The sequence below is a fragment of the Catharus ustulatus genome, chromosome 2 (assembly GCF_009819885.2).
Source record: "Catharus ustulatus isolate bCatUst1 chromosome 2, bCatUst1.pri.v2, whole genome shotgun sequence".
In the NCBI taxonomy this organism is placed as follows: Eukaryota; Metazoa; Chordata; class Aves; order Passeriformes; family Turdidae; genus Catharus; species Catharus ustulatus.
Window position 1 is genome coordinate 32,746,952 of NC_046222.1, and position 229,449 is coordinate 32,976,400.

Consider the following 229,449-nt stretch of genomic DNA (forward strand, 5'->3'; position numbering starts at 1 on the left):
TCCAAAACAGGGAGCTGCAGTGTGCAAAGAAATTGATTTCTTTTTTTAAAGGTAAACTGCTAAGTTTCACCATCACCAGTACAAAATTTTGGTGTCAACAAGGAGATAATCTGCTGCAAGTCTTTTCCATCCATGTCTTCTTTTGCTGCTCTCATCACAGCTTCCTGAGTCAGCACTGTCAGTTCCCACAACAGCATCTGTTCCACTTGGGCTGCTCCAGTCACTGAAAACCTGATTTCCTTCTTGGTGCCTGAAATTGCTTTGCTAGATGGTGGAAGCAGCTGGGATTGATTCATCAAAAAATTCCAGCAGAGCTCAAACTGGTATCTTTGTTAAATTGCTGCTTTCAGCTAGAGCCATAAATAATTTGTTAAAATTACGGGCTCATAGCCCAAATCATGGGAATGCACTTTTATAAGGCAGGGTTTCTCACATACACCACTGCTCTGCCTCCCACCAGGAAAACGATCTCCCAGTAGGCAGTGAACTCCCACCCTGACGCTGAAATTAAAGCCGAGCTGCGGCTGGGCTGGGAGCCAGGAAGATTCCACCCCAGCTGCTCTGCCGCCGAGTGGGTCAGTCCCCAGCCTTTATCTTTGTGAAGCAGCATGTGTGAGCTGGCAGCCGGGAGAAACAGGCCATAAAAGGCTCACAGACACCAAATGCAACATGACCAGCATTTTTAAGGGACATTGGGCAGCATTTGTGCAAAGCCTGGCATCCATAAACCTTAAAACTTCATATTTTGAAGTATCACTGATACCGCATTAGCAAACTGTAAATTAAAAAGACAGCCTTTTCTGCATTCCCAGTGCCTGTTACTAAGAATAAAATGGAAGATGCCAGTAAAATAAGATGAAAAAAAAAATTATTTTAACTTAGCCAAGCAAGATAGGATTCCAAAGGAAAATCCATCTCTGTGAGCTTGAACCCAAGATGATGACCGGTACAGAATGGTGGCGAGTGCAAGTCTGATGAGGAGCAGCCCGAGGGAGCTGGGGTTGTTTTGCCTGAAGAAAAAGAGGTTCATGAGGGACCTTATCGCTCTCTACAACTGCTGGAGAGTGTAGCCAGTGAGGTGTCAGTAACAAGTGACAGGACAAGAGGAAACAGCCTCCAGTTGCACTAGAGGAGGTTTAGATTGGCTATTAGGAAAAAATCTCTTTCTCAAAAGTGTTGCCAGGCTTTGGAACAGGCTACCCAGGGAAGTGGTGGAGTCATCATCCCTGGCAGTGTTCAAAAGACGTGTGGATGTGGCACCTGGGGCCATGGCTTAGTGTGGGTGTGGTAGTGCTGGGTTTGTGGTTGGACTCCATGGTCTTAGAAGTCTTTTCCAGTGATGTCATGCAGTCCTGATTTAAATGCATGTCCTGTTTTTTTATCTTCCCAAGGACTTGCTTTGTACATTTCAAAGTGAGTGTCCCTGCCCCTTTGCACTTTTTTTGTCCTTTTTTAAAATAAGGTGAAAGCCACACCAGGTCTGAGTTAATGTCTCATAAGCTTCAACTTTGTTTCCAATATACTTACGCATTGTTTTATAAGCTCTTGACTCAGTAATTGAATTATTTACTTCCAAATTTGCCTAATGAATTTCACTGGACTTCAGCAATATGGATATGAATTTCCCACTAAAAGCATTCAAAGCTGGGTTTCCCACATACACGGATGCCTTATGTAAATTAAATCCAGGAAGTTAATGGTAAATAGGACAGCACATTTTCAAATCACTGAGCTACCCCTCTTTCACATGAGGTCAGCATTCTCCTTGCTCGGCCAGATTCTTTTCCCTATTGTTTCCATCCAACTAGGAGGTAGGATGCAGAGGTGAGAGGTGTTTGAACATCGTTGGTTCTTAGCAAATTAGTTGCTCAATCTCCCTGTGGCTGCAGCTGTATTGGCACATTATTCCTACACTTGGAACCATCTGAGAGAACAGAAATTCCCCATACTTGGGTGACTGTCATCTGAAGTCCTCTGTTCCTCCTTCAACAGAGATGAAAGAGGCAAATTATCTTTGTACATGACTAGAGCCCTTTGTTTTTCTTTTCATTCTGAGATCAATCATCTTATAGGCTATTGCAGTGCAGAAGCCCAACAATTATCCAGAATTAAAGCACAGCAGGTGAATGGCATGAATGCCTCTGAGACAACACAGAGCACGAACTCTGGTATTTTTGAGAGCATAAAAACCTTCGTGTCTCAGACACGGGGATGGGAACAAAAAGTCAACACCTGGTTTTCAACAACTACAATAACCCTTGCTTTTTATGCAAATTTCTTTTCCAATTCCCCTTATGTTGGAACATGATGTGAAATGGGCAGTCCCATACACATCTACAGGCTGGGTTGAGAATGGATTGAGAGCAGCCCAGAGGGCAACACCTTGGGGGTGCCGGTGGGTGAGCAGCTCAACGTGACTCAGTGTGCCCTGGCAGCCCAAAGGACTCAGCTGCCTTTCTGGACTGCACCTGGGCAGCAGGCCAAGGGAGGGGATTCTGCTCTGGTGAGACCCCACCTGTAGTGTTCCATCCAGCTCTGGAGCCCCCAACACAAGAATGTCTACATGTGGAATAAGTCCAGAGGAGACCATGAAAATGCCAAAAGGGCTGGAGCATCTCTGCTGTGGAAAGAGGCTGAGTTGGGGTTGCTCAGCCTGGAGAAGAGATGGCTGTGGGGAAACCTCAGAGCTCCTTCCAGTACCTGAAGGGGCTACAGGAGAGCTGGAAAAGGACTTGTGACACGGGCATAAAGTGTTAGGACAAGTGGGGGCTTTAGCCTGAAAGAAGGAAGGTTTAGATTAGATGATGAATTAGTCATCTGCTTGCACAGGTGAAACTGAAGGAAGAAAGGAGAAACTGTGATTTCTTCGATGATCCAAACCAGGAATCAGAGAAAAATCTACAGAAGAGAAGCCAACTACAGAATGCTCTCATTAGCAGATTGGAAATGTTCACAGCAGCCCTATATTTTCAGCTTGTTTTAGGCATCTTGAAATTACAGATGGAAGAACTTTTCCACAGCCCTGCAGTATTTAATTCTTGGTGGCAATACAGAAGGAACTCATTCTTTGCCTGGTACGTTATAGGGAAGGGGGTTAAGGACAGCATGAGGGGAATCAAAATAGTAGAAATTTGATCTGGTACATAGCAAAAAACAGAAAGATGCCAAAATTTTGATACTGAAAGTATCTGCTGTGCCTACCACATTGTGGTTTGAAGCCTATGGACACCATCTAAATTAGAAACACTACTGAGATGACTAACTATGCCAAATACTGGTGAAGTGAAAAAAATGAGAGGAAGAAAAAGGAAAAAGTCTGTAATGAGCTCACTCAAGTTCTCAAATATCTGCCCAGACACAGCTTCCTAATGAGAGATACATCAACCCTGTCTGCTGGGAACTGAACTGAGGATGCCAAAGACAAGTCGGACGATAACTCAGCTCTCAGATGGGCAGGAGGTTCTCAAGCAGTGCCCTAATGGTAAAACACCAAAAAAGAGTTTGTAAGAGCAGAAGCACTAATAAAGTAAATTTAATTCAAGAATACCTAAAACAACAGCAAAATTTTATGATTATGAGCCTCTGGGCTACAACTTACCAGTGCTAAAAAATGGAAATCACAAAAAACATGCAGTGATCTTATTAGCCAAGGACTGTGCAGGTATCCATGTTCGCTCATAATAAAAAAGAAATAGAATAGCATGGGTTTTCCAATTTTATTGTAGGAAAGCATGTAAGGGGTTATTTACACTAAATACAACTGGAAAGTATTTCTTCACTGTTTTGTTTACTTGCTAAAAATATACCTCTTTTTAAAAAGAAAAAAAAACCCCAATTGATTCATGAACACAAGATTTGGCTGCTGCACTAGAATGTTTCACACATTAGGTCCTCCTAAAAAATCCTACCAAAGGATTGCTACAAATCATAGGAGGTTGCTCAGTCCGCTAAGCCTGACACACAGACAATGCAGACACACTTCCCAACAGGAATGATCATGTTTTAACTAAATTCTTGTCCCTCTGTACTCCCAGCTCACCTCCAGAGTGGAACACTGACAAGCTGCCCTGCTGCTGAACAGTGTGTTCTGCTACTTTGACTGACAAGAAAAACTCTGAGTGCCAAAGCGCTGCTGAACTGGAAATCATAGATTTTTACCCACTAACACTGGTTCAGGCCACGATCATCACACAGAAACTGGTCCTGTGAAACTTAGTGGTTAGGAATTTTTCAACTGATACCTAATCACATTGCTCCTCAAGCAGTATAAAGGTGCAACAGGAGACAAACTGCTTTGTTGCTGTAGCTCAGTTAAAACGCCATGTCCTGAAGTTCTGCTACCTGCACAAACAGGTTCCTCCTGCCCTGCACCATGAACAACCTGTGCCCTCCCCAGAGCTGGACCAGCTTCAGTACAGCTGTACAGGGTGTAGAACACTAATTGGCAATTTCCTTCCCAGGTGCTGTTCCCACACAAGAACAATAGTACTTTTTAGAATATTATTTTTTCTGTTAAGAAATTAGGTACCAGTGCACAAGTGCAAGTTTTAGACATTAAAAGAAACCCACCAAAACCAAAACAACCAAATCCAAAAAAAACCTCAGAAACAAACCAACAACCTCCCACAAAATGCTGAACTCCTCAGCTTCACTGCAGACTATTGTAAAAATAACATTGATTTATGTGCCCAAGCATTTACATAGTAAATACATAGCAGAAAATCTAGAGGCCACAGAGAAAGACTTTTGAAAGGTAAAAACTGAAGGTACAGTCCAGTGAAATTACTACTGGAATCTGATGGAGAACTGTCCTGTTTCTGCTGAGTCAATATAGAAAAACTTGCATTTTTCTCTCCTCGCTGAGTAACTCCTGTATTTGCCTGCTGCTTTAAGAGACCAACTGTTCTTCAGCAGCTTTATTTTGACATCTGACTCCCTTTATGCATGTAAAGGCTGTTTTGGCTTTGTTTCCTATCTTGGACACAGCATCTTGTTTTCATGTAACCCAACAACCCCATAAATTGGTTTTTCAGTGCCAGCCTTCACCGCCTGGCAGGTTTGGGCATTATATACACCTTGACAGGTTTGCTGAAGGGGATGGTCCCCTCTATGCCATTTTCAGAGGGTGGGAGAGCCTCCAAGCTCTCACTCCAGGTAGATTTAGGAATTCTGGTAGATGCTTTGCTCCTGTTGGAATTGTAAGCCAGCAGCAATCGCACTTCAATCTGACATGGCTCTGTGGAGAAAAAATAAAACAATCGAAATGTGATTGTCATTGCACAATCAATGAAAAGTGAACAATCAACATCAAAGGCATTTTAATTTCATGTATGCTGGGTATGTACAGAGCTGTTCTGGAGTGACCAGAATCCAGTCTAATGTCTGAAAACAAGCCTTTGGCATTACATTCAGCACAGTAGAACTAAAGATTGTTCTAGGTTTATCCCCCTCTCTATCACTTAAAAAATGTTACCACTAACTTGCAACTTTCAAAAGTAACCACTGGAAAGTAACTCCATGAAATAATAACAATCACTAAAACCCCCACAGAACTAGCAGGCCCTGCTCACTGTACTTATGTCAGGATCAATCCAGATGACATCCAGTCAGACTTGTGGCACAGGAGATTCTTGAAGAATCTCTTGTGGCACTTGAAGATTCTCTTTTGTTGGAAGTTTCTGCATGCCAGACAGCTTCTTCCTCTCTTTCACCAACTATGCAGCTGGGCAGAGCAAGGTTCCTAATACAGTCCATAGGATGATTTCAACTTACTCTTGAAATAATAGAACTGGGGTTTCAGTACACATAGTATTACCCTGGTCTTACTGCTGGACTTACATACCCAACAAAATTCTCCTTTCTAGACTGAAAAGCAGATTTGTTATGTTTTCTTTATGCAGACTGTATTGGTTTGGGCTGGGGTAAAGTTAATTTTCTTTCATAGAAGCTCACATGATGCCTTGTTTTGGATTTGTGACCAAAATAGTGTAGATAACACAGGGATGTTGTAGCTATTGCTGCACACTGTAATACCCAAGAGTTTTCTCACATTGCCCTTCTGATCCTCTACCTGTCCCACTAGGGAGTGAGCACCAGGTGGTGTGCGGGACTTAACTGTATACCAGGGATAACCCATAACAGGACCACATTAATGAAACCTAAATGAAACCTGCTGAAACCCACAGGATTTTAAGATGCCATGCCCAGAACTGCAGGGGATCTCCAGCTATGACAATATCAGCACCAAACAATAGAGGAAACAACCCTTTCACACAGTTACTCCACCTTCTGCCAACATCCCCTCGAGCTCACCTTTTCATCACTCCACCAACCCTTATTTGCAGCCTGCAGTCACCTCTTCCACTTCTGGCACTTAATCAGTGCTTTGCACTTGGGCATTCTCCTTCCCAAGCACACTCTTTCTACTGGCCTTTAATTCCTTGTCTTGAATTAAGGCAATTTCTCCACTTTGAATTCTGACTCTGTTTCCTGAGCCCCTCCCAGCTCAGTGTCTTCCCCGTTTTATACGCCCAAGTGCTAATGTCAAAGTTAACAATTCAAATAATGCCTAGAAGAGACACCAGAACAGAAGCCCTCATGGCCATGCTTGAAATGCCCTTCCAGTGAACACTGCAAAAAGTAGAAATAAGGACTTCAGCTCCCTCTGGTGAAGTAATAGGATCAACTCTTAAATCCAGATACTTCCAGTCTTAGAAACAGTGCCATGTTTTCTTCTCAAAAACAAAAAAAGGCAGCAGGATGAGTGAGTACACCATGGAAATACTACACAAAAAAAGGGTACATGAAAGAACACAGTAATAAACAAAATTTTGTTGGTTAAAAAATAATAAAAATTAACAAATCCAATGAAAAATTGCTCAGAAAACAAACCTCTGAGGCAAACTCTACATTTGAATAAAGGTGAAGGGATTAAGAGAAAACAGGACAAAGGGAACTATGAATTAAATTTACTCTGCTTTTGTTTGAAAGAACAGCAGCTGAGACTGAAGGCAAATGTTGGAGTCATATCATCAGAGCTAAAGGGGGAGGTTTTAAGACGTTAAAAGAGCGAAAGGTGAATCAGCAATGAAATTGTATTGCTGTACTGTTCTTTGCCATTCTCAGATACCTGTGAGACCCAAAACAATGACTTACAAGAAGTCAGTTTACTGTGATCCCTTGCCTTTACCTGAGGATGCAGACCTGGCTCCGAGAGCTAACTTTGCTCTGCACACGAGTGGGTGACCTCATGTCAAACAAAGCTTTCCTGTGAAGGCTCCCAGGGCTCTCCCAAGACAGCAACCCCTCCATTTCCCTATAGAGTAGCAGTGCCTGATAAACAGGGAGCTGCAACTGCCCAAAAGCCTGACCAACACCAAGGGCAGCACCAACCACAGCTTCAGACACCAGGATCCTCAGAGCCCCCCACACTGTGGGTATGTAACTTGTGTCTAATGAAAGTGCAGCCATGGTAACTTATATCATTAACGTTACCTGTCCAGGCTGTGTGCGAGAGGTAGACCTGAGTTATCAGCCTGTGCCTCCCAGGGCCAGGATTTCGGAAGTCAGCTGGTTTAGGATGGATTAGCTGTGCTTGTCCATCTGGATACAACACCTGGAGGGGAACAAATAAAAAGAAAAAAGAAAGAAAACAATAAAGGAATGATAACTGCACTGGGGATTGCACAGTAGAAGAGTGCATTACTTGGCTGTTTTCCGTTTGACTTAGGAAGGCAAGACAAGCAAGCTTTTAGCTTGGAGCCAGGAGTACAGCTGCCCTGGATATAACAGCCACATGCTGCCATTCAAATCCACAGCATAGGTGGAAAAAAGGCCACACAGACATCAGTTTCTTCCTCTGCATTGTAACTGAGGTTTTTGTTTCCTTGTTAAGCAGTGATGCTGCACATTTTACTTGGATCATACCACTCCTACCTTCTCAGCTACATCTTAAACTATAGAGATTTCAGTAGCAAAAGAAAACCTGGAAATACAGAAAGCCAAGAACTTGTGTATTTTTGTGCTACTTGGAATAACTTCTGTTGTTCCTCCTCCTCCCACTTGACCAGCTGGAAGCTCACAAGCATTTATTGGTGTTCATGTCCATAATGTGCACAGGGCACGTGGAAGCACAGAGTGACATCCAAGTGCTCAAAGCAAACTCTCAGAACTGCACCCAAGTCAACTCTCAGTGCACCACAGACAAACCAGGTTCTGAATGAACCAGGTTCAAAACACAGAAATCCAGCATTGTTAATAATAAAGCATAATCTAAAAGTATTGACATTGTTAAAGAAACTCCCCCCATTTATGTCAAATGGTTTCTTACCTGAACTTTAACAGTTCCTTGGGGATCCTGCACATGTTCCAGAGTTGCATCAACATCCAGTGCCACAACCAATCCTGATGTAAACCTCAGGGGATTATCAGATTCACCAGTAGGCTCAATGATATTTGCAGTGGCTCTATGGAGCTGTTACGACAAAATGATGGGCAAAATAAGGAGGCGGGGAAAAGAAGAAAGCAAAAAACAAAATGTAATTACTACTGCTCCTAACACAGACATGCATAAACTTTGGATTTTTTTTTTCATATTGTCAGGAATTACTAAGTTTTCCATGTTTCTAGCAATATTCCAGAGGATACTAGATAAGAAGACAAGTAAGAAATAAATAACACTTGTGTCTGACCAAGACTCTGAATTCTAAAAGCTTCATGGTATACTAGAAAGTAGTCAGATGCTGAGACAGTCCACAAGGATATTACATTTTAATTTTCTGTTAAACCAACCTGCTCTGGAAGAGGAAGGTGAAGGAAGGTACTTTGCCGCAGTGTTGTCTGAAGAATCTTGACCACTTCTGAAGGCTTGGACGTCACAAGTCTGGGCATCAAGTCCAGCAATTTATCTACAAAACTGCCTTGCATATGTGGGAGCTCAGAGATGAAACATCTGTGTCAAGAACAGATTAACAACCAAATATATTTTTCAACTTTTTCCACAGTATGATTATTTTCAGTCAAGCTACTTGATCCTTATACTTAGTTGTAATGACAGAATGAGATGCCTACATTCCTCTTCTGATGTGTTTCATATGTAAGAGATGACTTTGGCTACTTCTGTTGGGACCATGTCTTGTGCTCAAACTGACACCATCAGGGGCTATGTGGTGTGGGCAGCAGGTCAAAGGAGGGAATTCTCCCCCTCTTCTTTGCCCTCATGAGATCCCACCCAGAGTACTGTGCCCAGTTCTGGAATTCTAAGTATAAGATGGACAAAGGAGGCCGTGAAGATGCTCAGAGGGCTGGAGCACTTCTGTGATAGAAACAGGCTGAAAGAGTTGGGAGTGTTCAGCCTGGAAGAGAGACGGCTCCAGGGAGAGCTTATTGCAAACTTTCAGTAGTCAGAGTGGGCTTACAAAGAAGACTTTACACAGGCAGATCATGATAGGACAAAAGTGAGTGGTTTTAAACTACAAGAGGGAAGATTTAAATTGGATGTTAGGAGGAGATTCTTCACTGTGAGGGTGGTAAGGCACTGGCACAGGTTGCCCAGAGAAGCTGTGGATGTCCCATCCCTGGAAATCTTCAAGATCAGGCTGGATGGAGTTCTGGTCTAGTGGAAGGTGTCCCTGCCCATAGCAGGGCAGCTGGAACAAGATGGTATTTAAGGTCCCATCCAACCTAAATCATTCTATGATTCTATGATTTTATGACTCAGCAGGGAATTGGAGAGCTAGTCCAGAGATACAGATATCCTTAGCTGGCTGAGCAGAAGTCCAGTTCTAGTTCTGACTAAATGCACATTTGTTATAAGCTTGGCAGTTGTGGCTAGTTAACTGATAAGAAAATGGGACCAAATCTGCCCTACCCTAATGCCCAGCTGGAGAATAGAACTGTTCATTTCCTGTGTATCTTTTCCTTGCACTGAGTCTCAGGATCAGCAGAACTCATCATTATTTCACAGAATCAGAAATGTAGAATGGCTTGGGCTGGAAGGGATCTTAGAGATCACCTACGGGCAGGGACATAGAATCAATCTGATCATGCAAATTGACACTAAGTATATCTATTCTCCTTGGAAGTAAAGGTGACTACTAAGAGGTGGCAAAAGCAGGAGACAGGGCCAGGAAACATACTGCAGAATTCTTGTCTGACTTACTGCTACATGTTGATTACATCAAGGGTAATCTGCTTTTTATTAATCTTTGAAAGGTCAAAATGCTTTCAGGACTCCAGGAGACAGAATAAAAAAAAAAGTTAAGTATTTATCAAAACAGCATCCACTCAAAATAGATAAGCCCATATAAATAAAAAAAAATCAGCTATTCTATAAAAAAAATTAATTCAGAGCACATGTTTCTGAAGTACCAGCATAATATCCCAGTGTTAAGGACTTGAACTACAAAGGTTCTTCTTGCTTTATTATTATCCCATGACAGTTCCCAATGTAGGACAGCAGGGAAGGGAGATGTGAAGAGATGAAAAACAAAGTGAATATCCCCTGATGACAATAGTGGTGGGACTTTCTAACATAAAGAGAAGAAGCAATGGAGTTTGTCACCTCTGAAAGGAATCCACTTCTTGGAGGAATTTTTCACACATCCCAAAAAGAGGTTCCACTCTGCAATGAAAATAATATTCATTGGTTTACTTTTAAAGAAAGAAAAATGTCTCTATGTCTATACACATTAGGTAGTTTAGAATCCCATTAAACCTCCTAAAAACCAGGATGATCTTACAGTTTTTGAAATAACAAGTGTTCCTCACTTATCTATATCCCCCTCTCACAAAAAAAAACAACCATTTGCATAAGGCACTAATTAAGTTCTCAAAGCCACTGTTAGAAAATACTCATTTTCCACCTGTAAAACAAGAGGTTAAATGGCAAATATAATACGGACCTCCATGGTAACACAGTAAATTGATGGCAACAAACCCGAAACAGAAATAAACTAGGACAGTAACTAATTTGCTCTAATTCCACCAGCTGGAGAGTTCTCATTCTATAACCATGTCACTTCTTTAACTTCAGCCATCAAAACAAACCACTCAGAGCCTCTCGTGTACAGAAGCAGTTTCTGTCTGAGTCACACACAGCAGTTGCAGATCAGTCAGGAGGGCAATACTTTCCCGATGCTAAAAATTCAGCAACGAATACTTAATGAAGCAAACATGTTTGGTGCATTCTTTCTCATTTAAAGAAATCCCAAATATCAACTCTACAATGTTTTTAACCTATTTATATGTTCATAAATGAGAGAACTCAACACCCAAAACTCATCTTCCCAATAGTTTTGTAATTTAATTCAGGACTGTGTTCCTATACAGATGTATCAAAGGCAAAAGAAGGTTCTTTGTTCTGAATTACTCTAGCAAATGGTTATTGGCATGCTGCCCTGTTATGTGTCTCATTTATCCTTTCTGGTTTTTTTCAACAAAGCTTAAGGACAGTAATCATAGAGGTAACCCTAAGAAGGTCCTTAACCAAGTCATCCTTACCCTCTGGTGGTGCGGGCAGTCACTATCAGCTGCAAGGCCTTTGCTTGCAGTCGCATGTGGTGAATAATGACCACCTGTCTGCTTTCCACTCCACTGTACATGAACTCCATTTTGTAAGTTTCTTCCAGGATCTGCCAGACAGACACCACAGGGATAAAAAAACCATCAGACTGTTAAGCACTGGTACAACCATGATCACCAGATTCTGGTATTTTTATCTCATACTGAGGAACAAATAAAGCAAGAGGAAGTGCTAAAATTAATGCAGTTGAGTTCAGTATGACTGTGCAAATGCCAAGAACTTTCAAGTTATTCAACAGGGAATAGTCCCTCACTCTGCATTGATAGCAAGTGACCTACATTCACCATCACAACAGGAAACACCTTCCAGGGGGGTTCACACGCTACTCAAGAGGGCACTCAAGACAAACATTTCAATCAGAGAAGATTTCAAAAGCTGAATGGCTTTTGTTTCTACTGATAACAGCAGATAAGGCTTTGATCCACAGCAGTACCTATCTATTCTGTCTTAATTACCTGAAGACTCAAAATATCAGCAGAGTTTCCCAACAGATGCATGAACCTGTTTTTACCCTAGATTTGTTACCAGACTATTGAATAGCTTGCTTCTTTACCATTTCTTAGGACTTAGCTTCAGTTTTTCCAGGATCTGATCATTTATACATCACAGAATCAGAGTAACTCAGATTGGATGGGACCTCCAAAAGCAGGTCTCACTAGATCCAGTAACTCAGGGCCACAGCAAATTGCAAACACTTCCAATGACAGAGATTCCTCTCACCTCTCTGGGCAACAGTATTTAACCATCCTTACAGGAAATTTTCCCTTTATAGATGATGAAAATTTCTCATCATTTGCCAATTGTCCAGAGTAGCCTGTCCCGATCTCATTTATATCCTGTAATGATGCAATGCTAGACAGAAGTAAATCTATCCTGAAGCCTGCTCTTCTCCAAGTTGGACAAGTCCAGCTCTCTCAGCCTTTCCTTGCAGGTAATGTGCTCCAGCCCCTGACCACATCAGTAGCCCTCTGCTGAATTTGCCCCAGTTTGTCAGCATCTTCCTTCTACTGGGAAGGCAACACACAACATAGTCCTCCAGATGGCACCTCTCTAGAGCTGGATCATTTATTTCCCAAACCAAGTTATCCCAGCTGCAGTTGGCCTCCTGCAATGCCTCATATTCTAAGTACTGAACATGACGAGGTTCCCATCATCCCAGCTCCCCAGTCTGTCCAGACCAGCAGCCATGCCCTCCGGCATATCAACTGGTTCCTCAATTTGCAGGACCCTTACCTATTTATTCAGCCATAATCCTGCAAGTCTGGTGAGAAAGAAAAGTTGGGAGACTGGACCCAAGCTTTGCAACTTCCACTGCCCCCCACCTTGTTCACAGCACCAGACCCCTCACCTCAGAGAGCAGTGATGGTGGTCAGCTATAATTTGCTCTTGAGAAATGCATTTTGGCTGTTCCAAGTAGCTTTTTAAATCTTGTTTAGGAATAGCTTTTCAAAGTATTTGGTGTATCATCTTCCCCAGGAAAGAGGCAAGGACAAGCAGCCCACAGTTTTCTGAATCTTCTTTCTTACTCTTCTGGAAGATGAGTGTGAAATTTGCCTTTTTACAGTGGTCATGAACTTCCCTCCCTCACCACTCATCTTTTGCAGAGAAGAGAAATTACCCCAATTTGGGGGACTAAGATTCACTTGGACAGACTACGGCAGTGGAAGATCAGGGAGTATTATTGTTCCATGGCCAATGAAAGATTCCTACCCAAGGACTGGGCTCTGTGCAGGCTCAGCTGCTTCCACCCTCACCTGTTTTGCTGCAGTAGATGCCAATGCATTCTGTTTCAGGTACAGGGGAGCTGCCACATTCCACAACTTCTCCTGCAACGCCTACAAGAAAAAAAACCACAAAATTATGAGAAATATCCAATTCGGTCTAAACAGGAGGTTGAAAAAGCATGCCAAAGCTTTCTTTTGTGCTTTTAAATACAACACAGAGAACCAAGACTTCCAAAATACACACTGTTCTATAAAGAAACAGAGATAACCAGAAAATATAAAAGAAGTTGAGAATGATATTAACAAAGCTATTAGTGAGAGAGGCCAAACTCCTTGTACTTCATAAAGACAGTCAATAGCCCACTTGTTATCAATCCCCTGAGACCAAGATCAGTCAATCTCAGAGACCAGGCAAAAAGTGGAAACAACAACTGTCCGTAGAAACACACTTACTTCCACAGCCACATTCTGAACGTTCCTCTGCTCCAAAGATCCTGGAGTTACTATGAATATTGTATTTAATTCAGCCACTGATATTGGTATTAAAAAAAACCCCAAAAACCCACCCCCCGCAAAAAACCCAAACAATCAAAAACCCAAACAAAAACAGAAAACCCCCCAAAACAAACAAAAAAATCCCCAAAACAAACAAAAAACCCCACCCAACTGCCTACCGTACCCTATTTTAAACATAAAGCAAAAAGCAAATAATGTAGAAAGCTTGACTGAATGATTTATATCACTGCCTCCTTTTTGAAACTGCCTGTCCTTAGACAAAGCTATGCATAAGGCTGTAGCCAAAACTCAAGAACATACAGATTGTATCCTTCACCCAGGCTGGCCCAAGAATCCCAGTTAACTAACCCTAAAAATCACAGGGTAGAGCCTTTAAAGCTATGGAACCCTTTGAGCCTTGAGAGGCTGGGAAACAGAGTTACTTTTTCTCCCAGCAGCTTTTTTTTCTGTTGGGAAAAGAAGCAACTGGAAAGAAAGCAACTGAAAAGAAGCAACTGGAAAGAAAGCCCTTTCATTAAAAGGGCTACTTTCAGATTTGCTGCAGTATCGAAATTTCTAATTGTATTGTACAGGTGGAGAGTGTCCCTGCCTGTAAGAAAGGGTCTAGAATTAGATAATTCTCAAAATCCCTTCCAACCCAAGATATTCTGTGATTCCTGATATTATCAGTTACTTTTCATTCCATGCACATTAGTGACGCCTCTGCATCACTGATCTATTGATTGTTCCACAGCTCAAGTCAAGAATGGCTGATGCAGCTTTTACCTTTCTTCCAAACAGAGCATATCTCTGCCAGATGCAAAAAACATCAGGTCCATTCCAGTCAAATCCCAGAGAAGGGCAACAAAGCTGTCTCCAAATGCTAGTTCTCTGCCTGCACAGCCCATTTTACTTTGGATTTAGCTGGATTGTACTGAACTGTACCACTGCTGATCTGAAATACCTTTGGGTGATAAATATATTCTGAGGATTTGAGGCCTGCCATGAGATATGCCAACTGGCAACTATGCATTAGCAAAGCAACTGAAATCCCTCCTTCGTTTTACATAAGAAAGCTTTCATTGAGTCCCTTCTGGAAACCTGTTTGCTGCTTGCTTTAGCTCTTGCTTTATTGTGTCTAAGTTACACTCAAACACCAAAGCATGCCAAGAGACTAATTTAAATACTACTGCCAGCTTGCAGCCCTGAGCAATCTGATCCAGTGGAATCCCTGACCATAGCAGAGGTGTTGGAACTAGAGGGTCCCTTCCAGCTCAAGATTTTCTATGAAGTAAAAATTAGGTCTTGTTTACAGCAAAAATCTGACTTTGAAAAGGGGCTTTTGCAAAGGGCTGCTGCAATGGTGGCTAAGTAGCCCCTTAACCTACTAGCACTAAATAGATCATTTCAGCACTATAAAAGAAAGCATGACTGATATTTAGCTCAATCAAGTTTTAAGAACTCATTTGCACTGGTGCCAATAAAACTATCTGCAAATCACCATCTATAAAAATGACACTCATGACAGCAGTCTAACAAAACCATTCCAGTATCCACCAGCAGGGAAAAGTTACTCTCCTAAAACGATTGCCCTCAGTATGACTTCTGTCAGATAATAAACTCTGCACTGACAAAATGCTTGTCAACCAACATAAGCCCTAGGTACAGCAGCACAGATCTTTGCATTGGCAAAGTTACTGCATAAATTATTTGCCGCAGGAGGGAAGCAGGATTATCAGAAATCCACAGAACCTGCTCTTTCATCACACATCACTTTTCAGCATGAACATCAAAACATGAAAGCATGCCACTGCGATGGACTGGGGGCATTTTTGAAGAACAGCTCAAAAAAACTCAGATGAAGTCAAACCTTGATGAGGAGTAGCTGACACTGAAGGTAAGTTGCAGTGAAATCTGCCATCCCTGCCAGTTCTGACTGCAGCTCTCCAAGCCTCTGAAGATCACTGAAGCATGTGGGGGGAAAAAAAAAAAGAAGAGAAAACGTTGAGACAGAACAGTTTAATCCAAACACACTCAGAAGGCAGTGACAATAAAGCCAGCTATTCCTGCTGCCTGCTTTTATTAGAGCAAGCACCAGAAACAGTAGCAAAACACACACTACAAACCAGTTTGCACCTCGGGACTCAGCATGTCCCTTCCTCTGGGAAGCTGACACCAGCACAGCAGTGGAAGCAGTAAGTCTGTCAACCCACATTACTCTGCAGCCCTGTGGGAACCACACAGAGTGTCAGCTCCAGATTTAGCTTAAAACACTCCAGCCTTCTACAGCAGCTAACGACCCATCTGTGTTACACTGCTGGGAAATCAAACTATTCATGCTGGCTAGCAAAGGTTGTTTGGAACGTGTCAGGCTCATGCAACCAAGTGTATCTGAAATAGAGCTGCCCTTTTAAGCCAAGCTAGAATCTGACACACTGATATTTGTCCAACTAGATGGTGTGTGTTGTCTGGTATTTCTTGTAAACCATACAGCAATATAAGCAGCTTTTAATATTACAGAAAAAAAACTGTCAGTCAATGGAACCCAAAAGGCTTTAGTTCTCTACTGCTAGCCATGTCTTCTTAAAGTGTGCATTAAAAAAACAAAAATTTTTCTTACAGAACTGAGAATAGGTTGAATGATGTAGTTTCAACATGTCTTTTTTTCCTCTAAACTTTGCTTTGATCCAAAGTCTATTAAAATTGTCACTTTACTTCCACATTTCCTACTGCATTCCGTTTTTTTTTCAGATGATCATTTTCTTCTGTTTATTTTAGATTTCTATTTGCATTTAGGATGTAATTCTGAAGCTTTAGTTCTGCCAAACCAGAGAAGTGCTGAGCCCTGAGACATAAAAATCTATGAGATTATCTGTATAATATGCAGCCAAAGAAAATCTTTCCTAAGCAGAGAATCATAGAATCCTTTATATTGGAAAAGATCTCTAAGATCATCCAGTCCCACCATTAAGCCAGCACTGCCAAGCCCATCACAAGCAACATATGTCTTTCAAATCCCTCCTGGAATGGTGAATACTTCACATCCTTGGGCAGCCCTTTCCAGTGCTTGACAACCCTTTCCATGAAGGCATTTTCCTACTATACAATCCAAACCTCTCTGGCACAACTTGAGGCTGCTTCCTCTTGTCCTCTTCCTTCTCACTCAGGAGAAGAAACCAGTCCCCACCTGGCTACAGCCTCCTTTCAGGCAGATGTAGAGAGGTTAAGTTCCCCCTGAGGTTCCTTTTCTCCAGAATAAACACCCTCAGCTCCCTCTCCTGGCTCTGCTGCCCTTCCCTGGACACAGTACAGCACCTCAATGCCTCTCATAGTGATGGGTTGTGCTTTCCTTCAACAACAATGCACCAACAGCCAAGCCAGCCTCAACCTTACAGAGATTCCATTTAATCATTTTCTAGACAGCAGAGTGAAGAGAAGGTTCCTGAGTGCTTAATTCCTATGTCACAACCCATCGCAACACATTAATGGGGAACAGGATGCCATCTCTCAGCTAACAACTAAGCAGATATTCCATTTCCCAGTCTGATACAGATCCCAATTCCACCAATTCTATTTCCTTAAATCTTAAGCAGATTTCAACATCCCTGTAAGAAAAAAAAAAATTCTTGTGTAGATGGAGGAACTAAGCCACAGACAGATTTGCTAAACAGCCTGTCTTAAATTTCTAACCACAGTGCAGACTGATGCTCCCCCACCACCAGGCTCTGCAGCCAAAACTCTTGAGTCCCAAGTAGACACAAACTCCACAAAGTCTGCTTTTTCTGTGGATGACAATGATAAAGGAGGAGGGAGTTATGCTCCATGACAAAATCCACTGCTGTGAGCTGCTTCTATCTCTCTGCTCTCAGCAGCCAAATTGCTGGTGCAGGGATATCTTGCCCTCTGCAAAATAACCTTTAACACTTTTTTTGGCTTTGTCCAAATCCTCCCTTTGTCTTAAGTATGGAAAAAAGCAACTGGTTTCATATTATTTCCTGGGGGGCAATCCCATCAGAAAAAAAGCCAAGCCAATAATTTCCACCAACTCAAAAACGGAAAATAGTTATGGCCTGAGAGGTTCCCAGACCCTCATGCCTGAAAGGTTCTGGATGCTTGGCCTAGAAATTACCTGTTTCAAGGGCTTAGTGCATAAATTGCTTTGAGACTGTATTTTAGGCTGGCACACAGCAGCTGCAAAACAGCTGAGGAAAAACCTCACATTTTCCACAGCTGGGTTTTCAGTGAGGAGCACACTGTTTACTCTCTGCTGCAGATGGGTGTGACAGTGATTCACAGCAACATACACACAACAGAAGGCAGCTATTTTGAAGGAATAAAAATAATTAAGCTTTTTTTAAAAATTCTGCAGTCCAAACAAAGCATTTTGGATTGTTTTTCTAAGTCTTAAAATAAGGCTCTTTTGCTCTTTCCAAGAGGAATCACACTGAAATGATCCTTTTCAAGTGTTTTGCTTGTGTAAATCAGTCCAGAGATAAAATGGAAGAGACAGCATAAAACCCACACCGAGAAGCAACACCACACAACATTATCTATACTGCAGCAGACAGCAGCATGCAAGACTGTTTTCTACTCCTGGAAGAGCTCTCTGATTTGAAAACTGATGAGGAATGCCCAAGTCCTTTGTAAGTGGGACTAGCAATGAGAATCCAAAGCACCAGAAACAGGTCCTTTCCTGCTGAATGAAAGGCCACAGGATCCAGAAAATACAAGAGCAAAGGGGACAAGATCCTTCCCCCCCAGAAAAGCAAACCAAGAAAATCTTGTGCATGTCCATTACAAATAATATGATCAAAATTACAATGACACAAAACTGAGAATCGGACACAAGGCTGTCACCCATAAACCATAAAAACAGTATATTTTAGCATAAGTGAACAGTCCAAAAAGAACATCCTTACCTAACTCTTACCATGCTCTGAAAAGATGTCCCCAGCCCAGAATGCACACTGGTTATTCTGGGGGGTTGTGCCAGACCTGAGACCATCAATTTGATTTTAAAAGGTCATGAACACTCTTTGGTCACAACAGTCTCTAAAGGAAGGCTCAATTTAAGCGTTGGAAATTAAATTACAACACATAAATGTTCATTCATATTCAGAAGCAAAGCACCTGCATCAGAGTAATTGAGCATCCTAACACAGCCTTCCATAAACAGGGCAGCTTGAGGCCTTACCGAATGGTGAATTCCAGCAGCTCCTGTATGCCCCGTGGGTCGAGGTGCTGAAAGTTGTAAACCCTCTCCAGGCTCTGATGCAGGAACTGCTGGGAAGGATCTTCAATTGGGGTAATACTGGGAGAAACAGCAGAGGACACCAGCTTTCTACCTGGCAACTAAGCGAGAAGGAACACAGACAAACAAACAAAAACAAATAAGAGAAAATTCTAACACTACAAAATGCTGACATCTATTTAACAAGAAACTGAGAGTTCCAATTAATTTCTCAAATACAAAATTTATACCAAGGCTTTCAAATCTGCATCTCTGTCAGTTAATCCTACCCACTTTACAATCCATTTGCTCTCGAGATCCTCAGGTTAAACTTCAACATCCCTTTGAGGGAAACATCTTCCTTATCTATTAACTTTGACACTGTGAAGTCAAGGATAGCTCAAGACTACACAAACCATCACTCATTTTATGAGTTGTGATAAGACTCACAGCCAACTTCAATCCCACCCAACTTCGATGCAGGAAAAACATGTTGCAAAGCAGAATGGAACCCATTTCACACATGAATAAACTGTTCAGGTAGGACACAAGTGAAATGTTGGAATATCTACAAAGGCCTTTCCCACACACAGAGTCAGAGTTACAGAAAACTATCAGGAATACTGCCCTCCCAGCATTCTTACCTAACCAGCAAACCATGCACTATTCTCACTAGAGAACAATATTCTTACTATTCTCTCCAAAATATAACTAATTCCATATTTTAACAATTAAACATTTGTCTCTCCTGCCTATTAATTCCCATGGTGCAGAGGAGAACAACCTTTAAGAATTTAAGTGTTACACACACTCAGACATGGAAGAGACTGGCAATATTTCTAACAGGTGTCAAAGTCCAAACCAAAGTAGCTCAACTTACTCTTAATGGAGGGACCAGGTGAGAGAGACTGTCCCGAAGATAGGCGTAATGTCTGAATGTATGGTCAGAGAACAGGGCAGGCATTGTTGGGCAACTTTTAGCAGCATTAAAAATCAGAACCAGAACAGCAATGTCTATTACAAATGGATTGTTAAAGAAAAATAAACAACAGCAAGAAGAGCCAACAACCTTTTCTTTGGTCAGGATTTGTCTAGGAAGATCTTTATAGCTGGAAAACACTGAGCAAAACCCAAAGAAACAGCTGTCTGAGCAGATGAAAACCAAGCACAAAGTGCAAACATTACAGGGTGAGCCATACTGGAGAAAGGATACTACTGCCAACATGGGATGGCTCAGAGGCAACACAAAGGAAAGGAGCCAGGGATCCCAAACACAGAGCATGCGCATTAGGTGGAGTTTCACTCTTCCTCACAGCTTACACTGCACTCACCAGTTTGCACCACAGAATCACAGAGTGGTTTGGCGGAAGGGACCTCAAAGACCACTAGTTCCAACCCCACCCTGCCATGGGCAGGGACACCTCCCACTAGACCAAGTTGCTCAAGCTTTTGGTGCCCTAACAGCATTCAAAATTATACATTTACTGCCAAGTCTTTGAAAATTGCTGCATTACCTAAGATGTCCTGAAAAACATCACTCTACAGACTTTAAGCAACCCAAAGAATCGAACATGGAAAGATAATTCTGAAATAGAAAACACATTTTCACAGTCTGAGACTTGCAGAAATAGAGAGCAGCCAAAGGCTTTTGAAGTTAGCCCAAAGGCTGACACCTGCAACAGACAAGGCTGATCCCAAGCATAAGCTCTGATTCAAATTTCCTAAGTACGTACTTTGAAGCAAACAAAACCATGTTTCTAAATATCAGTTTACATGGAAACATACTAATCAGGTTTATCTCAGCTTCTGGCTCACAGGCCTGTCTTTACATAATATGCCTCTGTAAAACCTGGTGGCAAGTTACCTCCAAAACATTCTCTAATGTATTATTCTCTGGTTCCTGGCAGGAAGGTGCACAGAGTTAAACAGCATTCTTCCCCCAGCAATGTTGCTTTAATTCTCAACTCACAGATAACTTTACTCAAATTATCACTAAACCATGTAATTACAGATTCATTTCTCTCCCCCTGATTCTAAGCAGTTTCCATTCTCACAAGGCATTCATTTAATCTGTATAGAATTTCTGGTCGATGGCCCGAGACTGGTGAGAAAAACAAGGAGCAGTTTCTAGAGGAAGGTTCCAGTCCAATGTATCTCAGCACGTATCAGAAATAATATTATGTTCTGCCACCACACAGAAGGGAAACAAGGGGAATGACAATGGAAAAAGGCATTTCCAAGGCATCTCCTGTTTGAGGAGAACGGTGTATCAATAATGGTTTGTATTCTAAAGCACTGGAAGAGTTAATATAAGGATTTCTGATATTGAATTGTTTCCAAAAGATGAAAAATTCAAAGCATTATGGGGATTCAAGCACTGCTGTACTTAGAGAGAGTGCTGTTTTATAAACTGCATAGCAGTGAGCAGAGCAAAAGTTTTACCTAAAAAGAAAAGACATTGAAAAAGTCTTACTTAAAAGCTAATGCATCTTCAAAATTAATGTAAACTAGACAAATGTTTTGACATCAAAGGGCTCATCTGCAAAGCTTAAACCTTGACAAATTGCTTGATTATTCACCACAGCATAAGAAGAAAAGTATTATAGTCCACTGATACATATGAAGACGGTTCCAGCTAACAGTTTTTTCATCTTGCCAAGTAACAAAGTGCAAAGGGATTCAGAAATAGGCACAGGATTGTTTGCTACAGTGAGAAATGGCTGAAGAAATGTGAGAGTCACAAAATCATTAATAAAATCTACTACAGTCAAAATGATCAACTGGCTTTATGAATAAAGATACAGGCTGGGTCATCCATGTCTGGTTCTGGAGTGTCGAAGAATGGATGTGTGCTCAGCAGCTCTGGGACTAATGGAAGCACCAAAGTGGGATGCCTGCTTCCCAGGAACTTCAAGCATCTAAAAATATGTAGATTTAAATATATGTTAGTAAACAGGCACACTTCAAAATACAGCATTCTAAAGTATTACTACTTTATGCTGCAGCAACACTTCCAGACAGTCAGCAAGAAAATCCTGCTGTGCAAGCTCACTGTTTCTTCACAACTGACCATTTGCATTAATATTTTATAGGATCCAAGAAAACTCAAAGGACAAGCTGTAATAATTTTTTAAAGATTTAAACTGTCCACAAAACAGTTAACACTTGGAGTCATACAACCCAGGAAGCTTTTATACTAAAGCCTGATGGGATGAGTGCCTTTTTTTTTGTTCAGAAATAAGGAAGATAGGAGGTAAAACCCCAAAACTCTCAAACTCCAAAAACAATGTAAAAGTACACTGGAAGTCAAAGAGGGCTAACATTAAGTGTTTCCAGTAATATCTAAGCATTCCATCTCAAACCATGTGTGTGGAGCACCAATTCCTTTATTGCTTCCATTAAACAACCAAAAAATCTGACACAAAAGTTCCTTCTTTTTACTTAGGCAAAACAATTCCTTTGACAGCACAATGGCCAATCCATGACATGACAATCCAGACATGGCCAATCCACTTATCACATCTGATACAGTCAACTGCTGGTAAATATTACTATTGAACACAATGTCAAGTGAGCAAAAACAATTGCATAGAAGAGATGAGGTTTTAAACTGAAAACTGAATCTGTCTTTTCTGTGAATGCATTGAGTGCCTGGAATAGGGGGACATTTCCAGGAGTGGTCATCAGCTCTGGATTCCCAGTGCAAGTATTGATAAGCAAGAACAACACAGTGTTTCCACACCAGTCATGAATAAGTATATATTTACACAGTAACAGGACTGTACACCTGCAATACCTGTTACCTCCTTAGCAAGCTCAGTATTTCCTAGCACTTCACTTACTGAAAAGAGGAAAGTAAACAGACACACAAGGACAGTAAGCACACTCACTTCCATATGGATTCTCTGTCTGTGGGATACTTGGTCAGGTTTTTCAGCAGCTCCACCAGTGCAAGATGGATGCCTTCTTTAGTTGAAACATTGGTGCAACACAACAGTTCATGAAGTGCTTCCCGAATGTCCCTTGAAGAATCCTAAAATAAAAACCCAACCCAGACAGCACTGAGTGCTTAGAGAAACAAGCCTGCATACACATTACTTTAAAGGTGGCAGCCTCTATTCCTTGGCTGATTCAATAAAAGAATGAACAGCAATTCCTGTTTCTAGTTACCAGAGCAAAGCTGAAGTGACAGGCCAGGCAAGTGCTGCAGCAGGGACTCCTGGTTTCATCCCCTTATGTGTTTCCTTTACTGGAATGAATGGGAACTAGTGACCTGCTCAAGCAGAGCAAAAATCACTACTTGGTTCGAGTGATGGTGTATCTTTGCAGTAACAGAAAAGGAAGGTGTTGGGCAACTCAGTGAAACAGTCACCAAAGATTGTTTCAGCATTTTCACAGCAGCCTTCTACAATTTTCAACACAGGAAGTTCAATTCCACAGGCTTTCAGCCCAGTCACCAGCACCTCCAGAGGGTCTGAGTAAGCACTGAGGACATGTCAATGGACAGACAGACTCGAATATTCAGCTGAATTAATTACATTCCTTCTGCCATAAAACCACCTTGACACTCCATATCCATGTATCACCACATTCCTTGCTATCAGCACCTGCCTAGTGCTGCTGGACACATCGTGAAAATTTGGTAGGATACTTTTGATAGGATTCAGTGGTGGATTTTACCTTTTCTAAATTATAATTTGCTAAGTATCAACAGCTCATTCATCATGGTCTTACACAAAAGAAGAAAGATCAAACCTCTTGTAAAGGCCCTTAAATGACAGCCAACACAATCAAATGATCAAAGGGGTTTTGTTGGTCAAAGACTATGACCACAAGAAGAAAAACTCTAAGGACCTGAATAACCACAGACACAAAATACCCCAGACCACTAATAACACCCATCAGAAATGTGGTACACAGACAAACAAGGCAGAAGACCATGAAGGGACAGAGATAAGCACAACTCAACAGAAACTGAGATCAAGGACAACAGGGAAAGCAAATTCCAAAGTCTGATCAGAAAAGTAAAGAGTACCTGGTACAATAATTCCGATAAAGTGAAAGCAGTGGGGTGAAAACAGAAGTTACCCTCAACATCCCACTCTTCCGTATTTACACTGCTGGAACCAATTCAGGCACCAAAGTTAATGGTATTTTTCCACATCCTTTTTTTTTTGTACTGGAAGATGGATTTTACAGAAAAGTACTTTTAGAATCAGATAAATCCATTAAAATGTTAATAATTTTACACTTAAGCATCCCAATGTCTGTAATAATTATGGTAATATAAACCACAATACACATAGGGTTTATCACAGATGGTAAGCCAGCAGAGAAGAGCCCAGCCTAACCAGGACATTTTCATACCTCAGTGCACAGGTTCCCAGCTTAAACAAATGTAAATAATGACAAAAATGTGAGGCACCTAAAGCTCATTGCTGCATTTGTAAAGCCAAATCATATTCCACAGCATTTGTTACAGCTGATAAAATAGGTTTAATTAGTTTGCTACTTCCTGAGGCACAATTGAGAGCAGTAATTACTGCCTTGGGTCAAGGAAATAAAAGGTGAAGACACTGAAACAGTGGATTTGCAGCATCTCCTAAAAGAAGCAGGAACTTGCCTACCACAAGCAGCAGATTTTAAAAAATGCCTCAGGGGCTATAGCTCAACAAATAAATCAGGTCTAAGAGGAAGTAGTTTAATACAGCACCATCCCTACAGACAAAATCTCTTCCTGGATCAACCTCATCAACCAGGAAGAGCAGCTGACGTGTCCTATTCCCTGAATCCTGTCTGAACACCGACTTGGAGGATGCTGGTTGGCAAAGCACACTGACAAACACTCTAAACAGAAAAAAGATCTCAGGCCCATGGCCAGCTCTGCTCGGTGAGCAAAGGCGTACCCAAAGCAGTTGAGTCAAGGAAGAAAAAAATGAAGCTGCACGTAACGTGACGTGCATAGAGTGCTGGACCACAACACAAGACAGAAGGAAACACATGGAGGCAACAGAAGAGTGATCAAAGGAAGAGGTTTTTTAATTTGTTTGTTTCAGAAGTATTGTACTGTCCTGGTGCTTACAAGCTACCAGATTTTAGGAACCTTTGGCAGCGTATAGTCGAAAAACCCACAAAAAGGGTGAGTTTACCCTCAGAGGAAGGGAGTGATTAGCAGTGCATAATTAGCAGCACCCCAAAGCAAGCAGGAGAGCAATTCTTGCCCTCTTCAAGAATTTCCTACCTCCAAGACAGCCAACACAGTATCCAGCTGGTCTTCCCTCAGAGTGATGTTGTTGGAAATTTTTCTCATTGTGTGTATTGACTGCAATCTGACCTCTTCAATTTCATCATTAAACATGTCAACCAAAAAATCCAAGCATTTCTCCGCAAAAGAAGGTGAGGACTGAGCCAACATACACAGGGCTTCAACCGCAGCGATTCGAACCTCTGTTAAAAGAGGAGCAGGAAATTAACTGTAAATTAATTAAAACTGTCTGGTTTAAAAGGACATTCATCCCACAGGGAGGTCTTGTACTATTCAAGGGCTGGGCTAAGGACAGGAGATGCTAGGGAAATGCTGAGGGCAACAGTCTAAGCAGGGACCCACTGGGGACCTTTTCACACACAGATCTTCAAATCAAGTCTCACATTTGAATAGCCACTGCTGCTGCCACAAGCATCTGCAAAAGAGACCTGCAGGTAAAAAACAGGTCTCCAACCCATCAAGAAATACTGCATATTTCATAGTGTTTTGCAACCATAGCATTAACACTGGTATCTTAAGCAAACCAATTTAGTTAATTAAACTGTGGTTGTTTTATTCTTCTTGAGAATTTAATTGCTTGGAGCTCTCACTGCATTTTAAACTTGCTACGTAACACTTTATGAATTGCTGAAAGGCCCTAGAGAATCAACGTTTTGGCAGTTAACAGAATGAAAGTCTTCTGCTTTCTGACTTCAGATTCCTCAAAACAAAGGAAAAAGGTGCCACCTAAATATTAAAATTATTTGAAGTAAAAAAAAAAAAAAAACAAAAAAAACCCAAAAACTTGAAAACTTCCAAATATCCTGAGTATACTTTTGCTGTAAAACATTGCAGGAATTTGAAGAATATCCAAATATAACAATGTTAGGCTGATATGAGATTCTCTTCCCTATCATCATCCTCATTAGCTTCCCTACCACTTACGTGCTAGCATCATAAAAATGGGAATTAATCTGATGTCTTGCAAACATTGTTGCTTTAAATATACTTCTAGCTTTCATTCAAATTAGCTCATCTTGAAAACATTCACTTGAACTTCTGTGGAGCTTTCAGGCCTATTCTTAAAGAAGATATCCGACTCCTGAGGATTCTGATCAAGTACAAAATGCACAGACAGCAAGACCCCTGCTTGCTCAGTAATGAAGCTTTTGTCACAGTTCTGAGTCTCCATGGTCATTAAGACCTAGGTATTACGAGAAGAGAAACATTTCACCAATACTGCTCTCATAAGCTGACACACTAATTCTGATTTAAGTTACAACATGGAATTCAAGACATGAAGCAGCATTACCAGTCAGGGAGGGCTCAGCAGTATTTAAAAATGCTGCAGTGGAGAGACAGATCTGTGTGTATTTCACATTTGTTCATTTTATCCACAACATTCATTTTATTCCTCAACAGCATCATACTGACACAAGACCTGTGGCACAAGAAGCTGGAGAACATGCTTCATCGAGACAAGGGTCTGAACCAATGAAACATTTATTATTGTTAGTCAGGAAAAAAATGGTGCACTTTCAAGCCTCAGGAAAATTCAGCTACTGGTAAAATGTGCATTTATTTGCAGGACTCATGGAACAATAAACCCACTTTTATAACACAATCTACAACAATATTTTTTTTACAGAGGTTTTGTGCATTTTAACTTAATCTCATCCTTCCAGTAATGTTAAAAGCAAATTCAAAAGTAACATTCAGAGTTTGGAATTTTCATGGTTTATGCAAATACGAGCCTCATGCTGTACCAGGGGAGGTTTACGTGGGATACTAGGGAAAACATTTGGGTTGTCAATCACTGGAACAGACTACACAGGGAAGTGGTGGAATCACCATCCTTGGAAGCGTTCAGAAATCATCTGCATGTGGCACTTAGGGACATGGTTTAGTAGTGGACTTGGAAGTGTTAGGTTAACATTTGGACTCGATGGTCTTAGAGGTATCTTCCAACCTAAATGACTCCGGGCATTTCCTTCCTCTTGACAAAACACCAATTTCGAATAGCAGCAACTAACTCCACCAATTTATGGCCACATGCAACTGTTAAATTTAAGTCAACAACAACAAAAAATAATCCCAGTGGGTTTCTGCAGACCAGAAGCAAACCACTTACAGCCATATATGTTACTAAAACTTTACCATTTGCAGGAAGCTATTTGCTTTTGGCTACTCAACTGAATATTTCTAACCAAAATTCTGTGCAACACTACAGTGCCTTTGAAACAACTGCCATATCAGAGATCACAATGATGATTATCAGCCAACACACATGTCCCCCCTTTAGCTGTACCATGGTCAGTTAATACTCACCATACATCTCATCTTCCAGGCCATGAACAAAAGCCCCACAAGCTCCTGATTCAATCAAGTTCACAGCACCAGTATCAATTTCCTCTTTGGGAGCATCATCTCCCCACTTTCTGCCACTTGAAAACTCCCCAGAGCTGTAGAGCTCTTTGGCGCGTTCATGTGCAGTGCGCTTCCTCTGCCCAAACAAACATTTCAGTTACAACCATGTAAACTTCAAAAGATGATTGAACAAAATATTAAACTGGATCTGCAAATAGATGTATAGCTGGAGGCTTAGACATTGACAGACATGCAAGTGCTAAGAAAAGCAAACAGTACCTACTCTTCTATGTCTATTTCTAACTGCCTGTAACTCTTCATAGTTTTAATGTAGGGAAAGAATAATAATGAATACATTTTAATTAACATATTCTTAGATGTCCCTTTTAAAAACAGTCAAACTGGGTCAGAACAAAGGCCCATCTAGTTAAGAAGCCAATAAGTAATCTGCAAAGATGCTACCACTTTAGAGTTTAACTTGTTAAACTGCAATTAAATACCTTAATACTATCAATACTATCCAGAGTTCAGCAATGTGTGAAACAGGATATTCATTCCACGTGCTTGCTGGTCTGCCTCCTTTCCCTGTGCGCTCTAAATAAAGCTGTGCAGCAGTTTCTTTAACAACCTTTACCAAGTAGCACACAAAAACCAGCAGCTCTTCACCATTCTTTTACAGATAGAAAAAAATTAACATAACCTTAAGCATGCTGCTTAAGGAAGGAATGTTACTGAAAAATATTGTTCTGAGGGCTGAGTAGCCTTTAGCTACTCATGTCCCTTGAAATGTTGATCATCTCTTGTAGGATGTTTCCAAGAGATTGCTCCCAGAACTAGGATGCATTCTTTCCATACATAATAAGCAAAGCTTTTAGCCAAAAAACTATCAGAGCACTACAAATGTTTACCTCTCAGTTGTTGCAAAACCTGAATTGCCTAGAGCTGTTTTTTACATGCTTGGGTAATGAAATCTAAAACCAGCAATTGCTTCATTGACTTCAGTCCATGAAAACCTGTCATCATCAATTAACTCTCAGCAACCCTCAGATAAGGACAAGGTGAACAAGCACACTCAATATTAACATACCTCTTGTGTGATTTTATTACCTACACACAGGAAAACAAACCCAAACATTTTACATACCCTCAGATCTGACATGAGCTTCTTGTCAAGGGTCTGCTCCAAGAAATGGGAGCTAACTTGTTGCATAGAACCCTAAATAAAAAAAAAACATCAAAAGGAAGAAACAGGATTATTCTAAACTGCACCATAGAATAGCCTGACTTATCTCAACATGGCATCCAATCTTATCCCCTCATTCTAACAGCTTTATGCATGCCTGACATTATTGTACATCTGAGTCTAAAAAAGTGAACTTAAGAGTCAGGACATCTTATTCTCCCACTACGGTAAATACGGCTTTTCTCGAGTGCAGTTGGTTCACATGCCCTGTGGTAAAGAAGTAGGGGCAGGGAATTATGACAAGGATTTGTTTTTTTCTTTAATGCTCAACCATCTACTCTCAAGGAAAGAATCACTGCACAGCTGAGCTGAAAAACCGTTGGGTTTCCTCAACTTCCCTCATTTTCTTTCACCTCACAGAATTTTGGGAGAAATTTACCTATACGGTTTTCAACATCTTCCCGTTTTTTTTTTTTTTTTTCAAATATATATGAAAAGTCAAGTTACTTAAGATAAACTATTCTCTGCTAGAGAAGAAAAGAATGCAACTTACCAATAACTTTGCAGCTTGTACTCTTACAACCCAGGAACCATCACTAACCATATGGCAAATTTTTCCAAAAGCATCATCAACCAAGCGAATTTCTTCATTAGAAGAGGGAATTGGGACAATGCTGAGATAAAAAAATCAGTTTGTTGATTGTTTTCAATACTGTATGGCATCAATAAGAAACAAGTATGCTGAATTCCTATGAACATGCAACAAATACCAGGACCCAAAACTTCAGTGCATTCTCATCAGGCATCAGCCATTTGTACACATCAGCTTTCTAAGAGCTCCTCCTAAGACCTACTAGCACAAAACTCTCAGGATTAGGATGATTACCTGACCAGTACTTTGAGGACAGTGCATACAGGACATACCTTTCTGGGTAAAGTTGACTGAGGACCCAAATCAGTTGAACTGCAGCACTGCGCACTTGCTCGTAATCATCTGCCAACAGCTTGCAGGCCTGGAAGAACATTCATAATCCAATATACCTGAAACATCTCCACCTGAGCTAGCATTCACTTCCCACAATGTAATCAGCATCTTTACCACAGGACAATTAGGACTGATTAAAAATCAAGATGAATCCAGTCTTCCCTGCTACTCCCTAGTATTTCCAAGTTTGTTCAGGCAGACTAGATCTAATTCAAGTCAATTAGGCACGTTATAAACCAGAATTGCCTGTACTATGCAAGAAGGATGACATGTGAATCTGCAATAGAACTGATTTGACAGAGGCTGCAGATGCACAGCTTTACTGATGTAACAAATACAGGCTTCATGTGCACACTCCAATGAACAAGGGTTTAAGACTTCCAGACTATATCTGCCAGATGACAGGTATGACTTCATCATGCCTTGCCCTTCCCTTGATCACCTCCCCAACAAACAATATATAACAAAGCATATGATTTAGTGCATTCAAGCACAATGGATGCAAAATACCCTTTTATTTTCACTGTCAAATGACAACAAGGAATATCAGCAACCTAAGTGTAAAATACCCCTCCTCTGCTCAGTGCCCTCCTCACAAAACACACTGCCAAAGAATTCAAAAAGAAAGATATGCAAACAAGCACAAAACAAGTACAAAGTTTTACCTGACTATAAATAGCTTGCTGTAACTTTAATCCTCTTTCATGAAGCTGTAGCTACAGGGGGAAAAAAATATGCAAGAAAGTGTAAGTACAGGTTTAAGGGACACAGAATAAGTTCTCATCAGTGTTTTTCTGTTTGAGCTGCTTGCATTTCTTGACTGCTGCTTTAATTAAAAAATTGCATTATCTTGACCATAAGTATTTTAAATAATATTCTTGACTTCAGTATTAATTTTTTAGCTTCATAGTCATTCATACTATGGGAAAAACAATTTATAGAAATACACTGCCTGTTCATTCTCCCAACCTTCAAATAATGTTTTAGTGTTAGCCATATTCAACACAATTAAAAGAGATAATTAATTACTACCATTCCTGAAACAAGGATTCAAAAGTAGCACTGTCAACAAGTTTTCATACCATGTAAATCTTTCCATTACTGAACCACAGGGACAGCAAAGTGTCCTACATTGTTTCTTTTTAGAAGGATGAGTAAGTACAATGTCCAGGAGAGGGAGATTTCAGAGAGTCTCAAGTGCAATCTGATCTCCTCAAATGCATCTTCCTTCTTTCTTTGGAGTTTAATAGCATTAATTCAAAGATCCTTGTTGACCATCACATTAGATGTAACATTGTTATAAACTTTAAGGGTAATAGAGCAACTTCTACAGGCAACTCACATTAACCAGTATTTTGAAATGCTTGGTCTTTGCTTGCATTTCTGCAAAGCTAGAAGCTTCTGAAGGGTCCCCACACAAAAAAACCCAGTATATAGTATATACCATATCTCATGAACAGTTAGAGAATGCCAATGAACGTAACCATGAGGGAAAACATAAATATTTGCTTTAAAGCAAACAAAATTCTTTATGGACTTATCACATAGGTTTCCCATCATAAGCAGATACCTACTGCATTTTGCAGAACTAGTGGTTTATTGCAGTTCTGGTAACCAATACTAAATCAAGAAAAAAATTTGTCACTAAAAGAAGGAACATACACATACTCAAAAGAATGAACTACACATACTCAAAAGAATGAACAAGTTGAAAAGCTTTTTCAGCTATAGCTGAAACAGAAGTTAGGAATTGCTCAAATGCCCTTTGATATCTCATGTTACTCTAATATTTCAAGACCTAGCTTATTTTTTCAGGTAATTTTGATACACTAAAAAGGCTTTTACTAAGTTAATTAAAACAATCTCTAAACCAAATCTCTTTAGATTTGTTTGCAGCCCTCTCTCGGCTTCCTTATATAACCCCAAATAATTTCTTCCACAGTACCAGCTACACTTACCATGGCTTTTATAGCTGCAGTCCTAACTCGAGGGTCCTGATCATTAAAATGATCTCCTATTATCTTCTGGACATCTTTGGCCGCCTGGCTTTCAGCCTCTTTTGCAACACCTTTTTCCACTGGGCCAAGACAGCCAATTAGCTGAAGACATTTATTCCTTACACCGTGAGAAGAATCTGTCAGATGCTGCAAAACAAGAGACCAAGCAGATATAACTGGATTCTTATTGTTCCTTCAGCCCTTTGAAACATTGTGTTGTTTCCTGGCAGTTATTAATGTTAGCATTGTAACAGTTTGTTGAGAAAAATGAAAATAATTTAAATACTGACTACCTTTCCTTTTTTTCTTGTGGCAGTGACAGAAGTTCCCTGGCCCAGGGAGCCCTCCTTACCTTGCAGGCTACCTCCACCAGCCTCATCCTGACAGATGGATTCTCTGGGAGTTTTGTGCCAATCACTAACAGGGTGTCCATCAGCTGAGCAAGGACTTGGTGAGACTCTGCAGAACAGAAGAGTACAAAAGCTAAGCATACTTTGCTGAACTCTTACCAGCTACAGGATCACAGATTGATTCACATTGGAAGGCCATTCTGAAACCTTTTTTCAAGGCCTGAACTAGCTCAGCTCCCTCAGCTATACCGTGTACATCACATACTCCAGTCCTCTATAACCAGTGGTTCTGCTGAACTCAATCAACCTTATCAGCACTAATCTGACTCTGGGGAACCCAAAATGGGATAAGGTATCCCAGATGTGGCCTAACCAGTGCTGAGTAAAAGTGTAATACCCTCCCTTGACCTGCTGGCTACACTCCTGTAGATGCAGCTTGAGGAACTTGCCTCTAGCATGATATAAAAAAACTCTTCAAACACATTTCCATTTTAAGAAAACCCTCCCATAGAACAGAGAACTTCAGAAGCAACAGCTCTCAGATGGAGATGCAAAAGAAAATTTTACACTCCTTTAGAACTAAGACATAGAGCAGGCAGGTCAGAGAAACATTCTTCTCCTCAGAATGTGGCGTTATCTGTCATCATTCACAAAAACAGAAAATAAATACTCTAACCAGTAATTCCCAATCATACACCTGAGATGTAAGGCTTTGCCACTGTCCCAAATGCTTTGACAGCATGATTCCACCTTGATATCAAGCACCACAACAAAAGTGAGACTTACTCTCATTCTGAAGGGTGTTAATGGCATCATCCATAATGCAGTCTGGGGAAAATCCTGCAGTCTTTGACAACAACCCCAGCAAGGATGCAATCTTCAGTCTTACAGAGGCATCGTTCTCCTGGAAGGAAGTAACACCCAAAAAAATCCCCCAACACAGTGAGGTTAAAGAAAAAAAGAGAACAGCATATATTACTTACATACATCTAGTCATTTAAGGAACAGCAAATGCTGTCACAGGTGATAATTACATAAGTAAGCCTCATCAATTAATATTCCTTTAAAATTAATTTCAAAAATTTATGCATTTTTAAAGATTCATTTTGAGGCTTCTACAAGACTTCTGGTCACAACTGGATGGTCCTCTTTCATTGTATTGCCAAGGATATCCAATGCAGAGTAGAAAGGTAAAAAGTCATCTGGATGTCATGCCTGGATCTTACCCAAGCATTTGTGCAACACTGAACACAGAAGTGCAGAAATATTACAATAACAAATATCCCATCTTTCAACAAGAAATTTCCCAGTTACAACTGTTATATCTTTCAAGTGTTTAAGAGGGACTTCAGTGCCACACACAGCCTCCAAGTGACAAATGTGACACCCAAGGGAGTAGTCCCTTTCTCAATTGAACTGAGAAGCTTTTTTATTTTAGGGCTGAAGTTATGTGTTTGAACAATGGATACTGTCATCAGGACTGTATGGGACTGCCCTACCAAAATATATAGGGATGAGGAGCAGGAGGCTACAGGACCATCTTCAACAAAACAATGACACTACTAACAAATAAATTATCACATAACTTCTACTGCAGTTACAGATTTCAGGGTCAGGTTTCTGAATGATCAGGAAAGGTGCAAGTGTTACGGAGTACTAAGAAACAACTTCCTTTGAAAATTTTTTCTGTAAGTAAAATAATGTCAGTTATAGTAGTTTGGAAGCAGTATGTTTAAAAGCTGGATTCTGTAGCAGGCTGTGCTCTTGCCAGTGTGATCTTGTCTGCAGGTTCATGAGACTATCTTCTAATACAGGCTACAAAACAAACTTCAGGCACAAATAACCTATGTTATTTGACCAGGAACTCTGTATTTAATAGAATCAGAGCATCATTTATGTTGGGAAACACCTCTAAGAACATCAAGACAAACCCTTAATCCAGCATTAACAAGTCTACCACTAAACAATGTCCCCATCTACACATTTCTGAAATACCTTCAGGGATGGTGACTCAACCATTGCCCTGGACAGCCTGTTCCAGTGCTTGATAATCCTTTCTGTGTAGAAAATTTTCCAAATATCCCATCTAAACCTCCTTGGAGCAGCTTGAGGCCATCTCCTGATTCTACTGCTTGCTAATTGGAAAAGAGACCAATCCTTAACAGTTTTTTTCATAGATTTGACAATAGGAAGAAGCTATTTTCTGAGAGGGTGGTGAGGTACTGTCCCAGAGAATGTTGCCCAGGGAAGCTGCCTCATCCCTGGAAGTGTTCAAGGCCAGGCTGCATGGAACTTTGGGAAACCTGGTCTAGCAGATGTCCCAGCCCTAGCAGAGGGGTCAAAAGTGTGTCTTCCAACCCAAATCATTCCATGATTCTGGGATTTCAAAAGCATCAGTTTTTATCATACAGGCAATAGCTAAAAGTTTTCTCCACTGCTAGAGAAAATTAAGAACAAGGTAAGGACACATCAGTCAGGAAAGAGTTAGATAAAGCTGAAACAGCTCTGGACAGTTGGGCTCTCTAGAAAACTTGACATGTCTTTTGTCCCTTGCAAAATTAACTTCCACACAAGGGCATGTGCAGGGATAAAACCATCACACCCTTGTCACAGGCTCCTGAAGCCATCAGCACATGTGCCAAGTAACACACTGAGGAATCACCTGGGTCAAGGGCTGCAGCTGTTCGCTCTCAGCCCAGGTTGTTGCCAACTGAGTCAGCAACACAGGAGCGAGCCCCTATTCAACATCCCACACCAAGCAAACAGAAGCAGAAGGAGCGAGTATACTTGGCTCCCAGCTTCCCCACCTTGTAATAATGCTCCAGCAGGATCCTGACAACTCCTTCCACACTCTCCACTTCCACAGGCTTCCTGGCAAACTGGAGCAGGTACTGCAAGGCATCTGCAGGCGAGGTGGCTTTGCACAGGTCCACGTGCAGTGCTGCCGACTTGCTGGGCTTGGTCAGCCGCAGCTTCTTAGTGGACAGGTCCTCATGCTGCTGCTGTGGGCAGAGGGATACGGCTCAGAAACACAGCACAGCAAGCCCCACTCCTACCCAGACTGAACATGGGGAGGCCTAAGGAAGCTCCCATGTCCCACGGCAGTCACTAGCCTCTCCTTCATCTGTTTCAGGAAAAACACATCCTCAGACCACTGTGGCTGTTGCTGTTCTGCCCAGGTAGTCCTATCGCTGTGAAACACAGCCTCTCCCCACCCCAGACTGGGTCAAATCCTTCTGCTTCCAACACCAAACAACTAATCCAGGGCAAACACGACTTCTCCCACTCCCACCGGCCTGGAGCAGCCCAGAAATGCGCTGTAGTTCCTTCCTCAGACCCGGCTGGGAGATGCTGCGTCTTTCCCGCAGCAGTCATGGTCCTACTCAGGCCAAGGGATCGCCATAACGGGTCAGGTCGAAAGGAATCACAGTGAGTCATCTCGTCCAACCTCCCTCTCAGGCAAGGCCATCTCGGAGCACACTGCTCAGGAGTGCGTCCGGACGGTTCTTGAGTGAGTGAGGGAGACTCCACAACCTCTCTCCCTCCCCACCCTGAGGGGAACACCTTCCCTCAGACCTCTCTCCTCCGCTAGCTCCGATCTTCTTAAACTCGGGGCTGACCCGTCCCGCTCCTCCCCGACCCCTCAGGGGCCGCCCCAGCTCCGACTCCCGGCGGGCGGGCGGCGCTCCCAGGCTCTGCGCCGGGCTGGGCCGGCGGGTTTCCCCACAGCTCCGCCTCATCGCCGGCACCTCCCGCCGCACTGCAGCGGGAGCCGTCCATCCTGGCCCAGAAGGCACGCGTTACCTGGACCACCTTGGTGAACTCCTCATACACCCGCTTCTTCAGGTGCGCCGCCATGACGCCGCACCGCAACCCGGAAGAGGAGCCATAGAGCTGGGCAGGGAGGGGCCCGAGGCGCGGCCGCTCGTTCCGCCCGGAGGCCGCACTCGATGGTCCGGCGGCCTCCCGCTGCCATGGGGACGCGGGCCCAACACTGCGGGCAGGCCCGGCCCGCCCGGGGCGTCTGCTCTCGCTGTTTGCCCCCAAACCACACCTCCGCTTCAGGATTCGATTTCAAGGAGACTTTCCCACCTATTTCTAGTTTTTTAGCAAACAAAGAAATGGATGTTAATTGGTTCTAAATTATATAATTCTCTTCATTAATTCTTCTATTGGTTATTTATTTTTGCTTCTCATGTCAATCAGTCCTCATTTCTCAGTCTTTTTGTTATCTTTTTCCCGGGTAGGGAGTTTTGCCGCACATACTGAAGAGTCTTTCTTAAAAGTGTCTTGTTGCCTTCTGGTTTCTGCAAAATGCCCTTATAATCTATAAATTCTGCATTTTTTGTGTCCACTTTCAGAAATACATCTTTCTCCCTCTTACAGGTTTTGTTTGTCAAAGCATATCAGAGGTAGTTTAGCAAAACTTAGTTTCAGTGATTTTCCCAACCAAACTTTAACAATAACAGCTTGTGTAAAGAAGCTTATCTCCATGCTAGCTAAAAGTCACTGAAGACTAATACTGTGCTAATGAATAATATACTGCTTATGATTAACTAAAACAATTAAAAATAATTATAAAATTTATTTCCATCAGAATCGTAGAATCACTGAAGTCAGAAAAATTTTCTAAGATCATCAAGTTAAACCATGAACCCAGCACTGCCAAGCCCACCACTAAACTCTGTTTCCAAGTGCCACATCCACATGTTTTTTGAGCACTTTCAGGGATGTGACTTGACCAATTCTCTGTGCAGCCTGTTCCAATGTCTAACCACCCTTTCAGTGAATTAATTTTTCCTGATTATTTTCCTGGCACAACTTGAGGCCATTTCTTTTGTCCTGTCCCTCCTTTCAATCAGCTGAGAGCAATGAGGTCTCCCCGGAGCCTCCTTTTCTCCAGGCTGAACATCCCCAGCTCCCTCAGCCACTTCTCATCAGACTTGTGCTCCAGACCCTTCCTCAGCTCCACTGCCCTTCTCCAGGACACTCCAGCGCCTCAATGTCCTTCTTGGAGTACGAGCCCCAAAACTGAACACAGGATTCGAGTGTGTGCCAATTAAAGTTTCTCATGGCAGCAGTCCTATAGATGTAGGAGGCTGGTTGGTGTGAGGCTTTAACTATTCTATACTGAGATTGTTTTCTCCTAATATCTAATTTTCATCTCTTTTATTGCAACTTAAGCCAGTTTCCCCACTCTCAGAATGTACCAAGTGTAACAGATCTCTTTAAAGCAGCTTTTGTCTATTGGGAGGCCTCCTCTTCCAGGATGAGCACCACCAACCACTTGGTTATGATCAAAAGAGCCTATTTCCTCCATTCTTACCAAGGTTATGAACGTGAGAGATCTCAGAGTCCCTTTGTACCTTGCAGCAGAACTGCCCTGCACTGGTGTGACTCACGACTGTCACTGGGGGGAGGTCCACATTAAGATAAGCACATCTGAAACACAGCTTAATTAGGAGTGATTTAAATCTGTTACCCTAAAGAAAAAACATCAGGTCTTTAGCATTTGGGGATTTTGAGGGGAAAATGTCAGTAAGTGAAGCACTTCTGCATCATTCAAAAAGTTTTTAAAAGTTATTTATTTGAAATGCCAGGGATCATTCTACAATTCTATGGTTATTGTCCATGACTGGAAAAAATCCATCTTCTGAGAAGTAAAGAAAATATAATCTCTATCAAATCAGCCGTTGTGATTCTCAGAGCGGTTAAACCCAAGCCATCTCCAGTATAAAAATAAACTTTCAAATTCTAAGATTTTTAAAACACATTGAAAAATGCAACTTGTGTTCTATAAAAGAGGATTTGTAGACTGTTGCTTCAGTACCACTTCCTTCCCACCAAATCATGGCAGGTTTTCCCAATTCTTCCAGGAGCTTAAGTAGTTAGAAATAGCATCATCATAATAATGAGCATCATTGTGTGGTCTGAGAGAGGAGTGTGTGTCCATAGGTTATGAACTCCCCACATTAGTGATGGTTTTTTTGCCTTTTGTTGATCCTGGACTGTAGCTGAGGTTCTCTGTCTTTCCTTCAGAACAAATAATAAATAATGGTAATAAATACATTGAGAAGAGAGTAGGCTGTCTGTTGGAGGAATAAGAAGAGAGCATAGGACACTGAATCCTTCCTTTTAACCCAGATTCTAGTGTAGAAAGGAGGGAGAAGAATAGCTTTTGCCTTCCCATTAAGAAACCAAATTTAATTTGAGTATGTGTTAATGTCACTGTTTCAGTCAGGATTTGCACATAGGTGGCCTGTTCTCATTTGCACTGAGAGAGCAACTCTACATGCTCACAAGACATATTTGGGATTATTCATTTCCCTTAGGTTGAGTGAGGTTGGCTCAATTCACAGATTTATCTCTCTGAGCTGAATGAATAGTAAGCAGCACTGAAGAGTAAATTTCCTCCTTTTTCTGGAGCCTTTTAAATTCCCTAAAAAGTTATTCCCTAAAGCCCAAGTAAAGTGACTCTTAAGTGCTCTTTGATATGGCAAACAGCCAAAGGAGATCCTTTCATTGGCCTGTGCATTTCTTCCTGTCCCTCTGATAGCCTATAGTTTAGTCTCCACAGTCCAGGTTAATTTGTTCCAGTAATTGCTTTCTGATGTTCCCTATCCATGGTGGCACTTTGCTACCACCAGGTGAACAAGAACTTGTAGAAGAAGTCGTGTGATTTGAAGCGAAAACCTTTTTCAGCAACATGGGGCTGAAAGGATATTTTATACCCTTTGGCTTCAACATCCATCTGAATGCAGTCGAGCAGATCAGAAATACTTGGTACAGCCTTCCAGGGGCCAAACTTCACCACGGATTTTTTATCCATGTCCAAACTGTTCAAGGCATCCTGACACCTGGCTGCGTCCTCCTCAGTTCTGACCACGCATACGATGACGCTGGACTGTCGGGATGCAACCGCTTCCGCCCTCGCGACGCGGATCATCAGCTCGATGTTCTCACTGTAGTTGGGCACACGAGCCAGAAACTGTCTCCTTGCCACGAGCTCCCCAAAGATCTGTGGGGAGTCCTCAAGCTGCTTGATCAAAGGCTCTATGTCGTAGAACAACGCCTCCTTGTAGACATCCTGGATGCACTGGGTGGGCACTTGGTTACTGCGCAGGTACTCCAGAATGTATTTGAAGTAGGTGCCTGGCCTGTCGATGAAGAACCTCCCTTCAGAGTCAGTCCTGAGTTTGGGCTGGCCAGTGAACATCTCTGCCAGCTTAGAGCCAGGGTGTTTCTTCAAGGTGCTCAGCGTTGTTGTGTATATCTCCCCACCAACATTTAACTCCACAATTGGTGACAACTGCAAAAAAAAAAAAAAAGGTGACAAAAAGCCATGTGCATTATCAGTCAGAGATCATCAAAATGGAATTGTCAAGGAAAAGACAAGTGATTCTGGTTGGAGGATGGAGCTCCCATTTTGTGAGCATTAGATGGGAACCTCCACCTGATTGTACAAAAAGCAGATTTGAGATGCTTATACAGCTCTTGCAACCAGAGCAGCAGAGGGGCATTTCTAAATGGCTAAGTCCTCACCTCATCTCTGGGATGTAGGGAAGTGTCATTTTCCCAGTGGGAAAGAGGGAAGAGAAGTACCCTGCCCAGGGAAGCTGTGACTACAGGATCCAACACTCACAAGCATTGGGCCACCTACAGCAAGAGCAGTACATGAGCTCTTACCCACCCGATGTGCAGAGGGACAGAGATAGAGGCCAAAATCGTGCCACTTCATTTTTATTATCTAAACTGTTTTTTTCTCTTCAAAGTAGAAACTATAGCACTTTAAACTTTATAAATAGGTGGAATTGACTTCCACTCATCTGGGGGTTCAGTTACAAACACTGAAGTAAGACACAAAAATCCATCTGGTCAGAGGTGTGGGACGGAAGCTGTTTAGCAAAGCACCTAAAAATATATGATGGCTTTAGTTAGGAAATAAAGGAAGTATTTCATGCAACTGACATGGACTTAAGAGGGAAAAATATAAAGATTTTGGGTACGTTTGCATTTTTCTAACCCTCTGTATTAACAACATTATCTGAATTGGAGAAGGCCTAAATACCTGGAAAGCTGGATTTTTAAAATTAACTTTCCTGTATGTTCAGTTCTGAAACTGAACTTCAGTCCCTTTGTATTTGGTCATTTTATGTAGTACTCAGCAGATGAAAAGAAAAGGGAAGAAAGAAAGAAGACAGTTTTTTTCTGTCCTGCCAGTAATACTGTAATGCAAGTCACAAGCCAGGCCAGGGCCTCACCTGCCATTGGGAAGGCATGAGTCAATAAACAACCCTATTTTCCAGGAGCTCACCTGCACTTTCTTGGATCTGATCACGAATGGAGCTGCCTCAGTGCTTCTGGTCACATGCCTCAGGTGAAGTGTGTACTCAAGTGCTTAGCTGGATCACATGGCTACAGACCCATGAGATGACGTGAGCTGATCTCACAGCGCACACCAAGAGAAGGGGGGCTCTCATGCCCTTTCACCATCCTGTTCTTGTATCTACCTACGTGCTCTCTTGCTCACCTCATGCCAGCTCTGCTTCTCTTTCATCTTAGTGAGCTAGATTTAATGGCAGAGGATTTAACAAGCACAGAGCTGACAAAAGAATGGGACTAGGAACAGACAGCCTGGTGCAGGAGGGGAGACCTTCCCTTTAAACAGGAGCAAACTGTCAGACTTAGCAGAAATTTGCTCATACCCTAAGCAAGCCAGGAAAACAGAACAGAAGATTCCAGCCAAAGACCCTGTCGGAATATTGCTTTGCACTAGTGTGGGTGGTTTCATCTCAAGAGCAATCATTTACACTTGGGTCAAGAAGACAAGTACTGTTCCGTCTGAGACTATCTTGTGATTTCCACCCACTGAAAAACACAGCCCAAAGCTGTTTCTGTAGCCAAGTCTCTCCCTAAGAGATCTGCCATTAGTCCAAGAGCTACCAACAGCACTCCCCACCAGGGGTCATTTGACAGGAGATTCTCAGGCTTTTGAGCCTTTGCTCCTTTTTCAGAGGGCAGGTCAGATGTTTCATGCTGTTTGCCACTAATACAAATGGATAACATGTTATTCCTTAATACAGTAGCTCAGCTAAGTTCATGCTCTTGCATCCTGATAAATGGTTTTAGCCTGGCATCACAGTGGTTCCCAACATAGGAAGGCTGGGTTTTCTTAATACAGAGAGGTCTGGAGAAAAGATTGTTCTGCTTTAGCCAAGAAGACAAACTGGGTAGCAATAGACTGAGGACAGAGAAGAATAAAAAGAAATAATCTCATCACTGACTTCCGCTTATCTGAGACTGCCACTAATTTTCCTTATAGCTAGAAAAACTACTGCTCCCACCTGATGATCCTGCATGTCAACAACACAGGGCAACTTTGGCATCATTAGAGACTCATAAGACTTGTTGAAAACCCCCAAAACCTACAACAGGCTTTTATTTAGGGATATGACCAATTAAAGTTCATAATAGTTGAATTCCATTTCTTGCCAAAGAAGAACTGCTCTGGTTATTTGCTGTTGTCAGATCTTGCATGCCTGTGAGAGACCCGGCCCTCCAGAAACACAAGTGCAAATAGGCCAGTCAGACACAGCTTTTTAACTGGAATCTTCTTCTTAGGCATACATTTGGCAAGCCCTGGTGTCTTTCAGATTAGCATATGGGGGAAAAACCTCACTCAAATGGGTGCTTTGATCCCACATGAGGGAATTGTGCCCTTAAGGACATACCTTACTCACCATATGCAGGCTGCCGGTGACCTGCTTCCCAAGGGGCTTGTGCTCCGATGAAACACTCATCTTCCCCAGGAGCTGTTTGGGAAAAGCTGCTGCTCAGTGCTGGTGTCCTACCCCACGTGCAGGATGGCTCCCAGCTGTGCTCCAATCCTCCTTCACGTGTTCTTTCTTTGCCGGGTCAGCTTTCCCTCGCTCCCAGCCCTGCTGCTGCCACGGAGGCTCCAGTTTGTCCCAGGCAGAGACAAACCTGGATCTAGTGCCAGGTGTAGGAGAGGGGAGGGGACAGCCTGGAAGCGGAAGTATTTGCTCATTAGTTTTCTGGCGGCCAGCAAGGTGCAGGGTGGACTGGGGCTGGCTGCCAGCACACACCTCGTGCACTGCTCTCTGAGTGGTGACTAAGGGCTGGATAATCCCTTCCCAGGGAGGCCCAGTGCCCAGGGCACCTCCGATGGACCTGTGAGGTGTGCCTGTGTGTCCACCTCTGCCTTGACAACTGGTTGTATCAAAACCAGTAAATATTTTCACAGCTTTTTGGCCTCCATGCACTGGTGCTTTGAAGCACAGTTAATCCCAAACAATTTCATTGATCCCAATTGTCACTCACACTGATGACAGATCTACAGGGTGTCTACAACCTGTCTGAGGTGGTGGCATTTTCTTCCTCACCCATACAATCTCTGGACACTGAGGAGTTTGTGCAAGGTAAATAAAACCTCAATCTCTGCTTGAGCATGAACTCTTATTTTCGATTTGCCATAAATATTTGATTATTATCTTTGCATGACATTGTTTTCTGATATCCTGTGTCCACCAAATATAGAATGTGGACAATACCACAGGTTTAGTGGTTGTAAGACTATCACAAAATCAAAACACTCACAAGGATGCAGTGAAGGTGAGCTTGAAAGTAGTTAAAGGGGGACTTATAAAAAAAGGAGAGTGAATTTTTGCCTGAGCACATAGTGACAGGACCAGAGAGAACAGCTTGATAAAAGAGGAGAGATTTAGATAAGATATAAGGAAGAAATTCTTTATGGTGAGAGTGATGAGACAGAGGCACAGTTGAGAAAGCCGTGGATGCCCCATCCCTGGAAATGTTCAAGCCTGGTTGGATGGGGCTTTGAGCAACCTGTTCTAGTGCAAGGTATCTCTACTCATGGTGGAGTGAGGGTTGCAACTAGATAACCTTTGCAGTTCCTTCCTAATTCAAGCCATTCTGTGATTCTGTGATGATTTTCTGTCTATATTAATTTGTTAAATGCAGAGTATTACATCAGAGCTAGCCTAAATAACTTTTCCAGAGCCAGACCACAGCCTTGCAGGGTCTCCTTTATTTCATTCTAGGTGATTCTAAGTGCACTGCTGCTTTCAAATTCGTCTTCAGGCCACTCATCACTTCTGTGTCTTTGTTTCATTAAAGTGGCAAAATTGCCATGGGCATGATTGTCCAGAGATGTAACTTAATATTTGTAATGAGACACGATATCTTTTATTAGATCAGCTGATACAGATGGATAAAACTATCCATGTTTTAGGACACACAAGGCATTCCCATGTCTGTCAGATTCTGCTTCAGCTTGCTTGGGGGTTTTTTTTCCATTTTTTTTTTCATTTTCTGTTAGTCTAATAAAAGGTATTCCCTCTACCAATCTTGCCTCACTCTCTTTTGTTTCAAGCTGCTTCCCTGTACCAGCAGCCAAAGGAAAAATCACAGACAAATACAGCACTTCCTAAAAATCTTCCTGGGGAAGATATTAATGATGAAAATTGACAGCACGGTATATAAGGAAATAATTTGCACAAAATCCGCATTGTGCATATGGACACCAGCTTTGTTGCTTTTGTATACTCCAGGTATTTTGCTGGATCTGTATCCTCTCAGAGGACAGCATTCATCTGAGCAGGAGCTTGAGACATAGAGGGAAAAACAGAATTTAGACCGATTCACTTCCCTTGAAGCCTGTCCTCATGAAAGGCTCCATCAAAACAAGGCCCAGACTCTTTTGAATGTTTTGTGCATTTGGGTAGACTTGTCATTGAACCCATCTTACATTTGTTTTTGGTTCTCTGAAGCATCCTCAGGGATCCTCAGTGATAACCTCTGTATGAGTTATCTCTGCTGCTTTGAACAGAAATGCCTGAATTTTCCCTTTGCTAGACCAACAGAATTTGTAGTGCTGGATGCACCAGTGAGGTCTGCTTGGGACCCCAGGTTTTGTGACTTGTAATAAATTTTAAAAGATTAATGCTTACTGGACAACAGGGAGACCTGGAAGATCTGCATGTTCCAGACCTCTAAGTGCTGCAAATCCTATTCTTTGGGCTGGCTTATGTAGATGTTTCAGATAATATCCTGGATATAGCTGACAGAGTTCACATCCACCGTGTCTTCGATGCTGGAGGTGGTAACCTTTCCTTCTGCAGCTGTAGAACTGGAAGGATGGGTGGGCCGTCACCTCTCTGCTCACACAAGCTTTTCACTAGGGCAGGCTGAAGGGCAGTAGATGAGTTTACCTTGTTTATCTGAGAGAGTTCCCCAAATCAGAATCAAGGGTGGCTAGTGGCGTTTGAGGCCAAACCTTCAATGCCACAACATAAATCCTTACCACTTTAGCAAAAGGAATAGTTGCCAGCTCATGTCCACAGCTCTCTTCTACTGCTGCACCAACCATGGCTGGTCCTTCAGTGTGATGAACATACTGGTCTGGTTCCTCTGCCCACAGTTTTTATTGGTATAAAAGGGATATTTCCAAGCCTGTAAGCTCTTCTAGGCAGGGACCATGTTTAGCTGGTTTTTCATGGAAGAATTAGCCTGTGCCTGGACCTTGGATGAGCAATCACAATATGAATCATAAGAATAATTATATTAGTGCTTAGAAATTTGGGGTTACTAAGGAAGAATAACTGACCAGTGACTTTGTGAGAAATAAACACGTGTTTTTTTGAAAATTGTATAAATGTGTATATAACAGTTAGCTGGAACATTTCTGTGCTGATACGTATATTTACTCAGAGAGTGATGAGGCACTGGCAGAGGTTGCCCAGAAAAGTTAAGGTTGCCCCACCCCTGGAAGTGTTCAAGGTTAGGTAGGATGGGGCCCTGATGAAACTGATCCAGTAGGTGGCATCTCTGCCTGTGGGAGATCTTTAAAGTCCATTCCAGCCTAAATCACTCCATGGTTCTGTGACTGCGTATCAGTTTGAAAAATAGCACTATCCATAAAAGTATTTATAGAAGATTTATTTCCTTAATATATTGAAATGGCAGCCTCTGTTTAAGAGCAATTCAAGCACCACTCCTAAGTCAAACACCATGTACTGTGCAAACACTGTCAGCATTCCTAACTGGTGCCTTCCAGCCATTTATCAGCTCCACCCACCTTCTCAGGATGCATGGCTGAAGGCTTGCATCTGAGATCTGAGCTGCCACAGTACATTCCACTGCTAATCATCACGACACTTTTTCTCTTTTATTTTCTGTGCAACTAGAGTTTCACTAAAATAAAAGCAAGGCAGGAAGTTCCTACTCTTGTCTTCCTTTTACAGTGCTGTGGATCTTCAATTGCTGCCAAGCAATCAGGACCCCATTAAAGGGGTCAACATGAATACATGAGCAAGGCATGGAGGTGAATGGAGGAAACAGGGATACCATCTGCAGAACATCTGTTCTGCAGAACATCTGTTGAGATGGAGGCTTTTGGAGCTGAAGAGTCTCTGATTTCAGTCTGAAGGATGTTATTTCACTTTTGGTGATATGGCAGATTCAGAGAGCACCTGTAGCAACACGAACAGCACAACCAGAGCCTGCAGCACAGGGCATGGTGACAATCCTCCTCTTGCCACAGATGCTCAGAGATCTCCAGTTATATAATCAAAAGAGGGAAGCTGATGGAGAACCAGTGTTTGTCCAGCCAAAGGAGCACTATTTCAACAGCTGAGATTTTTTTAAGATGTCCTGAACAAGCAAGGGGACACCTCCCTCTAGTGCCCAGCTCAGCAGGACTTCCCAAGGATGGTGTGTCTGGGAGGGAATGAGTCACTTGGAGGTGGGATCCAACCTGTCCTGAAGGCTCCAACCTGCCTGTGAAGAGCTTGCACCTCCTGCCCATCCACCCAGTGAGGGCTTTGCCCCTGGTCTCCCCACAGCTCACAGGGATCAGATGTGAGCAAGGTCCTGCCTTCCTACCCCAGCTGAGCATCTCCACTTCCTCCTCTGTTCCCAGCTCTGGAGTGTGTCACGGCCAGGCAGGGAGGAGCAGAACTGCCTCCCCTGTTTTGCTGGGGCTTGTGAGAATTCCACCAGGTTGTTCACAGGAGAGGACATGATGCTGGGTATGAAGGGCTGGATGAACATAGGACGAGGGATGGGATGGGACGGGATTGGATGGGATGGGATGGGATGGGATGGGATGGGATGGGAGCGCTGAGAAGTTGGGAATCCAGGAGAGAAGGAAGGAAGAGAAGGAGAGCAGGCTGGGATCCAGCACCAAGCACAGAATGGTGGCAAGATTACACTGAGGTTTTGCAAGGTGGGAGAGACAGAGAGCTGGGGGAACATCCATCTCAAATCCCTGTCAAAGAAACCCAGCTCATCTGCCTGCACAAAGCCTGGCCTTGGTGGCCAAGGTCCTTCACCCTCATGTACTGGGGGACAGTAGTTCTACAGAAGTGACAGCTGGTAGGAAACACAGGACACATCTGCAGAAGGCTTTGCATTTCATTTACGTTACCACAGAGAACAGTTTGGAGGCACACACGGACAAAAGTATCGCTTCGAAGTTACAGACACCTTCTACAAAGCAACTACACAAACCACTCATTTCTGCCCCGCAGAAATCCCTCTAGGACAGGAGCGAAACGAAGCAGGAAGCTTGCCGGCAGGATCGGCCGCGGGATGAGTCGGATGGTACAAGCAGCACCCAGCAGGCAGACGGCCAAGCTCTGCGCTGCTCCTTGGTGGGACTTGGTGCCCAGAAGAAGTGCCACTGGACTCAGACAACAGACCCTGTGGGGATAGCACATGGTCAGGATGTCCTCATTCCTGTCTGGGTCTCTTCCTAAGCAAGGGTAGAGGCCTGTTAGTGCCCTCTGTTGTTGCTATCATTTTTCTACACTCTCCATTTCACTACAAGGACCTTGGCCACGAGCCCCCTCTCTGATGGATCATTGGGAATGTCTCCCCAAAGGGCCTCAGGCATGAAAGTCCCACCAGTGTGGAGAATGGGTTTGCTTTTTGGGCTAGGGGAAGAGTGAAATGTCTGAGCTTTTTGCAAGTGGTGTGTCAAAGTTCGTTATTGGGAAACCTGAAAGTGCCAAATTTCTCCCTAAAAATTACTGTTGCATTTTGTGTCAGACAAAAAAGATAAATACCTGGAGCACCAGTGTCTGGCAGCTCCTGGAGACCAATCATAGTATTTCAACCACCCATCCCTTTTGTCCCTGGGATCTTTTGTGTCTGGCCAGCAGCAGAAAGACATTGCCTATGCTGCAAACTGGGGAGTCTTGGGGACAGTTTTGGAGCTCAAAGAATTGCCTTTGTTCACAGACACTTGTTACACCAATGGCAATTGAGAAAAACAAATCCAGGAGGATGTTTCTGTGGAGCAATGAAGTGCAGACTCAGAACTCCTGGGATTTGGGGGTGTGATGCAAACGTTATAACAGCACACAGCTGATGGGGCATGAGGACAAAGTATGTTACTCCTGAGCCAGCTCTTCCTGGGCCCTGCGTGTCCCCAAGCTCTTACCTCACATATAGGAAGTGCAGGCTCAAGAACTGGACTGATCCTCACTAAGGTTGATCTCCTCCAGGATCTGGCTGTATCTCCGGGTCAGGGCTTTGGTGTTTTTGGTCAGGTCTGTCAGAACCTGCTGCAATCCATTGACATGATGGGAGAGGCGCTCTTCCAGGTTGCTGTCTGCACCCTCATCTAAGGCTGTGTCGGTGTCGGCACCGGTGGGGCTCTGGTCCCCGACAGAGGCCAGGCCTTTCTCCACCATGGGCTTGATGGCCTTGAGGAGCTGGTAGCGCTCGTACAGGTCCGTGCGGCTCTCCGCGGCCGGGGCTGCCCCCTCCTGCTGCGGGAAGACCCCTCGGAGCAGGCTGGGGAACATCACCTCCTGCTCCATCTTCTGGGTGGCTGAGAAGTACTGCTCCATGGCCCTTCTCCTACAGCTCTGGCAGTGCTGCTCTGGGATCTCCTGAGAGTGTCGCCTGCTCCCTGTCCCTGCTGGGGCTTTTTATGCAGTGCTGGGGCACGTCCCTCCTCTGCTGTCCCCCCCTGCTGTCCCCCGCTGCCAGCCCTGGTTGGGCTGGATGGCCTTGGGGTTGGGCTTGGCTGCAGCCCAGCTGGGGCTTGGCCATGCTGTGTCCCTGGCTCTGTGCAATCTCTTCTGAGCCTACCCGTGGCCTTCACCCGAGCTGGCCGGGGGTCCCGCTGCCTCCCGTGCTCTGAGTGTGGTGGTGAGGAGGTGCCCGGGGTCTCTCGGGCACTTTCCCATCCTGCCCTGTCACCACTGTCCTTAGCACTGCTGGAGGCCCAGGATGGTGAGTCCAGCCCCTTGCCCCAGGGCAGGCAGGTTGCAGGCAGCACCATGGGAAACCTGCCTTCATCTGGGCAGTTTTGAGGAGCACAGAAGAACAAGCGATGGGCTTACCCAGAGAGGGCAAATTTCCCATGTGCTCTGCCTCAAAACTCACCTTCTTCTCTGCTGATCTGGGGGTCTCACCCAGCCCAATGATGGCAACTGGCCTAGAAAGGAACCCTGCAAAATGAAGGTGGTAATGAACAGGTGATTCTTGTCTGAAGGCTGCTTGTCCCAAAATCCTTATTAAAGGTGCAATATGAGCAGCAGCAGGATTCAAAAGTGACTAGGGAGTTAGAAAAGGTATTTTAAAATTCAAATTTGCCAGCCTGAGGAGAAACATGAAAGTTCCAAGGCTGAAGCAGAGTCCTTGGAGGGGCAATGACAGGAGTCAGAGACTGTGGGACCCAGCCCAAAGCAGCCCTGCCAGTATTCCAGCCTCCACCCAGGCCTGGCTCAGCATCCTCCTGGTCAGGTGCTGTGAGCAGCCAGCAGCAATCTCCTGGGCTGACAGCACAGGTACAGAGGCAGAGTCAGTGCTCGAGAGGCTAGAAGGCACCTCTGGAGACAATCTGTTTCAACAACTGCTCAAGCAAGGTCAACAGTGGGACCATGGATATTGGATATCTCTGAGAACAGAGATTCCACCCCCTTTTCTGGGCAGCCTGTGACAGTGTTTGAATACCTGCAGTTTTAGGGAAAAATAAAAAAGTTTTCTCACGTTTAGATGGGATTTGTTTTGTGTTTCAGTTTGTGCCTGTCACTCTTTTCCTGTCCTGTCCTGTCTCTAAGCACCAGCTGGAAGATTTTGGAGTCACCTCTTGACCTCCATCCCATCTTTATGAAGACCGATCAGATCTTTCTCAGCCTTCTCTTTCCAAATCTGGACGCCACCAGCTCTCTCAGCCTTTCCTCATATGGAAGATACTCCTGATATCCTGCCACCTTTATGGCCCTTCACTGGACTCTCTCCAGTATGTCCATGTCTCTCTAGTACCAGAAAGAACAAAATTGGACACTCAGGGTGATGCCTCATCAGGGCTGAGCAGAAGAGAATCATACCCTCCCTCCACTGCCTTTGCCCTGAGCACACCTTGCTGGCTCACAGCCAAATTGCCTGAGCACAGAGCCAGACCAGGGGTGAGCAGGTGTGAATTGTGGGGTGCTTTCCCCCAGCATCTGACCAGGAAGGTGGTAGGCAGCAGCATGGGGTACAGATAAGGCCAGAGCACCCCAAAAATTGAAAGGCAGGGATATAGAGGCAGGGAACATGCCCTGTGGGAAAGGAGGGGAATTAGCAGCCCCCCATCTTTGGTGGTGGGGACATTGTGTGATTAGATGTCTGGGATTGCTTAGAGAAAGGAATTGGGGGGCTCTTACTCATTCAGTATTTTGGGTCAAAACTGAGCTTTACCACTTGTCTTCCTCACCCTGAGCCCTGTGCCAGGTCACTGCTCTCTGATGGATATGATGTCCCTAAAGAGATTTAAAAGCAGTGCTGCCGCTCTGATTTGCTTCACCAGTGTGTAAGGAGATCTTTCCCCGTGGTGGCTGGTAACAGTGTGGGTGCCCTGGGAGCCTGTCCAAGGCAGCACAGGGTCAGCACCCCCTGCCATGCTGCAGAAGCCTGATCTGTCCTGTCTGCCAACATCCCAGTGGGACCAGTGCAGAAACCTCTTATCAGCTGTGGCCAGCAGCAGGGCACTGTCAGGGCTTGACGCATCCCTGGGGCAGTGTGATGCAATGCCCTGCAATCGCAGCAGGCAGAAGGTTCCTGTGACACAGCGGGCCTGGAGCCAGCTGGAGGGACAGCGGCTCTCAGAGAGACGCCCACGGGTCCTGGGGGGATGCAAGAGGCCCACAGCACGTCACCAAGCCCTTCCAGCTGTCCCAGGTCACAGGCCTCTGGGCACATCCTGCGTCTCCCGTTGGTCATGTTCGGCAGCCGTGCTCAGTGCTTCACCCCGTGTCCTGCTGTGACACTTCCCTGGGGCACTGCGAGCCTCTGCAGCTGCTGAGTGCAGCCCAAGCCCAAAGCCATCGCTGCAGGTGACTGCAGGTGTCCCTCGCTGTCACACCAGTGGGGTTTGGCCCCAGCCAGCACCGAGGCCCAAGCAGCCACTCACTCTCTGCCCCACCAGCAGGATCAGAGAGAGAATCAAGGGCAAGAACAAGAAAACACGTGGGCTGAAATAAAACCAATTTAATAGGGAAAGCAAAAGCCATGCATGCAAACAGAGCAAAACAAGGAATTCATTCACCACTTCCCATGGGCAGGTGGGTGTTCAGCAATCCCCAGGACTGTAGGGATCCAGCACAGGTAATGCTGACCTGGGAAGACAAAGGCCATCACGCCAAAACTCTCCTACTCCTCCCTTGTTCCTCCCACTTTACATAGTGAGCATGATGTCATATGGTCTGGAATATCCCTTGGGTCAGTTGGGATCAACTATCCCACCAGTGACTCCTCCCAAGTTCCCATGCAGCCCAGTCCCCTCTCCAGCATGGCATTGCAGAAAGCAGCAGAGGCCTTGGCTCCCTGCAAGCCCTGCTCAGCAACATCCAAAACATCTGTGCATTATCAACATTAGGTTCAGCACAAATCCAACACACAACCCCAAACCAGCCCTGAAGAAGAAAACCATCGCTATCGCAGCCTAAACCAGCACAGCCAGCCCTGCTCTCCAGGGGACACAGGTCCCACCCTTGAGCAGCAGCCAGGGAAAACTCCAGAGGGACATTGCCCCCTCTGTGGTCCTCTCCTCACTGGGAACCAGTGTCCATCCATTCCTTACAGTCCATCACCTGGCTCTGCAGTCAGCACGGAGGGAGAGGAGCTCCAGAGTTCCACAATGCCCCAGCCAGAGGTGGCATTGCAATGGGGATGGACCAGGTCTCTCCCAGTATGCCCCTCATGTTCCGTTTCCTCTGGATAAGACAAGGCTGCAACATTGCCCGGGCTGAGGAGGGACACGGAGAGCAGATCAGCTCTGAAATCCTCACTCTGGGTGGAGGGAATTGTGTTTGCCCTCACTGGGGCAACTTGGTGATCAGCAGCTGCTTTCCGAGAAAAGCAGAATTTCTGGGTGTGGGTGCAACGAACTCCTTGGGTCTCTGTGGCCACAGGGCCAGTGTTTGGGCAAGCCTGCCCCACAACCTCCCATCCTCCTTGGGACCCCTCCCCAGGCCTTGGCTCAGAAGGGGGGAAATGTCACCACATGTTCCCAAATGACCCCATGTTGTCCCCAGTGCCTCCTGCTGACACATCTCCCATGACTCTGATTACCCCAAAACCCTCAGAGCTGTCCTTGTCCTCCCTTGAATCTGACCAGGAGCCTCTCACATGTGGGGCACCTCTGGGTCTGGCCTCAGCTGCTCACACAACCACAGCTGGCTGGAGACCCTTCCCTTGCAGCCCACGCTCAGGCAGGACAAGCCAAAGCCAGAGCACTCTCAGCAGCTGCGAGAAATGGCCTGATCTGGAGAGAGGAGATGGGAATCTCCAGGGTATCCCAAAGCTGGGATGCTTGGACATGGGGCTGGGGCCTTGAGGGAAGCTGCTACCTACAGGTGCTGAGTCCTGCAGCTATATTGCCCCTCACTGTTGCATGACTGGGCTGAATATTGGGCACATTCACTCTTTTTTGCACACCAAAATCAGGCATTAGCTTTTGTGGTGCAGCTGTCAACAAAAAGAAGGAACATTTCAGCCTGAGGTTGCTGACACAAAGGAACAGGTTGCTCAGTGAGTTTGCACAGGCCCTGTGGCTGGACACAGCTCTGAGCTCCCTGGCCCAACTGCAAGGTGGTCTCTGAAGATCCCTTCCAACCCAAACCATCCCAGACTTGGAGATTCTTTGTCCCTTTCCAATTTCCCAGCATTGCCCTGGAAAGTTCCCACCCCACTGAGGCAGTGTTCCCCTACCCTTCCCTGGGGCACTCTTTGAGTGGAAGCACCACACTGACAATGGCTTCACAGGGATTCTTTTATTAGCAGAAACAGGGGGAAATGCCCTTGGAGTCCAGGTACCAGCTGGAAAAGGGCTTGGCAGTCTCAAGGGACTGTTGGAGGTTGGGGCCACCTCACAACACTCCCAGCTTCGCACCACTCTTTGAAAATAAAGAGGAGGGCACGAGCCTGTGGCTCTTCCAGTGGAATTCCTGGCACAGCCAGATGCTTCTTCCTATGAGGATAAGGTGCCATCTGGTTCTCCAGTGGTCACAGCCATCTCTGGTGTCAGCGCCAGTGCCGGGCGATCACATCATCTGCCACAGAGTGGGGAACGCGCACGTGACGGGGAAGAGCCTGTGATGGTCAGCGACGGGGACGTCTTGTGCTTCCTGACACCAGCACCTGTCCTGCAACAGCAGCATTAACTCCAAGGATCATCCCAGGGGGACACACAGTCCATCAACCCTGAGTCCACAGACCCTGAGTCCCTGCAGCCTCTGCACAGAGCAGTGGGCTGGGTTCCCTCCTCCAGCACGGAGAGGGACATCCAGCCCCAGCTGAGGGGGCAGCCCCCATTCCCCCATTCCAAGGCCCTTCCCAATCCCAGCACTGTTGGGTATCTCTCCAGAGAGAACACCCATTGTCTTGCTGCCCCCGGACTCTGCATCCCCCCAGCTCTTACCTGGTGGCCAGGACAGGGTCACCAGCTGGGCTGGCCCTCGCTGAGGTTGATCTGCTCCAGGATCTGGCTGTACCTCCGGGTCAGGGCGTTGGTGTCCCTGGTCAGGTGGGTGAGGACCTGCTGCAGGCCAGTCAGGTGGTGGGACAGGCGCTCCTCGAGCTGGGCATCTCCGGCCTCGTTGCTGTCCGAGGACGCGTCCACGTCGGCGTCCGCACCGGTGGGGCTCTGGTCCCCGACAGAGGCCAGGCCTTTCTCCACCATGGGCTTGATGGCCTTGAGGAGCTGGTAGCGCTCGTACAGGTCCGTGCGGCTCTCCGCGGCCGGGGCTGCCCCCTCCTGCTGCGGGAAGACCCCTCGGAGCAGGCTGGGGAACATCACCTCCTGCTCCATCTTCTGGGTGGCTGAGAAGTACTGCTCCATGGCCCTTCTCCTACAGCTCTGGCAGTGCTGCTCTGGGATCTCCTGAGAGTGTCGCCTGCTCCCTGTCCCTGCTGGGGCTTTTTATGCAGTGCTGGGGCACGTCCCTCCTCTGCTGTCCCCCCCTGCTGTCCCCCGCTGCCAGCCCTGGTTGGGCTGGATGGCCTTGGGGTTGGGCTTGGCTGCAGCCCAGCTGGGGCTTGGCCATGCTGTGTCCCTGGCTCTGTGCAACCTTTCCTGGCCTTCGCCCGAGCTGGCTGGGGGTCCCACTGCATCCCCGTGCCAGGAACTATGGGAGGTGGGGAGTAGCAAGGAGGAGAGGTGCCCAGGGTATATCCAGTCGTGTCCCATATTATCTCAATCCCTTCAACATGTTCAGTACTGGAGGGCCCTCTGGGGATGGGTCCAGCTCCTGTCCCCCAGTTTGGGAAGTCTGCAGGGATTGGTCACCTCCCCTCGTTCTTGCTGCCATGCACTCAGGACGTGAACACTCCAGGGACATTGAGCAACCCCTTTAGCATACATATGGAAATTTCACTGGAAGTACAGTGGAACATGGGTGTCTGGGCACACAGGAGCCTGCTGGCAAAAACTGGGGTCCCTGGAAACATCCGTTTCCCCCAGCCTGCTCCTGAATTCAGCAGGGATGTGGACAGGGACAGGGACCTGACTCCATGATGTGTAACTCCTGTGGCAGCAGCAGCACAGAGCCATTGCTGGCCCAGGGGGATTGTGGACTAGGGTACCCTGTCCTTGTCCAAATTCTGGGAGAGCAAAAGCCACAGCCAGGGCATGAGCCAGCATTGCCTGTCCCTGCGTGTCCCTGTGGTGTGTGGCAATCGGGGAAATGGTTCTATTTGGAGAAAGGCTGTGGGGTACCTCGTTTCTTTTGCAACCCTTGGTGCTGGCAGCTCTCCCTCTGTCCCCATGTGTCCCAGACAGGTGCCCGCACTGCCATGCACCCTTTCCCCACCAGACATGTCCTCACCACTCCTCTTGTCCCCTTCCTTGTGTTCTGACATCTCTTGGTGTCCTGCCATGGGGCCCAATTCTGCACCAAGGTGTGTGGGTGCTGCTGGACCTGTGCAGGTGCCAGACAGAGGCTTGGCCACATCAGGGCACCTGGACCAGTGCAGAGCTTCCTGGAGGTGCAGGCACATCACAGGGCTCTGGGGACAGAGGGACACGGGATGCTCTGCCCTCCTGCTCCCCGCACCGCTTCCCAAGCTGCTCATGGTGAGTGTGGCAGCACTTTTGGGGTTGACAGGAGCTCAGAAGAATCCCACTGTTCTCCAGCTCCCCATCCTTGAGACGTAAATAATTGCCAAATCCCCTCTGTGCCTCTGGGCAACCCATTAGCCAAAAATGGGCCTCACATTCCCCACATTCTGCTGGGGAGAGCTGGGGAGCTGCCACTGCCAGCAGGGATGTCAGGAGCAGGAGGACAAGGACTGCTGCTGGAGCACAGCAGAGCCACCAAAGGGGTGCAGTACAGCTGGGTTTGGGCTGGGCTTACCTTGGGTGCCCAGGCCTGGTTTGGAGCCCCACGGAGGCTCCTCAGGACCATCAGGGCCCCCAGCAGCTGCCCTGAGATCCTCAAGTCTCTGCTGACACAGACCCCCAGATTTGGGCAACCTGTTGTCCCCTTGGGGAGCCCAGCCCCAGCCTCAGCCTCAGCTCAGAGTGCAGATCGTGCCACCACATGTGTCCCCAAGTGTCCCTGTGGAGGGTGGCACCATGCACTGCGTGTGGAGGTGGGGAAAGAAGGAAGAGGGGCACAGTCAGAGTGACAGCAGTCATCTTGCCAGGTCACCATGACATGCAATGACACCATAACACCCTGCTCTCCTGCAGCTGACTGAGCACCTGTGTGCCTATGGGAAGTGGGGAAAGAATCCCTTCTTTTGCTGTGCTTACTTGTGCAGCTTTTGCTTTTCTGATAAAACTGTCTTTATCTCTACCCATGAGTTTTCTTACTTTTCCTCTCCCAATCCTCTCCTCCATCCCATCTTGGGGGAGTGACAGAGGAGCAGAGAAGGGCTGAGTTGCCAGGGGGGTCACACCATGAAAACCACAGTGAAGTTCCAGCCCTGAGGCAGATGTGTTCCCACTTATCTTGCAGTGTTTGGCAATTGGAGCAATTGATTCTATTTTGGGAAAGGATGTGGGGTCCTTCATCTCTTTTGCAACCCTCAGTGCTGGCAGCACTCCTGCTGTCTCCTCATAGGCCAGCCAGTTGCCCATTCTGGCACCTTCCCTCTCGCCCTCAGACCTGAACCACTGCTCCTCTTCTCCATTTTTCTGGGTGCTTCTCTTCTCCCTCTCTGAAGCTCCACTTCTCCCTTTCTGATGCTCCTGCCATCCCTGGGGGATCCTGCAGTGGGGCCCAGTGCTTCTCTGAGGTGTGCACAGACTGGCAGCCCCACGCTCAAAGGATTTTTGGGCCACAATGGAGATGCAGGGGCACCATAGTGTCCCCCCAGCATGGCCTCGGCATGGGACACATGTGCCCCGGGGCTGCAGCTTCAACTGGTGATGTCATGGTGTGACCCCCCACTATGGAAACTCATCCCTGGCATATCTTCCTCTCTTATCCCTCTGTGGCACCAGGGCAATGGAGGGGGACACCATGCACTGCGTGTGGAGGTGGGGAAAGGAGGAAGAGGGGCACAGTCAGAGTGATAGCAGTCATCTTGCCAGGTCACCATGACATGCAATGACACCATAACACCCTGCTCTCCTGCAGCTGACTGAGCACCTGTGTGCCTATGGGAAGTGGGGAAAGAATCCCTTCTTTTGCTGTGCTTACTTGTGCAGCTTTTGCTTTTCCGATTAAACCGTCTTTATCTCTACCCATGAGTTTTCTCACTTTTCCTCTCCCAGTCCTCTCCTCCATCCCATCTCGGGGGAGTGACAGAGGAGCAGAGAAGGGCGGAGTTGCCAGGGCAGATCATACCATGACATCCACAGTGAAGTTCCAGCCCTGGGGCAGATGTGTCCCACCCTGAGGCCATCCTGGAAGGACACTGTGATGTCTCTGAACCTTTAGGAGACTTCACGGTGGCCCAAAAATCCTTAGAGCATGGGGCTGTCAGTGTGTGCAAACCTCAGTACAGCACTGAGCCCCTCTGCAGGATCCCCCCGGGTTGCCAGGAGCACCCAGAAAAATGGAGAAGAGGAGCAGTGGGTTCAGGTCTGAGGGCAAGAGGGAAGGTGCCAGAATGGGCACCTGGCTGGGCTATGAGGGGACAGCGGGAGAGCTGCCAGCACTGAGGGTTGCAAAAGGGAGGAAGGACCCCACGGCCTTTCCCAAAATAGAACCATTTCCTCCAATTGCCAAACACTGCAAGATAAGTGGGGACAGGAGTTCTGGCCATTGACCAGCCATGGCCTCTGCTCCAGGATGGGGGCAGTGGGGGAGATGCAGTGGGATGCCCAGGCCATGTCAGGCGAAGGCCACAGGGGGTCTGTGCCAGGAGACAGGGGTGGCAATGAGCAGGGGTGCCCAGGTTCTCTCCTATCATTTCCTATACTATATCAACCCTCCAACATTTTCAGTTTTGGGGTCCTCTGGGAGTGGGTCTACCTCAGGCTGCAGGCAGTGGTGCTGCTGGGGACTGTCAGCTCCCCCCCTCGTTGCTGCCACTCGCTCAGGATGTGCACACTCCAGGGACGTGGAGCAGCCTCTGTCCATGACTGCCAGCCTGAACACGGCAGCAGACGGGTGTGGAACAACTCACTGGGGGTGTTGTGCTGCGTGGAGTCCCACATGGTTCAGGAGGACATACGACAGGGACAGGGATGGGACCAAATGCCACAAAGGGAACTGCATCCATAGGATGGATCTGTCATCGCCCACAGTGGAGCACAGAGCAGTGCCACTGCATCCCCCCCATCACCCCCGTCCTGGAGCAGAGGCCATGGCTGGTCAATGGCCAGAACTCCTGTCCCCACTTATCTTGCAGTGTTTGGCAATTGGAGGGATTGGTTCTATTTTGGGAAAGGCCGTGGGGTCCTTTCTCCCTTTTGCAACCCTCAGTGCTGGCAGCTCACCCGCTGTCCCCTCATAGCCCAGCCAGGTGCCCATTCTGGCACCTTCCCTCTCGCCCTCAGAACTGAACTCGCTGCTAATCTTCTCCCTTTTTCTGGGTGCTTCTCTTTTCCATTTTTCTGGGTGTTCCTTTTCTCCATTTTTCTGGGTGCTTCTCTTCTCCCTCTCTGATGCTCCTGCCATCCCTGGGGGATCCTGCAGTGGGGCCCAGTGCTTCTCTGAGGTGTGCACAGACTGGCAGCCCCACGCTCAAAGGATTTTTGGGCCACAATGGAGATGCAGGGGCATCATAGTGTCCCCCCAGGATGGCCTTGGCATGGGACACATGTGCCCCGGGGCTGCAGCTTCAACTGGTGATGTCATGATGTGACCCTCCCCATGGAAACTCATCCCTGGCACATCCTCCTCTCTTATCCCTCTGTGGCACCAGGGCAATGGAGGGGGACACCATGCACTGCGTGTGGAGGTGGGGAAAGAAGGAAGAGGGGCACAGTCAGAGTGACAGCAGTCATCTTGCCAGGTCACCATGACATGCAATGACACCATAACACCCTGCTCTCCTGCAGCTGACTGAGCACCTGTGTGCCTATGGGAAGTGGGGAAAGAATCCCTTCTTTTGCTGTGCGTACTTGTGCAGCTTTTGCTTTTCTGATAAAACTGTCTTTATCTCTATCCATGAGTTTTCTTACTTTTCCTCTCCCAATTCTCTCCTCCATCCCATCTTGGGGGAGTGACAGAGGAGCAGAGTAGGGTTGAGTTTCCTGGAGGATCACACCATGACATCCACAGTGAAGTTCCAGCCCTGAGACAGATGTGTCCCACCCCGATGCCATCCTTGACGAATACTATGATGTCTCTGAACCTTTAGGAGACTTCACGGTGGCCCAAAAATCCTTAGAGCATCGGGCTGTCAGAGTGTGCAAACCTCAGTGCATCACTGGGTCCTACTGCAGGATGTCAGGAGCACCCACAAAGGGAGAGGAGGAGCACTCAGAAAAAGGGAGAAGAGGAGCAGTGGGTTCATACTGGGGAGGATGAAACAGGAAAGCCTTATAAATATGCTTTCCTGGCAAAAGATTTTGAGAATATGGAAACTATAAGTGAGATTGAGATGAAAGCCATCTTTGAGATCCGAAACCTTAGTTACTAAATAACTAGAAAACAATAGTATGACCAGCTGAAAGTAATCCCCTCTTCATTGAACAATTCCCTCTGCTTGCAGACAGGTCCAAGGGACAGAGAAGACCCTACTACCTTGGCAGAAGAGGTCCAAAGGGTAGTTTTTGGGGTTTAAAGTGTAACACAGTATGGTAATGTAATGATTCTTATAGGGTGTATGTAAATGCTGTAGGATTTGTATCTGTTCTTAGATTGGTGAGGCAAAATTAGAATGTTCAATACAGAAGATTTATTGTATTGTAATAGGAACCTTTCTCTCTGAGCTTTTTCTCTTACCAACACCTTACCTCTTTCTCTTACCCCATGTTCTATTACCCCTGCTCTCTTACTGCCCTGCTCCGAGCTGCAGCTGGCAGCTCAAAGCAGAGCCCTTTCAGACATGCCTTTTGTAATAAACCACAAGTTGCAAGACCTGGCTTTAGAGACACCTCCATCTGTCCCGACGGTCCTGCCCACCTATGCTCCTACAGGTCAGTTCTGAGGGCGAGAGGGAAGGTGCCAGAATGGGCACCTGGCTGGGCTATGAGGGGACAGCGGGTGAGCTGCCAGCACTGAGGGTTGCAAAAGGGAGAAAGGACCCCACGGCCTTTCCCAAAATAGAACCAATCCCTCCAATTGCCAAACACTGCAAGATAGGTGGGGACAGGAGTTCTGGCCATTGACCAGCCATGGCCTCTGCTCCAGGACGGGGGTGATGGGGGGGATGCAGTGGCACCGCTCTGTGCTCCACTGTGGGCGATGACAGATCCATCCTATGGATGCAGTTCCCTTTGTGGCATTTGGTCCCATCCCTGTCCCTGTCGTATGTCCTCCTGAACCATGTGGGACTCCACGCAGCACAACACCCCCAGTGAGTTGTTCCACACCCGTCTGCTGCCGTGTTCAGGCTGGCAGTCATGGACAGAGGCTGCTCCACGTCCCTGGAGTGTGCACATCCTGAGTGAGTGGCAGCAACGAGGGGGGGAGCTGACAGTCCCCAGCAGCACCACTGCCTGCAGCCTGAGGTAGACCCACTCCCAGAGGACCCCAAAACTGAAAATGTTGGAGGGTTGATATAGTATAGGAAATGATAGGAGAGAACCTGGGCACCCCTGCTCATTGCCACCCCTGTCTCCTGGCACAGACCCCCTGTGGCCTTCGCCTGACATGGCCTGGGCATCCCACTGCATCTCCCCCACTGCCCCCATCCTGGAGCAGAGGCCATGGCTGGTCAATGGCCAGAACTCCTGTCCCCACTTATCTTGCAGTGTTTGGCAATTGGAGGAAATGGTTCTATTTTGGGAAAGGCCGTGGGGTCCTTCCTCCCTTTTGCAACCCTCAGTGCTGGCAGCTCTCCCGCTGTCCCCTCATAGCCCAGCCAGGTGCCCATTCTGGCACCTTCCCTCTTGCCCTCAGACCTGAACCCACTGCTCCTCTTCTCCCTTTTTCTGGGTGCTTCTCTTCTCCCTTTTTCTGGGTGCTCCTGGCAACCCGGGGGGATCCTGCAGAGGGGCTCAGTGCTGTACTGAGGTTTGCACACACTGACAGCCCCATGCTCTAAGGATTTTTGGGCCACCGTGAAGTCTCCTAAAGGTTCAGAGACATCACAGTGTCCTTCCAGGATGGCCTCAGGGTGGGACACATCTGCCCCAGGGCTGGAACTTCACTGTGGATGTCATGGTATGATCTGCCCTGGCAACTCCGCCCTTCTCTGCTCCTCTGTCACTCCCCCGAGATGGGATGGAGGAGAGGACTGGGAGAGGAAAAGTGAGAAAACTCATGGGTAGAGATAAAGACGGTTTAATCGGAAAAGCAAAAGCTACACAAGTAAGCACAGCAAAAGAAGGGATTCTTTCCCCACTTCCCATAGGCACACAGGTGCTCAGTCAGCTGCAGGAGAGCAGGGTGTTATGGTGTCATTGCATGTCATGGTGACCTGGCAAGATGACTGCTATCACTCTGACTGTGCCCCTCTTCCTCCTTTCCCCACCTCCACACGCAGTGCATGGTGTCCCCCTCCATTGCCCTGGTGCCACAGAGGGATAAGAGAGGAAGATATGCCAGGGATGAGTTTCCATAGTGGGGGGTCACACCATGACATCACCAGTTGAAGCTGCAGCCCCGGGGCACATGTGTCCCATGCCGAGGCCATGCTGGGGGGACACTATGATGCCCCTGCATCTCCATTGTGGCCCAAAAATCCTTTGAGCATGGGGCTGCCAGTCTGTGCACACCTCAGAGAAGCACTGGGCCCCACTGCAGGATCCCCCAGGGATGGCAGGAGCATCAGAAAGGGAGAAGTGGAGCTTCAGAGAGGGAGAAGAGAAGCACCCAGAAAAATGGAGAAGAGGAGCAGTGGTTCAGGTCTGAGGGCGAGAGGGAAGGTGCCAGAATGGGCAACTGGCTGGCCTATGAGGAGACAGCAGGAGTGCTGCCAGCACTGAGGGTTGCAAAAGAGATGAAGGACCCCACATCCTTTCCCAAAATAGAATCAATTGCTCCAATTGCCAAACACTGCAAGATAAGTGGGAACACATCTGCCTCAGGGCTGGAACTTCACTGTGGTTTTCATGGTGTGACCCCCCTGGCAACTCAGCCCTTCTCTGCTCCTCTGTCACTCCCCCAAGATGGGATGGAGGAGAGGATTGGGAGAGGAAAAGTAAGAAAACTCATGGGTAGAGATAAAGACAGTTTTATCAGAAAAGCAAAAGCTGCACAAGTAAGCACAGCAAAAGAAGGGATTCTTTCCCCACTTCCCATAGGCACACAGGTGCTCAGTCAGCTGCAGGAGAGCAGGGTGTTATGGTGTCATTGCATGTCATGGTGACCTGGCAAGATGACTGCTGTCACTCTGACTGTGCCCCTCTTCCTTCTTTCCCCACCTCCACACGCAGTGCATGGTGCCACCCTCCACAGGGACACTTGGGGACACATGTGGTGGCACGATCTGCACTCTGAGCTGAGGCTGAGGCTGGGGCTGGGCTCCCCAAGGGGACAACAGGTCAGGGCTAAGCTTGCCCAAATCTGGGGGTCTGTGTCAGCAGAGACTTGAGGATCTCAGGGCAGCTGCTGGGGGCCCTGATGGTCCTGAGGAGCCTCCGTGGGGCTCCAAACCAGGCCTGGGCACCCAAGGTAAGCCCAGCCCAAACCCAGCTGTACTGCACCCCTTTGGTGGCTCTGCTGTGCTCCAGCAGCAGTCCTTGTCCTCCTGCTCCTGACATCCCTGCTGGCAGTGGCAGCTCCCCAGCTCTCCCCAGCAGAATGTGGGGAATGTGAGGCCCATTTTTGGCTAATGGGTTGCCCAGAGGCACAGAGGGGATTTGGCAATTATTTACGTCTCAAGGATGGGGAGCTGGAGAACAGTGGGATTCTTCTGAGCTCCTGTCAACCCCAAAAGTGCTGCCACACTCACCATGAGCAGCTTGGGAAGCGGTGCGGGGAGCAGGAGGGCAGAGCATCCCGTGTCCCTCTGTCCCCAGAGCCCTGTGATGTGCCTGCACCTCCAGGAAGCTCTGCACTGGTCCAGGTGCCCTGATGTGGCCAAGCCTCTGTCTGGCACCTGCACAGGTCCAGCAGCACCCACACACCTTGGTGCAGAATTGGGCCCCATGGCAGGACACCAAGAGATGTCAGAACACAAGGAAGGGGACAAGAGGAGTGGTGAGGACATGTCTGGTGGGGAAAGGGTGCATGGCAGTGCGGGCACCTGTCTGGGACACATGGGGACAGAGGGAGAGCTGCCAGCACCAAGGGTTGCAAAAGAAACGAGGTACCCCACAGCCTTTCTCCAAATAGAACCATTTCCCCCGATTGCCACACACCACAGGGACACGCAGGGACAGGCAATGCTGGCTCATGCCCTGGCTGTGGCTTTTGCTCTCCCAGAATTTGGACAAGGACAGGGTACCCTAGTCCACAATCCCCCTGGGCCAGCAATGGCTCTGTGCTGCTGCTGCCACAGGAGTTACACATCATGGAGTCAGGTCCCTGTCCCTGTCCACATCCCTGCTGAATTCAGGAGCAGGCTGGGGGAAACGGATGTTTCCAGGGACCCCAGTTTTTGCCAGCAGGCTCCTGTGTGCCCAGACACCCATGTTCCACTGTACTTCCAGTGAAATTTCCATATGTATGCTAAAGGGGTTGCTCAATGTCCCTGGAGTGTTCACGTCCTGAGTGCATGGCAGCAAGAACGAGGGGAGGTGACCAATCCCTGCAGACTTCCCAAACTGGGGGACAGGAGCTGGACCCATCCCCAGAGGGCCCTCCAGTACTGAACATGTTGAAGGGATTGAGATAATATGGGACACGACTGGATATACCCTGGGCACCTCTCCTCCTTGCTACTCCCCACCTCCCATAGTTCCTGGCACGGGGATGCAGTGGGACCCCCAGCCAGCTCGGGCGAAGGCCAGGAAAGGTTGCACAGAGCCAGGGACACAGCATGGCCAAGCCCCAGCTGGGCTGCAGCCAAGCCCAACCCCAAGGCCATCCAGCCCAACCAGGGCTGGCAGCGGGGGACAGCAGGGGGGGACAGCAGAGGAGGGACGTGCCCCAGCACTGCATAAAAAGCCCCAGCAGGGACAGGGAGCAGGCGACACTCTCAGGAGATCCCAGAGCAGCACTGCCAGAGCTGTAGGAGAAGGGCCATGGAGCAGTACTTCTCAGCCACCCAGAAGATGGAGCAGGAGGTGATGTTCCCCAGCCTGCTCCGAGGGGTCTTCCCGCAGCAGGAGGGGGCAGCCCCGGCCGCGGAGAGCCGCACGGACCTGTACGAGCGCTACCAGCTCCTCAAGGCCATCAAGCCCATGGTGGAGAAAGGCCTGGCCTCTGTCGGGGACCAGAGCCCCACCGGTGCGGACGCCGACGTGGACGCGTCCTCGGACAGCAACGAGGCCGGAGATGCCCAGCTCGAGGAGCGCCTGTCCCACCACCTGACTGGCCTGCAGCAGGTCCTCACCCACCTGACCAGGGACACCAACGCCCTGACCCGGAGGTACAGCCAGATCCTGGAGCAGATCAACCTCAGCGAGGGCCAGCCCAGCTGGTGACCCTGTCCTGGCCACCAGGTAAGAGCTGGGGGGATGCAGAGTCCGGGGGCAGCAAGACAATGGGTGTTCTCTCTGGAGAGATACCCAACAGTGCTGGGATTGGGAAGGGCCTTGGAATGGGGGAATGGGGGCTGCCCCCTCAGCTGGGGCTGGATGTCCCTCTCCGTGCTGGAGGAGGGAACCCAGCCCACTGCTCTGTGCAGAGGCTGCAGGGACTCAGGGTCTGTGGACTCAGGGTTGATGGACTGTGTGTCCCCCTGGGATGATCCTTGGAGTTAATGCTGCTGTTGCAGGACAGGTGCTGGTGTCAGGAAGCACAAGACGTCCCCGTCGCTGACCATCACAGGCTCTTCCCCGTCACGTGCGCGTTCCCCACTCTGTGGCAGATGATGTGATCGCCCGGCACTGGCGCTGACACCAGAGATGGCTGTGACCACTGGAGAACCAGATGGCACCTTATCCTCATAGGAAGAAGCATCTGGCTGTGCCAGGAATTCCACTGGAAGAGCCACAGGCTCGTGCCCTCCTCTTTATTTTCAAAGAGTGGTGCGAAGCTGGGAGTGTTGTGAGGTGGCCCCAACCTCCAACAGTCCCTTGAGACTGCCAAGCCCTTTTCCAGCTGGTACCTGGACTCCAAGGGCATTTCCCCCTGTTTCTGCTAATAAAAGAATCCCTGTGAAGCCATTGTCAGTGTGGTGCTTCCACTCAAAGAGTGCCCCAGGGAAGGGTAGGGGAACACTGCCTCAGTGGGGTGGGAACTTTCCAGGGCAATGCTGGGAAATTGGAAAGGGACAAAGAATCTCCAAGTCTGGGATGGTTTGGGTTGGAAGGGATCTTCAGAGACCACCTTGCAGTTGGGCCAGGGAGCTCAGAGCTGTGTCCAGCCACAGGGCCTGTGCAAACTCACTGAGCAACCTGTTCCTTTGTGTCAGCAACCTCAGGCTGAAATGTTCCTTCTTTTTGTTGACAGCTGCACCACAAAAGCTAATGCCTGATTTTGGTGTGCAAAAAAGAGTGAATGTGCCCAATATTCAGCCCAGTCATGCAACAGTGAGGGGCAATATAGCTGCAGGACTCAGCACCTGTAGGTAGCAGCTTCCCTCAAGGCCCCAGCCCCATGTCCAAGCATCCCAGCTTTGGGATACCCTGGAGATTCCCATCTCCTCTCTCCAGATCAGGCCATTTCTCGCAGCTGCTGAGAGTGCTCTGGCTTTGGCTTGTCCTGCCTGAGCGTGGGCTGCAAGGGAAGGGTCTCCAGCCAGCTGTGGTTGTGTGAGCAGCTGAGGCCAGACCCAGAGGTGCCCCACATGTGAGAGGCTCCTGGTCAGATTCAAGGGAGGACAAGGACAGCTCTGAGGGTTTTGGGGTAATCAGAGTCATGGGAGATGTGTCAGCAGGAGGCACTGGGGACAACATGGGGTCATTTGGGAACATGTGGTGACATTTCCCCCCTTCTGAGCCAAGGCCTGGGGAGGGGTCCCAAGGAGGATGGGAGGTTGTGGGGCAGGCTTGCCCAAACACTGGCCCTGTGGCCACAGAGACCCAAGGAGTTCGTTGCACCCACACCCAGAAATTCTGCTTTTCTCGGAAAGCAGCTGCTGATCACCAAGTTGCCCCAGTGAGGGCAAACACAATTCCCTCCACCCAGAGTGAGGATTTCAGAGCTGATCTGCTCTCCGTGTCCCTCCTCAGCCCGGGCAATGTTGCAGCCTTGTCTTATCCAGAGGAAACGGAACATGAGGGGCATACTGGGAGAGACCTGGTCCATCCCCATTGCAATGCCACCTCTGGCTGGGGCATTGTGGAACTCTGGAGCTCCTCTCCCTCCGTGCTGACTGCAGAGCCAGGTGATGGACTGTAAGGAATGGATGGACACTGGTTCCCAGTGAGGAGAGGACCACAGAGGGGGCAATGTCCCTCTGGAGTTTTCCCTGGCTGCTGCTCAAGGGTGGGACCTGTGTCCCCTGGAGAGCAGGGCTGGCTGTGCTGGTTTAGGCTGCGATAGCGATGGTTTTCTTCTTCAGGGCTGGTTTGGGGTTGTGTGTTGGATTTGTGCTGAACCTAATGTTGATAATGCACAGATGTTTTGGATGTTGCTGAGCAGGGCTTGCAGGGAGCCAAGGCCTCTGCTGCTTTCTGCAATGCCATGCTGGAGAGGGGACTGGGCTGCATGGGAACTTGGGAGGAGTCACTGGTGGGATAGTTGATCCCAACTGACCCAAGGGATATTCCAGACCATATGACATCATGCTCACTATGTAAAGTGGGAGGAACAAGGGAGGAGTAGGAGAGTTTTGGCGTGATGGCCTTTGTCTTCCCAGGTCAGCATTACCTGTGCTGGATCCCTACAGTCCTGGGGATTGCTGAACACCCACCTGCCCATGGGAAGTGGTGAATGAATTCCTTGTTTTGCTCTGTTTGCATGCATGGCTTTTGCTTTCCCTATTAAATTGGTTTTATTTCAGCCCACGTGTTTTCTTGTTCTTGCCCTTGATTCTCTCTCTGATCCTGCTGGTGGGGCAGAGAGTGAGTGGCTGCTTGGGCCTCGGTGCTGGCTGGGGCCAAACCCCACTGGTGTGACAGCGAGGGACACCTGCAGTCACCTGCAGCGATGGCTTTGGGCTTGGGCTGCACTCAGCAGCTGCAGAGGCTCGCAGTGCCCCAGGGAAGTGTCACAGCAGGACACGGGGTGAAGCACTGAGCACGGCTGCCGAACATGACCAACGGGAGACGCAGGATGTGCCCAGAGGCCTGTGACCTGGGACAGCTGGAAGGGCTTGGTGACGTGCTGTGGGCCTCTTGCATCCCCCCAGGACCCGTGGGCGTCTCTCTGAGAGCCGCTGTCCCTCCAGCTGGCTCCAGGCCCGCTGTGTCACAGGAACCTTCTGCCTGCTGCGATTGCAGGGCATTGCATCACACTGCCCCAGGGATGCGTCAAGCCCTGACAGTGCCCTGCTGCTGGCCACAGCTGATAAGAGGTTTCTGCACTGGTCCCACTGGGATGTTGGCAGACAGGACAGATCAGGCTTCTGCAGCATGGCAGGGGGTGCTGACCCTGTGCTGCCTTGGACAGGCTCCCAGGGCACCCACACTGTTACCAGCCACCACGGGGAAAGATCTCCTTACACACTGGTGAAGCAAATCAGAGCGGCAGCACTGCTTTTAAATCTCTTTAGGGACATCATATCCATCAGAGAGCAGTGACCTGGCACAGGGCTCAGGGTGAGGAAGACAAGTGGTAAAGCTCAGTTTTGACCCAAAATACTGAATGAGTAAGAGCCCCCCAATTCCTTTCTCTAAGCAATCCCAGACATCTAATCACACAATGTCCCCACCACCAAAGATGGGGGGCTGCTAATTCCCCTCCTTTCCCACAGGGCATGTTCCCTGCCTCTATATCCCTGCCTTTCAATTTTTGGGGTGCTCTGGCCTTATCTGTACCCCATGCTGCTGCCTACCACCTTCCTGGTCAGATGCTGGGGGAAAGCACCCCACAATTCACACCTGCTCACCCCTGGTCTGGCTCTGTGCTCAGGCAATTTGGCTGTGAGCCAGCAAGGTGTGCTCAGGGCAAAGGCAGTGGAGGGAGGGTATGATTCTCTTCTGCTCAGCCCTGATGAGGCATCACCCTGAGTGTCCAATTTTGTTCTTTCTGGTACTAGAGAGACATGGACATACTGGAGGGAGTCCAGTGAAGGGCCATAAAGGTGGCAGGATATCAGGAGTATCTTCCATATGAGGAAAGGCTGAGAGAGCTGGTGGCGTCCAGATTTGGAAAGAGAAGGCTGAGAAAGATCTGATCGGTCTTCATAAAGATGGGATGGAGGTCAAGAGGTGACTCCAAAATCTTCCAGCTGGTGCTTAGAGACAGGACAGGACAGGAAAAGAGTGACAGGCACAAACTGAAACACAAAACAAATCCCATCTAAACGTGAGAAAACTTTTTTATTTTTCCCTAAAACTGCAGGTATTCAAACACTGTCACAGGCTGCCCAGAAAAGGGGGTGGAATCTCTGTTCTCAGAGATATCCAATATCCATGGTCCCACTGTTGACCTTGCTTGAGCAGTTGTTGAAACAGATTGTCTCCAGAGGTGCCTTCTAGCCTCTCGAGCACTGACTCTGCCTCTGTACCTGTGCTGTCAGCCCAGGAGATTGCTGCTGGCTGCTCACAGCACCTGACCAGGAGGATGCTGAGCCAGGCCTGGGTGGAGGCTGGAATACTGGCAGGGCTGCTTTGGGCTGGGTCCCACAGTCTCTGACTCCTGTCATTGCCCCTCCAAGGACTCTGCTTCAGCCTTGGAACTTTCATGTTTCTCCTCAGGCTGGCAAATTTGAATTTTAAAATACCTTTTCTAACTCCCTAGTCACTTTTGAATCCTGCTGCTGCTCATATTGCACCTTTAATAAGGATTTTGGGACAAGCAGCCTTCAGACAAGAATCACCTGTTCATTACCACCTTCATTTTGCAGGGTTCCTTTCTAGGCCAGTTGCCATCATTGGGCTGGGTGAGACCCCCAGATCAGCAGAGAAGAAGGTGAGTTTTGAGGCAGAGCACATGGGAAATTTGCCCTCTCTGGGTAAGCCCATCGCTTGTTCTTCTGTGCTCCTCAAAACTGCCCAGATGAAGGCAGGTTTCCCATGGTGCTGCCTGCAACCTGCCTGCCCTGGGGCAAGGGGCTGGACTCACCATCCTGGGCCTCCAGCAGTGCTAAGGACAGTGGTGACAGGGCAGGATGGGAAAGTGCCCGAGAGACCCCGGGCACCTCCTCACCACCACACTCAGAGCACGGGAGGCAGCGGGACCCCCGGCCAGCTCGGGTGAAGGCCACGGGTAGGCTCAGAAGAGATTGCACAGAGCCAGGGACACAGCATGGCCAAGCCCCAGCTGGGCTGCAGCCAAGCCCAACCCCAAGGCCATCCAGCCCAACCAGGGCTGGCAGCGGGGGACAGCAGGGGGGGACAGCAGAGGAGGGACGTGCCCCAGCACTGCATAAAAAGCCCCAGCAGGGACAGGGAGCAGGCGACACTCTCAGGAGATCCCAGAGCAGCACTGCCAGAGCTGTAGGAGAAGGGCCATGGAGCAGTACTTCTCAGCCACCCAGAAGATGGAGCAGGAGGTGATGTTCCCCAGCCTGCTCCGAGGGGTCTTCCCGCAGCAGGAGGGGGCAGCCCCGGCCGCGGAGAGCCGCACGGACCTGTACGAGCGCTACCAGCTCCTCAAGGCCATCAAGCCCATGGTGGAGAAAGGCCTGGCCTCTGTCGGGGACCAGAGCCCCACCGGTGCGGACGCCGACGTGGACGCGTCCTCGGACAGCAACGAGGCCGGAGATGCCCAGCTCGAGGAGCGCCTGTCCCACCACCTGACTGGCCTGCAGCAGGTCCTCACCCACCTGACCAGGGACACCAACGCCCTGACCCGGAGGTACAGCCAGATCCTGGAGCAGATCAACCTCAGCGAGGGCCAGCCCAGCTGGTGACCCTGTCCTGGCCACCAGGTAAGAGCTGGGGGGATGCAGAGTCCGGGGGCAGCAAGACAATGGGTGTTCTCTCTGGAGAGATACCCAACAGTGCTGGGATTGGGAAGGGCCTTGGAATGGGGGAATGGGGGCTGCCCCCTCAGCTGGGGCTGGATGTCCCTCTCCGTGCTGGAGGAGGGAACCCAGCCCACTGCTCTGTGCAGAGGCTGCAGGGACTCAGGGTCTGTGGACTCAGGGTTGATGGACTGTGTGTCCCCCTGGGATGATCCTTGGAGTTAATGCTGCTGTTGCAGGACAGGTGCTGGTGTCAGGAAGCACAAGACGTCCCCGTCGCTGACCATCACAGGCTCTTCCCCGTCACGCGCGTTCCCCACTCTGTGGCAGATGATGTGATCGCCCGGCACTGGCGCTGACACCAGAGATGGCTGTGACCACTGGAGAACCAGATGGCACCTTATCCTCATAGGAAGAAGCATCTGGCTGTGCCAGGAATTCCACTGGAAGAGCCACAGGCTCGTGCCCTCCTCTTTATTTTCAAAGAGTGGTGCGAAGCTGGGAGTGTTGTGAGGTGGCCCCAACCTCCAACAGTCCCTTGAGACTGCCAAGCCCTTTTCCAGCTGGTACCTGGACTCCAAGGGCATTTCCCCCTGTTTCTGCTAATAAAAGAATCCCTGTGAAGCCATTGTCAGTGTGGTGCTTCCACTCAAAGAGTGCCCCAGGGAAGGGTAGGGGAACACTGCCTCAGTGGGGTGGGAACTTTCCAGGGCACTGCTGGGAAATTGGAAAGGGACAAAGAATCTCCAAGTCACGGGATGGTTTGGGTTGGAAGGGATCTTCAGAGACCACCTAGAGCAATGTCCCACTGTGCTGGGATATCTTGCAGTCGGCCAGGGAGCTCAGACCTGTGTCCACCCCCGTATGTGTGTTTGGATTCAGGAAACCATGTCCGAAAGCAGAAAGGCTGGGTCCCTGTTATCAGCAAAGGAAAAGTAACATAATTATAAAAAACATGAGAGATGGAATTAATTAGGGTAAGAATGTATTTTGTTTGCTGTTCAGATTGAATTTCACAGTGCGACTTTGGGTACAGCATCTGCAGGGGCTGGCCATGAACATGTTCAAGGGTCAGGAGAAATGCTACTGAGAAATAAAGAAGATTAACCTACAGAACTGCTCTCTGAGTTTTACACAACACATGTTGTGTTAACAACCTTCCACTCTTGCAATTAAAAGAGCTTAAAAAAAACATTAATCAAGGTTGTTATTCTATTACAAATATCAGTCATCCGCATACTGACAAACCATAAAGCAACAGAAGAACAAATAATTAAACACTAACTATTTAACTAAGCTTTTATTACATGAAAGTGAGTAAAGTTTCATCTTTTAAGCCATGGACGGTTCAAGAGTTGCAGCCACCTTGCTGAAGTTCTTAGGATGGCAGGAATTCATCCTGTGATGTGTGACCACTGGAGAAATTCTCAACGAATTGGGTGGAAATCCTCCAAGAGCTGCCCTATTCTTTTCTTTTCTGCAAGAGGTGGGAAAACTCAATCAGCATTTCAGATCAATTGAGAAGATGTTTCATTTTAAGTGTTTGATGTTAACAAAGCCACCAAAAATCTGATTTTTGTTACCCACAGCAAACCATTAGCTTGCCCTTGTAACTAAATGCAATTTTTTTTTCATTTCCATATGGTCTCCACAGATCTGTGTGGAAGAATCTTAGCAGTAACAGCTTTTTGTTTCTACATACTCCTTCCAGCATGGCATGATGCAGACCACAATCTAACAGCCAGAGTTACCTAAGTGTGTTGTATTAGAAAATGGACAATTTTCACCCAAATTTGCCATTGCATTGTTTGGCTCAGTGACTGCATTTAGTAAAAAAAAACCCTGTTCTTCACCACTGCTCTAAGCCAACACCACTTCAGGTTTCCTGTCATTCCTATTTATTCTTTTTTCACCTGTTCTGTTTGTTTTCTGAATATTTATCATGGGATTTCTGAATCTACATGCAGCAGGCATTTTACAGGAATAGACAGTACAACTGTGAATCTACAAGAATAAAACCTGCGATTTCTAATTTTCATTATTTCTTCCTCAGTGGTACAAGTTTGGTCTATCCTTATTTATTTTTTTTGGCTTTGCTACTTTTATACTAAAATGAGCCTTTAGGAGGAAAAGGTGGTCATCGATGCATCTCAATAGCTCAATAACAATATCTATTTTCACACCAGAAAATCCTTTAGACTTCTGCAAGTTAGATTGTGAAGGAGCAACATCTTTACACACAGGTCATGGCAGGCTGAGGTCTCTCTTACAATACCAGCTGAGTGTACCTGTTGCTGGGAAGTCTGCCGGGTGGTGCCTGATGTACTCAAAGAGCTCTCTGTCCACCTTGGCATGCACGTAGTCGGTGCGTTTCACAAGCTGGTAGCCAACAAAGCAGCCCACGGTAGCGAACAGGATCTGCCGGTGAACACCTGCAGCAGGAGGAGAGAGGAATTGTCCCCATCTCTCCCAGCTCCCCGGGGCCTCAGGCAGGGCCCCGCTTTCCCCAGGCCCCCAGACACTCCTCTCTCCCTGCTCCGCCCATACCAAGGTCCCTACAGCACCCACACCTCCCGCCGCCCCTGCCAGGCCCCCCTTTCCTCAGGGCTCCTTCCCGCCACCCACACCCCTCAGGAAGTCACCTTAGATCCTATCCACCTCCAAACCACATCCCTTTCCCAGCCCCTTCCAATTGCCTCCAATTCCCCCGTGCCAACAAATCCCTCCCTTCAGGGCTCCCACCCCTTGATTGCCATCCCCACAATCGCACAAAGAACGCCTTCCCTTCCAACAGCCGCCCCCAACTCAGGGCTCCCTCTCTTCCCCTCCCCGCTTCACTCACCCTGTGACCCCAAGCCCCACAGCTCCCTTCCCCAGGCCCACACATTCCCTCTATGTCCCCATTCCCTTCCCTCAGACCCTACGTCCCTCACGGACACGCCAAATCCCACATGCCCGCTCCTGCAGCCCCCAAACCCCCTCTAGCCCCCTACTCCTGCCTGTTTCCCCTTCCCTCCCCTTTATTTATCCTTTAGTGACCCCAAATCCCACACCCGCCCTTTCCCAGGCCCACATATTCCCTTTTATCACCCCAGCATCGGCTCTCGAGGCTTCCTCCCCATCTCCAGCCGCTAAAACTCTCAAGGTCACCCAAATCCGCCCGCCCGCCCCCATGTCCCCTCCAGCCCCTCATTCCTAGCTGTTTCCCCTCCCCACCTTCATTTATCCCTTAGTGACCCCAACCCCCGCTCAGCCCTTTCCCCTACTCCTCGCCTCAGCCCTCCCCTCGCACCCCGCTCCGTTCCCTCTCCCCTCAGGCTCCCCCCGTCCCCCCGCACCGGCTCGCAAGACGGGGCGCCGGTTAAAGGCGTTGTCCAGCAGCGCTGCCAGCCACCCCGCGAACCCGAGCCACACCGAGCCCCTGTTGAGGAGCGGCGGCGGCGGCAGCGACCGCGACTCGTCGGGCAGGAACGCCATGGCTGCCGTCCGCCGAAGGTGACCGGGGGAGCGGTGCGGCGGCTGCGCCTTCCCCCGCCGGCCCGCGCCCTGCTCCCGCGTTCCGCTGCCTTCCCCCTTGTGGCTCTTTTACCCAAAATCCCACCCCAAAATCCAACTCTCCACCCCACAAACCCACCCCTCGCCCCAAACTCCCAGGCTCAGCCGTCTTAGCCGAGGCAGGGGTTCCTGCAGCCCTAACCCCGCTGCAAGGCCAGCGAGGCCGGTCGGGAAGTAAATTAAAGGGTTAATTAAACACTAAAATCGAACCCAATTACTTTTCAGAGCTCAGATTAAAGACTGAGACCTGACCCATACTGTTAGTTTTTTCGTTTTTAATTAATACGCAATCACATTAAATCATTTGCCCCTTTAGCAGGATTGGCGGAAGACGGAACCTGCATTAACAAAACACATCACATGTTCTAAAGGCTTCTCAGCCTCTTTCCTAAAAATGTATTATGTAGCCCTTGTGCATGAGAGGAAAGCTGGTGTCTTTACAAACAATTTGATGGGTGAAGGCATGGGTGTTAACGTCTTTGAAATGGCTCTTCATGTCTCTGCTGACTTTGGGCAGTAGGTTTGTTGCAGAGCCCTGACACCCTGGCTCCTGAAACAGACAGGGAGGGGTCTGCACAGCCTAAACCTCTGAGCTTTGGGGCAGAACAGTAGGTTCAAGGGGGGAATATGTGGCAGGTGGTTCGGGATGGCTGTACCTTCCCAGTGCCTCAGCAATGGGGAAAGGACGAGGCAACACGAGGCCGGGACTTCGGGATCAAAGGAGGCTGCGCCCTCTGAAACCTCGAGACAGAAAATCCCATGTGCTCCAGGGGACTCTCTCCCTGTATTCAAATAAAGCTGAAGTGACACACTAATCTTAAAGAAATTAGGATTTTAGTTAAAAGTTAAAAGAAACCGGGCTTGAGATAGTTACCTGAAACTTAAATAATTGATTGCCTGTCAATTTATGTTTGCTTAGCTGTGCTTGCAATGGGAAAGGATGAAACTAGTAGTTAGGTCCAAAGAACACGAACAATTGCAACCAGAAACTCATTCTTTGCAAAACTGGAGTTTCCCCAAAAGCCATTTGTAGTGCCATTAATGAAAAAGGTCAGGGCGAGGAAGATTTGCCTTACTCCTTTTAAGACCCCTTCCCACAAAAACGACCGCAGACTTAATTCAAGAAGCCAACCACGCATGCTTAATAGCCATTCCAGCTAATTACCATGGGAAGCAGGGGATGGGAGGGGCTGGTATTATGAATATGTATTCATTTGAACCTTTTGTCAATAAATAGACTCTGTGACCACCTGTAATTTTGCAGTGCGGGGCTACCCCACACTGCTGCCCATCGCTGAATAAACATACCCTTTCTAACTTTAAATTGTTACAGAGTCTTTGTCCGTCACAATTGAGTATCAGTATTAGACCAATACTCATATTTTGGTAAATCAGAAGGACTCCTCTGTCTCCTTTTTAGACCTAAACCTCTAGCGTTTGTGGATTTTCCTGACATCCACACAGGCGGAGGTTGGGCAGTCGCTGCTCCGTAGTGGGAGATGCTTCAGTTAAACCTGGTATTGTACAATGGTGAGGCAGGACCACTTCCACCGTCATGCCCTGGGTTGGTTTGGGTTGGAAAGGACCTAAATGGTCATCTACTTTCAACACACTGCCACAGGCAGGGAGAACTTCCACAAGACTGGGTTGCTCTATCCACACCAGCTTTGAACAATTCCAGCCAGGGACGGCACACCCACAGCTTTGCTGCGGGGCCTCTTGGAGGATTTTCACGATGTGCAAAGGCACGCCTGGGGAAGAGCCAGGAGGAGTGGCTGTAGGGTTTTTTGTGTACTACCATTTCCCTACATAGGACAGCACAAGATCAACACAAGCATTGTGGATGTCTCACCCTGAGCAGAGCCTTTAAGGCTTGGGGCTGAGATACAAACACAGGTGCAAGAAGCATTGTGGCACCAGTGGAAGCCAGAGCAGCTAAAAACATGGCAAAGCCCCTGAGGGTGTTAAAAAAAGCAAAAACTGTGAGAAAGTAATGAAAACCAGAGTGAGAATGTCTCAAATATGAACTCATTGGCAGTGATAACTTCAAATGTACAAATATTTGGTTACAGAAACATCCACAGTGATTAAGCAAACTGTTGCCTTAACAAGAGCCACTCTATTTTAAACACCCCAAATATTCAAAGAACTCAAAAAGTGTAACTATCCCCTTGGCTATCCTTGATGAAGGGGTCCCATTCTTCAGCTAACATGGAAGAAAGTTCAAAAACTACTCTCATCCCCCTCTCCTCCCAGTTTTATGTCAGTACTAGAATCCAGACTCCAACCTCAAAGCAACATCTTCTAGGGATGGTTATGTAGGGTTTAAAAGACATAATTATTTACTGCAGAGATAACTGCTGTCCCGTTGGGGAACATGATTCCACAGAGGCAGAAAACAATCCACCTTTTCCTTAAATCATTACAGGAACTGTGGACACTTGGTCTTTTGTAAGAGTTGTAGAATTTTACATGAATTACAAATACAGCTACGCAGCCACATTATCTGATACATTTAGTAGTGTTTAAGTACTTCTTCATTTGAGTAGCATGACTCAATTTGTTCACTGGTCTACAAAAAAAAGCTACTAGAAGAATATTAAAACGTATTTGCAAAGTATCTCTGAGACAAGATCAACAGGACATGAACATATTAAAATCTGATATTTGTGTGTGCAAGAGTTTGACAAAGCACCTCAGGAGAAGTTTCCAGCTCTACACTACATCCTTAGATGTGTGGGTGTCCCACAAAAGCAGGGTTTAGACAGGAGTTGAAATAATGCAAGAAATGCTCAAACAATACCAAGTTTTTAATTTACAAATTCCATAGAACATTTAAAACGCTCTCCCCTACACAGCAGTCATCCCTCATAATTTGCCACAGCAACTTTTATTCAAATATGAACCATAATGGGAAAATCAGGCAGGTTTTCCCTCAAGACAGAAGTCTGGACCTTGTTAAGCTTCACAGTTTACGTGCAGCCCTCCCTGTCACTGTGACAGTGCTTCTGATCAGAGGTATCCTTGTTGGGCAGGAGTGGTACAGGAGTGTGGGAAGAAGAGCTCCCGCGTGGTGATGGCACATGTACACTGTGTCTCATGGATGGCCTTGTGACTGCATCAGGAATCCCCTCCAAAAGGGGTATCCTGGGACTGGTCCCAGCACTGTGGCTTTACTCAGCCTTTTGTCTGACAGAAGTTCTCTCAGTCAAGACAGAGACGTAGAGTTTCAGCCAAGCATATGTGATTCCCAGAGCACAGTACACAGAGGTCAGCAACAAGGGGACAAAAGGGAAGCGTTGTTTCCAGGGGGTCAGGGGAAATATGACTTCACAGAAGATTTCCAAGGGCACTAGTTGGATGAGGTAGATTGTTTCAAGCCAGTTAAGTAGAGGTTTCTCTCTCCTGTCAGAGAAATTAAAAAAGAGGCAGTGTTAAAATATATGTTAACTAAAAATAACTATTCTGTTTTTCAGCTATCCCAGTGCAAAGAGAATCTCCCATTAAATCACAATAATGGTTTAAATAACAAGTTAAAGAGTTTCAGTAGGAGAAAGCTACAGTGTGACAACCAAGAGTACAGCTCAATGCCCTTATCAAGTTCCAGGATGCCTTGGAAGCCTAAGGAGAAACCTCATCCATTGCTCTCTTCACTTAACTCTATTTCAGTGAACAACTGAACAGCCCTTCAAAGACTTGTTCCACCAAAAGTTATTCTACAACCAAAGACTGGAAATATCAGACTTTTTTAACCTCTTCCCCCAAGCTTTCTGTAGGATGGACTTTGTGAGCTGATCTCTCTTGCAAAGGACTGATGGCAGGAATTTCCTGCTGGTAGTTTAAAGGGAATTTCATGTTTTGGCAAGTTAAGAACAAGAAACTTGGAAAAGCTTCCTCTCTTAACAAAAACTAAGCTCCTATGGAGGTTTTTAGCTAGAGCTCTTGAGACAGAAGGACTGAATGCTTAAATAAAGAAAATCACCTACAAAAAGTAGGCTGAATACACGTTTACAGTACTTCATTACAAAACCTTCATTACAGCTTGGATTTGCCCTGAAAAGTCTGGGAAATAGGGAAGTGGGGACTGCAGGGGTTATAAGGATAAGCACTGTCTTTGGCCAAGTGGTAAGAGATCCACAGGCTGTGAAACTACATAGGATGACTCTGGCAATTCTATGGTCTGCCAACCAAGCACTTGCGGTTTTGTTGACAAATCACAGCTTGCAAATGAACATTATTTACAACCCGTCCCGTCCACATATTAAAATACTAACTACTACTGCAAAAATCCACAGTACAGTAAGATAAACAATCTACAGACAAATCACTGTAGTAAATCCTAGAATACCTAATTAAATCCTCAGAGGTTACAGCATCACAACTCCATGCTTTAACAGAGCATGAGGCAGATGGGGATCTAGAGCCTCCTGGGACTAACTGGGCAGCTGTCACAATAACCAGGACATGCTGCAATAATCCTAATTTAAGCACTGCCTCCTGAGAACAGAGGCAGCAGCATCTTTTGACTAGTAACACCTTAATTTGACTCTTCAGCATCAGTTTTCTGTGCTGTTTGCCCCTTATGACAATGGTTGCTCCCAACACCAGAAGAAATGTTGTTCTTTGAGATCAAATTTCTTTAATTACCTGAATAGAGATTTCAATGAAGAGAAGCTATAAACAGTAAACAGCAACATAAGCAGTATTTTAATTGGAAGTTCTGAAAAACAAAGAACATTATGTACTTTTAGAACTAATTATAAAAAGCTTTTGCCATATATATATATTGTAGTATCTTTAAATCTTACTAGTTACATTTGCTTTATCTGGCTTTATTTTCTCCAGACCTACATGTTTTACTGCTTAGGATACCTAAGAATAAGCATAAACAATTATTAAAGCAAATGCCAGGCATTTGCAATACACTTACTTCAATTATCTATAAACATATAGTTACTATTTGAAATAGCACTACCAAGTAAGATTTTCTTCAGAAAATCACAAACTGAGAAGTGACTAAACCAAAAATGACAACCAGATCAAGACTACTGAGCTCTATGTTGCAAACTAGATAAAAATGAACTAATAGAAGAACACTTTACCTGGTGGTGTGAACAACAATGGAAAAAGTGAGAAATGCCCTGTTGTTGCCAGAATCAAGTAGATGCCAGCATCCTTGGCTCTCTGAATAGACAATAAGCTAAAAACAGCAATTTGTTATGCTTTTGTCTTTTAGCAAAGAAACCTAATTTCAGCAGAAAACCATACAATTCACTGAATAACAAGTCAAACAGTTTCACAGTTAACTGTTAACACTGGACCTGTCTGGATGAACTGTCCTGCTTCCAAACCACGTGGCCTCAGAGATGATAACACACGAGAAAAATCAGCCAGGAAACCCTCCCTCAGAAAACCACACACTCACTGAACAAAACTACCAGCAAGGCCCAGCACAAAACAAGAGCTTAAACATCACAAAATCTTGGAGGAAGAAAAATACAGTTTGTAGCAATACTGGCCAGGCAGCTTATGAACTACAGGTTCACTTCTACCCTAGGCAGGCATGAAGCTCTTTTGGTAGAAGCTGTGTACTGCATTGTGCTTGACCAGAACAAAAGATCCCTTTCCTCAGCTGGTTCCTGAGCAATCTATCCAGCATTTTATAATATGAATCACAGCACTCATCAAGGTTTGAACTGTGCCCAAAATTAAGTCCACTATACTGTTACAGCTTAAGGCATTCTATACAAGAGTTCCTCTCCTGAAGTACACTGAAAACAAAGTGATTCCCTTTCAGAATTCCTCAACAAGTGGCTGCAGGTTCAGTTTGGCCAAATACTTTGTACAAAATTCACTTACCTTAAAGGCAGAATAGCAAGGAGTATTGCTTTCTCATGCACGTGCCAGCCAAACATGAAGGAGCTCAACGCACAAAGAACAAGGCACTGCAGAAAGCCTCTGGGCCCTTGAGGTTTAAACCAAAGACAGAAAACAGAGGGCTAGAAACAACAGGCAAAAACAGGACTTCAGTGAAAAGCTTGGTAATTTTGAAGACAAGCTATTGTCCAAAGAGATTTGTCAATGTTACTAAACACCACTGCACCCAGGTTGTGCCTGCGTGGTACAACATTATATAGCACTGGAAGAAATCAATCTATTTGCATGTATGAGTAGAGGCTGAAGGATTTCTGTTGAAATATCAGGAGGGAAAAGCAGACTGAAATACCACAGCCAACTCTCCACTATTTGTGTTGCATCCAAAAACTGTCTTCCAATCTAAGCCACTAAACTCATTTTATCAGTCACTACATATTAGTAACAACGTATTTGTTGCCCTAGAATTAAAATATATATATATGTAGTACATACTATAAATTAAAACCTACTAGGGACAAAACACATCAAATTTTAAAAAATATTAGTTTTCCTTACCAAAATAGCTATGAAAGTACAGATTAATGTTGCCAGTGGAGTCACTGAAGGGAGGACAGTGTGCTGAAACTCTTGAACCAGCCCTCCTGTCATGGAGGCTTTAGGGATTTTTGTACCATCAAGAAAATTGCACTTCAACCCTAAAAACAAAACATAAAAAAGCACAAACTGATAAATGTTAATAAAGAAAATGAAGTAGCTGAACTAAGTACATGGGCAAGATTTTTCTCTTTTTAAAGGATGACAGAAGAAAGTGATTTATCTCTGACCTACCGCTGGTAACTTATGCACCGGATTATGTGGAAAACCATACAATTTATGGCAATCTGAAAACATAATTTACTGCCTACATTTCAAATGGGGAAGACTAAAATCCAGAGAGCTCTATCTGCAAAAAAAACCAAAAAACAAAACAGCAGGACTGACATACTAACCAAGAATTGTCAGTGCTTTATCCATGGCATTATACAAAGCCCAGAAGTTGGGGGCCCAATAGGCATGACAGAGACCTCGCTTGAAAGGGAAGAGCCGTGAGATGACTTGAGGCAGCTGACCCTACAGAAAACAAGACCAAAGAAATGGCCTCTTTAGATGAGACGTGGTTTGTATTTTTATAACTAAATTTTCTAGCTGTTCAGGGGGATAACATGTGAAAAAGGGGTTATTACCAATACTAGGAAGGGTCCCAGTGAAAGAGCAGAAACAAGACAGACAATCAGTCCCAGGAGAGTTACATGAAGAAAGCTGAAACTTCTCCACTTCACGGATCCATCTAAAAGAAACAAACAGATTAAAGAAAAAGTTGCTGTGGGAAGTGGAAAGGGAGACAAAGCACTCCCCACTGACAAGGAATTGCTAGCACCTATCTAAAAGGGGCACACAGCCTTTTATGTCAATATATTCAGCTCCTGAATATAGCTGGCATTTCTTTTGCCCACATTGCAGCTCCTGCATTATACAAGCTTTCAGTATTTTCCAAATTTACATTCCCTGTTCGCATGAGGAGTATCAGGCATGTTTCAGTGCTAAAAAGTGGGGAGAAACACAAAGCAGGTCTTTGAAATAGCTTCTGATACTGTCTAATTGTTCCATATCCAGAATAATTCTTATGGCTTCCACGTGCCACCTGCAGTTTGTTCATTTGGTTTTTCTTAACGAAGAACTCTAAAAGGAACAGGAATTATACAAAACAAATATATTTCAAAGACTTCTCAGGATCCTACCAATTCTGCTCTCAAGCAGAACTTTTGTTTGACATACTGCCAATTTTGTTCCAACTGTACCTGCAGGTCTTGAGTGCTCCCCTAATTTCAGTGATTAACACAATTCCCCTCAAAAGCCAGTGAGGAAAACCCCATCTTACCTGCATTATTTGCAGTAAAGCAGTAGGATCGTAACAAATAAATGCCATATGCTGGGGCCACATAAATGTAGATGTGTTTGAAATGCAGAAGAACAGCAAAAAGAAGAGCACCCTCCAAATACCTTTTCTGAAAGAAAACAAAACAAAACCTAAACTCTTCTCTTGGTAGTCACTTTTAATGGTCCTCTGTTGTACACCTAAGGTGATGGGACATTTTTTTTATATATTAAAAAGAATATTTACTTCAAATTACAAATCCAGTAGTGTTATGCATCACAGATTAGGACAAGGAAACTATCCTGTCACACAATCACCTCTTCACAGCTTCAGAAGTATGTTTTCTAACGACTGGTGATTTGGAAGAAGATAAAATGCCAAGAAATGATGCCACATTGCTCAAGGGTAACAATGAATATAGCTTTCTTATGAGGAACTGCAGTGCTGCAGCATCAGCAAGCAATTATGATGAATTTCAAGCTTTTCTCTTCCCCAAAAACTCAATAAATAATTAGACATCCAGTTTCACACAGCTCAACATGAAGCCACTACCACTGCCCACACCATGAGTAGCCCTATGAAGTGAATTAATACAGCCAAAATATATACATGGCAACAAACAGACAAGAGTAACTTGGGTTTACCTGACAGAGCCGAGCAACAGAGAGAAGCATCAGCCCAAAGAGGAAGCCATTGTACTGGAAGTGAATATCTGAACTTGAGTCAAGGAATAAAGCAAGCTTTCTTTACTACTATGTTTTCTGAAGAAGACTCAAAGTTATTAGGAATTAATGAAAATTAAAATAGAATTTAAATCAAGAAAACAACCGTAAATTCTTACCACATAGACACAAGTAATTTTTAACCTTACCTGTAAGTACTGTTAGACTAATGTTGGCATATTACCTTGATGAAATGAAACACAACAATCTATGTAACACAAACCAAAAAAGGTTAAATCTCCACTTTAATTTGTAAGTTATTAGTTTCTGCCACACATTGCTTAATGGATGGTGACAGTAGCCATCATTTCTCTACCACCTGTAAGCAGGCAACATACACAAGAACTGTGACAGAGAAAATGAAGTCCTTCCTTTAAATGCACACTGTGCCAAGACTGATTTGCAGTAATTTCAATTTCCAGAGTTATTTTTATATAGGCTATGGACCTGTTGGAGGGCATTCAGAGAAAGCCATGAAGATGCTCAGAGGGCTGGAACACCTCTGCTATGGAGAGGGGCTGAGATAGGATTATTTCAGCCTGAAAAAGGGAAGATGCTGGGAAGAATCTGAAGCCCCTTTAGAAGGTGCTTTGAGAGCTGGACAGAGACCTTTGACAAGAGCACAGAGTGACAGGGCAAGGAGAATGGTTTAAAACTAAAAGAGGGGATGAGGGACTGACACAGGTTACCCAGAGAAGTTGTGGATGCCTTTATCCCTTGAAGTGTTCAAGGTCATGTAGACTGAAGCTCTGAGCAATCTGGTCTAATGGAAGGTGTCCCTGCCTAAGGCAGGGGGTTGGGACTAAGTGACCTTTAAGATTCCTTCTAATCCAAACCATTCGATGACTCTACGGTAACTTCTTTAGAAAGACTTTCTAATTCCCATATAATGTTAACCAACTGAATACAGTCTGAATCTTAAAGCACTCTGAGGATTTTCCTTGCCATGGGACAAACTTGGAACCACACCCAGAACACAGAGCCTCTGCAATACTCCTGTAGGCAGGCAGAGGAGGAACAAACAGCCACCAGGAACACGTAAATTGCTGCCAGACTGGTTGGTCCTCTTCCACTTCTGGCAAATCAGACCAAGAACTAAACTTCCATTTTGCCAAATAGTAATTCTAATGAAGACAAAATCATTTAACTAATCCCAGAGACAAACCCTGCAGTGTTACTAGCTATGACAGCAATAATACAGGATTGTGCCACACACTGTAACAGGCTGTTAAAAAAACCAAACAAACCACAAAGAAACCACAACGGTTTGAAAGGATACGATCCACAATTAACAACCCAAAATTCCACAAGAGCAGAACAGCAAGAATAAATGTTGGTTTTTCCAGGATATCCTTTGCAGCTCGTTTTCCATTTATACATCTGCAGCACCTAAACAAAAGCAAAAGAAAAGAAGCTTTAATTTAAACATACAAGCAAAAACATTGTTGGTTTTAAGAGTTAAGGACTGCACTTACTTTGAAATTAGCCATTTTACCAGGATGCAAGACAACAATAAAATTCTTGCTAAATTCATCAAAGGCAGACAGTATCATGAACATGAACAAAGTTTAGCAAAAAAAGGATTTTCAATTTCAATAGCTGTGGTGTGTTCGACATGCTAATGCTTACATTATGTAACAGCCTCAGGTTCAAGTCTCCCATTCAGTGTAAAGCTGTCATAGCCTGCTTGCCATCATAAGCAGTGTATTGCTACTTTTGGAGACACCATAGGGAGTTGTATTTAAAGTCCTCAGCTGGACATGAACCTCTCCCTGGCTACCACTATCCCCTGCCATATTATGAATCATTTTTGTTGGCTAAAAACAACTTACAGTAATTTCACGAATATAAGCCGCAGCAATTTGACAAAAATTTTGGTGGAAACCCGGAAGTGCGGTTAATAGTCGGGGGCGGCTAATCTGTGAATAATTTTCTGACATTTACAACCCCAGACGTGCCAGCCAGGGCGCCGAGCCAAGCACCTGCCAGTAAAAGCCGGCATTCCCTGATTGTTACACTGTTACTGTGTTGCCCTGGCTCCCTGCAGGCAGCACGGGGGGCAGGGAGAGAGGCGGGAGAGCTCTCTTCTTCCCTCCTCTGCCGCAGCCCAGGGGAGGCTGGGGGTGGGGGGGCGCGTCGCCATTGCTGCTGTCGGGGAGGGGGGGGGGGGGCGCGCCGCCATTGCTGCTGTTCGGGGGGGGGGGGGGGGGGCGCGCCGCCATTGCCGTGTCTCGGGGAGCCGACGGGAGCCCCGCGCCGCCATTGCCGCGGCTCGGGGAGCCGACGGGAGCCCCGCGCCGCCATTGCCGAGGCTCGGGGAGGAGGCGGGGTGCTTTGTCCGCACCCGCCACCGGCGCCACGGGTGCGGGAAAGCTCCGTCGCCGCCCGGCGCCGCTGCCGTAGGAGCGGGAGAAGCTCCGTCCCTGCCTGCCACCGCGGGGCAGCGCCGACCCGGGGTGACCGAGCCCAGTGGTAGCGGCGGGTGGCCCGGAGCCCAGTGGCAGCGGCGGCCGGCCCCGAGCGGCAGCCCCTAGCGGGCCGAGCCTGCACAGCCTTAGCTCAGCCAGTAAACCCCGCCCCCCCGCGGTTCTGTTACTAATTGCACGCGGGTCCTCGCTGCGAACGACAGAGCGGCTTATATTCGGGTGCGGCTTATTTATGGACAAAACCCGAAATATTTGCCAACACCCAGAGATGTGGCTTATACTCAGTGCGGCTTGTATTCGTGAATTTACTGTACTACTCAGTGTGAAGCAATATGGTTCATGTGACTTCTGACAGCCGTCTTAAACCACTTAAAAAAGTTACAGATGATCTGTTTTGAAATACTGTTAATGCAACCTCCCTGCCATGAGCAGAATACCTTCCATTAGACTGGGTTGCTCAAATCCCCATCCAACCTGGCCTTGAATTTTTCCAGGCAGAGAGCATATACCACTTCTTTTGACAAAATGACCCCGTGCAGACAACAGCCCTGAGCCTTCAGCCTCACATTCATACCTCTGTGAGTCAAAACGATAAAAGGAAAAGAAGTCACAATGCAAAGCTAGCCCATTTCAAATAAAGAAAGTAAAAAAAGGAGATTAGGCAGTGCTCCTTTCAGAGAGAGTATGAGAATTTGCTACCCAGGTTTTGAGCAGAAAGAATAAAATGATGGAAGACTCTTACAGCCAAATCATTAAGGTAAGCAATGTATTTCTCAGAATAATCCCCCCTACTCTTTAGGGATAAGGTAAATAATTCTTCACAAAGTCAGGCCACACTGAAAGCATCCAATTACATCAGACTTGGAATAATCAAAAAATAACAAAAACCACCGGAGCAATTTTGCATATTTGATGATATTGCTACTTTGTGACCAATTTCCTTTATGCTTCTACTTTAGAAGACCAGAGTTATAAGAAAAATAACAGGGAAAAACTGTTCTGAGCACACCAGTTGTCCTGCAACTCCTACAAAAAGAGTTCAGTGACAGAAGCAAACCCAAGTATAACACGTGAAACAGCAGCTGGTGTCTCACTGCCTGCAAATCCATCGCATGAGTGCAATTTTATCTGCAAGAAAAACACGTTATCTTGTGTTTATTCCAAGATTCTCCTCGAAGAGGTTCAAGCAACTCTGGTATTTCCCTTCATTTACAAGCTTATTTGTAAAAATAGTTATTTGTTGTGGCTACAGAACAAGTCCATATATGAAGGACTATTCACTGTCCCTAAAATTAGAACATTAAGACTTACTCATGAACTGCATATATGAAGAGGCTATCTGTAAGGATGACAGAAAGCCTTTGGAAGAAGACTGTTGCACGACTGGCGTAATTCAAGTTTTCAACAACCAACATCTGGGGGTCAAAGTACTTGGCAATGTGAGAAAGCGCATATTCGAACCAAGCAAAAAATGGTGGATAATCCAGGGTCCATTCTGAGGTTGCCTAAAGACAAAATAAGATTAAATAGTTTATAACAAACCATGCTGTTTGCAGTCCTTCAGGGACAGCTCACTGCAGCAAGCCAGTTGATGCATTTTCTCTCAGTAACCTCTATGTAACTCAAACCACTCCACGCTCAGTAGCCAGCTCTGTAGTGCTTTAAGCTGCTCTCGTGCAGTACTGGTAGAGATGCGACACCTCCTGAAAAGTACTTTGTGCACATAACCAGTATATAACCGGTTTTTGTCTATAAATCAATTTACAGTAATAGGGTCAATATTACAAAATCTCAGTGAAATAGCTTAGAGCCAAAATTTATCTACATTAGAGTGATCACCAACACAACCAGCCTTGCTCCAGCCTCAAATTACTTTCACTCATCAGTTAACAAGTCTTAACTCTCATACAACCATATCAAGAGTAAATGGCATTATGTGATCTCTTCCCATAAGGACAGTTGTTATGCCCTGACCAAGAATTAACTCCTTGACTGTGAAAATAGGAGAGGAGGAAGGATGAAATGGGCAGGTTTGGATGGGGTGTATTTTTCAGTAAGCATGTTCGTAAATGCTTAAACTGTAATGATGAAAGGCATCCTGTGTTCTGGCATAGGGTTAATGCTGGCATTATAAAAATTTGTTTGTAAAACAGTCCTTGGATCAGTCCTACAAAGTTCTGACCTGCACAAATCACTTACTTCTAGATGCTTATGTGGAGTACTAGACACTACAGTATCTATCCCTGCACTCCAGCAGATACCAGGAGACAGATTAAAACCCCATTAGATAGGCTGAGTCTATGAAAAACCTGAAGGTGATTTGCCTAGATAAAAATCAATGCAAGCTGCTAACACACCAGCAAAGGCTCAAAACTTTAATACAGTGATTGATTTTGTAATGGATAGATGTATATACCCCTTGGCGTGATTCACTCTCTATTCTGGTAATCACGCATCACCAGTGAGAAGAGCACACACACCAGCAATTTAAGGGTAGGATGCAACTTGCTCTTGTGCTACACAGCCCTCCCAACAGCATCCGTGCCTTCACTGCTTTTCCCATTTCACCTTCATAAGTTCTTGCAGGTTCTCCAACTAACTTTCATTTTTTAGCTAAATGCTACACAGAGCCAGCAAATTGTGACCAGCATCTTTTTGTCCCACTACACGACAAAAAGTCATCAACCATCTCTTCCAGCATTCACAATGTGCCCATAATTCACACACAGCTAAGAAACACCCCAAACATGTCCTTACCTCGTAGTACCACTGAGAAAGGGGCAAGCTGTGGGTGATGGCAAGCCAGTTCCTATGGACTTCGAAATCTGTGGAGTAACTACAGAAGGTGCATGTTAAGAGTCACATACATGCATGCACTTAAAGGGGAAAAATTTCAGAGCACATCACCACATGCATATAAAAAGGAAGCCTCTATTTATCAGCTCTAGGACACCACTGTGATCAAGTGACTGATGCTGCTGCTCAAGAACTCTGTGCCAAAGATGTGTCTTTGGCAGGGACACCTTCCACTAGACCAGGTTTCTCAAAGCTCCATGCAATCTGGCCTGGAACACTGCAGGGATGAGGTATGCACAGCTTCTCTGGGCAGCCTGTGCCAGTGTCTCACCAACCTCAGTAATGATTCTTCTCCTGACATCTGATCTAAATCTCCCATTTTATTTAATTCAGCACCATTCCTCCTTGTCCTGTGACTGATCAAAACGTCAATACAGGTGCTCATGGGCAAGAACTATTTATAGCTTGGCTTTTTCGGACAATTAATACGAAATTCCAAGCTCTAACTGAAGTTTAATAGCAATCTGTTGGGTTTTTTTTCCAGCATGAAATCTTAAAATTACACAGCATTACTGTTTCGGCACACTTAAAAGCCTTCCCGAACAACAGCCAGCCGGAAGGGGCCAGAAGAGCTTCCAGAGAGGAAAGCAGAGCTGTGCCACGCGGCGGAGGCAGCGCCGCCCGCTTCCCTCACGAACCCGGGAACCGCACGGACCTTCAGGGCCTCCTCCGGAGCGCGGCGCCACGCTGCCCGCGGCCGGCCGCCCTCAGGGGCTCGCGGCAGCCCTACGCCACCCGCCCCCGTCCCGCCCCGTCCCGTCCGGTCCCGTCCCCTGCACAGGGAAGCTCCTTACTAGGCGGGGATGAGGAGGCACTTGAGGAAGGACACGCCGAGCGCCAGCGCGCGGAACCAGCCGCGGCCGCCCGCCGCCATGGCGCGCGCCCCCTGCCCCGCGCCGGCCCCGCGCATGCGCCGCGCCCGCCGCGCCGGTTTGAAGCGCGCGCGCCCGCCCCGCCCGCGGTGTCGGGAGCGGGGGCTGCGCATGCGCGGGAAGCGCCGCGCTCCGTGAGGCGCTGGGATGGACACACGCTGGAAGAGGGGAAATGCGGGTTGGGTAACAGAATTCTCTGCTGTGAAGGTGGGGAGGCACTGGCACAGGGAAGAGTTAATGATTAGCCTGCACGAACACAGATGAAGAATCCAGTAAGAGAACACCTGAGAGCAAAAATCATTGGATGAAGAGGCGCGAGAAGAATGAGTGCATGGACTGAGGGTGTGAAACCTCAGGGACTTCTTTGTTGTGTCCCTCTGAGCAGATACCCAGCTTGAGCTGACCTGCTGCTATTACTATTTAGTACCAGGCTATTACTATTTAGTTTTAGCAATCCAGCCCGTGAGAGCGCTGCAGGGAAGCTCGGGTGAGCCCAAAGGAGGAGAAAGTCTGCCTGGGAATGATTCTGGGTGAGCCAGGAGTTGGTGGTGCCGTGAGACCACCCCCTGCCCCGGGCAGAACTTGCTTTAAAGTACACCAGCTTAGCTCTGCTCCGGGGAGCTGCCATCTCCCACCTGTTCTGCTGGCGTCCAAGGCAGCTTCCCCGTACAAAGTGCTCTTGCAGAGGAACAGGTCCACATCTTTTTATTACCTTTCTGCCAGCCTGGAGGGTGGATGCATGCAAGGCTGATGCCTCTTTTTAGCTTCCTTACAGCAAACCTTTATCTAAGAATACTTCCTTATAGAATAGTAGGAGCTGCATGTAATCATACAGTTAACATGTCCAATTTTTATTTTCCTGTACAGCAGCAACGTACTATGGTTTGCTCAAGCTCTGGAACTAGAGACGAATCTAGCAGCAGTAAAGCACCAGAGTTTAAGAAGTGTTCTCACTGGAAAAATGTTTATAAATGTTTGAAACATAAATGAGCTAATGCATTTTAAATGGTTTTGATTATTTACGAAGGCTTGTTCATCCAAGTTTTCTACAACTGCACTTATTCCTGGGGAGCTTGTTGCAATTCCCAGCCACTGAGAGGTCGAGATAAGCATTGTAAGGAGGCAATAGTTAGAGAAAGGGACAGCCACAGTGGCAGCGAGCATCACTCATGCTTTTTTCTCAAGAAATGTGTCAGGCACAGCACCTCCTGCTTCATTCACATTTTATTTGCTGCTTTCTAAAGTACATATTTGTAACAGTTCACAGAAAGAGTTGCAAGTAGAGGAATGCAATCTAATTTTTAAAATACCATAGCCCTACAGGCCCTCTGTGACGGTGGTAAGCAATAAAGACCATCTTCTCACACTTCAAACAGTATTGATTCAAAAGCATGGCTTTTGGTGAGCTGGGGTCCAAATTCTGATCAATGGGAAAATCCTGCAATTAGGAGTTAGAGCATGAAAATACTGAGGGGAATGCCAAGACAACGAGGAGAATAGAAATTATTAGATGTAGCCCTCCCCTATAGTGCTTTTTTTTTTCTGAATTGACAGGGAAAACTTTCCTTGTGTTATTCCCAAGTGAACCTGTGAGCTTGATCTAGATATTTATACACAATTGCACAGACTATCGGTGACTGCCTGTACTAATTCACCTATGAGACTGATACTGGGAGGGCCCCATATTAGCACTGCTTGTACCCTGCATGTTTGTGTCCATCAGCATGTGGATGCAGAATGGAAGATGTATGTTTCAAAATACACTGAAATTCTGAGCAGTGACACCAAGTTCTACAGGATGGGGTGAAAATAAAACTGCCCAGAGGAGTCTTCTTCATAACTTCTCCATTAATTTGTGAAGTATCAGAAGATCCTACACTAATTTTCCATAGTCTGTGGCTGAAGGCAGTATTTATCACTTCCACCAACCTTACTTACGGACTCCACCAGCCTTTCCACCTTGCTTTTTATTCCTGGGAGTGAATCTGATTGACTGCAGATATTTGCTGCCAGTGAACTCGAGCAGCAATTTATACTCAACAACCCAGTTATAAAGTTCTAAGTACAGCAGTGCAAATGTCTGGTGATTTGAGGCACATGCAAATTGAAGCAAAGCTTCCTGCTCCCAAGAAGCTACTAGCATAAGTCTTGGCATGACTCATATTTAAAATGCATAATAGGAGATTAAAACTGGAAAGGACCAGTGAATCATTCCAATCACAGACTCTTGTAGCAAAATCTTTGTCTCCATTGTTATCTTGCTGGGTTTTTTTCTTGAACACATCAAGATATTTTTATTCTCTCCCTTCTAAATCCTGGATTTCTTGTTAATGTGAATTCTTTCAGATCTAACTTTTTACAACTACTTCTTTTATTTCTTTACCACTGCCTGCAGAAATAAACACTCCTCCCATCAACTCCTCCCAGCCTTTAACAGCTGTATAAACCAAGTATCTCTTATTATTTACATACAGTTTTAGTCTCATTATTGTAACTGGGCATTGTTAGATACTTAAGACATATCAAGCCTAAAAACGTTTAAAGAAATCCACAAGTGATTCTTTCTGGAGTCTATTAAGATGTTTCATTATAGTCTTTTTGCTATAATACCACTGTGCTATGCACATGTCCAGATCTGAGAATGCCATTAGACTACAGCTAAAATCTTGTTTATCATCTGCCCTAACTCTTGTATTATTCTCCTCTAACACTACTGAACACTCTATTCAGCGGTCATTTACGGAAAAAAAAAAGGAGGGGGGGGCATTATAAAAAAAAATTGCAGGGCTTGGCCTCATTTTGTACACTAAGGTATTGAGGGAGACAGGCATATGACAGAATCAGGAGTTATGCACCAAGATGTAGAAGAAAACAGACACAAAACTTTAAGGGAAGAAAATGTCATTAGATCCTTTCCAGGAAAAAAAACTTTGTTCTGAAAGTGAATATTCCGCTCAGCAGTGAAATAATTTTTAGATATATAAATCTGCTAATAAATTCCGAGTGCTTTTCATGACTAGTGATGGGGTTGTGCTATACTTAGTATGGCTTTGTGCATCTTTGTTTCTCTGTAATTCAGGAAAACTCTTGAGAAGACTCATTATCAGTGCTGTTGACTGGTAAACAAAAGCAAGTTACACCTCCAGGGCTCAGAAAAAGTAGTTAAATAAAAAACAGCTATTCAGATAAGATGCAAACAAATACTCTGGAGAGAGAACGTTCCTATAAACAGTCATTATATCGTAACTCACAGACTGCAGAACTCGGGAGCAGCTATAAATTGAACTTAGTGTGGAGTTTGAAATAGCTGCCTTTGTAGAACATATGTTTGACTGCAATCACAAGTGATTCACTTACGCCCATTTCCAGTATAAATAGTGCCTCATACGTAAGGATGTTTATTGTGCTTAGCAAGTTTGAGGAAACTCAAGTTTTTCTGTTCCTCCCAAAGCGTGACTTCACTCATGTCTTTATACTGGTTGGAAATCTTGCATCTATCTATATATATAAAAGAGAGATATTTTGCACCTCACTGTCTATTAATAAATGACAGTATCTGGGGCCAGCTGTACCTTTTACTGACTTAGTTGCATAAGCACAAACCAGTGTGTATTCAATTTGTTCATCTTCTGCATAACAACTGATGGGTTAAAGCACTCCAGGTGACTCCTCTTACTTGTCTTTCACAGAAAAATGCAGTAATGATTCAACTCTCCCATGGAATATTTTATTTTGCTGAACCAGACTGGAGCAGTACTGATCCAGAGCTCTAAAGGGTATAGGTCAGACTTTCCCCCCACCACCCTTCCAAATGAGATCTAAGCCCACTGCTCTTACCTTTGGATAAACTCAAGCTGACAGAAAACAAATTCTTACTGGTATTATTTTAGTCATGACATACAAGAGCTCCGGTTACAGATCATTTAAAATCTACTCTCGAGGGTGTGGGTTAAAAAGAAATATTGTCAACAGTCCCCAAAATCTCTGTTATCATAAATTCAGCAACAGCATATCTGTTTCAAGTTACAGATTTGATGAAAGAGGGTTCATTTTACTGATCATAATCTTATTACCAGCACAGATCATCCCTTTGCCAACTGACTGGCAAACTCATGCTTTGTAATTCAGGACTGGGATGGGAAAAAAAAAAAAGAATTCTTCCTAATGCAACTAAATATAGAAGAACATGGTGACTCAAACTGGAATTTGGTCACAAAATCCTGTTTACAATCCTCAAAATACACAAAATGTGCCACGTTTAGTGGTTCTGAGGGCTTCAAGCCCAATCAGTGCTTTCTGACAACGTGGTCCCATGTATATCATGCTGGTTTAGCACCAAGTCAGACAAAGGGCAGTGGTTTGTAACAACTGCAGAATGTGCATTTTACCCACCAGCATGCTGATTTGTGTTGTTCATGCAGTCACAGTTTGGGACAGTAGAAATATATTGATCACACTGGTTTTTTACAAGAAAAAAAGCTTCTTTATGCTTGTTCACAGGTCAGCTTAATGTAACAACAGAGTAGTTACTTTGGGAAACAAGAACATGCACAGTACTGAGCTTTGCAGTCCTGTGCCAGAAACCTTTGGAAGCACTAAAACTAAATGCAAAACTTAGTTACTGCATTTTCCCTTCTATCTCATTAAAGATACCTGAATACGTTCCAGAGGGCCTCTCATGCACTCACAGCAATCTGGTTAGGGAAATACAGTTAAGATACTTTTAAACATAATTAGCTGAGAAAGAACCATCTTGAATGTGGCACAAATGATGTTTAGAGACAGCATGCAGCTAGTGAGTTATCATTACAGCACAGACCAGGTGTGCAGGGAAGAATTTGACCTCTGGTTTCCCACTGCCTTCCCTCTGGCAAGCAGACACTGAAGCCAAGCAAGCAGGTAAAATTCTTTTAGTGACCCTGACCATTTCACAAAGATATTAAACAAAAAAAGGCTCAATAAACCAGGATAGGAAAAATGACCCTCTGTTTTTGCAATGAAAAATATTAGGTGTAACTTGGTGAGAATGTTGTCTTTTCAAATGAAATTCATTCTACCTAGAAAGCATCCCATGCATTCCAGGCACTGCTGAAGGGACATATGCCCAAAAGAGGCTGAAATGTTAGAAGACATTTGGGGCGCTCTGCCCCAAAATCTGTCTTCACCTTAAAAAGTTCCAGCAGCATCCTCCAGACAAATATTAACATTGTTAGAGAAAGAAAACGACTAGTTGTCTCGGATGCCTTTGGAATGTAAAAGTTTAATCTTCTTAGTTTGTAATAGCGCCATTCTCTCTTCTATGGCTTCCTTGCCAGTCACATTATTCCAACACGGCTTCCCTGAAAGCAGAATAAAGCAGGGGCTTCCTCACAGGGTTTAGAAAAAAACCCAAGCCAGCTTCACAGGGTGACAGAAATCCTTTGTTGAACCCAAAGAGACGGGATCCCTCACTCATTTTCAACTTCCACCATCCTTTACAGCTGCATTGAGTGCAGGTGGGAAAGCTTCTTCTCTGCAGGTCCAAACAAGTTTCTTGAATGCTCTGCACAGGTCAGCAGGACATGGCAAATGTGCTCCCAGGGCTGTTTGCTGCACTGCAGCTCCATGGTATCTTTCACTGCATCCATTCTTCAGATACGTTCCAAACCATGGTTACGGAACCCTGTCATCCCCTGGCAATGCAGGTCAAGGATCACTCATTTTCCAACTGGAAAATGCAGAGAGGACAGAAGTTAAGTGATTTTCCCCAGAACTGTATGGCTGGTCAGAGGCAGAGACAGAGCCAGTCCATAATTCAGGTGCTAGACAATATTACTTCTGTCTGGAATATGGACATATTCTGAAAGGTCGTACTGGTAAGTACATTAAAGGAAAATCATCTCCTTGTTAGTGACTCTTAATACAGATAAGCATGATTCTGAATTAGGCTGTAAGTGTGTTTTAAAGGGAAACACTTAACCTGTGTTATCTCCATGCTAGCACCACAAACAGCCATTCCTACTTGTACCGAATTAGGCGAATAATCTTATTATTCATGAAATCTGAAGTATGTGGATGAGCAGAATCTATGCAGAAGCCATCACTCATGGCTATTTTCAGCACTTCTTCCACAAACACCTGGAAACTATTGATTTGCTTATTATCTGGCACCACCCAGAGTCTCTTCAAGTTCTGCCTGGTGTACTCCTCTTCGGGAAGGCCTTCCACACTCGCAACCCAATCTAAGGTCAAGTGGTTGGGGTCCTGCAGGTAACTGGATATTGAGGAAAGGTTTCCATTGAAACAGTAGTACAGTTTGGAACCAAGAAGCTTCAGGAACAGGCATGACGTGGAGAAGATATGAGCACTGAACACTTCCATGTTGGAGGAAGACAGGCTGTAAATCTGCGGTGCTTCTCGGACAGTGAAGTGAACAGTCTGGGTCTTCTGATCAAGGGTGATGTTGAGCATGGCATTTTTCTCTGCTTTAGAAAGCTCCACCTCCTTCTCCTGCAAGGCCTCAATCAGGGGCTGAATTTGATAAAAATCTACTTCCCGCCGCAGTAAGCCCATTTCCTGAAAATCTTCGGGGAGGTCCAAGTGAGAAGTTCGTAAAAAGTTCAGGATATAGCGGAAGATTTTGCCATCTCTGTCAATAAAGCAGTTGCCTTGGCTGTCCTTCTTGGTTGGGATCTTCCCACTAAACATGGCCCCCAGCATGGAGTCTGGAAAGCTAGTCAGAGTGGACAGAGAGGTGGTATACAGTTTTCCTCCAACATTGAGCGTGATAGGTTCTGACATGATGGAAAATCACGGTGCTGGGACTAATTCTAAAAAAAAAAATTAAAAAAAAAAATCCAACACCACACATTTAGTTGCATTAATCTTTTTGAAAGGTTAAACTAGAGAGATAAATAGTCCTAAATATATAAGGGGAGCCACATGTCAAGAATTCACCATAGAAATCAGAAGTGAGAAATTAATTTTTGAGGTTGTATCTTGAGAACAAGCATAAGGATGTTTTTTCTCCTAACAGATTTGAGCAGGACTTTGTTTAATTCAATTTAGTACCAGAAATCATGAGTCTTCCAAAACTTTACAATTATGCCAAAAGTGAATCTCTCCCACCAATACCTACAATAAGGGCTGACTTCAAAATAGTGTTCTGGGCTTGTATGATCTCATTTCCCTCACAAACAGAGAATTTAGGGGGGGCAAAGGAGGACAGTACAAGAACTGGACACAACCCAACATCTTCCATAGTGTTTGAAGATAAGATTAAAGTAACAAAGCAGTTCAGCAGAATCCCCTGACATAGGTCTGAGTGCAGTCAGCATAGCAGGAAGCCAGACAGCAGTTGCTGCCATAAGCACACGACAGTCTGTGGTTCCTTTCATTAAAAAAAACCAGCAAACTTTCTCCTTCCAATGTGCTTTACCCTAGAAAACATTTTCTAATTATTTGGGGCCATATGCCAGCTGACATAATTTCCATGCAGAGCCTCTGCCATCAGCTGACACGAACTAAGGATATGATTTTAAGGTGCAGTTAAGCCTTAGGATGGGGCATGCATGACTCCCTTTGCCCTCCCCCATACCATCCTCTTCCCTTATGCCACCTCTGGCACTCATCTGATCCCACAGTGAGCCAGTTTAGGGAGAAAACCCAACGTTTTCTATTCAGCACGTTTTGCTGTATGTTGGAACTGGACCAATGCCAGGTCTGGGGCAAGGGAAAAGAAAGGAGCTGTGCAGCTGTCTCCACTGCAGCTCAGCTCAGCTCAGCTCAGCTCAGCTCAGCTGTCTTGTGCAGGTGGGCTATCATTCTTGCTACCTGAAGACCTGCAGATCTGTTTTGCCTTGTTTGCTGAATCTAAATAAATCAATTGACAGTTCAGCAGGAAACCCACCAGTGTTTGCTTACAGAGGCAGGAGGTAGCTCTTGCTGTAATAACTACAGCCATTCAACAGAAAGCTGCCAAACAGCTCCCTTAAAATTGAACTTAAAGTGCAGGCATTCTCCTAACTAGTCATGTAAAAATCATAGACACTACCCACTATCATCAGCTCTGGAGTCACAGCAAAATGCAGATAAGGAGAAGGTCATCTTGTGCTGGAATATAAATTCTATTATGGCTACTAAAACCCAGATAATAATGCTAATGGCACTCTAAAACAAATACTCCTCTAGACAGCAGCACATTTTGCTAAGAAAAACTGGCCCAATGTAGGGCAGATAATTAACAGGTCAAAGGAGAGCCAGACTATAACTTGTTGTTTAAGACTAACATTTCACTTTCTTCTTTAGCCCTTGGCACACAGCCTGTATCTCACGGCACAACAATGGAAAGGTGAAGATCTCTAAATCTAGAGCGCTTTCCCTGTGTATCCCTTAGTCCCATGGCATCCAGCAAAACTGACAAACAAAGATGCATGTGTAGGCCAACACAACAACACGTGCATCTGTGGCCACAGACCATCCTTGTGACTAACCTCAATCAAAATATATACTCCAGAAAAAACTATCTGTTCCAGTGATAAACTCCCCTTGGCACTGCAGTCTCAGCATACTTCCCACTCTTGAAGACTTCAACCCAATTTAGAGTCAAGAGCAGTTTAAACCTGATCATGTGGGGGCTTCAACTGATCTAATTCTGTAGCACCAGTGACTGCCATGGATTTTTCCCCTAAGGGCTTGCAAAATCATCTGCAAAAGCACTGCTACAAGAACAATCAGGCATTCACAAAAGCAGCCTAAAATGGGTTTTACTTTTTTTTCACATTTCATCAAACAGAAGCTTCCCTATACCTCCCTACAAACAACGCAGCCTGTAGAAGCAGGATTAATAGTGATTCCAAAAGCCATGTTCACTGCTTCCCGTCTTTGCTGCCCTTCAAACTGCTGTAGACTAAACAACCTGTTCTTCCTTCACAGGTGAAGCTTTCAGATTTTTGAGCCCAAGCCTGCTTATCTACACCATGAGAGTTTTTTTCTCATGCTGTCTGCCAGCCTTAGCCAGACACAGAGGTCTCCCCTGATGTGTCTGTGACAAGGCTTCACTTGGCAGAGCTCATGGTCAAGAGTCACAACCCGAAGACTACCACGCAGCCCAAAGCCACAAATCTTCATTTCAAACTTGTCGTCCATCCTAGGTTTACTCTGATCCAGCACCTCACTGAATGAGAGGCAGATGCCGCCGTCCAACCTGAACAGATAACATTTAAATCTCCTGTAACTGTTTTCTTATCAGCAGTCCAAAAGGGAGCTGCCAGCAAAACATGGCAGTAACATGAGCTCCCTGAAGCTGAAGACCGTATCTGTGCTGTCAACAACAGCACGAGAAATCTAACCAAGCCTTAGCTCTGGAGCTGGAAGAGTAGCACAGAGATTGGCAGCCTCTCAGCATGTGGGCTCTGCTCCTCTCCCACCTCTGGGCACTGCTCAAACTTGTCCTGGACAGCCCATTCTGCTTATGGCTATTCTGCCATAATGCTGGATTTCGCTCTCCCGGCACACCAGCCTGCTCTGATTTTGAACCTGCCCATTACCCCTGCACAGGATTAAATTTTAAACATTTAATGATGCAAATATCTTGCCCATGGATAAAGCTGGTTTATATCCTTATAGCATGAAGATGAATCTGATAGTCTGGGAACCTCAGAAGACCCAAAAACATGAGCATAAATGAGTATAAGTGTCTACTGGATTTATCATCAACCTGGACTTCATGCATTGACCAACCAATATACTTGACAGTAGCTGGAGGAAGTCACTCTTTGCTGCTTTTTTCCCTAAAAACTTGTTTATGAAAAACTGTTTTTCATAAACCAGTAAAAATTGAAATGAAATGGGTTGTAAGTTTTCTCTCTTTAATCACTCAATCACCATTTACTAGCATGGTTTTTCAAGCCTGGGTGCTTTGCTAATGCCATATAAAGGTTGTCCAAGAATGCAGTGTGAAAATCACTTCTTCTTGGTGAGATTTCCACAAAGAGGAGGTACCAAGAGCATCTGATCTTGGACATGGGAGGCTACTGGTCTAGTGGAAGGTGTCCCTGCCCATGGGCCTGGGTTGGAACTAGATGATCTTTAAGGTCCCTTCCAACCCAAACCATTCTATGATTGTATGATTCTGTAACCTGCAGTCACCAAGAAGTACAAATTGGGTTACAGTTCTTGCAAGCAGAGAATTACAGTAAAGTCTTTTGTGTAGCTCCTCCCCAAGTAGCATTTAAAATTCACTCAAATTAGGTCTGCTGGAGATCTAATTTGACAGCTGAAGATGCAAATTTGGCTGAAGAACACAAGATTTATTTTGTGCTTCTAAGAGCAACCTGTATTTAAATATCTCTTTTAATGTCATGGAGGGGGGAAAGTCTACATTTGATTTGATCTTATCACAGGATGTAAATTGAGAGAAACCAGCAGTGCAGTGGTCAGCTTTAAGAAAAAGTCAAACTCGTGAACTGAAGCTGTTGTCCGAGCATCAGAGCCTTTCAACTGACCAGAGTTTGTAATTTTTAATCTGGGTTTTACTCCTAGGAGCATCCTTAACAGCTGCACAGAGAACATTTCTGTAATAACCCTCTACACCATGAGTTTAGTTCAGCAAATAACGCTCGGAGAATGATGGGGGTTGACACAGCAGGGAGGTATGCAAGTATGCAAAATTTTAAACATTTAACAAATTTTAATTTTTTTTAAAATCTAAGACATTTAACATAATTAATTTTAAACATTTAATTTAAACATTTTACATTTAACATTTTTAACATTTAACAAAAGCTAACTGTTTTCACTGGTCAATGCCTTCATGTACTTAGAACCATCACTATCATACCACTTTGTTTCATAATCATTTTGAATGTAAAACAGCTTTGTATAAGCTTATTTCCCCTCTTCTGTATTCATCACATTTAAGAGCACTTTAATTAGCTAATAAATAAAATTCAGTATGCATAATTTAACTGCGCGCCTGCTTCACCCAGCTTGGCAAAAAACCACAAGTGTACAATAATCATCAAAGCAAAAAAAAAAATCCATCAGCCATTATTTGCCATCGTAAGTAAAAATGTAGACAAATAGCACAAATATTACTATGTTTTTTACCACTGAAAAATGCATACAGCTGTAATCTATCCTTTTTAGCAAAAATAATGCAGTTTAATAGAAAGTCTAAAGTTATAGATATGTTCACATGGCTGCCAAAAGATGGCTATAGCTCTCTCTCTCTACACACACATATATATATAAAGACAATTTTAAATGGGATTATAATTGGGAAAAGAAACTGTCTTCCCCCACACATTTCACTTCAAAAATGTCAGAGAAGGAAAATGAATCAATCCTTCTGGATTTCAGAGGCAATGCCCAAGATGTGGATATCCAGCTGATCCTAGTATTATTCAGGGGATTTAATTAATGGGATTAATTAGACACAGAACAGCAAAGCAAGAGCAATCTGTAATTTGGTTGAAGAGGATCATGTTGAGTTGTAAGGTTTCTGAAGTCCATCCCACAGGCTGCTTAGGGCCTCTGAAGCCCTTACACATAGTGTTAAAAGCAGTAAAATTCTAGCATGCCCTGAAATATGGTTAACATATGCTGTTACAGAAATAGAGTTTTTGCTGCAAGATGTAGCATTACAAAGTCATTGTTTTTACAAAGTCATTGTTTTTAATGGTTTTAATTCCATGGAATCACACAATTATAGAATGGCTTGGGTTGGAAGGGACCCTAAAGATTATCTTGTTCCGCCCCATGGGCAGGAACACCTTTCACTAGATGAGGCTGCTCAAAGTCCTGTCCTTGAACACGTCCAGGGATGGGGCAGCCACAGATTCTCTGTGCTGTCTGTACGACTGCCTCCTGATCTTATGTCTAAAGTATTGCATGGCTGGTTAATTTTATCATGCAGCCTTCAACAGCTCACCTGTGAAGCATCCCTCCATAACCAAAACTTGGAAAATCTGTATTTAAGACAGTGAAATACATGCAGCTGCTGTAAGAAATAGCTGAGGACTAACGATGAACTGCAAAATATACACACAGGAAAAAGAAAAGAAAAATTTAAAAAAATAAGAAATTAATTATTTAGGCTGATGTAATGAATGATGCCTAAATGGCAACAGAATTAAAGCAAGCCAGGGACCATTTCTACTAAGCATCAGGAAGAGCAGCCAGACTAAAAACCTCTCTAGCTTTTTGAGTATTGCCCAAGAGAGCTGGTGAAAGCCACATCAAGTAGACCAATCTTACAAGAGACAGATCAGGTAGTGCTTTATAGGAAGTAATTCTGCCTTGGGAGGGGCAGGATTGATTTCAGCTCAAAAAGAAGTATGAAAAAAGAAATAGCTGGGCACCTGTATGGCTGCTGGAGACTTTAAATGGGATTCAGCAATAGATGGTTGTGCAGGATGGGGCTCCAGCCTGCTCCATTAGAGCATATTAACTGTGAGCACATAATCAGCCAAAGACGTTCCTTCCTGTGTGAAGCTCGTTCTGCTTTGGGTTTTGCCCCAGTCTCCCCACACCTGGCACGTATCACTTTGCTCCACTGTCTTACTGAAATACATGTTTTGGTTTGAGGTAAAAATTCCAGTTTTTACAAAACACTTGAACCCCGAGGAAACAAACAAACAAACAAACGAATGAACAAACAAACAAACAAACAAATCCTCATAAAGTTGAGAACTCCAGACCTAGACATAGCCAAGCCCATGGCACTTGCTGTAATTCTACCTGCAGAACAGTTCTGTGCCTTGTCCCTTCTCAAAGGGACAACCTCGTGGAGGAAATCCAAACCCTACAAGCTCACACCTTTCTGTGTTACCGGGGCAGCAAACAAGGCAGTTTGAAGCCTAGGAGTCACCTCATGAAACACAAGATAAAAATAATGATAATAAACTAACTAAAGGGGGAGAGCAGAAACAACAAAAAATAGTATTTAAGGGTTTAAAAAACCTCAACAAACCCCACCCCAACTGATCACTCTCTCAGCTTTCAGCAGACATTAGGCACTAATGAGAGATGAGTTTTAGGAAGAATTTTGGACAAAATCCTTTGCAAGGACAGACTTGTCCCTCCCTTCACATACTCCTGATGCACATTTACTTAGCTCATCCTTTACTACAGAAGGTTAAACATTCACAATATAGTCTCTGCACCCTACATGCTTATTTATGGCAGTCTTAGAGAGGAAATCCTATGTTTTCCCATCCTTGAAGAATGCACCCACCTGATTTTGGACACTTAATATGAACCCCTCCAACTGAGCAGCACGTAAGAGGCTTAAATTCAGCCGGTGAAGCAGAGCATGACGTGCCTGCCAGGAGCAATGGATCCCAAAATGAAGCGCCTGCGGGGAGGCACAGCAGCCCTTTGTTTCGGGAGTGCTGTAGTGCCTCTGGAAATTTCCAGCAGGCGTTTGGGGAAAGGCCGCTCACCCCGAGGCTGGCACTGGGGACGCGGCGACGAGCTCTGGCAGGGGACTCAAATTCCCAGCAGGCGTGAGGCAGGAAACGACAGGTCACCCTTCCTTTCTCTTCTTGAGACAGGCTTGCTATCGATCTGCCGGCGGCTGCAGTGCTGGAGACAGACACACGGACTATCCGCCTTCGGAGCGCAGCCGCCTGTCTGCCCGTTATTTATATTTAATTTATATTTAATTTTCTGACCCTGATTTGTTGTGCACAGAAACGCTGCTCTGGCAGTGAGCCGCGTGAGGGATGGCAAAGAACGAACGGGAGTTTCGTAAGAGCCCTGGTTGCTGTGGGCACGATGGGTGTGTGTTCATCCCTTCCCAAACCTGCACCTCCGTGCCCTTGAGCATCTCGTGCGCCGCTTGCTTAGGGGTGCAGCTGAATGCAGGAGGCTTCGCCTAGGCTCTCTGCAGGCGCTGAATTTACACATGAAGACAAGGGGTAGGGAGGCAGAGAAATAGGGCTGGTGCCCAGCTAGTAAAGCAAGGAGCTATATAAATCAAAGGTCAGGTTCCTCCCGAGAGGAGGAACAAAAGCAGCAGCGCACAGCAGGGAGCAGGAAAACGAAAAGAAGGCTAAGTGCTGCCGAAGGAGAAGGGCTGCCGACAAGATGGAGGGGGAGAGGGAGTGCAGAGCTGCAGGGATGCGGCTGCAGCCAGGTCTGGGGAATAAAGCCGAGGTGCTGCAGCGCCCAGCGCTCTCCTGGGGCGACCCTGCACACCCGCAGGCTCAGGGGGTGCTGGAGGCAGGGCAGATAGATGGTCGGGAGGGCACTGCCACCGCCTGCCGAGAGGAGCCTGTTGGGCTCTCCGGGCAGCGGCACTTTTCCTTCCAAGCGGATGGAACCCTTTGTACAGTGCAACATACCCATTTAATGCCAGTGCTGGCAGAAGTTTTCACTGGTTTTCAATGTCTCGTCCCAGCACCCATTTAAGTATCACTTGGCATACCTGGAGTATCTTCCAGATACTCTTTATTTTCTTCATGGACCACTTTATTTTGTCCCTGAACAACTTCACGGCACACGTGGTAGCCCACCACCTGCTCAGTGGACACACGGGCTGGTTCAATAATCCAGTTTCCACCTCATCTCTCACCGACACCACTGCTTCCAGAGCATCCCTGCAATTCGAGGGCGGCTAATTCCCAGTACGGATGCTGCCGCACCACAGCAAAACCCCCTCTCAAATCAGGTAGCGAGGTAGGCACAACCCAGAATCAGACCCTCTGGAGGGCATATATCACGCCCATCACCCGGCCGGACCCAGCTGGCTGCATGTCCTGGGTATGGGCATACAGGGCTTGGATTCGCTGTGAATACTTCAATTTCGGAGCTGTTTCATTGGAAGGGAACAGGGGAATGTGCAAAGTTTGCAAAACGGCGCTGAACCCCACCCCGTTACGGACAATCGTAGGTACGACTCCTCCCTATATAGCCAGGCACTCACACTACTGAATTAGCTTAAAATGCTAAAAAAAACCCCCTCCAGATTCCCCTTCAGGAGGGGCTCACCGTCCTTCCCGCATCCCACAGCGGACCAGCTGCGCGGCTCGCCGCTCCCCGCTTCTCCCCGTGCCTCAGTTTCTCCCTCCCCCGGGGAATTCCGCCGGGGTGCCCCGGCCCTTCCCCGGCCCCCAGCCCCGCCGGGGACCCACCTGCGCCCCCTCCAGCCGCCGAGCTCCGCCGCGGGCCGGGAGGCGGAGGGAGGCGGAGGAAGCGGGGGGCGCGGCGCTCCCGGCACGGCCCGGCTCGGCCCGGCCCGCTGGGAGATGTAGTTTTGCCGCCGCCCTCGGCCCTGCCCAGTGCTGCCCCGGGACTGCGGCTGCAGGCGGCCGCGCCGCATCCCGGCCCCGCCGGAGGTAACGCGGGGCGGGCGGAGGGAAAGGGCTGCAGGAGCGGGGCGGTCAGGGGTTGGGGTGATCGCAGAGGGAGGGGTCCAATGCTGGGGAAGTGGTGCAGTAGCGGAGCTCTGGGCTCGGGATGTAGGAGGGATGCTCAGGGAAAGGAATGCAGGAGCAGTAGTCGGGGAAGGAGGTGCGTGAGGGATGCAGGAGGGATGCTCAGGGTGAGGGATGCAGGAGGGATACTCCGGTGAGAGGTACGGGAGGTGTGCTTGGGGTGAGGGATTTAGACGGAATACTCGGGGTGGTGTGGGAGGGGTGCGCAGGGGAAGGGGTGCAGGAGGGGTCATCAGGGAAAGGGATGCTTGGGAGGTTGGGATGCTGGAGGGATGCTTGGAGTGAGGGATCCAGGTAGGCTGCTCAAGGGAAGTGGGGCAGGAGGGGTGCTGGTGGAAAGTGTTGCAGGAGGGATCCTGAAAGGCAAGAATGCTTGGCAGTCAGGATACAGAAGGTTTTTCAGGGGTCAAGATGCAGGAAGGAGCTGGAAGTAAGGGCTGCTTGAGGGTTAGGATAGAGTTGAAGTTCTCAGGAACTGGGATGCTCTGAGGGAGGGATACTCAGGATAAGGGTAGGGATGCTTGGGAGAGATACTCAGAGGGATGCTCTGGAGCTGGAATGTAGCAGAGGGCTTGGAGGGAGGTATGCAGGAGAGATGGTTGGAGTGAGAACTACTCAAGAGGCTGAAATGCAGGAAGGGTGCGCAAGAGAGGGATGCTTGTAGGGAGTGTTTGGGATAAAGGCCCAGGTTTTGGGATTCCCAGAGGGATGCTCTGTGGTCAGGATGCAGAAGGGAATGGTGGAGGAGGGTTGCTTTAGCATTTGGCTTTTTGGGAATCAGGCCATAGGTGAATGCTCGGAGGGAGAAATACAGAAGCAACACTGGAAAGTGGGGTTGTGTGCATTCCCCCAGTGCCTGCAGGGCTTTGCAAACTTGTTTATAAGGCAGCATCTTGTTATAACAAGTTGGCTAAGACAGATTCAGGTTTTCTCCAAGGAAGCTGGCCTGGGGAGGGACACACCTAGGGATGTTCCCATCCCATAGGGAGCCAAAGACTCTGAAAGTGAGGGTCAAATTCAGATTAGCCGAGATTTAATCCAATTTCAGATTAGATCTGCCCTGACTTGGACTTTGCAGGTGTTACTGAAGAATAAAAGCAGATGTTGGAATATTTGCACTACTATGAGGTTTTCACAGCACTTTGGGAATTCAACTATGCCCTGCTGCAGGGAAATTTCAACAGCATGCCCTTCTTACACTGAAAGGATGCAGATGAGCTTTTACCTGAGGAGGGGTCTCAAAGTGCTTTGGGCACCTTTGTGACGGGGTCCATAAAGTTTGTCATGTCTCACTTTGCATTCCTGCTTTCTGAATTGGCTGATACAAAGCCAAATATACTGGGGGCTGGAGGGAAACTGAGATCTCAAATGGGCATTATACCCCATTTTCCTTTCCTGAAGGCACCACCAAAAATTGGAGATCTGTCTCCAAACAGTGAATCTGTGTCTGATGAATCCCAGGCAGCGTTGGCAGTATCCGCCCTCAGTCTGGTATGCTTTGGTGAAGAGGACGTGGTTTTTTCTTGGGTTATATCCAGGGTTTTAATTTCTATACAGAGACAAAAGCAGACAGAAACCTGAAGAAAGAAGAGTGATTTAAATGCTATAAATACCTTCAGGAAAACAACCAGCTTTCCGGAGTAGATGTATTTACAGTCTCCAGGGGCAGTGATAAAAAGGACATTGGCCTGAAGGTCAGTGCATGATCTGGGCACTCCCAGTATAAAGCCTTATGGAAGTAGGGTGTCACAGCCCAGGCTGAGAGTTCTAGCTAAGCAGGAAAGCAGAAGTCTTTTGGAGAAAGGAAAGAAAGATACCTTCTACTGGAGGATGTGAGGAGGAAAACTGGGAAAAACCCATTGCAGGCAGGACAGAGCTTTTGGGCATCCAATGCCAAATAAATTCAGAGAAATCAAAAGCAGCTGGGGTGGGTTATTTTTATCTGGAGTTGGTGCTGGGCTCAGCCACAGAGCCAGTGGTTTGTCACTGCTGGTCTGGTGGTTAGAGCAAGCCTTGCCTCACGTGCCTTTTCTCCTGCAGGTTTTCAGGGGAGAGAGGAACTTAATTCCCTGTGTCTTGCTTTCTGTATCCATACCAGGATGGCTGATAATATCCTAGTGATGGTTTTGAGATGCTTTATTTGAAAAGGATACCAGTAGGTACTAGAGATGTGTGTATGTGGTTGTTGACTGAAGGGGAGGAATGAAGCTGGGAAAAGGAGTCTGGAGAATGCAAGGATGAAATGCTAGAGCCTTAGCTTTATTTGGTAGTGCACTGATTGCTTTGACATCCAACTAAAGCCTTTTTAAAAATTTAATGACTGAGTGCCTGACAGCAAAAAACAGAACAAGAGAAGAAACTCGGGGACCTGTGTACACCAAAGGGATCAAAGAAGAAACACTGAAGAAAGCAGAGTAGGGTGGGTAAGATAGATGGTTTGAGATAGGACAGCCTACCCAGCACTGTTGTCACTTGGCTGATACAATTCTGTGATGTGGTCAAACATATTTATGATGTTTTAGAGGAAAAAAGAACAATTAAATATGTAGTACTGCAGAAAAAAAGGAAAAGGGTCTGCAGTGGTCTGTGGATCTAAAGTATCAAGGCATTTTAAAGAAGGTAGGGACTACTATATGATAAATTTAGGCTGATTGCTAATAGATATCTTCTGGTTGGTTACTTTTTTGAGACCTTTAGAGTGTTGCCACAAGAGAGGAACTCATTGCTCCCAAGGTGGAGCTCCTGATGTACAGCAAAGCCATGCAAAATGCCGGCAGTCCAGTTGGGTGACAATGCCTTAAATAAACCTTCACTCTCTGGAGAGAACAGAAGGCTAACTGAGCTTTCTGGTGAGAACTGCAAGCTGCTGTCCTGCAGAGCATAGGGGCAGCCTCCTGCTCTGGATCGGCTGCTGCCTGTGGTGCAGGGCAATGTCCTGCTCCAAATCTGCTGCCTGTGGTGAAGGACAATCTCCAGCAGTGCTGAACTAAAGGGCAGTTCTGATTCTGAGGATAGAAAAGCATGAAGAGCCTTGTCAGCCAAAAGTAATTACCTCTAGTGAGTAGGAGACACACAACATGAGTGCAATCTGCCACTGGGAAAACAGTCTGGGACAGGAAGCAAGGCATATGTGATTGCCTTGAAAAGAGAAGGTGAATTTAGAGAGACAGATCATAATAATTTGCAAAAAATTCAGCCAGGCTTCTGTGTTGGCAATTTTTCCCTGTTATGACTGCAAATGGGTAGAGTCTCACTTCTCTTTCTAAAGGGCTATTTGGTGGGATTTTTCTGCAGTTATTAGCTCTGATTTTCTGCTTAGATCTCATAAAAGTTAACCTGGTGCTCTGCTCTACCACAGCACTTGATGAGGTTCAACTCACACAGCAGCTGAAAACAAAGTACAGTGGAACATTATCATTAAGTATTTGCAGATCTGGAGAAGTTTGGCTGCTGGCTCTGTCACCTATTCCACCTCCTCGAGCAAATACTTTGATCTAGATAGTTTTTAAGGTCCCTTCCAACCATTCTATGGTCTAGATGTGCCTCAGTTTTCATATTACTAAAACAACATGAGTATCTATTAGATGTGGTAATGATGTGCAGGCTGTGTTTTCCCCTTCTAGCTGGATGAACAGAGATGTAATTTGAAGCAAAAAAAAAAAAAAATCCTCTTTTCCTATGAATTCATTGGAAATTTGTTTGCTGCAAAAGAAAATAAAAGTCATTAGAACACAATCACTTTGATATTTCTAGAAAACAGACCTGAAGAGGTGACAAAAGGGATGGTCCTTGTAAGAAGTTGTGTACCTAGTCACGGCAAATTTGTAGAAATTTTAGAGAACAGAGTATATTTTTGTGCTCCAGCAAGGCACTATGTGAGCTCCCTTTTAAACTGCAGTAGCTCAGCATGCTGCAGGATTGAGCCCTAATTGTCTGGCTGCCTGGAGGATGCAGCAGGAATAGCAGTAATGTCTTGGCTGACATATAAGAAACCGTTTCGGCAGGAGTTAAGGACAATAAAAGGTGAGTCTCATTTCTGTACTTCCAGACCTCCAGGGAGTTCAGGGAAGTAGATATTTTTCTTCTTTGTAAGTCAGAAGCAAACCACTTTACATATCACTTTACGTTTGGATGATGGGAATTATTTTTTCCTTTTTTAGTGGCATTTATCAAAGTCCCTATGATTCTGTTTTAGGAAATGTGCTGAATTTATTACTAAGGTTCCCTAAAAGTAAGGTACATTTTGCATCTGTTTTCACAGCTCTGTTAAGACCTAGGGTGTGGGAACTAGTGCTACATTCTGCAAAAAGTACTAAGGAGACTTTACTGGAAATCTGCTGCTGGCAGGGATAAAGGAATGAATTGATTTAGAAGTAATTGGATAGATTTTAATTGAAATGAATCCTAATTAGAGAAAAAGAATAGGCAGAAGAGAACTAGAAGTACAACTCAAAACAGTACAGAGTATGAAGACTAGACCCAAGCAAAGCCAAAGGTGATTTTTCATCCCGAGGTTTGGTTTTGGGTTTTTTTTTTTTTTTTTTTTTTTTTTTTGCAGTTTGCTAGTTTGCTCAGTTTGGAGAGTGACACTAAGATGGAAAATGCTGCTCTTTGTTTAAATTCCTTTTCCCTCTCTGGTTTCTAGAGCATGCTTGGGTTCTGTCCTTGCAGGGACCCATCTTGTAGTCAGGAAGCATCTTTGATGTCAGTAGGGCTTTTGAGATGATGCCCTGCATTGTCCTTGTATCAAAGACAAATGTGTGGATTGCTAACTGAGTAGGAAGCAGGCTGGAACTACCTAGGACCTTTCCTTTTTAATATTTTTTTATGAATGATGTGGAGGAAGAGGAGATGAAACTAATTTTATCAAATTTGTGGATGAGGCCAGATTGAAGAATAGTCAATACGCTTGGGAACAGTGCTGCCATACAGGAGGGCTAGGACATGCTGTGGCTATATGAATCTCATGGAATTCAGCAAGGACAAATCCAAATTATCTTGGAATGGACACTTGGGATAGAGTTAAATGGGATGGACTAACCCCTTGAACTGTTGAAGGCTGACAACTGAGTGATTGGAGCTCCCCAGTGCCTACAAGGAGGTTACTCAGGAGATGAATCCAGGTTTTTTACAGGAGTACAAGGCAGGTGAATGAGAAAAAAAAAGATATAAATTGGAACAAGAGCTTCCAGATGCAAATAAAGAAAACCTTCCCACTATGAGCTAATTAGAACAGGAGCAGGTTGCCCAGGGTTGTCATATGATTTCCATCCTGGAATATTTTCTAGACCTTAATGGTTAAAGCCCCAAGAAGCTGGAGTTGATTTCAGCTGTGGGCATGGTTTGGACTAGAGACCTCCCAAGGTTCCTTTTCTCCTCATTCTGTGATTTTGCTTGTGTTGTTCCTGCCAGTCATTCACTGGGGTAGCAGAAATTTTGCCATTTCATGGGATTTTTTCTTTTTCCCTGCAAAGCTCATATTGTGTACTCTCTGTTTTATGTGAGCTACAAAACAGATGGGAACCTCAATGTGACTCTTCAGTTTAATAATTAACTCTTTGACCTTCTTCTTCATCCTGTGTGTTCTAGGAGCTCTGTTCTGTTCACAAGCAGGAATGAACCAATCCTCCCAGCTTTTCAGTGTGTTGTTAATGCTGGTGAGAAAGAAGTGCAGAAAGGTTGTTCTACTTCAGGAACACTCATTATAGAAGCCTGATTGTCTGAATATTTAGTTTCTTTATTTCAGTGTTAAACAGAGGAGACCCAGGGACCAGAACTCCAAGGCAGCATTCCGCTGCCTGACAATGAACTGTCCTTCCCTCTCCTGCAGTTCCCTGGGTTATTTATGACACATTTCCAATTTCTACAACAAATGAGACCATGATCTAACAGACAACAAATCACTTTACTCCTCTGCTGCAAATACTGATTCACTTTCCTGGGAGGTCTTGGGGGTGGGGGAAGTTAATATTAGATGCTTAAACAATTACTGCTCTGAAAGTGTCTGGAGCTGTGCTTGTCTTGAATTAGCCGTATTAATTCCTAGTCTTTGACATGAGAATGATCTTTTGGTGTAGAATGCTTTCTTCAGTGTAATTTTAAGACTATAATATTTATTACTGCATATTATAAACCCACTTAAATGTTGCTTTAATGTAGTTCTAAGATTGTAATATATGGCCTGACTAGCATTCTCCATCTTGGCCTTGTCTGGCCCACACCCAGGAAGCAGTTTGGTCTACCCTGATACATAGCTAAACCATGGGCTTGTTTGTCCCCTCTTGCTGGCACCGGGGGGGTTGGAGAGGTGCATGTGGGACTGTATTACCTAAAGCCCAGCCTTGTCCTGTAAAGCCCTTCATTGGTGAGGAAGCACCCTTCACCACAGAGTCACTTCAGGTGGTTCTCCCTGTGTGTCTTCAAGGTCCTAATGTCCATGTAAGTCATTATAATGTTTCCTGCTGAGAAAGATGGTCCTTTGGGACTTGTTTGCCTATTGGCTGTGGAAGGAGTTTGTTTCAGCCTTGTCCTCCTACGCAGTGTCAGACGTGAGCAGTTGTGCTCTGGGGCAGCAGCACTGACAAAGCCCAGCCTGTCCCTTTCTGTGATCAGCCTGGGGAAGAGCCAAGCCCTTTTCAGAGATGCAAGTTTATCTCAAAATCAGATGAAATTAGACTCTTTGCATTGAAAATTTGGGTGAAGTTTGGCGATGCTAAAGTAGCTAAAAGCTCAGTCGTAGTGGGGACAGTGGTGGGAAGTCATCACATCTGAGAGGCACAGCGAGAGCACCCAACAGCACGTACACCAGGGCACTGTGGTGATTTATGGGGTTAGGTCTAAAAGAACTGTAGCCATTGTTTGACCGTCCTGCCTGTGTGGTGTTTCCAAATCACTCTACCAGGCTCAGCATGGATTTCTCCAGGGAGGTAATAGTGAGACATAATCAATGAGCACTGTTTCCTCCTGGCCCCTTACCTATATGCCAGATGACCAGGGTGTCTGGGCTCAGGCTGGGAGCCTGCAGAGAGGAGGTGAAAGGGGTACCAGCCTGACTGCAGGTGTGTGCCAGTATGTGTCTGACCAAGGTGACCACTGAGCTACAGCAAGGACAAATGCTCCTGCTGATTTTGGACTGTCTGCAAGCCCCCTCTGTTCTGCAGGTTGACTTTTAGCCTTTGCTGACACTGTGATACTTTCTGTTTGAGGTGAAAAGACATTATCTGTGGGATTTTGTCTTCTCCTTTTATCTTTGCCTTGTTTGCCACTGGTTTAATGCAGGCTGGTCCCTCACGAGTCCTGCTTATATAGTCTATCCTGGGAAAACAGTGTGATGGAGAGCATTAGCTCTGCCATAGCCTGTTGCGGGGAAGGCAGCAGTAATGCTTGATGGGGAAAAATAAATCCAGCACATGACCAGAGGAATGTATGAGTCAGCAGGCAGGGACCAGAAAGGGCAAGGTGGTTCTTGGAGAGGCATTGCAATGTAGCCTGTGGTCATCGCTGGATTGGAGGGGCTATATATACATGTATGTATATTTATCAATAATGATTTTATTTTTTCATCCTGTGAGGTTGTGGGGAAGCAGTGATGGAAAGAAGTGATAATTGGTGAAGCAGGAAGGCTTCCCAGCCAAGCAGCTGAGTCAGAGCTTGATGTTTGTGTCTGGCATGGTTTTACTTCTCCACCCTCAAGCAATTGTCTCTATCAGGAGAAAAGATACTCTCTGGCTCAGATACAGGCTTACTCCAGGGATGGCATCTGCTGAGGTCCCTTCTGGATGTCATCTGTGAAAACCATACTTGGGGTACATGTCATCTGCATTTATGTTCTTTGTAACCCTGTCCACTTGAAAAACTTCAAATGCTTCCCAAGTGCTAATGAAAGATCTTTCAACCGACCCCACTAGGAATTAGTGCATGTTGTTCTCATTTCACAGATTCAGGACCTGAGGAACAGAAAGGTGGGGATTATTATTCTGGTCAGATAGACGAGTGTGGCTCATTTTAATCTATAGCCCGGAAGGGATCTTATTGCAAGTGCATTGTGCTGGGGGGAACCTGCTGTGGATGAGACTTTTTAGTCCCTCTAATACCTTACAATAAATCTTAACTGTCTAATTTTATCACTCTGCAATTGTTTGGTTTTCATTGTTTGTTGGTTTTTTTTTTTGGTGCTGTGGTACATTCAACACCTGGTTATAAATGTTATTCTGAGCTTTTCCTTGGGAATTCCTTGTTTTTTTAAAAAACTCTTCTCTAATGCTTTATTGCTGGTGAATTCAGGCTGTGACAAATGGGAAACTTTGCCTGACACAGCAGTTTTTCTCCCTGCTCGCTTTGGTCCTGCATACAAATGCGACAGGTCCCTGGGGAGCAGCCAAGACTGCACCACTCAGATGGAATAGCTGGCAGCACGGTGTAAATGTTAAACAAACACTCCTACCATTGCACAGAGACGCTGCAATCCCACCTCTGCTTCCCAGGGCTTTTCTCTCCTTCCCTGAATGTGAAGACAATCATTGGGACCATCTTTGGCTCTTGAGGATGCCTGAGGCAGCAGACACCAGTGTAAGACCTTGGCTCCCTTAATTCCCCCTTGGTCCCTGCTATGGGTCTGTAGTTGGTTGTTTGCAAGACAAAAATGCTCAAATGTGTGATTAATCAGAAGTTGTTCTGTATCTTTGTGTATTCATTCAGTTTGGCGGCTTTAGTCTCAGTCAAACATTGCCAGAGTGGAAACTCTTCTGAGTGCTACATGAAAAGGCCACAAGAATTATCCTCTTCAGAGTGCTCTAGATAGCTCTGCTTTTTTCACCTCCCTTGCTCCAGCCTGGGCTGGGAAGCTCAGCAAGCCCTGCTTGAACTAACCTGCAGCTCTGTCCCTCTTTTAGGAGCAGGGAGCAGAGATGGATAAGATACTGGAAGCTGTAGTGATGTCCTCTTACCCCAACAACGTGAAGCAAGGACTCGTGAGGCGCGTCATCGAGGCGGCCAAGCAGCCCATGGACAGCGAGCAGTGCTGGTCCATGCTGGAGCTGTCCACCAAGCTTTATCTCACTGGGGACACCAAGTATAAAAGAGAGATTGGGAAAGAGGTTCTGGAGGTCTATGGCCACTATCACCCAGAGGAATTTGAGGAGTTCTTCAATGTCCGTTTCCTGCTGAGTCTCCTCCAGGAAGGCTATGGACCTCTGGGGAAGAGAAGCCATTATGTACTTGATTATATCCAGTTAGGGCTGCAGTTTGTCCTGGAAAGCCCATCAGCAAACAGCATCTTCAGCTTATTGAGGATCGAGGTGCTCCGGAAGGTCTGCGAGAGGCCCAGCCCCAAGCAGTGCGCGAAGATCAGCAAACTCTTAACGCAGCATCCTCAGTGCATTCCCACAGGAAAACACCAGCTCTTGTTCTGTCAGCAGCTGATCCGATGCATTGGGCAGTTCCAGTGTGTCTCTGAGGGGGAAGAGGAGATCATGGAGTTTTTGGAGCAGGTGAACAAAGTGAGTGGTCTTCTGCAGAGGATCTGGAGGACTCAGTCCTCAGCCATCCTGCCCTCTTTGAAAGAACTGTTCACTATCATTTCTTCAACAGGTAATTAAAAAATAATAATTTAAAAAAGGATGGGAATGTAAATGTTGGCTCTGATGAAGTCAAACTCAATTAGTTTGACATCTTGCAGGGTTTTCATCCACTACAGAAAAGCAGTCACAGATGAAATATAATAGACAAGCATCTCTAAAAGTTACTAGGGCCCTGAGCTGGATAAACAATATCACCCCAAAACCAGAGAGAGTCTGCAGACAAGAGCTGTTACCAGGATTGAAGCATTTGCAGCACACATTTGTGGTCAGCACTTTCCAGCATCAGCTGAGCTTAAGGGAAAGCATCTTTTCTGCAGCTTGTTAGGGTGGAGCTTGAGAGCTTTTAGAAATGCCACTCTCTTACTGCTGACTTGGTGGTGCCCCACAACCTGCTCCCTACCAGAGCCTAGGGATAAAGCTAAGCAGTTATTTCTCACTGACCTAGAGGTGTGAAGCCCTACTGACTGTCTGAAGGGTGGTTGCACCTTAAGGTGAGACAGACAATATATATCCATCTTCTGGGGCCTTTAGGTTGTTGTGGAGGGTTTCTGAAGGTTTTTGGAGGTACCAGTGCCATGAAAGGCTGGTGAGCTCCTGCTTTTGCCATTCCTAAGACCACAGGAGATGGGTTTTTCAGTATGACAACCTCATCCATTGGAAATAGGCCCATTTCCAGGCAGGCAAAATTGCAGTTGCATCCATTGGCAATTATTTGCAGTATTTAGTAAAAAAAGAGCAAACAGAGGAAATTTGGTACCTGAGTCAGGCCAAACAACTGCCTGATCTCTTCCTCCCTTGGGGCTACTTACGGTTTCAAGGAACAGCCATCTGCTAAGATCCAGCTTCATTATGTGCTGCAGTGGGATTTGGGGAATTATCCTCCTGGCACAGCCAATGGTGGACTCCACACTGTTTATTGGCAACAGGGCAGTGTCTGCTGCATGAAGTGTGGATGTGGCACTTGGAGATGTGGTTTAGTGATGGACTTGGCAGTGCTGGGTTAAGGGTTGGACTTGATCTTAGCAAGCTTTTCCGACCTAAACAAATCTATGATTCTATTTTTGTGGGCAGGAATTATTTGGTCTTTAGGACAAGACATGACCTGGTGTGCCTGGTTTTCCTGTCAGCTAACATCATTGCTGGGCCTCATTCCTGTCTTGCAGAGGAACAGGAAGCGCCCTCCAATGCCTTGGCCAGCGTGGTTCAGTTTGTCCCTCTGGAGCTCATGGATGGAGTCATAAGAAACCTCACCAACGATGACAGCATCACTGATGTGCAAATGATGATGGCCATTGGCAGGTAGGAGAGGCTGTAGGGGTGAAAACTTTAACTCAGATTGGAGAAATGCTCTGTGTGGTTTTATCCCAAGCAGCTTAGCTAATGCTGCCTGGTGAGGAGTGTGTAGGGAAAAAGAAAACTACTGTATCAGTTCTTCTAGCCCTGAGATCCTACAGAACTAGAATAAAGAGTGTCTGTTATTGTGATTGGCTATTGTTGTATTTGTTTGGTTTAATTTAGTTTATTTTCTTAGAAATAAGTTGTATTGTGGGATGTCCAATATAGGCTATCTTGAAGAGGTTTTGATTTTTTTTTCCCTGAAACTGTTAAGGCCTTTTTCTTCCCAGAAATCTCCTTTTCAGGATTTCATGATGATGTCTCCCTTCACAAGGACATCTTCTTAAGCCACCAGTCACAGCTAAAGACTTATGTGAGGGAAATATCCCCAACTGTTTCCAGGTCCCACCTTGGCCTTTGTCAGGTGGTGTGCTGCAGCTGGAAAGACAAAGGCAGCGGAGATCTAGTCAAAGCATGATGAAGAGTGGTGGGTAAAATGCTACCTGACATGCCAGACCTGATCTTTGCAGCACCAGTGCCCTCTTTGGCATCACCAGATCTTCTTTGCACCCTTACGTCCAAGTCCTACAGCTCTTCTGTGCTCCAGTGCCTTGCTCTACACTTACTTAGGTGTACCTTCAATGATCTTAAGGGTATTTTCCAACCTAAATTAGTCCATGATTCTATCTTTAACCTATGCTTTCCGTAGAGGTCTCCATTTAAATAGATGATATTCACATGCAGTGGCATGTGCACTTAACACAAGGGAGAGGCTCTGACTTGATCTCCCTGGAAGCATCTTTTTTCCTTCTCTTATTACAGGATTTGTGTGTCCCTCCCAATAAGGTTACATTGCAGAAACATGTTATTCCTGATGGGAAATTTATGTATCTGCAGAAAAGGGTTCATTCTCTTTGGCTTTCTAGGGAAGGTCATGGTTTTCACAGAGTCCAGAGTAACCCAAGACAAAAGATTAAGTTATCAGTTTAATTCCTAACCCTCTTCTCCATCTTTTTCTCCTTCTGGATACCTGCTGCTACAAGCTCCAGATGATGAATCTTCTAAGAGTGCCAGTGTCTAAATACAGAGATTGCCAAATCAATTGCATCATTCCTTAAAACAGTTTTTGTCATGCAGAAGGAGTAAATAATTAGTCAGAGCCTGCAGCATGTAATTAATATCACTTAGAAGAAATGTTGAAGTTTTGGAAGTGTGGTTGTAGCAGATGGGTGCCCCAAAAACAGTGTGACCACAGGCTGTTTGATGTGTGTGCTCCATGCCTAGAAAAATTAAAGGAAAATGTACAAAGTGAAGATCTTTTAGCCTCGGATCCCTGACTAACTGGTTGCATGCAAAAGTGTCTTCTGAAGTTTGGGTTTAGGAGTAGCAGGGGAATAAACTGTATTTATGTGGAGCTTCTGGTCAAGCTTGTAAAGAACAAGTAGTGGTAAAAAAAGCAAGGCTGTCACCTGCTGGCATAAGTGTACACCACAATCTCTTTTACAGAGTTTGTCTATTTTTAGAGAAACAGTATTATTGTGCATTTGTGATATCAGAGGTACTCACAGATTTGGGTTTTATTTTTTTCCCTGGGGATTTATTTTTTCCAAAGAGCCCAGGTCGTCCAGATGCAGAAGGCATCTGCTGTCACACAGCTGTGCAGGCACTTGCTACTTTGGAGATCGGGGTCCAGGCTTTTAAAAATGTTGCACTCCAAATCAGTAACTCCTTTGACAAATTAGGGTCATCACTACTAAAATATTTGTGGATCATACAATATGAGTTTAAACTGTAATTTCTTCCTACTGTAACAGCGCAAGCAGCACTATAACTTTGCCACCAGTGCTGACAAAGTAGCTTTAAGCACATAAGGTTATTTTATGCCTGTTTAAAGAAGATAGGGAGAAAAGGACTTTTGAATCTCTGGATCCATCTCCCTGCTTTATAGCATTGACATTACAGACCCCTTTCATGAGTTTTTAACTCTGCTCCTCAAAGCAGGACAACGCTCCCACTGCTGTTCTTTCACAGTTCTTCCACCACTGGGTTGCTTTAGTAGGTCAAATCTCTCTTCTAACAGCCAGCCTGTCTGTATTTCTGGCCATCATACAGCTCATTTGATGTTATGCCAACAGAAATAGCTGAAATATCTTTTGCCTCCCTGGTGTTTATTCTTTGAATATGTGCAGGAAGAGCAGTCCCTTCCCATCTCTGCTTTCTCATAGCTGTGCTAAACAAGTCAGGTTATTTTAAGCTTTTCTTTCAGGAAGTGTCCTTCATTTCCCCTACCACCTGAAGAGTTTTCTTCAACACAGCTCATTGGTCTTGGGAACAGATGGTGGTGTTTGTGCACCATATTCATCATGGCAGTCTGACCATGGCCTGAGGTGTCATTGTTTTGCTATAGAGAACACATTTCCTTCTGCACCACAGATGGTGCTGGTCTGTTCCATGGCTGTTTTACACTGGTATCTTGTAGTCACCTGGTATCTGCCTGGTTGTCTTCAATCAGAGGAGTTATGGTAGCCTCCATTGCTAGTGGCTTGCATGCCTTTAGAATCAATACATTTCCTTCTACTTCTACTTTTCTAATTCCTCAGGGTCTTCCTTGTGACTCCTTGGTCTTCCTTTTGTGTTCATGATGCCTGACAGCTGTTCATCTTCACACATAATTGCACAACTTTCCTTCTTCTCCTCTGGTGCAAATGTCTGTGCCAGCTTCTCTGGCATTTGCTTTATTACCCAACTTGGCTTGACTTTTATTATTTTTTAACATCCCAACATACTCTGCTTTTCAAGTTTTTTTACTGACTAGACTTAATTTTTCCAGTTCCTTGTAAAATTCACTAATTCCTGCTCTTTGCCTTGTAGTGGTTAGCTGTCTATCTTCCCTTGTTTTATTTTGCATTAGATACAGATTGATAAGCAAAAGGAACTGACTGGGTAAGGTAGCTGGTCTGAGGTGTAGCCTGGAGGTCTGGGGTATCTTCAAATGAAATGCACTGAAATGGTCAGCAAAGTTTTATATTTCCCAGTTGTTTAACGTTAAATTTAAACAGAAACTGTGTCATCACTTAGTCTTAGGTTATTGTTTTATGAGAAACTTCTGTAAAGCACTTATTTCTTGCAGAAACTTGGCAACATGTTGGTTGAGTGGCTAGAAATTAAATTTTTTTACCTGTGACATTCAGGAATAATTGACTTATATTAAATTTTCCAGGTGGAGTTTTTTTAATGTTTTTGAAAATCAATATTTCCCACTCAGATAACTAAAATATGTGAATCTGAGTGTTTGCAGAGATCAAACCAGTATCATGTGTTTTCTATTGGTGACAATGCAGAGACCTCAATCAAGCCCTCATGTGAGTAGTATATAGAGCACTGCACCAGCTTTAAAAATTTGAGCTTGAAACTGAAGTTTGTGGAAAAAAATCCCCACTTTACTTGATGGACTTGGGCCTAATCCTCTGATGAACCACAGTGTGATGGTGACATTGGGGTATTTCTACTTCAGGCTCTGTTGTGCTTTTAATAACGTGTGAAATGCCTTGTGAAGAGCCTGTCTCATCCCAGTGACTAGATTCCAGTTTGGAGGAGGTTTGACCCAGAGTGGAGCTTGACTTTTACAATATGTGCATTAAATTTATTTAAGAGTTTGTGTTTCATTTCAGGATGATTGACTGGGTGTCCTGGCCCCTGGGAAAGAACATAGACAAGTGGATCATTGCTCTGCTGAAGGGTTTGGCTGCAGTGAAAAAGTTCAGCATCTTGATTGAAGTCACTCTTTCAAAAATAGAAAAGGTCAGTTGGCTCTTTTAAATGTGAATGTGAACCATAGAAATACCATCTTGCACCTGAAATATCACCTTTCCTTTCAAATGACAAGATGAGATGTACAGTAATTTCATGACTATAAGGCGCACCCCCAAACCCAGAAGCGCACCTTATAGTTCGGTGCGCCTTATATGATGTGCAAAGTTTGGAAATTTGCCAACATGGAAGTGTGAGTCACGAGCTGTGGGGGGAGCCAGCAGGGCCATGGCAGCTGGGTGCAGGCGGGCCCGGGGGCCCATGGCACCGCCCCTCCTGCCGGGTACAGGCGGACCCGGGGGCCCATGGCACCACCCCTGCTGGGTGGAGGCGGGCCTGGAGGCCAATGGCTGCCGGGTTGAGGCGGGGCCTCGGCCAGCAACCGTGCGGGGGGAGCTGGGGGCGGATCCTTGCTGCAAAAAAAAAGTACGCCCTATAGTCTGGTGTGCCTTATATAATGTAGAAAGTTGTGAAATTTGCCGGCTCCCAGAGGTGTGCCTTATAGTCTGGTGCGCCTTACAGTCGTGAAATTACTGTATAGACAAAAGGAGTTTGCTGTGCCAAGGGATACTGATTTTGCAGCGAGGAATGATGTTCTCCAGAACTACCTGGGATTCTGCAGGTTGTGGTCTGCAGAAGTACTGATATCTTAAAGGTTATGAAATGAAGTAGCCAAGGATTTTCAAACCAGTTGAACACTGTCCTTCCCAAACAATGAAACTCTTGTAAAACTTGCTTTTGGGAATGTGACATGCTCTCCTTTGACCATGCCTGGGTCATTGCTGGCTGGCACAGGCAAAATACCTATCAGTGAGAGTATTAATAGTCTACACAGGTACAGGTCAGTTCTAAAGCCTGTGCCCTGGCTTAGTTCTTTTATTAGTGTGTAGATAAAGCCCCTGCTGCCATTCCCATTGCTTGTTTCAGCAGTAAGTACAGTAATTTCACTACTATAAAGCGCACCGGATTATAAGGTGCACCTCTGGGAGTTGGCAAATTTCCAAACTTTGTCCATATATAAGGCGCACCAGTATAGAAGGCACGCTTTTTTTTTGCAGCGAGGATCCACATGCAACAAAATAATGAATTAGTAACAATCACACCAGCCGTGCTGTTTTGGATTACAATGCAGGATGTGATCAAAGTCTCTATTCTACCACTATCTGTTGTGACCAGGTGGGGCAGTGATCCTTATCTCTGTGGGAGATATTCTGCTAATGGGCCATCCACTGAAACCAGTAGGGCATTGTTCTTTATCTTTGCAACCCCCCTCCTTCCTCCAGGGAGTTATCTTCTGCTAATGGCCATTGAGTCCCACTGTGTGACTGATAAAATTACTGCATCCCATTGAGAGTTGTTCCAGCCAGGGGCGAGAGCCAAACTTTTCCTACCTAGATAAAAACTGAAATTCTGGGACACCAAGTCACTCTCTTTTCCCTGGACTCCAGAGGAAAACCGGACTTTTTTCCATATCATCGCTGGACCTTCGGAGGGAGGCTGCACCCTTCTACAAGACCACTGCTTCAACTGAACCACATCTGTCACTGCAGGACGAATGTAACCACCATTTAATGGGACTGCTGCCAACACCCTGCCTGACGGGGTGTCAGGTTGTACTCTGACTTTGTGTCTTAGTTTGGAGGACAGGTATCTGCTAAGAAAGGCAGGAGCCTCTCTTTGAAATGGAGAATGTAAACCCCCCGTCTCCAAATTATTACAATTTTGAAATCAAGGGGCTCTCAGGTAAAGATATGAAAATTAAGAATAACAGTTATTTACTAGGGAAATTAAAATAGAAATACAATACTACAAAGAAATAAACTCCAAGCCCTGACAAAGTCAGAGTACATCCTGGCACCTTGTCAGGCAGGGTGTTGGTAGCAGTCCCATTAAATGGTGGCTGCATCCTCCTGCAGTGACAGATGTGGTTCAGTTGAAGCAGTGGTCTTGTAGAAGGTGTAGAAGGTGTAGTTTCCTTCCAGAGGTCTAGTAGTGATGTGGAGAAATCTCATTTTTTTCCTAGAGTCCAGTAGGGCTAAAACTTACCTAGTTTTTATCTAGGTAAGAAAGGCTGGGCTCTCCCCCCTGGCTGGAGCAACTTCCAATGGGATGAAGTAATTTTATCAGTCCCACAGTGGGACTCAATGGGCCATTAGCAGAAAATGACTCTCTGGAGGAAGGATGGGGTGTGAAAAGATAAAGAACAATGCCCCGCCTGGTTTCAATGGATGGCCTATTAGCAGAATATCTCCCACGGAGATAAGGATCACTGCCCCACCTGGTCACAACAGATGGTGATAGAATAGAGACTTTGATGACATCCTGCATTGTAACCCAAGACACTTCGTCAGTGTTTGGGGTTTGTTTTGGCTGCGGTTCGGCTCACAGCTTGCATTTCCGGGTTGGCAAATTTACAAACTTTGTCCATATGTAAGGCGCTCCAGAGTATAAGGCGCACTTCTGGTTCGGACTAAAATTTTAGTCCAAAGGGTGCGCTTTATAGTCGTGAAATTACTGTACTTGTTCTCTCTGAAAACTGTGATCAAGCACTGAAACTTGTCACTATTTCAGAACTTTTTCTATGCTGTGGTCCTATTCTCCCCTCCTTTGAATAATGGGGATAACATGGGGCTGGGGATAATGGGGCTGAACTGTCGGAAGTCACCATAGAAGCTACAATGTTTTTAGGGCCATGGTTTAATCTTGAGCTTGGCAGTGCTGGGTTAACAGCTTGCCTCAATGATTTTAGAGATATTTTCTCACCTAAATGATACTGTCTTTCTATAGTTATCAGTGTTGAAACATTATCAATAACTGGATTTGTCTCTGTGATCCCTCAAGGGCATTGAGCAGTGGGACAGTAGCCAAGCATCTCTTTTCTTTCTTTCATTGTTAATACATAGGAAAGGGACAGCCCATAAAATAACATGTAACTTTTAGAAACGCTCAGAAGTATGATCTGACGGCAGTAGAGGGTATACAGGTCTTTTTGTGAAGTAGAATAAATAATACAATTATAGCCTTTGAAAAAGATACTTGCTTTTTATCTCTTTATCTGAATGGTTAGTGATAAAGATCCAATATCTGAATAAATTAGGAGGCACATTCTAGCATTCCCAGAATGCATTCTGCTGTGCTTGCATGGCTTTTTCTTGAGGAGCTATGGAGATGCAGCGCTGTCATTACAGTGGCATTACACAAGCCTGAAAAGGTGAGGAAAACCCACACAGTATTTTTAAGGGTGTCCTGAGCCAATACTCTGGACAGGAGACGACTCTGGAGATCTTGTTACAAGCTGCTTGCTTCAACATCCAGCATAGAGTAGGAAGAGACCAACAGCCATGGTAGATGCCCAGTGCCTCTGCTTCCTGCTGTTCCCTTCTCCTGCTGGTTTCTGCCTTCTCATTTGCTTTTTTATCTCCTCCACCAGGTCTTCTCCAAGCTGCTGTACCCCATCGTGAGGGAGGGGGCTTTGTCTGTCCTGCAGTACATGCTGCTGAGCTTCCAGCACTCTCACGAGGCATTTCACTTGGTAAGGCTGTGTCTGGCACTTGGATGAGGGCATTGTCTTCTTAGGGGGGACCTACGGTGTGGAAGATGTTGCTACTCTGGCTTTAGAGTGTATTTGGTGACATCTCACTGTGGAGGGCAGGGAATACATTATTAAACAGCCCTGGCTTTTCCTAAGCGGGTCCCTCACTGTCTGTTGGACTCGGTGGGCCACATCTCACATGTGACTTTAAATTGTCAACATGTGGCACCTATTTCCTTGAGTGGTGGATCATCTTTAAAAGGCTTGTACAGCATCAGTGCAGCAAGACCAGAAGACTGGATCAGAACACTTCATTACACAAATTCTCTGTTAAAAGCAAAAACAACTTTGGCAACATTTGAATTTCCGCTGTGATATTTTATAGTTTGTTTTGCTGTTGGCACTAAGGCATGGCTCTGCTTCCTGCTGGTGTTGCCTCTGGAATGCTGAATTTAAAAAGTGAGGCTGAAGGCAAAAACATGCTTGTAGTGATTGAACTGATAAAAGCAGTGTTGAAAAATTACTCCTATCAATGTTTGATTTTGTACTTCTCATTAAAGCTCTTATATTTGGCTTTTCACCTAAAGATCATGGAATAAACAGATAGAAAAAAGCAAAGCTAGCCAACATTTTCAACTGATACTTCTTCATTCCTCAGCTGGAGATACTTTGAAGGAATCAGAATTTTTTAGGGGAACTCTTTGGTTTCTAAAAATAGTCATTCCAATGTGTTGTCTTCAGTTGGGTATCAAATTTTGAAACACTCCAAAAGCTGTGAGTTGCTCTTGGCTTGAAGTTTCCATCTGTAGCCCATAAGCATGAATTTCCTCCCTTATTAAAAAACCCCAAAACCCAACAGGGCTAAACCATGTCTTCTTGTGTTTGCCCTGGTACTTTGGAAGGGTTTTGAGAATTGTTCCCATCACGACTTGGCAAAATTCTGATGTATGAAAAGGTACTGCAATTGATTTGCTTCCCCAACAGCCCTTCCTGTTGGAAAGAACATTTTTGAAGGGAAAGAAAAATAGGAGAGGAAGACCAAGGGAAGAAGAGAGCACCAGGAAATGGCTGGATTGGGGTCCTGATACTTTACTCCAAGATTACACTGGTCTAAAAATAACTTAAAATATAAATATGAAAAGGTTGTGTAAGTGCCTGGCTCACTTTAGCACATCTGTGGGGTTGGAAATAGGTTATTACATAATTCTGTGTGCAGCTGCAGGGTCAGCAGAGGGTGCCTGTGAGCAGTGGATCGTTTGCATTTGCATTTGCAACCGCTCGTGCATTTTTACATTTTTGAGATGAAAGCAAAATAAAGATGTGCTTTTATATGCCTGTTGCCACCCATCCAACCATACCATTTCAGCCCAGTGTATTCAGTATAAAATAGCATAGAGCACAGCAGACAACATTTCTTCTAGGCTAATACCATCTGCCTTGCAGGTTTGAATCCCTGTACTTGGCCGTCAGTTTATCCTTTCCGCCTTAGGTGTGGGATTTAGGGGAGAATGGCAACTGCAGCTCAGCAAAGCAGCAGCACAAGCAGGTGTCATGCAACACAAAACCCTCTAAGGTTGCCAAAATCAACAGCTGAGTTCACAGGGTGAAGGATGGAGTCTAGAATGGCATTGAAGTGAACTCCTGTTCACTGTCTTTTCTGCCTGCAGGTGAATTTCATTCCCCTAAATGTATTAAAATTCTGTGAATAATGTGGAGTAATTTTTGTAGTGAATTTTTCTTTTCCAGCTACTCCCTCACATCCCCAGGCTGGTGGCCTCTTTGAAGAAGGAGGACTCAAATTCTGCAACTAGCTCCCTGGAGCAGCTGGCTGAGCTCATCCACTGCATGTTCTTCCGCTTCTCAGGATTCCCAGACCTCTATGAACCAGTCCTAGAAGCAGTTAAAGTAAGTCATGCCCTTCTCAGTCATTTTATTGCTTTCCATATGGAAATGGCATCCTTGTCAGTAGCCTGGAATAGAGGGACTGTCCCACTGGTAGGGATGTCCTGACCTAAACATCTCAGATGGTGGTAGAAGAAAGGGGATTAGAATTCTGAGTCTGAGCCCTGTGTAGGCAGCTTGAAGGAAGTTACTTCTCTAATGGTGGGCCTGCAGAAGTCTTGATGGTGCCTGTAGGTTTTAGCTATAATGTTATTCTCAAATGCCTCTAAAGAACAAATATAAGCAGGTAAACTCTTCCATACATCAAGGCAGGTTCGTGTGAAGAGAAGGCAAAATGAGTTGTGTGAACACCTCTAGCAGAGGAGTTTTCCAGTTCCCGTGTTCCCGTTAGTAATTCTTCATGGGAAAACATCAATCATAGGATCATAGAATACCCTGAGTTGGAAGGCACCTACAAGGATCATCAAATTCAACTCCTGACCCTGCACAGGACAACCCCAGGAATCACACTGTGTGCCTGAGAGCATTGTCCAAATGCTTCTTGGCTTGGTGCCATGACAACTTCCGTGGGAAACCTGTTCCAGTGTCCAGCCACCCTGTGCTTGACACTTTTCCAATTATCCAACCTAAGCCTCCCCTGACACAGCTTCATGCTGTTTCTTGTGCCCTGTCACTGATCACCAGAGAGAAGAGATCGGTGCCTGCCCCTCAGCTTCCCCTTGTGAGGACAGATAAGGATTTGTAACACAGACCTCTCTTTCCAAGGCTCTCCCGATTCCTAACGAAGACCGAATTAAACACCTGTTGGGACAAAACGCTTGGACTTCCCAGAAGAATGAGCTGGCCTGCTTCTACCCACGCCTGGCATCTAAATCAGAGACAGGAAAGATTGGGTTAATTAACTTGGGAAACACCTGCTACATGAACAGCATCATACAGTCTCTTTTCATGGCTTCAGAGTGAGTTTTTCCTCCCTTGCTCCCGTTCAGCACTACTCCAGGGGTTGCTCTCACTCCAGCCTTGCTGTCCCACACTGATTTTCCATCTCACAGATTGCATCTCTGCTTTTCTTTCACAGCTTTCGGCATTCAGTGTTGAATTTAACTGAGGGCAACTCCCAGCCCCTGATGACAAAGCTCCAGTGGCTCTTTGCATTTTTGGAGCACAGTCAGGTAATTATTTCATGTCCTAGTTATTTGTTTGGACTGTCGGCTGCGGAAAGGCTCGTCTCCAAGTTGCTTCCTGCTGGCTCTAATGGGCTGATAAGGAGCTGTGGATCTTGGTGGGTTTTTGTAATGGGACAAATTCTGTTTATATGAAGGAGGCTAATTTTGGGAGAGGTGAAGGGAAACTTCTATTACCCATGAAAATGAGCTATGTTCACACCAGTCTGCCTGTCTTTAACTTGTGTTCTTCTTGGGTTGGGCTGATGTAATAGCTAATGGTTTTGACAATGAAATCCATTAGGTAATAGTTTGCATCTGTGGTCAGCTGAGAAGCCTGTTGGTGTGAAGCAGAGGTTTTGTTTCTCGCTGTGCAGCAAGGAAGAAGACTGGGCCAGCTTGCTTGTCCCACTGCTGCCCAGCAAAGCAGTAGCAATTGGTGAAAATTGCTTTAAAAGTGGTTTTGTTAAAAGGATAATTATAAAAACTCCCTTAGATTCCAGATCTTTGAATCCTCTGTATGTGAGGGAAAGTAAAATAAAAATAACACCCTTAAACTAATTGTAAATATTTCCATGACAAATGTGAAATTAATGGAGTGACTGCTGGAGATACAGCTAGGTCATATCTAATTCCTCTCTTGAAAATATATCTTTCTGTCCCTAGAAAGACAAGATTTTGGAAAGCCAGTGAATTTTCCCTTGCAGGGTAGCAAGTCATCCAAACTTTTCCATTTCCCAAACCTTGACTGGCAGAGCTGGTTGGTAGCATTTTGGAATTACAGTAATTTCACGAATACAAGCTGCACTGAGTATAAGCCGCATCTCTGGGTGTTGGCAAATATTTCGTTCTTTGTCCATAAATAAGCCGCACCCGAGTATAAGCCGCTCTGTCGTTCGCAGCGAGGACCCGCGTGCAACAGAGTTGCCAAATAGTAACAGAACCGCGGCAGGGCGGGGTTTACTGGCTCGGCTCGGGCTGTGCAGGCTCGGTCCGCTCGGGGCTGCCGACGGGGCCAGGTAGCCCAGCCCGGCGCTGCTGCTCGGCGGGGCCGCTCGGGGCCAGCCGCCGCTGCCACTGGGCTCGGTCACCACGGCCCGGCGCTGCCACATGATGGCAGGCAGGGACGGAGCCTGCCCCCCTCCCGCGGCAGCAGGTGGGGATGGAGCCCCCCGCCTCTTCCCCGAACTGCGGCAATGGCGGTGCGGGGCCCTCGCCGCCTCCCCAAGCCGCGGCGATGGCGGCACAGGGCCCCCCCGTCTCTCCCCCTGGCTGCGGCAGAGGAGGGAAGGAGAGAGCTCTCCCTCCTCTCTCCCCGCCCCCCGTGCTGCCTGCAGGGAGCCAGGCTCCACCCGCGGTGCAACAGAGTAGCAATTTGTAACAATTGCAAAATACCGGCTTTGCAGCTGCTCGGCTCGGCACTCTGACTGGCACTTCTGAGGTTGTAAATGTCAGAAAATTATTCACATATTAGCCGCATTTCCAGTTTGGGAACAAAATCTTAGTCAAAATGGTGCGGCTTGTATTCGTGAAATTACTGTATGTCACTTCACATGACTTGGAGGAGCAATATAGACATACTGTTAAATTTAATATTTGGTCATAGAAAAGTCTAGATTTTGATGGCAGGTTAGTGTGTCTGTGTTCTGTGATGAGCAAGTACAGAAGCATATTTTCTTGCTGTGTAGCTGATGGTTAATAGTTTCCTGTTAATTTGCTTTTGGTTATTTTTCTTCTTTGGATTGTTCTTGAAGTTACTTTTTTCCTAAAGATGGGTCTTTCCCCATGTTAATTAGACATTTGCTTCTTAATGACAGCAATTATATTATTTGGTAACACAGATTACCTGTCTGTAGTGATCAGAATGTTGGGTGGAAGTTTAACGGATTTTTGTTGGTTTTTTTTTTTTTCTTTTTTAATGAAAGGATTTGGTGGGAGAGATCTTGATCAAATTAAATGGAGCAGTAAATTAAATTCAGACTGAATTAAGTAGAATTATCTGGATCAGGCCAATAAACCATTTAAAAATTGAATGATAAACACATGGATATTTTATAGAAGTATATGCAAAATAATGTCTGAAATTCATCCTTACCATCCTGGCTTGCAGCAAACCGAGAAAGTCTTCCTGTGCACTGGGATTAGCCTTTGTAGGGAGAAAAAAGGGATCTTATCAGGCACAGAACACTGTGCTCCCAGCGAACCAGCCAAAAAACCACTCCTCTCCCCTCTCCATCCCCCTGTGTGAATTGAGGAAAAATCGCTAGGATTAAACGCATTTCTTCTGTGTTGCTACCAGCGACCTGCCATCTCCCCTGAGAGCTTCCTCTCTGCCTCCTGGCCACCCTGGTTCACCCCTGGAGCTCAACAGGACTGCTCAGAGTACCTCAAGTATTTGCTGGACCGGTACGTGACGAGTGCTGAGATCTTGAAGCCTGGTGACAACAGTGTCCCTAAACCCCAGTGTAGTGTTCAGTGCTGACCCATAGGCAAACAGGACACGTGGCTGAGACCTAGAGGATTTGGGAGAGTGGAGGGCTGGGATAGTGAGACTGATCTGAGGCTCCTTAATAAAACCTTTTTTGGACAATTTTAGGGGTAAGGTCAGAACTTAGTTGAACTTGAAAATATCTGCCTTTGCTCTGAGGACACAATGAATTCATAGAATTAAGAGTCATTAAGGTTGGAAAAGACCCCTGTGATCATTGAGTCCAACCATTAACCCAGCACTGCCAAGTGCACCACTAAATCATGTCTCTAAATTCCACATCTACACATTTTTTACACTTCTAGGAACAGTGATTTCACTGCTTCCTTGGTCAGTCTGTTCCAATGCCTGACCACCCTTCACCCTTTCAGTGAAGAGATTTTTCCCGATATCTAATCTAAAATTGTACCACTCTTAGAGATTCACCTGACAAGCCACTCAGCCTACTCTGTAAAATGTTGATTTTTGCTTTTTATTTAGAAATATCAAATCTCTGGTGTGCCAATAACCCCTCTAGAAGTGTAGAATCAGTGGCATGTGAAGACTTCAGGTTCCCAAACCCTGTCTGACTCCTTCCCACCATTTTCCCACAGTATCAGACCCCTGAGTACAGGCAGGTTAACTGGGATTAACCACTTGTGGTGAAGAAACAGGAGCCCTGCTTTAGAAACCTTCTCTTTATGTTGTATTGATGCATAACACAGCCTTTTTCTCCCCTACCAAAGACTGCATGAAGAAGAAAAAACTGGAAAAAGGATCTACCAGAAACTCAAGGAATCCAGCTTGATGTCTCAGGCGGTAGAGCATCATTACTTAAACAAGACATTGATTGAGAAGATGTTTGGGGGTAAAATGATGACAAAGATCCGCTGCTTGAAGTGCCTGAATGTTTCCTCCCGAGAAGAAGCCTTCACAGACCTGTCCCTAGCTTTTCCTCCATCAGACAGGAGTGTGCATGGGAGCACACCTATGCGACCAGTGGAAGAAATTGGCCCACAGTTCATTGAGCCTCCAGAAAATGCAGGCCAGCTTATGGGCTCTTCCTGGATCCAGAGGAAGGCCCCCATGGCCAGTGACCATGCAGCCCCATCAGTGTTGGTGGAAACATTAGGTATCCAGGAGCCAGGAGAAGCAGCAAATCCCATTCGTGGCAGTGATGTTGGGGTGGATGCAGCCAAAGACCCTCTCTCTACTTTCGGGGAGCAGGAATGTGCTCCCAAGGACTCCAGATCTGTCCCAGATTTAATCAACTATTTTCTATCCCCAGAGAGACTGACAGCAGAGAATCAATACCACTGTGAGAAATGTGCATCCTTGCAGGATGCTGAGAAGGTGGCAGAGCTGACAGAGGGTCCACACTACCTCATCCTCACACTGCTGCGGTTTTCCTTCGACCCACGGACTATGAAGAGGAAGAAGATCTTGGACAATGTTTCCATCCCTGTGGTTCTCAAGCTACCCATCCTTGTTGCTCCAGAGGAAACTGAGGAGGTTTGTCGGCCTGGGAAGGATGGTGCTGTGCCAGGGAGTGGCTTCGTGACTGTAGTGTATGATCTCTGCAGCGTGGTGGTGCATTCAGGCATCTCCTCCGAGAGCGGCCACTACTACTGCTACTCCAGGGAGTGCACTGACACCGTCCCCAACATGCAGCCCCAGGATGGCGTGCCAAAACCGGCCTCTGACAAACAGCTGGACTTTGAAATCCAGTGGTACCTCTTCAATGACACCAGAGTTTCCTTCTCCTCCTTCGAGTCGGTCAGCAACGTCACCTCGTTCTTCCCCAAGGACACCGCCTATGTCCTCTTCTACCGGCAGCGGCCGGGCCGGCAGAGCTGCCTGCTGCACGAGGCTCTGGCTGAGGCTGGCCGCCTGCATGGTGAGCCCTCCCTCCACAAGGACTTGATGGAAGCCATTTCCAAAGATAACATCCTCTTCCTGCAGGTAACTCCTGGGTGTGGTCCTATTTGTTTTTAGCACCCAGATATAAACAGGTTATAGTTTCCTAATGGAACTGGGTGCTGAATTTGGTACAAGACACCTTGTGGCTGTGCTTGGGGCTGACTTGCTATTGTCTGCTCTGGAGTTCTGGAAGCTCAGTCTGAAATTTTCTTCTAAATGCCTGGGAAAGGTAGGATGATGCAATAGTTTGGATTGGAAGGGACCTTTACAGGCTTTCTAGTCCACCTCTCCTGCAGGATGAGCAGGGACATCTTCAGTTCAGATGCTCAGAATCCCATCTGGCCTGACCTTGAATGTTCTCAGGGATGCAGCATCTACTGCCTCTCTGGGAAATCTGTGCCGGTGCCTCACCAATGAAGATGTTCCTTACATTCTACCCTTGCCTCTCCTTCCCACCTTCACTCACTGGTAACTAGCTGTTCCTTCCTAACACCTCTGATGCTCACCTGAACCATTGCAAGTGAAGTCTTTTTTTCCCCCCTTTTTGTCTTCTTATCATAGAATCATAGAATGGTTTGGGTTGGAAGGGACTTACTGACCATCCAGTTCCAACCCCTCTGCCATGGGCAAGGACCCATTCTGCTAGGCCTGGTTGCTCAAAGTCCCATCCAACCTGGCCTTGAACACTGCCAGGGATGAGGCATCCACAGCTTCTCTGGGCAGATGGGTGAGCTGGGAATACAAGCTAGAACAGACTTCATTCAGCCAATGGATTTCAATGCTTTCCAAATAACAGTGTCTCATATGACATGACCTGCCTGTGGGGTGATTTGAGGGGTCCCTCCTCTCCCATAGGGGACATGGTTGGGCTGGGTTTGATCCCTGAAGAGCTGTAATGTTCTGCTGCATCCCTCCTTCTGAGCTCTAGAGCACATGGCTTTTACACCCCAGTTTAATTTGAAGGAAGCTCGCAGGGGGAGCCTCTTGGCTCCTCAGGGGAGCATCCCCCCACCTGGATCTTTGATCTGCTGATATCTTGTGCTATTTTTCCCCCTTCCTTCTCCCAGGAGCAGGAGAAAGAAGCGAGGAACAGAGCCGCCTATATTTCTGCCTTGCCGAAATCCCCGCTGTGGTGGAGAGACTTGGACAGGGACAAGGATGACGACAGCTCATCTGGAGGCTGCAGCCCAGCAGCAGGCGGGGGTGGATCCGGCTCCTTCCATGGACTCGTCTTTTAGCCAACAGCTTGAACCAGATGGGCAGTGTCCATGGGGCCAACCTGAAACCAGAAGCTCCTCTTCCTCACTCCGATGACAGTGAGCATCTTGGAGGAGGATTTGAGAAACACTTAAATGGAAAAGGTCTCAGGGGCTGATTTGGAGGCACCTGGAGGTCTCGCTGCTTCCTATGCACTTGGTCTTCATGCCTTAATGTATCTAAGCTAATGCAGAGATGAGCAGCTGCTGACAGCTCGGAGAAGTGCCCTTTTGCTTCAGCATAGCCATGTCTTGTCTGCTGTGAGCCATACCACCAGCCCAGGAGGTGATGGGCATGGGGACAGGCGTGGGGAGGAAGATGGATGCAGCAGTGCCCCAGGGATGGAGATGTTCCATGCACATTCTGTCTGCAGCCCTTCCTGTGGAGCTAAGGTGGTGCTGGGGCAACCTCTGCTCAGTTGTTATTATTTCTTTTTAATGTGGTTTGTGAACTCAACATGACAAACTCTGAAGGTAGAAAAATGTCTGAAAAATGCCAAAATGTAGCAGTGCTGGTCTGTGAGGCAGTGAGCTTTTAAGACAAGCAACAGCAGGTCAGCCAGAGAGGGTTTATGCTGCCTTACAATTCACCCAAAAGAGACTGAGGGGCACAAACCCCTCCAGCCAGGAGAGACTGACCTGATCCATTTGGGGTTTCTGGGCTCCAGTGAAGACCCATTGTGTTACTGACAACCTCTGGATGCTGTTAGTGTGCATGGCAGGCCAAGACACACAGCTATTTTTCCAGATGTATCTTTAGGACTCGATTAGTCTCTTTCTGCTGCTGTCATTTGATGGCTCTCTGGGCTGGATCTGCCCTTTAAAATTTGGGCTTTCCCTTGGGATAATCTGAACTGAGCAGCAGGTGACAGAGCCCCACTTAACTCATTATCTATTTTTTTTAATGCTGATTTGCAAGGTGAGTAGCCCAACCAGATATATCAATCCAATATCAATATGTACGATGTAAACCAGTGTATTGTATAAATCAGTAATGGCACAGGGACTGATTTTGATGGCAGATGGCCAACTCAAGCCCCAAGCAGTACATCTACAGGACCACAGCTCCCTCCCATGTCTCTCCCCCTCTGTTTTCCCCTGCTTGCTCCTCCCTCACACCTGTAGTAGAGATTTCTCTGGCTCAAGTGGCAGAGTCTTGTGCCTTAGGTCCTAAGTGCAGGACCTAATCCTGACCATGGGGTATTGGAGTAGGAGTATTGTGTTTTTGTGGAGGAAAAGGCAAAGCACAGACATTGCTGTGGATAATGTGAGAAGAAAGTCTGCTAGAGAGGGCACTTGGGGTCAAATATCTGGTCTATACTATCATATTCTTTTATTGCCTTTCCTATATATAAATAAAGGAAATTAATTCAACGTATGGACTTAGTGTCTTATTGCAGTATTCATAGATACTGGGCTGATGAGTCAAAAAAGAGATGGGGAAGCTGAGGCATCCATCCTCAAGGATATGGGACAGTCCTGCAGAGTGGTGACTTGGAAGAGGGGATAAGGCAGAGGTGGAATTGGGAGCCTCAGCACAGAGCTGTGTGCCCTCCAGAAGATGATCACAATACTAACAGTGGAGCCTTGAGCAGTGGAGTGTGTTTGTTGTTTTTAAAGTCAGGTGCTGAGAGGAAATAAATGATGATCCAAAGCTGAAGTGTCACAGAAAGTAGTGTTCCCTGGTTTTATTAATAGACTTCTATTTATTCCCGGTTCAAAGAGGTTGCCAAAAGTTTTTCTGTCATACTAGCTCCTTTCTTTATATTGGAGTATCACCTGAAGGCATTTTCTGTGCTATTTGCTGGAAGGTGCTTTTGTAGGAGACTGACTTGACTTGATGAGATCATAATCTAAGTAATGAAGGCAGATAGTCAAACCAACATGGAAAATGAAGATGCTGTATCATAGCTAAGCTCTTTCCTGAATATGTCTTGTTTTTTTCATCAAGATTTTCTGACATGAGCAGAGGCAAACAGCATGCAGTTCTCAGCATGGATGGCAGCCTGGAGAGTGTCAGTGGTGTAATGAGGTTGTCCAGTTTGGTCCCTCTTAATTTCCCCTGATTATTAGCATTGGGCTTCCTTTTTGGACTCAGCCAATCCTACTATGTCTTTGACAAAGATATTAAATAGTATTGGTCCCAGTACAGATCTTTGAGGAACACTACTCATTGCTGGTTTGGACAATGAGTCGTTGACTGTAGCTCTTCGAATGTAGCCATCCAGCCAATTCCTTATTCATCTAATGGTCCATCCATCCATCAAGATGGATGAGAAGAATGTTATAAAGGACCATATTAAAGACCTTACAGAGGTCTAGCATAGTATGAGTATGGTATATTACCATCTATTCTGCACCAATTATAGTATCTGCTATATTGATACTAGTGTTAGTAATGCCAACCATTTTGCCTATGGCATATTGATAAAGTATATGCTATGGTATATGTGAAAGTATGGCTCATTTTGTCTGTCACGTGTGCCTCTGGTCAAGGAGAGCCCATAGGGGAGTCCTCAGCTCTAGGTTTGGGATTCCATGTGTGCTGCAGATGTGAGATGATGCTACTCTTGTCTAAAAGAGGTGTTACAGGAGCTGTGCATAGGGAGGTATCTTTTTCCCAGTTGTCTTTTTTTTTTTAATTTTAAAAAGGAAGTCTTAAAGGGAGGGTTGAACTTTTAACTCTGGAGAAAAAGATCTGTTCTTGTGCTGAGGTCCTCTGGGTGATTTGGTGTCCTGAGCTGAGGCTCACAGGTGCTGAGCTGATGGGTGAGAAAGGCAGCATTTGTCCTCACACTGCACACAGCAGAGCAGATACACTGTATGAAATTCAATTTAGCAGCTTAAAAATACATGGCTTGGGTTCTGGTATCAGGGAAAACCTTAGCTACATCCTAAAAGCCCTCACTACCCATTTGGGACACTTGAAGCTGTAGGAGACACTTGGCAACATGCTGAAAAAATGTTCTGAAAGCTTTAAAGGTGCTACATAATCAAACTTGATCTGTTTATTAGTTTCCCCTTTCTTTCCCTGCTCTGAATGCATGCTGGGAATCACCAGGGAGAGATGTCTTTTTATTATCATTCTTTTATTTTCCTGTTGGTTTTCTGTTGCATATACAGTACTTAAAAATGAGATCACCTTCACGTCAGGCATGTACCATGTTTATTAACAGCAAAAAAAGTATTATCTAGGCTTCACTCAAGACTGATTTACAGGATAAATAATTGTTTCAAATTACTTAAAAAAAAAACCCAACCAAACAACAACCCCCCAAAGAATAAATTAATAACTTAAGTGATTAGCTGTCCACAGTGATTTGAAAACGTAATAACCATTCAAACAGTGACACCACAAGAAGACACATACTGTACAGTTTGCCACAGATTACTCTTGTCCTTCCTTCTACAAATGGAAATCAAAAAATTAAAAATACTCCTCTTTAAGAACAGTCATAGGCTTTGAAACACACAAAACATCCCTGCGAATTGACTGCTGATGCAACAGCTTCACAGCTGGGGCTCCAACCCCTCCTCGCAGCAGGTTAAGAAACAAATGGAGAAAACTACTCTAATTTGACTGGGTCTGTTCCCACACAATGATGCCCAAAGTCAGTGGGGACTTGTCAACTTTGCCAAGGGTTGGGTTGAGTGGGATATAACTACTCTAAAGGTTTGGTCCTAACCCTACGGGATTCATCGACAGGCTCCCCATGGAGCCCAGGGTCCTGCTCCCTTCCCCTCTCTTCAACATGGTTCAATCACCACGTCCAAACTGCTCTCAAAAAAACCATGGTATTTTCAGGGTCAGTGTGGCAGCAGAACACTGACAACTGTGCAAATGGCATTTTCCCCCACCTCCCTCACTCAGAGGAAAATTCTGCCAAGTTTTTTTACACCTTGGTAATTAAGGATGAAGCATAAAAAACACTTCATGACTTTTGTAGAGCGGGATGTGTCAGTGCCATGTATGATGCTGGGCATAACAACAGGGTAGCACCACATGTTCCCCAGCCATTGGCTGAAGACTCAAAACAGCTCTTTGCATTATTAGATGTCAATTCATTGCACCTCATGACACATCTGTGAGGTGGGGAAATAAGTACTAAAAACCTTCATTTTACAAGCTGGAGAAAAAGTCAGATACAGAGTTCACATGAACCCTCTCGTCCCACATGAAGATACAGTGTGGTGTCACCCAGAGAATGACAATAAAAATGATGGTTCCTTATCTCCTGGTCTTGGGGCAAACCTCTCCCATATGGTCAACCCACTGACCTACAAATAAACCCATTGTATGTTAGCAATGTGATGCCTTGGGTTTTAGTTTTTATATTTTTCAGATTCTCTGCTGCTTCATTTATAACTCTGAAACTTCGTATTAGGTGTTAGTAAGTTCTCTTCACAGGGTAGTTAGACAAAACAATCACTTCCTAGCTAGAGAATCAAGGACAACTGGTACCCAAAAAGCACAAACAATGGCGAGGGAAAGGGGGCAAGCCAGGGGGCTGAGACTTCATAACCTGGAGCTATAGTTAGACAATTGACTCCAATATGTTAACGAACCAAAACTTATAGAAGTGTAAAAACTCGTAACCGTAATCCATCTTGGATTTGACTAAGGTGAACCTCAGCCAGGCTCTTGCACTGCCCAAGGTGTGTCCTTTCAATAAATACCTATTTAATTCCCTTTGCTCCAAGACCCTGTTCCAAGTCAGCCTTTCCAGGCATCAATGGGCTACATCAAAAATTAAGAGCCTGCTGACTGGGAGCAAGTCTGTTGAAAAGCTTTTTCAACCAAAGAGATAGAACCATGTGGCCCAGTTTCTGTTTCAGATGTTACTGGCTGGTGTTAAAACTTGAACACCACGTGCCAGGACCAGCTGGCCGTGGGCTAGAAGTGGACAGCTGTATTGTGACACCTTGCTACATACCAACTTTTCATAAGAGTAGACACTAAATCAGCAACCTAATCAACAGTACAACACTAGGAGTTGGGAACAAGGAGATAAAATTGTGACTACAATGATGAGACACCAAGGACAGACCGATAGAGGGATGAACTGCTCCAGGCCAAGAAGAAATCATGATCAAAAAGTGCACGTCTTGATCTGCAAGAGTCTCATTAACAGATGCAAGATCATTGTGTTCATGTGGGAAGGTTGGGCAGAGAAGAGAGGCACTCAGACTCATCACAGGCCCTAAACTGGCTTATTGGCCCTTGTGATTTGATGCTGGACTGGTCCCTCTGATTTTCTTGATGGCTCTTTGATGGCCATGTGTGTTCTCTGGCTGGTGCCAGGGTTAGGCTTTGCTCTTCCCCCTTCCTGTAGAACTAGGGCTCCTCCATAATCACAGCTCTGCTGCATCCATCTCTTGTAGACAGCATCCCTCCAATGGGAAACACAGTGTGGGGGTCAGCTTTTACACGGAACGGAACTTTTATATCACCAGGTGGGAAAACACCAACACAATGCAAGCATGACTTGAGCAAACCATCATTTTACTTGCCTCCTATGCCAAAAAGATCAGACAGGACCTGAGAACTATTTTAACATCTTCCATAAGACCTGGACATAGCTGCATCTCCCTCCATTGCCACCCCCCAAGGAACCATGATTATTGGATACCAAAATGAGTGAACTCTTCCTGGTATGCCAGAGTGTGAAGGGGGCATGGGGCTGCTGAGAGCTCTGGATCTAGCCTAACAAATGTACAGGTTAAAACTGTCTCCCAGTTGCTAGAACTGCATGTCCACGTCCTGGATGGCTGGGCCAGCCAGACCTCTCCCAGGTGCAAGGGATAGTCCAGTGTGGATTAGGGAGTATGGCCTTAGGGGTTGAGCTGTGCGCCTTGCCACTTGGCTTCATGGCCAGAGAAGTGGCCCTGTCCCTGTTTTGGGTGTTACAGGGCTCTGAGCAACCCCTTGGGCCCCTTCTCTCACATGGAGGAGTCTCCGCTCCACCCTGGTTGCACAGGGTCTCAGTGTGGAAGAGATGCTCCAAGCAGGGTCAGCTATGGGGTTGACCCTTGAAAAAGGGTCTTGAAAAGCTCCCAGGATAAAGACGGCACCTCAAGGGACAACCCTGTGAAACCATGCCACTGCTGCCCCATGAACAACTCATGGGAGCCCCTCAGCAAGGCGTCTCCCAGCACGTCCTGGTCCCCACACATTTCTTCTATGGTTTCTCCTGCCCAGCTCAGAGCTGGGTGAATGGACCCAGCACCCCAGAATGCCAGAGCACAGACATCATGTTGTCCGGCAGGATGAGAGTGAGGATTTCACTCTTGGGAGTGAAATGCCCAAGAATGGTGGAAGCTCCCATCCCACCAGTGCATGGCTTTTACAGAGCATTCCACAAACCCACCATCTGTGCACATCTGACTTGAGATTCAGGCCAAAGGAGCACATGGTGAGACCAAGACCCAAACCTTACTGGCAAACTCCCCTGCCTTCTCTCGTCCCAACCTCATGCTCTCCTGTATCTCACCCTTGCCAGTGGCTGGTGGCCCAGAGTTCAAATCATCCCAGTTAGCACCCACACAAGGCAAGCCCTCCCTACCTTTTGGTTCCAACTCTGCATTTGGCCCTATCTGCCAGACTCTCAGCTTTGGCCTGGTACAGTCTTCGCTCACACATTATTTTCTTTCACCAACTTGAGACGAAGCCTAAGCCTTGCATCCATTTAGAGCTGGAAATGTATTTCCCACTGAACACTCAAATGCCAGTTCAGAGCAAATCAGCTCCAAGGCAGCCCACAAATCTCACCAGAGGAATGGTGAGCAGCATTTGCATACTCACAACAATGAATACACACTTTTGGAGACTTTTGCCTTTAAAACCACCTGCTTAGTTATTTTCAAGCTTGGTGAAAGCTTTGAGTCATGGACCTGGTGCTTCATAAAACAAAATACTGAGGTCATGATGCTTGTCCCACAGACAACCCTCCTCCATGAGCAAACACACATGTAAGCACATCCCTGTTCTAAATTGAATCACAGAGTTGTAGAGCAGGCTCTGATGTGAAGGCTCAAGCTGGTTTAATTTCAATTAAAATGAATAATTTGCAATGTTCTCTGTTTCCTTAAATACCTAGTTCTAACAAAGGAGTCTGTCATACTTGAGAATCCAAGTATAAAGTGGATGTGATAAACTCAATGCCTTCAGGACAAAGTTCTTGGCAGACTGTGTAATTAAAGCAGATGCTTTTCAATATGGTTTAAGACTAAATACTGCACAAACATTAATCACCAGGGACTGCTGTAATCAGCTCGGCAATCGTCATGGGTGACTATTTCCACTGAAGCCATTGATTACTTAATGCTTTCAGGAGGAGTTGATACAGTCATGTTTATATGGCACAGAGTCTGTGGGCTTCTGCTTAGTTTGGTGGGGATGTTTGCTTGGTGCTTTGTAGGGGAAAAGATAGAGGAATGTATCTGTTCCAGTGAAAACAGACTTCACTGCAAAGCAGAGAGGGACCAGCAACCAGCGGTTGTTAAGTAGCTGCTTTTGGGCTGCTCTGGTCCTTGGTCTGCCAAATGCAATGGACCAGTTACTAGGGATGCTCATGAGAGCAAATTATCAAAACAGTGTCTGAGCCTGGGAGAAGAGCTATCCCATACCAATGGTTGCTTAATGAACAAAGACATCTGTGAAACGTAGAGAAAAAGGACTAGTTTCTCCAGTACCACAAAAGGCTTTTCCAGTCTTAATTAACACCTTGGATTAAACATGGGAGTGGGCACTGGAAGCACCTAGTCCCAGTGCAGAAGCACAGGGAACCCACTGAGCAAATTGCATCAAACCCACTGTGTTCTCTCTTGAGCCACTAAAGCTAACAGCTTAGAAGAAGAAATAGGAAAAAATCAGCTTCCCAGTAGAGTGACATTCTTTTTGGTGGGTATGGGGAGCTCTCTCTCAGATGAGTGAACGCACAACTCAGTGGGCTCTGGATCAGACCCAATGTTTAGTTCCCCCAAGATGCAGAGATGAAAGGGGCAATAGAAATAAGAAGTACTGCATTCTAGTCTTCATTTCATTGTCTCACCAGGCAAGTGTGCAAATCCCCAGCAGGAGGCCTTGCAGGCTGTAACACACCCCATGACCTTCAGAAAGCATCTGCTAAATCTTACCCTTTGGGGCTTTTTGTTTTTTCCCCTTTTAGAAATTATTATTTTTAGCATAAACATTAGGATATTTGCCTCATTGTTTCTATAAATGTCCAACACTTCAGTGTCTTAACAGGGTTGTCAGAGCCTTTCCATTAACATCCTTCCCTTTCATGGCGTGCAAGAAGAAAATACAAAATGGTGTTGGAAGTTCAACACTTATTTCACCAGCACACAGCAGCACACAGCCCTTAAGGGACTGGTATCCTATCCCCATGTGGGTCACGTCTGGCCCTTTCCAAGCTCACACCAAGATTAAGCAAATGTGTTAATGCTTAAGCATGAGTAATCAGCACGACTTGGTGGTGTTGGAACACAGAGCCCACGGCACTGGGAGGGGTGCAGCTTGCAGAAAGAATAGCTCCAGCTCTTTAATAAATATTATTACCTAATCTTTCTAATGTCTCCTTCATTTGGCTCCTGGTTTGCGGTCAGCCTGTTTATTCGTGTCAGCGCTTGCTGTCTGGCAATCAGGCTGCTCCATGGCAATCATTAGTTCTTCCTGTTTTCATGAGATCATGAATTATTATCTCTGCATTAAACTGTCTTGTCTTTCTCTTCTCTCTTTGCTCAGCAGCTGCCTGGTGAGCGATCCCGAAGCCTGGATGTGTTAAGGATGCTGGCAAGGAACAATAGCAGACTCCCACCCATAATTATAGCCTAGGGTCCTTAATGTCAGCAAGCCCCACTTCTGTGTTGAGGAAACATTGCTGAAGATGAGGGGAAAACAGCATTTTGCACCCTCCACAAACCAACCACAATGCTCCATTAAAGCTCACACTGAAATGCCTGGCCCTGACTCTCCTGACCTACCTCTTCCCAAGCTATGACCTCACCATCAACTAACATTTCAATTGCTCTTCTTCTTTCTTTCAAGAAACATTCCACCCGACCTCCTCACCCAGCACCAACCTCTGCAGTTCAGCACCTGCCTTCTCCCAGTCCTTGCAGCAGCTTTCCACTCCCTTCTTGTCACTCATCCTTATGCCAGTGCACATACACAGGGGTTCCAGAGCCTCCCTGCCCCCCTCATACTCAACCACAGAGCTTCTCACGATGGCCACGATGTAGGACTCTCACTCTATGAGCTTCTTTTGTACCACAAAAGGCAAATTTTGGGTCAGATTCCCAGGAATTGGTTTCAGACAGGCAGTGGGTCAGTGCTTAAATTCTACCTTCCAAAGCCAATCCCTCCAGCCCCTTCCAAAGCCAATCTCTCCAGCCCACTGACTTTGAGACATGATGGAGAATATAAACAGAAGACATCCCAACAAACTCATGTGAGCATATTGTGGCATGTATGTGTGTGTATGGGGCAAGTCCTGGGCTCCTAAGTCAGCTCAATGGGATGGTGTGGATGCTCATCAAGCTCCCGAAGGTTAACAACCCCAACCAAAACCTTGGGGGCTGTCCAGCCAGGAGGAGAACACCCTCAGAGTTCTGAGCACATTATTTACAAGAGACAGGACAACAAAAGTAATCTCAAAAGCAATGGTCCTTGCTCAGTTTTGGGACTGGGAGGAGGCAGAGAAGACGACAACCACAAGGAATGGAGAATCAGAGCTGGATAATGATATCCTATGGGAGATGCTGCAAACCTGCATGGCGTGGCTTAGGATATGGAAGAAGACGGGGAGAGATGATGCAGTGTTAGCACATACAAGGTGGCTTTAATAGCTGTAAGGAAAAGATGTGGAGGGTGAAACCTGGTATTGCTAAGTCAAAGTTCCTGGATAGTGCATCCAGCAGCTAAAGCACAAACCTAGCCACCGAACATAGTTGGTCTTTAACACTGGCAAACAGTATCCGCCAAGTCTTCCCCTGAAATTAAGTTTTGTTTTGTTTTAAGAGAAAAAAAAACAATGACACCCCCTGCCCTCCACAGACAAGTCTTAGAAATCCGGCCCAAATGGATCTGGCTGCCCAGCGGGGCCGCAGCTGGGGGAAACCAACAGGACATTGCCTGTTTCGCTGCCTGCCACAGCCACTACTGCTTTGTGCTCTTGGCAGGCTCCGAGGACTGCCGCACATCCGTCCACTCCTGCATGGTGCTCTGCAGCGCCTGCGTCTTCTCCTTGTCCACTTGCACATAATCAACCTTCTCATCTGAGGCGACCGACGACGTGGAGGGCTGTGGGGAGGAGAAAAGGGCACCAGTTGGTCACTCATCAGCTCCCTGCTCTTCCCTCTCACTCCTTCCTGCAGCAGCACCGAGGGTGCCACAAGTCCACCAGCACCACTCCTGCTTTCTTGAGGACTCCACAGTTCATCATCCTCCCTCTAACCTCCCAAAGACACCTGGATGAAGGATTTCAATCTGCTCTGCCTCTTGCTGGCATGAGACTGCAGTGCAATGGGAAGTTAGAAACAGTATGTGGGTTTTTGCCTTCTCATAAACTTTGGGGCAGGGATGTTTGGTTGTAATTGCATTCTCTGACTGCTGATTTTGTGAGCTCAGGCTTGCATCTTGCTCACTTTCCTGTAAAGAACTCCAGAACTCCTAGAGATACACATAAAAATACCAGCTCCACACCTTTTAGCTGTGCTGACTCTACCCACCTATGGCACTAGCTAATTTTCATCCAAAAAACAAGAGATATGTTTGCAGGGTCACCCAAGAGAAGTGTTGAGAACAAGGAGATACTTTTTACCATAGCTTCTGGAGCCCTGGAGCTTTTTCTGACTACAAGCATTTCAGTGGTTCTAGCTGCTCGTAACTGGAGCCAGAAAATGCTTTTTAGAGGTCTAAAATCACTTTTCCAGAATGGGATATAATTTAAATGGGTGATACTTGCAGAAATATTGCTGGGCAGAAAGAAACCATCAAGGGATACCTGTCAAATAATAAAAGGACCTAACCAGTGGGATGTTTTGCCTAGGAAACAAGGTGATGTTTGATAAAGTGAGGCCAACTCACACATGGTTGCCACAAAGGTTTATACAACCCTTGTCCTTCACCTTTCAGCTGCAAAATACAAGTCTGGTCTTGGAGGACCTGTTGTTTAGAAGTAGCTGATACTTCTTGGGATACCTCCTGACAGCTTTTCACTATATAGTCTCCAGGTGAATTTGTGGTCTCACCAGCATCCCTGAACCCTGTACATCCATGCTTCTGCTTTGCACTTTCAGCAAAGCTGAAGACATGCAAGAGAGACTGAGTTTGACCTAGAGTAAATATAGCAGTGGGTCACAGAATGGCTTGGGTTGGAAGGGACCCTAAAGATCATCTCATTTCAACCATGACATGGGCAGGGACACGTTTCACTAGACCAGGTTGCTCTAAGTCCCATCCAACCCAGCCTTGAAGACTTCCAGGGATGTGGCAGCCAAAGCTTCTCTGGCAGTCTGTTTAAATGCCTCACTATCCTCATAGTAAAAAATTTCTTTCTAATATCTAATCTAAACCAGCCCTCTGACAGTTCGAAGCCATCATGCCTCGTAGTGTCACTGTATGCCCTTGTGAAAGTCCCTCTCCAGCTCTCTTGCCACCCTTTTAGGCACTGGAAGATGGTTTAAGGTCTCCTTGGAGCCTTTTCTTCTCCAGGTTGAACAATCCCACCTGTCTCAGCTTGTGTCCATAGTAAAGCTGCTCCAGCCCTCTGAGCATCAGACATTCTTGAGATCACAGTCCAGGGCTTTGGACCATGCTGTTGCCAATGTGCATAGAACCCCTTAAAAATACATCACTTCTAATTAGAAGTTTATAAAACCCCTCATACCTTCCTGTGTGGCCCTGGTGAGCTTGGCTGGAAGTCCAGGGCCAGGTAATCCACACTCCCCGAACTCTTTTTAGGCGCTGGGCTGTTGGTACCACTAGGAACAGGAGAAGCAGAAATGGGGTTTTGCTAATGCAGGAAAGAGACAGGAGAGATAATGAGGATTAAAGTGGGAAGGAAGAAAGAAAAAAGGAAATTAACACAAATCCAGAAATGAAACATGTTGGAGGCACCTTTAAAAGAGCCTGTGCATTTGCTCACCTGCCTCTGGGACAAGGATGTGCAAAAACTGCTGGGGTACTACAAATGCTGTATTTTATGCTAACAAATATTTCAGGCTCATGTCTTGATTTCATGTATCAGAGCAGCTCTGCTACCTTTGTGCTGATTTTATTCCCATGCCTGACACAGACGTGGGCTTTAGCATGTCCCAGGAACCACACCTCAGCAAGGCCAGGCCAGCTCTGGGATCTTTGCTAATCGCAACCATGCTGCACAGAGCACAGATTTCCTCTACCCCATTAGTTGCATATCCTCAAAAATATGCTTCAAGTCAATAGCTTCGCCAAGAGAGACAAAATCCCCTCCCTGTAAGCAGTGCCACTCCCTGCTGCTGCTCTGATAGCCCCTGCTCCCACAGAAATATGACGTCAGCAGCTAATAGGGGAAAAAAATTGAAAAAAATCAACATTAATTAGTAAAATACACCCTGACAGTCCTTATAAATTTTTATCCCCTCTCAATTCCTGGCAAAGTAGTTGATACATGTTTCTGCTCTCATACACATTTAAAACTCCAATGAGACATGTCATTTTCAGAAGGAAACACCCTGCTTTGTGTATTTAGGGATGCACATAAGGATGTACTCCACACAGTGCTATCTGAGCACTTCCATGTCATGAGCTAGGAATGCATCTGCAGAGCTGGGAAGAGTGTATGTCCTGCCAGATCCATCTGTCTTAGCTGTGGGGCCCTTACCATGGCCACGTAGTTCTCCTCGCTGTCTCCCGAGTCAGTGCTGGTGATGCTCTGGGAGGAGACAGGGCGACAGTACTGCAGAGAGCCGGCGTTGAAGGACTGCCTGCAAGAACAAGGGTTCATGTGTTACTGATGGCTGCCAGGCCTGCTTGTCCTTTGCCAAGGAGGGATGGGAGGGGGCAGCTCCTCGTGCCAGTAACCATCACTGTGATCCAATCTGGGCATGAAGAGTTGGTGGCATTGAGGTTCTCCAGCCTGTCCTTTCCATGGGTCGGAAATCCCTGGGTTTGGTCTCCTCTTCTAGAGGAAATTCTTCTAGAAAGAATTTCTTCTTTCTAGAATTATTTTAGTAACACCTTCCTTGCTATGTATCTGTAACTCTCCTGCTCTCATCTACACAAATCAGATTCCACAAACTCTTCCATCTCACAGGAAATATTTAATTGTGGAGGATGGGGGGGCAGCCTTGGTGAAGCCTCTTACCTCCAGCCTCACCACAGCTACAGGATTTGTTTACTGTACAGGCCCTATCCAAATTTTTTGCCGGAAAACAAATCCTCTGAGGAATTGTCTTGCTTTCAATTGGCCAAATCTAATTATACCGAACAAAATAATGAAATCAGCTTCTGGCATTAAAGCATGTGTCTCAAAAAGCTATTCGTTGCCTTTCAGTAAAGTAGGGTCATATGATTAGCTGATAGGGGAAAAATCCATTAGCTTCTGCAGGGTCAGATCTCTTGTCAATCAAACCCTGCTTGCTGCTTCCCAGTGCAGCGATTTCAGCACACAGCACTCATGCCCTGCAGTCAGTCTCCACACAATCCAATTTATTAGAGGAGTCATAGCAGCCAAGCTTTCCTTCTGCCTTTTACTGGACAACATCAGACCATGAATTAGTAGCAGAGCTGGAATTGTGCGAATCTTGTTATTTTTGGTTGGCAGACATAGCTCTGAAGTGCTTTGGTTTAATTTTGCTGACTTCTTTCAGGCTAAACTTTGCTTTCAAGGCAATCAAAACACCCTTGGTGAGACCCTGTGCTTTGAGACAACAGTGGGGTTTTGGTGGTGATAGCTTGGATGTGAAATCATGCCCCCCACACACCATGGCTGAGTTGGTCTGGCTCAGCTGCATGATGAATCATCATGGACCTCAGGTCCCAGGTCAGAGCCACAGCTCTCCAGTAGCTGTCAGATCCCAGAAACAGGAAATGTCTTCAAGAGATCCTAATAAGCTTGTTAGCCACATGCTGGGCTTTCATGTGAAATCCCAACCTAAATGAATTTATCTTCCAGCCACCAGCTGTTGTGTGGGGAATGTTTAATCCATGGCAGAGGTGACAGCATGGCTACATCTGGACACCGGTGAGAATGAGACCAGAGAACTGCTGTTGAAGCAAAGCAAGAATTCATCCCACAGCTATTACTCACGTTGGCCTGGACCAGGATTTTGTGACGGGTGATTTGAAGGGAAGCTCATCGATGACAGTGTTGTTCCTCAGGTCCAGCGGTGATGGCTTTGCTGGGGAGGGGAAAAGCCTTTATTCAGAGGCAGCATGTTCCTACAAATCAGCATCCATGACTGGCATGAAAGTGTCCCCAAGAGATGGTTGATTCCACTTATCAGCCCTCCCTGCTGATGACAAATACTCCGAACCAAAACCCCTGTGCTCATTTACACCGAACTTGGAGAAAACAGTGAATTTCTCCCTCTCCATAGATGGGTGGTACCAAAAGGGGAATGTGCCTTCCAGAGAATGGAGATCTGCTAAAAATGCCCAAACCCCAAAACCATTCATTAGATATCTGTGGTAACTAATGCATCAGATGGGGACAAGACCAGGCTCTGCCAGGCCTGAACTACCTCTGTGTGGAGTGTTTTGCCACAGGGAATGGGAAAAGACATCTTTGGGGTAGCATGAAAACTCTTCTTATCATGGATGGTTCATTAGGTGGAAAAGTGCTACGCTCCAACCCCAGTCCTTGAACAGAGTGTTCATGGGGTTAGCTGTTGACACCCTGGTGATGGGAGCCCTCCTCCTCAGGATCTTCTTGGCCACCGGTCAGACAATGGATTACAGAGATATTCAGAGAATGTCAGTAAAGCCCTGAAGGAAGAACTGCCTGGAACCAGCCAGCAGGAAACTAGGAAAAATTTGTGTCATCTGAACACAACATTGAGATTTTGGGGTGGAGCACAGGGAGGGGTGCAGGCCAAGGGGGTGAAATCCTGCCTGTGACATGCCTCTCCTGTAAAAGCCTGGAAGGGATTGAGGTGGACTGTTCAAGCACCATGAAATTTACATTTGCACTACAGAGCTCCTGAAAGAGGAAGGGCATAGGGGACATCTGAAGGTCTGACCGTACTGGCAGTAGCAAAGCACACCCCACCTAGGACTGGACACAACTTCATAGATGCACTCTGAAGTATTAAGAGAACAGAAAGATTCCTGGGAAGATTTGTGCCCAGTCAACTGTTCTTACCTTTCCTGTCGGGTTTGAGGTTGCGGTTGACTGGTGGGGGCTGGATTTCACTCAGTCGTCGGTGGCACTGAGCCACGGCTCCTCCTTTATGCACGGGAAGGGTGGCCGAGGACAGCCCCACCAGGTCAAAGTGATGCGGCCCAGGGCTCATGGGGATGTAGAGATTTTGGGCATTGTCGTTGGCTTTCTCGGCGTGGATGAGGGGCGACGAGCCAGGGTTCATGGGGACGTAGTTGTCCTCGGAGTCGGTGCTGTGGGAGCGGGCCACCGCTGCCTTGGCCTGCTGGGGGACAAGGGGCAGGATGTGCTGTGAGCACCAGGCACTGCTCAACCCCATCACTACAAACCCTTCATTTCATCACAGCCAAACAACATCTGAGGGGAGACTCATGCTAAGATCTAAGCACAGAGGGAAGGAATGATCTGTCTCCTCCCTGGCCATCAGTTTGTACTGAGAGGGTCTACCTCCTTTGTTTCCAAGTCATTGCCACATCCTGAGTTTTCAGAAAGGTCTTTATCACCCAGACCTGAGCATCTTCTCATGATCAGAGTGAGTTGGAGAAGCATGCTTAACCTGGAAAGTCTTTCTTCCCTAGGCTCTGTCCATGACAAAAATCCAGTATGAAAGGCTGCTTTAATGTCATTTCCAGCTCAGGAAATCTTAGAAAGTGCACAAAAGAGGCTGCTCTGGCAACACGTCAAAATTCAGCTCAGCAGCATCCCAGGCTTTCAGAAAGCAGGCAAACTCTTGGGTAGTTTTTATTTTGGGTCAAAGCTGCCAGCAGATACTCTGTGTGGAAGCAAAGCTCTGTACATGATGCTGGGTTAGAAGTGGCCACTCCATCTGTTCTCTGCAGGCCACCACAGTTTTAACTGAAACCATTAACAAACCCCTTCTTGACTTAGCTCTGCAGGACTGGGCTGAGGGCCAACTTGGAACCAACCTGTCTCTGAATCCGTAAGGTGCAAGTGGTGCCTGCAGTGTGGTGGCCCACACCAAGGCCAACTCACCAGGTAGGAGCTGTAGCCATCGTTCATGGACTCGACTGACTGCACAGCGCTGCCGCCCCCGTGCTGGGGGTACTCATACGTCTCACAAGAAGAAGCTGCAACACAACCACAAAGGCACGTGTCCCGTGAAAAGGGGTCCCTGAAAACCAAATCCAGGCACTGGTAGGGCAGTATTTGTTCTTGTTGATTGAGATGCTGATGAAAGACATGATTTTTAGCTTGTCACAGGCTCTCTGCTATGCTTCTTCCCAATTAGTGTCCCTCTGAAGCATCAGCACAACTGCACATGCCGTGCAGACCTAACCTAACCCTGTTCTGTCGAAGTGCTGCAAAATCCCAGGGGCAAAGGTGTCAGATAAAGCAGATCCTGGTGACAAAACTGGGTTAAGGAGGAGCTCTGTTAGAGCTTGCTCAGTAAATGTAAAGGCTGGCAGCCTCCAGTAAGGAGAGGATGGGTGCTAAGCTCTTAGACCAATCTGTTTACTGCTGAGCATGGGTCTGATCTCAGCCTAAGTGTGGGCATTTAGGTAGGAGGAGATGGAAGAAGCATTTCAGAGAGCTGTGTGTATAATTTACAGCGTACTTTCTCTCCAGCCACCTTTTCTAAGTTAGTTTGCAACTATCTTATCCTAAGCACAAGGTTTGGAAAGAGCATGTACACCTACAGCCTGCCCACGGCCAATGGTAATCGTGGCTCTGCTGCTCTTGGGGATGTTGGGTTTTGGAGATATGTAAAATCAAGGTTTTGCTCATCCTTGGTGAGCAGCTCCAGGCAGCTCCAGGCTGAAGTATGTTCTGATAAACCTGGTTATGAATTGAAGTAAAGGTAAGGTAAAAATGGCTGAAATCACAAAAATCTGTTGAAGGGCTGCCTAAACAAGCACGTTTAGGGTTTTGGTTCAAGGGACAACACAGCCAAGAGCCAGCTGAGCAACACTCGTGGGCACACTCCATGCCTACTGAGTACAAAAAAAGGGCCAGATTCTGGTTGGGGAGAGCTTCTCTGTGTTCAACCCCCTGGTTGATGCCACCGGCACCCCAGCACTACCACAACCCAGTGGGACTGATCTGCCCACGGCTGCTGGATCGCACAAAACCACCCCCAGGTTCCCACCCCCAAATTCACCTCGGTGCAGTCTGCTGTTCTCCACTGCTGGCAGTGTGTTTCTCCGGGGAATGGTGGCTGCCATGGGGGTGAGACCTAAATTTTCACCAGGCTGGGGCCGCTGGGGTGGACTGCCCCACCGTGGCTCTGTCTGCCCAGGTTTTGGGGGCCGTGGGGGCGGTGCAGCGGGTGAGTCGCTGGCGGCCACAGCCAGAGCATTGTGGTTCTTGTCCAGTGTAAATGTCCTGGGGATCTGGTAGATGGAGAGTGGGGTGGCAGGGATGTCATAGGAGTCTGTGGAGAGCTCCCCAAACTCCTTGCATAGGGTGTTGTTGGGAGTCTTGTAGGTATAGACCTCCTCATTATCAGTTTCGGAGCTGGTGAGGCTCGACTTGTGGTGGGTGTAGGAGCCAAAGGAGCGCGGGAGGTCATAGGCACTGTCCCTGAACTCCGAGTTGTGCCGGCTGGGCTTTGGCAGGCTGTAAAAGCCGTGCAGCTGCCCACCAACGCCGTTCATGCAGTGCCCGTTGCCCTGCGACAGCTTCTGGACCGCCGTGTCACTCCGCATGAAGAAGGCAGACCTGGTGGCTTGGGAGAAGCTGGCACTCCTGCAGAGGGAGGGGAGAAAGGGGCTGAAGGGCACGAAGAGCCGGTTCTGGGTGTAGAGAGCTCTGCTGCCTCTGCTTGTCACCTTACTGACCTGCACTGCCCAACCCCACAGGAATGAGAACACCTCAGACCCCTCCAAACATGTCCTCAGGCCACTGAAACCTGAAACACCTTCAGAACCCCTTTTTCATAGGTGAGAGGTACATGCATCCAGCCAGTCCCATGACAGGGCAAGAACAAGCCTTTTGTCCAGACATAAATTGCTCCAAAAGGGCAATTTTCACACCAGTTGACAACATCCCAGGGCACAGCCTTGTGCCAATCTTCCAACATTGCCATCATGCCTCGACCAGTGCCCATTGTCCCCATTCTCAGTAGAGGAGGGAGACTTCATCTCACCTCTGCCTTACAAATGTGTTTGAGAAGGCCTGAAAATATTCCTGACGGGGATTATTTCGAAGTCTCCACCCATGTCATCATCCTGTCCTCTTGCAGGACAAGCACTGGAAAAGTAATAGAAGTCCCCAGCTAGGATCTGGGGTCTGCAGCCTGATTTGCATGGGGGAGGAATGAAACTCAGAGCTAATTTCAGATTTGTAAAAGCCTTTGAGTCCTCCAGGGTGAGCAGGGCAGTGAGGTCACTAGATCCATGCCTTGGTAATGATTCCTCGATTTGCATGCAATCATGTCTGGGGATACTTGCCAGAACAGGGGCTGAGCACGGAGATCTCAGGCCTCTAACAACTGCTGGTTAGCCACTGCTCCTCTGCTGATTCCCCTTAAGGTACATCATCTCCTGTTTTACCCCTGCCTTATCCCTTACATTGGTCAGGCTTTTGGGGACCACACCCTCCCAGTCAGAAAGGGCTCAGCCAGCCCCATATAAATATCCCCTCACAGAACAAATTCTGCCTTGAATCAATCACTGTGGTGAGAAAAAGTGAAATGGTTATGGGGAGAGCTTCCAGCTGTGGCAAATCACTGGGAAAGTGCCCCGTCCTACGGGAAAAGCTGGAAGATCATGGTTTACACTGCTCTGGTGTGGTTGATGCTCTGCAGGGATAACAGGGACTCTGTTTCATGGAGCCAGCACGAGATGGCGCTCAGAAATAGGGCTTATCTAGGGGAAAAAAGCAAGTGATGCTGTGATAAGATAAATGAATCCCTGCCACCTTTGGAGCTCAGTTCGACCAGAAGTGGTTTGGGTTCTGTCAGGGTATTTTCAGTCGAGGACTTGAAACATCTCATGGGTTAATTATTCTGCATTGCCTGCCAATTAACTACTATTACCCTCATTTTATGGATGAGTAAAGTAAGAGCTCCAGAGCAGAAAGGGAAGGCATTCACAGCAGTCCTGCAGCCTGGCCCCATGCACTGGGCATTGATCAGATTATTATTTCTGGCCCAGCTGCAGAAGCTACCACTGGTCAGTTTATTTCTGCTCACCAAAGCATTGGTGCTTGCTCCCTTCTCCCTGTCCCAGCCCCGTTCAGGGTCTTGGAGGATGGCTTTTAGGTATCCTCACAGCTGGAGCATGAGGGCCACTTTTTTTTTTAAACACTGTTCCATTCACCCCATGTGAAGTTAATTTTTCTGAGCCTTTTTCAGTTGTTTCCCGAGTAGGGAAAGTCAGCTGCAGCAGGAAAGCCCAGTGGAGGCTGCAGCCTGAGCTCTGCGCTCACTCCACGCCAGCTGGGCTCCGACTGTCTCTCCCTCCCTCCCTCCTCGCCTGCTCCTGTGAGCCAAAACTCTCCACGTCAGAAAAACTCCTGGCTATTTAAGGCAAGCGGCTGGGTCTGGAGGCAGGGAGTTGGTGCTGGCTCAGAAATCCCACACTGTGCACCACCAGCTGCCACGAAGCCCAATGAGCTCTGGAAGGGGTGAACAGTAGAGTGGAGCAAACCCTGCCCATCCCTTTGCTTGTCCTTTTTCTGGTTAAAGGCAGGCCCTGCCTGCAGGATCACAAAGTGGTTGAGGTTGGAAGGGACCTGTAGAAGTCTGGTCTAAAACCCTGCTCAAGCAGGGCAACCTAGAGCTGTGGTAGGACTGTGCCCAGACAGCTTCTGAATATCATCAAGGATGGAGACTCCTAAACTTCTCTAGGTGACCTGTGCTACTGTTCACTCACAGTGAAAAGGTGTTTCCTGATGCTCCAGGCCCTTCAGCAACTTCATGTCCCTTTGAACCTGTATTGACTCCTGGGATACTGCCAGCGGCTGGCCTCGAACTAGGCTTCATGCCACTGACCACCATCCTTTGGGTCTGGCCATTCAGCCAGTTTTTAACACCACGTGAAAAGCCAGGAAAGCTGGGAGCATGTGAGGTCACCACTCTGACCTTCTCCTCCTCCCAGTCACGAAAGAAGACCACCACTCAGGACTTTCTCCAGATGGATTTTTCAGACCTCCACAGATGGAGGTGGAAACACACCCAGCCCTCCCCTCAGCTGTCCCCGAGTGGGTGGGCTACAATACCTTGCATTTTCTGACTTTCTGCTCATACACTGGTGGAGGAAAAGGTAGTCCTGGGGAGCACTGGCAGACAGGGTGCTCTGGAGGTGGCTGGCAGGTGAGTCGAAGGTGAACAGGGTGGGCTGGCTGGAGTGGGACGGCGCCGAGGACTTGCGCTCTCGCAGCAGGTGGTGGCTGGCACTGCTGAGCTCTGCTGGGGAGGAGCGCGGGGCATGGTTCATGGAGGCAATGCTCCTCAGGGTGTCTGTGCAGGGAAAAAACACACCTGTGAGTGTTAGATGGAGCCACCCCCATCCCCTGTTCCCAGGGCTTTCCTTACGTAAATGCTCTGGCATTTATGGAGGTCAGTGTGGTTTGCTCATGGCTCCAAGTGATTCTCTCAGCTTCTCCACTCAGAGCACATGCAACTATAGGTACCATGTATGGAAATATATACTTATCACATTTTATAATAAATCATATTTCATAGTTTTGTAATATTTTGTTGCATGCTTAGTGGCTTGCTGGGATGTCTGCAGGATGTCAGCCTATTTCATGGGCAGCTCAGTGGGTTGTTAAAACCTCATTTAAAAGAGAGGAGCTTTCACACCGCAGTGAGATGTGATTTAAGTCACATCCACCCCTCTGTGTAAGGGCATCACTGCTATCCCTTTACACTTGGGTTAACTGAGGAATAGGGTGGGCATCTGGATGGATGTAATGACAGCAAAGATGAAAAATATTCTCATGTTTCCAAATTCTGTATTGATTTTGTGACCTCAAGAGAGTTGCTGCTGTTTTCTGTGAATAAAAAGGGATGCAGACCCAAGGCATGACTCTTAGTGCCCCTCCCCCTGCTCAAGTAGAAACAGACTTTAAAATATTAAATTAATTTCAATGGAGAATATCCCAGAGGTCAGGAATAATCATCCAGCTACTCCAGCCCTCTCATAAGTGTGCTTCATTAATTCAAACCACAAATTAGTTTTTACAGCCATGCTGTAAATTCCCATTAAAAAAAACCAAAACCAAACCCAAAAAAGCTAAAACAAAACCAAACACCCAGAAAACCCACAAGCTGCAGAATATTTCGGAGAATCTGATCCCTCTCTCATTGCAGAAGACCACATAGAAGACCATCCATGCACTCCTGACATGTGAAAACCGTGGTTTTCAGAAGTCACACTTCATGTAATAAGTGTGATTTACGTTTATTTGGTGCTGATACAAAACACAGAAAGAAACTAAACCCCAACAAAAAAGGGGAAATCCACGCATTTTCTAACCACCACTAATTTTGGGATTGATCTCAGGTTTCCCTGAGCTCTTCACTAGCAGGTTTCACCAGCTCTTCAAATTTGACTTCAGGCACCCATGCTCCAACACAAGGATGAGGGACATTTTATAGATTACCAACCTCTTTCTTTCTATTCCTTCCCTCAAATTCCAGATCCTACCCAGAAATTTTGCACCTTATGCTACAGAAAAATGAGCTCTCTGCAAAGCGGCTGTTGTAGCTCGCACAAGGAGAAGTTCCACACAGGATGATTTTTCACCAACTTCTGAATCATATCAAGATACTAAATCAATCTGTCTGCTGCTCATTCACTACTACAGCATTTTTTTCCCTGGTGTTACTGCAAACTTCACCCGGTGCACAAAAAGTACATTAATAAAAGCCAAAGAGCTTGGCTTGACTGTGTTGTTTGGTTTGTGCTAAACAGAGAAAGGATCGATATTTAACATTGACATTAATGGTGGGGGATGACAGCTTAAAACTCTGATTCTTGTCTTTTTTGCATGGGCATTAAACATCCCCTGGGGCTCTTCATGGGAGTAAATGGCCGTCTCGGTGTCCTCGGACAAAACAGTGTCTTGACCCTCATTCTTATTAAATATTTATCCCATAGGAGTGCAGAATATTCCCTGTTGGTAAAGGAGTATTGAGAGCTATGAAAATTCCAAATAGAGTGCTTTGAGATCAACCAGGATGAGAGATCCCAAACCCACACTGCCATCAAAATCAGGGGTGCTGCACCCAAAGTGCCTCTCAGAATCCCATCTTGCCACCTCCCAAATGACCACCAATATCTGCCCATGGCACTGTGCTTCAGCCAAGACTCTTTGGGCATGGTGAGGGTGATGGGTTGGTGTTGTGCTCCCATCCCAACATGAAGGTCACCCATGGGGACAACTATGAACTGCACTGTGTTGGGGTCCCTCCAACAGCTCTGAGCTGTCCTCTCACACTATCCCTGCAGGCTCTGCACTTGCCATTGCATCAAAATGTCATGGCAAGGCAAAATACACTCAGAAGTTAGAAATAACACTGATTTATTTGTGCTAACACAGCCTGAGGGGAGAGATGGGGCTGCAAAGAGGAAACAAACCCCAGCAACACTCCAGGGCACAGCAACTTCAAATCATAACATTTCAGGGAACCCTGGCATTCTGCACTGCCAGGAGACCTTAATCTTTCCCAAAAATCAGTCTGATTTGGGGAAACCAGAGAACTCAGTGCAAAAGATGCACTCATTGAAATTAGGATGAATTACTCCACGGTTACTCCAACCACATAAATGAAAATGGGGGATGAAGAGGGGCAGGAGGCAATGTCTGGTAAAAGCATGTCACTTCCCTAGGGAAAGCTGCTCTATTGGCATCCTCATTGATTTTCAAAATGAATTCCCAGCTCACTTCCCACAGTGACCCGGCCACTGAGAGCATTAGTGGAAGCCAATTCAGGACTCACGTACTCCATTAGGTCTGTGAGATGAACTCCGTAATAGTAGGTGAGAGATGGATTGCTTTGCAGGGCTGGGAGGGCATTGCAAGGGCTGGGAAGATAAATCCTGTTGAAGGAGACTGCCAAGATTGGGCTGGATTTTTTATGTTGTGGGGGTTTTTGGCACTAGAATAAAGGACAGCTCATGTGTCCAGGTCACATGCTGACAGCAGGTCCTGCTGGAGGGCAGGAAAGAAGGCAAGAAAGGAAATCATGGCAGAAAAATAATATTTGAAGACTAGCACATGCTAGGGGAAAAATCAGGACACCACATAAACTTGAAACCCAGACAGATCCCTGTGAGGGTAAGGCATAGAGGATGAATATGAGACAGAGATCCCAAAGCCATTCCAACTTGCCATGCTGCAGTGCCCAGTTGCCAAGCAATGAGGACAAACACTCCTTTCCCACATCCATGCAGCGATCTTAGTGAATAATCTCCATGGGATCCCCTCTGGATGGCTCCAGGCATCGGTCCCACCCACATCATGACCAAAGATACTCAAGTCAGTCTCTCCACAAGCCAAAAAGAATGATGATTCTCAATCCCTCATGGCCATCCACTTTGGGGACATGAATAAACCCAGGGCCCTCCTTCATTTAAGAGCATAGACATAACTCTCTAATCCTTTGGCTTGATGTTGATATCTTGAGTTTATGTTGAGGGAATGTATCGAGTACAGCCAAGGAAGGATAAGATCCTGCACAGTTCCTACTGCCATTCCCAGGGGGGACAGAGTTAAAGTTATGTAGTGGGGCCATGTGGGAAGTGTCATCTTAACCCCCCATTTCCTGGCCAGTTCTTCTCTGAGTTTGGGGAATTGGACTCTCACGGTCTGGAAAAGGCAGTGTTGGACGCCCACAAGCTAAAATCCAATGTCAGCAGCACGATTTACACGCATGCATCTTACTGGGCTCAGGCTACAGCTGTTGCACTGGTTCCTGCAAGAAACCAGCAACTCTGTGGGGACAAACCAGCATAGCCCTGCAAAACCCTATGGTGTCAGTGGCCTCCAGCTGAAGGCTTGGAACTCACTAGTCCAGGTTAAGATATACCTTATTGTCCATATGTTACAGTAAAGTGGGAAAAAACCTTGGAAATCCATCCTCAAAGCAAAAATCCACAACTGTGAGCACAGCCAGCAATGGGATGGACTAGGCTGGAAGCCAGGAATTTTTTATGAATGTTTTCAATCCCCCAAAGCAGTAATTCCCTCCTTGTTGACAGTTCTGAATTCCCTTGCTCAGAGCACTCGACTATTGCTGTGTGCACACAGCTTCACACAGTGTTCCTGGGCTTATCTGAGCAAAACAATAACTCAGTCTCCTTTGGAAATTGTTGCTCTGAATGTCCTTTTCCACCAGAGCCACAACGTCACCTTTCCCTGCCTGAAGGCACAGGCTGGGACTGCAACTCCCTATACCTTCAAATGATGCTGTGGATAAATTCCTGTGCTTCTGTTGATTGCAGCAAAGGTGTCAGGCTTGCTTGGCATCCCTGAGTGCCCAAAATTCCCATGATCCCCAACACCAAACTGGCAAGGACTGGTCCAAGAGCTCCACAGATAAGAGCTCCTCAGATCTGCTCTGGCCATGAACTGCCTTGGACCACACTGCTGGCTTTGTGCTGGTTAAAACTTGTGGCAAGTGAGACTTTATTTAGCGAGGGAATAATAGAAATCTACTATAAATAATCCCTAGGATAGCACAGAGCAGAATGTGCTCATGCACCATCATCTTCCTCATTCTTTGGAGCAGTTCCACCATTTATTAGCAAAAAGAGGGGGAACCTTTTTCATGGGAATCTCCCTGCACCCCCGCTTTTGCTGCCAGCTGTCTCCTCAAGCACAAATACCAAGAAATAATTAAAACAAGACAAACAACCCTACCAAAACAAGCCATCCACATGCTTCTCCTGGCAGGAAGAGAACAAACAACATGTCCAGTGGATGAGTCAACACACCACACTGCTGCCAAAAGGCCCTGGGATGCCATGAGGATGAGCATGGCACCCGAGGAAGGTTTATTTACTGAGCTTTCCCTATCACCTCCAAGTTGGATGGCATTTGGAAAAGCTGTTGTCAGTCTGAGGATGCCTTGGCAGATCACTAAAGGTTTTCTCCATCAGGTTCTTGGGACACAGCATCTGATCTGGACAATTTCCCCTCTCCTTCAAAATGGAGAGCTGTGTACATGGACATAGGCACCCCAATTCTTATCACTGCCTGAATTTTGGGTGCCAAGCAGGGGCAGCTGAGCTTCCCAAAAGTGAGGACAGGGCACAGCTTCATCCCTGACTACATAAGAGCTGAAGAGTAGAGAGACAACAGTGACATAGGGATTTTGAGCTTTTCCTTTCCAGTTTCTGATGCTCATTTCCATTTGCTTTGGGAAACTGGTCAGCACAGACCAAGGGAAAGGAGGAGCATCACCCCTTTACAGACAAGGATCTGCTGCCAAGAGGGCTGAGGGCATGGTTTCAGTTATCTAAATGATACTTAGCCTATGCTAGTTTCCTTACGTTTTCTCTATGGAGAACAGTGAAATCTCCCAATTATTTAAGCATTTGACACAGGATAGGGAGAATTACCCAAGAAAGAGTTATGGGGGAGAGAATGAGAAAAAGATGACAATAAATAGCATCGTCTTTCTCCATTAGTGTCAGTGTTGAACTTGCATTTGTATGAAACAACTGAAAAATAGTGGCAAAGCAAGAGAGCATTCGCTTCGGAGAAGCACGGGAAACGGGGGAAAAAAATCACAGTGCTGGAGAGTGAGTGAGAAGAGCGGGAAAGGAACCAAGTCCTGGCCTCAAAGCATTATATATCTCACTTATTTTAACAGCAATCAATTCTTTGAAGGACAAAGGGGCAGAAGGGATAGAGACTGCAACAGAAACAATGCAATGCTTCTCCCTGGAGAACACAGGTTTGCTTCTGCAAGATGAGGCTGTGCCCCAAATCCCGTCCCTGCCCTGGGAAGTAGCCCTTGGTGACAGTGACCCATCTCTGTTTCATATCAACATGTCCTGGACATGACAGTTGCCATCTGAAGAGTAAATCTGCCCCTTGATCATGGACTCAACACTCGTGTCAATAGTTGGAGGTCTAACATTTGGCTGGACTGGGATGCCTGGTGTGCACTTACTTTTGTTATAAGGGAGCTTAGGGAGCGCTTGGAGATAAAAACAGATGAAGGTGCATGCTCACGAACGTGGCTTATGTGTGCCCTTGAGCATCCCATGTGGGACACCCTTATCTGAGAGTCCTGGAGTGGGACAGGGACCCACAGCCAGGGATGAGGGACAGTCCCAGGGTGGCAGCATGGGCTGCGATGAGCCTCATTTGTTGCATGGACCTAATCTCATCTCACTCTGCTCCACGGATCATCATTTCTGATATTGCAAAACCAATCTGTTGAGGGGATGCAAAACCCACCTGATAAAGAAAAGGCTGGAACAGAGGAAAAGGGCAAAGATGATGCGGTGTTACTGTAAAAAACACAAAGTGGTCTCAAGTGGGTATTCTTGCCTTTGTCAGGCAAAGTATATAAGGTGGCAAAACCAAGGGAGTGAGGTGTAGAATTAACTGCTTTCTGTCTGTGGGTGGCACATGTGATTCTGGCAGATGCCAGGGGCATCCTAAGCAAGTCTGTCTGGAGGTACAAGCAGTCTGTGGAGGCCAGTGCTGCAGGACAGGGTTGAAGCTGTTGAAAATGAAGAGCAATAGAAAGAGATGACACATTTATATGAGAAAAGGGATTTTTCCCCCACAGGCAGACTCATGACGGCCCAGGATCAAACTAGCTATCTTACTGTGTGACATGAAGCTCTGGTATTCTGTTTCTGAGGATTGCATTGGATATTATTACTGGTTATTATAAGTGGTTATTACTATTTACGATTATGATGATGATGAGTAATGATTTTGGCACCTCCTAACCCAGTTTTCCCTTGGAAATTACACTAGAATAGTTTCACCCAAGTGCTGTGGTCCAACACATCATCAGGAAGTCCAGAAGCTGATGCATCACTGACTTCCCTTAGCCCAGAAAAAACTTACTTTCAGGTCCTGAAAAAATTTTTCTTTGTCCTCTTATTGTTCACTGCAAGCAGTATGTGGGCACCTCTCCCTGCCTGAGCAAACATGATTGCACACCTTACTTAGCAGGGATGGAGGAGAAAGAATGAATCCTGGTCTAATCCCTGACAGGGCTTCTTAACAGCTCACTTTGAATTTTATAGCCCTTTTTATAGACAGTGGGAGTGGAGGTCTTTAAGGAGAGCAGAGAAAAACTTTCACTAGGAGAAAATGTGAACCCATTTTACTTATGCATGATTTAGGACCATTTCTATTCAAGGCAGCGCACAAGAGGCCCAAATATTTGCACTTTGTATTACAGAAGAACTGCCATTCCCGGCTCTTTACAGAAGTAATTTATTTCGATCTCACCTTACCTTGGGGGAAGAAACATTATAACTCCCAGTTTGTCGGGGAGTCAATAAAACAGCAGCATTGTTATGGGTCTGCTTTATCATTGCTCAGCAAGGCAACGCTTGGGAAAAAAAAGCACCCCCAAATTTCTCCCTTCAGAGTGCCCTTCTTCATGGGTACATTTGAACTCAGGCATGGGACCTAACTGCAGGAGTTTCACTCTTTTTTTCACTGCTCTATATAAGATTACAGTAATTTCACGATTATAAGCCGCACTGAGTATAAGCCGCACTTCTGGGTTTCAGTAACTTTTTGGTTCTTTGTCCATACATAAGCCGCACCTGATTATAAACCGCACGTTACAATACAGAGTGTGATAAAAGGTATCTATTCTATCACCATCTGTTGAGGGTGGGGACAGTGATCCTTATCTCAATGGCAGATAATCTGCTAATGGGCCATCCATTGAAACCAGGCAGGGCATTGTTCTTTATCTTTTCACACCCCATCCTTCCTCCAGCGAGTCATTTTCTGCTAATGGCCATTGAGTCCCACTGTGTGACTGATAAAATTACTGCATCCCATTGGAAGTTGCTCCAGCCAGGGGGAAGAGCCCAGCATTTCTTACCAAAATAAAAACAGAGGTTTTGGGACACTAAGGTAGCCCCTTTCTCCACTGGACTCCAGTGGAAAACTGGATTTCTCCACATCACCACTGGACCTCCAGAGGGAAACTGCACCTTTTCCAGGAGCACTGCTCCAACTGAGCCACATCTGTCACTGCAGGAGGATGCAGCCACCATTTAATGGGGCTGCTACCAACACCCTGCCTGAGGGGTGTCAGGTTGTACTCTTTGTCAGGGTTTGGAGTTTGTTTCTTTGTAGTACTGTATTTCTATTTTGATTTCCCTAGAAAAGAACTGTTATTCCTAATTTCCATATTTTTGCCTGAAAGCCCCTTGATTTCAAAATTATAATAATTTGGAGGGAGGGGGTTTACATTCTCCATTTCAAAGAGAAGTTCCTGCCTTTCTCAGCAGATACCTGTCCTCCAAACTAAAACAGCAACTTTTTGTTCTTTGTCCATATATAAGCCGCACCTGATTATAAACCACACTTTGGGTTCAGACCAAAATTTTAGTCAAAGTGGTGCGGCTTATAATCGTGAAATTACTGTAATGTTATTTTTTGCTCTGTGGGTGGTATTTTATCTGATGAGTTAAAAGGAAAGGGAGGTGGGAGCTCTGGTGCAGGAATAAGGGCTGAAGATGGGGACAGGTGGCTGCAGTAGAGCTCCACATTTCTCCCCCAGCTTCAAGAGAGCCCATCATGCTCAGCCCTGCAAAAATCCAGAGAGGAGACAGAAAAAGTCATTAACCCTCACGATCACAATATTGTGTCCCTGAAATAGCCACAAAGCAGCCCAGAAATCAATGCAAGCAAGAGTCAGTCCAGCTCCAGAAAACATGCTCGTAGGGGTGGAGACTGACTTGTTTTGTTTTTTTCTTGCTGAAAGAAAGCTTCCCTGTTTCATCTCTGCAGCATTTTCTCTCAAAACAAGCCTATCTGCAATGTTTTTTTCATGTGTTTTTTTGTTTCTTGTTTGTTTTCCTCTTGGTTTTTTTTTTTCATTTAAGGGCATGGGCATACCCTGTCCACGTACATGGATCATCTGAAGAAATCCTGAAGGCAATGCCATTCTTAAGATGATAGAGAGCAAAACACAAGAAGCAAAAGCCAGTATAAGCAATGGGAGGATTGTACCTTGCCCAGCCGCTCTCTTGATGGGTTCTACAACACCAGCACTCCAGGAAAAATGTAAACAGCTCAAAAAACCATGCTGGATTTTTCTGCCCATCATTAAAAACCCGAGTCCTGCCCATTATTAACAGTCTATTAACAGTGCTCAGTGGAAGCAGAGAAAGGAAAGGTCCTTTCCAGCAAGCTGTCTGCATTGCCATGAGGTTAAAAATGCCTGTGACCCCCAAAGCTTTATGCATTCAGAAATGAGGAGTTCACATGCAGTAAAGGTCTTCAGTATCAGTTAAAACCCAGAGGTTTTTCTCTTCCTCTTCTTTTAAGATGCAGTGATGGCAAAAGGACTTGGAATTTATTCTCTACACATCACTATAATCAAATAATATGCTAATGCTATTAACATGGGACCTTGCATGGCAAATGACTTAGACTCATATTCTATTTCAAAATACTAGAGTTTCATTTAAATTGGTCTCCACAGCAACCAGAAATGAACTGGAATAATGTCGGATGGAAATTTTCAAGTCTGGGCATGGCGGACAAGGAATTTTGCATCAGGTATTGAGGGGAGAGCCATGGAGATAGCCTACTCCCACCAGGGTTGGTGGACTTGTGCTGGTCAGCTCCCTCCCAAACAGTCAGTGATGACGAGTGCAAGGACAAAATCCTGATGGAAAAGAGATGAGAAGACATGACGTGGCTTATGTAGAGTGAAGCCTGAGAAGGTTTTCTTGGTCGCCCTCCCCAGAGATGCTTTCTAAGTGGTCTCAGGGCAGATGCATGTGACAGCTGGTTTCATTGATGCTGAATCAGTTCCTGTCTGTTAAACTCAAACCTGGCTGTTTGCAACTGGTCTGAGAGAACCAAGCTTCCCTTTGTGGGCCACACTCCTGTATCTTAGGGTTGTACGAGCACAGACCAGGAAGAAAGTGTTTGTTACTGACTTCCCTCTGTTACAACAGGAAATGCTGCTTTATCTCAGCTGCTCACGATCTCTCCATGGAAAGCACTGTCTCCCATGAGGATCTAGGTTGTGAAGGACCTGCAGCATTCCCTGACCTGTGCCCACCAGCTGATCACATGGTTCTGTCCCATTGAAAACACCCTCCAAACCCATTTGAAAACGATCTGAGCTTTGCAATGCCATGGCTGAAAAGCTGCTGGTTAGAAATTAGCTCTAATTTCCCATGAAAGTGTTTTCCCAGCTGCTGTACTCATCTTCCCTGCACTTGTTTCACTCTGTGGTAACCATTGCATCAGCAGGCATGGTGTGATCCTGTTCCTGGTTGGGGCTTCTAGACTTTCTCCTAATCATAAAATGAGTATTAGCAATGTGTCCCACAAAAATGTCTTTGAACGGGACGTCAGAAAGCAGGAAGTATCTCACTTGAGAACGGCTGAGAGTTCAGGCAATTAAAAGAAAACAACTCTGACCAGTCTTTCGATTCTGTTTGTAATTATCTGGGTTCTGGTGGGTGTTAAAACATCTGTACTGGTTTGGCAGGGAGTGGAGAGTGTGGCTTGTGCCAAAGGCAAGAAATGGTGTGGGTTGAAAGCAGTGCAATACTTTGGAGTGGTATTTGCACTCAAAAACACAGGGCTGGCAACTCCTTCCACAAGGAATTTTGTGTTAGGGTCAGTTCCAATAGTGTCCCTGTCCCCACATTCCCCATCTGCCGTGGCTTGTGCTCCCAAGGGACCACCCCAAGAAAGAACCGAGGGTGGCTACAGGAGATGCAGAGTTGGCTGGAGTCCTCAATCCTACTGAGCTTAACATCCTGGTAGACTTTGGTCACCATCAGTTCCGCTCCATCTTATGTTCTTTTTCTTTTCCCTGTCCATGAGTGTTTCCACCTGGACACCCTCCATCTCCCTGTCACATCTGGTCATGCACAAGCAAGTCTCTCCCCACAGAGTACTTCTGCAGAGAAGCAGAGCAAACTCCCAGCATGGATGTTGCTGTTTGAACCCTGTGCACTAAAGCACGGGCAGGTTTTGTGGTTATTTTTAATGCACAGCACAGTAGAGCTGCATTTAGTGGAGCAATGGAGCGTAATGTAGAGCTTGGTCCTCAGGAGACTCAGCTAAGACAGATTTATCACAATCTCCTTCATGGTTACACTTCTGGATTTTGGCATTCATTGCCTGACTCAAGTACAAAAACGTCCACTGGCATCCAAAGACCAGAGCAAACCATCCCTGCTCTGATTCCTGTTCATTGGTTGGGAACCATCCCGTGGGCTTTTCCTCACCCTCCTCTTCCATGTTCAAACCAGCTCTTAAAAGCCAGAAGCACCAGATGACATCACTCCCCTTGCAACTCACCCATCCTTGCACCCACCACAGCTGGAACCAGCACCCAGAGCAAAATCCACATCTTCTTGCCCAGTGCCTTGCCCGGTGCTTCACGCTTGGCTTAGGGCCAGCTGAAAATCTTCTGACATTCTCCAGCTGGAAAATGCCATTTAATCAAAATAGGAGCTTGCCAAGGGATCATTTGAAGCCAGAAATTGCAAGAAACCTTCAGAGGATAAAAGTGAATTTTAAGTAAAAGAGGAGAAGGTCAAGGTATTTCAATTCATTCTCATCAGAGTGGATCGCTTTTTGGGGGCAGACTGCTCCTCTTTGGCTGAAAATCATAATCATGTGCTTTTTAGATGTGAAAGTGCAATTCTTGTTTTTTCCTGAAATTCATTCAAATTCAGAATGAAAAGGTGTGAATCAAAATCGACACTGAAAGAGTAAGGAAACGAATACCAGAGGGAGTGAAAACGAAGATGCTGAATTTTCACTGCCTTTGAATAGGAGTTTGTTTGGGGCTTGTCACCTGCTTCATTTGCTGCAAGGACATTTCCCCAGATTGCTCTGACTCCATACAACTCCAGGCAACTTCTGAGCACTCCTTCTTCCTCACAGGAATGGGATTTATTTAATTTTTGATTTTAATTACTGGCGTGACACATGTCTGAATTTAGTGTATTTGGCTGCTGAGACAGATCTGGGTGAGATCCATCTTTATCCTTCCTCTATGGGATGAAAAGTGGAATGGTGACAAATACACAGTACATCAGACCCATTTCTCTCCAGAGATGATGGGAAGAATAAGCCAGGATGTAATGGTTTTTGGCTGCAACCACGGGAATGCAGGGACTACTGGGACCAGACCAGACTAGAAGCCAGTCTGCTCCAACCTCCCAACTCCAATTGCTCTGGAGACAGTCGAGAACTTCACAGGGATCACTCATGCAGCAATGCATCTGCAGGGAAACCCATCTGTGTGTCACCTCACCACTCATAAGTCTAATTACAGCAAATATTTTAACTTATCTAATACAACTGAGGGCATTCTTGCAGTCATGGCAGTGCTAATTTTTTGAGCCACTTTAGCTGTAAAACAAGCCACTGTGTCATACAGCTCTGTGAACACAGGGTTGGCCTTCCCTTCAGATGGCATCATGAGACAACAGACCAGTAGCATGTGCTTTCATCACTGAGATATGAGTGGGTTTTTTAGTACACAAAGCTCTGTTCGCCCAGGACTTGGACAACATGAATTTATCTCCATAAAAAAGTTACTGGTGGGCAGAGGACAGGGTGGTCCTTCCAACATTGTGCCAAAGAAACTCAAAGCATTTCCGAGTCTGTACTCTTGAGTTCTTCTTAGAGGTAGAGGAAATGGTGGAAGTGAGTGCTTGGAGCATAACAGAAAAACCAACAGGATCTCAGATGCTCAGAAGGAGTTATGTTGATGCCAAAGAGGAGATATAACGGTATTTAGAAACCATAATAAAGCTGTAAAAGCATGAACGAACTTCAAATGAAAATCACAAATCCATCCCGTTTTCTTAGAATTACAGGGATGAGGAAAAGCCACAGAAGTCAATAAAATGGGATTGAGATACTTAGAAAAAAAGGTAAAAAAGAAAAGACTTAGGAGATACCACAGTGCTTTCTAGGAAAAACAGTCTTCTGCTCTATCAGGAGTTTTTTTTCAGACAAATCTCAAGAGATGAAAGCATTTTCATAGGATCACAGAGTGCCTTGGGTTGGAAGAGATCTTAAACACCACCTAATTCCATGGGCACCTGCAGGGACACCTTCCACTAGACCAGGCTGCTCAGAGCCTCATCCAACCTGCCCTTGAACACTGCCCCATCTGGGCATCCACAGCTGCTCCAGGGAATGTGTGCTGGTGCCTCACCACCCTCAAGTAAAGAATTTCCTCATAACATCTAATCTAACTCTCTCCTCTTTTAGTTTAAAACTGCTCCCCTTGTTCTATCCTATCTGCCCATGTAAAAAGTCACTCTCCCTTTTTTTCATAAGCTCCCTTTTTGTTTTCAGTTGGAAGACCATGTGTTGACCAGGTTTTGACCCCAACACTAATCATCATAGCAACCATCAAGTAGCAGAAGGATTCATCACAGAATTTATGGATTTCAAGTGGGTATTTGAAAGACTTCATCATGACTCACTGGAGAGCAATATGAACCATCATGGCAAGCCAGCAAAAATAATTATCATCATAAAGGCTTTATATCAAGGCTTAGGCTGTGCACAGGCTTGAGGGGAGGGTTTGCACGTACAGAAATGTCAAACAAGGTGGTTCTTGGCAGGGCAGGTGATGAAGGTGAGGATGGAGCCACAGGCAGCACAACAGCCGCTCACTACACTTTTACAGGTGATGAAGGATTTGCGAGCGCCCAGACACCTGCCCGACACTTCAAAAAGAGGATTCATTGTCAGTTATGGAAAAAAAAAATAAAATAGCAATTGCAGTGAGTCACTCCACTCCAGCTTACTTTCAAAAGCACAGGGACAGCTTGGCAGTGAAACGATGGAAGGTAATCATATCAAAACTTGGCACAAGCAGCTGTGCTGGCCGGGACGGGATTAGGTCATGTGGAACTGAGAGAGCACATGACGAAATTTTTGAGGTGAAATGTTATTTTCCATTTTAATAAACAGATATAAAGGGTGGCAATCAATCAAAGGTGCAAACAAGTCACATTTCTCAGCATGGGACAACAACCCAGTAAGTATGAAAGGAAGCTACATCCCCAGTAAGTGCTGAGATGAGGAGAAGGTTTTTGATCCAGATGGATGCAGGGTCAGCTACAGCAGGTCAGGACTGCGTCCAGACAGGTTTTGAGTATCTCCAAGACAAAGACTTGGGTTGGTGGGGATTTTTGGCTTTTTTGGGGGGTTGGACATTTTATTTTTCCACACAGCTTTAAGTATCTGCTTCATCCTCTGTGGTTTAAAGTGATTGTAAGCACAGAAAAATGGCAAAGATGGTCCTTGGATAACTGGTGGAAAACGTAACTCCCTTCTCTGTCTGGATCCCACAGGAAGCAGCTGACTGTGGACAAATGGAGAACAGAAGAGATACTTAACACCCAATTTTCCTGGACAGTCTCATTTTTAAACAGGTTTTTCAGGAGTTGTGGCAAAGTGTCTCTTTAAAGACCATTTCGAGCTTGGAGGGAACAGGCACCATCACTGACGTGCCTCTGGCAGCAAACAGCTACAGGCAGGAGAAAAGATGCACATCTGTACTGTGCCTTAGTGATGAACTCCTTCAAGCAGAGGTTGCCTTTCTGCTCAGTGCTTGTGCAGCACCTGGTTTAGCAGAAGACATCTTTTGTGGCTACTTCTACACTGTGATTGACCCTTAGAGATATTCTCAGCCTTCCTGGAGGGAGCTGGGGTGTGGAAGGAGGGCAGCCCTGGATCAGGTGTAAGCCCCACAGCCCTAAGTAATTGGCAATATTACAGCTCTGGTATTGTACCACAGTAAATAAATCTAAAGTATGTTGAGGAGCAGGCAGTAATTATAACTGAGGCATAGAAACCATCTAGGGAAGAAATGCTATCTTTACAGATAAAATCAGTAATAAATGCTACTGCATTCATAAATAAGAATCAGCCTGGAAACAAACCCTGACTGGTGTCATGGAAAGTTCACAGGAATAGACAGCTTCATGTCTCCTTCCTGCTCCATGTGCCTTCACTTGGAGGTTTTAAAGGCTTTAGAAAGCTTTCCCTTTGCTCAGGCTAGGTTTTAATTGGAAATAGAAAGCAATACAAACCAGCAAGCAAACAGGCATTGGGGTCCGGGAAATGAGAATGTAAATCTGCCCTGGCTTTTATCAGGTTTTACAAAGCAGTGCATAGGGCATATAAAACCACATCCCTCTCAAAGCATTGGAGGGAACAATGGGAAATGTATGGAGGGAAGAAATGGGGAAATACATTTACTTGGGGGGGAAAAAGGTGTTGCATTGTGAAAAACTGCCAGAAAATTACCCTTTGCAAAGGCAATCTTTTTCCCTCGTCCAACCTGCTTGCACTTGCATTTTGGGGTTCTCTGTCCATTGCATTTCCCTGGTTCCTACGTACTGGGCATCACCTGGGGATCTGTGTCCCGCCCTGATGCCTGAGAAACTCTGCAGACACAGATTCGGGGCAGCTCCATGAATCCCATGGCGCATGACTGGGGCACATGGGATACAACAGCCCCAAGATCCCTCTGGGAAATATAAATGCAGGCGAATTTGACTGTGAGTTTCCTCTCAGTTGGCCGACACCCAAAAATGCCTCTCTCCCTCCCTCTCTCCCTCGGTTCTGCTCAGACACTGTCACTTCACTCCAAGTCCATCAGCTGTTTTTGTTTCCAAGGGCTTTGCATGGTTTTGTTTTTTGATGCACTGCTGATACCGTCTGCCCTGCTCATTTTTCCACGGTCAGTAAGTCACCCTAAAAATTCCTCTGTGCCCATTAAACTAACAGAGCTCATCTGACAGGGCTCATAGCCATAAAAGCCAATTACAAAACAAAGAATTATGTTAAATGGGTTTCTGATTCTGGGTGCCAGGCCAGGAGACAGCCCCGACCAGGGTTGAGATGTGAACTCAGCTTGTCAATCTCTGCTGGGAAACCTGTGTTGGAAAGGCTGGGTAATGCTTTTAGCTCTAAAACAACCTCAAACTTCTTGAACTTCACATTTCTTCCTTCTCTCCCAGCTCAAATCTCAGCCTCAGCTCATCTAACCCAGTGGGACTTTGGCCAGGAAAGGGCAGGATTTTCCCCCAAGGCCCCAGTCCTCCAGCTCTGTATTTATCTTCAGAAGAGGCCAGTTGGATACCCTTGAGCTGGGCGCCAGCTGGGAAACAGTCAAGAAGAGCTGGAGTATTTGGCTGTTGGTCCTTTTAGAAAGCTGAGCATAATTTTTTTTTTGCCGGTTGATGGTTTTATTATTTGCAGTGAGATAAGAGCATTTTTTGTCTATAAACCTTGTACTCCCATGAACAGCTGCATCCTCTGCCAGTTCCCATCAGTGTTGGTATGGTCAAAGGAGACTCAACAAACACTTATCTTCCAATGGGCTCTTTGGGATGGCAGTGTTATGGGTTTGCAAACAGGAGGCTCACATATCTTCTGGATTTTTTCAGTTCTATCTCTTCAAAATGTCCACAGTCACAACAAAAACATCTAAATAAGAAAATCCTAAAAATTCCTAAATTTCCAAAACCTAAACTGTGAAGAAAGTCTTGGTCCAAGTATTGCAAATGTCAGAGATTTGATTACATCAGATGCCCTGAAGCCAGAGACTTGGTTTTCTAATCATGTAGATCCCTTAAGACCTTTCCCCTTGCTAAAACCCTCTGCGTCCTTGCCTCAGCCCTTTTCTTGGCACCTATATGGGCAGGAAACTTCCTCTTGGTATCAAGGACAGTAACCACCACAGCAGTGCAGTGCTGACTCTGGTCCTGCAATGTTTCTGGGAGCCTAGCATGATGAAGAGCAGAGTACAGCAAGAGGAATAAGGTATGGAAGAATAGCAGATTGTTGTCTGGTGTAAATTAAATCATGAAAATGAAATCATTGAAGATCCAGCTTGATAGCAAAGGCCTTGATAGCAATCCTCAGACAGGTGGGATGAGTTTTAGGAGAAAGCAGACACCTGAGCTCATCAGTCCTAGTTCCTTGGAGAACCAAGGGAAAGAAATGGCCACTTTCAGGGTGCAAATTATTAGCCTCATTCTAGACATACTTTTAAAAAATTTTCTCCTTAGAAGTGGACAAACTACAACCACCCAAATGTGTCTCACTCTTAGCAGCATCAGTTCCCTCTCCAAACTGCCATGGGCATCACAGCAAGGACACCCTGACCAGCTGGTACAGATCAGCAAGGACCTCTCCCTGTTTCTGTCTTCTAGGAAGCAAATTTCAGGTCATTAGTGGCGCTCTGCTCTTCAGCAGACTCATCAGTACCTCAACTAGCTTATCTCCAGAGGGAAAGAGGGAAAAATGGGGAAAAAAGACAGCAGGCAGTTAACTGCTCTCAAGCTGCTCCTTTGTGCCAACACCACTCCATCTCTGGTATTGTTTACACAGAAATAAAAGCTGAACAGTGTCAGATCTTAAAATAACTTACTGTTTGTGGAGCAGGAAAACCAGGGTCAGGGAAGTTTGGAACAAATTTAAAGTGGCAGGAAGGCTAAGGAATGAACTGTGACTTTGGCAAGAAGGTGCTTGCATGCACCTGAAATCTAACCATGAGCCTGGTGCCAAGTGGGTTTGGGCCACCAGGTCTCCCCCACCCATTCCAATGAGGCTGGGTCAAACCTGGGGCTGAGATATGACATCTGCATTTGTCCACCAGAGTGAATCTGCAGCCACAGCTGTTTCCATTCTTAGGAACACTCAGAACATGGAAGAAAAGCAGGAGAGGGGTCTGAGCCAAACGCCCTTGAGGTGTTTGTCTAGATACAACCAGTGGATCTAGATGTGACACAGGTGTTTTAAAAGAAGGAGCTCCTTGACATTGAGTGCTGAAAGTATAGATGGGAACACTTGAGGAGGAGGCTGCATCTGCCTGTGTGGTGGGACAGCAGGTCAGAGTACGGGGCTCAAGGCTCCACATTCCTGTCCCAACACATGCTACCTCCAAGTTCCAAACGTGGCAGGGGACAATAGGTCTTTGGGTAGGTGAACAAACATGGGGAGGTGAGATATCTGGAGAGAATCCAACCAGATATGGCCTGTCCATCCCATGGGTCAAGCTCGACTCAAACATACTCTGGTTCATAGCTTGTTGCACCACCTGCCAGGGGACAGACTGGCCTCCATGTGAGCTGATATCCAAGTACAACTCATACAAGGGCTTCAAGATGGAGTCAAGACCAACTGACTTGTGTCAATAGAAGCTAAAAAGTCAATTGGTACAAGGAAAAATAAATTTTAACTGACAGAGGGCAGGTTTAAATTATTTATTAAGAAGAAACTCTTTCCTGTGAGGATGGTGAAGCAGTGGCACAGGTTGCCCAGAGAAGTTGTGAATGCCCCATCCCTGGAAGTGTTCAGGGCCAGGGTGGATGACGCATTGAGCAACCTGGTCTAGTGAAAGGTGTGCCTGTCCATAGTGAGGGGCTGGAACTGGATGATCTCTAAGGTACTCTCCAACTCAAAGCATTCTGTAATTCTAGGAAGTCATGACCCACTTGAGGGCACAAGGCTCCGCAAGGGGCTGCCTGCTCCATTGCCCTTAGGTGGCAGTGCTGTCTGCAGATCCCAAAACAACACACAGCAGGGCCTGGGTGCTGCCAGGGACACAAGGACACCCCCACATACCCCTCCTTGCCCCCCTTTCTCATCCCCCATTCCTCAACCTCTGCACACTCCTTGGCTGAGCTCCGGGCTTCTAACTCCTCCAGGGCACAAGAAGGGAAGGAAGGAGGCATGTGCTAGGCACCACAGCAAGGAAGTACCTGGTCTTGTGTATTTCCCCTCTGCTGTGGTTCTTTCTGTCTATGGGAGAGGTAGTGGCGGCAGAATCCAGGAACTGTCACCTTGCACATGTTCCCTAGTGCCCAACTCCCTCATGCAGAGACAGGGAACACTGGTGACTTGGGAGTGTTTGGAAGAGGTCAGTGGTATACAATCTTCAAACCTGGCTTTGCTCTACTCTTGCAGCCCACAGCCTCTTCACTGAGTTTTTGTCCTCCCAACAAGTCTTCAGGGGTATCTGCTATTTTCATTCTCTGGTCCATCTAGAAGTCCCTTTGTTGGGCAAACATACAGGAAAACCTGGCTGCAAGGAATCAGTGGGGCTGGAGATATCACTGACCTGCTGCTAGGACAAACACATTTTTGGGAGAGAAGCAAGGAGGGTGCAAGAGGAGCCAGATGGGCTCCTAACGCAGACTTGCAGGCAGCAGGCTGGGGAGCAACCAGCCAGCAGCCCATATGGGACCCCCAGCCAAAGCAAGTCAAGGGAGAGCAATAAATTTGCTCTCATGGGCTGGAACAGGGCAACTGGTGGAGCATCTGGGGCAGAACCAAGCCAAAGAGACCCACACATGTGAGGTGCAGATCTCATCAGTGTGAGCAGAAAGTGACTGGCATCCAGAGGCTGATCCACTAAACTGCTAGAACGAGCATGTCTGAGTTGAAGGAGGAAGGAGAGACACATCTCCATTAAACTTTAATGCTCAGCCCTGACCTATGTTCAGCGACACATTGCTGGGATTGCTGGGGATTGATGCCTGTCATGATGTAAAACACCAATGCCAAGCCTTGGAGACTGAGTGGGGAGTTAGCCAGAACCCAGAACTGCCTTGGACCAACTCCCTGACAGAAAGGAGAGAAATAAATAAAAGAATTAAGTCCCAGATGGAAAAAAAAAAAAAAAAAAGACAACATGCCTAGACTGGGTGGGAGAGGCCACTGCTGCCAGACACAACCCATTAGGGCAGGAGCCCAGTGCCATCCTTTTCCCACGCCTTCCTCACCCTCTCCAAGTGGAGGGAGCTTTCAACTCAGAGCAAGGACATCTACTTACCCACAAATATTCCCTTCCCTGGTTTCATGTCTAGGTTAAACATCTAGTACAGCAGCATTAACGATGTGCATGAAAATGCTTTTAAACTTCCACCCATGTTTGGTCAGCACCTAGAAATCCAAACCCCTGAAAGAGCCCCCTTTCCATGGAGGAAGTAGAAGAGGAGCTCCAGGGAGGTGCTGGGGGTGGCACAGTAAATTGACATAAAGTTAATAACGTTGTTGACTCCTTCAAAATAACTAATCCTTGCACAGGGCCCTTGCAAGGACATGCTCTCTGCATGGGCACATACCGGTTTGTGAGAAATTAAACTACAGGTTGCTGTAGCTGCATTTCTGTCATACTGGGGATGGGACAAGGAGGGGTTTTGGCTGAAACATCAGCTTCAGAAAGGGTTAATGGCACATGAGATATGTTTAGTGGGATTTGGTATTTTTTTTTAACTTCAACAAACAAAGCATATGAGAAAATCCAGTTCACAGCTGAGCCCTGGCTGCCTGCCCACTAGGGCAGGGAAAATGCAGATGGTTTCAAATACCCACGTGCTGGCCTTTCTCATGCAGCCTGTGGCCCAGGGTCCCCGGCTGGTCTCCCCCCATTGTATCTGCATCACTGAAGGTGGCAGTGCTGCAAACTGCAGTGTAAAGGCAGCACTGAGACAAAATCACTTTCCTTGAGCATGGTTGGCTTCCTCAGACACACAGAGGAGCTGGGATCCTGTGAGGTTCTGCTTGTTCAAAAATAGTAATTAGCTCTCAAAGTAAATAGGTGTTAACAGAAACAAAGAGCTTTGCCACAGTCTGGGTAAACACTTTAGAATCAATTTAATTTCCCTTCTCCTGGCAGATAGTAATCGTGCTGCCCTGCAATTATTTTCTGGTCGGGGCAGGGAACAAAGCCACTGGGGTGGTTTGCTGAGCAGCTGCTCCTTGGGACAGCCGGCAGGACCCTCTGCCTCACTGACATCCAGGCCCCCGAGGCTGAAACGAGCTTCCTTCCGCTGAGCCAGATGTATAATGCAGCTGGAATCCAGCAAACCAGCAGTGAGCCACAGCCTGACATTCAACTGCCCTGAAGTCCAGCCTCCTCCTTAATCCTGAGAGTCCCCCTGTCTAGACAGGACATGAAGGACTAATGTGAAAACCAAGTGACAGAAAATTTACACTCTCGCATTGAGCTGCAAATGGAAAGCATCAAAGGATGTAAACCTGTTTGCCTTTTAATTGTTTCTCCTTTTGGGAGCATGGGCAGCACCTAAGCACAGTCCCACACTGGTACAGAGGGTTTGCATTGCTGCTTCCAGGTTGCCCATTTGCTTACTAAATCATGCCAAAAAGCCTTTTTACCCTGTCTTTTCCCTGCCATTACTGGTGGGGAGCTGGTGCAACAGGCTTTTGCCTGAACTGCCCCAAAAGCTGATGAGTTTGTCCCTCCATCACCATTGGGGTATAAGCAAACTAGTGACTGGTACCTGGGCTCAGCTGACGTGGGGTGTCCCTTTGAGGAGGCAGTAATTCAGCATTTGATGGCAGCTGCAGCAAATGCATTTGCCAGTGATGGAGTGCTCCCCTAGCCAGGATGGATACAGCCCAGCTGGGAGCAGCCTGGCTGTGGGGCCAGACCCAGCTAGGCTTTTGGGCCAGTGTAAAGCAGTCACACACCCAGGAACAAGTACAACCAGAAAAATGTGCACAGTGGCTTCCCTGGCAGCTTCTGATCTTGTTCCACCATGCTGCCTGTCTGCTGGGAGAAGGAGGTTTAGTTAATTAATTGCTACAATTAGCATGGAGCTATTCCTGCTCATGACGGTTACCTCTTCCTCCCCCTTTTTGGTTCATCCAATTACCGACTCATTTTCCAAGGCAGAGGCCACAGCAAGGTACAGGATGAGGAGAGGAAGGCCCAAGAACAAAATGCCAAGCATCCCAAGCTCTATTTCTACCCACAAACTGTCTTATTATCGCACAAACTCTTGATCCTCTCCCATCCATCTACCCTTGACTTCAAGGAGGTGATGAAGAGGGAGCACAGCACAGCACAGTTACAAACATTGCTATGACTGTTTCATTACTCCCTCCAGCTGACACCTCACCAAGGATGTGTGATGAGCTTATGTATGCCAAGATGGACAAGACTCCCAACACCCATCATGTTCCAACAACCCCTCAACTTCTTCGCCCAGCCTCAGGCCACGGGTCCTTCAAATGAACATTACCTACTTTGGGAAAATGATGATTTATTTGCCATTACTTAGTAGGGATGGTGAAGGAAAGCTGAGCATGGGGTCATCGCTTAGGCAAGGACCAAGGTGAAGCACCAGCCCTGAATAATTCATGCTCCCTCTCTGCTGCAGCATCTGGACACATCTGCTGCATTCGCCATTGCAGGCTTTTTCTTGGCTTACTCAGAAAATCACACTTTGGCAGCTGGGTACTGTTTCAAGTGGGTACTTTCCCTACAGCATTAATGAGCTGTGATTCTGTTACAAATAGGGATTTTTGTTCCTCTTTTGCTGATGTCACTCCATGATCCTGCAGGGAATAGTGCTTGGATCTCTGCAGCCTGATGATCCCTGTGTGCCCTTTGGGACAGATGTACTTGCAAGCGGGAGATTGTTTTTCCTTTTGCTGCCCAGATTTATATTTCACTGAAGTCCTGTATCGATCCTGCTGCCGCTGGGCTGAAAGCTCATTTTACTAAATGAGAAGAAAAACAGTTCCCTCAGCTGAACGCACGTAAAATGGAAAATCCTGCAATGAAACAGCTCTTAAAAAAGGGGCCTGAACTATTTTGCTGAACCTTGAGGGCTGCGCTGCTGCCATTGGAACAGTATGTAATTTATTTAGCCTGACCTTTCCCTGAAAGACCTGGCTGGCAACGTTATCAAGGATCCTTTCTGCCACTTGTGCACCCATTGCCAAGGTGACATCCTGTTTCATGCGTCAGTCAGTGAAGATCGCATCCGTGCTGCTGCGATGCTTTGTTTGCTGTCCTGCCTGACAAGCTCTTGGCAGGGTTTCAGCTCCTGAGGATGGCAGCTGCTCTACCAGGGACCAAAACAGATTCGAGCTGGACGTTATTATAGGGAGTTTCATGCAGACACAACACAGGCCTGCAGTCCCCTGGATGAGACTGGACCTGGATGAGATGAAGTAAAGATACCCAGAGGTGCTACCACATATAAGGGGATGGGCAGGTGGTTGCAGAGCTGCACTCCTGGCTCACTTCCCTACCCCATCTCACTCGGGATTTATGTGTGCCCTTGTGGAGCTGGGAAAGCAGAGGCAGCTCACCAGTGCTTAATGCAGAGGCTAGCCCAAGTGCAACTGAGTTTGGATGGTGGAGCACAACTCAGACAATAGGTCCCTCACTGCACATAAACTCCCTGGAGTTTTCCTTCCCCCCTCCCAATGCTTTCCCTGAGGGTCCCAGGAAAAGATGGGGATGCAGGTGCAGGAAGCATGTCTATTCTCCACATGAGAGCCTGCCAGCAGTGGAGACAACTGCAGTGGAAAGGAAAATGGTTCCAGTAAAGCTTCTCCCCCTACTTTATCAAGGGATTGAAACCTATGAGAGAGGAGGATTTTCACTGCTGGCTTCCACCACTCTCAAAGGGATTTTGGTGATGGGTAGGGGCAAAGGCTGCAGCTAAAAAAGTCCCCAAACACCACCAACTTCTTCTAAGAGATTGAAAGGTCTACAGTTATGAAGGGTATGGCTCTCACAGTAGCCAAGACAGCTCTTTAGATGTCAAAGGCAGGAAAGTCTCATGAAAGTTTCCCACATGTCCATCCATTTCCCACTTCAGCTCCCCCAGCCCTGTGACAGGCTGCATCCCCCTCCTATAGGTCTGATCTGAAAGAAGACCTGGGCCCATTGGGAGGACAGGAGAGAAGATACTCTCAGCCATGGGCCTGTCTCTCATGGTACCTGTGTTCTCCTCGGACTGGTTGAAGCCACAGATCTGGCAGATGCTGCGAACCCATTTGTTCATGTCGTCCTCCGTCTCAGCCACCAGGTAGAAGGTCCTGTCACTTGTCTTGATGTCGAAGATGTAGCTGTCTTGCAGCTCCTTCTTGTTGAAGGTGAGGCCTGCGTCCACTTGCTCGCAGAAATTGAGGTTGATGACACGCAGAGGTTTCTTGGAGTGGTCATTTTTGTAGTACTCCAGGACATCGGGGTCACCGCTCATCCGACCGCTGCGCAGGACGAACCAGCGTTTCTTCCATGCCTGAAACCAAGACAAGAACAAGCATGAACCCCACTGCTGAATCTGTGAGAGTGAAGAACCACTGCTAGGCACAGGGTGACACAGAGGAACAGAACACTTCTCCACATGGGGTGTTCTGGGATGCTGCTCAGGTGCTCACCTCTGCAACAGGTGCACAGACTCAGCTCAGTTCTTCAGTTTGATACTAAAATCCAGGAGAATTAAACACTGAAATAGCATCATAGCATAAGATGACCCCAAAAGGTGCCAGTCTTGAGGCTCAGAGGAATCTTGTTCCTACCCTACAGACATGCTCCCACGACACTTCTCTCCATGATGTGGGAGGAAATGCCCTTCTCTCCATGATATGGGATAATCTGTCCAGTGGCATTACTAGGTGCCACTATGCCAAAATGCCTTCCAGCAGCTCGGAGGAGCTGAGGGACTTTGGCTGCAGCACCCTGGGTGTCCTAACCTTCAGAAAAACCCCTGAGAGCATCACAGGATGTGTCTGCAGATACTGACCATGCCAATCTCTGTTTAAATGCCACAACAGAAAGAGTAATAAAACCAAAGGAGAACTGGTTTGTACTTTTAAATATCAGGAATAATGCCAGGGAGACCCACGGAGAATCCCAGCTTCATTTGTTTTTCAGCATTCTCTTCTCCCTGGCACATAGGAAACTCCTTAGCAAAGGAAAAGGTTATCATTGATCCTTCCAAGCACTGCTGACGGCAGCCCCTGCCAAACTACCTGCGGAATGGACTCAGGGGGCTGTGGAGTTTGAAGCAAACCAGCAAAACAAATGTCAGCCATCAGCCCTGGCCCTGAGAGCTGCAGCCCTGCTGCCCTCCCCACGCCAGACACAGCTGGGAGTCCAAAGGTGGGGGAATAGCCACAAGGATAATGTGTTAAGGACTAAACCTGAAATTACAGGGAGCATTGTGCAGGTGTAACCCCCAGGCCATGACGTGAGCAGCATGTTTCTTTGGGGTGTGCCCTGCATGAGGATCGTGGCACCCACGTGAGGGATGAACAGGGTGGAGGGACCACCTTGAGCTCCTCTCTTTTGCAGAGCTATGCTCCCTTGCAGAGGCCTCAGTTGCCATGGCCTAGGGAAGGATTACATCTAAGCATCATCCCTAAAGCAGCTTTGTTCAGGCTGTCTTTGAAGGCAGCAAAGGTTTGAGAGGTGCATGTGGATAAGTATGATGTGAATTATGACCAGTGCTCCTGCACTACCTGACACAGACCTCAGTTTGTACCTGAAGATGTCAAGGGATGAGATGTGAACCCCACCGTTCTGCCCAGGCTCTAGACAGTGGTGCTTTTTAAATAAGATTTACCTTCTTTATATTTATATATATAACCAGATTTGGAGTTCTGATGATTATAAGAGGTTGGGTTATGAGAAACACACAGTATTTCTAAGAAGGAAGAACAAACACCTTTAGCAATCCAAGAGAGGCACCAAGGCAAGCAGTGTGCTGGATGCCTCATGATGGGAATCTGTTAGATCTCAGCTAGCCAACTGCACCAGGATCCCACAGTTTTGGAGAATTTCATGACTGAAATAATGGTAAGAAACTCCTGTGATGTTTTCCCTGAACAGTCTGATTCAGACCATACTTCTCAAAAGCTTAAAAATAGCTTTTGTTGGTGTCTTTGAGATTTGTAATCAAATTAGTTTTGCACTAATTCTCAAAAGGGCTCCTGGTGCCAGGAAAGCAACTTCAGTGCAATCTTCCAAAGGCAGCGAAGCAGCAAATTGCTTAGCAAGAGGACGTGCAAGGCTAGCAGATTTTGGCTTAATCTCACCCACTTCTCATCAAAATGGCTGCTTTTGAGTGACAAAATAGACACACTGGAGCTGTGTCCATCAGGGAGGGGAAGAAACCAATTTCACCAGGCAGCAGCAATAATTTATTAGTCCATCTCCTGAAAATGGATCACCCAAATCATTGGGAAACAAACTCATGAACATTTTTCCCCTAGTTCTAGGTGGTAAATGTCCCGTTAGCTTCTTCCTGTTAACACTGAGTCATTTCTTTGCGGCCACCTGGCAGGGCTAAGACATGGGCATGCAGTGAGACGACTGCAAGAAGATGAAGTTGTGCAACCACAGGAACCAGCACCTGAATGCAGACATCCACCACCAGCTCTTGCTGCTTAGCTTGTTGCTTTCCAACCATCTAGAGTCCAGTCTTGCAGTCTCCCTTCATGGCTGAGACACTGCATTACAAATCCCACAAAGTGCAGAAACTAGACTCTGGAATTCACAGTTTTCATGGAAAAAACAGGGGGAAATGCTGCAAGCAAGACAAATGATGCTCCCACAATCTCTCTTTTTATCCTCAGTGTGAGAACCACAATTCCTTCAGTTCTCTCTGGTCTGTCTGGTAGCAATGAAAGGTACCACACAGTCAAGATCTGGCAGAGAAAACAGTGTAACACACACAGTCTGGTTGTTTTGGGTAAGCTTTAACATAGGCTGGTTGTGAAAGAATGGGTCTTGCAGGCACAATATTACTTGGAAAGCATCAGGAGGTGGAGGAGTATCATTGGAGGGTGGGACCACTGGACAGGGCAGGAGTCCCACAAGCCTGGGAAGACCACCCTGCCCATCTCTGTGTGGTGCCCTCCTGGTGATAAAGTCACTGGTGTTCTTCTAATACAGCTTCTGAGCCAGAGAAAGAGCTCATGGCAGCAGTCTAAGGACTGCCTGTCTTGGACAGGTGGCTGCAGGCAGCACAGCTGGAGGCATCTCCCACCACACTTCCCCGCAGCAGGACCAGCTGTTCCTGCCTCCTAAGATCAGCTTCCAAGCCAAAGGAATAAGCAATGATTGCTAGAAGAGAATGGAAGTAAAGAAATAGACAGGAACCTCCTTATTTCTGAGGACATTTTCTCTGAATTTTTGAGTGCTGGGCTCAGCAAGAGCATTTTATTTCTTCCCTGTGGATTTGCTATGCCTTTATCAGGACCAAGGCTCAGCCTGTGTTTGCCAGGCTGTGGCTGCTCTTGGGGCATCTCTTGGCAGTAACACAGTTTGCTCCAACATGTCACTATATGCAGCAAAGGATATGTAGTTTGCAGCATGTGGCTCATCCTCCTGGGACACCTATTTCCCCATTCAAAGCTACCAAAACCATCCAAATCTTCTACATTTAGACTTCCCTAGGATATCACCTTCCTGCAAGAGAGTGATTTAAGGGTCTACTGACCAGCAGCTATGACAGTGGTAAGATGTATGGGATCCATATGTGCATGCCAATCTTTTCTGATGCCAAACCAAGGGAGGATGTAACTCCATATGAGCCTAAGCACTCTTTCCAAGACCACCTTCTCCCAGCATGAAGCTGTGATGGCCAACAGGCATCTCATCCTCCACCTGAATTTTCCTTCTCTGCTCATTTCTACCTCTTCACAGCTCTTTTGAAGCCCATGCTGCCATCAGTCTGCTCCTGCCAAAACACTGTGCCTCCCTGACACGTGTTGTGAGCCAAGGGCTGTGTTTGTTTAACAGCTTTACAACTTGAGAGGCTAACAGCTTAACAGCCATAAAATGCTGCTTTGCAGCACAAATTTCCAGCTGTGCGGTCCTTTGACGGCATCAGGTTCCTTCACGGTTAAATTACGGCTGCCCAAGGTCCTTAATATCACTGAGAAATATTTTGACACTTGGCAAGTACTTCTTTTAGAGACTTGATTGTTAAAAAGTGCCCATCATGCTCTTATTGCTATGTGACTCCTCCCTGGGTGCTGAGAACCGCTGCTCAATTTTTTTCCACCTCAGTAGTGCCATGGCAAAGTGAAAGTTTACAAAATGGAACTCTTTCCAGCTGGATGCTACCTGGAGTTGGTTGTTTTATGGAGAGCTGGGTTGGCAGAGGTGAGGCAGTGCTGCTGGGTCCACTGGCTGAGTGTGCTTAGCAAGGATGTTCGGGGGGGGCTCAGGCAGTGGTTGGGACCCTTCCTGTTCCGTCTGCTGGGTGAGTGTGGTGGTTTGTAAAGAACCACAAGAGCCAAACCAAACAGGTGGCTGCTCTTGAGCAACTGAGATACCACCATGGGTGGTGGCAGATACCACCCACCACATGAAGACCCTCACGTCCCCTGTGGCTGTCCTGATGGTGCAATGCTGTGAAAGAGCTGGTGGCATCAGGGCAGAGAGAATCTGAGGCCTCCAAGTGCCTAATATTCCAAATGCTTTGACTGATAGCCCAGAGAGAGGCTTTATTAACTATGGTTATAGTGAGGGACATTCAGACAGCATCTTCCTCTCTGCTCTCCTGTTCTCTGCAAAGTGAACACACAGATCCAGCCTATATGCTGTTTCAGAAAACAAAAGAAAAGAGGTGAAGAAAATAATAATTTAAATTTCAGTAAAGCCAGGTATCCATCCCCAGGGATGCCACAAAAATTACATAGTGAGAAGGAATCGAGTAATGACAACATGGAAAGGTGGCTCTTGGTGGGGCCTGTAGGAGTGGCTACCCAGTATTATCTTAGCTCCTAAGTGAGGAGCTTGAAACAGTCAGAGACTGTTAGCTTTGGGCTGAAAGGGGTGTTCTTTCAATTGGGAGAGGAGAGGAGAAGAGAGGAGAGGAGAGGAGAGGAGAGGAGAGGAGAGGAGAGGAGAGGAGAGGAGAGGAGAGGAGAGGAGAGGAGAGGAGAGGAGAGGAGAGGAGAGGAGAGGAGAGGAGAGGAGAGGAGAGGAGAGGAGAGGAGAGGAGAGGAGAGGAGAGGAGAGGAGAGGAGAGGAGAGGAGAGGAGAGGAGAGGAGAGGAGAGGAGAGGAGAGGAGAGGAGAGGAGAGGAGAGGAGAGGAGAGGAGAGGAGAGGAGAGGAAAGGAGAGGAGAGGAGAGGAGAGGAGAGGAGAGGAGAGGAGAGGAGAGGAGAGGAGAGGAGAGGAGAGGAGAGGAGAGGAGAGGAGAGGAGAGGAGAGGAGAGGAGAGGAGAGGAGAGGAGAGGAGAGGAGAGGAGAGGAGAGAACCTGTGTATTTCCCAAGAAATCTCTCTGTCCTCTTTCTTCTGCCCCTGACACCAACTTCATGCCCACCAGCACTGCACACCAGCAGTGTGAAATAAACCTTCCAAAATCTGATCTGACACAAATCACAGGATTTTATCCAAGCTGGCAGGCAGGATGAGTGACCTAGCCATGACATCAGGCAAATTTCTCACACAGATTAAGCTGAGGACAGTGATTCAAGCAGGAAACCCCACAGAAGGGCAACCAGGTGCTTGTGTCCCAAATTTGTTCAGAACCAGAGAGGCTCTGGGTGCAGGATGGCTGCTGCAGGATTGCCCTTGTGGCCACCAGCCGCCAATGGGGGTGCCACCATATGCACAGAATGCCATGAGTTTTTCCCAGACACACAGTTTTCACTCTACAGTGCAGATGAGTTTTGCACCCCATTGAACACATTCTCCCTCTGGCTCCTGGCACATCTTGTGTGGCAGAGAGGAGTTCACACTTCAGGAGCATGTGAGAAAAACCACAACACCTGGAAAGCTCTCAGTGTTCTTCCCAGTCACTGTGTCACCTTGATGTCCCCTTCAGGCTGCCACTCCTGGGAAAGGGGGATAGAGATGACAGGGGCGTGCTGAGAGCATGTTTTGGGTGGCTTAGGTCCTTCAGTGGTGCTACTGCTTTTGCCATCTGCAACAATGCAGCTGTTGGATAGCTGTGTACCCCAGCACCAGGGTGGATCCTGTCCTGCCCACCCCTCCCCACAGCCCCGCAGCAGGAACAGTCCCCTATTGCGGCTGGTGCTACCAGCATCAGCGAGTGAAGCCCATACAGGAGGATTGCAGAATAACCTACTGGTGACCTGTATAATAATGTTGCCTTCCTCTGTGTCCCTGGAGGCCTTTTATCTCGTCTGATGGACAGGAGGATGCTGGTTTTATTATTCATACAAGAACACCTCTCCCCTCCCTGTGTTCAAAGGAAATGTGGCTGGGAAGTCGATTTGTAAGCAGCAAGAAAGCCCCCTCTGTCTGTGCAGGTAATGTTTGTGCTGGCTGGCTGCCCCCACACAGCCCCAGTGTCCCCGGTTCCCAGAGCAAACAGGAGCTCCCTGAGCCCCACTCCTGCCCTCCCAGATCCCCCGTGGTTCTCCCTGCCCCCTGCCCACTCACAGCACCTTTCCACACGATGCTGGGACCAGACAGGCCCCAGCCCCGCTGCTGGCACCTTCAAAGGGATGGAGACTGCTGGCTGCTAACCAGGCTGCAGCCGTGGCTGAGTTCACGGGGGTTCATTAGCAGCAGCGCTTTGGGGGAGGCGTGAGTGGCAGCGCTGAGACCTGTGGGGCACGGGAAACCTGCTGGGGTACAGAGCCTCTTCCTTGCTGAGGAATAGAGGGAAGGTGATGCAAAAAAAAAGAAAAAGCAAAAAAACCAATCCAACCCAGTGTGTATCTCAGGCTGTCAAACTGACCTTCCCTCCCGGGATGTTTTTCCCCCCGCTCCTGGAGGTGTAATTAGGCTTCAGAGCACATGCGGAATCACTGCATGCGACATCCACCCAAGGGCAGCAGAGCCAGCAGGAGCGTCCTGCATCACTCAGGCCGGCTGAGAGGCGGTTTCAAGGAGGCGAGGCACAAACACAGGCTAAAGCCTATTTATTTTAAAGATAATTTTAAAAGCATAAGCTTCATAAACAGCCCCTGCCATCAGAGATGTTTGCTACCAGGGAAGGAAGGGTGTGGGATGGCTCGGAGCTGCAGGTACACTGGTGTGAGCTGGAGGACCTGCTCCCCACCTCTGCCCCCTGTGAATGGGACAGTAACACAGCAGTGACACGATGCACAAAACATTTCCCTCCGTGTTTGTTTTACAGGAGTCCTCTGGTTGAAAATATTTCAGTAGCTTTGTGCTGCATGGTCAATCTTAGGAAAATAAAGATTTATCTCTGGGATGTGAGGGCACTGACAGCATTTTTGATGGGATGCTGGACCGCCTGATTAAGGATGGGATGGAAAAATAAAATACCAATCAGGGAGACTCTAATTACAAGCTGTGACTGTCTGAGAATGAAGGACACGGCAGGTCCAGGAGTGCTCCTGTCTGGAGGGTGTGGAAAGGATGGACTCAAATTACTGGGAGAAGCATGGGGCATGAGATGCGATGGAAAATTTTCATTAGATGTAAGGAAAAGGCTTCACAATGAGGGGCAGAAGAACAAAAAACCCAGATGGGGTGATTTCTATCTTTGGAGATGTTCAGAACCTGCCTGGACAAAACCAGGAGTAACATGATTTACCTCCAGACTCGGCCCTAACTTCAAGCTAGACCCACCTTGAGTGGGAGTTGGTTCAGAGAACTCCAAAGGTCTCTTCTGACCTCAGTTATCTCCAAATTGTAATTATTCTTCCATAATCAGGTCCAGTCCTGGTGAGGAGTGTTGAACTTGTCATATGGAGACTTGATGAGACCACTCAGACTCAGTCCTGATGTGGGACCAGTACAGCCTCTCATCCCACATCCACCCACAGCATTTAGCATGGGAATAGGCAGCACTGGCATTTTTCAACTCTCATTTACTAAAGCAACTTTTTCTGGGTAATTCCTTCTGCTGAAAGCTGCAGGGCACCTTTGCAAGTGGGAAGGTGCTAGGAAAGCAAGGGGTTCACAGGAAGAACCTGGAGCCCAGCTCTTGCCTCGGGGCTGGTTGCAAATTGTCCATGTGCAGAGCCTCCAGTGCATTCCTGCCGCTGTGCATGGATTTTGTTATCTGGAATTATTTCCTACTATTCAGCCCTGTTCTGTATTCCGCTCTGTTATTCCTAGTTGAAATCTCTCCCATCGCCCTGCTGTGGCACCTCCTTTGTGGGGCACTGGAGCAGCACCCAGAGGAGGTGCAGGCAGGTGGCTGGTGTGGCATGGACAGAGCCAGTGGCTCCCTGGAGAGCTACAGGATACCCAGACTTGTACTCTGTGGCCTCTTTGAAGGCTGACAGGACACGGGCCTGCAGCAACCAAACAGGATGTCCCAGCAGCCTGTGATGTGATATTTCACTTGTCATACATATCATGATACTACAGCTACACTTATTTTACATGATGCACATCGAGGCTGCTGCTCTCCAGGTCTGCTTGCAAAACCCAGCTGCCACCACTGGCTACACTCAACCCCGTGCTCAAGAGCTGAACAACACACCAGAGCAAGTCAGCCTGCTCTGTGTGAGCACAAGAGCGAGAGCAGAGTTCAGTTTGCTTTTTCAACTCTGGGTTTCTGGAAGCAAAAGCAAGCTGCTCAGAGATTTTTCTTCCCTCCTGAGACTCTGGTATCAGTCTCTGATAACAGCTTTCCCGGCCATTACACAAGCAGGGTTGGACATGGGAACGCAGCATGAATAAATGACTTGGAGCAAAGCATTTCGATAACTGAGTTTTTCTAGCTTTCTGGCCTCTGCAAGAGCAAAATAAATTCCACAGCACTGTCAGCAGTTTCCCTTCCCTCAGTCCTAGCTTTGGGCTACCTTGAATTCCTGCCCTCACTGCCCAGAGAAGCCGTGCATGCCCCACCCCTGGAAGTTTACCAGGTCAGGTTGTATGGGGCTTAGAGTGACCTGCTCTAGTGAAGGTGTCCCTGCCTGTGGCAGAGGGGCTGGAACTAGATGGTCTTTAAGGTCCCTTCCAACCCAAACCATTCTATAATTCTGTGAACAGCGATCTGCTCCAAAAGCACCCATTCTGTGCTGGCAGGAACCACAGTTCCTGCCCCAGGTTTCTCTGGCAAATGTACACCAGCCTCTGCTCACGAAGGGCTCATTGCACAGATGAGTTACCCCATGAGTGCCCAGTGATGGGCATCTTGAGACAAAACAGCACTGCACATGTCCCCTCTGCCTTCTCCTGGAGGTTGTGAATGTTGTCCCACCCTGTGTCAACTCTTGCCAGCCCTCTGTGATACCCAGGAAGATGCTCAAGAGAGGACAAGGTTTACTTTCATCAGACTTGGGCTTGGCTGAGGAAAATTTCAAGGCAGAGCATTTTGGGGTTTCTTTTGTCCCACATCAATGAGCATCCATGACACCCAGAGGCAGAAAGGGAAGGGGCTACTATCTATTCCCTATCAGTGAACCCTTTCCAAGCTCCAAACATTTCTTGTGTTTCAAAGCAAGGTTGAATTAAAGCAGCAATTTTGAACAAAGCAAAGAATCTGAAAAAGCCAATTTGAGATTTAGTTTAAATCAGCTGGAGATACACACCCATGTCAGCTCTAGCAGTGAATCCTGTAATTGAACTGCTCTGCCCTCAATCTCTCAGGTGAAGGCAGATGGAAATACAGATGGACTTAGAATTGGATATCAGGAATGAGAGGTGTGTCAGGATGCTTCCCCCTTCCCTTGGCATGCCACTTCCTTTGTTTAAAGGTTGTAGAAGAAGTGCCTTACAAGGTGATACCGAGACTCTTCTGAGCTTAACAGGCTCTATGCACAGCAAAGACCATCCCAAATTTGGTTTGATACAATGAGCTGGAGATATCATGGGGGTGAAGCTGATAGTAAAGTGTGAGGATGTTTTTCCTGTCATCTAAAGGAGTCTGGCTTGTAGCAGGATATTTGGGGTAGGCTTGCCTTGCCAGGGATAATTTCTAATTTTAGAAAAGCTCTAAGGCTTGTTAATTTTCAGCCACTTTAATGAGCTGTCTCATCATCTGTAACCACTTCCAGCTCAACTAACCTCTGCAACAGGAGAAATTAGCTTAATTTGGCTCATGTTGAACTCACAGTCTGACAACCCTCTGCACCTCCTCATGGTAGCTGTCTGGGTGGCAGACCAACATCACAGTTACTGGCACAAAGGGGGCAACAAGGAAGATCTAAGGGCTGTGATGGTTTCTCTGTAATTAGTGAGACAGGTCTGGAAAAGGGTCAGCATAGGAGAGATGCTTAGGAAACCATCAGTAGCAGGGAGAAGGTGATGGAGATGACCTACTCACTCTGGTCTAAGACAAGAATAAAAGGCTATCACAGGAAAGCAACAGGAGCCAGGCTTGGGGCACACTAAAGGAGACTTCTCTTCAGGCAACAGTAATGACCTTGCTGAAGGATGCTCAGGGGAATTCAAGTTTAGCTGGCCCCAACGGGAGACTGAACAAGGTCACAGAAACAAAATCCCCCCAAGGTCACTGAGTGCCACCCTGTGTGATGACGGATGCCTGCAATGAAAACTAACAACAGGGAAATACTACGAGGAGGAGGAGGGAGTCTTGCCAGCCTAGATGCTGACCACTGTGCAACATTCCACACTAAAAGGACTTGGGAGTGACCCTCTATGGATGATCAAATGTGCCAGGCTTGGAAAGGGCAAGGGAGACAGTACTGTTCACACCAACCCTCACTGCAGAGCTCAACCCTCGTGGCTCCACATGGTGCCCTTGCTTTGCTCCGGGAAACGTGGGTGTTTCCCTTTTGGCAAGACAGAGAGGCAGGAGGCTGTGAAGCCAAACACATCAAATGTGGGCAAAAATGAGAAATGAAGCCAAAAGCTCTATGAGAAAGATAGCTCTGTGGAGATCAGCACCAATGGCACTCACCCATCAGCTGTATTCTCATGGTTTAGTTGATTTTAGGGCCTCAGGTTTATTCCTACAGCTTGAAAGGAGACTCTGAATGAGTGGATTCCCTGATGCTTCATAACATGTAAGCTCGTGTGAAAGCCCTTCCTTAGCTAAAAATGATTTCTCTCCTCTTCCAGCTCACCCTTTTGGATGAAACTCGTGGAGACTTAATTATCTTGTCCTTCTGTCAGGCCCCTCTGAAACCCACTGGGGGGTTCGCTGGTTTCCAGGAGACACTCACAGAAAGCACATGCACACACAGACACTCCCCAAGGCTCTCCCTCAGCCCTGCCAGCCCACAGCTCTGCCCACTGCTCTGCTGACAGGCACTGTGCTCAGGCAGAAGGGCTAACGGGTTGGAGGGCAGTGGGGGATAATTCAGGGGACACATGGGGACAACCCTAAATCTGCACCGTGCAAGGGTCCAGACCTTACCTGTTGCACAGCTGGTTGAGGGTGGCCAGCTAAAACATGCAGACTGCCTGCTACAGTGAGGTATGTCTTTCCAGATGTGTCCAATAGCCAAAACATCTGTCAGTGACAACACTTGGTTGGGGTCTGTGTTGAGTCCTTACAACACTTCCAGTTCCACAACCCTGTGCCTACAAAAGGAAATTTTCTCCAAGTTCCCCCATACCTGTGAGAATTACAGATTCAGGCAGTTCAGGACTCCTCAGGTCCCTTCTAACCTGAATTATTCTGACTGTAAACTGATTTCTTTTATATCACAGGCTTTTAATTAAGTGCACATTTATGCCCATATGGACCCCATTAACTGATCATTTGTCCTCATATTTAGTCACCACCTCCAGAAAGAAAAGAACAAGCAAGGAGTTGCTTCCAATCTGTCACTTTGTGGGTTTGACATCTTGCAAAGGGCTCTCATGATGCCCTTTTCCACTAGACTGGAGCTCCCTTAGCATGTTCACAGAGAGAAAATATCACAGTGACCTGGCTATTCCAACCATCTCTTCCAGGAAACTAACCAGCTGCCAGTCTATGATTTTCTGTGCTAAACACAATTTCTGCAATGCTGTCATGTTTCTTTTCTTCCTTTTCAGCATCAACATTAGCACTCAGCTACTCTAACACATTTTGCTGTTGTTGCACGTAAGGAAAAATAAATGCACCTCCTACCCCTTCATTTAGACATCAAAGGTCACTGTAGCTGTTTCTGCCTCAGCCTCAGCTCACATCAGGAGCTGCTCACGCAGTTTCTACAAAACCCAGAAAACCCTGCATTTGGTGATTCATTGCCCCTTTCTGTAGGAACAATCTTATTTCTTTCTCCTTTGATGGTCAATTTTGCATTGGGTTGTCTTCTAACATATTTTTTCCAAGTTGCTCTGCTTGCCAAGTGATCCAGACTGCCCTGTCTAATGAATTTGTCTTCAACATTTACTGTTTCATTACCCTTTGTGCCACTGGCAGCTTCTCCCCACAGGAGCCATTAGATCTGCTTCACTTAGGGAAAGGCTGAGACTTAGTATTAATCCCTGAAAAACAGCATGAAGAAGAGCCCCATTTGTGGGTGACATCTTCCTGGGATCTACCAGGTTTTAATTCATTTGCCAGGTGCTTGGGGCTGTATGGACTAAGCCTTCACTGCCTGACAGCTCACCTGACAGCAGCAGACCTGTGGGCTCCACAATTTGGCCCAGGATTGATGCTGGGCATTGACCTATTGCTGCCTAGGGAGTCCCTTCTGAGCTTTTCTTCTGCCTTCTCGACAGGAAGCAACTCCCTTAATCAGGATTAACCTAACCTGTCTCTCCCCATATCTGGAAAGCTGTGGCCTTCTTTTTCCATGTTTTGGTGGAAAGGTGAGAAGACCACTGCCTCCTGGACCTCCATGTGCTTTTCATATTGCTCTGCTCATCTTTTCCTCCAATACCAGATTTTCAAACCTCTCCATGGCTCTTCAGTGATGGGAACCCTTACGAAAATCAAGGGAAGATGGCCATTGAGAGTTTTGGTTGCAGTAGAAGGCTTTAGGAGATCTAGTTTCCAGAGACCATCCACAAAGATTCTGGAAGAGAGCAAGGAAAGCCCTTGGTTTCCTCGCAGGAGGAAAGACCATCCCCAAAAGGTAGCACCTCAAAGGCAGGTGACCAGGGTTTTACAAGTGCTGCAAGAGCAGATGACTGGGCATTGGCAGAGTCTATTATGGCCTTCAGGAACAGCAGTCAACATAGGGCTGAGGCACTTGATTAACCACGTATCTGCCCCAGACTTTGCCTTTTGCCAGCAAACAAAGCCCAGGGAAGATATTTCTGAGCTCAAATACTCTGTCTGGCTCTGGGAACTCAAGTGCACATAATAGGTCACTTGAACAGTTGTATGGTTTAGTCAACATGGATGTGAAGATGACCCCTTCAAAGACAACCTACTCCTAATGAACAGTCACATCACTATTGTCATCTAAATATTAGAGACTATAGAAGCCCTTGCAGTTGTATATTTGGGATGCTACAGGGTTTCGGCTCGTTCCTGTTTCCCATCTGACCAACAGCACAGTGAGAACATTCAGTATTCTGATTCTGACCTGAAGAATGGCCACACATCGGGCTGGACAGGGCAGAAAAATAACCTGGGATCATGGTGACAGATTGCCTTATTCAATTACTTCTTTAAAATCAAGGAAGCCAAAGGGAAGTAAATCATCTGAGATGCTGAAAAACACTTCACAACAGTCAAAGATCTACCAGATCAACAGGCCTGTTTTGTGTGGATTAGCCTTTTCTCCTTAAATTTAAATGATTCCATTAAAAGTGGCTGCAGCCAGATACAACTGAGGTAGTCTACTGTTTCCCCTGATTGATCACACAACTCTCTTCATTTTGAAAACCCAGTTGGAAGCCCAGCTTGAAGCCTGTGTGCCTCAGGCTTCAAAGGAGTGGACAGCAGGGTGGGTACTAATTCCACATTACCAGCACTGCATAGCAGTTCCTCCATCTGCCCATTAATGTGTGTTCACAAACTGATAACAACACTTGTATCAGTGGGCTGAAACAGGGCTAGCTCTGTTTTGTCCCGATGGCATGGATATGGTCATCGGTGCAGGATGATGCCCACCACCTCTCCCTCCACTGGAATCCCAATGGCCACTGACCCAGCTGTTGACCCCATCAATAGCTGAAAAGCCTTCCCAAAAGCAGCAAACGTCTCTCCTTTCATGTATTATTAAAATTCTCACTGGTTAATTTATTAGGGCACTACTTTGCACTGGGAAAAATGACCTCTTTGTTGACCCACTTACACATGTTCCACTCCAACACAAAACCGTCAGAAGGGCGAAAGGGAGAGCTGGGGAAGTTGTGTGCAGACTGATGTCCTTTGTCTCAGTGAGAGAGCTCCAGGATGGAAGTGCCGGGACTCCCTGGCACGAGAGCAAAGGGTTAGACACAAGTCTTCACAGACCAAACCACAAAGGAAACATTCAGCCCCTGTGCCAAATGGACACAGCCAGAGAAACAAGACTTCCCGGTCCCACTTCCTAGGCAGTGCTCATCCTTCCCTGAACCTGTGGGTTTGGGAAAGAAACCTTGATTTCTCCCCATGTTGCCTCCTCTAACAACCTAAATGGAAAACATGATGAAGGGTGGTGGATGAACCCATCCACAGTGGTGCGATTTGCTCTTGAGGCAGCAAGGGTGCATCCTGGTCACCCTCCAGGCAAAGGCATCCAGACCCCAGACTCTCCTCTTACCTGCTCTTGCATTTCTTAGCAAGAGAATCACTAGATTTGCTCCACAGAAATCCCTGAATCAAACTAACTCATATGGATGTGGAGGAGCAGGGCACTGCTGAGCAAAAGCCAAAGCGACAGCGCAAAGAGCACTCAGCACCGAAAGTAGCCCTGTAAGTGAAACGAGCAGGATTAGCTGTCATTAGGTCTTGTTTTTTCCATTAGTGTCATAAAGATAAAGCTGCTCTCCTCCCAGAAAGGCAGCCTGCAAAGTGTTCAAGCTCTACAGGACTCAGGTTATTAGAGAGGACACAAAAGCTCCATTTGCTTTCATCACTGAGAAAGCACCTGGAAAGTGCAGCAATGACAAAAAGACACCACAAGATGCCTTCAGACCTGGGGGCACTGGGAACTCCATCCTGTGCCCTGCTCATTGCCCTGACTATCACACCAGATTCCTGCTAGGGAGTATATTAAAGCTCAAATGCTTTTTTTGTGGCTCATTCTTATGTGATGCTCTTTATCTCGAGCAAAGTGACTGCCAAATAACTTTGATACTAAGGGAATAAGCAAAGAAAGGCTCATGAGGATACCTAAAAAGTATATGAAATTTCACCCCTAAAGAAATGACCTGGAGGAAGGACCTTGGAGATAGACATGCAACACATTAACTTCTGCTTATTCTTAGTTTCATAAAGCTCACATACCCTGGGTGTTAGATGAGTTGAAATACCAGAATGGTAGTGAACAGAATAAATTGCAGCAGAAGGCTGAATGCAATATTGGGAGGCAGCAGCTTGCAAGATCTGATTCTGCAGCTGCTGTTAATCTGTCAAAAGCCCCTGGAGAAAGGGGATTTTACCCTGTTGTGCCACCTTTTTCCGAGTATCAAATAAAGACTCAAACTCAGAAGGATGTTACAAAACAATGACTGAACTGCCATCTGCAAAAATACTTCGGGGGTGGAAAACGCAGTTATATGATGGTTGAGGAGTAATTTTTCTCCCTGCACCGGTTCTGCAAACCGAGAGGTAGAAAACAGCGCGTGGGAACCTGAACCTGCAGCAAAGAGGGGTGGAAGGAGCAGTAACTGATGAGTTTTATTGCAGGATGTGTTAATCATCTCTCTAGACGATGGACTGGGATGGGGGTGGAGGACTTGGCAGCTGGGATTTGAGATGTATTTGTAATGCTAACACACATCTGGGATCCATCCCTGGAACAGGAACACCGTGTCTGGACCAGGCAGGCCAGAAGAAAATGTTCTTTGTGGCCAACCTTCATGAAGGACCTGACCTGCTGAGCCAAGTGTGGCCTTCAGAGGTGTCCCTCAAGCAATCTGGGGTCATGAAATACCAGAGATACTTTCCAAAGGGAGCATGGAATTTCTCTGAGTGATTTACTCAGAAGCTGTAAGGACTGTTCTTGCATGGACTGCCATGGAAAAACAGATCCTCTGTGAGCCCTTGTCCCAAATTCGTTGGCAGGGCAGGCTGAGCTTGGTGATCTGGTGGCTCAGGTCTGTGCACAGTGAAGTTCAAATATGTTTTCACATCTGTTTTAGGGTGCTGCACCTCCATCCCAGCATTGCTCAATTCAAATTTTCCTGCTTACCTGACACACTGGTGCATCTCTCCCTCCATATTTCAGTGCAGTTATCTTTGGCTCACAGTAGTGAGCAGGTGACCAAAGGTGTGGGCAGAGGCATGCAGGCATGCCATGATCAGAGATTGCACCTAGAGTCACTGTGTCCCTGCACAGGCCCCTATTTACAAACTTCTTTGGAGGTATTTAATCTTCAGAAAGCAACACTAATAAAATATGGGACTTCTTTGGCTGTGCTGGAGAATGCATGAAGTACATGGCTTTTCTGCACCAACTTGCATAGGGTGTTTGGTTTGGGAAACAAAGATGGGGAGTTTACACTAGTATCTGATACCTCAGATTCCCTGGCTGGGTGTTTCCAACGATATGTTTTTCCAAGGATATTCCCTGTGCTCTGCAAGAGTCAGAGGGAAGGCACTCCTTATTACATCACCTCTTGATGTGCAGGGGATCCCATTGCATTTGCTGAGAACTTCCTGAATGCCCTGTGCATCCCTGCATTCCCAGTCCAGCCTGATGCTGCCCCACCAAGCTGCAGCAGCCCTGCTGCACATGGTTTGTGTTGACTCTATGGATGCCCTTTGCGAGTTCAAGTGGTTTCTGCAGCTGTGTAAATAGGAGTGAAGCCCATGATGGATCCCTGACCTGTCTACATGTGGCCTCCTCACCCTCCCACCAGCAAGGATCAGCAAGGAAGACCCTGCTGGGTTCTCCACCCTGAGAAAACACTGGAGACCAGCTGTCCTTTACAGCAAGGGTGGGCTCCACATGTAGCCCAGACACTTCTGATAATCGCTCTTAGCATCCCAGGATGCAGAAGAAAGTCCAACACCAAACCAAGGATGTCTCCATGCTACAGCCAGCAAAATCAAGTGAGAGAGACTAACAGCAGGAGCATGGAAGAAGGGAGAATTGGAACATCTGCTAGCAAGACCAGTCTGTGCTTCAGAGTTGTCTGATTATGTCTAGGCTTAGTAGGGCTTTTTTTCTATGGGAGAAAGCAGCTTTCATACAGACAGGTGAGCTGCAAGAGAAGCTCTGAAGATCCCCTTGATGCTGCAGGCCTTCAGAGGGGTTTGAACCTGGCAAAGCTGTTTCAGATAACTTCACAGTTACCTTCACAGGAGAAGACAGAAGGGATGAGCCCAAGGAAGGACCACGAGATGGACAGCCAGTGACCTCCACAGAGACTGGTCCTGTACTAGCAGTAAACAGGGTGGAGCTGGGTTAACAGCTGGCCTTGATTAGCTGGTCCCTGGGTTCAGCCAAGGGGCCTTGGGGCCACCTCCTCTCTGCACTTAGTTAAACAAGACCAGGAAGCACCTAGACCCTATGAAACCCAGCACTCCTTCTGGCTTCAGGCACCTGGATTCCCTACTCATCATTTGGTTTTCTTCTAGGATAGCACCTCCTGCCTGTATCACCATCAGGTTCAGGTGCCAGGATCCCAGGAAAATATCAATAAACTGCAGGAAATTCAGAGGAGAACAAAGCAAACTATTATCATGGAGCCAGAGAGACTGACTTTCTGAGCTCATGTGTTTAGCTTGGCTTAACGGCAGCTTAGCAGGGGCTTGGCAACTCAACTGTCTGCAAATATTTGAAGGGTGTAAACACCAAGGACAAGAGAGAAATCACTGAGAGAGTTTTACAGAATTGGCTGAGCAGGAATGTAGGCACTCACCCACCATCACTGCTAACTGGGGCTTGGGTCTCTCCATGTGAATTTCCTGAAGCTCCCTGACCTTACAGCTGCTCTGTAGGGTCTCTGCAGCACCTGTTGTGTCATGATGGGACTCAGAGAAGCACACACAAGCCTTACCTCGGGTTTTATACCTGCAGATACCAACAAGGAGAAGGTTCTTGGATGCTGGTATTCACCAAGGCAAGGGCAAGTGGTATCTAACACCACACAGCCCAGCTCCCAGCAGGTCTTCAGGTTGTTCAGTGAGCACTCACCCCACCTACACCCTGTTTTTCTCTTCTGTCTCTACCAGTTTCAAATCTAAAGCACAGGGATGAGGGATGATTTTTAGCTGAAATCTTAGGACAGACATGGCACAAAATGTTTTGCTAATTCATAATAAATCTGGAAATTTTTTTTCCAGTTTGGTTGGCCAAAAACATCCTTTAATTTCCCTTCCAAGCTCCTGAAACAATTAATTTCAGCGTTTCATAAGTATGTTTGGATTTTTCAGTTTAAAGTCACACTTACTTTCACACTGAAAGGGTTAAAACAATTGCTCCAAATCAAAATATTTAATTTACAGTCAAAGGAAATACTTAATCTTTCAAGCTAACTTCTGTGGCTTCACAGAACTGCCAGAGAAACCCCTCAAAACAAGTCACCATGTCTCATAAGGTGACTCCAAACTGTTTGGATACCCTGGAGTGACGTTGCTAAACCCCAGACGAGGATATATCCCAGCAGGCACAAAAAATTGCTTACGGAAGGGAAGATTCAAATTTAGAGTGGCTGTCTATCTATAAATAGTTTGCAGAACTAAAATACATTCCAGTTCGGCTGGAAATGCCTTTTTGCCTCGTACTCATAAACACTCCTGCCTTTTATAGTTGAAGCAAATATTTGGTTTCTATAGTTATAACAGTGAGTACCCAGTGGTCTTTATTTTTAATCTGCATAGTGTTTGCCTGAAAAGCAGGGTAGTGGTTTGTGGGGACCCTGGAGGAGTCTGGACCACAGGTGCATCATTAAAAATAAACCTGTGAACAACACAGAAAGCCCTCCCCAAAGTGTCCAAATGCAGAGAGGTTTGCTAGTAAACAGCATTTGGCTTTTAGATGCGGCTCTAAGTGCGCTGAGAGTGAAAAAGGCCGAGGATCCGGTGATTGCTAATATAATAATGAGGCTCTGTCCTACTAATCTGATGTTCTCAAAGCACTTTGCAGGCATTAATCACGCTCCCAGCAGGGCACGGTGGGGATCATCACTCTGAGCATGTTACAGGGCGGGTGGGGGAGAGCCGCGTGCAGGCTGAAAGATCGTAGATGTCCAAGGAGGGGGTGGTCTGCATTGCTTTATGGATACATATATTCAAAAAGCCATGGCCACCTCCCTGAAACTTGCCTTCAAAGGGGCCTATTTATCTCTCTGACAGCAATACACACCGAAGCCCTGTTATTCAGTGCTTAATAAATCAAATACCCATCCACCAGCATTACTGATGGAAGCAAAAGGAAATTAAAGGTGACCTGCTTGGCTTGGAGATCACAGGTTGCTTCCCCATCCACTTAGAATAATTTAAGGTGATTAAATCCTGCCTGTAAGAACTAAACAGGTTTCGCTTATTTTCATGTCCCAGCTTGGAAAGGATTTCAGGGTGGGATATTGGGCTTCCCAAGGGATGCCTGCAGATGATGGTGTGAACCCCATACCTCCATCCCTCCAAGCAGTGAGCTTGCAAACCCAGACTTGTCCGTGGGCAGTGCTTTTCCTGGAAAACACCTGAATTCAGCTTCTTTGAAAAGCCACAGCTGTTTCACTTAACACACCTGAATTTATTATAAGCCTGAACATGCCAAGAGGATGATGGAGCAGGAAGGGTGAAAGGTGAGTAAGCCCAGTCTCAGTTTTAGCAGGGCTGGGCTCCCACTGGCCAGCCAGAGACCTGCTTCCCCTGCTTATGCTCAAGAATGAGGGCTATCTTAATGCCTCACCCTACATTGTCTTCCACCTGGAGAAGAGACTCACACTTGCTGAGGTCTGCCTGGCATACTCCTGAGCCTGTTTCTGATGGGCTGATGGATGCCAATTGTGTGAAGTTGTGTGAAGCCTCATCCACCTGGGACAATTCCCCATTTCAGCTCTTCTACTCAGCTACAGAAAGACAAGGGAAAGCTGCATGGGGGGAAAAAGCATCTGGAATCACAGGGTTTTACTAGAAGAAGGAGAATCTTTCTAATTGCTCCAGAAGGGCGAGATTCTGCATTACTCATCCAGTCTTGACCTCTCGCTTTATTAGGGAAAGAGAATGTTGAACTATCCCAGGTCATGGCTGTCCTCGCAGGGCTGGATGTGAAGAATGGATAACAATGGGGGTAAACAGCTCGTCCAAGACCCAGCTTGTGGCAAGGGGCTGAAAAGAACTGAGCACATCCACTGATGGCAGTCAAGGAGCCGCTGCTCCCTCCCTTAAATTCATCAGGAATGAACAGGGATGTTCCAGTTGAGATTAAAACCCTTTCCATGGCTTTTAGTTACTCACATAGTGCTCTGGGAAGAATTCAACTAGGATTTTTTACTTCAGCAGAGGGAGTTCAGACATCCCCACCATCCTGCATCCTCCCAGACCTGGCTCTTAGCTCTTGCTTAAGGGCAAAGCTGCTGGAAGAACCTCATTGCCCTGCTGTGGGCAGGCTGCCTGCTGGCTACAGTGGGACATCTCCAAAGGAGCTATGACAGCAGTGCATGGACCTGTTGGATGCCTAGAGCCAAGCTTTCAACTCTCAGCATTTGCTTCTGCCTTAATTTACCAAAATTAATGTGCCACAGAGATGCTTTCCTAAAATGGAGAGGTAGTACCAGGTTCACCAGGGTGCTGTTGTGCAGCCGGGGACACTTGTGCTCCTGGAGCCTCTGCAGAGATGCCACCCACTCCATGATGGCACAGAGCTCTGGAACCCTCTGAACACTGTGATTTGCCACAGGAGGCTGCAACACTGGTTCGTTAACATGCTGCTACCTGCAAACAGCACTTGGCACCTCATCCCTCCCTCCTCTCCCCTGCAGCATTAAAATGCCTTGCGCTTGCTGTGTCACTGACTTCCAAACCTGTGGCCACTCCACAATACTGATATTCTTGTATTTACCATCAGCCATCTCAGAGCTGTGTGGAAAAGACCTACAGTAAATTGTTTCTGTGATTTAAGTCCCCCCTTGGATTCCCAATGCATTTCCAAGCAGTGGTGGTAAAGCTGAACATCACTGCACCAATCCAGTGCTGCTGTTTCAGAACCAAACCCTGAACCCCACTCCTGGCTGAGAAAATCCCAGCTTGCATTGGCTGTAAAGTCTGATGTGTTTTGGGGTGTTGCAGGGCATAAGATGGCTTTGGGCTTGGCCCAGTGGCTACCAGTGACTCCAGGAATCCATGTTCCTGGCACTGGAGACAATTCTTACATTGTGGCGGAAGAGATTTTGCCCTCTGTAAGCTTAAAGAAATGCAGAGTCGTTCTAGGATGGTACACTCATCCCATTTGGGACTACAAGGCAAGACATATGGCCCCATTTCAAACCCATTTATTGCAAAAATTGCCCTGTTCACCTCCTATGACCTCTCACAGCATCACTCTGATTGCACAAAGCTGTCTTTTCTCACTCCACCGTCTCAGCACCCCTGTGTGCTCCCCAGGTAGGTTCCTACAGCTGCTGGGAAGCTCCTCCATGAAGTCCTGGAGTTATTTGGGCAAGAAGGTGAAAATACCAATGACTGCAATCATTACTTCATCACGTGGCACCATGCAGAACATCCGGGAACAGTCCAAGGTTATTCAAGGAGAGCACATAGGAACGGCACCCCAGGAAGGATTTGTTTGTGTTTCCTATGCACAGCCTCACAGGATGAGTAAAATGCTTGTGGCTTTGCTGATCAAGGCTGGGTGAAAAGCTTTTCTAGGATGCCACATATGAGCAAGAAGTGATGGGCTTTTTTCAGAATAAGGCTCCTCCAGGCTTAGCTCAGGTCAGGTCCAGCAACCACACTCGTTGCATGCTCCAGTCATGTCCCCATGTTCAAATGCAATTTGAAGAAATTTAAGGAAATTTCATTTCTTTTTCCCTATTTCAAGAAAGGAATCATTTAACTAAAGAAGTTTAAAGTGAAGCTAGGAGGATGTGACCTCTCAGAGCAACTCTGGATCCTGGGATGGGGAAGGGGAGGAGCAACAGGATAGCAATGCCCTAATGAAGAGGTTGAAACAAAAAGAAGATACAAGTTTTATATGGAATAAGGTGTGATTTCAACAGCCAAACCTCGTTCAGCCTGGCCCAAGCCATCACTGCAGGAGAAATACACGTTTAGTCCTGGATCCTCGTTTCAGACACTCAGGTTAACATACGGACAGCCTTCACTGGTTTTAAGCTCTCCTGGATTTACATCTCCGAGAGGCTGCAAGAACTACTGCAGCCATTGAAAGCTGCAGCTCCCTGGCATTCCTCCAGGTGCCACAACTTCCCTGCAACTTGGCTCAGGCATAAGTGCTGAATCAAGAAAGCTGTGCCTTGACAACAGCAACCTCCTATCTGCCAAGTGGGTAAATTCCTTCGGTTTTCCAGAGGAAGATCTGAAAATCTGCTCAGATACGGGAGGTTTTGGCTTGGGGATGCTGAACACTCAGTGCTCAGGATGTCTCCTCAAGGACCACCTGGGATCTACTAGCCTGGGTCATGGCCAAAGGCCCTCCAGCCTCTTCTTTATCCCAAAGTGCAGCTGGTATCACATGTCCCAGGGAAAGGTGTAGAAATCCCCAAAACTCTGAAATCGCTTGATTGTGGGACCAGCATCCCCCTAATGCAGGCATGCAGGACAGAAACAGCAGGCAGGCCTTAGCAACCCCCTCCCTGCAGCTGTGGCCAATGCAGAGAAACAGATCAGGTAACAGTACTCCCAAAGCTTTTCATATAATTTTAATGTCATTAAAAAGTGAGAATCTCCTCCTCCATAAAAGCACTGGTTTCCTCTGGGAGCCTTTTGGCTGCTCTGTTGAGCCAGAGCAATCCAAAGGCTGGCTCGGTATCTAAACAGGAGATAGCAACAAAAGTTGTCACAAAATGTGACATTTTGGAAACTCAACCTGGGGTCTTCAGAGATGGGGCTGAGCTGCAGCAATGGAGCTGTGCCCATAGAAAGCTGAGAGTCACATATTAAAATGTGGTAACCTCTCTGGTGTTGGTGTCATGCAATCCCAGCAGGAAGGACAAATAAGTATTTTTCTCCTCTTGTTTTTCTCCTTTGTTATGAGTATTTTAGAAACTTAACAGCAAATTTTTAACCATTATTACTATTTTTCTTTCCTTTGCAAGAAATGCCTACTGCAGCAAATGAAGCTGGGAATCATCCATAGCTCTTTGCCCACTGTTATTTTGCCTTTTGTGTTTATTTGCCAGCTCTCTGAGGACAAGAAGAGGCTGGTTATAAGAGGTGCCCTTTTGGATAAGCACCAGGCATGCTAGGGAGAGACAAGAAGAAAAACTCAATTCTTGACTTCTGCACTCAGATCTCACCTTGCTCCCCTTTCTATTGATGGATTGCAGCAGCAGGTAGCCAGGTGGTGCCACATACTCCCACTTGCCCATGCTAGAGTGTCAACACTATCAAAATCCCAATTATGATACTCTTTCACCTGCTGGTTGCCTTCTCTGAGGTGCTGCCCTACAGCTGACCCAGCTTCACAGCACTGGTGCCTGTGGAGTCACATCCTGCTCTCAGACACACAACACCCTCAGATTCTGTGACTCTGTGACTCCCATCTCATCCTCTTTATTTCTCACCTCCTGCCAGGCATGTGCCAGAGACCCAGGGTTTCCCCCTTTTGCCAACACTTCCCTTCCTACATGCCCATTGCTTTCCATCATAGACTTCGAGTACTTTTGGTACTTGGGGAAAGGAGGCAGAGGAAGAGCCAGTTCTGCTTTGTTTCAATCCATTGCTATTGAATGAGAAGGAAAGGGCTGCAGTGGATGTGTCCTTGGGAATTGGCTGATCCATCCTCCTATCAAAGCCAGGGGTCCCTGTGGAGGAGCTGTCTAGTGAGGCCAGACAGCTCTTGTTTTATTTAGGAAGAGCTTCCCCTCCTGTGTTGTCAATTTCATGCAGCAGGAAATCTTTTAATGGATATTTTATTTTAAAAAATAGCACAAAACAACAAAAAATCACCTCATTTCCTGGAGTCTTCCTCTCTGCCTCACTTATTTCTTTCCGTTTTCCCTGTTTTTTAGCACTTGTTTCTAGGGCATGACACTCAGCACCTTTCCCTCTACATCCAGCTCCAATCCTTGGATGCCAGCATGGACCTCCATTGCACTCACAGCTGCTGCATGGGGGGAATCAAATGCCCCGAGCTACTTCTGGCACCTGGAAAACTGCTCCAGGGAGCATCCTCGTGCAAGTCCTACTGCAAATGCCCTTCAACATGTGAAGCTACTCCACTGACTCTGGCCAATGTTAGAACTGACCCTTGGGGCACAGCAGGAGCACGTGCAGGCTTCTCTTCCACATCCATATGCTCCATCCGGAAACATCAATTCTCTTTCTATAGGAAGGCAGGTTATCCTGGGGCAGAGGAAATGTTTCCTCTTCCCGGCAGGATGTTTGCAGTGAGCCCAGAGCGAGGTATGTATAGAAACCTCCTGAAGCAGAGGTTTCAGTAAACACCTCCCAACAAACAGCCTGGACCAATGTTAGTTCTCCTGGAGCAGACGAGAGCCAGCCCCAGGGAAACAGCCAAAGACAAATGTAAAAACTCCATCCTACCCTTGCCAAAATCAGGCAGTGTCCCCGCACTAACCACAGTGATCAATATTTGGGAGGATCCCTATGGGGAACTCTCCATGAGTGGGATGCCCTGATTCCAGGAAGATGGTGCCAAGGTCTGGCCAGAAAGGAGTTTTTATTCTCCAGTTCCACTGAATTTTCCTCTTGAGTAAGAAAAAGCAAAGTTTTTAAATTTTTAAAAAAGAATTTATAATTTTTCTGAGCCCAAAAACGTATTTATCCAGAATTTCTCACCTCAGTCTGTTCATACAATAGAGATCTCAGCCCTTCATCAGAGTTAATGCATGCTGATTCCTGATGCACAGCTCCTCAAGACAAGCCTCTCTTCCAGATACCAGGCAAAATACCTGGCTTCAGGGTTTGAAGATAAAACTTCTAAGAAAATCGGCCATAAAGAAAATTTAGGGATTTGAGAATTTCAACCCCAAATGTTGCATGAGGTCATTAGCTAAATCAGAGCTTCACCCTTTTGGTATTCAAATCACAGCCTCCAACACTGCTTGTGTGAGGAGATAAAGTGGTGGCTGAGCAATAAGCTCTTATGGATGCTGATAAACCCCCCCCTTTTAATTGCTTGATGTGATTGTAATTATTTCATTTGCCTCTCTTTCCCTCTCAACACGAATTCAGTCCCTGTGAGAACCAGCAAGGTGCAGCTCTGCCACTCTTTCTCTCTCATAATCTTTAGGGATGAATACCAGGGAGTCAGAGGAGTAAACACGAGCTGTCTATACACTCCAACAAGGTTTGATATTTAGTAAACTAGGAATTTCAGAAATTTTCTGCACACAAATAAAAAATACATTAATTTGAAAAATGTCAGGGTGTTTTTGTGTGAGTAAACCATGCCTACATCTTGTTGCCCTGCTGTGGGATATGCCTGAGTGGTGCATAGCTGGTTTTACCACTAATGATGGGTCAGTCCATCAAGGTTTATTTTGATTTTATGACCTTTACGAGAAAGTCTTGTGTAGCGACGATTAAAATAGCAACCATCTCCTGTTTGTGCTGCAGTGAAACCGTCTGACATCAACACAGACACACCACCAAGATGGAAAACATCACCCTTCCTAATTCGTCACATAAACACCGTTGGCCTAAACTCATCAAGCCAAACAGGTGTTGGACTGACCCAGTGCTTCTGGATACCCCACCAAGTCCTGCCCATTCATGCAGCAGACCCAGCAGCGTATTTTCCCACAGGGATTTAAAGAGCAGGGTTGGGGACAATGTCTGCACTTATGCCAGAAGCCTCCCAGACATGGTGTGCTTATTTACTCCATCTCTTCTTTTTGCTGAACCTGTCCCCAGGGCTGATCCTTGTCACTGTCAGCAGGGAAACTCAGACCCACCAATGTGAGCAAAGCCATTCCTCCTGCACAAATGTTGTACCGGTCTCATAAGAGCATGGAGCACAGCACAAGGAAATAAAGGGAACGGTTGAGCTGTGCAAAGGGATGGACGCTTGCTTCGCTAGCCAAAATTTTCAGAACATTCATAATTATGACGATTTTAATGATGATGACGATTACTACTATTTTCAGGCATCTGATATTCAGAAAGGACCAATCACCTTCCTAAGGAAAACCTCCTTGCACCAACTTCAGACCTGCTACTCCTTCCAACCACTGGGAGCTAAAAGCTGAAGTTGCCCTACTTGCATTTCTGCTCTTCTTATTCTTTTTTCTTTAAAACATTCACATGAATGAAGTTTTGTTCGTGGAAAAATTACATCACTTGGGCTGAAGGAGACTTCCTGCTTTTCCTCACTTTATTATCTCATGACTGCTGTCTCCTTGTAACATGCTCACTTCAGTATTTTGGGTTTTGCTACATCAGTGAGATCAGTGGAGGGGTGCAGGGGCATGAGACTGAGAGCATGAGGGCAATGCTGCCTTCTTGGCCAAACTTCTTCCTTCTCATTGCTTCCCCCCAGCCTACTGTTTTTGCCAAAACACACAAAATTAAGGGCAGAAGGTTGAAGGGGATATTTCAAAGATCTCAGCCCAGGTCCTACCCAGAACACCTCCCAAGACAGGAAGCCATTCCTTCAACTCCGAGAACAGGTCCTGAGAACTTACAGAAAAATGTGAGAAATCCACAACCTCTTAGCAAATTGAGCAGCCCTGATTCCAAAGGCTTGGGCTAAAACCCCAGATTTCAAGTCCTCCCAGCTTCACACACAAACACTGGCCCCAGCACGAAGACACGCAGGTACCCAGCTCTGAAGGCAGATGAGCTAAAGGAACTACAAAGGTAATTGGGGACACATTTCAACCTCAGAAAGGCTTTGGGCGCTTATGCAGTGCTAATGATAAGATAATTTAGAAATATTTCAACCTGACAACCTAACATATCAGCTTTGGCTGCAATTTAGTGCGTGTTATCAGGTTTTTCATTACTTTTCCCTCGCTGTGATGGATTCCAAGCTTGCTGTTATTACAGCCATTACATCCTTGATTTTAATGGGGGGTGCTTGCAGCTGTCACAACGGGCTGAAAATATATTCTTTATGTCAGATAGCACAGGAGACATTTCCTCCTTGAGTCACTGACAGGTCACCTCCCCAAACCAATTAGCTAATTGTCTCCTATCACTCCCTGAAGAGCAAGAGAAATGAGTGACTTGTGAATGAACTCTGCCAATAGAAAACACTTGTTCTCTCTCTCTCTCCCTAATTTAAAATTTTTTTTAAACCTTAATTTAATCTGTCAGCCATTCCAACAAACAAGGCAGTGTGCCTGCCCATTCCACACATTCTGACTCTGCCAGACCATTTTATTTTTTGTAAATAAAAGGGAATAAAAATTAATAATGTTTCTTTTCTAGTATATATAGGCAAGCCACTGCAGCAAAGTGGGTCATCCACAATCACTGGATCATGCTTGGGTCCTACTTCCAAATCTGTCATCAGCTCTTTCTGGCTTGAACCTGATCCTCAAGAGCTGTCAAGGCTCTTGTATAGTGTAAGGACACACTTGTGTCTTCAGCTTCCATCAGTTGTGCCAGGAAGTGTTACTTTGCTTGGCAGAACTGCTCCTCAGGCAGAGCCCCCTCTTGGCTGTTGGCTTCACCAGTGGACCGAGCCGTCACTCTTATTTCTCTGAGCTCTGCAAAAGTGATGCAAGTAGGGGAAAATGAAGGGAAAAAAATGCTCCTCACTGCATATATCAACTGAGTTGCATATTGTATTTTAGAAAGGACAGGGGGAAGTGGGGCTTTACATACAGCAGCCTGGAGATAGGAAACCCTTTCCCCTGGCATAGACAGGGATGTGAGTGGATCAGGAGAGACATGCTGGCGTCAGTACACCCATTACAGGGGCAGCCACGGGGGCAAATCCTGAATGACAAACCCCTGTGTGTTGCTGAGCTCCACAAAGAAGCCCTGTGCCTGCCCAGCCAACACCTCCTCTGCTGCTAGATGTTTCTAAGGCATTTAATTTAATTACACTATCATGGCTGAAATGCTCCAAGAAAACTGAAATATCTGTCTCAGTTACCACTAAATCATAGCTCGACCTTTTACAATCCCCTCTGACCCCATGTGATTCCGCAGTAAGACCCCTAAATCACTCTTGACCAACATGACAGCTTTCTGTGGGAGATGACTGGCTCAGCCAGGAGCAGGGGGTGCTTCTTATTGGGATGTTAATAATGCTTTCTTTCAAAGCATCTCCCATGAGGTCCTCATACACAAAACTGGTGAAGTATGTGCTAGGTAACTGTGGAAGGAGATGGGTCTTGCTGGGGCAAGACACAGATTCAAAACACCACCAGGAAACACCATTTAAACATAAGGATCATCTCTGGTTTTAACTGTAAGGATGATCAAACACTGGCACAGGCTGCTCAAAGAGGTTGTGGAGATCCTAAGCAATCTGCACTTGTTGACCCTGCTTTGGAAAAGGGGTTAAGTGACGTGACTTCCAGAGGTCACTTCCAGCCTCACTGATTCTAGGCTCCAGTGGATATTTCCTCTCTATCATATCCTACATCTTCCTTCTGAGCTGCTTGTCCCTTCTGTGCAGCTGCTCAACACCCTCTCATCCTCCAACTCTCCAGCTCAACAGAGGAGTTGAGACCCTCAATGGGTCAGGTTTGGGAGGAACCAAATGAAAACAGCATGTCCTTTGTGAAAACCAGGTATCCTGAAGGTACAAATTGAACCTGATGTTTTGGCTCTGGCTTCTCCATAATAATAACCTGGGTTTACCTGAAGCTCTGCCTTACAGGAATGTGAGAAGGATAAAAACAGTAAAGATCTTGATTTAGTGAGGTACAACACTAATGGAGGTGGCAGAAATATACCTCAGACAGACAGAGATGGTTAGGACAGGAATGTGACCTGCTCATCCATTTCTCAAGCATTGCTGGATTTGAGATAAAACCTGCAGTCACCACAGCAGAAACACTCCGTAGAATGGCATTTTCTTTACTGGGCTTTTGAAGGAGTGGGAGGGACAATGAAATAAACTGACAGACAGCAAAATATCTTAAGGTCAGGAGGAAAATGAAAGCAGCGAGAACAGACAAGGAAAAAGCCAGTCCTCACAATCCTAGAAACACTCCTAACAGCTACAGATTTTAATCCTTATTCAAGCTCACCCAGAAAGGTTGAACTTGGCTTCCCACAGCACCCTGACCCCACTGGCAGTGACCCACAACACTCAGGGGATGCTCATTAATCCAGCATCTGCAGGGTTAGGCACATTAGAAGAACCTGCCTCAATACATCCCTATCCACAGTCCCTTTTTCCCTTCGGGAAATGCTAAGTCACTCTTTAGCAAGAGGCCAGGCGAGAGGTTGCTTAGGAACTAAATTACTTCTCATTCTTAGACAGTGATGCTAGCTGGCACCCAGGGTGAGGAGTGTTCAGAGAGGGGCCGGAGCGTGGAGAAAGCTGCAAGCCAAGGGCTGCAGGGTCATCCCAAAGACCAACATCAGCAGCAATCACTTCTCCCTGCTCTTCCAGACAGCCACCCTGGGCTCTGGCAGGAAAACCCTGGGTTTGTTCCAAAAAAGGAACCCTAAAAGGGAAGAGATGTCTAAATCAGAAAGGTTTCAACAATAAGAGGTGGTGCACAAGCTCATATTCAGTGCCAGGGTTTCTGCTGTCACTGTGCCCAATGGGAAGAAGGGGGGATGCTTCAGGAGGAGCAACCCTTCATCCAAGATTTCAAAAATGCTTTCAAGACCCAGATGACATCCAGCACACAAGGCTGCCAGCTGTGTCTCCAAATCACTGACAAGAGCTGCCCTCTCTTAGGTAAAAAAAAAACCACTGCTGAAGAAGATTTTCCCCTAGATGATTTTAGGAGAAGTTAAAAACCTTGTAGAGAGCAGAATCATCCTGGAGGAAGCCACTACTATGGCAGTTTCTCAAAGAGAAGTTGTGTCACTGAGGCTGTCCCATCCTCATGCCATCTGCCTGGGGAAGCTATTTCAAGGAATCACATGAAGAAAGACTGCTGAGTCAACAGTTCGGACCCAATGAAGCAACAAAAACTGTAGGAAAAAGTCAAATTGTCATATTTCCACTATGTGTGCTCTTGGGGAAAGGACTGGTTTGACTGAGCCATGCAGGAAAACTCAGAAGTGGTAAGGTAGGGATATGAGAAGTCATATCCCCTTCTCCTCATCTGCTGAGATAGTCCAGCAGCTTGTGTTGACAGCTCTATTCTAGATCTTACACCATTAGCACTTGATGTAAAACATGCTCAGCTTTCAGACTTTCTAAGATAGAAAATCCCAGCAGTTTTCTGGCATACACACTTCCTGGATGCCCAGGAAAGGAGGTCAGGGTGAGCCAATGGACGAGTAGTTGATAAGGACCTCACTGGCAGGGAGCTGCCAGAGAGAAACTGTTGTTCCTGAATGATTTTCTGGATGAGAATGGAGTTGGATGCCCATCTTCTGACGGATTTCCCATCCATCCATAGAGATCTATATGAAAATCAGTCTAAACCCATTATACTCCAAGATGACATTTTGCAGCCACTGAGATTGGACTGGATCATGTCCTGTTAGATCTTCATGCTAATGTTTAAGCTAGTCCCTTTCACCCCAGGCTTTGTACTCTAGGAGTCGAAGTTCCCTAACATTTAAATAAAAAACCCCAAGGACCAAGTTAATGATGCTTTCTGGAAAGGTCCTTCACAGATGGTTCTTTTTGGCACCATCAAAAATTATGGAGAGAATGAACACAAAGATAATCAGATAGTCACACTACAAAATTAAGTAACTAGTTCTCAAAAGACTTGGCAGCCTTGCCCCTGTATCCCTGAGTTCAGCAGACCAGCACAGATATCTACCACCTGGAGGGGACAAATCTTCATTGCAGGAACCACATCAACACTCTACATGGATGCAGTCAGGCACAAGAAGGTCAGGGCACCCAACCCGATCTTTTCATATGTCAGTTTCTGTACTATTTTATGGGATATTATGGCTGAGTTCAGGATCCAGTAGAGTTTGAGATTAAACATGTGTCTTGCAAGCATCCTCTCTCATCCTGCAGAACACAGATGTGAGGAGAAGCACACACTGAAGCAAAGTTATTCCCTAATGGACAAAACTGCAGCTTACCAACCTGAATGAGAAAGATGTAAACTGGTCCTCTCTCCAGTACTCCCACTGCCTCCCTCCTGAATTCCTGTGGACCATGAATTCACGTGACACCCCAGATTCGTGTGAGATTTTTTTCACCCTGGGGTAACCCAACCACCTCAGGTCAGTTCCGCAGAAGGAACAAGAGAAATTGTAAAGTTGACAGGATACAACCAGCTGGAGTAGCTATAAACCAGCTCATGGGATGTCCTATTCTGGGCATGACTCATGCATGTAAAGGCCCCAGCTCTCCTCTCCTCTCCTCTCCCACATGTGGGCATCACAGCACTCTTCTGGACAGAGCTGCCCAGACGGAGATGTGAGTTGCATGCCTGTAGAGTGATCAAGTCGAGATGAGTCAGTTCACTATTAAATTCTCATTTAGTGTCTTTGTATCAGCTCCCAGCCAGAAAACAAAATAACTGTCTAGAGAAAGAGCCCAAGGAAAATTCAGCTGGCTACAGCAGGTGCTTGAAGCTCAGTGCATTATGCCAGCTTGCAACCCTCGTCTCCATCTTTATCTAGGTCATGGATTTTTTGGCCAAGGCAGTACAGATGTCAGGGGCTATCAGATGAACAGTGGTTCTACATTGCTACCTTCCAGAGCAGTACCCTCCAGCTCACTTCATTCAGGTCCTCCACACCTGCTGGAGACGTAAGCAGGAACCCTCCAGGCTCCTGGGTGGTATGGAGGGTTCATTCACAAGATGGTTTGATCAGAGAATGGTCTCCATGTTAGAGTGAAAAAAATAAAGCCAGAAGGAGCCAGAAAAAACCCCACCTTCCCCTCTGCTAACCCTCTGCCCCACACCAGGGTGCTCATAATACTCTGTTTTTCTCCAAAATTGCTAAATCCTGTGGTTCCCTCTTTTGCCCTACAGTCGTCCTTCCTGGCAGCTGTCTCAGCATGCACAGGAGTTTCATCTGATATATTCTGACATCCCCCATCTTGCTGCCAGCCAAGCTTCACAGCCCCTCCTTGGGATGCACCATCCCAGGGTAGACAAATCCACATGCATTACTCCTTGTACACATCCCTATGGCATGAGAGAGGATTTATTTCTCACCCCATTGCTCTTGCACAAACACAAGAAAGAGCTTAGCAGAGATTTGATTTAAACTTCAGTGACTGCAACCAACCTTACCAAAACGTGCTGTACCATTTTTTTTTCTTCAAGAACAATGCTGCCAATCTCAGCTCATGAAGAAGGGTGGAAATTATCTGCCCAGACTTACAAACTGTTCCCCACACAACTCCCTTCCCTTTGCCTGTCAAAGGCAGCTCACATCTGCAGAGCTGCATTTGCTGTGTGACAGCCAGCATACCCACCCTGCTGCCCCCAAAGGGCATGGGAAACGGCAGCAGGGATGGCGCACAAAAATGTGCAGATGGGAACGTGGCAGGGGAAGGAGTGGGAGACTTTGACCTGCAATTTGTTTGCTCAGCATTTCATCTCTGGATAAAGCAATGTTTCATTTGTGGAGAGCAGAAGAGAGGAGCGTGTGTGCAGTAATAAATTTGGGATAGGGGGAAGGGGACAGGTCTTTGCTTCCCACTTTTAAAGTCTAGGAGCCAACTTTTCTTGCCCCTTTTTCCCCTTCAGAAACCAAGTCATGGGGCAAGAAAAGAGGACACAGTGTGACACTGTAGCCCATTTTCTCATTCAGAGACTTTGGGGGTCATGAGAAGAAGAGGATGGATGGTCATGTTGGTGATGACAGCAGCTTAAGACAAGGGTTTAACACAAGGACTTGCAAGGCTCCCTAAGACTTTGCCACCTTTACACTCACTCATCCAAAGTAAGATGAGAACTTGCTCAGGCAGAAAAGATTCCTCTTTATTGTATTTACTCAGCCCTGTGCCCATCTGAAAGGTATCACCTCCATCCTCCTCACATGATTCCCAGGCTTTCAGTTAGGTTTAAAAGAAAGAAAGGAAAAAAACTTCCCGAAGCACCACTCAGTAAGCAATACACTACACGGACACATGTTTTTGTGCTCACTTGAGCTAAACCTCCTCCACAATTTTTCCTTTCGCCAAATGTTTCTGAGTGGGAGCGCTGGAAAAACAAACTCCCCTGGTGCGGTGGGACGCAGGCGGGTGGCCAGGCTGAGCCAAGTCCTGGGGGCTCATGGCCACGGGCAAACCCCTGGGAGCCCCTTCCCAGTCCTCTCTGCAGCACAGGCTGTCAGCTGGGAGACATTTACTGGGAACAAGTGCCTATTGTCCCCCATCAAGACTGAGAGGCAGCTTGGTGGGATAAAAATATAATCAAGTGGAATTTCAGCCTTCCTTTTTGTCCTCTTGGCTTTACTCCTGCTCTCAAGTTTGCATAAAGCCCCGGCACTGGTCCTTCTGCCTGCCTTGCTTTTAAACCTAGATAGGCAGCTTTGAAATGACACCTTGAGAAAATTATTATCATTATCATCTCCTGAACAGGTCTCTCCTATTATTACTATTATTTTTCCCTCCTTTGCTTTGCAGCACTGCTCCAGCCCACAGCGGGCTGGAAGCTTTGGATAGCATAACGGGGAGGGTTGCAAGACTGAAGGTGGCAGGTTTGCTGGAATAAAGATCTGGGTAGTACCTGGTTTCCAGGGCATAGCTGAAGTAGTTCAAAGCAAGCATGTGTCATTGATTGCAAGGTCCATACTGCCTCTTAGGAAGAAATCATGGGCAGCTCTGTTGGGGCATGACTGCAGCTGATGCCCATCTGGTTCTTTGGTCCCTCTGATTCCCCATGTGGGATAAATACACCAATTTCTCCAAGGCAACAGCTCCTGTGATCCTTGTGCGACATTTGTTGCACATATGCCAACTAATAATAATAAATATGCTAGCACTATTGCTGAAAGGATACACAGAGCAATAAAAAACAAACAACACTTAGGAAGGACAAGGAGAATAAAAGATGCAAAGGAAAGCAGTAGCATGGAGTTAATGATCTGAGATCAAACTGGAGGAACTAATGGCCCTTTTTTCACAACCTAGTTAACATATGAATATTGAAAACCTTCTTCATAATCCTCCAGCAGGGAAACACACAGCAAGTCTAACAAGTGAAGAAAAAATTAGCGCCACTTTCTCTAGGAAAACGGGGACATTGGTAGAAGCTGGTTCATAAACTGGCCACAAGGATAAAAAAAAACCCGTATTATTTCAAGAATCCTGCTGTGAGATGAAAGAGAATCGTGAGCAGGCATGAAACCCCTGCATACCCAGAGGCCAAATCCTACCCAGGTTCCACAGCATCTGCCCCATCCTCCTTTCCCCACAGCTCCCTCCCCAGGTGCCTGGGAATGGTGATGGTGAAAGACTCTGCAACACATCTGCACCTTGCAGCAATTTCAAGCCAGATGAGGACCCCAAGCATGTATCAGTCAGCTTTACTTCCAGCAGATAAGGCCTTCCCCACTGCTGAAAATAAATCCATAAAGGCTAATGCAGTGTGCTGCAACAAGTCGGATTAATCCGTCCAAGCGGACTGGTACTGCCTGGCGTTTCATCCTCTGTATCGCTCAGTCCTGAAGCTGGATGAGCATGCAGTTGAGGACCAGCTGCCACATGCAGATTGCCACCCTGACCTTGCTCCAAAGCATTTGCACTTTCAATCAGACCTCCTTACAGCTGGTTCCTTTTATTTTTATAGTGTCTGTCATTAAACAAGCCTCATTAATGCAACAGGAAGATGAGGTTTGCCTCAATTTTGTTTAATGCTGTGAACCAGCAAATCTTAAATTGCATGGGAGGAGGTGAGGTCTTTGGGAGCATCTTTGGGCCAGTGCTGCCCAAAATATGTCCCAAGGAAACCCCAGGAGCAGGCAGAATCTCCAGTTCATTTGGGGAAGATATTAAGAAGCTCTTTTTGCCTTAAAGCAAGCAATCAAGGCAAGACTGGATGGGGCTCTGAGCAAACTGGTGCAGTGGAAGGCATCCCTGGCCACAGCAGGGAGTTGGAACTAGATAATGTTTAAGGTTCCTTCTGACCCAAACCATTCTGTGGTTCTATGATACCATAAAGTATTGCTCTGACATTGATACTCATCTGGTGATGGCATTCCAGCTCTGGAGGTAAGTGCAGTGATTTCTACACAGAGTGAAAAGACAGATAACATGAAGGCTGGTCTCTGGGAAGGCTGATGCAGAAACCAGATTCACTGGACAGAAAAATGCCACTGCTGCTTGGCTGGAAGCAATCAGAGTTGTGGGGTCTCTGGAGGCATCTCTGCTTTCCTGGGAAGGCCAGTGTTTAAAAAATTAAAAAGCAAGCACAGCAGTTCTGTTCTCCCCAGGATTTTCTGAGCTTTTTTGGAGGGTTTTCACTATGCAAATATGACTTTCTGAACTTTTTGGGTACCACTACATAAATGATTTTTTGGCTGCAAACCTTTATGGTTACAGATCCAAATTCTGAGCATTGTGACAAAGAAGCACGCATGATTGCAATGTGTTTGTGAAGGACCACCACCTTCAGTTTTTCAAAGGATCATTCACAGGTCACAGAAATTAAAGATTTGGACCTGAAGCTTTGCTGAGGTGCAGGCTGAACTGACCCAAAAGAAATCAGCCTCATCTCTTCTCCCAACATGTTGCAGCCATGTGGTGCTTGCTAGATTTACTCTCCTGACAGCTGAGATTTGGTTCAGTTTAGTAAATATAAGCTTGATGGAGCAATCTGTCCTCCATGTCCTTATTATCCCCAGGCCAAGAAAATGACTGGGAGTACCTGCTCCTTGTGATGCAGTTGGAAGCTCCAGCAAAGTCCCTGAGAGCCCACGTCACCATAAACCCTGTCCATGAACCCTATCCATTCCATGGATGCTCAGAGGACTCTCCTGCTCATTTAAAATACACTCTTTAGATTGAGAGTCCCCACCCAACACACGCAGACTGCAGCTTCTCACACTACCAGATGCTTCACTGGCTGCTACAGAATAGCTGAAAGTATTTGAAAACAGCAATTAAGCATTTCTGAAGTTTGGCAGTGTGGTTTATGTCAGCCAGGAACTGAGAATTGGTCTCAAAAAGTTATCACTTGATTTATTTTAAGGAGAACAAAGGAAATCATGGAGGACACATAGGTTATGGAGAGCAGGACATTATGAACAGAGCTGGACCACAATCCCAATATTGCCCTGGCACTGATACTCATCTATTGATGATATTTGTCCAGCACTGGAGGCAAGTGTAGTGAATTTTATGCAAAATGGAAAGATGGAGCAACTTCAAGACTGGTTGAGCCATTTTCAGCTTAGAAGCAAGCTCACACTTGCACAAACTCAATCTGCTAAGAAATACAAAGACAGGCTGTGTAAACTGAAAATGCCACCAGCAAGCAAACTCCAGCCCTGAGGCCCTTCTTGCTGGTCCTAAGTTTAAAAACAATGATGGAATTTTAAAATGTCATTTGCTTCAATGCTCTAGAACCCGGTTTTTTATTATGAAATGGTAAAAAAAGACAGAAAAATATATAAAAACATAATCAGCCTTCCTTTTTGTTCAATAACAGCTCCCAAACCACTCAAAGTACTTGAAACTGGTGAGATAACTGTCCTGATTTCAGAGAGGACGGGTGTGGGTGGCACCTCCCGGCACGGGAGGGGACGTTTGCATTGGCAGCCAAGGCAGAAAGCCTCCACACAACCTAGGGAAAAGGAAAAAAATGAAAGAAAGAAAAAAAGGAAAAAAAACCCACCGAGCAAATAAACAAAAGCATTCCTAATAAACTGGAAATGTCATACTACATCAGGGATCACAAGATCGAGCCCAGAAAGGTCCAAGTGGCAAGAACATGCTGTTAAAAACAGATGGGAAAAACAAGCCGGGAAAGGTTGAGACTGTGTTTCTAAACTTCTGTTCCTCACATGGCTTTTAGAGTTGGTGCTGGTGTGGCTGGGGAGACAGTGGGGTGAATTACCAGTTGTCTGCATCATCCCAGTAAATCCCTGTGGAAACTTATAAGCAGGAGGATGGGGGAGTTTTACGCTAAAATTCCTATTCAACTTTGAAAATGTAGATTTTTCCAGTTTCCTAAGCACAGGCTCTCATGTGGAGTCACATTAATAATATTGCTTTTTAAAATTTTAGCCTTGGTTTTGTGGAGTCCTGTTTGGAATGGGATTTTCTCCTCAAAGCATGGCTGTCTCCTAGCAGAGGTTGAGGCTGGGTTTCTGGATTGTCTGCAGCACATGGGGATGGCCATGTCAGCCTTTCTGTGCTCGATCATACTCATCTTAAGATGGACTTACGAAGGTAGCTCCACTCAGTGCCATTAAAACCAGGTGCTCAGTGACCAAAATACAAGTCACGTGCTGGAGAAGCGTGTGTGTTATGGCAACACCCTAAAGGTTACACATTACATGAAAAGGAGAAAGGAAGACTAGAATAAAAAGGACAGAAGGGGGTACCAACACACACAGCCTGCAGAGAGCTGTGCAGAGGAAACCTCTGCGCCTGCCACTCCGTGCTCAGCCCCATCGTCCCAAAGGCAGCTGGAGATGCAGCCCCTGATGATAAACTCCTAAGATACACCAGATGTACCCTGAGACCTTCAGAGGTCTTTCAATGTAACAAAATAAAAAAAAGCTTATTGTTCTAGAGGAGTTTTTTTATGTAACTCCTTCCCCCAGCCCTGAGCACATGAAGACAGAGCTGGATCCAAGACAGCTCGGCATGTACTGGGACCTGTTTGGGGTCTGCAATTTTCAGATACATTCAAGCCACGATCTGCAATTCAGAGAAAGAGGGTCTAGCCTGGAAGAACTCAAATACCTTTGAGCTCCAGCACCTGGAAGATCTCAAAAGTATTTGTAAATATTGGGGTTTGGCTCAAGTGCCTTTTTATGAAGGAAGAGTGTGGGGGAGAACACTTTTTGAAGCACAAACCAAATGCTATTCTGAAATTTAACAAGTTCAACTGATTTCCTCTATTATTTTGCATTCCTTCATGCTTTAGGCTCCAGAAGATGCCTAAATATCCAAGTGCATAGGCTTGCCAGCACAGCTTTTCCAGCCCAGCAGGAAGCAGGAGGTATCTTCAGGGAGAGCCTATTTCTGGCGAGCTATCCAATTCCAAACTAAGCCTTCAAACTTTTTGTTGTTATTAGTCGGATTAAGAGAGCAGAGTGGGAGAGCTGAGGCATTCCCATGGCAGATCACATCCTCACACTCCTTGCTCTCCGTGGTGGAAGAGGGGTTTTGTACGGGTGCAGGACATGGCTGGAAGAGCGGGGCTAAGGTCCTGGGGGTTTGTTGAGGTCCTGAGCTGATATGTGGGCACCTGGACACTTGGATGCAGTTGTGTTTCAATTTCAAAAACCAGCTCTTAATTCTGAACAAGTTATCCTGTGTGAAGCCAACATAGATGGAGAGGACTATTTTCTCTTTTACCCAAAACACTTCAAGTGAAAAACGTATAAAATAAAGAATTGCATTACAATAGTTTTTCACATTACCCAACATGTCTGTAGAATCAACAGCCAAGAGCAGGACACCCCAGAGCCCCTCAGCTGAACAATTAGATTACCCCAAATTAATTGCAACATCCAGTGTTGAGGTTTGTTTTTTTTCCCTTTTCCAACTCCCATTTTTATACATTGAAAAACATTTAATAGCCATCCCTCAGCTTATTCCTTAAGATTAATAAATCAAAACAGAAACACTGGGGAGTATGAAGCAAACAAAAAAAAATACTAAAACCCCCCTGGCTGAATTTAATTTCTATTAGACTCCTTAGTCATGATGGAAATGTGTTTATAACCACAAACCTCCACTAAATTATCTTAACAGCCTCTAGCTGTTGCGCTGATGGCCGAAACAGCACAGTAAATTACTGTCTCACCCTACAAAATTATACACATCGCTATTACACCATGTTTCAGTCCCAGCCTCTCAAAAGCAGAGCAGATTTATTTCTTATTACCCAACTGGGCTCACCCACCAGCACACGCACGTGCCCTGCCACGTGTGTACTCCCGAAACGGAGTAAATCCACCGATTTTGGCACAAAAGCCCTGCCCAGCACACAACAACCACTCACCTCTTCCCCCTCCTTTCCCACGTCTGACTGACTTTCTGCTCATCAGGTTTTCCTGTCTGGTAGCTGGACTGAGTTTTTGAACAGGTTGAATTCACTCCTCACCTTATCCGATGAACTTCAGCACATGTGAGTGAAGTTGGCTCAGAAAACTTGGAATTTGTCAGCACGAGACTGCAGGGACTTGGGATGCTGGGATGCAGCTTAGAAATGGGAAGACGAAGATGAACTGAAGGATGTTGGTGTCTGGTTCCCAGCTCTGGGACAGACTTGTTGCTAGCCCTGAAATATTCACTGTCATTTCCTACTTACAAGTCAGGGCCAATAACGTTCCGGTAGTCCCATAAGCAACCTGGTAGCCCAGGGGTGGAAAGGTTGGAAACTCACTGAGTGTCCAACATCTTGTGCCAACTCTTTACTCTTTTGGGATGTGCAAAGCTAAAGTAGTTTGTGTTTACAACCCATGTCAGTGTTATAACATCAAGATGCTGGAATATTCAGGGTAGGCATATGAGTATTAGTGAGAGTTACAAGTGCAAGGACAAAAGCTTGGGGGAAAGAAAATGAACCCAAGCTCAGGCCACACCACTGGGCTTTGGGGACAAAAAGGATAAAGCTGGGAAAATGGAAGAAGCAGATATGATAATATCTAGGAACATATACTGACCAGGAATTAATGTCTGAGTTACAACTTGAAAAGCACCACAACCACACTTCTGATTGTGCTGTTTTGTCTTCTACCAAACCAGTATTTTGTTGGGTTTTTTGTTGTTGTTTGGTTTGCATGTTTTTTTAAATTTTAAAATACATATAACAAGTCAAAAGTCTCCCATGCTTTGAAGGAAAAAAATCCAAGGTTCTGACCGGGCCCTTCCACACTGGCAAAGAAGAGTCAAACCATGCCTAAATTAGAGCTGACTCAGCAGCAATGCGTACAGCAGAGGGGAACACGTAAACCCCAAACATGTCATTCTGGCTTCTCACCTTCCTCCACAACCTGAGCTACGGTTGGTTAGTGGGAAGCTCCAGGTACAAAGAAATGCAAAGAACAGGCTTTAAAAGCTCTTCTTAATTACAAATGCAAATCTTGTCCTTCCCAAGTGGTATTCAACAACTCAATTCTATCTGAAATTCCAAGCGTGTCAGAGCAGCAGGTCCTCACTTCACCCCACAAGCCTTAATGACAACATTTAACAGCATTGAGTTGGTCATGGCAGACTCTCCCAAAAAGCAGGATGGACAGAGAAAAATCACTAACAGAACATTGTCATGAAACACCCTACTTACGCAAGAATTCATAAAAAAGCCTCATGAACAACCTATACATTGCACAGGTCAGGATTTGCTTTATTCCTTTTTTCAGTCCCAGCCCAGAGCAATGCACAAGGCCCAAGACAAACAGTCATTGTCAACTCCCTGTGAACATCTGACACACACTACTGAGCACAGCGTAAGTTGTGAAGCACTGTCCATGACACCGACCTGGAACATGCTCTGCCTTCTGCTGCACGAGGCACATTCAGTATTTAAAAAAAAACCAAACAAATAAACCTTGCAGGCAACCTTTTTCTCCACACATTACTCTGTCTTCAAATCTTGCTTCTCAATGCACCTTCCTGTGACAGCACATGATACATCAGCCCATCTGCATGCCAGCTGGCTGTACTGATTTGCTGCTAAAAAGAGTGTATTGATTGATTCCCAGACAAAGCCTCAGCCAACATGTTTTGCAAGTGTTTGAGACAACGGCCTGACCCCTTCAGGCCCTCCCTCCCTTGGGCTGACTTTGAAGGGAGTGTAAGGCAGTGGTTGAAAATGGCTTTGGGAGCAACTCTGTGGCTATGGTGCTGGATGTAGCACACCCCGTTACAGGTGGAAACTCACTGAAAAGGAAAGAGGAGAGAGCCCTATCTCTTGGAAAGACCCATCCTCAACTGTTTGACTGCTTTAAAGCTCAAAATAACAATTTTGTTCCTTTCCAGTGTTTTCATGCTATCAGCTTCCAAAATTGGCAGATATTCACGTTATTCATATGTCATCTACTTTACAAGGTGCAAATTCAGAGTTAGTAGGAGGAGGCAGCTTCTCCCCCATTGCACATCAACAGCAGAGGCAGAACTTGCTGAAGGATGAAGAAACAAAAGATCTTACAAGCTTTAACATCTGTGACCTGCTCCCCTTCTGTGTTTGATGCCAAGGGGTCAGACACATCTGGCCACCTCTTCCAAGCACAAATCTCACCTCTCCAAGAGTGGGTCCCAAGATGGGATGGAACATCACTCTCTTTGGTCATGTGCCAAGTGCTTTGGGTCACTTCCCAAAGAAGGACCCTGGGGTGCTCACATAAGAGGTCCCACAAGCCAAGCTGAAATGCTGTCTCCCCTCTGCATGGACAGCATCAGGGCACTTTCTCGTTCACTTTCCTTGGAAGGTGGCTGTCCTTCACTGCTTTGGAGGCCTGTTGTGTAAAGCTTTCCCAGGCTTCTAATCACTCTCATCACCCTTCTCCAAAGATGCTGGTGTCAGGGGTCCACCCACACACACACTGCTGCAGGATAAAGTCCTGATTGCTGGCAGCAAAACTTCCTGCTCCCTGTCCTGCCTCACTCCACGTACACAGAGGGCTCAGAGAAGGACCTAAACAGATAAGGCTCAGTTAAAACCTCAACTGCCAATTTTGAAACCTCAGCAGGGACGAACCTACATCATTTCTCAGGATCTCCTTCTGGTCAGCTCAGCTAGAAGGACCCCTGTCAGTTCATATACCCCGTACCTTCTGCATTTCTTCTTTTTTTCCCCTTTGATTTATGTTATTTATTTATTCCCCTTCCTCAAAGGAGTTTCAATCACAGAGTGCCCACTGTCTGCATGGCTGCCCCTATGGATAACATGAGGCCGTGCTGGAGGTAGCAGTGAGGCTCAGCTGCCAGCTCTGCACCCCTCTCTCCTGCCACCCTGGCCCTGTGCCCTGACCCCTGAAACAATGAGCTCTTCTGTTCCACACTGCCTGCTGGAAACTCCAGCCTGACATTACGTGTGGTGGGCAGTGGGCAAGGCAGGCAGGGAAGGCAAGACGGGGGGAGGACACAAGCCTCAAGTCATCAATTCTTCTCGGGTCAAAGCAAACAAGGTTTTCCGGGGAGCTTCCTATCTGGAGGGAGCTATTTAGGAATAGTGACCCAGAATCAAAGGAGCTGTGTGCAGTGTTGATGGCATGGAAGTAGAGTGGCTGTTTCATGCTGTCAATCAGCCAGAAGGGGCATTTACAGAGGGGCATTTATGGAAGGGCCATGGAGAAGAAAAGGCTCTGGGGAGACCTCATTGTGGCCTTCCAGTACTTAAAGGGAGCTTTTAAAAAACAGGAAGAGTGAGTTTTTACATAGGCAGATAGTGATTGGAGAAGGGGGAAGAGTTCTTAATTAAAAGAGCAGAGATTTAGATTAGACATTAGGAAGGAATTCTTTACTGTGAGGGTGATGAGGCACTGTCACAGGTTGCCCAGAGAAGCTGTGGATGCTCCATCCCTGGAAGTGTTCAAGGCCAAGCTGGATGAGGCTCTGAACAACCTGGTCTAGTGGAAGGTGTCCCAGTCCATGGTAGGGGGCTGTGACTAGGTGATCTTTAAGGTTTCTTCCAAACCAAACCACTGGATTCTATGCTCCTATAGCTTATTTGCGGGCCCCTTCCTGTGCTGGATGGCTCTCAAACACAGCATCTGTGGGCAAGCAGTGTGAGAAGAAAGGAGATCTGGAGTTGGTGACATGGCCTCTACAGGAGTGGTAATGGAGATTTTTAAATAGAGAGGCAACTACCAAAACCCTGAGCTGAATTGCACAGCCAACCTTCCTTTTTCCATGGGGCACAGTTTCAAGACGAGCATCCAGAGAGCAGTAAAACCACGTATTTCCCCCTACAAATAAACAAAAAAAAAAAGGCCAAAAGATCCTTAACTAACTATGTGGAAGAAGAACAGATCGGTAGCAATGACTAATAACCCCATTAAGCATTGTTACTGAAATTATTATGAGATTAAAAAAATGCAGACAAATGAAAGCATTGCCCAATTCAACAGCAGCACATGGTACCAAAGCTCCCATGTATGTGCAACACAGCTCTTCAAAGCTGAACATTTAAAAGACTCCCCAGTGTCATCAGCAGAGAGGAGAGTAATGAAGGCTTACTAGGCACTTTTGGAAACAAGACATAATCCCTGATTGGATATTATGTTAAGTGGCCAGAAAGTGGATTTAGCAAGTCAACTTGCAACTTCTGGCAGCCACATGAAAGTCCATTGGCTTGTTCTGAAGGTCAGTGAGGAACCAGAATGGGTGAGGCAGCAGCTGGGATCATCAGGAAAACTTAATCACTGAAAATCCTTGAAATTCAGGAGACCGCAAATCTTTGACTCAAAATGTTATTTCCATCTTACCATATGGATGCGGGACCTGGAACTCCACCAAAGAAATGTCTAAATGCCTTCCAAAGCAAACGCCTTTGGAAAATACCAGGTTTAAATGGAATAAGATGCATAACAAGTACTGAAATGCTATTAGGACAGTATCTTCGATCCAGAAGACATGATGGAAATAGTTTGGATGTGTCCAAAAGGCGTGGGGAAGCAAAAGAAAGAATAAATAATAATTTAAAAAAACACAACCAGAAGACAGTTCAGTCAATAGATGTTAATTTCTGTCAATAGATTATTATTTTTGTAACAGAGAGAACAAACATACAGCACTTAAAAATTCAGAGGTATGTGGAGTCTGGAGTAGGCAGAGACAGAAAAGTTTTTGAAGCAACAGAAAAGAAGAAACAATCTGAACACTTAATACAGAAATGTCTATGAACTGTTCTCAACTGGTCCTGCCTTAAAACCAGATTTAAACTATAAATAAAAACATTCCATTTCTGACCCAAGAGAAAACTTCCTACCCTGAACACACATCATTTTGGGGCAAGAATATTCACATTTGGAGGGAGAAGTTAATTTCTAGGTATTAATGTAATGTAGACAACCAGACTGATGCAAGATTTCCCAGACCAGAATCTTCTCCAGGAAAAGTGTACAAGAACTCAGAAAAAAAATAGGAACCAAATATGAAAACACAAATCCAGAGATGAAATCAGCTCTCCACTTCCCCCCCAGGTTGCTGGATTTAGTCCAGATTCATTGGAGAAACAGGCACCGCTGGCTATCTTACACAGCAAGAAACATATGCTTCCAGCACTCTGATTTTCCTCCTGTCCTTTAAAGGCACAGATTGCAGGCTAAAGACAGCTAAGAACAATTTTTTTTACCAAAGCTGCTTTTAAAATATTTTTTAAAAATTTGAAACACAGCACATATTTAAATTGCGGTATGACTAGATATGATTGATGACATGTGTACGATGGCACTGTGCAGGCTTGCACACTGACCTTGAGGAAATCCTCTTTGTGCGCTGCAAGGTCGTGGCAGGCACGCCTTGGTGCAACTGTGTATGCCTGGCAGCATGCAAATGGTCTGGATCTCTTCTTAAAGTCTCAGGTCTGTTTTCTGTGAATCCACACGATGAACATTTGCTTTTTCTGTCACTAATCACAAATAAGAAAGAAAAGTGATCATAGAATTACAGAAGATCCTGAGCTGAAAGGGACCCACAGGGATCACTGAAGCCCAACTCCTGGCCCTGCACAGGACACCCCAAGAGACAAACCATGTGCCATACTTCCGGAACTCCAACAAGCTTGGTGCTGTGACCACTTCCCTGGGGAGCCTGTTCCAGTGCCCAACCACGCACTGGGTGAAGAACCCTTTCTTAATACCCAGTCTAAACTTTCCCTGACACAGCTTCGTGCTGTTGGGTCCTGTCACTGGTCACCACAGAGAAGAGAGCAGTGCCTGCCCCTCTGCTTCCACAGCAGCTGCAGACCACAATGAGGTCTCCCCCCAGTTTCCTCCAGGCTGAGCAGACCAAATGCCGTCAGCAGCTCCTTGTAAGGTTTCCCCTCCAGAGCCTTCACTGTTTTCATGGTCCTCCTCTGGATGCTCTCTAACCTTTGCATCTTTCATACACTGCGGCACCCAAAAATGTCCCCAGCCCTCGAGGTGAGGCTGCTCCAGCTCAGAGCAGAGCAGGACAATCTCCTCCCTTGCCCATCTGGACATGCTGTGCCTGATGCCCCCCAGGACACACTTGGCCCTCCTGGCTGCCAGGGCACTGCTGACTCAAATTTAATTTTCCATCCACCAGGAACTGCAGGTCCCTTTCCATGGCACTGCTCTCCAGAATCTCATTCCGCAGGCTGTCCGTACATCCAGGGTTGCCCCATGACAGGAGCAGAATCTGGTACTTTCCCTTGTTAAACTTCAGACAAATGGTTATTGCCCAGACCTCTAATTTGTCCAGATCTCTCTGTAGGGTCTCTCTGCCTTGGAGGGAGTCAACAGCTCCTCCCAACTTGCTATCATCAACAAACTTAGCATCCCTTTGAGTCCTGTACCCAAGTAATTTTTTAAGATGTTGAAGAGCACTGGCCCTGAGTCCTGCAGAACCCCGCTAAAGATCAGTCACCAGCCCTGCTCTACACTGGTTCCATCTATAGAGGGAGTTCACTCCCACGTTCACTGCCAATTTGCTGTGGTTTAACCCATGATAACCACATGATAACCACAAAGCTGGTTTCATTTGGCAGCAAGGTGGAGGAGCTACGCAGAACGGCAGCAAAATGTCTTTCAGCTCTACTCCTGCTCTGTGGGCACTCTGAAGTAAATAAAAATCTCTCATTTCTTCTACCTCCTGAGATACATTTTATCACCACGATAAGGTGCTGAAAGATCCACCTAAGCATTATGATAGAAAAGTGAGACTTTAAAGACTTGAAAGGAATACTGAAAGGAAGGGCCATTTATATTAAAAGCAGTAATTTCCAAATCTTTTGGATCCACTAATCTTAGAGAGACCCTTGATGACCTTGGCACCCTCATCATCCAAATCTCTGACAGAGGTATTATGTATTTGTCTGGACCAGCTGCAATCCGTTTCCACAGCTTCACACATCCTCAGCAGCATGCAAGCAGCTTGGGAGCCCCTAGCTCAGGTAGAAACCACAAAGCCAAGGTGAGTTTCCGTCTCTGGGAATGACCCTGAACACAAGGGCAGCCAAATCACTGACTTGCTCCGTGCCTTGGTTTCCCCACCAGACCAGACCTTTCAGAGCAGATGTGGTCTCCCCAGACACAGCACATGGAGCTCCAGTCACCTCAGCTGCTACTGTAATACAGATAAATAATCTTTGTTCTGCCTTTGAGTCACTACTATAAATTATGTGCTTCGGTCTGGTAAACACTTTTGCATCATGTCTTCTATCTGATAGTTGCCAAACGAAAAAGGGAAAAAAAAAAAGTTTCAGTATCACTTCTGCTCTCTTTCAAAGAGAAACAAGGCCAGCTTCCTCACACACTTTCCTTAAGTATTGTTTGTCTTAAGTTCAACCTGTGCTTTGCCACCATCAATCTTTTACAGCCACTGTGGACTGCCGGGACAATCAGCCAACTCTGAAGTCATAACAGACAGCAGAGGATTCACTCAAGCCAAAGTACCAGGAAAATAAACCAGGTTCACCCCCCACACCGCACACCCTTGTGGGCATGTCCACCTCAATTGATGCAATGCCTCGGAACACTCACGGGTTAGTCCTGACCAAACCAGTTTGGGTTTCAGCAGCTGGAAAGAGTTGCCCCAGCACGTGTGTTGTCAGCAAACAAAACCAAGGCCATCCACCTTCACAGCCAGCTGGGCTACAACAGCTCTACTGCTTCTGAGATTCGTGGCTCCATGTTGCACCTTACAGAGGTGTAAGAAATGTTGGGTTAGAGGCTCCTTGGGAGGTTTCTAGTTCGAGGTGTCACCAGATCAGGTCAGCTGGAATTTTCTCTAGCCAAGTCTTAAAAACCTCCAAAGACTGAGACCCTGCAGCCTCTGTGGGAATCTCTTACTTTACACCATGACCCACTTACTGGAGGGGCTTTCCTAAGACCCAGCCTGAAACTTCAAAGCTGGGTTGTGGCTGTTGCTCCTTATTTTGTCACCTTCTACAATTAAAAAGGGTTTGACTCCATCATTCCCACAACTATCCTTCAAGTATCTGCATGTTACTAGATCCCAATTATCATGCTGACAATACATCACCACCTGACAGTTTCCAGAAAATGCTACAGTGGGCAAAGAAATGCAGCCCCACACTCAAAAAAAATGACCCCAAAAGGAGGTTGTAGGGAAGAGGTTGTGTGTTTTGACTCATCAGCAATGATGCAGCTGAGAAACAAGTTAGAGAGCGGGACCTTTGTGCAGCATTGCACAAGAGAGCTGGTGCAGCAGGAGTGCTGGCAGGCACTGCCTTTGCAAGCAAAATGCACCCCCTGACCTGCAAAACCTTCTCTGGTGGAGCAAGTGTTTATCCCTCTTCTGAATCATGGGGCAGATGACAATAGCTAAAATATATGATGGTCTTTTGGAATCAAGTTGGGAGATTACATGGGAGGAGCAGGGTGCAGCAAGGCAGTTTGACAGATGGAATAAGTGCAAACTCATGGAGTTCAGAGCAGTCAAAACTTTCTACAAAGAACTTGTCAGAGCACTTCCCTGAGTCCCATTAGGAGATCCAGGTGACATAATTGGTGCCCTTAAGCCTCTTAGCTGTCCCTCCCTGCATCCAGGCTCAAAATCTTTAAATTCACTCAAACCAGCACTGGAAGGAGCTTTTGGAGAATTTGTCAAATTTATTCCACTGCCTCAAAACAGATTCAGCTTTCTGAAGTGGAGTTTGGCCAACCTGTATTTCAGAACTGCCACGATGGAGACTCCAAGCCCATCCCAAACCATCTGTTCCACTGTTCCACTCCTCTGGAATCAGAGGTTAGGAAGTTTTTCCTACACTTGTTTCCCTTGCTGCAGTTCAAGCTCAGCACTTCTTGGCCTCCAACCACCAGCCATGGAGAACAGTTTACTCCCTTCCCCTTCACAGCTACCTTTGGAATACTCGAGCTCTGTTACTTCTCCTCTCAGCCCTCTCATCCCCAAACCATCCCGTTTCCTTCAGTCTTTCTGTTTTGTATATTTTTGTTCATTTTTTTCGTGTTTTTCTTTGGCATGTCTGCAACTATTTCCTATTTTGTTAGTGGGCAGAGCATCCCAAATGAGGCATGGCACAACTGAGCATGGGAGTGACCAATTAAAACTCCTTTAAGAGAAGAGGAAAAAAAAAGGAGATAATTTTGCACAATACCTATCTTTTGTACTTTGCTGCAGAATAAAGAGATGTTCTTTCTTCTCCCTCCTATAAAATTTCCTCCCAGTCAGCACTGTGCCAAACTCCACCTGGCATCTCCATCACTTGACAGCCTATGATATGTCTGCACTAACGGTCCTACTTCAGTCCACATCCCACATTCCCATTTAAGGAGGACATCCTAATAATGCATTTTCAGGTGGGATATGAAGGATCTACTTCAGGAACCAAAGTAAGCCCTTCATCAAGGAGCTGCCCCTAGGAACAGGGCTGCGATCAGTAAATCAGCCCTTTAACCTCTTCTTGCTTGCCCCATCAGAGAGGAGCAGCTCTTCCAATGACCTTGGAAACTGCTTTTGTTTGATGTAAGAATGACATTGATGCACAAAGCCAAACCCAGATAAACCAGCTGGGAGGAAAAAAACAAAAAAAAAAACCCACAGCACTGAAGGACTGTAAAACTGGTACACGACGAGAAGCTTTTGTTTTAGTCAGAACTGCAGACATACATCTCAGCCAGACAGAAAATACTCTGACTTCATGGTACATAAATGAGCAGGCAGAGCACACTGATCTAACGATAGGGAGCTGAGCTGCTCTACGACAGCACTTATTTTTCACAGTGCTTCCCTGCCAGACAGTCCACCCCCGAGCCCATCGTGCCGGGCAGCGGACAGACACAAAACACTGCTCTAAACCCACGTCTAACACAGGAGACAACAGACAGGCACGTCCAGCAGGAGAGGACCAGGAGACAGTGAGTCAGTACAGGACCAGCACAACATGCGCTGGTCTCGGCTCGTTGGTCACACAACTAAAGCCCGGGGTTTTGTTTAGGGATTGGGGATTTTTTTTTTTAATTTTTTAAGAAAATGTTTTAAGGAGGAGGCAGGAGGAGAATTAAAAGACAGTTCTGTGCTTTGTGTCTGTGTACAAGGAGACCCTTTCATGCATGAAAGTCAGAAAGGCAAAAGGTAGGGACAGGCTTTTTAACAGGATCTGCAGCAACAGGACATGGAACAATGGCTTTAAACTGAAAGAGGGTAGATTCAGACCAGATATGAGGAAGAAATTTTTTTAAAACAGGGGTGGGCACAGGTTGCCCAGAGAGGTGGTGGATGCTCCATCCCTGGAAACATACAAGGCCAGACTGGACAGGGCTCTGAGGAACCTGGTCTAGCCCCTGCTCATTGCCAGGGGATTGGGATAGATGAGTTTTAAACCTCTCTTCCAACCCAAACCATTCTATGAAGGTATAAAAAGTATTTGTCTGAAAAAAAGCAATTAAGCAAGAGGATGAGGGAGCTTGATGTCCCAAGAAGAACAGAGGTGAAAAGAGATATTTTGGTACTTCAATTACTTTTGACTTTCAATTGTATTCTTAGCTTTTATTATCAATATTACAGTAGCATTTGCAGCCAAACTGCCCAGAATCTACATGAACCCCTGTCTGCAGTTATGAGGCTGAGAAAGGTACACATTCTCTCACCTTTTAAGCAGTCATCATTTGATCATTTGAATGTCTCTCAACAGAACAGAAACTCACAGTACTGATATTTCTCAGAGTGTTGTACAAATAGGTCCCACAATCTCATATAAACACAACCCTCTGAAGTGAAACAGAGCAGGTATTGCTGTAAATGCAGATTAATGCTGCACAGGTCAGGTGTAGAGGAGAGTCCCCTTTCCCAACTACCCTGGGTGGAAGTTAGAGAGAAAATTTAGTACTTTCTTGCCATAGATCTCCTTGAAAAATAAAAGCAAAACAAAACCAAGCTTATAAAAGCACAGGACTTCAAGGACAGCATTAGCAACACACCCATGGGCAGACACATACATTTGAAATGCACTTGTCAAAGAAAAAATAAATCTATCCTCTACCCTGTGTCAATACAGCCAGAGCAGGAACTTCAAACCCCATTAGCAGCATCCTGCAGCCTGAGATTTCTCCTTTGAGGTCTCAAAGCAGAATATAAACCGAAGGTATAAGGAAAGCAGCAAAGCCAGCGATTCAGCACCTTCCCTTTGAGGCTGTACAAAACCTGGCATAACGTGCCTTTCGTGCACAAAAACCAAAGTGGGTTTACTGTGGACAAAGGCAGATTTTACAGAAGGAAAGCCATCACCTTCAGGCTCTGGACCAGCAAGCTGTTCTGAATTGCTCTCGAGGAGAACCTGATCCACACACCAACACCCTGCATGCACACCACAGCTACAGAAATAAAGTATCAATAAAAATGCATTACAAAGCAAAAGGACTGGGCACCGCCAAGTGAGACACAGTCCCAGCTAAAGGCCAACACTTTCAAATCCAGCCACCGATGCAGGAAGCTGGTGCAACTGGTGTGACTGGAAGGGAAGTCCCACTGACCACAGTGTGGGACCGCTCCAGCGCAGAGATCCCCTCGAGTGACATCTGCCAAGCATTGCTTCCTGCCCCACGGAGGCTGCGTGGGATGGCCGCGCACATCTCAGCAGGGCCACATTTCCTCTGGGGGGAATGAGGATGTTTTGAAAACATAGGTGGCTTGCAAAGCGCTTTGGGATGTATGTGGATGAAAAGCACTCTTATGTACATCGATAATTAGCACTAACCGCTGGCGTGTCACACCCTCCATGTAGAGCGTTTAGCAGATTTATTCAGCTCTTGCTGGAATGCCAGAGCACAAGCTAGATATTCAGACAGCGATGTGAGTGCCCTTTCATGGGGCAGATGCTGGGGAGCTAATGATGTTTGATGAGTTAAGGCCATTGGTGACTCAGGATCAGCAATTAGTTGATTTCTGCGGGAGGAAGGTGCTTTGCTCCATTAAGCTAAAAGCATCCTCCACAGTTCAGCATGCACAAAGTCATTCTGTCCACCTCCCACAAAGCCTGCCTACGTTCATTAGGGGGTTGATACTTCCCACATAAACACTCATGTTTACCTTACTGGATTCCCTTGCAGTTCCATCCCACAGCCCTGTGCCAGCCTGATATTCCCTGGAAGACCATAAGGCACACAAGGAAAGGATTGCCAAGAGCACTGGATACACAGTCTAATACAAAGCGATGTGGTACCATGGATGTCTATGGGGCTGAACCCATTTTGGGCAAGGCTAATAACACTCTATCACAAATCAGACACAGCCCCAGTCCTGCTCTAGACTGCAGAACAGGACTACAGACATCCATCTCCCTCTCAAGGATAGGCAGTGATGCTTCCATCAATCAATAACAGGCACTGGGGAGACACCAGCTGCACTTGTTCTGCCTGCCATTCCCGAAATGCATACAGGCAAAAGCAACAGGACCGAAGGACGATCTGGCCAGTGACACTTCCCCTAGGAAGGGAGAGCATCCAGCTCCTTCCCAGAGGCTGCATTCCAGTCATCTGAAGGCTGGCTGAGGATGATCATTGGTGTCAGGGAGTGGGACCCTTGACGTGCTGGGGAGCAATGTGCCGAGTCATAGGACAGCAGCGCGTTTCTGAGCGCTAATGCTCGTGGCACATGGCAGGATTGTCAAGCGGAGGACGCAAAGAACAGTTATTTCGTTCAATGAGTGGGGAATGTGACAGAGCTGGCATTTGGACCCTCTTTTTACAACTTCTTTGAAGTGTTTGATCTCAGCCGCTAACAACACAGAGGCTATCGAAGCACTACTGGTGCTATCTTCAAAGGGTTCGGACGTTCAATGATTAATAGGAACCCTGCACGGGATGGGGGAGAGCGACTATAATGGGAACGCTGGGGGAGATCCAAGATGCGTTAGTACCTTTACTCTTTGGGACCAAGGTACTCCCAGCCTCCCCGAGAACAGACGACTTCAAAGGCGGGGGTGTGACCGTCGCAGGTCCCGGCTGAGCCCGGCCACCGCGGGGCGCAGCCGGAGCGGCCCCAGCGCCGAGTGTCCGCTCCGGCCGTGTCCCCGCTCCGGCCGTGGCCGTCACCGCCCGCCCCATCGCCCCGGGGCACGGAACAAGCCGGGGGGCTCGGAGATGCTCCCACCCGCCTTCCCCGAGCGGCGGGGAGCCAGAAGCGTTCGCTCCCCGCCCGGGCAAGGGGCACCCCCGCCCTGCCGAGCTTCCGCGGCGCCGGGAGGGGCGGTGGCAGGTGCACCCGGGCTGGCGGCGGGGGAGCGGGGATGGAGGCGGGGGGATGGATCCCGGCTTTCCCGGGGCCGGGATAAGGATGAGATGGGGTGGGCTGAGACTTACGTATCTCCGTAACTTCTTCTCCGGCGGTGACTTTCGGAGCCAGCCCGAGCACACCACCTCCCCGCCGCTCATCGCGGCAGCCGGACGCCGCCGGGCGCTGCCTCCCGGCGCTCAGCGCCGGCCGCGCCGGCCCATGGAGGGCGGGCGGGGTGGGTGGGTGGGTGAGCGGACGGACGGATGGATGGATGGATGGATGGGTGGATGGGTGGGTGGAGGGAGGGAGGGAAAAAGGGAGGGAGGGATGGAAGGATGGATGGGGGGCGGCGAGCGCCTCCCCCCGCCGCCGCGGCCGCTCGGCTGCGAGCGGGGAAGCAGGAAACTGGCTCCTTCCCGGCTCACCACGCCTCCGCCCGCCCGGCGCCCCGCCAGCCCTGTTAAAGACACAAACCCCGCGGGGAGAGGGGCTGCCCGGCCCACCGCCGCCCCCGAGGGGCTGCCGCTCGTCCCCGTCCCCCCCACACTCATACAGTGCCTACGGAGAAACTTCATCCATGCTGCAGCAGGTGATCTCTAACAGCGCAACGTTTCCTTCATTAAAAAGTACAGCTCCCCCCAGACCTCTCCCCCGTAAGGTTTCACTACCCCAGGACCCCTCCTCTCTCTTGGTGGAGAAGGTCCTTCTCACCTCGGAAAAGCGAAGCTGGCTTTAGCCTCGCTGTGCTCAGGGACTTGTGCCTGAGATAAAGGTGCCATAGGAAAACAAAGAGGTTGAGCAAGAAACAGCCAAACTAAAGTGATGTCAAAAACCCTCCTGGAGAAAAAAAATAGCAATAAAAAACCACGAGGGGAATCAATAAAAGCTTCGTATTTTATTATTGATTTTTAAGTAATGGAGCAGTGGCCACTGAAAGGGGATTTGACTGCCATTGGAGTCTCATGTAGACAAGCCGGGTTTTGTATTACAGTGTATTATACCCTGGCTGAGATTCACTATCAACTTTCAGATCTAGAAACACTGTACATTTCAAAGCCTGATCCTCTCCTCTCCATCTCAGGCAGTAATAAAACATCCCTCCACAGCCCTTCGAGTTGGCTTATGCTCTAGCTTTCCTTTCACTGCACCCTTTAAAGCAAAACTTGGGCATGGCACCCAGAAAAGCTGAGTCCTCTTAGCCCACGCTCATGTGGAAAGCACAACCCATTTGCTAGGAATGGATTTCTAAGACCTGTCTCTGTACAACAGCTTTGCCCCAAACCTGCTTGGGCACATTCAGTCATCCCTGCCTCAGCTTCCCTGCCTGTCCAACCTCTGTGGGCAGGGATGGTCCCTCCTTACATGTTTGTGCTGTAGCTGGTGCAATAACAACTTCATGCTGGCTGGATGTGTTACTGTATGTCACACAACAACAACCTTTATATAACGCCGCTCGAGCAGGGATCTTGCATCACTTCAGAGCAGTAATTGCAACTTGCAGTGCCTCTGGGAGGTAGGAACAACACCTCTTTTCAAGATGGGGACAGCACGGTTAAGCCATATGTTGTTTATCATCTTTGTGAATGCATAAAGTAGGGGAATAACCCCTTACAGAACAAGTCAGTAATTTGTTAGGAATGTATTTTCTCAACAGCTTTGTTTTTCTGCCAGTGAAATGCAAAGGCTAAATAGCAAGATTTTTCTACCTTCTCACTACCCCAAGGAAGGGCTTGATCCTATTCCAGTGATTGAGAGATCTTCCCAAAACACACAGAAATTTCAGGGAGGCCAGTGAGCTATTGGGGATTTAGAAAGACTCAAGAACAGATGATCATGATTAATACACAGGTATGATGCAAAACTATTCCATGGTGTATGTTAATGATTCACAGGTTAGGAATTCACTCACACTGACACCAATGCAAAGTGGTAACAGTTTGAATACCAGTTGCACAGAACCCTGTCTACATTTTTATGTTAACAACTTCCACCACATGGAGTTGGAACACTTCATTTGGGTGATGGATGTTTAAAGAAATGCTCCATAATTATCATTGTGTGAATTGGAATGAATTATTCTACATGTTCTATGACAGCCCTTGGTATATTACCCTGCTTACTAGCTGTACTGTTCCTTCTCTCCGCTCACCCCCTATTCTGCATTACTGGAACTGACCTGGTTATATCATAAGATATATCTGAATAGTGTCTGAAAAATTAAGTACCCCTGTGAATTCTTTTTTCCATGCTTTTGGTGATGCCTGGCACAGGTATCTCAGATTGCTGGGACTTTTGGATGGGAAATGGGTTGCATTTTCTGTACATTTAAATATGCTGCCATCTCAGATATGACAAAGAATCATAGAATCATTAAAGTTGGTAAATGCCTCCAAGATCATTGAGTCCAACTGTAATGTGAGCTCTGTGCAGAAAAATGCTTCAAACAAAGATGCTGCACGTGAACGTGCCTCCCCAATTCCACTGTGGCTGTATGCAGAGTGGGAACAGTGAGTTAATTCTGGCATCAGGCTGTCAGATTACATATGATCCAATGCAT

The 229,449-nt window shown here is 46.3% G+C and overlaps 10 protein-coding genes across 23 annotated transcripts; 3 read left to right on the plus strand and 7 right to left on the minus strand.

The window, feature by feature from the left end:
- Positions 1-3,702: 3,702 nt before the first annotated feature.
- Positions 3,703-36,049, minus strand: INTS4 (integrator complex subunit 4). The gene is made up of 23 exons (XM_033051664.1): positions 35,961-36,049; positions 34,964-35,158; positions 32,943-33,060; positions 32,159-32,265; positions 31,768-31,953; positions 30,475-30,525; positions 29,749-29,837; positions 29,378-29,498; positions 28,786-28,857; positions 27,603-27,777; positions 25,272-25,477; positions 22,921-23,063; positions 21,833-21,948; positions 19,911-20,044; positions 18,995-19,152; positions 15,671-15,764; positions 13,336-13,416; positions 11,500-11,630; positions 10,562-10,621; positions 8,791-8,950; positions 8,330-8,473; positions 7,495-7,615; positions 3,703-5,236 (listed from the first exon to the last, which is right to left on the minus strand). The coding sequence occupies exons 1-23, from the start codon at positions 36,012-36,014 to the stop codon at positions 5,043-5,045; spliced, it is 2,910 nt and encodes a 969-aa protein (XP_032907555.1). The 5' UTR covers positions 36,015-36,049; the 3' UTR covers positions 3,703-5,042.
- Positions 36,050-38,793: 2,744 nt separating this feature from the next.
- Positions 38,794-41,956, minus strand: KCTD14 (potassium channel tetramerization domain containing 14). 2 transcript variants are annotated; one of them, XM_033053618.1, is made up of 2 exons: positions 41,897-41,956; positions 38,794-39,465 (listed from the first exon to the last, which is right to left on the minus strand). In XM_033053618.1, the coding sequence occupies exons 1-2, from the start codon at positions 41,954-41,956 to the stop codon at positions 38,794-38,796; spliced, it is 732 nt and encodes a 243-aa protein (XP_032909509.1). The 2 variants fall into 2 exon arrangements, with proteins under 2 accessions (XP_032909509.1, XP_032909508.1); XM_033053617.1 differs by having other exon boundaries at positions 41,888-41,956.
- A 10,333-nt stretch (positions 41,957-52,289) lies between these two features.
- LOC116992699 (thyroid hormone-inducible hepatic protein-like) lies at positions 52,290-53,734 on the minus strand. Of its 2 annotated transcripts, none has more exons than XM_033052558.1 (2): positions 53,113-53,734; positions 52,290-52,832 (listed from the first exon to the last, which is right to left on the minus strand). In XM_033052558.1, the coding sequence occupies exon 1, from the start codon at positions 53,530-53,532 to the stop codon at positions 53,131-53,133; it is 402 nt and encodes a 133-aa protein (XP_032908449.1). In that variant the 5' UTR covers positions 53,533-53,734; the 3' UTR covers positions 52,290-52,832; positions 53,113-53,130. The 2 variants fall into 2 exon arrangements, with proteins under 2 accessions (XP_032908449.1, XP_032908448.1); XM_033052557.1 differs by having other exon boundaries at positions 52,290-52,837.
- A 9,448-nt stretch (positions 53,735-63,182) lies between these two features.
- Positions 63,183-64,627, plus strand: LOC116992703 (thyroid hormone-inducible hepatic protein-like). Of its 2 annotated transcripts, none has more exons than XM_033052564.1 (2): positions 63,183-63,804; positions 64,080-64,627. In XM_033052564.1, the coding sequence occupies exon 1, from the start codon at positions 63,385-63,387 to the stop codon at positions 63,784-63,786; it is 402 nt and encodes a 133-aa protein (XP_032908455.1). In that variant the 5' UTR covers positions 63,183-63,384; the 3' UTR covers positions 63,787-63,804; positions 64,080-64,627. The 2 variants fall into 2 exon arrangements, with proteins under 2 accessions (XP_032908455.1, XP_032908456.1); XM_033052565.1 differs by having other exon boundaries at positions 64,085-64,627.
- A 3,161-nt stretch (positions 64,628-67,788) lies between these two features.
- LOC116992686 (thyroid hormone-inducible hepatic protein-like) lies at positions 67,789-69,620 on the plus strand. Of its 2 annotated transcripts, none has more exons than XM_033052535.1 (2): positions 67,789-69,284; positions 69,560-69,620. In XM_033052535.1, exon 1 carries the CDS (start codon positions 68,865-68,867, stop codon positions 69,264-69,266), a length of 402 nt encoding a protein of 133 aa, XP_032908426.1. In that variant the 5' UTR covers positions 67,789-68,864; the 3' UTR covers positions 69,267-69,284; positions 69,560-69,620. The 2 variants fall into 2 exon arrangements, with proteins under 2 accessions (XP_032908426.1, XP_032908427.1); XM_033052536.1 differs by having other exon boundaries at positions 69,565-69,604.
- A 668-nt stretch (positions 69,621-70,288) lies between these two features.
- NDUFC2 (NADH:ubiquinone oxidoreductase subunit C2) lies at positions 70,289-72,888 on the minus strand. The gene is made up of 3 exons (XM_033053568.1): positions 72,659-72,888; positions 71,609-71,752; positions 70,289-70,797 (listed from the first exon to the last, which is right to left on the minus strand). Exons 1-3 carry the CDS (start codon positions 72,795-72,797, stop codon positions 70,748-70,750), a joined length of 333 nt encoding a protein of 110 aa, XP_032909459.1. The 5' UTR covers positions 72,798-72,888; the 3' UTR covers positions 70,289-70,747.
- Positions 72,889-75,667: 2,779 nt separating this feature from the next.
- On the minus strand, positions 75,668-102,592 carry ALG8 (ALG8 alpha-1,3-glucosyltransferase). 3 transcript variants are annotated; one of them, XM_042780150.1, is made up of 13 exons: positions 102,517-102,592; positions 86,573-86,651; positions 85,127-85,320; positions 82,669-82,778; positions 81,312-81,379; positions 80,671-80,797; positions 79,976-80,079; positions 79,742-79,862; positions 79,308-79,447; positions 78,735-78,874; positions 77,978-78,075; positions 77,523-77,595; positions 75,668-76,280 (listed from the first exon to the last, which is right to left on the minus strand). In XM_042780150.1, the coding sequence occupies exons 1-13, from the start codon at positions 102,528-102,530 to the stop codon at positions 76,049-76,051; spliced, it is 1,500 nt and encodes a 499-aa protein (XP_042636084.1). In that variant the 5' UTR covers positions 102,531-102,592; the 3' UTR covers positions 75,668-76,048. The 3 variants fall into 3 exon arrangements, with proteins under 3 accessions (XP_042636084.1, XP_032909525.1, XP_042636086.1); XM_033053634.1 differs by lacking the exon at positions 102,517-102,592 and adding an exon at positions 87,466-87,551; XM_042780152.1 differs by lacking the exons at positions 75,668-76,280; positions 102,517-102,592 and adding an exon at positions 87,466-87,545 and having other exon boundaries at positions 77,519-77,595.
- On the minus strand, positions 88,750-102,733 carry KCTD21 (potassium channel tetramerization domain containing 21). 2 transcript variants are annotated; one of them, XM_033053636.1, is made up of 2 exons: positions 102,660-102,733; positions 88,750-94,352 (listed from the first exon to the last, which is right to left on the minus strand). In XM_033053636.1, the coding sequence occupies exon 2, from the start codon at positions 94,321-94,323 to the stop codon at positions 93,541-93,543; it is 783 nt and encodes a 260-aa protein (XP_032909527.1). In that variant the 5' UTR covers positions 94,324-94,352; positions 102,660-102,733; the 3' UTR covers positions 88,750-93,540. The 2 variants fall into 2 exon arrangements, with proteins under 2 accessions (XP_032909527.1, XP_032909526.1); XM_033053635.2 differs by lacking the exon at positions 102,660-102,733 and adding an exon at positions 100,760-101,112.
- Positions 102,229-131,300, plus strand: USP35 (ubiquitin specific peptidase 35). 5 transcript variants are annotated; one of them, XM_033053632.2, is made up of 11 exons: positions 102,229-102,418; positions 111,854-112,550; positions 113,704-113,839; positions 117,547-117,676; positions 121,116-121,217; positions 122,964-123,122; positions 123,885-124,078; positions 124,198-124,291; positions 126,582-126,688; positions 127,496-128,711; positions 129,737-131,300. In XM_033053632.2, exons 2-11 carry the CDS (start codon positions 111,869-111,871, stop codon positions 129,905-129,907), a joined length of 2,991 nt encoding a protein of 996 aa, XP_032909523.1. In that variant the 5' UTR covers positions 102,229-102,418; positions 111,854-111,868; the 3' UTR covers positions 129,908-131,300. The 5 variants fall into 5 exon arrangements, with proteins under 5 accessions (XP_032909523.1, XP_032909521.1, XP_032909522.1 ...); XM_033053630.1 differs by lacking the exon at positions 102,229-102,418 and adding an exon at positions 102,785-102,863; XM_033053631.1 differs by lacking the exon at positions 102,229-102,418 and adding an exon at positions 106,811-106,985.
- Positions 131,301-135,197: 3,897 nt separating this feature from the next.
- Positions 135,198-227,110, minus strand: GAB2 (GRB2 associated binding protein 2). 3 transcript variants are annotated; one of them, XM_033086395.1, is made up of 11 exons: positions 226,979-227,037; positions 218,929-219,084; positions 174,200-174,500; positions 150,472-150,712; positions 147,410-147,996; positions 146,284-146,378; positions 145,273-145,555; positions 144,220-144,310; positions 142,792-142,894; positions 141,817-141,942; positions 135,198-140,228 (listed from the first exon to the last, which is right to left on the minus strand). In XM_033086395.1, exons 3-11 carry the CDS (start codon positions 174,459-174,461, stop codon positions 140,085-140,087), a joined length of 1,932 nt encoding a protein of 643 aa, XP_032942286.1. In that variant the 5' UTR covers positions 174,462-174,500; positions 218,929-219,084; positions 226,979-227,037; the 3' UTR covers positions 135,198-140,084. The 3 variants fall into 3 exon arrangements, with proteins under 3 accessions (XP_032942286.1, XP_032942276.1, XP_032942280.2); XM_033086385.1 differs by lacking the exon at positions 218,929-219,084 and having other exon boundaries at positions 226,979-227,110; XM_033086389.2 differs by lacking the exons at positions 218,929-219,084; positions 226,979-227,037 and having other exon boundaries at positions 145,273-145,552.
- Between the last annotated feature and the right edge of the window lie 2,339 nt (positions 227,111-229,449).

Bases quoted from the DNA above. Each gene is read 5' to 3' on its own strand.
- INTS4 (XM_033051664.1), bottom strand. From the start codon at position 36,014: ATGGCGGCGCACCTGAAGAAGCGGGTGTATGAGGAGTTCACCAAGGTG. The intron at 29,838-30,474 runs GTAAAACTTTGT...ATGTTCTTCCAG, and splicing joins AGCAAGCTATTTATAGTCAG to GCCTGCAAGCTGTTGGCAGA. The intron at 21,949-22,920 runs GTGAGTGTGCTT...ACATATTTTTAG, and splicing joins GACAGAGAATCCATATGGAA to ATGCTTGAAGTTCCTGGGAA.
- KCTD14 (XM_033053617.1), bottom strand. From the start codon at position 41,956: ATGAGTGTTTCATCGGAGCACAAGCCCCTTGGGAAGCAGGTCACCGGC. The intron at 39,466-41,887 runs GTATGTCCTTAA...TTTTTTTTGCAG, and splicing joins GCCTGCATATGGTGAGTAAG to TTGTCACCAATTGTGGAGTT.
- LOC116992699 (XM_033052558.1), bottom strand. From the start codon at position 53,532: ATGGAGCAGTACTTCTCAGCCACCCAGAAGATGGAGCAGGAGGTGATG.
- LOC116992703 (XM_033052564.1), top strand. From the start codon at position 63,385: ATGGAGCAGTACTTCTCAGCCACCCAGAAGATGGAGCAGGAGGTGATG.
- LOC116992686 (XM_033052535.1), top strand. From the start codon at position 68,865: ATGGAGCAGTACTTCTCAGCCACCCAGAAGATGGAGCAGGAGGTGATG.
- NDUFC2 (XM_033053568.1), bottom strand. From the start codon at position 72,797: ATGGCGTTCCTGCCCGACGAGTCGCGGTCGCTGCCGCCGCCGCCGCTC. The intron at 71,753-72,658 runs GTGCGGGGGGAC...CTCCTGCTGCAG, and splicing joins GCGCCCCGTCTTGCGAGCCG to GTGTTCACCGGCAGATCCTG. The intron at 70,798-71,608 runs GTACACTCAGCT...CACCTCTTGCAG, and splicing joins GGCAGACTTCCCAGCAACAG to AAAAGAAAAGAATAGGGCAG.
- ALG8 (XM_033053634.1), bottom strand. From the start codon at position 87,545: ATGGCGGCGGGCGGCCGCGGCTGGTTCCGCGCGCTGGCGCTCGGCGTG. The intron at 78,076-78,734 runs GTAAGTGAATTT...TGCTGTTTTTAG, and splicing joins CTTGCTATTCTGCCTTTAAG to CTTATTGTCTATTCAGAGAG. The intron at 77,596-77,977 runs GTAAAGTGTTCT...TTTGTTTTTCAG, and splicing joins ATTGTTGTTCACACCACCAG to AACTTCCAATTAAAATACTG.
- KCTD21 (XM_033053636.1), bottom strand. From the start codon at position 94,323: ATGTCAGAACCTATCACGCTCAATGTTGGAGGAAAACTGTATACCACC.
- USP35 (XM_033053629.1), top strand. From the start codon at position 111,507: ATGCCTGAGGCAGCAGACACCAGT. The intron at 111,531-111,853 runs GTAAGACCTTGG...TCCCTCTTTTAG, and splicing joins CTGAGGCAGCAGACACCAGT to GAGCAGGGAGCAGAGATGGA. The intron at 124,292-126,581 runs GTAATTATTTCA...TGTTGCTACCAG, and splicing joins CATTTTTGGAGCACAGTCAG to CGACCTGCCATCTCCCCTGA.
- GAB2 (XM_033086385.1), bottom strand. From the start codon at position 227,050: ATGAGCGGCGGGGAGGTGGTGTGCTCGGGCTGGCTCCGAAAGTCACCG. The intron at 150,713-174,199 runs GTACCATGAGAG...TTCCCTGCACAG, and splicing joins CCAGTCCGAGGAGAACACAG to ACACCCTGAGGAGCATTGCC. The intron at 144,311-145,272 runs GTAAGAACAGTT...TCCCCTCCCCAG, and splicing joins CCTCAAACCCGACAGGAAAG to CAAAGCCATCACCGCTGGAC.